The sequence below is a fragment of the Pseudoliparis swirei genome, chromosome 2, assembly GCF_029220125.1.
Source record: "Pseudoliparis swirei isolate HS2019 ecotype Mariana Trench chromosome 2, NWPU_hadal_v1, whole genome shotgun sequence".
NCBI classification, from domain to species: Eukaryota; Metazoa; Chordata; class Actinopteri; order Perciformes; family Liparidae; genus Pseudoliparis; species Pseudoliparis swirei.
The window spans coordinates 16,395,485-16,644,182 of record NC_079389.1 but is presented as its reverse complement, the minus strand read 5'-3'; the positions used below and the strand labels follow the sequence as shown (position 1 = coordinate 16,644,182).

Genomic DNA, 248,698 nt, shown 5'->3' with positions numbered 1-248,698 from the left:
CTAGTTGAACAAGGCTCAGGGAGGAAGTAGCTTTATAGTGCAAACACACAGCAAAGATAAAACAATTATTTACTGTTGAGCTTTACTTCTAAGGATAACTGGACTGAAGAGGAAGGAGACAGGTACCGGGGGGGGGGGAGTGGGGAACGGAAGACAGAGAAGGCAACTAAGAAAGAAAAAAAAGTATATAATCCAGCCAATAATAACCTCAGCCGTTTAATATATTTAAAAAATAAGTTAATAGTGTTAATAGTGTAGTGTTTGTTCTGGCAGAAATTGACCAGGGCTGAACTTTACAACTGCAGCTGCTGGTTCGACTTCTGAAATAGCAGATTTTTTAAATGTTTGGCTTCTTTCAAAGGGTGTTTACAGACTTTGGCAGAAAACCAGACAGATAGGCAGCAGGTCAGTAAAAGAACACTTTTCATTCCACGACTATTTTCAAGACACACACACACACATACACACTCACACACACACACACACACACTTAAGCGTAGCGTTACGTTGCTAATCCTCTGTGTTGTAGCGATTGAAACAGTGTAAACAGTGTGAGTGCAGCTTCACGGTGTCTGTCAGCACCGTCTAAAGGACTTTTATTGACTTCCATTTTATTACTAGAAAAGAAAAAAGCCATGCACCTTAAAATGTTGGGTCCATTTACTGCTGTTGTACCCATAAACAACCAAAAGAACTCAGCAGACATTTGCAGACCATGGAAAGTGGTGACACAACTTATATTTTCAAAGGGAGGCGACTCCTACTCTTTCTTAATAACAGGAAACAAGTCACTGCTATTGTAATCCTTTGAAGAATCTAATAATGCAAAAGAGCCAAGGTCAACATATCCTAAGAGTAGGTAAGTCAGAAAAGAACGAGCTCTAGATGTTTATAGTTGTTCGAAGCGGCGGCAACTGAAGAAGGAGTGAAAACCAACTCCCATAGAGCGACAACAGGAGTAAGCCGAGGATCGTAGTGTGTCTGGCCAGGAGCTGGGAAGACCCGACCCTGGTCTTGAGCAAGGCACTGATCCCCTGACTGCATGTGGCACCGTGCTGCCGTGACCCATCATCCTGGCATCGCTCTGCACGCGATGCATGTGCATGCGTGTGTAGAACAAGAAACTATGAATGGGACCAGTAAAATGTGTGTGTGTGAGTGTGTGAGTGTGTGTGACCTTTATGCGTGAAATTGGTGGAGCTCTCTTTAAAATGTTGGCGGTACAAACACATCTGCTCATTAATTAAATTCTGCATTTAGATATAATCAATATAAATGGCCTAATTGATTACTGACTTTGAGCACAGGCAAAGGACGTCATCAATTTATTTTCATATAATCTTCATTAAAAGAACCACATTAAGAGCACAGGGGGTGGAGAACATTTTTGTTGTTGATGAAAGCAGTGCAGGCTCGTTCCTGTTTACCATTCATTACGGCTAAAATGCCAAAATCATTTAAAATCTAAATCATCATTAGGGTTTCGCCAAAGTAAATGGATGTTTACTGTAAACTGGATCTCAGCGTAGAGCAGAAACAGCTGAGAGAGATTAACCAGAGTGGCTGGAGAAGAATGGCTCATTACTGTGTGTGTGTGTGTGTGTTTGTTTGTGTGTGTCTTTATGATTATTATTCCTGTGGAGTTGCTATGATACAACGAAGCCAGCTGGGGAGCAAGCGCTGCGCTCAACCTTTGTTGCCCTTCCTCATTTATGAAACACACACAGAAATGCATGCAAGCAAGACCCCCCAAACACACAAACACACACACACCAGCACACAACCCCTCGTAGCCGCTCGTGCTAACATGCGTTTCTTAGCAGGCTCGATGAGGGGCTTCCTCTCCGCCTACACACAGCGCACAAAGGCTGAGAGCATCCGAAGCACCGACACACAACGTACATGCCAACTCCAAAACAAGACAGTTGGAAATGCAGATGTGATCGTTCATTTGATACATAACTACCGATCAGCAGGTACATTTACGCAGATTAACATTTCGATGTAATCTCTTTGTGATGAAGATCAGAGCATTGGATCTGAGTTTAATCAAGGGCCTTATTTTTATTCATTTTTTTCTGTAAAGACCAAAGACGAAAGGGATGCTATGAGAAAAAGAAAGTGACAGAGAGATTGTATTTAAAAGTGTAGGACCTGAAACACTCCCTTCTCTAGCGTGCTCGTGCACATGAATCTGGTTATTCTGGAGTTCCACCCAAGTTGTTTTTGTTTTGCCGGCTGCCTCGATCAGAAAACATGTGATTCAACAAGCCATTAAGATTTGGCACCCCTTCTTATGTCACATGCAGCCTCATTAGAGTGTAACGCCACCCGTCTGAGTATCTCCACCCTCAGCTGGAGAACTACCTTTGCACAGTTGCACCATTCATTTTTCTCACAAGCCAATAAGAGCAGACTGGTGTGTGTGGGGGGGGAGGGGAGCTAAATAGACAAGCACTAAAACATGTAAAGGTACATTCAGACAGTACAAGTACAATAATACTGTGTATTTTATCATCAAAGCTTGTAAACATGTTCTTGCAGAAAATAAAAATACAAGTATAAACCTGAAAATTAGCGTGATATGTCCACTTCAATATCACCCAAAATACTGGAGGGGAACACACATACTCCTGTTCCTCTAAAACCTAAACTGGCTTTAGACTTTACCACCATGGACTAAATCATTCATCTAGTGGGATTGTAAACAGCTTAAATGGCGCAAGGACAAATCAAATCTTTTGAGACTGAAATGTGAGAATGCCCAAACGATGAACAAACCGCCGGAACAAGAGAGCAAGTCACCCTAAACCTACATGTTGTTTAACAGAGCCCTCTAAAACAACTCAGAGAGCCATGTGTCGGTCTGCCTCCACAGCTACTGTACGATGAATTTATGACACTGACCGTGTTTACATGCATTCAAATAACTGGCTTAGTCGGACTGAAATCGAATTATCCGTTTCATGTAAACACCTTTGTGTTCGACTATGTGCGGTCCGACTACGATCCGATTAACACCCCTGGATAACTCGATCCGATCCGGTTGACTATCGCGGCATGTAACGGTGAATTGGATTAGGAACTGGACTTTGTGTCTTTGCGCATGCTTGAGATCCCGCCGCCCTCCTCCCCCCTCCCTCCCATGTCGTGACCCGGAAGTCGAAAGAGACGAAAGAGACGATAATGTCACTATTAACATCATGCAAGAATAGTAGAGGGATGTAGCTTTGCCTTGCTCTCTGTTCGCCATCTTTCTCGAAATGTTGATGTTGTTGTTGTTGGTTGTTGTTGGTGGTGGTGAAGAGGTCAAGCGGAGATGGCTGTATCACCACGAGTTGTAATGAAAACAGCGCCACCTGTCGTATCGGATATGACATGCTTTCGGCCAATAATTCGAATTACTCACTGCCATGTATATTGGGATAACAGCAGATCCCCCAAAAGATAGCAAAGTCCGACTAAAGCAAGATTCGAATGATACCATCATGTAAACGCACTGAGTGATGCCACTTGGTGTTAGTGAGCAGAGCGCTCACAGGAGGTGGGAGACGCCATGGGAACCAGAGCAGTCCCCGGTATGGCTGCAGTCTCGAGTGTTGATGTCACAAACCTTGTCCACCCATCCATCTCAGGCTTTTCGGAGCGGTACACCTACGCCATACTCATTCTAGCGTTGCTAATGAGAGAGGACAGTCATTACTCCAACAATCACCAGAAGCCACTTGTCAGGAAAATGTAAACAAGGAAAGTTTAAGTGAGCGCAGTGAAACTGTTAGGATAATACATAATGGAAGTAAAGAGGTTCGTGTTTCTATAGATATATGGGTCTAAAGTGTGTTAATCTGCCGAGATATGCGTGTGTTTGTCAGTGTGTGTGTGTGTGTGTCACGACGGTGAACAGTGCAATATGGAGCAATCAAGTGCATGCAAGTGTGTGAACTTTTTGATGCAATTATCTGCATATTCAATACATTCTCATTCAATGTGTTACTCAACATGTCTTCATTAAATATGCAATTTTTCCATCTTGTGCTATATATAAGCATACATATACATTTCTAGAAGTTTGAGTAGGATGATTACTCAGGGGGCCTCAGCATGAAGTAGGTAGCCACAGTATATGTAAACACCGGACATTTAAAGTCACTTTGTGAAACTCTTTGTCCTGCTGTCTACATGTTATAATCATTTATCCCAAGATTAAACCCAAGTGGACGCCATGGAAAGGACAAGCTTATAAAGATTTACATTAAGTGAGTAAATGTGTTGTTATTTCCTTTTGTTTGAATATTTTAAAAGAGTACATGACTTAACAACACCAACATGAGAGGTTCAAATGCAAAATAGAATTACAGCTTTGAGGTTGTACGCCAGTCAAGTGGCAGTGTACATCCATGTCAGTCTAAAATATCATCACGTTATCATTGGATACTATCTCTGTAAAAATTGACATCATTAGCATTCAAATTCTTGAATTAAGGCCAAAGATTTGTTTTGTGAGGTCACAGTGACCGTTGACCGCCAATGTGTAATCAGTTCATCCTTCAGCCGAATTAGTAGACGTTCCCTCCAGGCGTGCCAGAGACATCACGAGGATAGGCCGGACGTGAGGTCACAGTGACCTTGACCTTTGACCTCCAAAATAAAAATCGAATCAGCGTATATTGCATTCACGAGAATGGACCAGGCGGACAGAAGTACCGACAACGCGACGACCGGCACGGAGGTATGGAAATATTAAGAATAACAGACACACATTCAGACATGGGCACAGTGAGCCGAGCCAAAGCCAAACAATGGAGAGAGACAGGCGCAGCCACAGGTGATGACGACCGTCTGGGCCGGAGCACAGGGTTCAGTTAAGAGCAACAGTCCATGACCTGTCTGGACAAACCTACACACACACACAGACACACCTATAAAACCCTGCAGTGACATGATATTGCAGTGAACTAGGACCTTGTTATCACCTGGCCCTAAAGCGTACCATTGAAACACACACACACACACATCTGGTTCATGTGCTGGTATCGGTTAAGGGTCACTGGGTAGGATTTGAACCACATCTCCAGCGATCAGGGTAGTGAGTGTGTGGGCCTGTGTGCATATATTTGCAAGCAAGCCTGTGTCTGTGTGTGTGTGTGTGTGTGTGTGTGTGTTTGTGTGTGTCTCAGAGGGCTAGCTTAACTTGCCCCTGCTATCGATACTCTCAGAGTGTCACACACGCCTGACTGACCAGCTACAGGAAAGAGGAAATGAGAGGATTTGGTGTGTGACATTTGCGGCTGCATTTCGGAGAGTGTACGCCTCTGTGTTTGTGTTTGAGTGTAGGCCGTATTTCCTTGTCAGTCTGTGAGGTTGCACGGGTCAACAACTTGGTCTGTTTATAGTGTTAGCGAGCAATTGAGCATTCACTCTTGTCTCTTTGCTTCACTGCGACTGTTTGTTTCAGACAGAGAAGGTTCAGTGTATGTCAGCGCGGTAGCAAGTAACTCAAGTAGGTGAAATAAACTGAGAGGAAGTAGAGAGAGACGAGGGTGGATGAAAGGCAGTGGCGTGCCGTGGGCCTGGGCCTTCAGTGAGGTCCTACACAGTCCCACCCAAATTAATCCACCTCTTATTACTATCATTATGATTCCATGGCTCTAGACACTATACAGGTAGACAGAGACGCAGTATAACCAGGCATTGCGTCACCTTGAAATTGACATTTGTATTCAGAGAATTGCAGGGGAAGAGTACAATACAGTACAGTTCAACTAATAGGCAAGAACATAGTCGAGTGCAACAGACTTATATTAATATTCGTCTTCTATCCATTTCTGGTCCACAAACTTTGAGCTTTAAGTCCAACTTTTTTTTACAGTGTGTTCACTAAACAGCGCATTGCCCAAAGCAGTTTCACCGTGATGATGATGATGAAGATGAAAGTTCCTGTTTACCCAAACACATGACACAATTGTGAGTCTTTTCAATATTTCCCTATTTTTCTTCACCTTTTCATTGTGCAGATCGGTTGCCCTGCGCGCTTGTTCGTTGATCTGTAGATCCGCTCGGGTGTCCACAAAAGTATTCAAAAGCACCGGTGCTTGTAAGTGTGCCGAGCCGTACTTTGGTGTCTGGTTGCTGCCTTGGTTAGACAACTCAAGTTTGCAAAGCCAGTGTGGCTCCAAACACCAAATCGATCACTTGCAAATAACAGGCATTCCCAGCAGTCCGGTGTGCAGAGCTTCTCGGAGCCTGTGAGCCGTTGGTAGCGCTCGTAGTTGGAACTTTGAAAGTGGCGAACGAACCTCTTCCCCGCCTGTGACGGGCTTTATAACGTCGGCGTCGGTCTTAAAGTTCGTCTTGAGAATGGCGTTATAATTATATCCTCGACCAAATCCATATCTTCTCCTCCTTCCGCCATTGTGGGTTGAAAAAACAGCTTAGTAGTACGCAAATTAATTCGTTTATCAAATTCAGTTTCCTAGTTCTGAGGTTCTGCATATACCTGCCCATAGGCCCCGCCTCTCAATATTGGTAATCCAATCAAAAGACGTGCACGCACTCCGCCTGCTAGCTGGCTCCTGTGCCGGTTCCGGGGCCAGCTAGAAGGCCTACAGGAGCCAACTCTAAAGCTGATTGGTTGACACAACATTTTCATTCCCATTCACTTTCAGCTACCAGCGCCCCCAATGTTGATTCTGAAGGCCTAAGGGCAGATTTTAGCCCCCTGGCAACACACGATGGCTGAATATGATTGGATAAAAGATCTAACGTAAAGACCAGCCCTCCAAATCTCAACCTTGGGCTGGAAGCAGTGCAACCAAGAGGAAAGCTATGAAATGAAGAGTATAACTCTTACTCTGGGGAATAATTTAATACATATTTGTGGGAACATTTATTTAAAAAATAAATTATATTCTGATGATGTTTAGGCCAGCAGAGAAGGCCTTGCTGGCCCTGACGGCCCACCACTGATGAAAGGGAAGAAAGGGGGAGGGATGGGGGATGGAGAAGGAGGAGGAATGAGTGTAAAAAAGGTAAACAAAATGTGGAGAATGAACAGATCATTTAAACTAAGGCTCTCGGTGGACTGTACTGTATCCCGAATCCTTATCAATAAGATTTAGAAGCATTCGCTCTTTTAAACTCGTTTGTCCTTTGTGTGAACCCATGTTGCTATTGTATGTCACCACAAACCACGGGACACTAAAACACGTTTCATAAGAATGATTCACTCCAGCCTTGCATCACACTCGCAGAAGTAAATAATGTCACGTCACATGGATAATGTTGTGAAATGATTTGGCAACAAAACAATTTGGTAAAGAATATAAAAAGTTCATGACAGCGTAACCAACGTAACCAGCGTAAAGTAACCAAAGTAAAGTAACCAAAGTAACCAACGTAACCAATGTAAAGTAACCAACGTAACGTAACCAACGTAAAGTAACCAAAGTATCCAACGTAACCAACGTAAAGTAACCAAAGTAACCAACGTAATGTAACCAACGTAAAGTAACCAAAGTAACCAACGTAACGTAACCAACGTAACGTAACCAACGTAACGTAACCAACGTAAAGTAACCAACGTAACATAACCAAAGTAAAGTAACCAAAGTAAAGTAACCAAAGTAAAGTAACCAAAGTAACCAACGTAACCAACGTAAAGTAACCAACGTAACGTAACCAACGTAAAGTAACCAAAGTAAAGTAACCAAAGTAACCAACGTAAAGTAACCAAAGTATCCAACGTAACCAACGTAAAGTAACCAAAGTAACCAGCGTAACGTAACCAACATAATGTAACCAACGTAACGTAAACGTAACCAACGTAAAGTAACCAAAGTAACCAACCTAACCACGGTAACCAATGTAACGTAACCATTGTAACATAACAAACGTAACGGAACCAACGGAACGGAACCAACGGAACGGAACCAACGGAACGGAACAATGTAATGTAACAACGTAACTGACAACGTATACTGAATATATTTAAATATACATACAAAAACTAGACAAAAACATCCACATTCAATGTATTCTATGAATCTGGGTATTTTAGTCCTTAACCAGGTAGCTGATATTAAAAAACTGGGAAAAAAAGGGACCGAGATGAGGGCTGACAGGCAACAAAGGTTCTCGGCTGCACTGAAACCAGGGACGTTGCTCTTCCCGATGGCCGCCTTACAGCCTGGTCCACTCGGGCTTCTATCAAGATAAGGAATAATAACTCAGGACTGAAATTAGATTGGAAGTAATTGGAATGAGATTTGGATGGGAAGAGATCATTTCAGATGGGAGGGAATACAATAGGACAAAGCAAGGGGAAAAATCCCTCCTCCATCCGCTTCCAATAACAATCACCTTTCTCACTGTTGCTATTCAACAAGGGCATGATAAAATATGTGTGACTGAAAAAACTTTTTATTACTCCACAAGTGTCGAATTAACAATTCTCATGAAATGTTAAAAAACAATTTTTTATATACGAATTTGTGACGTTCCTTCGCTTTTATATTTGACACATTTATGATGCTATTTCCAGATGTAAGCCTCCAAGGAGAGATGTGTTGTGCTCAAATACTGCACACAGCAACAACAACAAAAATAACAGCAGGTTTTGTATTTTGTGTGTTTTTCGAGGTGTAACTGTGTTTGCTCAAACAAATAAAGATGCTTATGGGAAAAGCACATCTCCTGTGTTCTGTGTCTAAAAGGGTTTTTTAAAGGTTTGCCTTATGAGTTATATCTTGAATATATATGAGCAAAAGTCTAGAAAAATCAACAGCATACTTTAAGAAATCTTACATGAGAGGAACAATCATATAGAAACAGTTTTTTGTTCTAAATAAGAGTGTTGAAATGATCACACAGTAGGATGCCAGAGAACATTCTTAAAGTCTTGTGTAACTTTGCACTTTTGACATTTAACGAATACTTTGTGGAGGCGGGATCCAACCACACAGCCAAAATGTAAAGTTAGAGAAGTTGCTTCTTATAAAAAATGAAGATTGATGTGTTGCCCCCCTCCCAATAGTTAGAGCCACTTACTATCTTCAGGGGAATTTCACCCAAAGAAAAGTCCAGTTAGTGTGGTAATATTCAGATAGGCGTCCTCGTGAGACGACAGGAAGAGAGAAGACATCGAAAATTGAGAGCAAATAAGAAAAGGTGAACATTTAAAAAGGACTGAATGCAAAAGATGAAAAGATGGCGAAAAAGAAGGAACCAAGGAAAGCTGGAGAGTGAAGGGTTCTTTGATGAAATGGTTTGGGATGAGAGCAGAGCGCTGGAGAGGCCGGGGAAACAAACTGGGCTGAAGCATTTATTTACACTCTGCTTCTCAATTAAGTCAAATAGGCCACTTTAACGAGGCTGACATTTCAACAGTATAATGAGATAGCTGAGGGTTCTTCTGCAGGATGTACGGAAACTGCGAGTGTGTCTCCGTCTGTGTGTGTGTGTGTGTGTGAAAACCCCACAGGTTGTGTCTAACTACGACACTTCCCTGCATGCCAGTTGGTGCACGCCTCGCACACGCGTGTTTATCCGTATTTTTGGACGTGTGATCTCTCCCCTCCATCCCTCACCTTCTCTGTCTCCGTTGCGTTCGTGTAAACGGAACAATCTGGAAAGCCTCAACGGCCCGGCCGGGCCCAGGAATGTTAACAGGCTGCATCGTAACGTTACACCATCGGGAGCGTGTGGGTGAGCGAGGGAGTGGAGGAAGCACAGAGAGAGAGAGGAGAAAGAGGAGGAAGGTGGAGAGTGTGTGTGTGCTGGTGTAATAGAGCGAAAGAGAGAGATTGACTTGATGGAGAGTGGAGGATGGAAAGTGAAGGTTTGGTTTCCCCCTTGTGTGTTGCCCGCTGCGAAGAATGCAGCCGAGGGAAACTCCCTCTGCGGTCATGTTGTAAGCAGCTAATAAAGTCTCACGGCCGAGGGGATGAAACTCCATCCCCCACCAGGTGAACAACATTTCTCACGCTTTTCCGGTGTTTAGATGAGACTGAAGGCACAGATCCCTCTGTCTGTTCACATGTGTGTTTGTGCGTTGTTGATATATACGCACCGATGTTCCGCGTGTGTGTCTTTGCGTGTAAAACGCCGGTGTGAAGGATGAAAGCCAGATCCTCGGGGGGCTTTAAGGGAGCATGTCGGCTGTGTGTTTAACGCAGAGCAGAACTCCTGCTGGAAAGATCCATTGAATGCACATCGTCACACAGTCACCGAAATATAAGAGGCCGCAAAAAATAAGCTGTCACATTGAATTATGAACATGTTGGCATTAGTTGCATGCCAATTGGATGAAAATTGACCGTGCTATGGTAAAAAGAAGATTTTGACCTTTCCATGACCTTGACCTTTGACCCGATTGATCCCAAAATCGAATCAACTGGTCCCCGGATAATAACCAATCATCCCACCAAATTTCATGCGATTCGGTTTAATACTTTTTTAGTTATGCAAGTAACACGCATACAAATAAATAAATAAATACACGGCGATCAAAACATAACCTTCCGCATTTTCGATGCGAAGGTAATCAAGCCTCGCCGTGTGGAACTGGAACCATGAAACAGAAATGTAATTTCTTTTTCCTACCTCCAAAATCCATGGTCTCATCAGTTCTTGATCGAAGGGCCATCTTTGTCTTATATTTTGTGTTTTGTTTTTTTATTCTTGTGTGTTGCTGCTACTGACTCGACAAATTTCCCCTTGGGGATTAATAAAGTATATATCTATCTATCTATCTATCTAATTTGACGATCAAGGGCCCTTTCTCTCTATTTGTTCTTGTTCCAATAAGTCACCTTAAAAACCCTTGGCTGTGTTTATTCCAGCAGTTATGAATGTTTCCGTTACCACAAGCCACAAACTGACTGGATTGTTTGCGATGAGTGGTACATGTGTAAGCATAACCACACTTTGCACTCTGCCGAAGACGGAGGACTCTCCATTCAGACCGCAGTGGAAACATTAATTGCTTCCAGCATCATCAAGTACACACACAAGCAGGATCTAACTTCATCTTTTTGTTACATTTTTCATGCGAAGATAAATAAATACAAACATTGAAGGACTCGCCGCTGTGCCTCTCACCATGATGTGGTCAGTCAGCCCGTTACCACACTGCAACATTCATTCAACTGAATGAAGAACATTTGGTCGGGAGCTCAAAATGAAACCACAATGAGAATAATGTCACACTTTGCTCGTCGGCTTATTTGCATTTCAGAATCGTCTCACGAAGCAGAGCTGTGATGGACGCCGCATTCTGGAAAATTAATTGAGTCCCCGTTGACTGTAAAAAAATGTTACTCAGAATCATCGGTGCTCTTAAACGCTTGTTGCCAATGGAGCGCTCTCATGACTGAGGAGTGTAAAACGCCTCTCCGTAGGGACGATGTTCTCTGTGTGTGTGTGTGTGTGTGAATATGATGAATATTATTTAAACAGCTCTCTGGAGCTCACTCCTTTCCAAATGCTTTTGGGCTCAGTGGATAAGTCCCATATTAGTTTCAATGAGAAAGAGTTGTGCCCACTGCCAGCGGCCTTTCATCACAGCAAACACCGAAACGTGGCCTGGCACAAGTGAAGAGGCTTTGTCGCCGGTTTTATCCGAATTCACCAAAAACCCCACGTCACATTGTCTACTCGAACCAAAGCACACACTCAGAGCTTAAAGTTGAGCCACATTAAGATTGTCAACAAAAAAGAGATCATAACCTCAAACAGGCTTCATTGTTGTTCCTCTTCAACGGCTTATTTCATCCCCTAACTTGCTGTTTGTCGTATACTACACGTCCCAACACAGGTTCTAGTGAGCTCTCTCACTTGTTCATACAAACGGACGCTCATGCGGACATAGAAGGAAATATGCCCAAATCTCTCTCCTCCAACACCAAAGCCAGGAATCTGGCTTGCTGCTGTTTTTTTACGACAGCTGGAACGGATGGCACATTTACACCGACTGACTGGTTTCGTTATATTATGAACATTTGGTAAGTGCTTTTTTATATTTCAAATATACGTGATGGTGAAACAGCTCCAAAAAAAAGAAAAGTCTTATTTTTCGGGTCAATTCGTAACGCGACGTCACAATGATGAACACACACACATGACAAGAGGACCTTGTATGCTCCAATTTTCTTCTTAATTGAGCTGCCCATGTTTCTCTCTCTTCACATTCGGCCACGGTGAAATTATAAGAGCTTCACCTTGTCCTCTTTGCAATATACAACAGACACAATTATATTAACAAAGACTGACAAGCGGCCGTAAAAAAAGCCCCGTCTCTCTATGAGTGTTTAGAAATGGTGCGATGGAGTCGTGACGTACAGTGGGTACGGAAATTATTCAGAGCCCTTTACATTTTTCACTCTTTGTTTCATTGCAGCCATTTGCTAAAACCAAAAAAGTTCATTTTATTTCTCAATGGAAATGGACAGCATGTTAGTTAAATATGACTCACAAAGGGTCTGAATGCTTATGACAATCTGATATTTCAGTATTTCTTTTTTAATAAATTTGCAAACATTTCTACATTTCTGCTTTTTTCTGTCAAGATGGGGTTCATGAGAAATAAAATGAACTTTTTTGATTTTAGCAAATGGCTGCAATGAAGCAAAGAGTGAAAAATGTAAAGGGGTCTGAATACTTTCCGTACCCACTGTATGTCATCCGCCCCCTGAGGTATCGCCACGGTCATTACCCACCACATACGGAACACCACTTTTCTTAAATCCACAATATGAAATGAAGGAACATTTAGGTTGAGGAAATGATTCAGATTTCAGTTCTAAAAAAACGATGACAGATGTTTACACACTTTGGTTATACATGAGCCCCAAGTGTTGCTAACTGTGCGAGCCTCCCGTAACATGACTGTGTTTGCGATCCGTGCTTCTGAGAAAGAACCCGGAGGAAGTCAGGGCGGCCGAGAGGACAGCCGAGTGTCGTTGAGCTGAGCTCATGAAGCCAGCGGGAGCATCTGAACCAACAGTGGCCCACGTCCGGTCAGGGGGAACTGTTGGATACAAGTTAGATCTGCATTTGGCGCAAAGTCATGCTCCAATGTATTCATGCAGACGCAATTTTGCACCCAAACATTCAATATTGTCACTGATACACATACTCGCATGGAATAATCATTTTATGGCTATTAGGAAAACAACAACAAACATGTACAGCCTATCAAAGACACACACACACACACACACACACACACACGACGCAGTCTGGGAATGAACCAAATTGGCCGTGGAGAAAACAACAGCTAATCCTCATCCTGCCGCACTCGGTATCCTTTTTAGCTCTTCCTTTCATCCCTCCCTCGCTCTCCAAACCCTCGCTAGTCACGTGACCCTAATAATCAGAAAAACATGTTTATTCAGAAATCAGAAAATTAAAAAAAAAACAAACAAACGCAACTTTTTCACGCAAATTAAAAGCGACTCACAAACGACATTTCAGAATCAGCGGCCATAGGAAAAAGGATGAAAGATGACATGAGAAAATGGAGGGACAAGAAAAAGAAAAAAAAAGCCACCCCCCAGATGACCCCTAAGAGAGGGTACAGGAGAACAAAAAAAAAAAAAACACCAGCACATACATCTTAGACATGTAGAACATGACTAGCAACAGGCAGGAAGGGGAAGGAAGGAGGAGGGACTGGAGGATAGCCCGAGGGGGGTGGAAGGGGAAGGCAACCAGTAACCAGCAGCAGCCAGCCCCCATCCCCGGGTCACCGCCGCCAACGCAGACGCGGACTGTCACCCTGGGGGCAAAGGGAAGAAAGGGGGCGGGGGGTGGGGGGGTAGGTGAGTGCATTTCAGGTTGTTGATGGGGTCGGTGTAATCGTCCTCCCCAGTCCACAACAGACAAGTCCACAAAGTCACAAGATGGTCGTGGCTCGATGATGGTAGATGCCCTTTGGGGAGTGGGAGAAAACACCCACAGTGAATGGGGGAAGGGAAAGGAATGAGAGTGAGAGTGATCTTCGGGAGTCTTCAGTGATCTTCGGGGCTTTCAGGCTGGCCTGGGGCCGGTCCTGAGCGCAAGCAGATAAGATTGGTCTTGTTTTGGTCTTAAGTAGCATTGACCCAGTTGCACCCACACTATTCCTCCAAATTCCTCCCGCTGCCAATAGGATTTCAAATTGGCAGGTCTAGGGGGCTTTTTTACGGCTTTTAACGGCTGTCACCGCTTTTTTCATTTTTCGGGCAGCGCCAAAGGCAAAAATCCAAAAAATCCAATCAAAGTTCAAAGATGTCTTCACGCCCCTCCTCGGAGAGGAGGTGGTAGAGGAAAGAGAGTACAAGACGCCCCCCCGCGCGCCCATCGTATCCCCATCAGCAATCCAGCAGCCCAGCAGGACAGGCAGGTTCCCCGCTTCTCTTCGTCGAGAAGATGTGAAGATGGTGCGGCGAGGAGTTGACCAGTACCCATGGTTTTTAGTTTTTTGGCGGGCGGAGAGAGTCTCACAAGTATAGAGACAGACAAGACACGAGAGAGAGAGCCAAGCAGCGAGGGGAAGGTCATGGGGAGGAGAGGGGGAGAAAAGTGCGACCGCCTCCGTCGAGAGCCAAATAAGAGCGAGATCATCCAAGTATCTGCACAAACCACAGGCTTCCACGTCAACCGTTAAAGCGGTGTTTGTTTTACATTTTGTACATCGTTTCACACATTTTCCCAGAGAAGACAGCGACAGCGAGACAGATTGCGAGCGGGAGGCGGGTGACATTTGAGCGGGTGCTGACCCGATAAAGCCCTCTCCGGCTCTGCTCGTCTTCTCTCTGCCCTCACTGCTCAATCCAAGCCTTCCAGAGGATAAAAGGGGTTTTAGGAGAGAATCTGTCCCCCCGGTTCTCCGAGCCAGCACATGGCACTCGGTCACAATGAGATCAACTCGTGGCACCGCCAGCAGACGAGTATCAAGCGAGTCAGACCGGAGCGGAGGCGACCATCTGGAGCATCAGCAGCACTGGAGAGATGGCGAGGCAGCCCGTTCAGGAAGGGGTGTGAAACACACGCTCAACTCAAACCTGCAGTGCCAGGTGATTAACATCAAGATGGCGCTCTCGGAGGCCCAGAACAGAGAGGCGAGTTGTTTCGGTCACCTCAGAGGGCGGACGCATGAATACGATGGATGGAGCTCCAACACGACTCACGGAGGCAATGGGCACGCAAAGGTCAGAGCTCAACATATTATTGTATCCGTGTGAACACTGTGTGTACATACCGGATCTTTAAGAAAGTACTTAGGGATTTTGCAACATTTTATTTAAACGTGATCCGACTACTTTGACATATTTTCAATGTTATGCAGCTCATTTTTATGTGTATATGAGCAAAGACGGACTGGAGGCTCTAACATTCTAATGTATCATTTCCTCCAACACGGCACGGTAAACCTACTCAGGTCAGACTTGACATGTTTATCATCTCTACTGGAAGTGGAGATATTTGTATTTAATTAAGACTTAAAGTAAAGTTGTAAAGGAAAGACATGAATTAAAGCCGTCTGGGTTGTTTCAGGTAAACTCGTGAAACTTTACAGGAAATGAAGTGCCACTTAAAGAAGAAAGGATAACTCGTAATGTCAGAATTGAGTTAAATTATATCCACACTGTGACTCATTATTTCTCGGTGTACGAGTGTCTTGATGAAACAAAAAGAAAGCAGGAGGGATGATAGATGTGGGGTCGAACTGGACAACACAAACAAATATAAACAAGTGTGCACTATTCTTTTCTCGACACTTATCTTCATCTTTCATTCTCCTGCCATCTTCGAGCTCCCTCCTTTTCTTCTCTGTCCTTGTGTGCACCTCAGCTGATAAAAGGCCTCTCTCTCTCTCCCTTTCCTTCAGCACTCTTTCCTCCCTCCTCTTTTCCTTTCCTAACGTCTCCCTTTGTGTCTCTTGCGTGCTTTGTTATGAAATGTTTGTGCACAATCGTTCCTCCTATCTCACACATATTTATCAGTTTGTTTCTCTCGTCAACACAAGCACGTCTTTTTTGTCTGTCAGTGCCTCTCTAACTTATTTCTGCTCAGAAATCAACTCAGTGGCTCCGCAATCAACATATTTAAAGCGAGAGAGGGACATTGTGCTCACTGCTCGGGATTAGAGACGAAAAGGCATGCGAGTTTATACCCCCTCTCTCTTTCACTGTCCCTCACTCGCTTCTTTCCCTCCAGCGACTTGAACACAAATCCTCCACCACGAAGTCTATTAGCTCGGACACGGCTTGTGTAAAGAGGGAGATGTATTTTGGGAAGATTATAATTGCTTATGTCATGTTGGTCCCTTCCCTGTGAATGACTGTTGGATTAGGGTGTGTGTGTGTGGATTTCAGAAAGCTCCCTGTGGCTATATGAATGATGGGTGTCCGTGTGTGTGTGTGTGTGTGTGTGACAGACAGACACAGTGGTGACAAGAGATTATTTCTATTTATGTTTAATTTAAATGTTTAAATGGGTCACTCTTGTTGTGGTCTGTACACAGAACGGACTAAAGTATACGTATATGTAATAGGTCGGCTGAATAAGGTCGAAAGGTCACAGAAACGTCTCATCCCAAAGGGGAAGGACGTATTACTTTCACTTGAACTTTTGGAGACTTGGGGAGTCGTACTGTTTATATGAGAATAATGAGTATTAAGTGTTTCGTGGCTCCGGAGGAAGCGTTGTGAAATTTGGTTGGAGCTAAAAACATAAACAAACATAGAAGTGTCCTCCTCCAGCCCCTCTAGAGTCAAGTCGCTCAAGGCAACACGAGCTGCTCCAGTCGACACACTGTATGAAACAAGATGAGCCACCACGGCGTCACCCATCGGTTTGTGGACCACTGCTTTAGAGCTTTGAGTTCGACAGTCGCAATCTTGGTTTCATTGGAGCCGGGTGGATTGACTGGTTACCATGGTACCTACTTGTATTTTACATTATGCTGGATTGAAGAATGGTTGAACCCAGCTATCGAGACCAGACACTGATGTCTTTAATGTCGACAGAGCTCTGGCCGAGCTGTTGGCAGGCGCATTGCATTGTGGGCCAAGGTAACACGCTTTGACAAGTTTGATCGTCTGGAATAAAAACGACGTCTCTTGCAGGTTCATGCAGCATCGATGTGAATCCTTTGTCCCTCCAGCGTGTTACACTGTGACAGGAAAGCAATGCTGAACGCTGTAATCCACTAAGGTTGTAGCTTTTCATTTGAATGTCCCTGAGATTTAAATGTTTGTGTCTTATAGTAATATTGTCATCTCCCTGTGAAGCACTTTGGTGAATGTTTGTTGTTTTTCTATTTTCTCTATAAATAGAGTGACATTCACAGGACTTCGTTGGTGTGGTTGGTCATTTCTGTACGATTAGCTTTTTTTGGCTTATTCTGTTGTAATTATTCTAGAAAACTAAACGTTATTAAAATAACAATGCTGTTACAGCTGCTGACCGCCTTAGTTATAACTCCACAACTCTTTTCTTTCTCTAATTGAAATTTCATGTTGGCTTGTGTGCTGAATTTGTTTCTTGACCGCAGAGTGAATGAATTCATTTCACTGACATACGAGCAATAATGGAAAATTACGTGTTTTTGAAATGTCTTAAAATTATTACAGCAGCAAAAGAAAAAACGATGACACCATAGCACATTTTCTGTTGAAACTTCCACATATAACAACGTTGGAACAACCTAAGAAAGACAGATAAGTGAATAAAAGAGAAACATGAAAGATGTAGATACAAAGCGACGAGAGAATCATACACATGTCAAGACGAGTAACGTCTGTTCGGTGGTTTGAAGGAGAGAGAAGTGTGTGTATTAATACTGTATGTGCACATCCCACTGAAAATGAAGTTGACGCCCAAAGCTCCACAAAAGAGTTAAAGCCTTCCGATAAAAACAATACAAACTATTTTCCAACCTACTGTGGCTTCCTTGACACCGTATCAAGGTTGTTCGTGCAGTGGGGGTACTTAGGCTCAGACCTGGGGAGGAAGTAACAACTTCAATTGTCTTTGAAAGTAATTACACGTCTTGGAAAAGTCATGTAAAAAACATCTGAGATTCCGGGAATGTAAAAAGTTGCGAGAAAGCAGCAGCGCTCTGCCGACTTGTGTTGGGTTACAGAGCTCGTTGCTATAGGAACATAAAAAGGGAAGGTACACGTCAGTTCGAGGTGGAGATGAAGACACTTGAAGTGCTGCGCTTTTCTTTGCGTCCTGCCGTGTTGTTTCTGTGTTTGTGTGTCACTCAGGAGGCCGAGGGAAGCCGAGCCGTACTCTTCCAGGTTCAGGTCGGCGGCCCGTTCGGCTGCCTTACATGGAGACGGAAACCGCTTTACGAGTCTTTGTCTCTAAGTACTGTGAAGTATCCCGTGGGTTTGCTTTGTGCTCGCGGGAGTCTGGGGATGCGTGGCCAACGTTTTCATACCTGAATTCTGCGAGCGTATAACTCCTGGCTGCTCTCTGCAGCCCTGGAAGCCCCAGGTTGAACTTGCGTCATGAGACACAATGTTGGAAAGCAGCCGAAAACACAGCAGCGAAAACACGAAGGCTTTAGAAAAACAAAACGCCACCCAGCGTGCCTCGGTGCTGTGGGTCGAGCCCGGCACACACAGGAGCCACCCTCACCTCGCAGGATCCAGCAAGAGAGAGACCCGTGGTACAGTATGTGTGCTAGAAGGATGCCTCAAGTTTACCACCGGGATGTGTGTGTGTGTGTGTGTGTGTGTGTGTGTGTGTGTGTGTGTGTGTGTAGGACGGGAAAAGGGGAAACAGCTGCCAGTGGAGTTTACCACAAGTCATTACTGTCCACAGGGGAAAGAGGAAATGTAAAACTTTGTAGGACACATTCAGTATTCGTAATACTCTGTCCATGACCCTGTCAGGATGTGAACCTTGGGACACACACACACACACACACACACACACACACACGCACATAACAGAATTTACTTCAACAATTCCACTTCTCTCTCTCTCTCTCACTGCTTTCTGTCAGATGTCACCAGGTTGTTCACATGTTGAAGTCGTATCTACGTTTCAAAAGAGCCTTTTACACGAGAGCAGTGGTTCCCAGTTTGGGTGTCATGGGTCCCCAAAGGGTTGTTACATGGTTCAAATGATCGGAGAGTGGAGAAAACACTTTCCTGCTGAACACAATGGTTTTATTAAACGTTCCTGTTCCAAGGGTTGGCAACCAGTGCACTTGAACGTGACATGAATGCGACGACTTCTAGTAAAGCCTGACCTACTATACCTCTATTTTCTGTATATAACGAAAACACACAAAGTTAAAACAATTCCAGAAAAAGGAGTGTTCTGACCGGTCTTTGAACTGCACCTCTGTCCAAGAAACTTCAGGAACTCATGGAGCTGGAAAATAGCCCCGCACAAAACGCAGTCGTCCACACAATGTGCCGAACATGAAGATGGAATCTGTTGACGAAGTGTAAACGGACATTTGGCCTCGTGTGTGACCTCCGTCCATCAACGCCGATTAATGCATTATTGAACTGTAGGCGTCGGTGATTTGAAATTACCGGCGCTCCAATACACACACTGGTCAATTTGCATGAACACATTTTGAAATGGATGAGTGTGCGCAAGCAGCACTCCCGATTGTGATCTGCGCTTGTCGCACTTGAATCATTAGTCCACCGTCACAGAGAAAACAAGATCGTAAGTTGGCAATAATTAATGAGGATTTCGGGAGGTCTGGCAGCTCCAAGGACGGCCTTCAAACGCAGAGTACACGGAAAACAATCACATGTCAAGGGAACAAAAAGCAGGCTGCCAGTAAGAGCTACAAATGAACAATACCTTGCCAAGCAGAGACACACACACACACGTTCGCACTGGCAGGCATTCATAATAGAAAATCCTAATTACAATGTATTGCAATGGTTATTAAAACTACTAATAATAACTGATAATAATTACAGCGTGCCAAACCTGCCCCGGGAGGAAGGCTGGAGCAATTACACAGCCAGTCAGTGACGACTTCATACAGCGAGTCAACCGGCTGATTGACGCTCTATAAACATACAGCGTCAGTCAAAGACATGACCAGCAGGCCTCAATCAGCTGGTCCCAGTCACTGTGGGGCGAGTCGTAAAGATGCATTAAGTGACCATGAGAAGACAAGAGCCCTGATATAGATCATCAGCTGACGAAAGGTGGGGGGACGTGACCAAAACAAACATTTGAGGAATGTTTTTAATCTTGTACGAGCTGGAGGCTCACACGGCCGGCGTCGCAGGCCGGACGTACGGGTAAACAAAGCCACCGCGACGCCCCCATCGGTCGGTGGGAGACCGCTTTGGATTTTGGGAACCAGAAGCGACCATATTTGGACAGAAGGGTGGAGCTGGATGAAGAGTGAGGCCCAGCAGGGGGGGGGGAACAAATGCCAAACTAGCAACTAATACCAGCGATTGCTAGATAGCTTGGTTGTGAAGGAGCATTTGTAATTCAAGCCAACTGTGACGAAAACCAGAAATGTTTGTAATCTACTTCCCGGAAAAAAATAATACTTTGAGCGTCTTTTAGTTCTCCAAACCCCGAAAGGGGCTATGAAAGCGTTGCTTTGGCCACGCCCTTAATCACGGTCAACTTAATATGATTTAAACCAGTGAGTTAAATCCAAATTAAAACCACATACAGAATTGGGAAACTTACCATCCAGACCCAAACCGTTCTTGGCAAGTTGCGTGTTTATTCCTGCTGGAAAATGGAGCAATTGAACCCAGGGTTTTTCAAACTGCATTTTTTGGCAAGTTCTGCGGTGGAAGTTGCTGCTTGGTCTGGGTTTTTAGAAAGATAGGAACTCATCCATACTGTAAGGTGAACAAAAGAATACATTTAGCTTCAGGCTTTTCAAAGAAGTATGTAAAGTCTGGCTGAGAATAGCCACGGAGCTAAACCTTTATCACTCCAGTAAATAATCGCTCCACACTCTTTTAATTTGCTCCATTTCAGAGACATGTTTGATTCACACAGAGAGAAGAGTCACACACACACTGTAGATCCATACTGAACACAGTGCACAAAATGAATCTTGGCAGTGACTCAGGAGAATTTAATTACTTCCTCTCCCTCTCCCCATTGGCCGAGAGGTCTGGGATATGCTAATTAAGCCTCGACTGATAAAACATTCCCTTGGCCTCTGTGTCTCATTATTACTAACTTCTCTGATTGCAGCCTCGTCCTGCAGCCACTGTGTCTGACAAATAAGAGAGCACCTTAAGCCACGAGCTGTGACGAAATGCTTATTAATCGGAGGGATATGACCTGGCAATGTGATGGCAGAGAAACAAAAAAAAACTTTGTGCTGCAATCAGTGTACCTTATCTTCTGTTTCTAATTGATAATTAGTCTTGCATTAATTTAGGGGCCAACATCTATCTCTTATCACAAAGGTACAATTTATCAGCAGCTTAAATGATGGACTAAATTGGGTTGGCAATGTTAATGATTCACCTTGTAGGGAATGGTGCACCATGAGGGAAATCGTTTCTCCTGACTCATATTTAATTAACCTTAGCAGATGTGCTGGGCATGCGTTGTGGCATGTTTAAATCATTTGAAGTATGACATCTTCTCGCAAATTCGCTTTGAAAATGAATATTTAATGTAGAAAAGATGTTATATACATAAATATATAGGAAAACAATCATAGAAAACATTGTTATTGTTACATCGTATGAAATGGATTTGTTTATGGATACAATCAGTTAAATACAAAGTGTTATACTTCTAAGGCAGAGAGAACCAGGAGTACCAGAACCAGCTAATAGGAGACTAGTTAGGACCTTCAGCTTGTGCAACTCACACCGTCCATCAAACCAGAGACACACATTCACAATGTTTGGTACGTTAATAATGCAAATCAAACTATTCCCCCCCACACACATTTTTTTCAAAACTGCTGGTACAGTTAATTATTTGTATGCAACCTGTATGTATAGAAAACAGAGGAAAATAAAAACACACATGAAGTGAATTTGAGGGGGAAAGTGTAGCATGGTAACAATGGCCAAACAGTGTGTGGCTCTGGAATGACCAACACCAATTATCATTAAAAAGAATGACATAACAATACATTTGAAGAAGTAACATACATGTGAATTGCGTACCAGAGGAGCAACACTAGTTCAGCTTCATGTGAAGTTCTCATCTCAATATACTGCATTTCAGCAAAGCTTCAGCAGACAGATACAGCGATGCATCGTCTTATAAAGGTGGAATACATTTCTGGAAATATGACACCAAAATTGTCCATGTGACTCTAGTCGATCAGTTTCTTTGGCGCTCCATAACGTTCACGTACCGTCGCAGATCGGCAGCTGCAATTATCCAAAGTTATCAACATCACTCTTTTTGTTTTGGTATATTGGAATATATATATATATATAATCACACATATTATTCAGCAAAGTAGATTATTAGTAATGACTCATTACCCATAACCTCTGAGGAGTATAAAACACTGTACTTTGTTCTTCTTCATCATATTACATTGTAGCTTTCTGTTTTCCCCTTTAATTTGAATTCAAACATTTTCTACATAGAATAATTAGACATTCAACGAGGGCTGAAAGATTAAAACATATCTTATTATTTGAGCTGATATTGCGATATGCGTTTTCTTTTTAGGAGGAATGACAATTTCTCATTTTCATTGAAAAAACAAATTAAAAATGATTATAATGTGTTTTTTGCTGGGATCTGTACCATACAAAAATGTTTCCCTCCTCCCCTCCATGTCCTTTTGCTTTCCCTATCTATTCTTTACCTTTCTTTCCTCCTTTCCCTGTTTTTATTTCTAAAAATCTCCTTCTTTCCTAACTCAGATTCAGATTCAGATCCATCAAACAAACAAGCAAATGAAACCGTTTTGAATCGGCCTGAGCTTCAGTCAGATCACTTAATTATTGCTTCAACATCAGCGGGATTTCATCTATCTGTCACGCTGAAAGAGATGCAATCCACGTAGTCCTGAAGTGTCATTTGAAACATTTAATCTCCACTGGAAAGAATACTGCTGAGCTCTGTGGAGAGAAACGCAGACACGTTGGATGCTGGACTCTTAGTTCCGCTTGTTTGATGACGTAAGTGGCTCAATGGATACTCGCTGCACTGGGTGCAGCACTCTGAAGCCCAATCCAGGTTTCAGCGGGACTCGTCTGAAGGTCACAGAGATGACCCATGTACACCCGACGCAGACCTCCGGTACACGGCTCCGTCCGCGGCGTTGAATTGATTTCTGAGCCTTTGCTGCGCTTGTGGAGTGAAAGACACATTGGGGCCACCACGCCGTCCATGATCATGTCTCCTCTCACCCGATACCCATTAGAGAAGGAGACGGCGATAAATGATCGTCTTGTTCCTCACGGAGCGTCTTCCAGCATGTCAAAGCTCGAGGGATGATGTTAGCACACGGATAGAAGTTTGAAAGATGTGGTTGTCAGCTTCTTGTTGTTTTTTTTAAAGCAATGGATGATCTTTGAACTGGATGTTTGACGGAAAAAAACTAAAAGTGAGCGAAAACTCCAATCAGGCTGGATTGATGCAATAAACACAGGCTGCACCGCACTGAGGACGGTGAACACGTGACTACACACATTCAGGTCGTCACTTTGAGCAGATGTGATTCGTCAAAGACAAACATCCAACAACGGGGATGACCGTCACGTCTGAGATTCGGTACTTCTACAGCGGTCGGAGTGGTTATCACGAGAGAGTTCCGAGAGAAATAGTTTGGTTACACATAAAAGGCATTGTTAAAAAAACATATTATTACAAGTGAAGATAATAAACTCCTCTACTTTGCTTTGGAGAATTTAGATTTTTCATATGTTTCCATAAGCAATTGAATCAACAATACTGTACATGGTCAGACGTAATAGTCTATACTTTCATAAAGATTGGTAGAGTGGCGTTCTCCCTGTTTCACAAGTTGAGAAAATACTGAAACTGTCGCCCACAATTTTGAATGCTGTGTTGTTAGTAAATTGTTAATCAGGCTAAATGGAAATATATTATTGTAACTGTAGAGTTCTGATACCTTCAGCATGTTTGTTTCTAATGAATGATTTCTCCACACTCATCGTTTGCCATTCACACAGTTTTGGAACATTTTCCATTATTTTCTAGATCTCAGCTCAAGAGGAGAATAATCGCCTCACATTTGACTGTAAAATGTAACATGTAGAATAAAATGCAACACGTAGTAACGTTAGTGTTTGTGGCGCTGCAGCAGTAAAACCACCGGGTACCACATGAGAGTGTGCAGCGCCGTATGCATTCACGGCCTTAATTTAAACCGATCCAATTATCTCGGTGGCTCTGACAGATTCTTGAAAGAGACGACTTAATCAGAGTATCGTGAAAAGTAAAAACCCTGAGCTAATTTAATGCTGCGGGAAGACTCAAAGCAAATGAATGACTTCAAACAACAAGACATTATGCTTCACGCCGGCCACTCTGTAATTAACCTCCTTTACCTTGCCCGTCTGTGTATTACCACACACTTCAAACGCTGCAGAGTGTTTGATAATGACCGTGATTCAAATCCCAGAATTAAAAAGGCTTCAACTGGATTTCACTGGAGCGCCGCGAGCAGACGAGCCGCGCGACACAACGCGGCGGGCGTCGGGCTCGTGTTCATCTGGGACTCGTCTACACAGCTGCAGTCATGGCATTCTTCTGCCTCGGGTTGGTTTGGTGTTGCTGTCTTCCTGCCTCCCCAGTATAGACATACTGGTCTGGACTGGGATCCACCAGGTGCCTGGAACCAACCAAACGTGTTCTTAGGGCACAGTGAAGTCCTGTGGCCGTGCTTCAAATGAAGTCTATCACAAAACGATGCTCCTTTGGTCGTTATAGAACTCATTTTGTATGGTCCTACTTTTTAAAACTCTTCCGGTGGATGAATTCAAAGTCATTCGTGAAACAAAGGAGGATTTTAAGTTTCAGAGGGATCATCTTCATCTCATCTCCATCTCATCTTCATCGCCCCTACCTGTAACCTCCGCCTGCGGTTCCATGCGCCATGGTGTCGTACCGGAGTCCACGCAGCGGAGGGGTGGGAGACGGGGGAACGTCCTGCCGCAAGGGGCCTCTCTGCTGGGCGCTAGCAGCAGAAAACAACAAGTCCACCATCATCACACGGTGAGCACGACTGGGAGGACAGGTGTGAATAATAGAACAGTGGAGCAAAAAAGCTAAATTTAGCAAACATGCAAATCTATTTGAATAACAGCGAAGCGGCGTGGAGAAGTCGGGCCCTTCCTCTCAGTGTTTCTGACTCGTGTCTGAGCTCCGTGCTCAGCGCCGTGGCTCACGTGCTATGAAGCCGCCTCCGTGCCATTGGTTACCTTGGGTGGGGATAGTACCCGGAGTCGATGCCCCGAGGGTCACCTGGCCGTGCATATGGTTGACCAGGTGGGTAGCCGGGGTAGGACGGGGCAGCCTGGGGGTAGGAGGGGGACTGAGGGTACCCATGTGGCGCCTGGGGAGGTCCGGGGTAATGACCCGGCCACGGCTGCATGGCGTAGTCGGTCACATCCAACGGGCCTCGTCTGGAAAAGGAAATTATCACAATTTTAAAACAAATGATGTCATAAGACAACAACGTTTTAGGAACTCTAACACGGACATCGTGTGTATTCGATAAGAACATTTGGGCATTTGTTTTGGCATGGCAACAAACATAAAGAGTTGTATGTCAGTCCAGGTCCATTCACTCCCTGAACCACAGACTCCCGGGCCGATCCGTTCTGTGCTACTTGTGTTTGACAGATCAACTGTAGTGTGTTTTAATAAATAGGAAGCTAATTAATATTTAGATAATATTTTCCGTGCTAGCAGTTTTAATATACAAAAACCTTAATGTTATGAAAAGTAATGAATGAAACAACACACATTTGTCAAAATGTAATGTAATAATGCATTTATATAAATAATATGTAATAATGCATTTATATATATATATATGTATGTATAACAATGTTGCCAAATATACAATCATATTAAGATGAATATCAACACAACATCAATACGGTATGATTGTAATGTTATATATATAGATATTATATATATTTGGCAACATTGTTATTTCAAAATAAAGCCACATTGAAGTGAAATTAACATGATTTTCCTCCGAGACACGACTCGATGGCAGCAGCTCAACCTCTCGTTCTGCCTGAAATGACTCACGCACAGCGGCCAAAGATCACACAGCAACAGAATATAAGTGACATGTGACAGTTTTGAGAACACACACACGCACACACACACACACACACACACACAGATATATATCCTGCCCTTTCTCAATTTTGATTAAATTCATACTGACTAAAAATGATGTGAAGCCTGTATTGTATAAAGATGTGTTCAGAGCACGCTCCTCTCAACGAGCGTCATAATGACACTTATCGTCGATACGTAGTGTTGAGTTGCTCCAACCAATCAGAGAGGGGACCGGTTGCCTGGAAATAACGTTAATGTACACACGGCCCCACTAAATCAAACACAAATTTGTACATAAATACTTGCACAGAGCGCGCACACACAGACATACACAGACACACACACACAGAGCGCTGGTGGTCTCCATGCTGACGCCAGTGTGTGTCAATTTGGGTGGTCAGCAGTGGAGAGTGTATAACTAACTACATGCCCATCATGTTTGGGATGTCTGCTTCTGCCCCTCCTGGCTCCATACCGGTCCTGAGAGTCTCTCTCTCTCTCTCTCTCTCACACACACACACGTTACATTTCTGCTTCTCTCGTCTGTCAACCTATCTGTCTTCTGGTTTTCGACTTATTGTATTTATTGTAAGTCACTCCGGCTGCGTCTCAAATGTCTCCCTTCCTGATGGCCACAGCCGCTCCGACTTCTTCCTGCCTGCTGGAGGGCCGACCGACGCGCCGTCTGCCAGCTGCCTCGTCCGCCCATGTGTCCCGCTGCCTCTCTCGCTCTCCTTTTAGAGGTTTTTATGGCTACCGGTCTCCCTGCCGGCTAATCTGCATGGCTTGCTGGCCGCCTCTGAGCCCGTAGACCGGGGGCCATATCAGTCAGTCAATCTGTCACTCAGAGTTTGGCCCCTGGCACCGATAATGTCACCGAGGCAGAGATAAGAGCAGTGGAGGGGTGACGGGGAGGTGAAGAAGGCAGGGCACGGAGAGATAGAGGGAGATAAGACAGAAAGTAAGAAGGAGAGGGAAGGACGAGTATCGGGGGAGGTACACGGGTGAGATGCAGATAAAACACAAGGATAAGGAGAGAGGTAACGTGGTGAGGAGAATACAATCAAGGAGACATTGCCTCTGAAAATGTTAATGAAGAGCCAGCAGCAACTTTGGTGAGCAAAGGCTTCACTTTTGTTGAATAAGCACCAGGATCTATTGTGTTTTCTAGGCTTTTCAAACACTTATGAAGACACGAAAGCAGGAATTACTGGAACTACAACGATCATTTGTGACACACTTGTAAATAAGTCAATAAAAAAGGACATGCAGAGTGAAGATGAATGAAACAAGACGAGGATGAAAAAATGGAGCGAGAGGAAAGTATTTTATCTGTAATTATAAACACAATTTGGAAGATCAGACATCTAAAAAGACACATTGAAAATGTGATTTATCTTCCTCATTCCCGAGCTCTTATTTCACCGACCGGTGTGATCTTTCAGTGGTTACATCTACAAACTGCTGTACTGTATATACTGCATACTGTAGTATATTTGACCAATTTGTGCTTATTTGTGCTTATTAACTGAAGTCCTTGCTGAGGGATCTTTGGTGGACCTGCGTGCTGTTAATCTTTTAATTTGTATTTTAGGTGAAATTGGACCCGATGACAAGAATGAAGAACATCTCTAAATAAATAGACACTCTTATGTAGGTCATATAGTGGCATCAGCATTAAATTGACACCGTTTCATAACCGTGCAAAAGTTCCTTGCAGTAACTTTAAGTTGTCTTTCGCAGTTTCATTTCCTTATAATAGGATGCCTTTTGGGCTGTTGAAATTTGACTCACAATATAAAAAGTTACCTTTGCCACATAAAATGTGATGGTCATCTTTCACCATCACGAACACTTTTCAGGAGAATTTGATTGTTCAAAGAATATATATAAATATATATACTCCAGAGTCATTGATAAAGACATAATCGTTAGTTGCGGCCTTGGAATCATCGGAGAGTTGCCATATTTGGAACGGGGGTGAAAATCCAGTGGGAATTTTTTGGGAATTCACTGTAAATCCGGTGGCAAGTTTGGAATTCTCCCTCCAGGAACCCAGTCAGCAACGCACAGCAGCTGGGGATTATGGGGTAATGAGGATGGAACCCATTACTGGCACACACACACATGCACACACACACACACACACACATACACACGCACACACACACAGCAAACCTTAGCTCAAAGGCAGTGCTAGCTCCTAATCACCCCCTCCCAAACCCCACGTACTCCGGAGGAGGCAAATTGGCACACAGCTGGAGAGGAGTTAAGACCAAATGAGGAGGCTTGTGGTCTGTGTGTGTGAACATGTATGTGTGTGTGTGTGTGTGTGTGAGAGCGTGTTTGTGTGTGTGTGTGAGAGAGAGAGAGACAGAGAGACAGAAACAGATGTAATGAATGAGAACAGCTTCCTGGCACATGAAATAACTAGTTTAATATAATTGAGAGTAATCAAAGCCAAACGGAAGAATTGAAAACGTTTCAAGCAGAACAGGAAAGCCATTGGGGGCTCAGTTTGAAGTGAGACTCAACTACGCAATACCTGTTCGGGGATGCCTTCTTAACTAGTGTCAGTTACTGAGATGCATTCGGGAGACAAAGGTTAGATATTAAAGGATCATTTGAAAGGGTTCTCTCTTGGTCTGGCAGTAATTGAGAGTAACGTGAGCCGTTCTAATTCTCTGGTATTTAAGAGATTTCTGATGGATTTCTGAGGAAACAAGGAGTTGTTATCCCTCTGCACCTGCCCCTTTCTCTCATAAACACACACTTCACTTACTCTTTCTAAAAAGAGCTGGATACAGCTGTTATACTAGTGGACACACACACACACACACACACACACATACACACACACACACACACACACCATTGATCATCCCAGCCCGTCTCAGAGAGACACAAATACCTTTAAGAAAGAGAGACAAGTCATCGCGATGTGACACAACACATAAAATAAACGACAGCCGCATCGCAGATGGATCGTCTCAATAAAACCAAACACTAAAAGCGCAAACAAAAACAAACACTGCCTCGAAATATGAAGAGAGGAAAAGTTTCAGATGAGAGGGGGAGGGTCATAAGAGGTAGGAAAAGAAAGAAAGGAGGGGGGGAGAAAGAGCGATATTCAAAGTGAGAGAAAGAGGAGATTTAATGCCGCTTTAATTCAGTTATCTCTTTATGAGTCTTTATAGAGCCGAGTCTTCACCTTGTGCTCACACCCCATTTAAAAGGGATTTTAGGTTTGAGGTTGAGAAAGCACTTCATATATTTAAATTGCATTCAACGGCGTCAGATTCTTGGTCAATGAGAGTCACGATATGTTGACAGTGTGGTAATAAAACAGATTAATAGCTCAAACAGTCGTGATGTCATTTGGTGAGCCGCAGTGAGAACGAAGCCGCCGTGATGCAGCGTCCCCGGAGTTGAACCGAGTCTAACTTAGTTCCATCGTCCTAATGCGATACTTCATTATGAAGCTTTAATCACAGATGCATCACCGTCCAAACAACGACGCAATAAAAGCTTAAGTGAAAAATAATGAAGGGTGGAGAAATGCTTTATCTTCCATCTCAGGAAAAGACTGTACTGGAATATAAATGAAACCTGTGTGACATCCCCAGTTTCTTTTGTGCAAATGACATTTTATATTGGTTTAGAACCATATATATTAATATACTGTCAATTATATCCTCAAGTGCCTATCGTCTTTCCATTAAACATTGCATATTAAAAGTAGTGAAGCAAATGCTCTATTTTCACCTCTTTGGTGAAGTGATGAAGTCTGTGAAGTACAGCGTTCAACATGAAATGGGTTTTGCTTTTGAATATGCACATGTTTGCTGCATAGTGCTTAAAAATCCAATGACATCATCTGCTCCTTCTGGAGGATCCCTCACCATGTACAATACTGGTGGCACGGAACAATAGCAAAACAATGATGAGTTTAACAATGTAATCGTAAATCAGTGGTTTGTCGGTTTTCTTGCAGTTAACTAAGATTTTAAAGATTTTTAAGCGTCGAGGCCTTCAGCATGATCGCCAGTGGTCGTGTGGTAAAGTTTTAGAGTTGAAGCGCACGAAGCCGCCGCATTGACAAACTGCACGGGTCCGGCACGAGGCATCTGGAGGAGCGCTGACGGAGCAGCGGGACGACAACAAACTTCACACAGCAGAGCTGAGTCACTCGGAGTGAGAGAGAGAGTTTTGATTCGGAGAAGCCCAATAAGACACTAAGCTGTTTTACCACTTACGGTTAAGTGGTTACATACTGTGTGTGTGTGTGTGTGAGAGAGAGAGTGCATGTGTGTGTATGTCAGAGATGGAATTCTGTTGGTTCAGCTGTCAATGTGGTTTGTGTTGGTGCTTGTGTGTGTATGTGTGTGTGTGTTAGAGAGCTCTAAACCTCCCCAGACTCCTGACCCCTTAAGGTCACATGATACTCCATCAGCTCCCATCAAACACTTAGAAGATGGGGTCAAAGGCCAAGGGAGGGTATTATCCACTAGGATTAGGGGGCATACCAAGTACATAGACATAACATTCAAACCCTCGTTACCATTTGGTACATTGGACAAACCATTTGGTGACATTGATAAGTTTGACTGCAAATGCAGTAAAAGCAAAGCACACTTCCTGTTGTATTGTCATGCCTGATATGGGCAAAAAACAGCTGCTTTTCAGGGTCTTTCAATCACACTGTAATGGTGGACAGTGTTTTATGTTTAATTTCACCCAGAACTTAACAAAAGCATCTGATTCCAGCTAAAGTTTTGAAATGTAAAAAAAATGTGTTAAAAACTTTCATTTGATGCCGATTTATGTAAAACAAATGCAAAAGGGTCTAAATTATTAACATGATGGCTGCATACACAACGTCATGCTGGAAAGACAAAGCTAAAAGCTGCAACTCACGGTAGAGCTAGTTAACATTCACATTTAGCAGAATAGAACATTACCTCAATGTTACCTGCTCTGTCATAACCTTTAGATTGGATTATTATCACGGTAACAAAACATGAAGATTGTGATGTTTTTCTCCTGTATGTTAATTATAACAATGAAATTGGAGCCACCTCATTTGGAAGTAGTGGTTGTTTGTGTCACCCCTTGTTATGCAAACGACACTCAGTAAATATTAGTCTTCAAATCATGTACTTGTCATGTGCGTGAAACAGCATATTCTGATTGAGTTGCAATGGTTTAATGACCACGGTCAACGAGAGGCTTAAACAGAGTAACATATTCTGGACGGGTTGGATGGAGGGTGAAGAGTGTGCCAAAAATAAAGATCAGGCAGTTTATCACTGGGAATTATTTAAGTAAAATGAAGACGCAATCCTGTGTTTTGTTGACGTGCATACTGATCGTGTCGGTGGCAAAGGGCTGAATACTGACGACTTCACGGCAGGGCCACATTTGTGTTCAAACCAAACAACCAACAAGAAGTTTGGAGACAAAGAGCGGGCCACTAAAGACAAAACTCTTCATCTGTATTCCCTGATAAGCCCAAAGAGCAAAGGACAGAGAGAAGGGAGGTGAATGTAAAGAGGATTGGAAGATAGCATCAACAGAAGACAAAGAGGTGTGACCGCAGAGGGCTGAGACGGACGGGACTGGAGGAAGAGGGGGAGGAGGAGGAGGAGGAGGAGGAGGAGGAAAAAGACAAGGGCTGTGGCTCCATACTCCCTGCATAGTGCACGACAATTATCATCTGCCGTTTTATTGGAGGGGTCAGAATTCGGAGTGAAACTGTGTGCAACCATGTCTGACCAAAATGCCTTCACTTCAGCATTTTAACCCGTGAGACATTTGTGTGTAATTTTCATAATTAGCGTATGAATTATTGAGTTATGGCCCAAACCGTGTTTTGTCAGTGACCTTTGACCGCAAAACTCAAATCGGTTTATCTTTGAGTCAAAAATTGAAGAAATCCCCTCAAGATGTTGTGAAATAATTGGTCATGAGAACAGACGGACAACCCACACTCATAATGCCTCCGGCGCAGAAGCATTACAAGTAGTCTCCATGGCATGAGCACTACTTTCTGTCAAGTCAAAAGTTAGACAATGGAGGGGGGGGGAGGGGGGGGGGGGAGAGAATAAGATAGATAGATAGATAGATAGATATATACTTTATTAATCCCCAAGGGGAAATTTGTCGAGTCAGTAGCAGCAACACACAAGAATAAAAAAACAAAACACAAAATATAAGAAGGGTTAGGGTGATCTGGCAAGAGGTGAACTGTTGTAGAGCCTCAGCTGCCCGGCAGGAATGTTCTCCTGTATCTCCCTTGTGGCAGCGTGTCCCTGTAGGAGGTGGTGGTGGAAACGAGAGTGAGAGTTTCACACAAGCCGAGGGAAAAGGAGTGACGAATAGAAATACAGGTAGGAGAGATGGACTCTCCCAGATGGACGATGTCCTGTGGCGCTCGGAAGGAAAACATGAAAGGAGGAAGGAAGGAAGGAGCAGAAAATGAGAAGGCAGGGACAATAAAGAAAGTTAATGGTGGAGAGGTGGGAAACAGAGAAGAAGAGAATGGAAAAAAAGAGAGACAAGTGCTGCTCTCCAGAGAACTGGCATGCTGTAGGTCAGCATCTGCTGAGAATAATGGGCCCTACTTTAGAGGAACACACACACACAAACACACACACACACACACACACACACACACAGGATGCTTGCTCACACTGTTCACGTTTGAATGAAACTAAACACCTTCCAAGGGCTCCTATCCGTCTTTGTCAATAAAGTTCTGTCATATGTGATGAATCCACCTGGATATCATGAATTACAAACTGACGAGTCCAGGAAACCAACATGATTACATTCCCCTGTGCATGTAAGTTATGCCGTGTGTGTACGACGGTGTGTGCGGCCGCATAACACAGAGGGCTTGTTTGTAAGAACACAGTTGAAGTGTTAGAGGAACAAAAAGACAAAACGCCAGCAGGAAAGTAGATGGACGAACACAGGAGGATGAAAAGAGAACAGCGGCGAGCAATTAGAATACGGTATTGTGGAAAGTATGAGGACAAAGCCACGGAGAGAAATGTGGACAACGGGAGAGGGAATCAAGTAAAACACACATTCTGTCAAACTTAAAGGAGAAACCGTACGAAAAGAAAAGGAGATGGACAGAGGAGAACCTCATTAGAGGAAAGTGAGAGGAACTGAGGGATGAGGGCCTTCCAGATGGTAGGAGACCGTTGCCTCGGAAACACAGAGAGGGCAGAACAAAGGGGGATTTGGAGTGTTGTTGTTTCGCATCCCATCATAATACGGCCATGCCATTTGGAAACCGTGCAATGAAGCTATTGCCAAAAAAAAAAAAACACGGAGGCCGACAATTTATTGCGGGACGCTGGTCAACTTGTGAAATGAGAGGTGAGCTGGATGATAAACGGCCTCCGGACTTCCACGACTCACACGGCTGAATGTCTTTCAAGACCGTCGTCCCGTTCCGATGCACTTCCTCTCTCAGCGCTCACAATGTTGGAGCTGAAGCTGAGATCCATAAACTATGTCTCTATCAACTTACTAGGCACGCATCTGGGAAAGAACGAGAAGGAAACAAGTGGCCAGCGCCACGGTGGCGTACGACGTGGGGCCGCCCACAGCGGCGAGCACTAAGTCAACATCTGTTGGTTGGCATCACAAGGAGCACACGTGCAACATCAGCATGAACTGGTGCATAATATGTACGTTTCTACGAGCAGCCAAGGACACATTCTGTCGAATATCAACAGTTAACACTTATAATGTGTCGGCAATCCAATAAAGAGACCAAATGAGTGGGAAATGGCAATAAACAATTAAATGTTACAAATACAAGGATTGTTATTGCTACATTTCCACCTTAGCTAAAAACAAACTATCAATAAAAATCTATGCTGGAAGACAAAAATATATATGCATGAGTTTTACATCAACGTTAGATTCCTTATGAAGGAGATATTTAAGTATATTGCTTGTGACCTTTCTGATGTGCACCTGTACAAACTATGCCATTTCCCAAGCTCTCATATCAGAGGAAATGATAACCATTAAGGGGCCTCTCTCTTAAAAATGAAGCCATACGTCATGTTGAATGATGCAAACCACGTCACCAGCAATATCAACTTCTGGACATTTGAACATGCAACAGCATGAAGACAGATTCATCACATTGGCTGCAACCTCCAAAGTCCATGAATGGGCCGTGTCCATCTATACTCACTGAAAGTATCTAAGTAAAGATGATGATCAGTTATTGCAGTAACATACACAACCACTTAGGCAGTATAGTTGGCGACTTCCAAAAAACCCATGAAATCCATTACTGATAATGCCATATTCCGTACCAATAACCTCCATTATTTCACATCTTGAGCCAATAAGGTTCCCCCTCAGCAACATGTAATAGTTTCAAGCTGGGGACATTTTCCTCTATGCGAGGATACAAATTGCTCACAGAATTACGAACACCCCATCGCCTAGTTTGGTTGCATGAAGAGAAGTTCTGAAATAGTGCTTGAAACAGCAATCATGGATTGATGACACACTATTAAGGTGGGAGACACACACATGAGCACAAAGAGGACCTCAGTGTTTGTGTGGCGCCTTAAGAAAAAGTAATGGGCGCCACTACCCCTGTGCACGAGCAACTGCACCCACTCATGATACATTTCAGTTTCATTGAACACATGCATTGTGCCCTGAACGTCGGCCACTGGAGATGCATCCATTCACGATCGTGACCAGCGTAGCCTCACTGCTTTATGTCGACGCCAAAGCCTGGTGCAGTAACACGAGCTGCTTCCTGTTTCAACGGGTTCATAAATCATCAGAACAATTCATGACGCGTTCCATTTGGCGTCAAATAGTTTGACACGAGCTACATTCGTTGCTCATCATTGTTCCATGAGAGACAGAACTTTGCATCAATGCAGAAACATATTTAATCATCATTTAACTTTCCAATAGAAGTTTGAGAATTCCCGGGGAAAAAAACCCCAAAACAAAGCTTGGAGCAGCACAGGAACAGCAGATGGTCATTAGGCTGCTGCCAGATGTTAACATTTCACAGCTGCAAGTATTGAAAAGTATGAAGCGCAGTCGATCTTCTTGTTCTTCGGACAGACATAAATAATAATGTAACAATACTTGATGTATTTCCCACATTTCTGGTGGCGAGTTAAGTGCCACGAAGTAAAGGCCAACGCCAGCTATTAAACTAGACGTAAAATGAAGATGTTCACATTTAGGAAGTACAGAATGAGTAATTGACAGAATGATGTGCTTTAACCAGGCGTTTTTCTACCGCAATGCCAAAAGTATGGCATTTTACAACTTGTAGCAGACCTACTCGATCACATGATCTCATGATCTCGTGATCACTCAGCATCAGCTCAACGCCAGCAGGCCTAAAAAAAAAACCTGTGAAACATTCACCGGCTGGCACCTGAAAGAAAAACTTCCTCCTTCACCCCAGGGTCCAGACATATGAAAGCAAATCTCTCTCACACACACACACACACACACACACACACACACACACACACGGTTCTGCAACACATTACATGTTGTAACCCAACTTTCTGAGAGTCCAAGATCAAGATCAAAGCTGTGACCAGAACTCTGTAAAGCAGCAGTGGGTGAACAGCACAGAAACACTAGGAGCTAGAAACAAGACAGAAAAAGCAAGATGGAAGGGGGGGGGGGGGTCTTACTTGGTGTCCCCTTCATGGCTAACAAACTAGCAGAGACTCGCTGAGTCCAGAGACACAGAAAAACAACTGGACAATGGGGCGGATTGTGCACCAGTTGTAAAGTGGTCTGGGAAACTCTCGGGCCCGGTTGGGAGGTCTTCTCAAGAGAGATAGAGAGACATTCCCATTGCATTTCCCCCCTCGGCAAACTAGGGAAACAATATTCAACAATGTCCTTTTCACCTCAAGTTCAGAGAGAATGAGAAGGAGAAGAGGGGGTGGTGGTGTGTGTGTGGGGAGAGGAAGAACGATGCAAAGAGGAATGGCAGAATGCAGGGGGAAATAAATGAAGCAATGTGACTTAAAGAGACACACAGAGCCTGAATGCAACATCTGCTTTATAATTACCAACTATCCAATTAGCATCATAATGAGGAAGTGACAGCCTTCCCAGAAACCTGCGCAGCAATTACTATTGGCTCTTTTAATCCAATAAGAGTAATAACAAGGACAAATGGGTAAGTGTGTTCAGCTAATCCAATTGGGTCAAGGCTGTGTTTCAAACAACCGTGTGCTGTTATCACCAGAGATCCCAGAACAAAAACGAGTTTGTAATCAAAGCTGACCTAGTCCAGTCTTATAATAATCACAACTAGAATGGGCACTTGGTAGAGCGCATACCTTCGCATATCACAAGATTGGGCATTGAATTATGAACATTTTGGCATTAGTTGCATGCCAATTGGATAAAGATTGACCGCGCTATGGTAAAAAGAAGATTTTGACCTTTTCATGACCTTGACCTTTGACCCGATCGATCCCAAAATCGAATCAAATGGTCCCCGGATAATAACCAATCATCCCACCAAATTTCATGCGATTCGGTTTAATACTTTTTTAGTTATGCGAGTAACACGCATACAAATAAATAAATAAATAAATACACAGCGATCAAAACATAACCTTCCGCATTTTCAATGCGAAGGTAATAAATAAATAAATAAATAAATAAATACACGGCGATCAAAACATAACCTTCCGCATTTTCAATGCGAAGGTAATAATGCATTTCATTTTTATAGCACTTTTCAAAGTACTCAAAGACGCTTAATGCACTTTGAAACTCATGTACACGAGACGAGTGAATTAGTTTGTGATTCGAGTGGGTTATAAAACACACATTGTCTTTTTATTTTAGGCTGATATAATGTTTTTCTTTCTTTAGAGATGATATCATATATCATAGCGTAAATGTTCCTGTCACAATCCAACATTGATGAGAGTAAAGATGAGCCTGGAGTGAAATCTGTCAACTTAGTTGGTCTCTTTCCTTTGTCCACCAGAATGTGTTTGTGTGTGTGTGTGTGTAGGTTTACAGCTATCTTTGTGAGAACAACATTTAGTTTGAGACCTTGAGAGTGGGGACATCTTTGGGAAAGTGAAGACATTTGTGCCGGTCTAAACCTTCAAAGACCTGTGTGGCGGTTCAGACTTGGTTTTACGGTTCAGGTTAGAATAAGGTGAAGGTTAGGGGCTAGGGAATGCATTATGTCAAGGAGGGTCCTCACAAGTACAGAAGTACAGGGTTGTGTGTGTGTGTGTAAGAGACCGAGAGAGCGAGAATGTGTAAATAGGGAAGTAATGGGGCACACATGGTAGGGGCGCAACCTCGTAATGTTGACCATACAAACACTCTGATAGCCATCTACTGACCTCAGAATGACCGAGTCTCTCAGACACACACACACACACGCGCACACTCACGCTCACGCTCAAGCACACACACAAACACAAACACACAAACAGCCATAATACGCATGTGTGCATACTAACCATTGAAGTAGTTTCACACGTGTTCATGCATCCATTCATGCCTAGACATAAAACATTTAGAGTTTAGAAACTGGGCCTGATATATGGACACACACTCTCAACTGGTGTCCTTTGTGGTGGTATAATAACACATATATCACAATATGGATCAAAATATATCAAAATATAAAAATGTTCCCGCTAAAGGGCGGAAGAAGTCGAATGTTATGGAAGTCTATGAAAAAATTAAAAAGTGTTAAGAGTGATATTTTCCTGAATTTTGAGCCCAAGTCGTAGATCTGAATGTCTGGTCAAGGGATCTGAAGTTCTATATGGAAAAACACATCGGACGAAATAACAAACAGAAAACTTTGAATTTAAATGAGAAAAAAGGGGTTTCCACGTACAAAATCACCTTTAAGGTCTCCGGCAAAACTATACTTAAGTGCCTGTGTTCATTCATTTCTGATATATTTAAGAAAGAAAACACTGAGGATAAAAAATATCCACGACCCCCTCGAACGACCCCTCTCTATCTCATGCAGTGACATTTGCAGACAGTTTGTTATAGAGTTTGTGCTTTAGGAAGGGAAACATCATCCACTGCTAGCTCGTGTTTTAATTTTAGAGCCACCAAAGACTCGTCTCCCACTCGTCGCCGCTGCTCCCGTTCACTGACATCACGTCAGACGTACCGTACCTGACTAAGCAACCCGACGGTATTTATGGACTCGCGCTGGATAATATGAACAGGTATACAGGCGGTGCAGACACGAGATACACACAGCCTGCTGGTTATTTCTGTGCCTGTGGAAAAATAATATGTTTGGATAAGGTCAAGCGGCGGGGTGCGGTTTCCAACCATGATCTCTTTCTCGGACTATGCTGAAATATCTCTCGAGTTAATTGACAGCAGGAGAAGCGTGGCGACCGAGTCGCAGAGGCAGGAGGGGGAAGGCCAACAGAGACGGAAGGGGGAGCAGATGAGACCCTTTCAGACATCAAATCTCTCAGTCGGTAAACATCTTTGTATTATCGCTCTTATTAAGACTTCAAAATATTGGCCACTTACAAAATGGGTGGAGCGAAAACACTCCTCTGATTGCAGATGAAAGGATTCGGCAATTGTCGCGCTAACGATGATGTCATGGAAGTTTCACGTGGCGAGAATCCCGCCTTCACTCACTGATTTTCATGGAGAAAGACACAAGGCCTACATGTAAAATTGGTCCGACATTTTGGGATAACAGTGCATCTCTGGAAGTGGAAACAGAGACAGGGTGTACTGTATGTGAGTGTGTGTGTGAGTGTGTGTGTGTCCAATTTCCTAAAGCTTTTCAGAGACCACAGCCAGACCTCAAAACTATCATCACTGTTCTCGCTCCCATCTGCCAAAGTCATCACCCACACACAGACACTCTCACTCTCTCTCTCTCTCTCTCAATCAGGCACATACCACACACACTCTCGTGCACACACGCACACACACACTCAAGAAAGAGGTGTGAAATAGCCTTCCCTCACCATTTTAACAAGGGTGGGAACCTGGCTATAAAGTTCCTAACGTTCTTAACTTCTGTCTCTCATTCCATTCCGTACCCCCTCTCTCTATCTCTCTCTCTCTTTTTCTCTCTCTCTTACACACGCACACACAAACAAACACTTGTTGTTGGCTTGATAGTCTGCTGACGCGTTGGTTATAAGAACCAAAATAAAACGGCGACGCTAATTTTACAGTATTTTCACTTGAATATATTATATTTTTCACAGTTCACACACAGTGTTGTCAGCTATGTTAAGTGGCTTTACGTAAGTACATTACCACAGTGCTATTCATCTTCGAAAAATATTGCAGAAAAAATATATATTAAGCACGGTGGAAGGAATTAAGAAAGTATAGAAAAAGAGAAAGAACATGAATATTTAAAGATAGTGCAAGAGTGAAGAAAGTGAAGCTAATTAAAGTTTCTGGCTGTAAAAGTGGAAAGGTTGCAAATGAAAAATGAGAAGCAACATGCCCGGGAGTGAATGATCAAGGTTATAGAGCAGGTATGTCCCTGACTGTGTTTCACAGGGAGAAAAGCACGTTTAAAGGGTCAGTTAACAGCTGAGGGTTCACACATGCTCCAAGCTCATTTGAAACATGCTCATAAACAACCACAACTTTAATATTCATCTGATTTCATCAGAAAACACAAGTCATTAGTATACTCAGGAATCTGTTATTGCTCTTGTGCTGGCTAATGTTAGTGATATTTCACGCTGTCCTGGGAGGGAAACAACAAAACTCAGCGGGAAATAGACTAACGTATGTTTTTATGTTGATAAACTGAACTAGAATAGACAAACGTATGTTATATATGTTGATAAACTGCACTAGAATAGACAGACAAATGTTATATATGTTGATAAACTGCACTAGAATAGACTAACATATGTTATATATGTTGATAAACTGCACTAGAATAGACAGACGTATGTTATATATGTTGATAAACTGCACTAGAATAGACTAACGTATGTTATATATGTTGATAAACTGCACTAGAATAGACTAACGTATGTTATATATGTTGATAAACTGCACTAGAATAGACTAACGTATGTTATATATGTTGATAAACTGCACTAGAATAGACAGACGTATGTTATATATGTTGATAAACTGCACTAGAATAGACTAACGTATGTTATATATGTTGATAAACTGCACTAGAATAGACTGACGTATGTTATATATGTTGATAAACTGCACTAGAATAGACTAACGTATGTTATATATGTTGATAAACTGCACTAGAATAGATTGTAAAAAATAAGTGCCTCAAATTTAAAATGAATAACTTCTTTCAATTGTTATTAAAAAAAGCACAAAACAAGGTGTACGACATGAGCTAAATCCATGATGAGGTACATATTCTGTCGTAATTTATGCAATAAATCAGGCAGTAAGATAGATAAAACATATAAATATATTGAAATCCGTTGGCTTGCTAGTTTAAATACAACATCAAGATAACTGAGTCACAGTAAGTTTTGGTGGGGGAGCAGATCTACGAGTCAGGGATCAGTTTTCAACCCCTTTCTGAGTGTGTGTTCCCCGGGGAGGGGATACGGCGAGTTCCTGGCTGAGACGGAGGCCTCCAGAGACACACAGTAAGACACACAGACGACACAAATTTAATTAGCGGCTTCAAAGAGAGAAGGAAGGAAAGGAGAGGCGAAGAGTGATGCCCGCAATACTCTCTGAACCTCCTCATTCAAGGGAAGGAGACACAACGGTACCTTGGCAGGGAGGCATACTGACGTTCCACTTCTTCATAACGTGGAGCCAACCGGTGATCCGGCCCTCGGCCTGGCATCTGGTGAAGAGAGAGAGACAGCTTCTTAGCTTGGATACATTAAAGTTATATATTCCCCTGCCCCAAGCACCAATACACTGCTATAGTGTGGGCCTAGAAGTACACTGGGCAGACCCGTAAGCACTTCCTTGTATGTGTGTGTGTTCTGCGTGTTTGTGATACAGGCGTTATTTAGACTTGACAGAGGCTAGTTATTATGGATTTAGGGTTCCGGTTTTCAGAGGGGTTTTTGGGAGGGAGGGGGTGGATTGGACAAGGCCCCCCCCATCCTAGATTAAGTTACTTCAAAACAGGATGGAGTCACACACAGGCACACTCGCACACAGACACACACACACACACACACACACACACACACCTGTCTCTGAGACCCGTCTCAAAAAGATTAAGTCAAGCTGCTGACGGTTCAATCTCTCCTACTTCCTCTTTTGCTCTTCATCTCACTGGTTCCCTCTCACCCTCACATCTCATTTTCTCTTCTTCCATTTACCCCCCCCCCCCTCCCCCCTCCCCTACATACACACTCAGAGATTATCCCAGTCTATTCAGTGGGGAGATTCCAGCTGCCACGGCGTCCTTAAAGAAGCCGACTAAACCCCAAACTTCAACAAGCCCCATTGCACACACACATGCACACACAGATGCGCACACATACACACACACAAACACACACAAACATGCACACACACACACAAACAAACAAACCATTTTTCTCCGTGAGACACACTGCATGTTGTGAATGAGACTTATTTTGATATTTTGACATAATGCGGGGTGAGAGCATGAGATATGATTCAGGTGACTCTGCATACATGCAATAAAAACAATACTTATATGCATCATTACACAGTCCCTTCAGGGTCTGGAAGAGTGGAGTCTCTGGAAATGGCCCATCACATCTCGTCTCTCACACCTTTGACACTTGTTACCTTCGCATTGAAAATGCCGGAAGGTTATGTTTTGATCGCCGTGTATTTATTAATTTATTTATTTGTATTGAACCGAATCGCATGAAATTTGGTGATGATTGTTTATTATAGGACCAGTTGATTAGATTTTGGGATCGATCGGGTCAAAGGTCATGAACAGGTCAAAATCTTGAACTCAAAAGTATTGAACCGAATCGCATGAAATTTGGTGGGATGATTGTTTATTATCCGGGGACCAGTTGATTAGATTTTGGGATCGATCGGGTCAAAAGTCAAGGTCAAAGGTCATGAACAGGTCAAAATGTTCTTGAATCGCATGAAATTTGGTGGGATGATTGGTTATTATCCGGGGACCATTTGATTAGATTTTGGGATCAATCGGATCAAAGGTCAAGGTCATGGAAAGGTCAAACTTTTTTACCATAGTCCAATTGGCATGCAACTAATGCCAAAATGTTCATAATTCAATGCCCAATCTTGTGATATGCGAAGGTATGCGCTCTACCGAGTGCCCATTCTAGTTAAATGGTGCTTTTGTTGATAATGCACATCTCTATCCGATACACGCGCAGAGCTCGTAACTATTTGTTTCAGTACACTTAAGAGGGTTACCGTAAGTCACCAGAGCCTTCTGCAGCCATGCAGTCCTGTAGGAGGAGGCTGTACATGATGTCCCCACATGACGGAAGAATGAGTAAACAACTGGCATTAAATCCAAAAGGAGATAATGAAAGGAGGGTGAATATGTGCGTATCCAAAGGTGGAGGGATTTTCTAGAAAACCGGGGTTCCTCTCTCCCACTCAACATAATATTGTGGATGCAGAAGGTTCTGAGGATTACATTTTCTTCCCTGTGTGCGTTTCCTCTTCTCCCTGCTGATACCAGGAGGCGTATGAAACAGATTGGCTGGCCCTTTCTTCCTTTTGAACACCTGTCTTTATTGCTTCTATATCTCAGGTGGAGAGACAGCAGGATATGAGACGGGAACAGAGAGGTGGAACGAAAGAATGGAAAGGCATTAGATGGGGAAGAAAGGAGGAACGAGGGCGAGAGAGCGAATGTGAAGTAAATGACTTTGAATGGAGAAGAGCGATATAGAGAGGAGGAGGGCTATTAGAAGGCCATTGAGGAGAAGCAGGGGGAGAGGAGGGATGAGAGGTGAATTATAAAACAAGGGGTTGAATGGGGTACAGGCGAGGACGGCGGCCTGGAGGGAGGGAAAGGGACACCATTTAAACACAATGTTAAAAGAGGGAAGGAGAAACACCCGATGGAGACTGAGAGGTGGGAGAGATGAGTAAGGGGTCGAGGAAAAAGCAAAGGGTCGTGAACGGGGAACCGAGGGGAGGGAGAATGAATGAGGGAGGGAGGCGGGTTGACCAGAGCTGGAAGGTAGTTTTGGCTCATGGCTGCATTGTTCTCTTTCTTACAGTCGAGAAATCTCACGAAAAGACCAAAACTAACGGCGCGCTAACCCGTCTCTCCTCCCTACCGAGTCCACAGGTTCCTATGGAGACCTTCTTTTGTTAAAGCAGGCACTGTATTTAGCAAACACGAGTCAAACAGGAGTAAATCGGGCTCGCGCCTATATTTGTACGTAGGACCTACAAAATAAAGTACAGCGTGCGTTCATGGTAATGAGGGAACATGTCCCCCAGCGCAGCAGTGTGGCTCATTTATGAGTCTTCAATTAGGTTTGGACGACGATGGAAGTCTTTGGCAACGGTGAATAACATAAAGCACGCTTTGTTTTGCTCGACAGAATCCTCATGACTGCATGTGAGCCAATGCCTTTAAAGCGGTCGGCCTCCCCCGCATTTATAAAAAGACCAAGTGACCTCCCACACAGACGTCTAAAAGCAGGATGGCAGAGGCCAGTTCAAACGTTTTTAGTGAGCTACAGTTAGCAGGAGAGCAATCTCATTACATGGATTTGGGTCACTTCTTGATACTAGTGTTTACAAAATAATTATGTAAGAGAAACAAAAGCAAATAACCAGCTGCAATGTGCAGTAGATCATCATGCTTGTGTTTTTATTTTGTCTTGGCATATTGTTCCTAAAAGGGAACTTTTAATGCTATTGTTTATCCTGCTGTGTGTTCAGGCTGCTTTGCCTCAGTGTTTCACACACAAATGGGGGTCGGGGTGGTGGTGGTGGTGGTGGGGGGGGATTTGTTTTGTTGTGAGACGCTGGCGCTCTAATGCAACTATCTATTGGTTCTGAATGTCAGATGTAGAACCTTTTGAAGGGTAGTGGGGCGCCTGAACCTAACAGGTGCCCGAGAACAGATGGACTGCGGTAGAATGATGTGTGTTTTTGTTCTCTCCTGCTCAGGTGTGCATGCCTGTGTGTGTTTCCGTACACATGGATTATGAGCAGATTACTGTGCGATGCCGCAGAGCAAACACAAACAGATGAGTGTATAATAAATGCACATGTGTGCACGTGAAGTCAGGAAAAGTGCCGACAGCTTCTACAGACACAGTGGTATGTAGTGAGGGTGTTTTGACTTGTTATTACACAAATATGCTGTTATAATATATATATATTTATATACATATATATATACACGTACGTTTATAGGGGCAGTGAGATCGGTTTGGAATAAATACAAGTGGACAGTTTCAGAGGGCCGGGATGCAGAGCAGGCAAACCAGGCAGTAATAAAGCACCTCACAAGAACACAAGAAAACACAAGAGAAAGTGTTCAAACACAAGTGAATTGAGCTTGTGTGTACATATTGCACACAAACATTTTTTGGGGGCAATAAGATGCTGACAGCAGAAACTTTGACAATCCCAGAAACATCGAAGCTAGTGAGCAGAACAATTCGCCTGCTACGACGATCGCGGACTGTATTAGTCTGTCTGTAGCTGCGTGTGCAAGTGTGTGTGTGTGTGTGTGTGTGAGATGTCAGATATTAGGAGACACGCCTGTGACAGGAGTACAGTGCAGGCACAAACTATGACAGCTGAGCTTGCGTAGGACAAACTATACACACCTTTTTCCCCTTGCACACACACACACACACACACTTTCATGCACATACGTACCAATACGTGCAAACAATCCATTCCCCCCACATATACAAAAAGTGCAGCTACTGTACCCACACACTTTAGTCTCTTTCAGGCATGCAGCCAAAGACACATTATGCATCACACACACACACACACACTCACACACACACTCACTCACATCTGGACGTCAGGGTCTTGTCTTTTCATTAATTCCACACGAGGAAACGTCAGCATCTCTGTAAGGAGCAGTTGGCAACCAGATGGACTATTTAGGAGATTGTATTCACACATTTGAATGCCTCTATGCATTATGAACAGACCCTCATGAACAGATTTATTTTATCTTATATGTTGACTGTTGATTGTTTTTGATTGCTGTTGTTTTGTTCGTCTGTCTAATGTGTACACACCAGCCGACAAGTCAAATTCTTCGTGTGTCTAACACATGTAGCAAATACATGTTTTTGATTATAATTTATAATTTAGCATGCAATTTCCATTATTGTGAGAGTATGGGTATTACCATCCCCTGGTCTATTCACATACCAGTAAGTTGGATTTTCTTCAACCCATTTTCCGGGTAGCCTGTTGCACTGAATGTACTCGCAGTCCATCATAAAGGACATAATTATTATTGGGAATACAGAATACCAACACAAATCAGACTCAAGGCGTTTGAGAGAGCAGCATTCTGCTCAGAAGTGGGCCTCTTACAAATCTTACAATGGTTCCAACATTGTTTTATGTAAAATATATCCAGAGAATCTTGAAAAGAAAAAAAAGAGCCAATATTTGCTTTTTAAAATCTAAATACATATAGAGGCAAACATGTAGCTAACACTGTCAGGGCTAACGCCACAGGTAGCAAGGTGCAGGAGCTCATGCGCAGAGGAATTGAGGACTTAGTGTAGATTAACACAAAGATGCTCTTTAATGAGTCAAAAGTTTCCACAAAAAAAACAACGAAGTCCAAAAAGGGGCAGGCAGAGAATCGGGGTTCAGGGCAGGCAGGCAGGGTCGAAGCAGGCAGGGTCAGATACGACAGACAGGATGACGGAAAAAAGACAACAATCCAGCAACAGACAAGGGAAAGAGTGGCACAATATATAGGGGGGAAAACAGGTGTACGACATGGAAACAGGTGTACGAGATGAGACAGTAACGAGACGAGAGTGGCTGAGGGCAGGTGCAGGGAATGACACAATTAAGGAGACAGAGAAGACACAGAACAGAACCTTACAAACACAGCCTCAACGCATTGCAGCTTTAAGATGATTTTTTTCCTTCAAATTAATGGGGATTTTTGTCATTTAGTCTTGTTTTTTGTTTTGTTTTTTACGATGAAATAAAACACCACAGTTTTCTTTTGATAGTAGAAATGACAGAGACTAACGGGTCATTACGAGCGTGAGAATCCCTGTTGCTCAAATGTAGTGACACAGATCGTCTGGTACGCTTCTGTCCTCCTCGCCTGCATTTCTGCACACACACTCAAAGTCTGCCTCCCTCTATCTTGTAGTTTCTTCTCTCTCTCTCTCTCTCTGACACACAGACACTTTTACACTTGAGCCGTTTCAAGGATTTCAAAGGGATTTAGATCGACATGGATCATTTGGTCGCTGCATGCTGCCTCAACGAGGCCACTTAGCCCAAATGTGAAGCGTCTCTCTCTTCAACTCCTCTTCATCGTCTCTCTCTTCCTCCTCCCCCCTCACCCTTCTTTCTCTTCTCCCTCTCCGTGTCATCTTCTCCCTTCATTAACCAACTCTCCTTGAGTGAAATAAAGGGTTCCTCTGAGTACTCTTAAATCTCCGTTCTTACTTAAGATCTCTTCTCTCCCCCTCCCACCCGTCAGGCTGTTATATTACCTCTCATAGCTTTCTCCTTTCAACGCATCCATCCATCATTTATCCCTGAATTTACAACTCTCTCTCGGCTCAATTCCTATTTATTTCCATCCTTCTGCCACTTCCCTTGTCCCCCCCCCTCCCTTCCTTAAATCAATGATGACAGAGAGAAGCAGCATAATCTCTTTCAGTCGCTTCCGTTCCCTTCTTCCAACCCTTGCCCTCTTCTCCACTCCCCGACTTCCATGCCATTTTTTAAACTCTGAGTCCATCTGTCTCACTCCCAGTGTCCTTTTCTCCTTCTGTAAATCAATAGAAAAAAGATTTTGCTTCCTTTCAGTTATCTCTCAATTGTGTCCCCAACCGCCCCCCCTCCCACCCTGCCTCCGACCCGGGTCGATGAATAAGGGAAGGCTGGTTCTAATCCGTATCAGTCATATCGTTCTGCTGGGCCAGCACTTTTGTGCTGACTCAATTAAAACACAGCTCCTAAGAGGCTGCGATTTCCTTCTGTGTGTGTGTGTGTGTGTGTGTGTGTGGTATATGCTGCCTGTGATATACTTAATGCCCAAAGTGTGAGCATGCAGGTGTGTGTAGCCAGACACAGTGGTAGATGGGTGTGTCTGGAGGAGGGCCCCCTGAGGACGCTCTTCAGTGACAGCAAACAGCAAAAAAGACACAGAGTCATCATCCTGGTGGTGCAGTGCACACATGCATACTCTTTGACGACATTTAAAAAGGCCTCGAAAACATGATAGGGGTCTCAGGTGGGATCCAAATTGAAACGCATGGACACACACAAACCACTGTGATCAAACGGTAAAAAACAAGAAGACACAGTAAAGCCCGCTCGTTCACTTCTCCCACAGTGCATTGTTCCTTCCCCACAACCACGCAGACTTCCATCTGTTCACTCACCCCACCGCCCTCCATCACAGCATAACAGGCTTTACATATACTTTCCACTGTAATTCTCCATCCTTTCATTACATACTAAACACCATCCCTCCGTCCGTCCATGCATTGTCGAGATGGCAGTAATTGCAGTTGCATGTGAAAAGCCATCCGTTTCCACGGGCTAATTACTACAGTATCTTAAGTAGACCAGAGTAGCAGGGCACACTCATAATTCACTCATTATTCACACACACACTAAAGTTCACCTCTGCACACACACACACACACACACACACACACACACACTATAATGAGGCCTTTGCATAGTTCATCCTTCTACGTCCTGTTCAACACAGCTTCGTCCCAAACTATGACGCCCTGCGTACCCTTCGAGCACCACTCTTGGACGTTTCAGGGCCGGAACGTTTCAACATGTGACGAGCAATTATGTCTTTTAAATGAAACTTTTGTCTCCCCAGTACATTTCGGTGCATGCAACAAAAGCACCTCACCAGGCCCAGGAAAAGAGTTTGTTTGAGGTGAAGCGAACCGATGGAGAACTCCCGACTACTGAGCGACAAACGAGTCAACACAAACCACAAGCTTCTTTTTAAAGATGACAAAGTAGTTTTAACCGAGTTGTTCCCTGTGAAGACGGACGTTAAATTGAAAAGTCTGTATGCACGTAAAGAGCGGAAATTGTCCACGTGTTGCTGGACGGTGGGAGGAGAGAGCACGAGGCGTAGCGATTTCTAAGATGTGCATCACAATGTCGTTTTGGAAATTCAGTTTTATTTCTATCTATTAAAAAAAAGACCCCAAACGTATTATTTAGTAAGCCTTACAGGTGCATGTGGGCCACATGTTGGACCTTTGGAAAGATCCAGGACGTCTGTTCTCCCCTCTATGCGCAGTCTTTCTGCTAAGCTAAGCTAACAGGCTGTTGGCGGTAGTTTCATATTCAACATTCAGAAGGGAATTGGTGTCAATTTCCTCATCCAACACTCCACCAGAAAACAAAAACAATATAACTCGTAAGTCGTCAGAAAGCCCGACACTTGAATAATAATGCTTCGTCTTTTCTTTGCTTCAGAACACAATATGTTGGACTGTTGTCCGCCGCTTGTAGGACGGTGATCCATCTCTGAGCGAATTACAACGTATCCAAGTGGGTGGTGCTTCTGTGAGTGTGTGTGTGTGTGTTTACTAAACACACTAAAAGCTGTGGGCTGTGGAGTGAAGTTTCAAAGCCAGACATCCCCGCACCTGGCAGAGTAACCGCTGAGTCATCGCTATTGATGGAGCGGCCTGTGAAACCTCTGCAGACGTACACCTTGTTGGTCGCGCTGCGAGGCGGTAAAGTCTCGCTCGGCACGGAGGTGACGAACAACAAACGTGACGGGAACGAGAGTGAAGGAATGAAGTAATGCTTATTTGTTTACAACACCAAAGGCACACCAATCATCTTTATTCACAAACCTCTTCCCTCTGAAATGTCAGCGACTCACTAGAATTAAAGGGCTGAACATTAAGAGGGGAGCACTGTTAAATGTCACAGCGCTGTTGAGCCTCTCGTACAATTAAGACCTCAGAAGGTCAATTTTCCCCAAAGCACGCAGCTTAGAGCGTCTCCCATGAATACAGCGATTAATACGACTCCATGCAAACGCGTGTCCTGCTTATTTACCGGAGGTTTGTGAGTGTGCGAGCTTTGTGTGTCTGTTAGTATGCATATCAGTACGTGGTCCTATCAATCAAATCCTTTAAAAATAATGACATTTAAAAGTTATCAGCTTATCAGGTGATATTATACACACACACACACACACACACACGCGCACTTGTTTTTCACTAGAGGACAGCACATGAACTTGTATTAATTCTCTCCAGACTAATATTGATCCGAAACATGAATCAAATGTTTGGTGCGTTTACACCTGTAGTTCAGTTGATGTGTTCAGGGACAAGGACAAGAACATTGTGTTTTGCCTTTTAGTCCGGTTTGAGTTGAGGCTGACTTTGTAAAAACCAAAAGCAGTTAACATAAAGTCCAATTAATGCCATTTTTCAGGTTTTTCCTCCTGCAACATCAGCTCTCCCACATGACCCAACATCTAATTGACTAACAGCACATCATGCTGAACTTATTGCTGCCTTTAGTGTGTGTTCATATTCTCTGGTGGTCATAAAAAAACACGAACATTGTGTTGATTTGGGCCGTTCCTGTGGAGAAGAGAAAACCTCTCATTTTACTGCAGCGGGTCTGACAGCCGGTCCAGCTGAAGGTGACCCTGAGCGGCGTGAGTTATGTTGTTAGATTTCACTGGGAATCGGATCAGATAACCATCAAGAAATTGCCATTTCCTAACCAGTCATTCCCAAACTGGGGGCAATGGAACACATACGAGTCACCATGGTTACCACACAATCTTGTGTGAGTGGGCTGTGCATGTTTTTACTTTTCCAGAGATCGCTGAGCAGTTTATGATCAAGAGAAAGATTCATAGTTCACAGCTTTGTGGTCGGTCTGCCGTCACACCACAAACACACTTATGTGAGTCCACCCAATGTGTACCGGTTTAGAGATTTTAGTCACCACGACAAAAACACACGCACACACAAATAAATGATCTGATCCTGAACAATGAAATAAGAGCTATTTTTGCACGTTTTCATTTTAAAATGCTGCTATTTTTAAGTGTCAGGGCTCCAGACTAACTTTTTTAACTAGGAGCACAGTCGCTCCTAACTTAAAATGTTAGGGGCGCAAGCGAAAATTTAGGGGCGCACTTTTTTCTGGGTCAAAATGGGTCTTGGGTGCTCGCAAGAATTTTTTTTGCGCGCTATGCGCGCACCTTCTATTCATGCAGTCGAGCTATTGTGTGCGTGATGGCAACCGTCTTGTCTAACCACCCTGTTTCTGTCCCCAGTTTCTTGAAGGCCTCTTTGGTGGCATCATATACACCTTAAAATGAAATTACATATTGTGCACAACTATTTATGTGTTAGTCCTACCACCAGCCTAACAGCTTAATCATTATGGTGCCTGTTTGTCTTCATGAACTGCAAAACATTTACAACAGAACTCTTTCAGAACTTACTGTATTGAGTTTAAACATAATTTGAGAGAAAACATACCTTGAGCATGTGCATGTTGCACTTCGATGTGGCCAATCAAAACATTTGTTGGTTTCCCTTGTTGCAGGATCCTGGCATATATGATTTCACACTCTTTTGTTGACGTATCTGTGTCCCCATCAATCATGATTGACAGATAAGGAGCGTCCTTAATCTTCTCGTACGTCTTCCGTTTCAGTGTATCTGCGATGATGCCAACAAACTGTGCGCATGCCTGTGTCGTTATTGTACGTTGCGTTTAGTTTGACACCATTCTTCCTTTGTAGATCAAGTTGGCCTTTAAATTATGAAGGGCAGTTCTTCTTTGGCAATGAAATACCGTGTTAAACTTCAATCGCAATTCGCCTCCTCGGCGCACTGGTTAGCAGCCTCTTTTCTTCTAAATGCGACTCTGAGTGGAGCTGCACTTTCATTGCACAGGTCGCGGCACATTTTATGTTTGAGACTGGCGTTGTGTTTGATCAGCGTGTCGTGTTTTAATTGTGTCGTGCCAGTCTTATCAGAAAAGTTTGTGTTCCCCGCATGTTGTGAGAATCGACAGCAGAATGTACAGTTCATTGAGTTGGTCTCCCTGAAATACCTGAGCCAGGTGAACTCGCGCAGCTACTCATCAAAGCTGAATTTGTTGACTTTTTTCGCCACCGTTTCCTCACAAGTTGAGTCGGACTCATTCTCAGGATTTGTCTTCTCTATAGGTTTAGGAAGAAAGTACGAACTGATAGTCCGCTTCGCCATTGTCTACAGGAGACACCGCTATGTCAAATCTTTCATTCGCGATAACCCCCAAGACCCGCCTCTTTTCACACATTAGCCTATAACAGTGGTCACCCCCTTCCGCTGTCAATCCCCGCTCACACACAGCCCAGCCTTCTTCTTCTTCTTCTGGAGTTAATGTCGGTTAGCAATCGAGTCATTCAGGCATTACCGCTAACTATAGTGGGCTGAAGTGTAGAACAAGTTTGTCAGCAACAAAAATAAAATAAATAATCTGCTAATTTACTGGTCGCGCAGTTGCGACTTGATGAAAAATTTACTCGCACCGTGTCTATTTTTAGGCGCAAAATGCGACCATTTGGTCGCAGTCTGGAGCCCTGAGTGTGTATATTTTATATAATGCTTCTATACTTTAGGGAGAGAGAGCGTGAGGAAAGTGATGGGTGGATATGAAAAAGAGAACGAGAGAGCAAGGAAAGGAAGGTAAACGTGTGGGGAGAGCGAGAGAAAGGGATAAATAAATGATAGTAAGAAGGAAGGAAAGAAAGGCGATAGCAGAGAGGATAGGATTAGTGTGTGCTGCAAAGCCTTTGGAGAAATACACACAACATGCAGCCGCACACCACACCTAGTACACATCCATGTGGTGACATAGACACATATTATACATGCAGGAAAAAATAAGACACACAAAAATACAGATGCCGTTAAAACCGGCACGCGCGCACACACACACACACACACACACACACACACACAAACACACAGACAGGTTTATCCAATCCTTAGTGTTCTTAACAGTTAAGCTTGTCCTAGAAAGTGCAAGGTGGTGAGTTGATAGGGGACAGAGAGAGAGAGAGAGAAAGAGAGATTCAGGGACCGAGAGAAGGATGAGGAGAGGGGGAGCCGAAAAAGTGAAGGGAGATAATTTGCCTTTCTCTAAGCCCCCTCCCAGCCACCCAGATTGTATATCCGTCTACCTCTACCCCCAACTCTCCATCTGTGTCTCTCACTCATTCGCTCTACCCCAAACTTCCCGACTTAGAAAAAGTTTCCCTTTGAGGATTAGAGGAAGCAAAGACAGGTGAATTCCAAGGAAGATGGAGGGAGTGGAAGAGAGAGAGAGAAAGAAGGGAGAGAGAGGGAGAGAGAGGAGTCTAAAGAGGTAGGGGACAATTTAACGGAGAGAGAACGGCAATGATGAGATCAGGATCAATGTTTTCCTCCCACTGCCTTTTTATATATTTATGTATTTATAATTTCAGCGCCTTAGGTTTTTTTGTGATATTTTTTATTTTTTTCCCGTACGATATATCAGGAGCTCGACTTAGCATAAGACCCTAAGCACATAAGAGCAGCACAGCCACCTTTTGCAATGTGTGTGTGTGTGTGTGAGAACGCATGCATGTGCTGGCGCATGTACGGAAACCTAATGCGAGTATGAAGATACTTTTTTCATTGTTTGTGTGCGTGTGCCTGCGATTGTGTGACGGCGGGAGCAGGTGTCTACAGCGGCTGGTTAGATGGAGCTGTAATAGGATGAAAGTGACACTTTCCTTTTCTGCCTCCCTCACACACTTTCCTCCTCTTTCAGATGATTGGCTCCAGTCGGGGGGGGAATGGTTGAGGGGGGGCGGGGGGATGGAGTGAAGGCCGTGGTGTCTTTTGATTATATCCTCTTTTTTTTTCTTCTCTTCAAATCTCATGAAAGTCTTGACCTCTTCTCTCCATCTTTACATCGTTCCTCTCTTCTCATCTCCGCTCTCTTCTTTGTCACCCATCCGATCCCTCCAGTGTAATATGTCACTTCTGCTATAAAAGCTTCACCTGCGGCCCTCCCACATAGACGGGCTTTACAACAGCGACAAACACGACACAACTAATCACGAGTCTGGAGTTTTTTCGATGACTTTTTACACGAATAGACATATAAACAGATTTTCATTTCACGGTAAACTTCTCTGCATTACACTTTACCCATGTTGTGTATATTTTGAAGAGTTGTGTACTTTCGTTACCCAAAATGTTTCCAACAAGTTCAAACCCAGAGGAACAAGGAAACAGATGCGCATCTGCGTGGCAGTTGTCTTGTATGAGTTGACTGTTTTTTCAGCTTTAAGCTTTATTTTTATCATCATTTTAATAGATTTTTAAGCAATATTTTAACCGGACAAAGGATTTTGGTCATCGTATGTGTGGATCTTAGTTATCAGAGACACAAGTTGAGCAAACGCTGTGTCTATCCAACAGTGTCGGATAAACACAGGTTGTTAACGTGAAACTGATTTAGCTTTTAACGATATTATTCAACGTGTCTGTATAATTGGGAGAGTGGACCTCGTCGGAAAACGTAGCTCCTGGTCAAAACCTCCTGAATGACGGCCACTGCAGGGATCCTAAGAAAGAGAAGCTGGTTGCCATGGTGGTGAAGACAAACACTCCCATGATCCCATGCTTCTTCGGTACGTCACCAAACTCTGTCTCTTGTTATTGTTTTGATTGATAGTGGACAAAATTACATTTAGAACACTGGATAAACATGTAAAACCGAAGTTCTTTAATCTATAATACCTACGATTTGTATATGTATATTTACCTTCGCATTGAAAATGCGGAAGGTTATGTTTTGATCGCCGTGTATTTATTTATTTAGTTGTATGCGTGTTATTCGCAAAACAAAAAAAGTTTTAAACCGAATCGCATGAAATTTGGTGGGATGATTGGTTATTATCCGGAGACCATTTGATTAGATTTTGGGATCAATCGGGTCAAAGGTCAAGGATAGGTCAAAATCTTCTTTTTACCATAGCACGGTCCATTTGTATCCAATTGGCATGCAACTAATGCCAAAATGATCATAATGCAATGCCCAATCTTGTGATATGCGAAGGTATGCGCTCTACCGAGTGCCCGTTCTAGTTGTATATGTAGAGAGAACAATGTTGCTTTTTTATAAAATTAATTAAGTGTATTACTCCAGTATTGCCTGTATGTGTGCAAGGTCTGTGTCTGTTCTGTGTCTACTCTGTCTCCTCGGTGTCTACTGTGTCTTCTCTGTTTCCTTTACACATCCTAGTAAACTTACGTTTGGGGGCATGATTTAGGGAACAACAATCCAGCAACAGACAAGGGAAAGAGTGGCACAATATATAGGAGGGAAAACAGGTGTACGACATCAGACGGTAACGAGACGAGAGTGGCTGAGGACAGGTGCAGGGAATGAAGCGATCAAGGAAACAGAGAAGACACAGTAGACACCGAGGAGACAGAGTAGAAAGAGTAGACACAGAACAGACACATAACAGACCCTTACATAAACACAACCATGAAGTCTTTCATGACCTTTCATGACCCGTGAGAAAACCTCTCTTTTCTTGTCGTCAGCTTTTCCGAAAATACAATTTACCTATGTCAGTGTGCATCGTCTCCGGTTGGACTGATAAGGTGAGATGAAGAGCAGGAGGTGAACTATAGTCTCGGTTACTGCATGTTGCAAGCACAACATTCTCAGAGCGCTGACAAAGAGATGGGAAATATCACTAAGCAGCATTGGATTGGTCTCACAGCTCTGAAACATCTTTTGGAGGTCAGACATACCTTCAGTGCAAAGGTGGAGAGTGTCATCTATCAAACAGCCTCAAAGAAAATAGAGACAAGTTTTCTTGCAGACACAAGCAGTTTGCTGCAGATTGGCCAGGATGTAGCTCCGGTCCAGGTGGGGTAGGGGGGGGGATGGACAGAATTAGTGAATGCCGGACGGGTGGGAAAGAAAGAGAAAAGTAAGGAGAGAGCGAGACGGGGATTAGAGAGCCTTTGAGAGGCAGTCACTTAATTTCCTGGCCAACCTGGCTATGATTATCTCCTGGGTGGGAATGGAATGTTTGAAGTCCTGGAACCAGACTAATCCTTGGTGACTAACCTCCACCTCTCATTTCCTCTGGATTAGCTCACTCTGCTACTTAATAAAAACAGGTGGAGGCGGATAGATATTAACCTACACTGAAAGAGAGAGAGGGAGTGGGAGAAAGACTGTGTCTCTATCTGCTGTGTGAAGAATGTCCTGAATAAGAATTGCACCATTTGTTCAAACATTTAACATTAACTGTGTCTTCTTTTTGACGAGGAGCTCTTGTGAGGTTCATAGTGTGAGGTTTTTGTCTAGCAGAAGACCCTGAGCAGAGGGGACTGCAGTGGACAAAGCTGATTACATCCATTTTGGGGGCGAGTTTAAAATCACAACACAATTATTTGTCACCAACATGTATTCTAAAAGCTTACTAACGCCTAGCAGTTTAAAATCTTTAAACGGCAAAACATTCGTGCAAAAATATGAATAGTAATATAAAACAATTGTGCTAAAACAACCGCATGCCCTGTTGCCCCATCAGGGAACTAGGTTATTGATGCTTTCCCTGTTATAAAAATAACAAATACAAAACTACAAGCTATGTACTGTTGATGTTTTTTAATTCTATAATTTTATAAAAATAATTGGAACAAATTCTATGTTGAAAATATAGTATTTCCCTCTAACAACATTAAAAAAGGATATCTTTATTAAGTGCTGTTATAAAAACGAAACACAAGCACATCCACACACGAGTTCACCATGGTCACCAGTTGGCTGTGACTTCTTGCCAGTTTGGATTCATACGTCGGTAACGCTGAAGGTGACACAGTGCCTCCAACTATTTGGGACCTCATGATTGAGGGTTATTAGCGAATTCACACGAGGACTGCAAGGACTTGCAACTCCCACACTCCCACTTTAACGTCACTGAAAAGCTGCAAATTAACCAACACATTTTCAGAAAAGCTGTCCTCAACAGTCTTTTCCTGTGGTTTTTCTCTCTCACCAGACTTCTCTCAAGTGGGAAAGTCTGAAGTGTTGCCAGGAGACTATCCAATCTGACCAATGACATGTCACTTGACCCTTCTCTTGGCCAATGCCTTGCCTCCAACAACCGGCTGGGCCCCAGCTGGCCAATTAGCTTGCCTCTTAGCGTGGAGCTCGGCCAATGAAAAGCCCTGGGAGACTTCTGTTCGTCTGAACTCACAGATGGGAGGACAGAGAGGGGGGAGAGTGTGAGCGTGTGTGTGTGTGTGTGTGTGTGTGAGAGAAAGGGTGTGAGGGACTTGGCCTGAATTCCCTAACACCATTGAGACATCTTCACTGAAGAGGTTGGCTAGTTTTGAGTTAGCAGTTGGAGACAAATCTCTCCATTTTAATGGCGGTATCATAAAAGAAAGAAAAGCGCTAACCTGCCGTATTTAAGATGAACGATTACGAATCACCAAGGCAGGCCAACGTGTCACTGTCCATTAAGTCTAATTTAAAGACGAGGACTCCAAAGTCAAATTGGATAATGGTGAACATTCCAGTGTTGCATGGAAAGGCACAAACATTACTGCTGATAAAAGCTGCAGAGAGAAAACACCACGGAGACCAGCGTGGAGCTTGAAAAGCTCTCGTTGCCTCACTACTTCCACTGATTTGGAGTGAAACTTCTGCCAGCATTTTAGCAGTATGTCCCGTTCTTTATCACCAAAAAACATGAAGTGAAACTGACGTTCTTTCAGTCAGCATTTTGGACAGCTGTATTGAAATGCCACACGTGCATAAGCTGCCCCTCTCTCGGTTTCTCAGACTGACAGTTTCCTCTATTTCTGTGAAAGTCGGACTGAATCTTTCCCTGACGCGCATGTTTTTAAGAAAACACTTTCCCCTCTCAATTGCAATTTCACTTTGCTTCATTGGCGTGGCACGGAAGCTCATCTTTGCCGTCCGGGAAATACAAGAGACGAGTAATAAATGACACAAATGTGTTCATGAAAATTTAAGTGACGACGAATTTGTTCTGTGCGAGTGTGAGTGTGTGTGTTTTCCTGTTGGCATCTTACTCAAAGCTTGAATAGAAGTCATGAGAGCTAAATATACATTTAGACATGATTGAACGTAACAACATTCGGATCCACGACCTTTACCTGAAATGAATTGAGAATCACTTCCAAATTCTATCCTTCCGTGTTCTGCACACGTTCATCCTGTGCGGTGTGGCTCACGTGGAGCAGGAGGCGGCGTACCCCAGGGGCCGGTCTCGGTCACCACAGGGCTCATTCACACAGTCAATCGAGCCTCCACTCTCCTTCTGCCACGGGCCGTTTGGAGTTACTAAGCTAAAACATTAAACTACACAACATAACCTCAGGTGAACAACAGTGACGGGAACAAAAGGGTTCGAGGCTCTTAGTTACCAAAACATCTTGGGGTGCAGATATTTAGAACAGATTGTGCAGTGCGACTCTCATTTGATGCGCACTTCAGAGCTGAAGGCTTGTGACACGATGAGGTGGAGCAGAAATATAGAGGGAACGACATGAGACCTCTCGAGGCGAGGAGCAGGAGGACGCTGTGACGGATGATAATTGCCGTTTGTACATCCAATAATTGCGGCAGCTGAAAGTGGGCTTGGGTTTGTGCGTCCCGTGTTCGTGCGTCCCGTTTCAAAGTCACCGCTAAAGCGACATCATATGTTATTATAACCGTTGCAATGTCTTAACTCAGGGGAAGCTGACATATCTTCTGAATACGACACCTGTCCTGCAGCTTTGAAGTACTCAACAGGTGGATGAAAGGGCCAGTTTGTGTTCCTGCTCCTCAACCTCTTCCTCTCCTCGGCTTCACAGCACTCTGCTCTCCGGATGACTCTATTTTCCTAGACTTTTTAAAACCTGCTATTATTGTGAAACTCACACACTCTCACTCCTGGATGACTCTCAATCTCTTCCCCGCCCTTTCCTCTTCAGCTCTCAGTATTTCTTATCTACCACATGACTCACCATTTTTCAATGTCAGATATTTCTCCCTCAGAAGTTCAAGAGCCGCCGCATGCTGCTTTAAGAATCGCTGACAATCTCCAAACACACACAAGCGCACACACGCGTGCGCACACACACACACACAGGTATACGTATTTGACACTCAGAGGTGTGTATGTCCTCAACAACACAGCTGAACCAACACACACACACAAACACACAAACATACAAACACACAAACATACACACACACAGGCTATCTGTCCTGTCCACAGTGCAGTGGCCAGTTTCCATTGAACCAAAACTCATCACTCTTTACACATATACCTGGTCGCGGCTTTGTGTCTTTGTGTCTTTGTGTGTGTGTGTGTGCGCTTTCTGAAAGCCTGAATAAAAGTCATGAGAGCTAAAACAAAATCAAGATTTGACAAAAGGAACAGCACAATCTCACACACACACACACACACACACTTTGACAAACAACCACGGCCACAACCGCAGATAGATTTTCAAAGAACGTGACCTCTGAAAAGTAAAGTGTATTATTCCAAACATTTATGCCAACAGCACGGCTACTAGAGAAGCTTTCACGCTGGATTAAATGACGATTTCTACTTTTGCATGTGATATTGATATGGCCTTTTGCTGAATATGTTCCGGATGAAAACACGTGCAGGGCTTGTCTTTTAAACAGAAGAATGGGAGGTTAATGATTGCCTAAGGTAGAGGTCGGATTTAATATTGTGTCTTGATGTAGTTTAAATAAATATTACTTTAAAAAAAAAAAGCACAACCAGATGTCTTCCTTTTTTTAATGAGGATTTCCTTTGTCTTCTCATTTGTTGAGCTCCTGCTGTTTGGCACAGATGTGTCAGATATGGGGATCTGTGATGCGATTGGCTGAGATGAAATTCATCAACTACCCCTTTATGGTCTACGTCACCCATTCCTTTTGTGGAGACCCAACAACCGCTGATTCATGAGCAGTTCTGGATCATGACCCAGGCTTCATGAGTCCAGACTGTAGGGAATCATGAACGTTAAAAACAGATAATAAGTCGTGACATGTTGACTCATTCGGTCCTGCCGGATGAGAGAGGACACAAATCACACATGGCAGTGAGGGAGTCTGTGTCTGTCTATGTGTGTGTGTGTGTGTGTGTGTGTGTGTGTTTTGAGGAAATATTCAGACATGCTTATGTGTTTCAAAATTCATCTGAAAGCATGCATTCATTCCTGTGTGCACTGTGTGTGTGTGTGTGTGTGTGTGTCTGTTCTGGCATATCTGTCAGATGTGTTTTCATCCTTGTATTCTATTGTGTGTGTGTCAGAAGTCCAGCGGTCATGAGACCAGCCAGGCACCAGTCCCGGACAGAGAGGTCAGAGTCATTCACTAATCATATTAACATTCCTTCATAATGACCCAATGCATAACTCCCCTTTTCACTCTTGTTCTCCCTCCCTCTTTCCACATGGGTCACTCGTGCTTTCCATTTCGCCCCCTCCACTCCCCGTCTATGTTTCTTCCTCCAGCTCATCCACCCGGTCCCCGCATTTACCCTCTTTGTTTTACCTCTGCTGTCCTTCTCTGACCCTCAACTCTTCTCTCATTGGTTGACATTAGTCCTGTGTGTTGTCCCCCATCTAAAATGTTCCCTCCATGTATTCTACCTCTATCACGTGCCCCCGGTTTTCTCTCAAAATACCACGTGTACTCGATTGAAACTTTACAAATTCTATTGTGGAAATATATTTAGTCTACCTCTGATATTTACTTTTAGACCAGTCTAGTCAACTTCACGTTCCCCTTCTTAGAAGCTGTATCAGTCACCTCTCGGTGAGAACGCACAATGTGCATGAATCTTAATCAGCTCCCAGGTCAGTTACTGGCAGTGTCTGAAAGCTTTTTTTATTTACCATTATCCCAGAACTCGGATTTAGTTAATTTTCAAGGAGGATTGTTTTTCCTATTATGCTTATTTCATCTCACTTTTCTAATTAGTGTACGGCTATATTTGACAACATGTATATTGATGTTTAACATTGTTTTCATCAGTTCAGATTATTTTATTGTTTTCATCAAAACTGGGGAACCACTGATAAACCTTTTAGGATTTTAGCCACTTTTGCACATTGTGTTATTATTTATATTGCTTTATTGAATGTTCTTTTTTATGTGCTATTAAATTAATCAAATCACAATCTTAATGGTGTTTATACGGGGAATTATATGTGATGGTTTTAACTGGGTATTGTTCTTTGTGATGAAGGTCTTTGTTTATGTGTCAGTGTAATAAGGCTGAAAAGGGTTTATTCAAAAGTTGAGGAAAATAATACACGAACTCTAACTTTATTATTATTATTATTATTAATTAAGATAACCATTTAATTATGTCACCTTGAGCTCTGTGAAGTTATGATGGACCTTTTAGAAAGCTTGTTTTGCATTTAATAGAAAACCTTTTTATTTTGATAAATGATTGTATAATAAAGAAGGGAATCTGTAAACAAAGTCATTTGTTGCTGTTTTTAGAAAGCTCTATGCATCTTATGGAAACATAATGTGTTATTTATTAATTAAGAGAATCTGCAGCCCTAGTCGTGGCAGTTATTTAACACTTGTTTTTATGAAAATAACAGGAAAGTAACAAAGTTAGATAATTATAAAAAACAGCTTTTTTCCCCCATATAAATATGCATTTTTATTCATGGTCTTATTCCAACAGAATCACACATTATTCCTTTGAAAAACACATCTTCTTTTTTCTTTTTTCTTAAGGAAAAATAAGCATAATTCTGCACTTAGACTTTCAATACTTTGGTGAGAAGAACGTGGCAGACGGTTGGATGTGAGCTCCGAGCTTTTATGGCTCAAATGTTTGTGAAGGACGCTGCAATTCCATCAGTGGCGAGTCTCACGGCTGCAGCGGGTTGCAAGAGGGAGACAGAAGTGTTGCTGTTGTTTTAGATATTTTATACATGCTGGGATAGCTAGTGTGTGTGTGTGTGTGTGTGTGAGGGGATCTCTATCAGCACCAGTTTTGCTTCCACTCTTCTTCAGCCAAGCCAAATGGAGGCTGTGTGACTTGCAGGGCCGGAGTGGGGCCACTTTTCAGCCCGGGAATTTCAGGCTCAAGACCAGCCCACTTTTTTCATGGTAGTGGAAATTGCATAAATGAAGCAACAGTTCAGCTCTTACTATCCTGTCGTTCTTTTATTAATACCATGGTCCAACAAATAATGTAACGGTTAAATACAACAATAATAATCCACTTAAGATGAGAACTTAAATTAACAAAAAATATGCATAACATTAAAAAAGGCAGAAGGGCATAGCAGGGGTGTCAGACTCAGATTAGGCAGTAGGCCAGATTTGTTGGAGTGAGACCTCATGGGGGCCGTCATGGTCATTATCATGGTCATTGTCATGGTCATTATCATTTTTCTGCATGAGTATTATATAGTGGTGATTTACTCCTTTACTACACCCACTTCTGAGCAAACAATGCATATTGGTTCATCAAGTACTGTCATATACTGCTCTTTCTTAGAATATATAACTTTAATTCATATAGTGTCCACTGTTATCCTCTCTACCTGTCCCTGTAGTCATGGCCTCCTCATTGCAAATGTCGGGCTCATCAGTTTCAGCAGGAGACTGTCTTATCTGCTGCTCCGAAGCTAGTGAGTTTTTCTAGTGAGAGTGTGTTCACCTGTGTGTGCGGATGTGTCGGCGCGTATCACGGCAGAGCGATGTGCGTTATGGGAGCGGCGGCGCTGGGCTTAGCCCAGAGGAGTGAAGCAGCGAAATGTGTAGACATAGAAACACTCTCAGACAGCAGCTTGCTGTTACGTGCGCCTGCTGCCAGTCTGACTCCGCTGTTTTGGGTGAATGACGTCACGTGCGACCTGGAGGTGTTAACCACTTGTGTGCCAAATCTTTTTTTTTCTTCTTTTTTTTAATTAACATTCGGGGCTAATTAAAAAACATCCGGGGCTTTAGCCCCGGGTTTTTTAGCCTAGGGACGCCACTGCTCTTTACCAGTTGCCACTTGTGTTTGTCCTCTTGTAAATAAATCTGTAAGCTTGGCACATTTGGCAGCATCCTCCTCCAATGCCTTTCTTTTTTTCAACCTGGCTTTTTCAGCCCCTCCTGCCCTCTTCCTCCCGTCCATCCTCCCTGACGCTTATCGTTGCGGTCGGGCCGGCCCAGCAATCAGTAGCTGAGAAAACTTTTTGGAAAAGACCGCGAAGGGCCGAACCAACTCTATTATTTGGGAGGGGTGAACTTCCTCGCATGGTACAACCCATGCAGAGGCTGCGGTGTCAGAATGCGGAACGTGTTTAGCCCACTTTAAGAGAAGATGGACAAACGTGAGAAATGTCAACAAATAAAATTCTCGACCGGCCCAGAAGTGAAGCGGCCCACCGGGAACTCTCCCGATTCTCCCGATTACCCACCCCGGGCCTGGTGACTTGGCTTCCACCGGCTGACTCAAAATGGTTTTGCATTTGACTGCAGTGGCTCTCGCTGCATTCATACGAGCCTGAAGTTAACTCCTCACTCCACACACACCACAAACACACGCAAACAGACACACACAAACACACACACACACACACACACACTGATCCTCGCTTGGGAGCCTCCTTCACAGGGTTTTGAGTATTCTCCAAATTGGAATCACTTTTGAGGTTATCCGTCCATTTTCTCAGTTGCCACATGTGCCATTACACCATCCCACTCCAGCAGACGCCCGCACACACATTAACGCCCGCGCCCACACACACACACATACACACGCTATCTTATTCGGTCAGTCGGTGTGAATGATTTAACCGCTAATGGCTCCAAATCTTTGACGATGAGCCGTTCCTTAATTGCTCCAGTCAGTCATAACCACTGAACCTTGCTGAAGATTACCTCATGACTCAGTGTGTGTGTGTTTAGCTCAATGGTGCAGTGGTCCTGGGGGACTGAAAAAAGACAGAAAGAGAACGTCGGGGAGACCGAGGAACAATAAATGTCTGAGCATGAGCGTATCTCCATTATTGACTGAGACACAGAGGATGTATATCATATCTGTAGTGTGTAGCTCTACGCTAGTCCCAGCAGACGCAGCTCTGTGTCTGGGTCCACTGAGTCGGCACTGATCCCATCTTGTCTGACTTGGGGGATTACAACCTCATGACCTGCTGCTGGCCTGGATCACACCCGCCCAACACACACACACACACACACTGAGGGAATATTCACAGTAAATGGGTTATTCCCGGACTATTATGCTATGCCGACATGTTCCACTTGAAGAAGCTTTATAAACGTAAAGCACAGCTTCGCTACACATATGCACACTAAAAAGAAAAGCGAGTCAACTCCAGAATGTCTGCTTTCTAATTGCTTTGCATTTCCTTTCTGCCCTTCTTATTTCCTCTGTCACAATCCCTCCTGCTCTCTGACTCTCAGTTGCTCAGGGTGAGCCCAGTTTCCTCTCCGTTCCATTAGATTCAGCACATTTGTACCGTTCCAACGCTCTGCTTGTCCTTATAAGGCCAGAGTGAGGAACGGCGTTCACACAAGAAACACGTCGGCTGACTGCAAAGTATGTATTTGTCTCAAGATGCATGGCTGGGCACACACACGTGTGCAAGATTGAATGTTTGCATGCAAATGTGTGTGTGTGTGTGTGTTTCTTATGGCGAAGGTGTCTGTCATTCCTTTGTAACAAAGCCTTTGCAAACTGATCTAGGTTGTTTACATCTCTGCTCAAACAAAGCTTCTTCATGAGCACTCGGTCATTCTTCTATTGAAGCCAACAAGGGAGGGCACGTTTTTTTCACACTGCTGATTTCTGGAATAATGCAGATTTGTCAGATGATTCATTTTAGAATGGAAATATCCAGAGATGCCCAACACTAAACTTTATCCAATTTGAGCAATGGGGAAAATATGCAACGTGACTGACTTCTGAGTTGAATCTGTCGGCGAAGTGCGTAAAGGGCCTTTTCTGCAGGAACACTTGGCGAAAGGAACGTCCTGTGTGCTGCAAAGTGGCTCTCATGCAATTGAGCCGCCAGTTAAATAAAACTTAATTACACCGAGGCTGCATTCAGACAGAGACAGGAAAGCACAGAACTCGTAGTCTGAGCAGTTCTCACAGCACTAATGTGTTTTTCCATTAACAACCTGTGGTTTAGAGTTAGAACTTGGCAGCGTATGTGTGTGTGTGTGTGCGTGAAAACACGCATATGTGTTTTAAGTGTGTTTATGCACTGCATGTCTGAGCATGCTGGGTGGCTGCGACCGTTTGCATGTGTATCGTTGTGTCTTTGTCCATGTTTAAACTCGGGCTTCGTTATCTGTGTCTATGGACGTGAGTGTGTGTGTGTGTGTGGGATTGTTGATTAAGTATCCCCTTCAAATCATCAGATTAGAAATGCAGTCTGCGTGATGTGGTATATTACAGTATATTCCAGTGAATTTATGGTCACCCAGAGCGGGCATTAATAATGGAGACTGGTGAAATATGGCCTTACTGGGCACAGTCTGAATACTGAAAAACAAAACTCTTTTCCTTTTCTCCTTCTCTCTCTTCATCAATCCAATTCTGCTTCCACCATTACACATGCTATATACTGTTTTGTGTGTCATAAGCATGTCCCCCCCATCCTCATCTCTGTTTAGGTGCTTGAACTCTGTGCCCGGAGGATATGGTATGTATAAATGGATGGTCCTATCAATCATCACAAGCAAACAACAACAGCATTTTATTCCCCAATGCCATGTTGAATAGAAAAATATAATGATTCACTTCTTCTTGTACAGGGAGGAGTGGGAAACAGGAAGGTTTAGTCAGAGATACAATTCTGAGAGCACACACACCAAACAGAGAGCGGATGAATATAGTGGGAGTTGAAAAACAGTTTTTATGTCCAGCACAAACATCTCTCTTAACCCTGTCTCTTATAACAAAGAAGTACTCAGCCACAAGGTTTACTGCTGTCCCTCTCTACTTACACAGAGTTGGGGTCCGATTCCCTGCCTGTCTACCTATAAAGCACCCAAGGTAGCCCGGCTATTTCTATTTATAATGGCTGATATCACATGAACGGTTTAGAGGACACAAAAGAAAAGCTTACGTTTGTGTGTGGGTGTGTGTGTCACAGAATAAGGCAAGAGCGTCAGCAAAAGTCTTTTGTTTGCCCCAGCATGTCTATAAAATGACAAATACAAAAGGTCTTTCAAGTAGGACTCTATGTTATGAAAAAGAACATCTCATCAGAGTGTTGTGGCATATTTGTAATGCCTTCATTTACTGCACTCAGAACATGTTTAAGGAATTATTACCCTGAAAAGGTTAGATTACCCAGATTCTAGTCGACGTGCCCTTGAGCAAGACACTTAACCCTGAATTGCTCCCTGTAGCTGTTTCTACGGTGTATGTAAGTTGCTTTGGATAAAAGCATCAGCTAAATGACATGTAATGTAATGTCATGTAATGTGCCACCACTGTGGTCAGAAAGTACAAAGAGTCATCCTCAGCCTTCATCTAAAGTGCATGAATCAAAGCCCAGTTTATATGCAGCGTAACGGCCTCGTAGCCAGCGTTTAACTGTTAGCAGCCCAAAGACATCAGCACTTGTATCATGTACTTCAGTTCTTGCCTCACAGCAAGAAGGGTCTGGGTTCGAATCCCGGTCGTCCCGGTCATTCCAGGTCCTTTCTGTGTGGAGTTTGCATGTTCTCCTCGTGCCTGCGTGGGTTTACTCCGGGTCCTCCGGTTTCCCCCACCATCATAAAGACATGCACCGCAGCCTCACCCCGGGTTGTATGGATGTGAATGAATGTTGGTGGTGGTCGGAGGGGCCGTAGGCACTGATTGGCTGCCACGCTTCCGTCAGTCTGCCCCAGGGCAGCTGTGGCTACTGATGTAGCTTACCACCACCGGGATGACTGTGTGTGTGTATGACTACTGGACTCTGGACTGTAAAGCGACTTCGGGTACTTAGAGAAGTGCTATATTGTAACACCCTGTTCTGTTTCTCCTGTGTTCCGTGTCTCTTATGTCTCCTCTGTGTCTTCTCTGTCTTAATTGTTTAACTCCCTGCACCTGCCCTCAGCCACTCTTGTCTCGTTACTGTCTGATGTCGTACACCTGTGTTCCCCCCCTATATATTGTGTCAGTCTTTCCCTTGTCTCCTGTCGGATTGTCGTCTCTAGTTCCGTGTCCTTTTCCCATCGTCCTGTCCCTGTTCCTCGTTCTGCCTGTTTGACCCTGCCTGCCCCTTTTGGGCCTTGTTTTTTTGTAAACTGTTTTGCCTCATTAAAGAGTGCTTTTTTTGTTATTTATATTGCGTCCAGCCTGTCACTCTGCACCTGAGCCTCACCCCGTCACAATAACCTGACATATATAAGACTTAGGATTGTTATTATTATTGTATGTTTGGGGTATTTTTTTGATCTAAAGTTTGGTCTTCAGAGAAACACATCCAGTGTTGGATTGAAGAAGGCTTAACAGTTTGGCAAAAAACAATACTTATTTACAGCGCTTGATGAAATCTAACGTGCTTGAAATTCATGAACCATATACCAACTGACCTAAACGGTGTGTGATGCAGGTTTAAAGACGGGAACGCCCCTTTGTTAGATAGAGACACTATTCATTATAAACCATGCAATGCTATAGGGTGGACACAATATGTCACAACAAAAGCTTATTCACCTCTTCATGGTCAAACAAAAGCCACATAACGATTTATGATGATTTTCTGTGTGTGTATGTGTGTGTGCGTGAACTATTCGAAAGAGAAAGTACCCTGTGAGCTATCAGAGACCAAACCTTGATAGAGAGACAGCAGCACTGTTTGATTCTGCTTCTACAGGATGGACAGTCCGTGTTCATTGTTAGTCATGGGTCTCAGTGGTACTCATGACTAATGCACACATATTGTGGCAGTAAATTGTGTCATCATTGTGAAACGGCGCTCTGTCTTTGCCCAGGTCAACCCTGTCAGTGGCAGTAAACCACTATTTTTTTCAACTTTTTTTTTTCAAGATCATCTGAAGGAAAGCTGTGGGAATAATGTTTACATTATACAGGGCACACACTGGTTGAATCTAGGCATGACCATTTAGTTTGTTTCCTTCTGACAGATAACCAGCTCTCGTTAACCCATCATTTACCTGTAAAAGACAATATTAAAATGTAGGCCGACCATTTAGAATGGACGGATGTTTGTGACTGAAGCTTTAACAAGATGAGGACGCGCTGTGGGGTTAATCTGGTGTTGACTGTGTCTCAAACAGGTGTCCACCTCTGCCTCTGGGTTCAAACTAACTTGAGGTTTCACTTATTCTGTCAACATTGTTATGTCGGTTTACGGTTAGATATCGATATCTATAGCTGAAACCTTAATGGAGTTCAACTGCACATTGAAGATGTCAGACAACTGGTTTTAAAATGGGCAAAAGGAAGAAAATAGGAATAAGAGGTTATGAGAATCACATGCTGGGGTTTTCCCAAATGCTATTGTGAATCAGACAATGGGTCGCCTCTCTGGGTGGCAACAGTGACGAGGTTAGAGAGACGATTGGACGCAGTTCAGAGAACTGAAACCTTGAACCCAAAGACAAAGAGAAATACAGAAACACACACACACACACACTACAAAATGAATACACGTAACAACATAAAGGCACAACCGTCTGCATACAGTCCAGGACCGGACGTAGTTCTGACCATGCAGGGAATTCAGGCTTGGTCAACAGGATATGATACAAGTTCCCCTCTTAACCGAGCATGAGCAACATTCTGCCAGTTTTATGTCCGGGAGCATTTTTGATTTTTACTGCCAATAACAACCAAACTGAATTTATTCCAGATGCTTCCCATGATGTGTTGAAGCCAATGGCAACCTTTGCCTCTGATTATCTTCAGAGGAAGAGCTGCTCCTGAAACTTACATTCTTTAATTTATTTTATGTTACCCATAAAAAAAGATAATCTGATGTATCTTCTGTATCAATGACAAATGTAGAGAAGTCCAATCCTGCCTTCTATCATCGATCGAACACATTTTGAAGAGGTTGTTTGTTGGGCTCAACTTCAACAGAACAAACCTTGACTTTCTGGAGTTATAGCTGAGGACAATATACATGTAATAGGTTGAAGACTATAAAGCAGTTTGCACATCATATCCACCACGTACTTGGTTCTGGTTTTGTGGAGGATCTAAAATATACATAACCTGAGAAGATAGTATTTGACACTAACAAGACCAGTAGTCAGTCCAGGACCATCCAAACTGAAGCATTAGTGGCCATGAACACGACTGAGGGACTCATTGCCAGGCCTTGGTTACCAACCGTGTTGCTGTCAATGTCTGCATGCGTGCACGTCTTTGTGTGAGCAATGGTGAAATGGAATATCAAATTAGTAAAGACAATCCGTCTGACTGCCTAGGTGGAAACTGTTCGCCATGTTTCCATAGCTTCATTAGACGGAGGGAACTTTCTATAGGCTGGAAAACAATTTGAGGCCTGCAGGGAACAGCTGGCTGGCCACACGCAACCAGCCACATCGGGAAAGTATCAGGATGCATTTGTGAAACAAATCCAACAGTGAAGTCTTATTATTCCAAAATCCAAAATATGTTCTATTCTACAGTCGATTTAAGATTATGAAAGTGCATTATTTGGATCCACGTATTTATTTTCACCAGACAGAATTGGAAGATAATTACATTTTGTTGATCGGATCAATGTGGAAATGTGAGAGCAAAAAGCTCCCCCGATGGCTGGATGAAAATACAATGTTCAGGCTGCCACGGGTCGGCAGAGAAACACACAGAGCCACGATTAGCTGACTTGCCAGAAACGGAAAAAGGTTCTTAATAAAAGGCAAAACCTCAATATGAAATCCTGATTACCTCATTCAAAGACTGCCCCTCTGCGCTAGAAAAAGATGAGACTGGTTGATCTTTGACTTTGCTTTGTGTCACCGTTTTTTTATTGAACACGAACCCAGCATAACAGTTGCTCTTCACCAAAACCCGCAGACGAGCAAACGGCATCCTTCAGTGTGCGACATTTAACGGAGAGCTGGCCAACAACGGACCTGCCATCAGAAACGCGACTGCAAAGGGGAAGCACAGGGTTGCCCAGCAAGAGTTAACAAGAAGACAGCGTCGTCGTCAGAGGAGAGCTGAATGAGTTCAACGATGAATTACAATATAACGACACACACACGGCACACATTGTTTGCGCTGCCAATGCTTTTAACGACAAAGTGGGTCTGTGGACTTTTTAAATGGGAAACGCACTCGACAGAGTGTGAGAAAACCTCCGTGTCCATTTGAATAGTGGCATTAGTAACAGACCAACCCCTTTCTTTACATCACATGTACATCACACATAACAGTGAAGGGAAGAGGAGGCAGAGTGATGGGAGGAGACAAGGACTCAAACTAAAACACTCACAGACATGAGGACAGAGGGGAGCAGAAAGGTGGATGACAGATTGTCTGGTTAGCCGTCTTCACCGTAACTCCTCGAGGATGGAGAACAAAGGGAGTTTTCCTTTGTTCCAGCTGACGTACGCTGTCTGTAGAATAATAACTTTAGAGAAAGTGTGCAAGGAGAATAGCTTCTTTTGACAAAAAAACCATATCTAAATGCTGTAAGGCAAAGTGATACCATGACATGATAAGTCAGGTTAGCTTAGAAAAATGTTATGAGAAAAGCAAAAATCTATTTCACTCACATGACATATTTCTTACGGTTGGCTCAAAGGCAGAAACATAGAAGACGCTCAAACATGAGCTCCACAGCCTGACAGCTGCCACCACTTCCACTCAGCTTTAGTTTTCGAGCAGTAACCATGAGCGATTTATAAAATAACAAGGATTAGATGGAGGACATGGACAGGAAGATGAAGATAAGGGTGTGTATTATAGAGAGAGATAAACAGATAGAGTATCATTGTCTTGTCTCCACTTGACTCCTATTGGTTGGAATGGGAACAAAACACTTTCTTCGGCCTAAAGAGCGGACACATTTGTTCTCGTTCGTCTGATACTTGTGGGCTTGGTGTCGACTGGGACTCGGGCCGCTAAAAGGCTCTTCTAACTCACACATGTGCTCAACTACTGACAGGTACAGCAAGAAAAGGGCACATCTAAGAGAAGGGGCAGAATGGAGATACGCAATACGTTCTAATGATGTCTGAGCCCTTGTCTTTATGGACAGAGAGTTGCACACATTGCACACCTGTATTCCTGCAATGTTACCAAATGCAGGAATACAGGTTCCTGAAACAAAGAGGAGCAGCAGCCTGCGACTGTTTCATAAACAACGAATGAATGAACGGCTCTTGCTGATGTGAAGGACTTGTGATCCACGACGGTGATGGATTCTGCTGTGAAGTTTTCTAGTTGGAGCATTTTGCTTGAAATACAGCGAATGCACATTAAGTTACGGTACTAAGTGTCATGCAGCGGGAAGGTCTGTGGACATGAATATTTTATTTTCTATTTTGGAGGTCAAAAAAATCTACAATCTACGACCTCATGGTCGCCGATAAAAATGTGTTTGCTTAACCCTCCTGTTACCTTAGGGTCAATTTGACCCCATTCAATGTTTAATGTCGGTGTTCTTTCGGGTCAATTTGACCCCAGACTGTTTTTCACTGTGTCAAACATATAAGAAATATCAACTTTTTTATATATTTAAAGGGCTATTTAGGTAGTCAACAAACAAACAAACATAAAGTACCTCAAACTTAAACTTGGAAAACAATATTAATTCTAATAATTTTCTGGAGGTTTTAATTGCTGGGGTCAAATTGACCCCACGGGTAAAATATGTCAGTAAATATAAAGGTAACAGGAGGGTTAAACATTGAATGGGGTCAAATTGACCCTAAGGTAACAGGAGGGTTAAATATTGAATGGGGTCAAATTGACCCTAAGGTAACAGGAGGGTTAATGACCTTCTTCCAGACAACAAAACATCCCAATGGATGCAATACATACAGTAAGACCAAAAGAACAACCTGAACAGTGTGCTGGATAAGGGCCAAAGAACATCATCTTTCTCTGCAGTAAAGACTTTTTTGGTCTTTAAGACGCCCGTGTGCAAAGCACTTAGTCTCCGTCTGCTCCTGTGGCTACTCCGCTGTGTGGCTGTACTGAAGAGCCTCAGGCCTCTTTGTAACAAAGCATGAAGGTGCAACACTGAGTGGAGGCCCAGAAAGCCCTGCACAGGATAAACAAGAGGCAAGTGCAGGGGTTAAATCACAATACAAGTCCGCAACTCAGTGAATTCTAAATCAGAGGCGTTCATGTGATTTATTGTGGCGTCGCGCCACACAATTTCCTTCGTAATGACGACATGCAAATGAACGCACATATTTAAGCCCAAAGTACAGGGGGAAATAAGATTAAAGCGTTTCATTAGTTTAATGCGAAAATAAAGGCTGTGTCACACCGCCCACTGCAACAATTGGCTTCCAGACCGTCACTGTGGGATCGTGCACGGATGTGTGCACGAGAATGTGACAACAGCGCCCTGTTGGTTTCGTTCCCCTCTCCTCCGGGAGAAAGTCTGTGGATGTCTTCCCAAATACACCCGCCCACCCACAAGCACACAATGCACCCACTTGGAAACAAACTTGTGGTGTGGCTTTTGTTGTTTGATAATTGTTTTTAGGCAAACATAATTTTGCTAGCAGAGACAGCGAACCCATAACCATGAATCAATGCGATGGTAATGGAGCTATGGGGGGAAAAACACTCAGTTTACTGTGGCAACATTGCACGAGGTAGTCTCTCTTCCTCCCTCTCTTTTTTGTCCACCACTTTCTCTCGGTACACTTCCCATTGCTTTTACTTTTCAGCCAATTCTAAACAAAAATATATATAAATGTCTTTAGGAGAAACAAACAAACCAATAAGAGTGAAATTGAGTAAGTTTGCTGTCGGTTCACTTCTATAACCATCACTTCTCCCACTACACTTCCCACAGAAAGCCAGTCAGGTAAATAATCACCTCTGCTTTAATTAATAAATGCATCATCCTTAATGAGAGGGGCTTGTTATGCACTGTGGCAACTGCTCTGTTTTTCTTAAGATTTTCTCCCCCCTTTTCTTTTTTTCAACTTTCAAAACTTCAAACTTAATTTCCACCTCTGAAGCATGCTAATTGCTTTCCCTCTCAGCTTTTTAAACAACAACACAGTTTTCTCATTTAGAGGCAGAGAACGATGTAATGTGCGGCTATCGATCGCACTGGGAAAAGAGATTGCCCCTGGCTGGTCACAAACCAAACGACTTTAAGATCGAAATTAAAGTGGCCGAGGTATAAACACTGAGTGTGGAAACAATGACAAAAGATCTGAATCATCCACTATTGATTTCACTATTTTGTGACATTATGCTAAATAAACTGCTGAATAAGGCTAATTCTATACACTACCGTTCCAAAGTTTGGGATCACTTAGAAATGACTTTATTTTTCAAAGAAAAGCACTGTTTTTTCAATAAAGATAACATTAAATTAATCAGAAATACACTCTCTACATTGTTAATGTGGAAAATGACTATTCTAGGTGGAAACGTCTGGTTTCTAATGAAATATCTCCATAGGTGTATAGAGGCCCATTTCCATCAACTATCACTCCAGTGTTCTAATGGTACATTGTGTTTGCTAATCGCCTTAGAAGACTAATGTCTGATTAGAAAACCCGTGCAATTATGTTAGCACAGCTGAAAACAGTTATGCTGGTGATATAAGCTATACAACTGGCCTTCCTTTGAGCTTGAAGTTTGTAGAACAAAATTAATATTTCAAATATTAATCATTATTTCTAACCTTGTCAATGTCTTGACTATATTTTATATTCATTTGATAAATAAAAGTGTGATTTTTCATGGAAGACACAAAATTGTCTGGGTGATCCCAAACTTTTGAACGGTAGTGTATATAAATATATATTATATATATGTATTGTTATCACTTATCCATTACAATATCATGGAAACACAAGGCTGTGTCTTCAGTCCAAAAAGTAGCATAGAACCCCAAAATATATTTTTCACTCGACACATAAGCAAATTGAGTCGGTAGAACCCGAGAATGTTTAAAAAATCTGCTTCACCTGATAAAAAAAAAAAAGTAAGATTAATTTACTTGCTGCATGCCAGACCAAAGTGAAAGAAATTGTTTAATATCAATGTAATAATATTTTATTCTTAAATTCTAATTAAGTTGCCGTGTCACAAAAAACCGTAAGTTCACTTTTAATAGGTACCAAAACGTTATAGAAGGGAAGTCCCTGTCCCAGGAATTTAGTAGTTGATACCAACTTCATGATTTGCGAAACACAATTTGAACATACATTTTTTTTCACAATGTAAATTCATTTTTTTTACGTTCCCGGGAAGACATTAGTCTAACGTCCTGATCCGTGGCTCCTACGGTACAATCAGGTTTTCAGTTTTCAGAGTTTGGGCTTCAACTTGAAGTATTTGTTCTACCCGATGTTATACAGGTCTTCATTTCATCACATCTTTATTACCACAACACTGTTAAACCTGTTGTGGCCTCTTTATATGTCCTGGCCCCTGGCAACATTATGGAACTGTTAAATCTGAGCTCCTCCAATAATAATACCCTTTGAGCTATTTCAGTCAAGGCTCAAGACAACGGGTGACCAAGCCTTGTCCTTCAGGGCCTTTATGCCCTGGAATGACTTGCCTGAGGAGATCTTACTCTCCATTTAGCTTTTCCTGATGAGGTTAGAGTATCCTGGTTCAGAGTGAGGATCACGCTGCAGTGGTTAAACTGGGATGTGCTGCATTAAAACCCGCCATTTGTCATAGCAGACTAATTTCAGCTCCATCGGTGGAGACTCATTTTGTTTTGCTCAGGCTGATTTTATTTTGTCCTTAAAGAGCCATAAAGATGCCGAGCTGAAATGGGGAGAGACGGGAGGCGCCTGGCTTCACAGTAATGCACTTGGTTTTAAAGTGGGACTGAACGAGAGCGAGCGTCGTGTGTGTTCTGAAACGACAAACTTTACCCAACGTTACCTTCACTGCGTCCCGGAGAGAGGAATGATTCAAATTTGTTTTCGTTAACGGGACGGTTTCCCGAGAGGGAAAAACCATTAGGTCGTACTTTGTCCAAACAAGTAGCCTGTGCTGTGTACACCTACGTAGATTTAATATTCACTAATAATAACCATTAATAAATATTCTAAATTCCATGACGTCAACGGTAAGTTTCTGAGAGCTCTTCTGCCCTTGTGTACATGTAAAATGACAGATGGAAGTTTTGTATACATAAAGAGTGTCTGGAAAGTCAACAGTGGTACAAATGGTTTGGCAGAGCCTCAAAAAACCTGTAATAGGTCGGTTAACATCGGACAGGTTTTGCTATCCACCTGCTCTATTAACATCGAAACCTTTAAAAACACATTGTAGTCCGAAGGTTTAAAGAAACATACCCTCAAGTATGCTCGTTTGAAAGCATGACCACACAGCGAAAGCAAAAAGAAAAAGTAAACATTGGCAGAAGAAACATATTGTCAGTCTTTTATTGACTTAGACATATGCCAAAAATACTGCCAGTGTGAGGATGAGAGGAGCAGAACATACATTTGCTTCGCGACAGACTGCTAACAAAGTCATTGTCGGCTGACACCTGGCTCGAGTGTGGGTGGTGATTTCCTGTCGGCACGTTAATATTCCACCTGTTGTTGCGGATGTTTATTTTAAGCTTCTTCCAGCATGACTCCTCCAGTCTGCGCGCTGATTATGATTCTGTGATTTGAAAACCACTACCTGCAGGATGACAAGTGATTAAAACCTGCACTCATCTCCTTTGTGTGTGTGTCATCAGCGGGAAGTGCAGCGAATCAGTCCGATGAGCTCGATGCCCACAGGAGACGCTCATGCCACGGAGCACCCTGCGACTGAGAGACACGCGCGATATCGCATCGAGGATTCTGATTAACAAATGCTCAGGACACGTGAACGCACGCCATCTCACGGAAAGACAACCTGACGATGGACGGACTGGGGAGAGGTTGAACTGGTGTCGGGACAATTCTTTGGATCAAGAGGCCGTTTCCGTGTCTGTGGACTTGCTTTTCCACGTGTGGAAACTAAGTGGACGTGTGTGTCTGCGGTCCTCACCCTCGGCGCTTCGTTTTCATGTCCTCTGCGTCGTGGGTCCAGCTCTTCGTAAGGTGGCACCGTTCCTTCTCTCCTCGCCTGCTGGTACTCCCTTCGTAGCTGCTGGATCCTGTCCACACTGCCACACACAAGCACAAACACAACCGGGTTAATTGCGCTTTTACACCTCTAAAGGTCTTTACACGCCGGGGGTATGATGAATAAATGACACGGAGCGTGCAAAACGCCCCGCATGAATATTACATGTCTGGAGCTTTTATTGTGAAAGGTCAGAATGGAAAGAGTGGATCTGGTTCTTCGTCAACGTTGGAAGGAGTAATACAGTATGAAGTTTCGGTTTGGACTGGGGAGCCTCGGTGTTGTCGTTTCACACGTTTATAATGACTTGTGAGATTCCGCACAATGCGATTGGTTGATGACTTTAGGAAAAGCAGCGAAATATTCACATGTAATATTCACGACAGTTCAATAAATGATATGATCGCAGGAAAGAGAAACGCTTAATGGGACATGCTGAGACCCTGAAGGACCCCCACACTCTGTGTGACTTCTGTCTGACTGGGATTCAGGATGTTGAGCTCAAGCATCGCGTGTCCAACGAAGATGCTCCAGCTTTTGGTTGCTTTACGCTTCGACTAGATTCAAGCTCGCAACTGAATCAGTATCATTATATTAGGAAACACTTCATTCATATGAAATCGCCAACGAACCAACCAGCTGTGCTGATGGCGAGCGAGCCAACAGGAGGCATCCTCTTATTCAAACAGGGATTTTACCAACAACCGCCTGCAGAGGTTTGACTGCGGTGATACAGACTCTCCTGTGTACATCAATACGGGCACACACACACACGCCCACACACACATACCCCCCCCCCCCACACACACACACACATACAAGCTCTTGATCATTCTGACTGCCTTCATCTATGTCCGTTTTCCAACCTTTTTGCTTTTTCTCTTGCAAAAGGCACGAAAACAAAAGTATCAATCACATGAATATTCTTTCTCTCTGTCAACAGTGGAGAAAACAACGACAGCATATCAACAGTGACCCCTGGGCACCCTTGCGAGTCACGTACAAACACATACACACACACCCACACATAATGGAAATATGCAAAGTCACATCATACACGTATTCAACATTACAACTGCACTGTGCAATTTCATGAGGCTGATTGATGGAAGGAGGACAAATGTCTTGATGCACCATCAGGCGATTTATGGAAAGTCAGAGGAATAGCAACACGCCTTCCTCCCGTCTCCGAGGCAGTCTGTGAACAACACCTTGTCTTCTGAGTGTTGCATTTCCAGGGCTCAGTATGTGAGCCATAATGTCATTTTTTTTGCATTTGTTTCCGTCACACTCAAAAACAAATGAAAATGAATATTCTATCTCTTACAGGGCTATTTGTCCAGGTAACAAACCTTAGGAAAATACTCCAAAACGTCCTCATAGCAGCCATGTTGCTCTCTTTTAGTTCATGCACAAAGAGCCAATAAACAAAAGATCTAAGAAAAATAACTAACGATAGAGAATAAAAGACACTGAGGTCCATGTTCGTCCAGCCATCGAGACCCCGTGACGACACGCACATGATACCGAAGCTAATAACGGCGACATGCAAGGGAACAGGGCGGCACATTCAAGTTGTACGCAGATTTTTAATAATAACTATGACAGAAAAGGCTGCTGAATTAATGACAAATTGAAGATCATTTTTAATAAAAATAAGAAAACCTCATCAACAAAACAAATTTAAATATTGCTCAAACTATGCTATCAAAATGATAACGTCAATTTAACATTGAGAATAAATAAATATGTAAACACCAAATCTTGCATTTCAAAGCATAAACAATTATCGACCCCGAGTTTGCGTTGTCTAATTTTTGCCCTCGACCCTTCGCTCCACTTCCTCCCAATGAAGTCATTAAGCCTGAGAGGCGTGTGAACGGCGAACGTAGCTGCACATCTGAAAACACATCACACCTCGTCTCACATCACAAAGCTTTGCTTTGCATATGCGCTCACCCTCAGGTCACAGGAAACATGGCCGTGTTTTTTAATGTCTTTGGCAGCACCTTCATCCAGCACCTTGGTCTCCTACTTTCTGTTAACCCTTCTGTTACCTTAGGGTCAATTTGACCCCATTCAATGTTTAACCCTCCTGTTACCTTTAGGGTCAATTTGACCCCATTCAATGTTTAATGTCTGTGTTCTTTGGGGTCAATTTGACCCCAGACTGTTTTTCACTGTGTCAAACATATAAGAAATATCAACTTTTTTATATATTTAAAGGGCTATTTAGGTAGTCAACAAACAAACATAAAGTACCTCACACTTAAACTTGGAAAACAATATTAATTCTAATAATTTTCTGGAGGTTTTAATTGCTGGGGTCAAATTGACCCCAAGGGTAAAATATGTCAGTAAATATAAAGGTAACAGGAGGGTTAAACATTGAATGGGGTCAAATTGACCCTAAGGCAACAGGAGGGTTAAACTGTTTTAAATCTGAGTGTCTTTTTGGCGTTTATGTTGATTTTCGGTAGTAGTTATGACTCACTGTATTGTGCACCACCTGTCTTTCATTCATTCTTCTTTTCTTTCTCGATTTGAGATTACCTGGAGGAATATGAGTAACATTAGACTGGGATAAGTTATCTATGTACAGCACACACTGTGCAGAGGGAATACATTAGAGTGAAACACAATCTAGACTCAATCGGTGTGTGTTCACATCTGTGTGTGTCTGTGCTCCATATTCTAGCCTACAGAAGTAAAAGAGCTGTGTCAGCATCACCAGCTGTGCACAGAGTGAAATCAAGTACTTGACTCTCCTCTCGCCTCTGGATGTGGAACCTTTTATGCGGACGTCCGATCGGTGCCGGTGATGAATGTAGTCGATAGAACCCGATACATTCTTCACCGTGTGCCTGCATTCACTCCAGAAAGCTGAGTTAGCAGCTGCTACATCTGACGTGACAGTGGCGTAGTCGGGGGGCGAGGAAGAACTACGAGTTTTTTCAGCCGGCGTTTCTCTGGGTGGCCAGAGGCTCCAGAGACGCCGCTGAGAAACAGAACGTCTTCGCTCTCTCTCCGCTTGCATTGCAAGCTATCTACGTTTAAAACAGCGAAAACGGCATCCCAAAGTATGGTGCGGAGGTCGTTATGGGCGAGGATACAATATACATCGGAAGTATACGAGTCGAGGCTGTCCTGGCTAGAGCCTCTGTGCTTTCTGCTTCATCAAGTATGCCCGTGTCCATGAGCAAGGCAGAGAAACACCCTCGCAGCTCATCACAAGTGGAGCACATAGACAGAAATAAACATTCGCAGGAAATCAATTCATATCACCCTTCTTCCCTTTCCTCTGGCCCTCCTCTCTGAGAAGGTTAAAGGTGAGAAATAAAACGAAGTGGTGTGATTGCATATACAGCCAGCGTAGAGACACGAGCCTTTAAAAGGACATGGTTAAAATGTCACTCTCCTCTGAGCGCTCCGGTGGCCGTTTCATGTGTCGGCATCACAGTAGCAACACCTCACACACACATACTTTTACACACACGCAATAAGGTTTATGACCCGGCATAAAAATAAGAGGCTCAAGAATAAATAAATATGATAAACAATAATAAGACACTCACACAAAGACACAAACACAGTTATGCAAATATTTCCATGACCACAGACAGAGGAAGCTATTGATGAGAGAAACACAGACGCCATAAAAAAGAAGAGTTGTATGACATCACTTTTTAACTACCTCTTGGTCATTAAACACCAATAGAGGTGATTCATATGGTAACAAACCCATTGCATTATGTGTGATACAGACATTATGACTAAAAATATGTTTGCCAATAAAATGCTGTTTTTCTACTTAACTACTCCAATCTTTCATCAGGAATAACTATGGCATTCAATTTGGAATATTTGAGTATTATATTAGGCCAGAATAAAAGCTTAGACCTGAGCTTTAGTCCACTATTTCTCACAGGCGCTCGTGCACGTGCACGCACACACATACACACACACACACACACACACAGACACACACACACAGGAAGATCAATCTCCTGCTCTAGCTCTGCCACACCAATAATAATTCTATAAATGTTTAAAATCAGAATCAGAAACCCAGCAGAGCTGTTAATAATGCTGCTATTAATAATTAAGACTTCTGTTCCATTCATAACATGGTGAAATATGGTGGAAAATATATCAATGTCCACAGCAGATGAATGTCTCCTTGTCATTAAAGCCTGTAAATATTTACTAGCCTGGCTAAAGAAGGTGCACCTTCTGCTCTCTGGTTTGCTTTTAATCAGTTAGGATATTTTATTTTATTTGGATATTTGTCACAAAATGCGAGACTCCACCGCTGAAGCCAGAAAAAAGTGAGACATGAGATCATCGATCATGTTTAACATTAATTTTTTATGACGTGATGGGAAATCAGCCAAATTCTGCACCTTAAACACTTCGAAAGATGCGTTATTTATTTACACTCTAATGCCCATATTTAATGTCAATACTTTGAAAAGGCATTATCAGCGGGTTCCCTTCAAGCTGGACTTAATAACCACATCAATAATGTAAATACACATGGTGCGGTGGTAAATCCTTTACCAACACCAGTGCTGGTATCTAAAGGGAAATCTACCTAGACATCTTTTGGTATTTACCATCCATCAGAAAAGGAAATATGATCAGGGATGTATCGAAGAGAGACGGGTAAAGAAAAATAGTCACAACAGACAAAGGGAGAGACAACGAAAGAGAGAAAGGAGGGGTCACGCACCTTTTTCAGTGCTCTCTAACAGATGACTTTGGGCTGAAAGGTCCCATAAATCTGACACAAAATGGCTGTGGTGCAGTCTGACACACACACACACACACACACAGGTGATGTATGGTCTCCTCTTAGATGTGGCACAGGGGGAATATGTCATTCAGACCCTCAGCTCAGTCTGATTTATCACATGTCTGCAAATGTGTGTGAGCGAGCGAGTGTGTGTGTGTGTTAGTATGTGTGTAGAAAGACAAGAAACGAGTGAGATTCTCTAGACATCTCTCGGCTGGATAGAGAGCTCAAATTCAGGAGTCGGGAGTCAAACGGTCCTTTACTTTCCTAATATTCGTGCGTGCGCGTGGAGAGGCAGACTGAGGGTCAGTCTTGCATTCCTGGAAGGAACAAAGACAAGAAAAGGATTTCTAAAGATGCTAACCGCTGGAAGAGCACTTGACCTTCTGAAAAAAAGACAAAGTAGTAAAGTAGGATTTCCTTTCATTAGCGCAGACACAAAGTCATGATAGCCATTTGGAAAAATCAATGACAGCTTGAAAACATGAACTGCAATTGATTTAAAAAGCTTTAGAGACGCTCCACGCTTTATATAAATGGAAAAGAGGAAATCTGCGACTTTGCATCCCGCTGGTGCTCATCAATGCAGGAAACAATAACTGTAGCTTTAGAAATGTCAGAGTAATAAAGGACGGTCTTACCCTTTGCAAGGCATCAACACATGGACATTGACTCCCTGTGAGGTGTGATCTAGCAGGAACCTGAACACCTTTTTAACCAACAGTACGCATCACATGACCGAATCTGAATGATACATAATCAATTAAACACGGTAATATAATTCAGTCCGTATTTTAACTATTTGAATTCACAGATGCCCAGTCTGACGAGGGCGACGATTGTATTATTGTGATGCCGGTGTCGTCTCTCGGCCGTGGCGGGACAAGCAGTCGATAACTGGGACGACAGAGGGAACGGAGCCGGCTGAAAGTGGCAGGAGGGAGCCGTCGTCTCTCCCTCGTTCAACGCGCCGTGTGCCGCTCCGTGTGTTCTCCCCCGAGTCCAGCTGTTGAGTCGAGGATCGTTATCAGCTGCGCCTGACGAGGATCAGCCGCATCGCAACAGCGGACACGGGTCAATGGCCCTCCCTCCCTCTCCCTGTATCTTAGTTACTTGTCCACACACACACGGGATTACTTGCTAGTAACAAAAACAGCTTAATAAATGAGAGTAATTATCCATCCTGTGTTGACGCCGGTGTGAGTCTCCTTTATTTTAAGCGTTCGCTCATGTTGACATTTCTATGATGCATCGAATTTGCCCTTCGGCGCTTCCCGTCACTGTGACTCATTTAGTGCGGCGGGTATTCACGACTCCGTCACTCTTTTCTCCACAATCTATTTCCAATTCCTCCATTCATCCTTTTTTCCCCCCCCACTCGCCTCATTCTCCCCTCCGCAATTTATGCAGATAATCAACTCTGCCGTCATCCCCCCTCCCACTCCATCTTAATCTCCTCCTCCTCCTCCTCGGCTCTAATTAGCCGACGTCTCTCTTAATGAAGTATGACAACAAAAGATCACCAATGCTGGCAGGTGGGATGCGGGGTTCAGGGGTCAGAGAAAGAAAGGGGCAAGTATGGCAAGAGAGAGAGAGAGCGCAACACGGTGCGGTTGTGTGTGTGGAGCCGTCAGGTTGCTCTGTTGCTCTCTTTTTCCTCGACGGGCTAACAGGAAGTGACACGTGTTTTTAAAATGCAGCTGACAGGATATGACACCTCTCCGTACGCGGCGGCGTCCCCGCACGGGGAGTAATTAGAGCTCCGTCGACTGCCGTGACATCAGTCAGACTGGCTGTCTAAATGCCGACAAGAGAGACACTCACATCCAAACCTCATGATAACCAGTGTGTGTGTGCGTATTGCCGAGATTGGAAATTGCCTGGCATAACATTATTTAGACAAGCCTTCTCTCTCTGTGTGTGTGTGTTTGTGTGTGTGTGTGTGTGTGTGACACACAGAGAGAGAGAAGCAACACTACAGGTGGTAAACTGGTTGGCATAAAATCCTGTAGGCAGGCTGTCTGGCTCAACATTCCCCTTTGACTTTAACAGCCGTGTGTGTGTGTGTGTGTGTGTGTGTCAGTGTGTGTGTCAGTGTGTGTGTGGCTGGTGGCCAATTTGCCCGAAGCCTCTGCCAAGCACAATAGCGGTGGATGGCATCTCTCTAAAGCCGGTCCTACACCTGACACACACGGGGTTAACGGCTGTCGATGCCTATAGTTCAGCGTTATATCGGTTCCATGTTGCTACCGTTGACGGGGCATCTCGTGTCATCACGGCGAGAACAGAACCGATAAGTTCAGATCATTACATTACTTTACCGTGGCGTTAAAACCTCGCCAGCGTGTAAGCCATATTACGATATAAAACATGTACGGCGGTATTTAACCCGGCATCCCGATATCGATATGATATCCAGAGAGCCGCAGCGCTAGCAGCAGCGCTAGCAGCAGACACCGGTTGCGTTCAGGTGCACGGTGAAGAGTTCAGGCTGTGCGCAGTTCAAATGAGGATCGGGCGAAGTACATTATCACGTCATCGTGATGCGTTTACATCACATGTCATTAAAGGTAGCGTTGGTGAGAAACTTGAACTCATTATATTTGTCGGAGATGTTTTTCACAGCATAATTAGATATTAGCGAGGGAATAATTACATTATATTATAAAGTAGCTTAACCTACATTCTTAAAACTATAAAAAAACTATATTTTAATCAATAAAAAAGACCATATTTGTTCCCCTTCAGAGCGGTTGAAGTCTGTCTGGAGCAGTGTAGACCAGCTGTGTAACCAAACAGCACAAGAAAGGGATCTGGATGTTATTAGTATCGTAGTATAACATGAGATAAGGTTTCTCTAAAGGTTATATCTGTTCCCTCTTTTCTTTTGTGCTGATCCGCTCCGTGATACAATCTCAACTGTGACTTTGCTGATCCGTTGCGTAACATCTATACATATTGCTCATCGCTCATCACATCCATGAATTAATTTTAGTAGAGTTACCGGCCATGTTACACCTCACTGTCGCTTGATGAAGAGGCACTGCAATTACTCCCGAAGGTTTGAAAAGTCACTCTGACCTTTACTTTACATGACTTCATCACACCCATATGCTATCATGCTATCTGCCAAACAAAGTAATGGTTTTGCTGGTTATACAAATATGTGTTGGCCTTGTGGACTCAACCAGGGTTTCATTTGATTTAATATACCATGTAATGATTTTACGAAACAAAACCAGCCATCTTAACCAGTAATAATAATAATTCCACCCAACCTCAAGCATTGTTAATTGATCGTACACGTTCCTCAAAAAGCTATAATCGCTTAATCATCATCCCACTGAGTTTTAATTGACCTACCAAGGTTTCCAAGCCAAGTCCACCACGGATTAACACCAGCATTGATTCATGAAGTCTCATCCACATATAATCTGACACACAGGTTACCATGACTTACATTTGAACCAAATTCACTTTTTTTAGAATCCCTACTAAGGTATGAGATAAATATGTAAAGGAACTAGAACGGGCACTCGGTAGAGCGCATACCTTTGCATATCACAAGATTGGGCATTGAATTATGAACATGTTGGCATTAGTTGCATGCCAATTGGATACAAATTGACCGTGCTATGGTAAAAAGAAGATTTTGACCTTTCCATGACCTTGACCTTTGACCCGATTGATCCCAAAATCTAATCAAATGGTCCCCGGATAATAACCAATCATCCCACCAAATGTCATGCGATTCAAGAAGATTTTGACCTTTTTTATGACCTGGACCTTTGACCCGATCGATCCCAAAATCTAATCAAATGGTCCCCGGATAATAACCAATCATACCACCAAATTTCATGCGATTCGGTTTAATACTTTTTGAGTTAGGCGAATAACACGCATACAAATAAATACGCGGCGATCAAACCATAACTTTTCGCATTTTCAATGCGAAGGTAACAACACATATCTATATATATATGGAACTAACATGAACGATTTGCCCCTGAGCTTCATGAACCCTTTGTGTGAAACTTCTAGCGTGTTCCGGCGTCTCCGTGTCCCTTTACCGCGGCCGTGCTCCATCGCGGGCGGATGTCCTTTGCATTGAATTTAATTCCCATTGAGGAGCACTTGGCCAATACGAGAGGCGGAAATCATAAATGAGAGGAAGAGAGTGCAACACGGGGGTTGGGGAAGAGAGCCCCAGAATGGGTGTATTGAAGGAAAGAGAGCAAGGGAAGTAGGGAGGGACGGAGGGGACGAGTGCCTCTCGAGAGCTTTCTCTTATTAGCCAGGCTGAATCATCGAGTCCACACAACACGCATTTAGTCCTCTACACATTCTTTACTCGCAGCATCTCAGCTGAGTTTCCTTTACTTTTTTTTCTTCTAATTCCCCATCTCCCTTTCTCCATCTAATTTGTCCTTACTTAGCCCCTCCCCCTTCTCCGTGCATGTCCTCACTTCGTCCACCTCGTTCCTCATCTAATCTGTTGAATTATCCTAAAACATCCGCTCTGTCTCCCCCCCTCCCCCGCTTCCTCTTCTTTTCTTCCTTTTTTTTCTTACACTAGTTGACCCTCTTTTCTCATTCCTGCAATTAGGGGGGGTCCACTCATGTCTCCTTTCAGGCCACAGAATGGAGACCCTCTATTCTCCAAATCATCCTCATCTCTTACTTTTTTTCCTCTCGCTCTAAACATCCACTGACCCTCAACCATTTTATACCAAATCTCTCCAGCTCGCTCCTCTTCTCTTTTCGTTCTGTTCTTTTGTTCCTTTCCCCTAACCTTTATCCTCCACTTTCTCTCCTCTCTATCCCTCTCTTCCTGCTTTTAGAAAGAAATCCCCCACTTTCGTTAACATTTCCTTCTGCTAATTTATTCCTTTGGCCCCAAACACTCGTTCTGGCTCTTTCTTCTCCATACCTCTCTTCTGTTTCACCCTTTCCCCATTCTCTTTCTTTAACTCCCTTTCCTCTTTATTCCTAATCCCACTTAACCCTCCGTTTGAGCTCCCTTTATTTCCAAAACACTCCAAATGTCTCTCTCATATCCGCCATGGTCTATGAATCCGCTTGGTCCTTTCAGCACTTAAATTAGCTGGAATTCTACATTTCCTTCCACAGAGTTTTCAAAAGAATAACATTTTATTTTACACGTATATAAAGCCTCCACTTATAAACGACAAAATAGGATGGGTTGCAGATCTGCCAAACACATTTGTGAGAAAGTTAACTGAAAATGGGCCTGTGAGTTACTGTCCCCACTGCAGCTTCTTTCCACATTCTTTATATACATACACTACCGTTCAAAAGTTTGGGATCACTTAGAAATGTCCTTATTTTTCAAAGAAAAGCATTGTTTTTTTCAATGAAGATAACATTAAATCAATCAGAAATACACTCTATACATTGTTAATGTGGTAAATGACTATTCTAGGTGGAAACGTCTGGTTTCTAATGAAATATCTCCATAGGTGTTCTAATGGTACATTGTGTTTGCTAATCACCTTAGAAGACTAATGTCTGATTAGAAAACCCTTGAAAACCCTTGTGCAATTATGTTAGCACAGCTGAAAACTGTTTTGCTGATGAGAGAAGCTATAAAACTGGCCTTCCTTTGAGCTAGTTGATTATCTGGAGCATCACATTTGTGGGTTCGATAAGACTCTCAAAATGGCCAGAAAAAAAGAAGTTTCCTGTGAAACTCGCCAGTCTATTCTTGTTCTTAGAAATGAAGGCTATGCCATGCGAGAAATTGCAAAGAAACTGAAAATTTCCTACAGCGGTGTGTACTACTCCCTTCAGAGAACAGCACAAACGGGCTCTAACCAGAGCAGAAAGAGAAGTGGGAGCGCAAGACAAGTACAGCTCTCCTGGTTTGAGAAATCTCGCAGGTGGGAAACAGAAAACAGCAGCTGTCATGTGCCGCCCTGAAACGCCAGTGTCAGCGTAGGCAGTGAAGAGGCTCGGGATGCTGGCCTAAGGCGAGTGGCAAAGAAAAGGCATAAAAAAAGAAAATTCCAAAGAAAAAAGATAAAAAAAAGAAGCAAAGCACAACAAAAAAAAGACAGTAATTGGGTGGAAAAGAAGAGAAGAAAAGTTGGTGGACATGGAATGGAGAAGTGATTGCAAAGATCACACAGAAGAAGTTTGGTGAAACTGAACACAATCTGTGGTGATGGAGAGCCTGGAACATGGTGGAGGGTCAATGGTGGTGATGGTCTGGGTATGGTTTGGGCTGGTAAGAGTAATTGGTTTCTGAAGGGTATTAGTTTTAGATTTAAATAAGGGAATACTAGAGGCTTATTTTTGCCTATGAGTGGTGGGCCCTGCCCCCAATGACCACTCCTCCAACAGGACAATGACCCACCCTCCACACACAGCACAAAATCACCAGGGGGAAGAAGCAGGGAGCTAAGAAGCTGGCAAGGTATGGAGTGTCTGAATGTCACAGGTCTCCACAACCCTTTGACCCTGCAGTGTGCAGCACAGCCGTGTGGTCATGAAGGAGCCCAAAGGCGCCCATCATCAAGCCAAGGTGCTAGTGGGGTGGTGCTTCAATCCAACAGAAATCTCAACAAGAATGCCAAAGGTCTGCACAAGAATGCTAAAGGTCTGCAATGCTGTAATTGCTGCAAAAAAAGCAATCTTTGACGAAAAAAAAAATTGAAGAAAAAAATTATTCTCATTATCAAAAAATTATTTCATACCTTGTCAATATTATTTTATATATTTTTTCATAAATTTTTTAATAATTTTGATAAAAAGTTGTGAGTTTCAGAAAACACACGATTGTTTCTTGATTGACTGATAGTGTATTGGTAGATAACATGACATGACGAGTTCTGATTTTATTGTTATTAAGTTGGATTTTTTTTTATTAACATTACACTCTAGTACAACAACATTATGGTACTTTGTTTATTTTTTATGATTTTGTATTGTATGATTGTATTATTTTGATTATATTTGTTTTTAATGTGAATAAATGTGGAATGATTGTGTGACGTGGTAAATAAAGGTGAATATTAACACACACATGAACAAAATAACCAGAAATATCTGAAAATAATATACTGGGCGGCATTATACTGTATATATATTTTATATATATATATTATTTTTATTAGGTTTTAACTAGTAAAAAGTAGTATATTTTTTAACTTTACTTAACTAACACAAATAAGTCTGTGTGAGATGGTGAAAAAATTTTTTTTAAACGGCAGTTACATGACAAACATGGGTCTATAAAGTCCTCTACCAGGAAGCCCCAGATCCCCCAGATATTGGTGAATGAAGTGTGAAGGTTGAGATGAGTGTTTTTAATTTTGATTAATTCTAAAACTGTTTCTGTCTGTCAAATAAATTTTTTTTTGAGAGAGAGTCCATGTGACAGACAAAGTTTGTAAAAAAAAAAAAAATATATATATATATAATATATATAAATATATATATAAATATTAGGGCTGTCAATCGATCAAATAAAATTAAAAAAATTAACATTTTTTTTTGAATATTAATTAATATGTAAAAAAGTTAAAAGTTTCATCTTTTAAGACAAAACTTCACACAGAGCTGTGTTTTCAAAGAGGCTCCTACATATACAGTGCCAGCGAGGTATTTAATATCGTGGATGATAAATTGTTTCTTCAGTGAAACATCAGATTAGTAAAAAAAAGAAGTATATTGAGACCCCATTGGTCCTGTCATCTTTAACATTGAACAGCAGCAGAACCAGTGGCCTTGGTAACTGACTGACATTCACATATGTCACGTTAACCCTCTGGAGGCTGGGGGCATTTTATACATTTTACAAAATAAATTAAATTCACCGTTTAAAGTCTTTTGCATGTGACACACCCCCACGTGTTAAACATCAAACATTCCAGAACAATCTCAGCTCTGAAATGAGCCTCATTGTCCTCGCGCGTGTCCTCTGGTTCTCTGACTGACAGGCTGCTAAATGAGCCTCACCTGTGAGGTGGGAGGTCCTTTGTGATTTACTGAGTGTTCATTGGTTTTTTTCCCCCCGAAATGTTGACAGACAAACGGATTGACCAATCACGTTGAAGGTTTCGTGTGTCGCGTTCTTTCCGCGCCGCGTCACCCGACACGTCGCCCCTCCGTTCCTCTGTGTATCAGAGGGGGAGACGAGAGGAAGGAGGAGCAGGAGGAAACCCGACTGATTCATCCACGAGTTAAACTGATTTCTGCTCCTTATTTTCGCGGAGAAATGATTGTTTTAAAAACGGAAACAGTGTCAAACCGTACTGCCGCGGTTTTTAAAAAATTAAAAAAAATTAAAAAAAATTTCGTTAATTGCGTTAAAATATTTTTGTGCGTTAACGCGGCCAAATTAATCGCATAGATTAATGCGTTAACGCTGACAGCCCTAATAAATATATATCTATGGGTTGCAGTATCTTGACCAAGGACATTTCAAAAAACTGACACACACACACACACACACACCTCCCCACCGTCACTAATTACCTATATAGAAAGTGATGTGGAAAAACGGCACACGCACACAGACCAACATGGCACCCACTAAAAGCTTAAAAGCTATCGCCAGTGTCACGTACAGTAGATGGTCATGTCGGCACCCAGTTTGGAGGACGGACCAGAGTACCGACACAGGGCTTGTGAACTACCCCTTCAAGCTTGCACATACAGTATATATCGCTTTCGTCCTAATTCACAGAAGCGCTCCCAAAATGTGCATTATGGTTCATCGTCGTGAAGAAGCGACCACGGGAGACTCGGAGGGAGCTCGTACAGGAGAGAAAGATGAGCTTTTACCACTGCTTCACTGCCCACTGGAGAGGCCTTCTTTCCTCCACGGTAATTAATCAGATATTCTTCCAGCTCAATGAGTGCCTCACACACAGTAATACGTACTCACGGTCTTTATCTCGCACACTCCTCACACACACAGTGGAGGGGAATAAGTACCTCGTACAACTCTACGTCAAACAATCAGAACTATCCCGTGAGAAACGAATACATTTGCGTGCGCGTCTCATTTTACCAGTCAAAAGAAGCCTCGCCGCCTCTTCCCTCCGACTCACTTACAGCGCCAGTAATAGTCTGTCTATCTCACGGGGAATCTGGCGGCTTGCGATACAGAAAGAAAAGCCCATTGCTGTGTGATGTAAAGCAGTAAGAGGGCGGCTGCTCCTCCAGCACAAACAAAAGTTTCTGGCGTTGGCAGATGGTGGGACAAGTGAAAGCCAAAGGCAGAACCACTTGCAACATGTTTATCCTCTTTAGTCAAGCAAACAGCGATAGAGTGACACTAAGAGGGAGGGGGGGGGGGGGCTTTGTGTTATCATTCCAGCAGATGTTTATTCCGCTTGGTTTGGTATTGACAATGGAATGAGGGCTATTTTCATATTCGCCATGGTGTTTTTCTATTTGTCTAAAATGTAAAAGGTGAGGTATTTACTCAAATACACAATGACGTCAGAAATACACGAGGGCAAAGGGCAAAACTGCCTCCAAGAAATATAATTTTGCTCCCGATATCACTAAGAGAGGGGCAAAAAATGCCCCCATCATTTCCTCTAATAATTCTGAACTTGTCAAAAACATTGCAGCCTATATGACCCAGTTCAGTTGCCGAACCATGTTTTGATTGTCACAAGTTTAAAAAAGTGCCCCCAATATATTTTTAAATGCCCCTGGATTTCAGTCAGTGGGGGCAAAAATTGCCACCTAAAAAATATGTCAATGTCCCTGATGACAGTCCAGGCCTGCCAAACTGTCTGGCATCAGACAAATCAGGCCGGTAGGAAGCATTGCTTCCACCTTTCAGAAGGTAAGCCACACCCCTCTGGCACAGCAGCATTATTCACACCTGTTGCACGGCCATGCATTCGATAGGGAGAACTGCATAGTGCTGTTCATTTGATGAGGTTAGGAGGAGCTCTGCTTTCTGCTTTAAAAGTGGACTCTGGACCCTCGCCCTCCACTCTTTTTTTGTTGCTTTACATTACTTTCTTTCTTTCTTGATGTTATTTGCTCTCCATTTATCTTCCACTCATGCGCGACAGTGCCTCTCTCTTTCTCAAGCTCACTCCACTCCGGTCTCTCCAGACTGATTGTTTTCTAATTGGTGGAGTGCCAGAGGTCGTGGTTGTTATGGTAACCTGCAAAAGGGGCACTTGGAAGGGTTAGGTCGTGGTGGTAGTGATTGGGCGAGGATGGAAGGGGGGGTGCCCACTCAAGAAAATGGAGGGCAGCACTTACCCAAGGCTTGGGTGGTCACTTCAGAAAATGGACTCTGTGTGCGAGTGTGCGTTTGACATCCTAACCACTCGGTTTTGGGCAGGCACCTAAGCGTGCGAGTGCACAGGAGGAAATGGTTCCGGGGAGAGGATGAGAGTGAGCGACAGTGTGTGTGTGTGTGTGTGTATTTGTGCATGCGTGTGCGTGCATAGGGGTGGGCAAAGAATCCTGCTCTCCACTTGAAAATCTTCAAAAGAGCTCCTTTGCTGGCGTCCTTTTCTCTCCCGGCCTGATTCCCACAGCTACTATCTTCCCTCTGTGAGCCACTCGGGCCCTCCAGTGTGTCCATCTTTTGTTACTGAGATGGGAGCGAGGCACAGCAGCTGCAGGAGGGCCTGCCTGGCTGCACATCCCTGTGATGCGGACTACATATGAAAATAACTTTCTTTTTTAAATGTTATTCTTTTTAATCTTAGAGCACGCTATCCAACATAAACCTGATGGGCAGAGTGGCAACACATATAGGGCGACAACTTACGGTCACGTCGAGCCTGCTGCGTGATCACGTGTTTGCAAATGTCACAAAGCGGATCACACACTAAAGGTGATGTCACTCGGCTGTATTTATGTGTATTCTGGCAAATCAATTTTGACTGAAATCTCACGAGAACAACATTTTATTGTGGAGGCCTGTTGTTTTGAAAATGAGTCTTACGGGCGGGATGATTACACGGGAATCACTTTGATGGAAAGAGGCAGGAAGAAACATTTAGATAAGGCCTGTGTGGGATACACATTCATGCCTTTGTGTAAGTGTAATCTTTATCCACGTGTGTGTGTGTGTGTGCATGTGTGTGTGTGTAATGGGTTCTCTAAATGAGTCTGCATTAAACTCTTCCATGCATAAGGAATCGAGCAGGCGGTGCCCTTTAGAATTAAAGGTGGCGGGCTGGTTGAGAAGCAGACAGTGTGATATATTACAGTGCCGTGTGGTTAAATAACTGTCCCTCCGTAATAGTGCTGTTTAAAGCAAACCACTGATAACAAAAATAAATCTTTTTACACACATAAGCGCACACAGAAATGCACACGTGCAACCAGGCTGAATGTGTGCTGTGGGAATATCATCCACATATGGAAATTGCCATATCATGTGGTCCGCTGTCTGGAAGGAACTGACCTGATGTTTGAACTGTTGCAGAAGAATGTTACGCAACCGTGTTGTTTATTTGAATCATTCATTGGAAAATTGGGGAACAAAGGAAAACAACATTGTCAGTTCAGAGGCCTGCTGCACCTCTACTTTGGAGTTTGTCAAAGCTTTTGAAAAATGATGAGGATCAAGAGCAACTGAGTGCCTATTGATTGGTAATGTGCTTTTCACTGCACATGTATCCCAGAGATACATATGAAATAATAGCATTTATGAGCTGCTTTAGTGTTTGGCTCAGACCCAACTCCGGAGTAAAATCACTATGGAGGCTTTTTAAATTAGTGGCGGTGCACCAGTAGTTACGGAGCAGACTACATGGGTAAGCACAGACACATACAATAGCACCGTGCTGATATATAATCTGCACGTCTGATATTCTGCTGTGTGTTACCAACAGATAGCTCAAATGAAACAAAATAGTTCTTTTGTCGGACTTTTTACATTTTAAGATTTTCTTCAAATGATTGCTCCATTAAAAAGATATCAACGTGTTAATGCTACGATACTTTTTCAAAAGAAGCCAACAAGGGGACGGTAGCAACTGCACAACATGTAGATCAAGCGTTATGAAGTATTATATCCTGCTCACCGATCTTTATTTTCTAATCGGGACAGACTCAACGTTATTATCATTTCCACCGACTCAGCTGTCTTTTTGTGTATTTGGTCATCGAGCAGCACTCAGTTTCCAGAGAGGAGCGTGCGAGTCAGAGAGGGCAGTCAAATTTCAGCTGACGGTGTCGTTTCCGCCCTTAAATTATCATCATTATCCAACATTACCAAGGACGAGGCATTTATTCTCTCATTGTCTGGCTTTTTAAGCCATTTTTAATATCCATGATGTGCTTTCTAACAGATGGCCAGCTAGCGAGATCTAATACTCTCTCCACACACGCACACACACGCACACACACACACACACACACACACAAGTTTATACATTTACAAACCAATGTCTGATTGTTGGGACAAGCCTTCCTAATGTGGAAAAATCGCATGTCCCTATAATATAAATCAATAGATTTATAGGTGAAGATTTGGTTTATGTTTATGTTTAGGTTCCAGCGGTTGTGGTTATATGGAAAACCCGACCGTGTGTGTGTGTGTGTGTGTCAATCAGTATGGTGTTGATGGAATGGAGTCTTTAGTGATTTTGTTTATCTCCGTCTCACACATGCATGCCACAGCTCAGGCCTCCATCGACGCACATCAACACACACACACACACACACAGGCAAGGCTGACACAACTACCTTCTTTTTTTTGGGCACCATTGATTACTGTCAGCCGATACTTGGACTTGCTTCTGTCTGCATCATCAAGTTTCAGGAAGTGATGGTTAATGAATAGCAGTATCTGCCAGGGCTGCTGCGGCCCTGGATGCAGAAATCAAGATGTTCTGAGACTGGTTCTACTTCTTTTAAGGAAGGAAAGAGTGGGGAAACTCAAGTAAATAAATATTGGACGAATTACACTAAGTAGGCACAAAAGCACACCCTGGATCCCCGAGTCTTACTTATGCATCTAGTTCATTACCTTTTATTGAATAAAGCGACACAAACACACGCGTTTGAGTTAGAAACTGAAACGCTGACATTACCTTTTTACAAATGTACAGAAAGAAAAATGTGATGCTTAAATAATTTGCGTTTCAAACTCACTGCTTTTACATCAGTGTCTTGGATTGGCTAAAACTACAATGAACTGTACTGGATCCCATCCCCCTGTGCAAGAAGTTTACCCTACAAACCAAGGTCGAATGAAACACTATTTATGCAGAGAGGCAGCAAAATGTGGAAAATACAGAGTCGGAAAACATTTCTATGAAGCTGAAACTGTCCATCAGACGGGGTTACTTCCTCGCATGGAGACACGTACAGAAATTAAGGTGGATGTGTGTATGCGTGTGTGTGTGTGTGAGTGTGTGTGTGAGAGGATATCGACAGTGGTAGATATATTCAGTACGTGAGCTGTGACTGACATAATCAAGGTAGGAGTAAGGATGGCAGAGCTGAGAGGAAAACATTTACCCCTGCCATGACGTCTTTGGGATAAACACAAAACGCACACGCATGCGCACACACACACACACTCACACACTAAGTACCGTAACGCTCACACTGAAGCTCAAAGCAAGCACAAACAATTCAAACTCTTTTTTGTCTGTCTATCTGTCTCTATCGCTTTGTCTGTTCTCAAACAAACACAAACACACATACACACACACACACACACACAAACTGGCCCATGGCAGAGAGTCCTGATTTATACATATGAAGCATCAGCATGTTGTGCTGTCAAGGGAGGAGGAGGGACGCAAGAGGAAAGGAGCAAGGGGAAACCTGGGAGCCATCAGCTCACCTGTCTTCAGGAAGGGGGGGGGCTCTGGGTTTATTTGCAGCTTTCAAAAAGACAAAAGTGATACTTTTAAAGGTCTTTTATATGCTAAAATGCAAATTAAGACTGAAGAATTGATGAAACGAGCCTCTTAAGAGTACAACCGTAGAAGGTCACGGGGTCTTACCCGTCATTGGCGGGAGCAGAAACAGGAGGTGATGTCGGTCCCGCTCCTCTTGGTTTATTGACTTTGGCGTACAACCTATCCAGGGGGTCGTCGTCCGGGGCGGCTCCGGGGTCGGTACCATGACTCCCGTGCCCTGGAAATGCAGAGGGGCCTTGGGGGGAAGGGGTGCCGACATGGCCGTGCTGTACTGTGCTGTAGGGAGGGGACTGAGACGGCGGCTGCGTCGTTGGACCCACATCTCGGTCCCTGAAGGATTGTATTCGGGCATAGTTGGGGTCCGCGTCGTCGTCTTCAACATCTGGATACGCCACCACCACGCCGCCGCCGCCCTGCTGGTCTCCGCGCCGGTGCTCCCTCAGCTCAGGGTGCCCTGCCTCGATCCTGACAGACAGATGGAGAGACAAATAAGACGTCTGTAGATATAACACTGAGGGTTTTTGATTGAGTGGGATAATGATGACTGAGTTACAACAGAGGTCACAAAGAAATGAACTTTACTGAACCACACAGAAGCAAACCATTAGTGTGGAGCTCGGGAATGACGAGCATGGGGAAGAGATGGATGGAGAGAATGAAGAGCAAGACGAAGAACAACAAGAAAGGAATGACATTATTGTGTCGCATGAGAATAATAAGAGAAGGAAAACAAAAGGCAGTGCATTTACACCGTATTTGAGTCCGTATGTCATCAAAGATCTCCACCTTTCCCTCTCGTCTTTAATCCTCTCAAACTCGAGATCACTCATAATGTCGGACTTCTGTCGCTGCAGAGCTGCTTTCGCCTCCCTTTTCTCCTCCTTCTTCTTCCCGAATCTGGACGGAGAGAAGACAGAGACGGGCATCTGTCACAATGAGTAAGGGAGCGATAAGGAGAGAAAGAACGTAATAATATAATGGCTGGAGACAAATGAGGGCGCAAGCAAACGCGGTGACATGAGAGCACTCGCGTCATTCAGAGCGAGAGCAGCCTGTGACCAAGTGTCGGGACCGAAAGGGAATCGGCGCCGCTTCTCTCCGTCCTCTTGTCCACAGAAACACACACACACAAATGTGAAGGTGTTTCACGCTGCAGCTGTCACAGTGACACACAACCTGCCTGCACTGCTGTTGCAAGTCACATTGAAATTGAAATGAACAAACAAACAAAAAAAGTAAATTGGCTTTCATGTGTCTTTTAGTTGTTTTTTCCTCTTTAAAATATGGGATTGTATTTTAAAAATCAGTTAAATTCCATTAACTAAAATATACAAATACTATAGGTATAAAAGGCAAACTGAAACAGTACATGTATATATAAAAAAAATAGGCAAATAGTCGGCAGTTGGACAATTAAATGTAAAGTGACTCTATACAAGTCTATATGTATTAAATAGAGTGGGAGTCATTCAATAAGCGAGATAGAGGCCGGCTAGATGGAAAGCTATTACTACTCTATACAGCCTAATCCAAATTAAAAGATGGTTTACACACGAAAGACTAAGTTTAAAGTGGCCGCACATCAATACTCAAACCACAGCAGTCAATACAGTCTGTGTGTGGTCAGCATCAGCAGAACACTCGGCACTACAGGACACTGCACCAAACATTGCCCACACACACACACACGCAATTTACATTGAATGATGAAATATATTTTATTTTGTTCAGAAGAGGATTTTATAAATTGTTAATGCTGAATAAAGATCAATATTTAGTTATTAAGAGCCAATCAAAGGATAAACGTGTCATAGGCATACCTCAAATGCTGATGCAAAAAAAAGAAAGAAGAAGACGAGCATAGAAACTCATTAAGCGTCACCCGCTAGCAGCTATGTGGGGAGCAGGATATGGTTAACTGGGCCAGTCAAAAGTGCTTAATAGTTAATATCTCCACCATGCAAACCGTGACCTTAGAACACGCCTTATGTTTTATTTATCCAGTGAATTTATCGACGCATCATTCTTTTGGTCGACACTTCCGCTGCCCACTGCTGCTGCTGCTTGTGACGTGTTGCTCCGCCGTAGCCGCTTGTGCATTATTCAAATGGGCGTCCGAGGTCGTTCTAATGTGTGAATTTTATGCGGGACTATTTTGTCGTTTAGCTGGTGCATGTCGGCGCATTGCTGGGGAAAACAAAACCCAGTGTGTACGCCGGGGTAATCATTTCCTTTGAAATGCCTAATGTGGACTGGGGGGGGCATAACCGTGGCTGTGCATGAACAGTGTGAGTGTGTCTTTGCTTCACAGGGGACAGGCCTCGCTCTAATCACTGCTCCCTCACCGAGCTGCAGGCTTACCCTTTTCTTCAACTCTCTCTCTTCCCCTCACTTGCCCCCCTTTCACTCTCTTCCTTCTTACCTGTTCCTCCTCCTTTACCTCAGCACTCTCCTCTCTCTCACATTAACCCTGGTTCTGCTCCTTCCTATCCATAGGTTCCCCCCTTCATCTCGCCGCCTCGTTTGGCATGCCCCCCCCCCCCCCTCACAGCACTTAACCTCTCACATCCCCTCCTCTCCTTCCGTCTGTGCTGTCCAGTGTCCTCCCCACTTCCTCTCTCGCCTCTTCACTGCCGTCCACTGATTTTTTATAACTACAGATGGAAGAATTTCCCCACTGTGGGATCAATCAAGTGCAGATTATGGAAACAAAACGTGGGATAAGTCTGGATTTACGGTTGGAGTTACGCGGCTTGCAAAAGACACACGATGAGTGAGAAGAGAGAATAGGACTTTCTAAGCTCTTCAAAAGGTGCAATGTGGAAGATGTGGCGAGAATTTTAATTTCAAACATTAAAAAATGAATATCATCAACAGAATGTGAAGAGGTCACAGTGTTGACGTTATGTCGAAGACATCGTATGTATTGTAAGACAACTCGTTCCTCATGAGGCGATAGCGGTTTGGCCTCGTGAGAGGAGGAAGAGGAGTCAGTGAACGCTTTGATGCTTAAATCGACTAAATTTAAGGCGACGGAAACAGATTCTAAGATAGCAGCGTTGTTTTAACCGCCTGGAAACGTGCATGGCTGCAAACACCCAATTTAATGACGACACACACCTGCCGGGAAGAGGCCTAATTGGCCTCAGTTACAGGGCTTCAGCTGATGAGTGGCTCTACTCTATGAGGTGGGGTAAGGATGGAGGCACGAGAGAGGAGAGCAGAGGCACAGTCTGCAATCGAAATAAAGGATATTAAAATATGTATCACTTGTGTGGTGACAGCTAATTGACCTGTTACACCAGTGTATTTGTCTTTGTATCGGCAAGCATGTGCAAAGAGAACGAGGAGATCAAAGTTTAAAAATAGGTGATGTCAAGACACTCATGACCTTCTCCTTTCCCTCTGCATCTTTGATCAGGAGGCTAATACATGACTCAGTTGTGTGTGTTTCTTTAATTGTTCTCTTTTTGACTGTCAACAGCTTCCTTTTCATGTCCTAACATGTCACAAGCGAAGCGTCACCACAGTGCACATTAATGTGCAGAATGAGGAAGCATGTGGGAAGCATATGGGAGAAGTTCACTGGCTAAAAGCCTGTACGGTAAACACGGAGTCTGGATGTCCAGAAGATTCTTTTAAATGTACAAGTTACGACGTTATCACTTCGCGTAGTTTCACAAGGAAATATCAGAGCAAGAACAGCTGATTAATATCCAGTCAGGAGGAATAAATTACCTCTTTACTGTCATCAGAGGGAACAGAATGACGCCTCGTGAATATTCATGACCTGACACCACAATCTGTATGGAAAGTGTATGGCTGGTCATTCGCATGCAGGGTACATTTAATCAGACATCCACTTGCTTCTTATAGCCTCTCTCTGTAGGAGAAGAGATAGGATGATTTTTTAAGGGGGGGGTAAATTAGCGTTTATTTTCATGGTCCATTTTTTGGAGCGACCAGGCAGCTGTAAGTAAACAACCTGGACCTCCACTAAACACATTGGAAACAGAAGGAAACATGCAGTTAACCCTCCTGTTACCTTCAAATTTACTAACATCGTTTACCCCTAATTTGACCCCAGCAATTAAAACCTAGAGAAAATTATTAGAATTTATATTGTTTCCCATGGTTAAGTGTGAGGTATGTTTGTTTGTCTGTTGACTACCTAAATTGCCCTTTAAATAAATAAAAAAGTTGATATTTCTTATATGTTTTACACAGTGAAAAACAGCCTGGGGTCAAATTGTACAGGACATTGAAAACATATCATCATGTGAATTTTATGTTTTCCCAGTTGTCCCCAATAAATTAGGAAAAGTCATGAAATATGAATTTAAAAAAATTATGTCAATCATTTTTTTAGAGACGTTAAACATTGAATGGGGTCAAATTGACCCCAAAGGTAATAGGAGGGTTAAGAGGATGATTAAACTTCCCTCACTCTGCTCCCATCACAGTCTCATTGAATGTATAGAAATATTATCTTAATTTAACGATCAACCAGCAGCAGGTACAATATGAGAGAATGTGGTCTACACCAGTGGCTCCCAACCCCCTCTACCTGTATCAGAGAACAGCTCAGCTGATTTGAACACAGATTAATTGTTCACAATGTCTCGATATTGTTAAAAGACTAGCGACTAGAAAAGTAGTACGGCTGATCGGGGAGCCTGGGTTGGGAACCACTGGTGACTCCGCCCTCACTGTGGTCTGGTAGTTCTATCCTATAATACTGGTGACTTTTCAAAGCTATTGCAGCTTTGACCATTTTTACACAATGTTACATTCGTTAGCTACATTTGAGCAACCTCTGGAAGAAAAGCAGGAGAAAGATTTGTTGAAAGGTACAAAAGAGGAATCCTAATTGCCAAAAGACATGTTTACCTCCCACACTCGGCAGGAGCCTGAGCCCCCGGTTACATTCGCTCAACAAGCGCGACGCTCCAGAACCAATCATTTAACCAACACTGACGACAACCAAATCCATCTTAAACCAAACATGTTTTACATGTGAGGACTGGCCAACACAGCATTACGGTCCTCATCATAAACAAATAGGAGACACACACACACACACACACACACACATCAATTAGAAAGATGAACAGTGAGCAGAGTGAGAAGAGGGCTGTTCCACATTGTGCTTCTGAATAGAGAAAACCTGGAGACAAACGAGCAGAAAGCGCAAACATCTGTGACTCTCACTTCCCCTATTCTTTCTATTCTTCTCCTCTTTCTCACCCCATCGACACGCCTCCCTTTGGCTAATGCGTGATTGGCAAATGTGCTCCGATAGCAAGCGCACACGCACACAGATAAGTGAGCGCACATTCAAATTCAAGAAAACACACGTACACTTGCAAACCCACACAGATGATTGGCAGGCGTGACATCAGCCTGTGACACTCCAATGACTTCCTGTCATGATGTTTGATTGGCAGCTGTTGGCGCACTCCCCCCCCCCCCCCTTTCTTGCATGTGCTCTCTAATTATGCAACAATGAGAGGCAGCGGCTGGTCAAAAGAGGCTTTTACCTGCAGAAAGAGCTGCAATTCTGCATCGCCTTCACCAAGACATATATTTTGGGGTCGCTATGTAGATGAACTGCTAGCTCATCGAAAGTGTGATCAAATAAACACTTGATTTGGTATTTTAACTTTGTGACATTCCAGGTTGTCGGGCTGCACCGAGTAGTGTGAAGTGCCGAAGCTTCAAAACGTTGACATTTGCATAATAAATCCACATTTAAATGCTGGGTGGAGAATAAATCTGACCAAAAAATGCAATCGTCTCTCTTTATTTCTCTCTCTCTCTCTCTCTCTCAAACACAGAGCAAGTGTGTTATATTCATTCAAGAAAGTCAATTTAATCAAATAAAAACTCATTTAATCCGATGAATCACCTCATCATGCTAATGACCCCAATGCCGGGGCACTCTAAATCTCACAGAGGTGTGACATTATGACCAGCTGGAGAGAAAGGAAAATATGTGAGCGAGAGAGAGAGAGAGAGAGAGAGAGAGAGAGAGATTAATTACAGTCATCAACAAGAGGTGAAGAAAGAGAATCAAGGCTCAGTGATGTTGCTCTGTGAGTTTTAAGTTCTGCTCGGGCAAAACACCATCATACATTTTTGCTTGGAGGTGGATCCTTTATTCGATGGTCAGGGGAAGCGTATATACACACGGACACGCACGCCGTACAGCAGTGCATGATTACAACCAAGCTGGCAACCCGTGCATTAATCACCATAGATTCTCATAAATTCGCACCATTTGAAATCTGAAAATGAACAGCATGCACGTCGACTTCCCAACGCACACGAACAATCCCGTAAACATGTCGCACCGGCAACAGCGGCGCCTGTGCCCCTTGAGTTCTCCAGAACCTTTTACATGCCCAGTCTCACCTCATAGATTTCCATATTTTCATTAATATGCTCGCGCACGCACACCCCATCCTCTCGAGCCATACTCATGTGGCTGATGTTCGCGGGGCGCTAAGCTACGGCTGAAGGTGCGTGTGTTTCTGTGAAAGATGCATATTCAGAGAGTTGCCAGAACGCTTGAATATCAACCTCGACGGTCTGAGCAAAGAGAAAAAAAGATACACAGATCGGAGGGAAAAGTGTCACACAACTGCAGACGATTTGGAAACGCACGTACACACGTACACACAGTGTACCAGCTATATGACAACCAGCTGACGGTGTGACCAATCATGTTTTAACACCACGTGATTATTCATGACGGTCGGATGGTTAGCGTCACACGCACACAGATGATTGGCATGACTGATTGGCAGGTGGCAGCAGTTCAGATGACAGAGTGACTGAGCAAGCTGCCCACTTTAAAGGGCATTGAAACAAACTGGCACCGCCTGCCTCTGACGTCCGGGTTAACGGAGTAAGTGGCACATCGCAGAAAACACATTCGACTCTCCTACACTTCCAATCCCTCTCTTCACTAAAGTGAAAAACTCAATCGTAATGCCGGCCTTTTTGCCGATTGCCGTTTCATTTGGAATTGGCATAATTAGGCCTGCAGTACAATGAGAGAGAAATGTCCCGTTCACGTGGTAGAAAAACTGCCAATGTGTGTCTTTGCAGTTGGTGCATACAAACAGAATGCAGAAACGGGTGACGAGGCCTTGTGTTTCAAATGTGTGAAACAGTGACGTACATGTACTTCAGTAGAACCACGCGCCCTGGGGTAAGGTTGAGTATCCCATACCACCTCTCCACTAGACCAGTAGGCCAATCAAATCTGGCCTTTGATGAATGTGACAAATCAGCAGCGTGGCCTAGATTGAACAGTACTGAATAGCACCAATTTGCCTTCTCAGTCTGCCTCCATTATATGCAATCAAATGCAGATAGGGAGCAGACCAGAGAGGAAAAATTCAAATGGTGAAAAAGATTATGGGGGTGGGGCTGTGAAAAGACAGGGAGAGAGGTTACAGAAATATAGCTCGATAGAGGGAGAGCAGAGAAAGGGAGAGATTATCGCCGGGGTCTAATCAAAGCCCTCTTATGGTGATGAGAGATGGGATGTAAAAGAAAGGTATAGAATATCCTCCGGTGTATTATATGGTTTCTCAAGGCACTTAAAGCGAGATGTGATGGGGGAATTACTGGTTAGTTGCAAGGATGAATGGAAGGATAGGTGCATAGATAGGTGGTTAGATTAAACCGGGGATATTCTCCAGAGTGCTGTATGGGCTGTCCAACAGTCAACACTATACAATAGTAGAATAAGCTCTATAACATTAAGTCAACATAGTCGAACCTACAATTTTTTATAGAGATATAGTCGGAAAAAGTGTTAAGTTAGAAGGCTCTAAGGAAGATGGTAGAGCTGTCTGCTGTCTGATGTCCAGGGGAGCTCAGCACCACTACTGAGGAGCAGGGAGGAAACCAAGACATTTTGAGTTCGATTGTGGAGGCGCAGGATGAGACAAGTCGCTGAGGTCGGCCGGCACAGGAGCGTGGGTGACCACTGCATCCGCGTGGTGTCGAGCCGGGCCCAGGTGTTGGAAATGGGCGACGGATGACCAGACGGAAGCTGGGCTGCGGGAGCAGCGAGATGATGGGAGCCACCACGGTGTGACGAGGAGAACGGAGGGGACAGGTGTGGTGAATTTCGGGAGGCCAACGTGTGACCTGTGGCAGGTGGGGCAGCCAGCGAGGTAACCGGGTGAGAGTAGCAGGAGGAGGGCAGTGGGGTGAGATGGGGTTGCAGTAGAAGAGGCTGAATGAGCCTGAGGTATGACTAAGAAGAGGACGGTAAGAAGAGGATTGTGCAGCATGTACCTGTGCAGCATGTACCTCAGTAAGAATGTTGGCGGTCATGTTGCCAGCGCCTTCTGTTGAAGAAGGAGTCCTGGCGGGTGATTTCCTGGCATGAGCTGTTGGGTGTGATAGTCTGGTGAAGGGTGGGTCAGCCTTGTCAGAAGGAGCCTTTCCCTTGTCTGTGTCGGCTCGTCTGTCAGGGTTGATGTTCAGGTGGTGAGGAGATGTCAGTCAGACAGAGATGGGTCAGTGCCACCTGTGTTCGGGTTCATACGTGTGGAGAAGATCGGTTGTGTGTCATCAGCATATAGTGGGGTCACAGACAGAGAATGACAGAGCCGAGAGATGATGCAACGAATGACAGAGAACAGAGCCAGGAGGAGACCCAGAGAGACCCCCCAGGAGGAGGACAAGAGAGGACAGATCCTCTCCAAGTTACAGATCAGAGGGGGTCTTTAAAAAAGAGAGAGAGTAGGTGGAGTGCAGTGCCTGAGAGATCCAGAGAAGAGGAGAGAGAGTGATCAGACTTGGATCCTGGTGTGTCAAATGAAAGAGAAGGTCGAGAAGGATAAGGACAGAGGAGAGGCTGTGAAGCAGTGAGAGCAGCTCAGAGAGAAGGAGGAGGAGGCTGCAGGGTGGGCTGGTCCGACCCAGAGAGGAGGAGGAGGAGGGAGAAGGTGAGTGTGAAGGGGCTCTGGAGGGCTCAAGAGGCTCGGAGATGTGGAGAAGAGAAGGGAGGAGAGAAGAAGAGGGCTCAGAGAGAGTTTGCAGAGTGGTTCAGAAGTCAGACGAGGGTTCAGTTGCTGACTTCAGACTGAAGAGGAAGAAAGCCAGGGTCAGGAGGGCTGTTAATAAGATGGAGAGTTCAGAGAGGAAGGGGAAGGTCAATAGGTCAGAGAATGGGAGGAAGGGGGAGGGAGTCAAGCGGGAGGTGGTCGGGTGGAGGGGTCACAGGCTAAAGACTTTTGATAGAGAACAAGAGGTGAAAAGAGGGAAAGAGAGAAGAAAAGAGTGGGGAGAGGGGAGGGGGTGAAGAAGGGGTGGAGGTGAGGAGAAAGATGATGGAGTTGTTTATTGGAGAAGAGTAGTTTGTAAAGTAAAAAGCAAAAAAGTGGGAGAGGGAGGAGACAGGGGGGGAAGGAGGAGGGGAAAAAGGAGAAAAGGAGAAGGGGGAGAGAGGAACTGTTTTTTGGAAGAGAGAATTTTGGTCAGGTAGAGAGGAAGTAGAGGAGGAAGAGAGAGAGGAGAGGAGAAGAGGCAAGGAGAGATGTCTTTCTTTGATTCTGATGATATTTCGATTCTTTCATGCTCTCTCTTCCGCTCCGAGGAGAAGCAACCGGAGATCAAGAGGATGGGTGAACGGTCGGGGGGAGCCGCCGAAACCGTCGTGAGAAAAAAGACACAAGAGAGAGAATCAAGAAGAGAAGAGAGGGAAGAGGAGAGTTGTCTGCGGAGAGAGAGAAGAGATAGGAGAGAGGAGGTTAGAGAGGAGGGGGCAGAGCAGAGAGGGAGGCAGAGGAGAGAGCAGGAGGGTGCAGATGTTGCGCTGAGTAGATGTGGGTGGTTGAGTGTGCAGAGAGTAAAAAGAGATGAGAGATGAGAAGAAGACAGAGAGTGAAGAGAGAGAGAGACAGAGAGAGACATGTGAGGTTGAGTAGAGAAGAGTAGAGGTAGAAAATGTGTTGGGAAGGAGGAGGAGGGAGGGACTGTGAGAGGAGAGAGGTGAACAAGAAGAGAAAGAGATCACATGACTTCTCTGTCTGGATGTTAAAGATCTGGAGAAGACGAAAACCGTGAGAAGGATGACCCAGGGGGAAAGTTCGAGGCTGTTCAAGAAATCAGTCTCCCAGGGAGAGAGGGCCAAAGAACAAAGGGGATGAGAAGAGAACAAGAAGTTGTCACCATGAAACTCATGAAACTCGATGGACATGAAACTCAAGTGGATCAGTGAGAACACCATGTGACATGAACACCATGTGGGTGAGATGAGTAAACTCCAACCCCCACCTCCACCAGAGGTGAAAAGAGGAGAAGAGGAGAGAGCAGGAGGGAGAGTGTGGCAGAGTGAGTGTTGTCAGAGAGAGCCAGGAGGTCCAGGCTGTCCAGCCAAGTCAGCCTCCACAAGCCAGCCAGAGATGAAGATGAAGTCGGCCTTGGCTGACTGACAGTGACAGTTCCAGTGGCTGAGTGTTGTGGTGGTGGGGTGGAAGGATAACAGAGGAGGGGAGGTTACATGGATAGGAGAGTCCTATATCTGAGAGTTCAGAGTAGTAGAGTAATATAGATGGAGAAGAAACACAAAAAAAAAAAAATCAAAAATGGGAAAAAAATGAAACTCCACAGAGCAACTCGAAGACCTATGTTCTGTCCTCTATGTCTGGGTCAAGTCAGGCTGACTGGCGAATGACGCGAAAAACCCCATGAGCCCAAAGCCCAACCAAGTGCGTACCACTTCCCTCCACCCACGCCCGCCCCACCTCCCTTTTTGGTATTCAAATGACACTCAATAGAAACCAGAGGTGATCGTTCGTCATTCAGTGATTCAGGTGTCGGAACACACAACACACTCCTCTACCAAAACAAAACCTTAAAAAAACAGACAACACAACAATCAGCTTTTTTTAACAACAACAACAACAACTTTGATAGATAAAAAACTAGTTTAAAGAAGATACTTAGCAGGATCCAAGTAGTCAGTAGTCTCGCCTCACAGGTAGAAAATGCACACCAGACCATAATAACACCATAATAACACACGGTACAGAAGATGTTGAAGAAGAGATGGATGAACGTAGAAAGAAGGGATTGGGCGTAACCTTCCGTGAACTCTCGAGCACTTAAAACATTGCTAAGATGGTAAGACAGAGTGAAGGAGGCGAGAAGGAACACATATCTTGAGGTGTGTCATGTATTGCCTTCGAGCTGTAATGGTCAAAGGGCAATAGATAGATAGATATATATATACTTTATTAATCCCCAAGGGGAAATTTGTCGTAGCAGTAGCAGCACCAATAAACCAAACACACATGAATAAAAAATTAAAAATAAAATATAAAAACAGGGATGAAAGATATAGAAGCATACAAAGCAAAATCTAAAATAAAATATATATGTATATATACAACATGTATGCATACACAATACACAATACTAATGACAATTAAACTAAATATAAAAATCGAGGAGTGTGGGGGCAGACGGGGGCGGAGAGGGATCCTCAGCTGGGTAATTTGTGCATTTATAGAAATAGATCACATGGTGCCATAGAGGGTCTATTGGTTATACATATACCTTGCATAGCGGCCGATGCTAACACCATAACCATATTTCTTATCACAGAGAAAACAGCACACAGCTCCATCTATCCAGCCTCCCGTCCGCCATGAGCAGGCTGAGGTATAAAGAGCCATTTGCACTCTCCACTGAATGAATAAGACCTCATAAAAGAAATACCGTTGCTCTCCATAAGAACAATTTTAGTAATGAGTAAAACTATTGGCAAAAGCCCGCTGAATTGAGAATGAGGTGGAAAAGAGGAGAAGAAAAAGGTGGGGACTTTCAAAGAAAATAGCACAGCACCTATTAAATCAATTAAAATGAGTGCATATCACTCTAATTGCATAATGTTTCACTTTAAATAATGTGCAACACTGAGATGTAATCTTTTGTGGAGTCGGCCTCTGAAGTCTGAGAGTGTTTCTCTGTTCTGGTTCACACAGACGACTTTTGTCAGTGTGTTTTTTGAAGAGCAGCGGGCTGAATTCTCTCGATCAAACTGCATGCAAATGTTTTTCTTAAGATCTGAATCTCTGTAATGGTCATGTGAAATCCCTTTTCAGCAACAGCTGACGTTAGGTAGCAATTAAGGTAGAAAGTTCAAATCGCTCATTGAAACGCTTTGCCCCATTCATGCTGCGCGTCGACTTAAACGCCGCATTCACATGGGAGATATTGTGTTTAAGTTAATCACATGGAATACTTCTGACGGATACTTTTCAGTACCTCTTAAGGAAATTGGGGCACCGCTCTAAGAGTGGTCTTTGTGTGAACATGTGTCAGTGTTTCACGGGGGGGAAAAAGACCTCAGTGTTCATGTTGAAGGTTTATTTTCGTTTGATAAGAGTGTGAATAGGCGAGGTTTATATGCTCATTTATATGCCCTCTTTGACTGGAAGAAAAAAGTACATGTTTATGACGGACTCCATGAATCTGTTTTCCTGAAGTTATAAAAAGGCAGGATTTCTGTTACACACACATGTCATTGCAGTGATGCTGACTGACAGTGGGGGAACCAATCTGAAAAAACCTGTTGCTTTCATGCTGATATCAACTGAATCAAAGTCTGGGTCGGTAACGTTGGAGAATCCACAAGCTGCGTTTGAACAACGATCCAACCAAAGAACCGGCACGCGCTGCAAAAGTTGCTCAAAGTGTGTATCCCTGACAGCCGGCCCTTCAGGCCTCCCCTCCACAGCCCTCCCCCAACATTACCAATGTAAACAAGGATAATGGACATTGTTGGCACTCACAGCTGTCAGGCAAGCAGCTCGCGCAATTAGTGCACAGACAGCGAGCGTGCAGGCCGGCAGTGGATATGATTTATTGATTTGCTTTCAATGTGAATTCCAAACTTTAATTTGAAGCCTGTAAGACAGGTTGTATATATAAAGAAGAAGAAAAATGATAATTACAGCTTCTCACAACCATATTATTTGAGTGTACTTGATATGATGTTCAGATAATAATGTGACTATTGATTCTATATGACACCCAACACAAACATTGTTGTTTATCACTGGAATATTGACCCTCAGACACACATATGGGTACTGGTATAATTACTGTATTGGCCATTTTGCATAAACAGTCCACACAAATGGCACATGACCACAACAGTTTCTTTCCGTCGCTCTCACACACACGGCCACTTACCTGAGCAGTCCAAATCCTATTTTCTTGCTCTTCTTCTCTATCTCCTCAGGCTCTTCTATTTTCTTTTTCTCTTTCTCCTTTCCTTTCTCCTTATTCTTCTCCTTCTTCTTAGTTTTTGGTTTCTTTTTCTTGTCTTTTTTGCCTTTCTCTTCTATCCGATCACCCAATCCCTGGCGGGATGAACTACTTGCAGGGGTGTCCCGGCCTGAACTCAGCTCCGACCCATCGTCTGGAGGGAAGAGAAGAGCAGTGTTTGAAGGAGCAGCAGCACGACATGATTCATCATTTTGTTATATTTAAATAAAAATAAAGTCAATGTTTACACAAAGACACTCAAACCGTGGATGAAGGCCCTGACTTTAAATTGATGTAATATACTTTTTTTGTAAAGTAGGATTACCAATGAGATGCTTTATGGAAGTGCTAAACCTAGTGAAAGATGTATCATTGATAGTTAATTTTTAAGGTAAAATTTTAATAACATTTTAATGATATTAATCATTATTAATCACGGTTTTGTTCATTTATATTTATATATTATAAGAGATATAATATACATATATATTACATTCATATATACATCTATACACAATTCTTCTGCTACATGGTGCATTCTTCCAGCAGTTATCATCCATCTTTCCATATGGAACATTAATACATCTTCATCCTAACATTTAACCCTCCTGTTTACCTAATGTGTTAATTTTGATTGTTCTTTGTTCTTTGGGGTCAATTTGATATTTCTTTTTTTCAAACATATAAGAAAATTCAAACTTTTTCTCATTTTAAAGGCTATTTAGGTAGTCAACAAAAAAACATAAAAATAACAAAAAAAACATAAACATGTTCACTTAAACATGTTAAACATGTTCACCACAATCTAACCATGATACAATCTATCTGATACAATCTTAGTCTTCCTCTAGCAGCTGCTGGGGCAAACTGGACAACTGTTTGTTTCACTCTGATATGAGGGGGGGCGGGGACTGAAACCTCACGGGGAAAGCGACACCTCACCCCCCCAGGACGATTTTTGCTTTTGACTTTTGTTTTTTTTGGCTGGGCTGCTCGAGCTCTGCGGAGATCGAGAGATAATAGTTGTGTATATTAAAACAGAGAGACATGAGCTGCGAAATGGGAGATGCTGCTGTGCTGTGGCGATTAATAAAGAAACAAAAGTTTGTAATAGAGAAAACATCAGAGGGGGGGCCATCTTTTTTTTGTCATAATCGATCTATGTGCACTCGCGCGACGCGAGCTGCGCGGTCGCGGTCGAGCGATGAGACCCTGATCTACACTAGTAAAAAAAAGTCGTCAAGGTTTTCACAAGGTTTGTGTGGGAAGGATCATTACCGATGAACAGACCGTCCGTCTGCAGCGGACGAGTTCAGATTAGTGGTGTATTGGAAGCTCATTTTTTGCATTTTTTTTTTTTTTTTCGACCGACAACCAACGGATTGAAGCTCAGCTCATTCACTAAATGCTTAAAAAAAAAAAAAAGAAAAGTTAAACCTGTAATTGAATTAACTGAGTTAACGCGTTATTTTTCACAGCACTAATTAAAACAAAATACCACATGACACACACACATACATACACACAAGAAGGAAAACAATGATTTAATTTACACTGAAACAATTAGAAAAAACATAGAGAAGACTTTCAAAGTGTAAACTTTGATGCCTCATGACTCGAGAACTGGTCTTGAATTACAATGATAACACTTACACAAACATGCGCACACAAAAACACTTACACAAACACACACGGAGACGACTTGTCAGATGTTAGAAGATAAACAAACCAAATGAGTTACTTCATTTGAGATTTAACCTTGTAGACACACACTTCAGCCTTAATTACAAAGGCTGTCTAGCAACCAAATGATATTCTAATTAACATATGTGCGAGCCTGCAGACGCACTGCTTCATGCTCGTGTCAGGCCTGGTTTGTTTTCCATTTAGCAATTCAAAACTAAAAATGACCGCAGCAGATATTCCTAAAACAAAAGGTTGTTACCTTTTTGTTTTTTAGTTTAGTTTGTTTTCAGTTACCAAATCAAGTGTAAATATTCTGTGTGCGGATGTGTGTGCGTGTGTGTGTGCACGAAACCGGTCAGTCAGCAGAAAAAAAAAGGGTTCTTAAAAAAAACCACACACACATCTGTTTCACAAAATAAGTAACATTTGGTGAATTCAGATTGGTCGGGTTGATTTCTAATGATAACCAAAAAGAAGAATAGCAGCCAACACTGTTACTGTGACATTGTAACCCTCACGTTCTGTTTACGAACGATTGTCGGCACGGTGTGTGAATAAGGAGACATCAGAAGTATATATTACAAAAGACAGAGATAGAGTGGCATAAGCAGCTATTTAGCACTATAATCCATTCCGGCCGACATGAGACAACAAAGACTCAAAGCCTCTGTTGAATCGTCCTCTTGACAACTCAATTCACTGGGAACTGTGCAGCGCTGCAGTCGGCTGGACTCGGCTCAGGATCCACACAAAACATCAGCTCCTCATCAACCCGACTAACTATTCACTGTGCACTTAAACCGTCAACATGTTGCCAACTTTTGCCTCCCCGGTCACCGGATTTACGGGTAAAACTGCTCCAAAATGGACAAGTAGCTGCGAAGCATTTGCATTAACACTGAAGTGAAGGTGCACACTGATGAAGAGAGAGAGAGAGGAAAAGAGAAAGAAAGAGAGGGATCCTTAGGGTGCTTGGGAGAACTGTTTCCTGTCAATTAACAGCAGCCTTGGAGGTGCTGAACATTTAGAAAGACGGTGACAGATGCGGCCACTGTGTGTGTGTGTGTGTGTGTGTGTGTGTGTGTGGTGTTGACGTGCCCTATTAGTCCTATCCTGTGTGAATGTAGTGATCTGAAACAGCCGACTCATTACTCCACTGGTGACTGATAAGAGTTAGCTGCTAATAACACAGCTGGGAATAGAACTGCACCCCCTGGTGAAACATTAAAAACTAAACAAGAAGCTACCAGTGGGCTGCTGGATAAATATTTAACACTAGAAGCCCAGATCTGAAATGAATCACTTATGGGCAGGCAATGCTGCTGCTTAGCCTCACACGCGCAGACACTTTGAGTCATGGCGTTCCTCCGGCGATGCCCCCGTCCTGCGTTGCTCTTTCCTAAACGAATCAGACTCGACAGCGGACTTTAAACTGCGCCGAGCTCACTAGCGGCTTTTTGAAATAGTAGCCGAGGTTGTTATTGGGCAGCACGCTGAGCCATGAGTCTTCATCAATCGCCATGTGAGGAAAGCCCCTGTGAGGCACTAAAGATATTCGTGGCTCACATGTTTGCGTTGCATTGTCAACAGAAAAAACAGATGTGGCCAAAAGTAAAACATATTTAAAAGTGTCAGTGTGATGCTGTGGTGATTTGTCTTTGTGTCGAACTTAAAACTGCTCTCAGAAAGAAGGAGACAAATATGTTTCTTCTATTTTTAGTAAAACTGTTAAATGTTTGATTTGTTTTGAATGAATGTAAAAAAAAAAAAAATGTTTTAACCCTCCTGTTGCCTTCGGGTCAATTTGACCCGATTCAATATTTAAAGTAATAAATGTTCGGCCCAAGACAAAATAAAAATAAAGAAACACACACAATGTCTCCGACTTAACGGACGGACAGCCTCCATCCCTTACCATCATCTTCTTCAGGTGGCCCATCATAGGACTTATCGATTGCCGCTCGGAAGCTCTCGTTGCAGCCTCTTCCTCTGACCATATTTGGGCGAGGTCGATGGAAGGGAAGGAGTTCGTTAGTTCTGTTAACCTCTGACATGGCCGTCTGGAGACTCTCCAAGGAACTGGACTTCTTCAAGCCGAGGGTGGGGCCGAGTTCCACAGGAGTTGATGGAGCTGTTGGACACACAGAGAGACACAGACAGAGACAGAGGGTAAGAGATATGCCTCCGTCACATTAATGACAATGAAACTAACCCATTCAGCCAGAGCTGACGATTATTTTGAAATGAATAACTATCATTCAACTCAAATGTCTATGAATGTGTTGCTGCTACAATAAAAAAACAAGCCACCTGGTCAGCATGTAGACAGACGAGTGCCATTTGACTCCAGCTCGGCTCAAAGAGGATTATCTAGCTGTGCCTTGCTCTGATTGGTTTAAACAAGCCCGGGGAGACGGCGGCCCGGCTAGGAGCCAGAAAGACCGCGACGTGGCTGAACTCTGGAGAGCAGAGCCAGGGAAATAAAAAACGAAAATATACAGTGAAGCCCAATAAGTATGCTGTTGTTGAGTTTGTGATGGATGTGAGGTCCGCTTCACTGTTCCCGGTTCTCCATCCATCATCACAAGTAGACCGGGAGAGATATTACTGAGGGATGGGGGGATCCAGCAGAAGGGATGAGGGAGAGCACAAAGATGGATGAGAGGAAGCAACGTGGGGGCATTTAAGGGAGAGAAGCCGTTTCATAGTACCTCAAGTCCACAAGTGGTGTAAAGAGGGTGCTCTGCTTTACACGGACTCGTGATTCATGCCCTCCTGCCGAGTGCTGGATCAGGTTCAGCCTCGTGCCCGCTGTGAGGGTTCCACCTCTGGTGAGGATCGCAGATTGCAAAACAAAGGAGGGAGCGAAGGGTAATGTGTGCTTCCCATTTGGTCCGTCGCTGTGTGACACCTCAAGCGGGGGGGAGACGCTGACGGTGGGCAAGATGGGGAGGAGAGGGAGGGGAGGAGCAGCGACAGGCAGAGAGCAAATTAAGTTTCCTCCGGGGAACACCGCGGTGGCAAAGAGGGAGACAGAGAAAAATGGGGACAGAGGCAGGAAGGCTGGGCTCGCTGCCAGCTTAAAATACTGGTAATCCTTACACACACACACACACTCACACACACACACACACACACACACTTTGGATTCCTTGCTGGCTCTGGCTTGTCGATATGATGCCACTGTGATTCATGATAGCTAAACCTGAATCACTTTAGCTAATGATTCTCTACACACACACAGCTCCTCCATGTGTGTGTGTGTGTGTTTTCTCAAAGCAGAGGAGAGGGCTGATGTGACTTCCACATCTATTTAGAAAACCATTAACCAAACACACATGTGTACAACGAGTAATAAGGTGCATGGAATGTATGCACATGAATAACGCAAGTCGGCTGACGGACGAGGACCGTGACACGTGACACGTGACATGTGACACGTGACATGTGACGCGTGATACGTGACATGTGACGCGTGACACGTGACATATGACATGTGACATGTGACATGTGACACTCCCAACCACAAACACAGCGTCCAGGACATTCAGACGCACAACAAGTGATGAATCGATGTGGACTTTACTCTGATTTAGTCGCTTCCTTCGATAAGCAGAGACACATCTGAGATCAAGTTTTCTTGGAAGTAGCACAAAACTGTAAATGTTGCTACTTTGCAACCGTAAGTGAAAACTTTCTGTCCGCCAAAAGATTTAGAAAGAAAAACCGGAGGAGCAGGGTTCCTTTGTGCCATCAGTGAACTACTCACTTATGTTCATACATTTATCGGGTGTTACTAACGTCATTATGACAAGTAATGCATCTGCAGGGAAGCATCCGCTTTTGTTATGACGACTGGTGACCGACTTAATAACTTCCAGAAGCTTGACAGGACTGTGACCGTCGGCCTGAAGCAAGACGCAGCCGACACATCATTGGATGCGTGGCCAAAGAGCACAGCAGGCTTCTTCAAGAAGAACATTTTTAAATAGACATGTCATATGCAAAAGTCTATTCTGGCGCTGAGATTGGCGTGCATATTGTAAAGAATAGATGATCCGCTGTTTGACAAGTCGGAGGACCGAGGATTAGAGGAGCTGCCAGCAACATTTGAACCGAGGAAAGAAACTCAACATGAATTGTCCGGGACTTTTTGATGCATTATTCCTTCTATTCACGCTCTAATCAGAAGACTCAAGCCAACATGTTTGCAGTTGCCAACAACACTCTGAAAACAGGGGCAACCTCAGAGCTAAACCAGCCTCTGACGGTCTTATTTTACAATAAATTCGTAATCCGGCCTGCTTAAAGCTCAAAAGACATGTTTAGATTCAGCCGTGTTTCGTCACGCTTTGCTCTCTGTAGAATAACGACATTCCATATGGAAATATGCGCGTGATTTTAGTCAATCAAGTCAATCAAGTTCAGCGTAAGCAGGTTCAAGGTTAATTTTCCACAAAGTTTGAGGCCAGTTGCAGTCGGTTCACGACGTCGAACACGGAGCAGCAAACACTTATGTGCACAGACTGTGACCTCTGTGTGTGTGCAGAGAGCTGGAGGAGGACAAGATAAATAGTCCGGGAATGAACAGCACACACTCTCTCACACACACACACACCCACACACACACACACACACAGTATTTTGCTGCGAGTAGCAGGATTTGTGTCATAAATGTAATTACTACCGTCCAACTGTAAGATGATAGAATTAAGCTGCTTTTAGAGAGAGAGAGAGAGAGAGCAGAGAGAGAGAGAGACAGGATGACGAGCAAGTCAAGAGTAAAAATGTGGTTTGAGGGAGCGGGTGAGACACAGTGGGGGGGTTGGCAGAGAAAAACAGACACCGTGAGAGGATGCTATAGAAAGAGAAACAAAGAGACTGAGAATGGGAGTGAAGGAGAGAGGATGGGAGTGACAAAGAGAGAGAGAGAGGAAATATAAAATGAAATGCAAAAGACAAAGAGAAAGAAATGCAAAGCTATCCCAAGGCTACTCTATGGGCAGGAAGGCAACGGGCTACTTTGAAAGTCAAAATGACACCAAGGAGCATCTTGGCAGCCAGCAGAGCCGACAACAGTACCAACTTATTTCTAGTCCACCAAAGCACACTTTAGACTCTCACAAGGAGATGCAACTCAATGTATGCTTTCTATGTCTTCATCTTACACACCCAGACCTTTGTTTTTTGTTTTTCAGCGAGGAGATCATTTGGCTTCTCCCACCGTCCCATCAGTGGTCGTTTCCTCCCACTCCAAAACGCTATCAAAATACTTCCCTCTCCAATTTGCTACAGCAGGATATATAGTGAGTGAAAGAACACCGAATTTTGGATCCGTTCTTCTTTCTGATCCAATCAGTGAGTGTTTCTCAGGCCATTGATTGAGTTCTTCATAACATTAAGAATTAATCAACTAGTGTGCCTCCACATGAAGTAAACTGTGTGCACTAGCGAGTCTGTTTGCGAGTCTGAGACTGGAGGGAAGATCTGTCAGCAACAGTTTATTACATATTATATGTGTGTGTGTGTGTGTGTGTCTACGTGCTTCAATCTCCTAGCCGATGAAATTAGGTTTTGCTATCCCACAGGGCTCCATAATAATTGAACGGTCATCATAAACTGTGATGTCATGTGACCTCATCCTCAGGCCCATGTGGGTGTTTACTTGCTTCCACTGAGGTTTAAGGTGTGTGGGTGCTGCTGCACTGAACAGCAACAACATCAAATACATACCAAGTCAAAATAATGCAAATATCCCAATATCGAGGCGCCGGTTCCGACTCCCAACAAGATCATACATCCTCACCGGGTGTTCTGAGCCCTGCATTGAGATTCTCATGTATGAGCGACTGATACCATGTCACTGCTCAACCGACACGCAACATGTAGTCAGTATATGCAAACTCCAGAAGTGTTCGTGGGAAATAAAATCACACTTACTAACCCCACAGTTTTTATGGTCGTCTTAGTGTAATTAGATTGCTGATGTCGCACTTTGGTTGTATGCGGGACTTAGTTCGTAAAGAGCTGTCTGACACTTAAAGAGATGGAAATAGTGTAAATACAGTGTTCACTTAAGTGGCTATGGATTGTTTTTTTAAAGTGGCTAAAATGTGTTCTGCTGCTCCCCACGTCCACAGCAAGTAAATTGCTTTCCACTTGCACCGGTCTGTCTCTCTAAACCTGTAACACCCTGTTCTGTTTCTCCTGTGTTCCGTGTCTCTGTCTCCTCTGTGTCTTCTCTGTCTTAATTGTTTAATTCCCTGCACCTGCCCTCAGCCACTCTTGTCTCGTTAGTGTCTGATGTCGTACACCTGTGTTCCCCCCCTATAGATTGTGTCAGTCTTTCCCTTGTCTCCTGTTGGATTGTCGTCTATAGTTCCGTGTCCTTTTCCCGTCGTCCTGTCTGTGTTCCTGGTTCTGCTTGTTGACCCTGCCTGCCCCGAACCTGGATTCTCTGCCTGCCCCTTTTGGACCTTGTTTTTTTGTAAACTGTTTTGCCTCATTAAAGAGTGCTTTTTTTTGTTATTCATATTGCGTCCAGCCTGTCTCTCTGCGCCTGAGCCTCACACCGTCACAAGAACCTGACAAAACCAGGGGCGTGCCCACCGCCACCTGCTGTATTCCCTTTAACAGCAAAGAGCTGCACACAGTGTCCTGTAGATTGAGATATGTGCTACAGTTACAAGAGACAAACAAACATCACACACACATTATTCTACAAACAGAACTCTTCTAGAATGAATCCATCACAGGGAAGTTAACTGATTAGTCCGAGACAGAAACAAATGGCTTACTCTTCCTTTGCGTGTCTGTCTCATGCATCATACAATGTACAGTTCAGTACATGTCAGTGATCAGTGTCTGCAGCCTGATGGAGACGAATGGCAGCACCAGGGAGGAACGACAGCGTTCACCATCTACCGATTACTGTTCACCTTTATTGGCTTACTGCGGGGGATGGAGAGGGGTCAAAGGGCGTTCAATATAGAAGAGAGGCGGCCAAAGTACACACAAAGACAATGAAACAACAGTGTGCGCTAAACACATCTGACAGAGTATGGAAATACACATGCAGCAGCAAAAGGCATTCCAGATCAAGCACACACACATTCACACTCAGTGAAGTGTAAAGGCAGAATGGATGGGGACGCAGGAGTCGCTCAGTTCTGCCGTTTGAATTATGTGTTGTAAAGAGCTAACGTGTGACTGTCTGGCAGCACTGGGTATCGGGGGAGCACACATGCACAAAGCCACGACACAAATCAATCCATCAATCCACATCAGCCTGGTGGCTTTTAGGTGAAATCAACAGCAGAGTGCAAGAGCCAGAGAGAAACAATGAAAAGGGGGGGAATAAAGTGAAGGAAAGAAACGGCAGAGAGAAATGAAGGGACAATCCTAGAGAGAGAGAGAGAGAGAGAGAGAGAGAGAGAGAGAGAGAGAGAGAGAGAGAGAGAGAGAGAGAGAGAGAGAGAGAGAGAGATGTGGCTCTCTAAAGACACCGTTTTGGCAGTCTTGTTAGTGTGTGACTGTCGTCGTCAAAGTTCCTTGAGGGAGCGATTCAGACAATGGACTGCACCAGCCTGCCTCAGCATCACACTGCCCCCCCTCGATACACGTACGCACGCACACACACACACACACACAGACACACTTAGAGAGATGCTGTTCGTTCTAAGCTCCTCTGCCTGTTTGTCAGCCTCTAAGTCTGAATGGCGTTGGCAAGAAAGAGTGAGAGAGAGAGAGGAGTGAGCAAAAGAGCAAGAGACTGACAAGGACAGAGAGAGAGAGAGAGAGAGAGAGAGAGAGAGAGAGAGAGAGAGAGAGAGAGAGAGAGAGAGAGAGTTGGTGGTTTAGAGGAACCACAATACAGCAATACAAACACATATAAACATAAAACTTCAACAGGAGCAGACAAATTGTCCACTCAAAATACCAGTTTACTACACAAAAAGTTGACTTGGTTGTGTATATTTGTGCTTGTGCATAGAAAACTGTCCTCACAAGCATAGAGACATAATTATCTCTCACACACACACACACACACACACAGATCTTCACTTTCTCCCTGTCCCCGAAATGCTTTTCATCATTCCTGTGGCTACGCATTACTCACCGTTTATTTTCACAAAGAAACATCTCATACAATGATTCTGGGAGACAGACACACAGACACAGACACACACACACACACACACACACACACAGGAGCACAAAGAGAGAGCTCCAGGCAGTCCCCATCACCAAAGGAAAACACTGGAAGAAACGCAGCTGAAGTCGTTGGTTTTATGTCCCGTCAGCTCAAGAACGATACGGGTACATATTCTCTTTTCCACAATGACGCTGTTGATGCCCGTATAAGAAAACTGAATGTTATGACGGGGACTTCAACAACGACTGACTGGAATTTATCTTGAAGCATCTCTTCTGTCTTTGTAACTGTATTTCATGTGTTTCTTCTTCCACAGCTGATTTGATTCATTACTGGAATGTTTGAGCTCCGATTTCTCTGTGCACCACAAATACACACACACACACACACACTTCTGTGTTAGTATTTACACAGTATGTGAGTGACAAGTAGGTTTCCTTTGCGTTTACTGAAGGGAGTTTAAAAAATCCGCTCCGCTTCAGCCTCCGCACTCGGGAAATGCAGTTAGTCACAAAAACACACGAGTCACACAAACCGACTCACTTTCAGAGAGGATCTACACACACACACACACACACACACACACACACAAACTGTTTAAAATGGTCTCCCATTTCGGTCACTTTGCATCTCAGATTCTGCAAATATAATAAGTAATCTTCCAAGTTTCCACAGGATGATGGAGACTTTCCATTACCATAACATTACCCTAACGGTAATAGTTCCATGTGTGTGTGTGTGTGTGTGTGTGTAGTTGTGGTGCAGTCGCCCAGTGGTTTTCTTGGGGGCTTGTAGGGAAAGACCATTTCTAAAAGTAAAAAAAAAAGATATATTTAGATTTCCCAGAAGTCATTGTCTCAAAGCTCCTCACTTGCCAGAGCCCCGCCCCTCTCTCACAAAAGTCCGTGCAGCTGTCTGTCGTCTTGGCGCGGAGCTGTGCCTATAAGGTATAACAAAATACATCAGAGTGGAGGAAAGTGGGTTGGAAAGAACTCTCGCTCGTGCCAGGCACACACTCTCTTTAACAGCCCTCCGGGCTTTGTGGCCTTGTAAAACAAGCAACAGGTACGGGGGAAACGTCTGGAAATCAAACTGTTAAAAAAAGATACGGGCCCTGAAACAGGCATCTCAATGTGGACGGCACAGCTCAAACTAGAACGCTCTCGGTCAGCCATATTGATTGTTCCTGCATGAGCTTCATACCTTTGCCGTCTTCTTCATCTCTAATTACCAGGCGCTTTTACCAAGCTTGCTTTATTTCATTCACTCCGTTCTGTCCGTGAGAGAAAATGTGCTCTCTAGGTACTGGAATGTCGAAGGGAACGTCATTGTCGATGAGACGTATTTCATTTTACGACTGTTAGCGTTTCACAGGTGTTCAGGGTCTTCCAGTGAAAGACAGCGAACAGGACCATGCAAAAACCTCGACAGTTAATACAATCTGTAGAACAACAACGACATCGACAGGATTCAGTTTGCATAGTCAACGACATTAGAGTTGTACAATGTTTGTCGTTTGTTGTTTTCCTCCCACAAACCCCACCTGTCCATATTTACCTTCGCATTGAAAATGCGGAAGGTAATGTTTTGATCGCCGTGTATTTATTTATTTGTATGCGTGTTATTCGCGTAACAAAAAAAGTTTTAAACCGAATCGCATGAAATTTGGTGGGATGGTTGGTTATTATCCGGGGACCATTTGATTAGATTTTGGGATCGATCGGGTCAAAGGTCAAGGTCATTAAAAGGTCATGAAAAGACCAAAATCTTCTTGAATCGCATGACATTTGGTGGGATGATTGGTTATTATCCGGGAACCATGTGATTAGATTTTGGGATCAATCGGGTCAAAGGTCAAGGTCATGCAAAGGTCAACATCTTCTTTTTACCATAGCACGGTCAATTTGTATCCAATTGGCAAGCAACTAATGCCAAAATGTTCATAATTCAATGCCCAATCTTGTGATATGCGAAGGTATGCGCTCTACCGAGTGCCCATTCTAGTTCCCTCTGAAGTCATCCTCTCTTCCTGTGCGAGATGTTGCCCTGCCTTTTTTTCTTACCCCACTTACTCACTCACTGTCCCAAGCTTTGCTTCATGCAGGACTCTTCTTGGACTACAGTTACACTGAAGCTTCGATTCCCAGATGAGGAACCTGAAAACTAAAAAGGAAAACATACGTGTCCCCTCCATCCGATCTTTTCAGCCGTTAGGAGATAAAAGGCTTTTCCGTGTGTAAGCTATTCGCCTTCATTCTGTCCACATCTTGTCTTTCACGCTCCTTCCATCACCTTTCCTGCTTCCTTCAGAATGCTTATGGACCGAGTGCACAGAAGCCAATACGAGCACCACCGTGTTCGGCACACTGATTGACAACAATAAAGTGGCAGGAGGCCTGGAATGAGGTTGAGTGCTCTCACATTCAAGGAGCTCCAGATGAAAAAGGGGGGTCGTGAAGGCAAAGTGAAAAATAAAAGTTTGACAAAAAAACTCAGTGCGTGCAGGCTAAGACGAGATGTTTTAAAGCATCTCTGTGTCTTTTCCTTTCAGATGAGAGTGTCTTTATTTCTGTTCCTCACCGTTACATTTCATTTTTTTGGTCTGGTACTTTGCCTCTTTTCTTTTGCTCTTCATCATCCTTTTCTCATCTCTGGATAACACCCTTTTTTTATTCTGCTTTAGGCAGTGATTTGTAAGTGTGTGCGCGTGTGCGTTGCCTCACCTGCAGAGTTTCTGGCCTGGGCCGCGACGTTGCTCTCGTCTGCCACTGAAACAAAAGGAGCACATGTTGATCCTCACACGCTCTCACACTTTCCACTGCGGTGGAGAAACGTCTCTTCTCTTATGACTTCAGCGTTTGTAATTTCATACGGCCGACAGTTCAAATGTGCAAACGTCAAACTGCTGTCCACGTGTTCCTTATCTCTCTGACGTTTGATCCTCCCTCTTGCCTTCTTCTCAGCCTCTCGTCCTCCCCCATTCGTCCTCTGTTATTCTTTCCATCTTGTTTTACTAGACGTTGGAGTGGCTGCTCTCTCTGCCCGTGATGTTAAGTCAGATTCACTGCTACTGAAGTCATTTCCCTTCCTCACCTCTCTCTCACTTCATTTGTCATTCCCCCCCCTCCCTTCTTCCCTTCCTCACTTGTAGCCACTCCATCTATCCCCTCTCACCTTCTGCCCTTTACCCTCACTTCTCCTCTCAATGTTTTCATTTTTCCTCCAGTTACACCGATTTCGTGGAGCGGCCTTCTCCTCCCTCTTTCCCGCCTTTGATCACTGCTCTCACCATCATTGCTCTTAGTTAATCCTCCTTTCACTTTCTGCCTCTCCCCCAGTCTCTCTTTTGCTTTTTCTCCCCCCTGTTTCCTAGAACCACAAAGCAGACCAATGCCAATAAGGAGCAGATGGAGTGGTAGCACTGAACCACACACACACACACACACACACAAAAACCAAGCAGTATCATGGCTTCTCCCACCAAATACTTGTCTAACGGAAACAAAGTCGTGAGTTTCATTCAAACAATGTGTGTGTGCGTGCGTGTTTGCCGACGTTAGCAGGTCAGACGATGCCACGTGTGTGACGCACACGGAGGCATGATATTAATGATATTAGCCTACACACATTCTCGGGCTGTCACATTTCCAAAGAAGTGAAGTCTGAACTAATGTAATTGCCAACACGCCATGAGTTCTTATTAATTCAAATGAAACAGACAGAGCTTTTTCTCAAACCGAGTTAGAGCGCTGATGCTGTTCTGTTCACGTTTGCTGTGAAAGAACCCGAAAAAACAAAAACATGAAAGAAAAAACGAAAGACGGAGAGACAAACACGTGCAGAAGAGAAGCAGGAGAGAAAAGAAAGAACGAGACGAAGGTGGAGAGGGAGTTCATAATCTGGAACCAATATTAAGTTATTCTTAAATGTTTAATTGGGCTGCAAATCAAATCAGGACTGAAATTAAGTAACTGGCCCACGAATTAAATGCTGACATTGCGTTCTTTTTTTTCACTTTCATTAAATAAAAAAACACATTCAAACACAACACACACCTTGGACTAATGCCCAAACAGCACGAGGAGGGGGGGTTGGATTGAACCTTCATAATGAAATTAAAATCCAAATGAGCAGCTTTGGGTACTTTCTTTTCAGTCAGATGTACATTTAATGCTTTAGCTTTCGGCATTGTCGACTTGTCTGTTCCCCTGAACTTTGGGCTGAAGAGGCGCAGCAGAGGGGGATCGAAGAAGAGGACTTCAGGCTAGTCCAAAGAGATCCGGTTTGTCCCCCGAGATCTCAGGACCTCCCCTCAAAACTATTGCTGGATATAAAAACAGAGTGGTAACCGTTAATCTTCTTGCTCTACTGTCAATGAAAAATAAAAGAAAGCCAGAGAGACACTGTTTACTAAGCTGATTTTACTGCTGCTTGATGGTTTGTAAGTGAAAACACACCACGCCATTTGAGTAATCGTGAATTAAATCCTAATTTGTTTGTAAAGATCAAGTGTGTAAAACACAAAAGGGATCATGATGTACAGCACAGACCATCACTCTTCTGTTCAGGGCTGTCTGTGCTATTCAGATAGTCTCCAGCTCTTTTGTCTCATTATCTCTCACACACACGCATGTACACACACATATACACACACACACACACACACACACACACACAAACACACTTATGTGTGTATGGCATGCGGTGGAACTAGCTTGAGGAGAAGTGAGGGAAGTAACATTTGAAACAATATGCTTTTGTTGCACGACGCCATCCACTTTCTTATTAAACACAAGTGTGCATTAGCACAGACATACTACACGTATACTACACATATTTATGATGTTTACTTTGAAACAATCACTGAAATGTCACTGAGCCCTCGCATCAGACTATCAGTAATCAGAGAGCAACAGGTGACAAAGCGGTTTGTGGAAAGAAAGCGGAATGGCAACGGTAACAAAAGAAAGAAGTCTGTCAGTCTTTTGTTTGGTGCTTTCTTTGCATTCATTAAAAGACCAACATTAAATTTGAATTAGAATCCTCCACAGATGGTAACCCATTCTAACTGACATTTAGACTTCATATGGAAAGAGAGGGAGAAGTCGGGTATCTGTCGATGTAAAACAATGTGCGTGGCGTCAGCCTGCGGGGGGCTTCGGGGGTTAAACGATGCATGCAGCCACCATGCGGAGCGGATGAACAGAAACGTCTCCCCACCAGTGTGCTGCTGGTTCTGAGTCGTACCCAGGTCCATGCTCTTGGAGGCCTTTACGTGCTGGAACTGGCGCTGCTGCTGGCTCTGATTCTGCGAAGGACACTGGGGCTGGGCCGGGCTCGAGGCGTGACAGTTTTCTCTGAAACAAATCAAAGTTATCCGTTTAATTTCGCATCGCTTCGACTTAAATCTTCTTCTTTCATGTGTATCTTTTGTTCTGCTTCATAATTTATCTTTGCGCACCACTCATATGTAACACATGCCACACACCTGTCCTGTAGATAGGAGTGCTGGGTGCAGCCGCTGAACTCCGTTTCATGTCCATACAGCTCCGCCTCCTCGTCCTCGTCCATGTAACAGGAACTCCCATCGGTCGCTGACGAGAAGAACAACACAAGTCCGCAGTGAGGTTGGTGGTGACGTGATGCGGCAAAGCGGGAAACATTTTCAAGAACTGCGGCCGTCCTTTCTGGACCGCGGCAGCTGTGATTTGCTTGAATTTATTTTGGTGTCGATAAATAATTATATTTCTCCGACAGCAAAACCCATTTCCCCACCGTCCATTCATATGCAAAGCGTGTTTTGAACACCCATCACTTCCCACAATGCAGTGCAATGCTCTTCCTTCTGAATCGAGCGTGACTCTGATGAGCGTATTTCGTCTGTGACCCTTTTACCTTTTTCCAGGTGTCAGGAGGACTTGTCTCTCTTTGCTGTCTGACATCGGTATGTCGCGTTGCCTTGGCGAACAAGCTAAACTACTTGGAAAGAGTTATTTAATTCCCTCTTTATTATATATTGTATCTCCTTCAAACAACTGTATTCATACATTTGTACAAATATACAACTAAACACTTCATGACAATAATATAATTTACCAATGTCCAATACTCATTCATAAAGAATAGAGCTTGAACATAATGCACCTCAATGCTCGGCCCTGAATCGAAAGACACCAATTCACGTCATTCACTCGTTTTCTGCTTTCCCCTCCGCTCGTGTCTGCCGGAGCGCTTCATAGCGGCTCCTCGTGATGTTTCAGACGCAGCATCGTGGAGGAAGAGTAAGGAAGTGTTTAAAAAGTGGGTTAAACATCAACTACAAAAGGTCTTGAGAACCAAAACTAAAGAACAATAGAGTGAGATGGACAGAAAGACAAGCAGTCGGATGAGGATGAAAAGCAGAAAGAGGATCAAAAGAGAGGAAAAGCACACGGCAGAAGGCCGCAGCTCTGCGAGTGCAGACGTGGCTGCAGACGCAGCTCAGAGATACGGCTGCGTCTGCTCGATGAACGAGTCCATGACAACGTGACACACAATCCACCCGAGCACGATTTGCATACGCTCATCACTTCTAGAGTGCAGAGCTGCCACACAACACATGCTGCACGAGCACCGTGTCCTCTACGAGCTCGCATCCCGCACGAGCGACTGAAAGAGAAGATGCTGGAGCTGCAGAGGAAAAGATATCGCTTCCTCTCTTCTCTATCTCAGCCCCTCTCTCTCTCTCCATCTACACTAATCACCTGCTTTATTTTTCTTCTGTCCCCATTCTTGCAATCTGATATTTTGTCATTTATCTCTCCTTTCAGATCTCCCATAAATCATCTTATCTCCCACTCAGTTTGCAGCCTTTTTTTTTTCCTTCCTAGACTTCCTCCCGCCTCCTCACTGCAGGCACCTTAATCAGCGGAACTGTCAAAAACTCATTCTTCTTTCACTCACACACACACACACACACAAATATGTTCTCACTGACTCCCACTCTTTGAAGTGAAAAAGGCATTTGTTGTGTGGATAGTAGATCAATAGCAGTTTGCTCCAATAGCAGATGTATGAATTCTTCCTTTTTTGCAAACTCTTTTCTCCTTCCGTCTGTATTAGCTGACAACGTGTTCCTCTTTCTCTCTTCGTCCCGACCTCCTCCATACGATGCCGTTCCTCTCGGTGTGTCAACACACATAAATCCCAGGGTTTAGGATGATTCCTTTGACATAATTCAATCTTAAAACAAAGGCATGGATTATTAAAAGGTGATTCAACGTTCTCTTCAGAGTCAAGTTCATTTGCGGAGGAGTCATTTTGCATCAACAGTCCAAGACAGAATAATGAAGTGCCTGTGACTTTTAATCCTCTCTTCTACACTGAAACCAATATTAATTTGGAATGGATTGATGTTTACTGTAACGACTCAAGTACAACCACAGGATTCTTATCAGATTTCTATGTGAATATCTCATCACTACTGCACATCATTAAAGGAGATCTCTCGCTGTGTATTATTGACCTTCCATCAAATAGGAGGACTTGTAACAGAGATTTTTTTTTTAAAGGAAGGGCCTAAATCGATATAGCGGCTCAGATATCACAAAACAGCAGCCAGGAAAACATTTTGACATCGTACTTCTCTGTAAACACGTTGAAGGACGATGTTTTTGCTTTCAGTCCAACGAGCAACGTGCAGAAGAAAGAGACGGGAAACAGAGCGAGGGACGGTGCACGGGTCAAACATACACACGACCTTCACCCAGGACACCGCTGCTGTGTGAAACCAAGAGTACGTATGAAAAGTCTGCTAAGGAACGTATTATTTATATTTATGGATGCTTCTTACATTACATTGTTATATTATTGTTTTGTTGCCTGAGCCTCACCAATGTTTGGTGAATTGGATATCCGGAGTTGTGTTCCCTCTAATGGGTCAAGCTCCAAAAACACTAAATCCTACATGTCCCATAATGCAAATTGATGGGTATCCTCACTTTCACTTGTTCCTGGTAAATGTCTTTCAAACTCTACATCTTAGTTTATAACATTAAGTAGTCTCCCAGCTAAAGCAGATATTACCCTGATGACATCATCATGGTACAAAGACATTATACAAGTGTTTTTACAAGTAGCGCTATGATGTGTAAAACATGCGCTCCTTTATTGAAGATACATATCACTCATTAATTTGAAAACACTTTTGTTTTCCAACACAAAATCAATGTGCTTCATTCAAAAAATTGGGGCAGATGAAATAATATTTGAAGCTAGACTAAAACTGTATTTTGTTAGTGTTCAGCCCATCGAACAAATGAACCCTCCAGAGACAGAGGGCGGGGAAGACAAAGAGACAAAGAGCGTAGAAAAGGAAAAGTGAGAGAGGGGAAGAATCACGGCGGCAGACGCGGCAATGGATACGAGATAAAGAGGCTGATCTATGAATGCAGAAATAACACATTTGCAGAAATACATATTATAGGAAATCATTAAACTCAATGTATTCTTCTGCAGAAGCACACATCGGTGAAAGAAAATAATTTCTTAATTTTCATTTGGACTCCAGTGCCAAATAAAATGGATTCACTGTGTGAAATAGTTAATTATGAGAAAAAAATACTGGCAAGAGCACAAACCAATAACATCCGCAACAACTCAGAGCCTGAGAAATGGGCTTACTGTACGACACACACACACACACACACACACACACACACACAAATGTGTGTATGTAAATCACACCATGGTCGAGGTGAATTTGAACAGCAAAATGTATTCAAGGTCAGAGCTGTTTACCAGATTCAGAGTAAACACACTAAAACAACACGGTTTGATACTGGCCAACAATCTCTGAACCGACACACTCACACACACACACACACACACACACACACAAGCACATACAGATGATATAGGAGCGAGAACAGCTTGAGTTAGCGAGAAAGAGCGTCATGAAGCAGGAATAAAAATAACTCTTCATAACAGGCCAAACCGAGCAATAACTAACCAACCTTGAGGAAGATGAGAGAAAAACAGAGAGAGAGAGCGCTGGAAGGGTAGAGGCAATATAGTCTCTAATTAAGGTGTAGATAGCAATCTGTTTTGTTTGTGTTTGTTTTTAGTTGGTTTTATCTCGCAGATATTGTTTGTTTTTCATGATTAATGAAACTTATTCAGTGCTTTGCTGAACTTATTGCAAATGGTATGCCCACCTTTGATTCCACTGCAATGGTAAACCCCCACAGAAACACATCATAAGAGAAAAATGTATCATGTCCAGATTAAATCAGAGATGGAACCGGGTCAGAATCAACTGGATTCAACTTCCAGTTTTTGAAACATGTGGGAATGTTACAATAAAATCATAACACATTAAAAAGCATGAATTACTACATCAAATCAGTTATGATGATGATGATCACATGATGTGTTTTAGTTGATATACACAGACCAGGAGAGAGAGAGAGAGAGAGAGAGAGGTCTGCCTGATGACCAGAGACAATCCCACTCACCATTCGATGCATAGAGGAGGTTGTTTACCAGGGGGGGGTGACCGGGGCCGCTCACTTGACCCACCGGCCCCGACAGACCGGGGGAGCTGTCAAATGAGCGATCGGGTGACGCCCCGTGTTGATCCTAAAGCAGGGAGGACACAAAGCTGCGATCAAAACGCACGTCATACGGACAGATCGTGTACCGACGATCCCATTTTTAAAAGCAGGTAAAAGCAGCTGCAATTATTTGTCTAAAAACTTGAACTGACGTCACACAAAGAAACATGTTTGATGAAATGTTTTCTGGTAGTTCGGTGAAATGAAAGTTCCTGTCATGCACGTTTGAACCTTTTGTGTTTGTACGCACTCGTCTTGTATGTCGTAGCCTTTAAATGAAGTGCTGAGCACGATGAGTGAGTGAGGGCTTTGTCAGTCTGTTCAAACACAATGAGATGTGGAGGAGGTAGATTAAAGAGAAGAACAGGCGAGGCACTTAAAAGACAGAAGAGGATCAAAGTGAAAGAGGGGAACCCGTTTCCCGCGGCCCACCGGGTTGGGCAACTGTCTTTAACACCAACACTGCTTACTATATGTGTGGCAATGACACCCAGCACCTCCAAGGGTCCTGAAATAATGCCCTGATGGGCCTCTCATCTTTTTAGGAATTTAATAAGCATTTGTTTGTACTGTGTGTGTGTGTGTGTGTAGAAACCAGTACAAAACCATTTCCATGTATACATAATGTATGCTGCGCTGGCTGTGTGCTTCAGCGTACTCAGCGTTTCTCTTTGTATCTGCCCGTCTGCGTTTAGGCTCCGCCCTCCACTCAAGCGGCAAAGAAGACATAACGGTATTGTGCGAGTAATAAATCCCCCTTGTCATCTTCCTCTCGACCCCCCACCGAGCACAAGCTCCTGCCTTCCGCCCGGCTTCTCCCCGATTCCAGCCCAGGACGCATCACTCTTCAACGTGTCAGAGGTCCTGTGGGCCCCCCTCCCCCACCGTCTCGCAGCACACACCCCATTAGCCGGTGTCACCAATTAATCTAACACTACAAACAATTATTCAAAAGATTTTTGTTTAAAGATACAGTCAAACATGTCAGTGTCATTTGTGCAATACATAACCCTGGAACTGTATTTTTTGTTACCGTTGAGTCGTTTTCAAATATGCTTCAGCTGAATGCCTTACACTGTGTAACGATGTATTATCTGTCCAACAAAGCTATCTAAATAATGTATATCTAATCAATGAACTGAACAAAGTTAATCGTTAAATACACTAGATAGTAAATATAGCATTTAAAGTGTTATAAATCACTGGAAAACAATCCACAATTGTGTGAAACAGACTTCACATATGCAGGTGCTATACAGGTGTTGAAGAGCAGTCTCAGATTAGTTCCATGGAATCCAGAAACGTACTTATGACAGATAAACAGGGTGGTTGGACACTTACTGAATGAAAAGAGTGAGAGATTAGAGCGAGCCGGCCGGAGATGAATACAGTAAGAAGAACGGAGTGAGCGAAAGCGCAAAGGACATGAAGGAGAAGAAGAAGAAGACAAAAGATCAGAGGGGGGGAAAAAAAGTAGAGTGGTCCACTTCTGAAACGTTAAAAGCATCAATACTGAAGCCCCACAAGGCTTTTAAGGTACAGTCTCTTATCTATCTGCCTTTATCTTCCTCTCTTGTTATCCTTCCTTTTTTTTCACACAAGAAAAAGAGTGAAACATGGATGCAACCCTTTGATGTTGCCAACAGCTTTCACCATCAAGCTATTGACAGGGGGACGCCCTGCACGCCCAAACACACACAGAGGCTCAGCATTATTGGGCATAATTACCTGAAACTCACAATACGTCCGGCCCTCATGGCGGTAATAATGCAGTTCTTAGAGAGGCTGCAGCGCTATTGAACCGCTTCACATGGCAGAGCGGTGAGAGTTTCTTTCATTCTGTTTTTCATTAATGTAAATGAAAGGCAGTTGCGGTAATTAAATTTTTTAAAATAAGGGTTCTTAACGGCTCCTTCCTTCAGGGCTGAGGCTCTAACAAGAGCCATTTTCCTCTGATGAACCTTTTTTGAAGAAAGCTTTTTTTAAGAGTTCCTTTTAAGAAGAATAACACTTTTTTATACAAAGAACCATTTTTGGAAGAAGTTCTTCAATGTTTTTTTTTAAAGCACAGGTGTTAAGGGGAACGTGCATAACCCGACCCCCCAAAACTGTTACTGTGAACCCCGATTGTTGTGGGTTGCAATGCACCACCTCAGACTAGGTCCTGAAGGGTTCCAGATGAAACCCTTGGAATATGAATCGGTTCTTGGCTGAACCACCTGGGTGGGTTCTTGTTGGCACCCTTGGAAGGTGTAATGGTTCTGGATGAAACCACTACACCCCTGAAGGACTGTTTGCAGAACATTTCAGAGGGAGTTCTGGATGGAACCTTTACCAAAGATGGTTCTAAGCATAACCGTTTATTATTCTAGGTCGTACCATCTGAACGGGTTCCAAGAGGAACTACCAGGAGCCAAAAAGAGTTCCCCTTCGAGGATGACCCGGAGAACCCTTTACAGTTCCAGTCAGCACCTTGTCCTCTGAGAGCTGCCGTGCACCTGTGTGCATGGCTCAGTGTCTGCCTGTGAGCACATGTTGCCGGGTGATGGTGGAGAGGGATTCACAGCCAACAGCCCGGCTTGGTTTGTGCAAACGTTCTACAAAGCCTGTAAAAGGCTTCGGCTGAAAAGCAGCCGAGGTGAAAGGAATCTTTTTATTACTCAGAAAGAAGGAGACACGGCTGAGTGAAAAACACAAAGAAGGAGAGGAAATCTGACTAGCTGAAGTGTAAATGCTCTTTCGCTGCTATGAGTAAGAGAAGGGAGACCAGTGTCAAGTATGTGGAGAATGAAAGGAAGGGCTCAAAGTCAGAGGCAGTCGACTGCAAAGGAAAGGAGAAGGGATGCTCTATTTAAAGCCATAAGAGGGGATAGGAGAGACAGAAGAGAGATAAAAGAAGCATGCGTGTTTGTTTTCGTCCGATTCAAGTGAGACGGGTGCATGTGCGCTCGTTCTCACAGCAGGAGTCCTGACCCACATTCGGACATCTGCTAAGAATGCATTTAATGCAGTCAGCGTTTCGTCCTTCGTGATCCATTCAAACCGCTCTGACCGCGCCCGCTCCACATGTTCATCACCATTCTGCTTCGTGTCTACGGACGAGTCGAGCCACTCGGGATGCGAGCGATCGTTGACATAAGGAACAGACCTATTTCTGTCCTCAGTAGCAAACTGGAGGTCAAAATGTTTTCATGAACAAAATGCTTGTTTGCTCAGATTGGTCTGTTGCAGTGTGTGATTCATGTGTTTCCCTTCAATAGAGCAAAGTAGAGCTGCATCAATTATAAAAAATTGATAAACTGACCGACAGAAACTGAATATGTTTGGGTTCGGGCGGTTTTTCACTATTTTCAGGCATTTTAATAGACAAGTTGATTAATCCAATAATCGAGAAAATAATCTGCAGACTCATCAATAATGATAATAATTATACATTGAAGCCCCAGAGCAAGGTGAATTGTCCCTTCTTGTCAGTGTTGGAGTAAAACAAAGTACATTAGAGTACTCAGATTACATTTTTGTTGCTATTTTTCTATTAAACTAAAAGCAGTCAAACCCAAATTGTGCTTGGTGGGTCATCTGTCAGCTGGGAAGAACACTAATTCAAATTCACACACACACGTTGAGGGGCAGAACGATGCCGGTGCTACAGATCCGACACTGCGATGGGCTTTTACTCCGAGGGACGTTAACGAGCTCGTAGCTGGTTACGTGATGGAGGAAATGCTCCCGCATCAATCTCCATCTTTCTGTAAATTGGTTAATAAAATCTATGATGGAAAAGATGAAGGAAACGGTGTCTGACAGAAAAAAAGGCATTTGCGAGCTAACTTGACATCATTTTGCGTCCGTCATTCCGGCCTGCAGTTACACATGCAACAGAAGAGACTGTACAATGAAGCCAGCTGTATGCCTCGTATGTAAGTTTGTGTGTGTGTGTGTGTGTGTGTACCTTCAGAGCCCTCAGCACCACCAGTTGGATTGTCCCTCTTACGTTTCCCTCATGTGACATCGAGCGGCGGAGCGTCTCCATGGCCACATGATTGGATCTTCCCATGAGCGACTCTCCGTTTACCCCGACCATCTGGTCATTGACTCGCAGACGCCCATCCTGTAAAGCACACACACGCATCAACACACACACACACACACACAGTTGGATGGAAACACTGTGTGCTGGATTGCAGGCCTATGATGCTTCCTTGTGTATATGAGGGCTTCATTCATGTTTCCTCTGGCTATTGTTCTCTCTTTTTAACAATGTGGCAGATGTTCATAATAGGACTAACCACTGAGCTACTGATGGAAAACCACACACACACACACACACATCTGTATATTTCACTGAGCATCTCTCTAAAGTCATTAAAGAACTCACCACGGAATCCCAACACACGTCTGACTCCACCCACACACACACACACACACACATCAGCTCCATCTGTCTAACTTCCATGGTGTTTCGATGACACCGTCTCAACTGTTTCCATCTATTCCCGTCTGTCTGTGCACAGATACTAAGTGTGACTGTGTGTCCGCCTGTCTGTCCACCTCACTCTCTGCCGCCTGTGACACCTCACGTGTGTCCTGGTGACCAAGAGGTCAAAGGTTAACAGGACAGGAGCACATGGCAGCAGAGTGAAGACCGTCTCTTCAATAACGAGCTCCCGTTTCGCTGTGAGTTTTCCACACGGCTTGACTTTCTGTTCGTGGGGAGGTGAAGTCTCTCAAAGTCTGTTCTGACCCTCTTTTGTCTCCCTCTGCACAACAATCTGGCCTCTCCATCACATGGAAGGAGGAGCGCGGGCTCCAGGTGAAGCTTACGTTTCGGTCCAAATTCACCGTTTAGTATTTTCCAGGACACCGTTTATTGGTCATGCAGGTGTGTGTGAGACTATTATGTCACCTTGTACGCCGCCCCTCCGTGGATGATGGACTTGATGAAGATGCCCAGGTCCTCTCCGGTCTCCCTGGACTTGTTTCCCTTGAGGCTGATGCCCAGGCCCGCCGAGCCGGTGTCATTAAGGGGCACCTCGAACATGAGCTGCTCCTTCCCGCTCTCCTGAACAAAGCCCGTCACACGGGACAGCTCATCCTTCTGGGGGTTGAGGGAGAGGAACGGAGGTAGAAGGGGGTAGAGATGTTGATGAGGAAGAGAGAAAGGTGGGAACAGGGTGAGGGGGAGGAGACCGGGGTTAGCGCATCGGGTGAATAGTTTCCAAAAGCTAAACTAAGAGCTTTTCCATTTGAGAGACTCCATCACAAGGAGCTTTTCGGCAACATTTCTCACTGAGTGAAAAATTGCGGCCAGAGTCTATAAAAAAAAGAGAAAGGAAAACGAAAAAAGCCATTTGGACTGCTATATACACCTCTGTTTTCTTCTTCTTTCAGCTCTGCAATATCAATGAAATGGCCTGTGCATTTTACAGAGGTAATTGGAGAATACAGCAAACACAGAGAGCCAGACACAAAAGTAGTGAGAGAGCGAAGGGAATACAGAGAGAAGGACAGAGAAACAAGAACCAAAGACTGGCTGTGGAGAAGAAGAAAATACCCTAATGTAGTCCCAGGAAGATGGTGAAAATAAAAACCTATTATCAATCTGATGAGGAAGTCTGAGACAGAAAACAAGTGATTCCCTCCAGATGAAAGTGTGCGTTTGAAGCCTGCGAAGACTCAGCAGGAGGCGGAGACTGTTGTTGCACTGCATATGAATTATACAGTAACGCTAGGACGAGTAAAACACTGATCAAATGTATGCTTAGAGCAGTTCACTCAACGCTTCTCAAATATTATCTCGTCTTACTATTTGTGAAACAAACCAAACAGCTGATCAGGAAGAAAATGAGCTTATATAGGATGTAAACACGCCACTGTTGTCCACAAGGATGTGTCATAGTTTGACTGTGTCCCCGAACAGAGCCTGAAAAACATTGGAAGATTTGACGAACGTCAAACAATTTATGAAAACTGAAGGTCTTTCTACCTCCGAAGCTTTTTGTGGTGGTCTGCGAGGTGAAGTTTGTTGAAAGCACAACTTCTTCAATTTACAATTAAACTCAGCACCACACGCTACCAGTCCCAGCTGTGGAGACACTGGTACAGCTGTCTATTTATAAAGCATGTGTAGTTATTTGTTTGTTTTTTACTTGTGATTTTGGAAGTATTTTATGATATTGTAATGTTTTGTCCTATCTCGACCTTGATTCTGGAATAAAAGTTTTATTGATTACAGAAAATCACGAATTCAAGCTTTTTCCAATTCGGCATACTTTCGATCATTTTATTCCGAACAATGAAATCAAAGCAAGTTGAGTTAATTTTGGGACTTTCACAAAATGTACGAAGCAGCATTTCTGCTTATTAGGACTGTGGATGAAGAAACATTGATGGTTACATTGGGGGTGAAGACCCTCCTCCCCGAACATTTTAGCACAGGTGACGCCATTAAAACACAAATAAACAAACTTGCTGTAAAAATGGTCCGTCTGTAGCATGAGCGACATATGCTCAGTGAAAATGTTTGCGTTAACATTTTCATGGTGACATTATTGTTTTTCCTTGCATTCAAAATTCAGTCCAAGTGTCGTTATGTTATTGTTCATTACTGTGTATATGCAGGTTTGTTTTTGTCAAAAATAAATGGATGTACCGTTACTTATGGTATAAAGTCTGTCTGCTGCCAAGCATTTGTCTGCATGTGCCTGTCTATGTACTGTATAAGCATGAATTGAGTCTGAGTGTGTGTGTGTGTGTGTGTGTGTGTGGGTCAGCAGTGTCAGGTTTAGACAGTGTTTGTCTGTGGGGATTGTAGGTTTAACAGCGTTAAGCCGACACAAAGTCCTCCCCTCTGCAGAAAACTGTTTTCCCCGCTGGAAAACTCCCCTCATCAGACCGACTGTCCGGACCTGATAGGAAGCTCCGCGACCTTGGAAAGAACTCTGAAACACCCAGAGGACAAACGTTGGCTACTTTCTGCTCATAACTACATTGGGTATTGTTTCGCCCCCGGGATCCTGCCCGAAGTAACGTCGGTGCTTTAGCAACGTCTTTGTTTACCCGCCACCCCCCGACATTCGTTATTTATCTAATCGAACGTCCCCGCTTGATTCATTTATGATTTGTTTTCTTCTTCTTGCACTCAGCATGCTCCAGACCCAATGCCAGAATGCACCGCGAGCTGAGGACGGGTGTTGAAGAGTTTGAAGCAGCAGTTCCCAGCTTGAGGGTCAGGACCGCCCACAGGGCCGGGAGATGTTTTATGGAATCTGACAATATTATGCAAATTCATGTAACATTTTTTATCTGGGTGATGAATTCAATTTGCTTGTGAAATAATAAATAAGCACAGCCTCTGGGCTTCCTCTGATAATTTACCTGACAATGAAAAACAATAAACACAATAAAAAACAAATCATCATTTGGCGTCAAACCTGTGGGGTTTTACAACCAAGTAGATAGAAAACCAAACGCAAAATTAAATAAAGCCTCTTTTTATAAAGTGAAATTGCTTCTCTTTTTTTCAGAAGAGAAACACACATAGGACTGGACGAGGCCACAAACTAAATTGTAATTTCATGGAACATTTCCATTCCATCAGCACCGTTGCTATGATAGGTGGCTACATCTGTGTGTAATACCCCGATAATAAACAGCGAGTGTGCGCTCATGTGTGCGTTTTCTGTTTGCTGCCGTAAAAAAAAGGTGTTTGTATCTTTGCTCCGTGAACTCCATCATATCCATCCAGTCAAAGAAGGGGAAAAAAATCTCTTTGCATAGATGAACCCCCTCGTGCTGGTCGTTTAACATTTAAATGGGTTGCCACAATGATGCATCAACAGGAGGACGCGCCATTAAAAACACAGCTCTGTCGGTCGGTGTGTGTGTGTGAGTGGGAATGGCTGTTGTCTTATTCAACCGAGCCTTTAGAGAAACATGTGTGGGAGAAAGATGGAAAGACACATTATGCTGGAATGAGCGAGGGCATTCAACAAAAACGGGCTGGCGAAAAAGATGTCCTTAACTCACCCCTTAAGGGTGAGGCAGAGAGAGAAATAGAGAAAGATTAAAAATAAAGATACAATTAGGTCGTAGATAAGAAGATGATCTAATCGTAATAGTCATTTGTGGGAGTAATACTGGGGGAATACTTAAATAGTGCGATAAAGTTTATTATTTGGGTGGAAGGACACCTGCTTTCAGCAACAATGAGTAGAGTCACTCGCAGGTGCCCCTCAACCCAGCCATGCAGAGCGATTGTGTGTGTGTGTGTGTGTGTGTGTGTGTGTAAAGCCCCATGCTGTGGAAATGACTGCCCATGGATCCATTTTACAAGGCCAAACAACAGAAGCCGCTGTGCTACTGTACGGCAGTAGGTGTGATAACATGCGCACACAAACACACACACACACACACACACACAAACACACGTACACTCACACACTCAAGTGGCTGAGGTAAGTACTCCCAGGGACGAAACCTGACATAATGGTCTATGCTTATGATTTATGAAAATAACTGCCCCATCACTGACTACTCACGACGGCACCCCGTCGTCCAATCCCCGACACCTTCCTCTCCCACTGTCCCATAACGGCCGGTATAAAGGTTGTAGTGGGAGACCAACAGGCCACAACCTGGAGTTTGCACAAGTCTACAGAGCAACAAAGAGGACGAGACGCGCAAAAGAAGAACGATGAGGGAGGGGCCAGCTATAGTGGGTGTTAGGGGGAAAACAACAGTTTGAGGGACCAGTGTTCGTATCTCGAGATGGAAAGAGAAACGTAGTCTTTATATAAATCTTACATACTGAATGTTCTTATGCGTTTGTCAGGTTACTCAAGTTCAGAATAACACGTAGCAGCTGAAATACGCGTCCCTGGGACATATTCTGATGTCTGCTTCTCAAGTATACAGGGTTCGTACATATTTTGACCAATGGATTTCCATGACTTTAAACCAAATTTCCATGACCAAACTGAAATCTCGGTGTAGACATGAATTTTTTTTGAAAATGTAGAATTCAAACAAGGAGAATTACAAAACATACAATATACCTTAAATGAAACAAGTGAATGAGAGACAATAGTTTGATTAAAAGAATAAACATTGTTATACATGTTTATTCTTAGAAACACTTATTGAAATGGTTATTCTTTTAATCAAACTATTATCCTTTTTGTGCAAAACCACCTGCTTGGACTTGGCGTATGCCGGATTATTTTTTGAGCGTCTTCCTTTCAAAAACATATGAATTATTTTAAACTCGACGTAAATGAACATGTGAATATAACACATTTCCATGACTTTTCCAAACCTTTTATGATTTAAGTATTTTCCATGACTTTTCCAGGCCTGGAAATTTCCATTTTAAAATTCCATGACTTTTCCAGGTTTTCCATGACCGTACGAACCCTGAGTATAGTTAGGCGCCTCACAGAACGACACTAAAGCATGTTATCGCTATTGTTACACGAAGCGGGGGGGCTGAGACCGTCGGACAGTCCAGTCCCGTGAGAAGGGGGAAGGAGATGGAAGTCTTAGGATTGATCTCATCCTAGACAGTCTAGCGCCCATACAGCTCAGGATGACGAAACCTGTGTTTTAGAAGGCAGGACTTTGCTTGAGAGAGAGTTCCCTCCCATCACCCCGTGTGTTGTGGGAGACTCTCGGTGTGATTGCAATCGCAGCGAGCGCTTGTACTTTATGGAGGACTCAAAATGACTTAAGTAAGACCGCCCCAGCTCATTTGAATATACGGACACATAAATGTCACACATAAATAAATGAAGAAATACGTGTGGACACATAAATAGAGATATAAATAAATGAAGAAATACGTGTGGACACATAAATAGAGATATAAATAAATGAAGGAATACAGAAATACATTTATTTAATGATGTTCTGTTGAGTTATAACTTATATTTATTCATTTCTGTATTATTTATACATTTATTATTGTATTTATTTATTTATACATTTTTTAAGCATTTATTTATTTATTCCTGTATTTACTTATTTATACATATATTTAAGCATTTATTTATTTATTTCTATATTTATTCATGTTTTTATTTATTTATACTTAAGTCATTTTGAGTCCTCCATAGTACTTTGCTTGTGATCAGAGAATAAATCTACCAGAACGAGAGAATTTGTCGGCTGAATTCTTCCGACGGCTCTTACCAGGCATCCGATTTGACGCACGCTTGTAGGAGGAGGGAGCTGCGTGGAGAGATACGGATGCAGGGCTGTGTGATCGGACTCGTTAGTACGGGTCCGATCACACATGCGGGGCGAGCCGGTCTGCAAGTCCTGTCAAATACCCAGCAGATGCTGGCGCTGCAGACTTTGCCGTCCGAGGCTAAAAGTGGTCGCGGGTGGACCACGATGTCATGAGGACTCATGGTGCTCGCTGGGCGGCCTTCTGTTCATGCGTCCAAGCTCCACAACTCAACGGCACATTGTTTCTTGCCAACAGTTCGCAAATCATGGCGGTCGTCTTCTACTAAAGCAACGTCTCGCTATGTCAATGCCGATGCTGTTCCTCGGGGGCTTGACATGTGTGACACAACTCTCGGTGAGTGTGTGTGTGTACCGAGGGCTTAAACACACAGCGGTGGCTGGAGTAGATGATAGGCCGTCGGAAGAGCTGATAAACCTTCAATAAACAGCGGAGAGATGAGAGAGAGCCGGAGAGACAGAGGGAGAGAGAAGAGAGACATGATACCCTTCACGGCTGCTCTCCACTGGGATGATGGCAGCTCCTGCAGAGACACCAAGCTGCCAAGGAGTGTGTGTGTGTGTGCACATGTGTGTGTGTGTCTGTGTGTGTGTGCGGATGTAACAGATTGGGGATCTACTGGAGTGATTCTGTGAGGTCACATTGGTGACGTTATCAGGGAGATGGAACACACGTACACACACACACACACACATGGACAACAGACTGTAAAGAAGTACACGGATGCACACACAAACACACACACACGCACACACACACACGCAGCTGATCATAATGAAGAAACTGTTCAATAAAGTAGTTTTGTTTTGAATGTTCTGTCACCAGCTGCCAACTGTTTACTGATTTAATATGGCACCATGTTGTGTGTGTGTGTGACGAGCATCTGGCGCGAAGGAGAATGCTTCCTGTTGTGGGAACAAGAGAAGAGAAGTCTTGCTCATCACACACTGATGCGCTCCACAAACAGCTTGGTGGAGTCGCGCCGAGACCTTTCACTCAATCCTCTGATCGAGACGAGAGCTTCACAGGCTGCTTCGCATTGGTCTCGTCTTCCGTTGTGTTTGACCATTCATGCTGCTTAAGGCACGTCGGGTGGTGATGAACGCAATGGCACAAATTGCCAGTTGTGTAACACCCTGTTCTGTTTCTCCTGTGTTCCGTGTCTCTGTCTCCTCTGTGTCTTCTCTGTCTTAATTGTTTAATTCCCTGCACCTGCCCTCAGCCACTCTTGTCTCGTTAGTGTCTGATGTCGTACACCTGTGTTTCCCCCCCTATATATTGTGTCAGTCTTTCCCTTGTCTGCTGTCGGATTGTCGTCTCTAGTTCCGTGTCTTTTTCCCGTCGTCCTGTCTGTCGTATCTGATCTGCTTCGACCCTGCCCTGACCGACGATCCTCTGCCTGCCCCTTTTGGACCTTGTTTTTTGTAAACTGTTTTGCCTCATTAAAGAGTGCTTTTTTTGTTATTTATATTGCGTCCAGCCTGTCTCTCTGCGCCTGAGCCTCACCCCGTCACAAAGACCTGACAAGTTGTGTTCTTTGTGTTTTGCGTATCCATTTATCAGTCCCATCTTAACGCCTCCGACCACCGTTCTGTGTTTCTTTAACTGAATGTGCAGAGCCAGACACTTGAAGGTTCCTCCCACCTGTTTCTGCTCAGGGTCAAAGCTCTTCCGTGCTCACCTCGACTCAGTTTAAGGAGCGAGTCGTGGACCGCCATGCGCTACGTCTCGCGTCCTGCGCACAGAACTTTTCAGCGAAGTAGGAGACAACTTGTGTCCCGCAGTTAAATGTTTTGAAACAAAAAGTATTTGAATATTTATAGATTCTGGATTGTTCAGAGAGTGAGTGTGCCTCCAAGCAGTTGTTAACACTTTCCTGAACTTTGAGTGGAAAAACCATATGCAATGTTATTTTATATTTTATTCGAACAGTCATCGTCTTGAAACACGGTGGGGATCATCAGAGGTGCTCCGTTCGAAATCCAGAGCATATTCATTGCCTCCACATGGCGACGGCTGAGCCTGCAGCTCGCAGATAACAACATCACTGGTGCCAATAATGGCAACAGTGCTGCCGGAGTTAACCGTGCTACCTGGTGCTTCAACACTCCTGGCATCAGTTGGTCATGGAGGCGAAAGAACAAAGGAACTCAGAGATAGAACAAATGTGTTTTCTGCTATATTAATGCTCGGGTTGTCGTATATAGACGACCTTTAAACCAAACATGGTTTTTTACATCCCGAAAACTATTCGTCAGGCAAGAGGAAAGGAAAAAATCTACAGATGTAATGCCTGAAGCATTCCTCGTAGGTCGGAAGATATAAAAAATAAACGATCTTTAATTTGCTTATTTCATCAAACATTGGTGTTGTGATATTGATCAGAACAAAAGGAAAGCAACGTATAGAACAAGAGAATGGGAGGAAGAGGGGAGAGAGAGAGGTGTGAAATGTCTGGAAGCAGAAAAGAGCATCTTTGTTTCAAACATTAGTTTCAAGGCACGGGCCAACTCAGCGGGCGTATGCTTGCCTGTGTGTGAAGAAAATAACTGGAAAACTGTCTTTTTATGTTGCATGTGTGAGCGATCGTGTGTGTGTGTGTGTGTGTGTGTGCACAGCGTGTCTTACAGAGAGCCAACACAGCAGGTGCATGTACAGTGTACTTGTTACATCGGGGAGTTTGTATGAATATGATTGTATGTCAAAGAAAGACTTTGTGACTGAGTAAGTGTGTGTGTGTGTGTGTGTGTAGAGGTGGTGTAATGTCTTTGTTCTACAGCGAGCACAGACATTAGCAGACAACACCAGATGGTGGGCTAAAATGAGACAACGGAAGAGGGGGAGGAGAAGATCCTTCCATCATTTCAACCTTCTTCAGTTTCCTCTGTTAACACCAACAAGCTGGCATGAACCTCAACATCAAATCATTCAAATGTAAATGTAGATAAATATATATGTATGTATCAAAATCTTTAGCCACATCACCGTTTAAAATAAACGGGAACATGGAATAACAAACAAACGGTCGGAGCTGTGCACAAGTTTGTGTATGAAATTATATCAAATTAATTCTTGATTGTTCACAGGCATTCACATCTGGATCATTGAAACATCAACAGAACACTACAATGTGTTTTTACTGCTCCTTGTGTTGGTATAAAGTTGATTCTCTGAACTTCTTAGAAACCTTCAGTTCAAATTACAGATGTGCAATATTGTCCTCAGAAAGGACCCCCGCCTCGGAGCAAAATAACTACTAAAAAGATCAGAATATGAAGAATTAATTTGGTTGATGAGTTCAACCAGAAGCATCAAAGCTTTGGCCCTTCATTGTGAGCTCCTCCATCCTCGTCCTCTCGACAACTAAATTGGCAGAGCTGCGTGGAAGTTTGTGAGAATGCTGTTCATGTGAAACTGGACACCATGCCATCAGCGAGGTGTGAGAATACTGCCAGCCGTATGCTGGGATGGAGGTGTGAACCCACACACACACACACACACAACGTGGGAAAAAAAGGAAATAAGTACTTTTATATTCCCTCATATTTGTTAACCCAAAAAAAGTATGAAAACAAAAGTGACAGCTCATGTGCTTTACAATACTTTTTTTTATGAATGTAGACATATTTGAGATCCGTTTAAAAACTAGAGCCCGTCATTCTTACCAATTATTTCATTCTTTGCTTTGATACGATAGTTGAAGAAAGTTAATCAAGGAGCAAAACTCTCACCACTGAGAACGACGACCACTGTACTGACTATTTCATTTCCCGTTCTCATAAATGAACCGTACCTTCAAGGTTTCATTTGATCAAAAAACACCAAAGTCTGAGTGGATTCCTCGTTGAATTTCCTGTTTTCTGGCCCACATCTTCCTCAGTCGTCATGTCCTCACTCAACATTCATCCATCCAGCACTCACTCACTCTCACGCACACACACACACACTCATATTAGCTACCTATAACTCAAGCTGAGCTAAGTGTGAAACTGCATCTTAGCCATGTCATTGATCACTGCCCACACTTAACTGTGAAGTGCAAATCCATCTATTTTTTTCCCTTTACACGTTCTCCACTTCGGGGCGATGGGGGTGGAGCCTCATCAGTCTGCTTTTCGACCAATACATCTCCACCATCTTTCAATCGGTTCTAATTTCCCCCCCAAAAATGATTTGCTTTCTCATTCATTTAAATGTACCAACAACGGCAGAAATTATAATCATCACGGCTAAAGAGCTCATTGGGATCTCTCCTCCTTAGCAGCAGCATCAAAGCCCAAACACATCAATCTGACACACTGCCGAGCGTATATGGATATTCTGACTAAATAATAAATTCATGATCGTACGCCAAAAGTCAATTCGGTACAGATCAGCTGAACATGGCAGACTGTGTGAGGAGGAGCCGCTCTTGAAGTCGACATGAAGGGCTCCTTCTAAACAGAAACACAATGATTCTTAGTTTCAGCTGATTATACAGTGACGGAAACATAGTTTTAAAATTCTATACGATTTCTAAAAATAGATCGCCCTAAATGCTGCACACGTGACGATACAACTTTATGACGCTCTCCCAAATAAACGGCAATAAGCCTGTATTTGCATTATTATATTCACGTACACAATTGCAGGCACACATCCAGACACCAGCAGTGTCCTTGAATCTTCGGTTGGCTTAAGCAGCTCTCAAAATAGGCAGAGACGCGACTTTACCATTGGGAGCCATTTTGGCGTCGTTCTCTCAGCAGAAGGACAAAACTGGTTTCTGTTCCTGTGGTGGACTGAGTGAGCGTGTGTGTGAATAATACTGGACCAAAGGGGGGTCTGTTTCCTGACTGTGTGAGCGATATTCTGGTCTCGTCTCCATGTGGTGAAGTCGCACGGCAACCGCCCCAAATTTAAAACTGTTGTAGTGAGATGAATACCATGAATGATTTAACAGCGAACACGTTTAGTTCGATAAAAAAAGAACCGCGCTGCGTTTGCTTTCCAGTGCGGTGGCTTGGAGCTGGTAAACCCAAAACCACAGAACCAAGGCCGCCTGTTAAGGAGTCTCGCATGCCGTTTGTGGTCTGAAAGAAACCACAACAACAACAACAACAACCACCACCACCTGATTGTAAACTGCTCGATCTGACTGATTAAGTGATCTACATAAGCCAAATAGGCCAAAAGCTAAATCCTTCATAAAGCAGAGTAACATGTGCAGGATTTTCCAATGATTATTCAGTCACTCGGTCAAAAGCCTGTTCTACATTTAGTAAGGCAAAAGTGTTTCCCCCCCCAGATTACAGCAACAATCCATATGGGAGATAAACAGTCGAGAAGTGAACACATGAAACAGTGTGACCACAGGAAGTATTCAGGAACACTTGGCCAGCACACACAGGAGACGGCCACAAAGTTCAAACATGCGGACATGGAGCAACTCTGGACGAGATGCAACACTCACGGGATTCTACATGTCAACACATGTGCACACACTCCGGCACATTGGCCCCTTTCCTGTCTGCAGAAACAGAATTTCCTATTGGGCTCAGGGTCACAAGTACGTTTGCGTGTACTTGTGTGTGTGTGTGTGTGTGTGTGTAACTCCCTGGCAGCCATTAGGGAAATATCAGTCGCTAAGAGCAGAAAGGGACACAAAGGGGAAAGCGACACTTAAAAGCAAGATGAAAATAATGAAATACATTGAGAGGACATAAGTGAGGAGAACAAAACTAATGTGAAATGGTGCTCTTATAATATAAATAGAAAGTGAGACTTGTTATTCTGCCTGTGCAGGCGTGGCTCCATGTGCACGGCAAAGCGAGGCCCCAAAACTGAAGGGAAGAGTGAGAGTAATCACCAAAACGGCTGTGATGACAGAAAGGATATAAGCAAAATGTACCTTTGAGCAGGGGTTCCCAAACTCAATATATGTATCATGCATATACATTTCTAAATATTAGAATATCATGAAAAAGTACTAGTAGGGTATTAAAAAAATCACTTTGAATCAATTAATTAACTCAAACACCTGAAACACATTTTCAAATGTTTGATTTTATGTACACAGATACTGACACATTATATTCCATAAGAAATTGGCAACAATATTACAAACCCTTTTTTTATGTGGTGGATTGTTATTAAAAGCCCACAATGAATGAATAACGATGTGATGAATATTGCACCCCAGGGAGCCGTGGCACCCACTTTGGTAAACCACTGCCGGAGAGAATAACATAGTTAAGGTAGAAGGGATAAAGCGCTTAATTAGCACCAATGCATGCATATCAATTGATCATGCAGTCAGATTGAAAGTAAAAGCATGGAAAATAGAACAAAGAAGAATTAGATAGGTGTTTATTAATCAAAGCAGTGTTGAAATTCAGCAGAAACGAGGTGCCAAGGAAAGACTGGCAGGAAATATGACTAAAACCAACATAAAGCCTCACAATGGGCTCATTAGATTCAATCAGCACGGAGTTAAATACAACTATGTGTTACATGATTGCTCTGGAAGAGAGAACATCTCCTTCCTCAGATTATTCAGAAAAGATCCTCAATTACATGTGAGTTTATAGTCTAGAGCAAGAAGCCTTCCTACAGGCTGCCGGGCTGTGCATCTTCCAGGCAAGCCTGTTGATTGGACCAAACATGGGGAAATTAGAGGGAGATGAAAGAAGAAGAGCAGAACTTTGGAACGGTGAAAGAAAAGCTGCTGACGTCGTTGTGGGCCGGCCGACATGTCTCACTGCCTTGTCGGAAAAAATGAAGAAGAAACGGGACCTGCAAAATCAACCTGAAAATGTTGTTTCATTGGCTGAGAATAGGGCATTGTGGTTGGTTCTTACCATCTCCCGGGGCAGGAACATCTCTTCCTGCCGTTGGAGCACAAGACACACACTACCTCCCTGTCTTGTGCTCCGGAGCATACACACCAGCTCCTCTTGGCCCACACCTGTGATATCCACGCCGTTGACCTACAGAGACGCCACCATTAGCAGCAGAACCACAATGTTTCCTTTCCTCCACGACACTCACCTCCTTCCTTCTAACTTTATTTTCAATGCGACACATCTTTGGTAGAATGACACACACGCATCATTTATTTATTTTCATCTCAGCTGCCCTGTACCTCAAGTATGCGATCTCCAGACTGCAGGCGTCCATCTTTGACAGCGGCTCCACGTGCCAGAATGTTTTTGACTAGAATCGGACCGGGGCCGTGGACTGAAGAATCTCTGGTTACCACGGTGAAACCAAGACCTTCCGAGCCTAGATACACAAACAAAGAAATGTGATGAAGACGAGAGGTGAGGTACCATAGACAAGCAGAAGTAACACTCATATATCGACACACAAATATCCTGCTTAGCTGTTTCCTGCCTACCTCTATATTCGTCTTCCACAGGATTTGAGAGTAAAGAGAACATCTCCTATCCAGCCTCCCACACACACACACACACACCCTATAAAGTGCACCTGGAAACTTCAACACTGTGTTGTTGACTCAGCTCCTGACTACATATTGTAAGATTGATAACTTAAAGCCTTCGGAGAGTGTGCGTGCCTGTTTGTGTGTGTGTGTGTCACTTTAAACCCTTTCGCTATAGCGGGTGCTAGAGTATCTGCAGGTGTTACGGTTTTTAAAATGGGTTCAGGTGTGGGCCAGAGAGAGGGGTGGGGGGGAATAAATTGCGAAAGAGGCGAGGAAACGGTAAAAAAGAGAAATGAGCGGAAACGGGGAGTAAATGTTCTGGAAAGACATGAGATGAAGATTAAAATAGTGAAAAACACATGCATGCGCACACAGACATTAAAATGAGCGTGAAAGAGCTCAGAAACATGCGCGCATGTACAAAAAGACCACACACGGACAGAGGGACTCGTGTGTTTTATAGACCTCATTTAGTCCGGTCTCTTTAGCAGAGCCAAGTCAGCAGTTTGCTCCAGTATGAATTCATATCAGCAGAAATGAACAGATCAATAAAGACTTAATCGACCCTGAAGAGAGGGAATCAGGAAGATGGAGAGGGGAAGGGTAAGAGGAGGGCGAGTCGGCCAGAGAAAGGACGCTGCATCGAAAAAAGCACAATGCTGGGCGCAGTCGTAGGAGAAGTAAAGTGGGTTCACGGTGTACTTCTCAGAAAGCTTCCGAGGGACTGTGAAAGAAAGGTGAGACAAACATAGATAACAACAGATGTTACTCCAAACATGTTGTAGTTCTTCCTGCATCTCTAAAATAGAGAGACCGTCTCCAGTATTAACATCATGGCGGGGCATATTTGACGCCTTCGGGCAATCCAACTACAAAAAGGTCCCCGTTTGCACTCAGAGAGAAGCAACTGTGTATATCGTCCTTCCTTTTGAAGACAACAGATATTTTGAGTATGTTAAGTGTTGAGAATGAACACAGGGAATAAAAAGAAAAAGATCCCCTATCAGAGAGGTGCGATGTGTTCTGAAATATTTCAACTTGTCATTGACAGCAGAAAGGTGACCTGAGAGCTCTGAGAAGACGCCTGACTGTACGAGGGATGTTGACGGTTCTGCTCTCAGTGCTTTAGAAAGTTAGGGAGTCTCGGCAGAAAATAGCAGCGCAGTCAGCCTCCTCAGCTAAAGACGCTCATCGTGGTAAAGAGAAGAAAAAGATCAAAAGTGTGGCTACAATTCACTGGAGTTGATGCTGAGATCTCTCTAAAAGCCCTCACAGCTAGAGGAGGTAATACCGGCAATTGATCACAACATTTGGCAAACAAGCAAAACATAAATCTGCAGAAATGCAGTTTGGAGTGTTTGGCGAGCAGCCGTCCGTCCTCGTCCTCTGCCGATAACGGTAGTAAGACCGGGTTGATACATGATGGCTAATCACTTAGCTGCAAATGGTTTTGAACGTTTTTGTATTGCCGTTCACTAATATTTTACATTATAAAGCAATGGGATTATTTTCCTAATCAATTCGTCTTTTTTTTCTCACAAAATAACTCGTACGCCAGTATCGACACACAATATCTTTCCCTATTGGTAGTCAAGTGTCGCTCACCTTTCTTTAGATCGATCCTCAGCCTTCGTCCTACTCTCTTATTGGTCACCAAGCTGGAGAGGGCGGGGCTTTTCTTAGGGAGGGGGCTCTCGCTCCTCCCCTTGGGTGTCTAGGTGGAGAATGTGGAGCATTAAGCAGTGCTTATAGGATTTTTAATGTTGACATAAATTGCTATCTTTTACGTTACTTGTTTTTCATTGTAGGTATTATGCAGATATATAATAAAAAAACTGACTATATTAACCCTTGTGTCGCCTTCGGGTCAATTTGACCCGATTCAATGTTTAATGTCGGTGTTCTTTCGGGAGTCAACAAACAAACATAAAGTACCTCACACTTAAACTTGGAAAACAATATTAATTCTAATAATTTTCTGGAGATTTTAATAGCTGGGGTCATATTGACCTCAAGGGTAAAATATGTTAGTAAATATAAAGGTAACAGGAGGGTGAAACATTGAATCGGGTCAAATTGACCCGAAGGCAACACAAGGGTTAAAACGTGAAAATGGCAAATTGTATCCCGTCATCTACACTTTACTGCCAAACATGGACATTATGTGTCACTGTGGGGAACCACCAACAATAAACAGGGTAGCGCTCTGCCACAAGTTCATGAAATGGTCTCTGCTCCAATGGTCGTCATTACAGAAACCACAGAGACACAGATTGTTTTTCTAATAAAATAAAGTGATAATCATCTGTTGCTAAGTAACTGTTGCCACTGCGGCAGCTGTTTAGCAGACATCCGCCATGTCACCATGGTAATACTGACGGCACGATTGCATGTGTTTCAATCAGAAAGACTTGATAGCTCAAAGAAAGAGACAACTAAAAATCGTGAATAGAATTAGAAAATGATTCAGTCCAAAAGCTGAAAATGGTGGCATTTGATAACTTCAGTTCATAAAACCCCTTTGCGTTGTTTAAAGAGGAAGGCATGGGAAGCCGTCCAGGCGTGTATGCTTCCTGAGGAAGTTGAGCTGAAAGCTGTGAAAAACTAATGTGATAAAGAAGCAGAACTCGCATGTGTACATTATAAGTTGCTTGTTTCTTGATAATTAAAGCTTTAAATCGTAGATAAAGTAGATACAAAAGCAATACTTTTCACCCCTCTTTTAATTGACCATTAAAGAACAGCTGGATGTGGAGCAGAGCAACTCACATTCACCGCGGCTTCGGTGGAGGCGGCTTCCTCGGCCAATCGCAGAGCGGGATGCTCGGGGGTCTTAAACGCGGGTTTGGCTTTGACGGGTGGAGGCGGCTCTTTGGTCTTGGCGATTTGGGGGCTGCTGTCGGGACCGGCGCCGTTGCCAAAGAGTTGACCAATCAGACTCTTCTCGTAGCGCTCTCTGTGGATAGAGGGAACTACTTCCAGGCGGACGACTGGGGAGCGCATCGCCTGCCGGAACACTTCCTGGGCTCTGAGAGGGAAACAGAGAGCGAGAGGTGAGCGACTGCTGCAGACACGCTGTGAACAACATGCGCTCAACAAGTGGCTGCAGCTTGAAATAAAGTTTGTGTGCATGTGCACTGAACATGACATGCAGTTACCATTTAAACTAACAATGCCATGAATGAGTCAAGAGTGTAAAGTTATCAATCCAATAAACAAAGTAATTAACAAAAGATATATAAACCCCTTACTAACAAATAGTAAGTAATAATACAAAAATCCAGTTATTTGCGTATTAATATAAATGAGGTGCCGGTTAAAGAAAAATGATTTAATTCACCGTAACATATCTTGGGTTCATATATCTTTATTAAACTAATTAGATTTGATTGTCAATTCCAAGGCCGACGAGGATCACTGCAAATAACAACTGCTTCCACTGAAAATTACTTTTAAAATGAATCCAATTCATTATATAAATAAAGTAGTCGACAAACTCAATTTAAATGTACAATGATATGAAACACAAATCCGTAGTAAATCCTCGTGTTTGATAGGCTAACACCCAGCCGTCGTCGTCTCCCTCCAACAAAAGCGAATATGTTGAGTGTGGGTTCTCAGTGGACTTGAATGTGTTTTTACCCCCTTTTTAAAAATCTAGTTATGCCTTGTGATGCAAGACATATTTGAGAAAGAAATAACATCAAATCAAATGACCTATATATATTTCTATGAAGTTAAATGGTCATTTGTTCACTGTAGTTCATTGTTCTAAGATGTTTCTATCTCCTCCCCGGTGGTCAGTGGTCATCTCTGGTGGTCACTGCGTGTTTCTGTGAACAAGACAAACTGAACAGGAGATGCAGCACAGAACAACGACACCTGTGCAGCCGGCCATTATAATCTCATAATCTATAAGAGAGATCCTTTTGCAGAGAATTAGTTCATATCAGATCATGCTAAGTAAATTAGGGGACTATTGTGTCAGAGGCGATCGGCACACACCATCATTCACCTCAGATAACCGGCAGAGAAAATCCAGTTTATTTAAATTCTATCGGATTACACTCTTGTTATTTCCCGCCTCGATTATTATTAGAAGTATAATGACCTTTAAGTTTCTGTAACTAGAGACTACAGTATGTTTAGAATGTCATGTATGAATAATATACTTGTTTAAACTTTGAATACAGTGATATGAGCAACACTAATACTTTAACATGTGACAGTAATACAACAGGAAGACTTGAGGGGATAGATCTGGTGATGAAATGGCATTTAAATCAATCATTCGATGCATCATCACAGGAAATATATGTGTTATACAGTACATAGAGTATATTTACTGAACATTAAGGACGACCACATCAATTAGCTTTCTTTTCTATGATGCTTTTGATATATTGTCACTAAGCACTTTTTAGAATGAGGCTTCCAGGTAAATGTACCTGCTAGTCTTACTTACACCCGTCAGTGATCAGAGCACTGACCCCTTGATATTATTCTGTGCATAATGCCCCACGTAAGAATGGCTTCTACGTGTTTGTCTAGGGATGATGGGGGGGGGGGGGTCATCTTTTCTCAAGTCTCCTCACACTGAAGCTCGTGTCGAGCCACGTCTGCTGAATGACACCGTGTAGTGATGTTGATTGTAATAAGAGCACAATACAATGAACCCAGATGTGAACGCTGTGTGTATGGGGACCGTTGAGCACAGATATTATCATCATTGTTCCCGATTGGACAATGTGTGCAGGCCCATTTGTGTCAAAGAGATATTCTAATCAAGCAGGCCACCTCAACACAGCTGCCAAGATGGGACAATGAAAGTGTGTGTGTGTGTGTGCGTGTGTGTGTGTGTGTGTGTATGGACATGACACTCAGAGGGTTTAGCAGACTTTCAGTGGCCTATTTAGACATATATCCCTGGACCACGCTCCACATCACAATACACCTGCCATGACAACAATACTGGCAAGGGTGTGTGTGTGTGTGTGCGTGCGCGTGTGCGTGTATGTGAGAGAGAGACTAACCCCATCTTTGAACAATAGGTGCAAACCCCTCCGGTGATAATCCATTTACCTACAGTACAGCATGAAAAAAGCTCCTCTAATCTCATTGCCCCAGTGAACGCTGGACCAGGACTATTGTGTCCACGGCAGAGACATTGTAATGTGCTGTAATCATTATAACATCCGCATCAGCCCTTGTAATCTGTGTGGCAGATCGTTTTTACAGGTGTGTCTTTTGTCATTTTAATGCTCTATAATCATGTTACATCCTCAAATGTGTGTTAATGTGCTTCAGGGGCGCAGTAAGCAAACTACTTGGAAACATCTGGTCTCCAATGAATCTTGAACAAATATTTCCTCGGAAGAATGAGGTGAAACGAGCAAACACACAAACGCCGGCATTAACACGCACACATGCAGGCACACACACACACACACACACACACACACGGATGAATTTGGAAGCGAGGCTCTCCAAACATCTGCCAAGTGTCTTTTCAGTTGTTGTCTGTGATGGCAGTGCAACAGCGATATAAACCCTCGGAGAATGGAAAGGCAAACACGGCGCACAGAGGCAGCGCCGGGCCAGACTTTAAAAGGGCTCTGGGTTTTCTCCTTCAGATTATGTTATGCAAGCCACATAACATAATCGGCAACGGGCAAATAAATTGGGTAATAGATAAGGCGGCTTTTAAAATGTGTGGGCATAAAATATTGGGGAAATTGTTTTATTAATTATCGGGCATGATCAGGCACAAGGATTGTGTTGATTGTAAAAGCCGAGCATCGATGACACTGAAATGGAGTCCCCTCAGTGCCGCCGGTTAAAAGAGACTTTTAGAAACCTGGATTTGTGATTATAGAACAAAAAGACTCAGCTTGACCACGGGAGTTTATATTCACTTCATTGAATTTGGGCGGAGAGAGCCAAAAACCTTAAAGACAAAATATGGCAAATTGATGGCAAATTTTAAAAAATTGTTCTCTCACATGATGTTTTTTTTTTAACTGTCAAACTCACCTCGTTGGCATCATTTCACCCCCTAGACACAACACACACACACACACACACACAGCGTTGCACTCACTGGCTGAATGTCTTGTCCATGAGGTCGGTGTTGTTGATCATGACGATGCACTCGTCCTCTTGAAACAAGCCCTCCTTTCGTGAGCGGCTCTCCTCCTCCACGCCGCGGATGTACAGACCAAGAGACCTGACAGGAGAGCGAGCAATGAGAGGAGGGGAGGTGAAGCCATGTGCCCATCACTACCGCGCCTTCTCTTCTTCTTTAACCCTCCTGTTACCTTAGGGTCAATTTGACCCCATTCAATGTTTAATGTCAGTGTTCTTTCGGGTCAATTTGACCCCAGGCTGTTTTCCACTGTGTCAAACATATAAGAAATATCAACTTTTTTATATATTTAAAGGGCTATTTAGGTAGTCAACAAACAAACAGAAAGTACCTCACACTTAAACTTGGAAAACAATATTAATTCTAGTAATTTTCTGGAGGTTTTAATTGCTGGGGTCAAATTGACCCGATGGGTAAAATATCCATCCATCCATCCATTCTCATCCGCTTATTCCGGGGTCGGGTCGCGGGGGCAGCAGACCCAGCAGGTTGACCCAGACTTCCCTCTCGCCCGCGACACTTTCCAGCTCATTCTGGGGGATCCCGAGGCGTTCCCAGGCCAGCCGGGAGATATAATCTCTCCAGCGTGTCCTGGGTCTTCCCCGGGGCCTCCTCCCAGTAGGACGTGCCTGGAAAACCTCTAACGGGAGGCGTCCAGGAGGCATCCGAATCAGATGCCCGAACCACCTCAGCTGACTCCTTTCGATGCGGAGGAGTAGCGGCTCGACTCCAAGCTCCCTCCTGATGTCCGAGCTCCTTACCCTATCTCTAAGGCTGAGCCCGGCCACCCTACGGAGGAAACTCATTTCGGCCGCTTGTATTCGCGACCTCGTTCTTTCGGTCACTACCCAAAGTTCATGACCATAGGTGAGGATTGGAACGTAGACCGACCAGTAAATTGAGAGCTTCGCCTTTCGGCTCAGCTCTCTCTTCACCAAGACGGACCGGTACAGCGCCTGTTTTACTGCTGCAGCTGCACCGATCCGCCTGTCGATCTCCCGCTCCATCTTACCCTCACTCGTGAACAAGACCCCGAGATACTTGAACTCCTTCGCTTGGGGGGTAAAATATGTCAGTAAATATAAAGGTAACAGGAGGGTTAAACATTGAATGGGGTCAAATTGACCCGAAGGTAACAGGAGGGTTAAACTTTGCTCGCATAGTTTGTGAGTTTCTGTGTGCGTCCCTTAAGGGTGTGATGGGGGAGTCCAGAAGGGCCGTCCATAAGGTGTCTGTTCATGCCTCGTTGTGGATCAGTGGGACGACATGACAGACAAGCACACATAATCAGAATGTGGAGATTAACGCCTGATAAAGGCACGGACCCACGTTGACGGGCGGCCAGTCGAAAGGGAGACTGACGGACTATTTCAGAAGCGCCCTGTCCTCGACATCAACCGTGGCATCTTAACAAAGCTGAGGCGTTGACACTGACCTCAGCAGCGAGAGGATGAAACTCGGTTAAGAGGTGAAAGGGATGATGGTAAATGGCGGAACGAGACGGAGGAGATGTTCGGGGGAAACGGAAGGAGTGGACAGGAAAGAACAGAGAGAGAGGAATTTAAGGAGGAGATTGGCAGGGTCAGGTGAGTCATGAGAACAGCCATAAAAGCTCATCCTGCTTTCATTTAGGAAATCCCCATCCACTGTCTGACTGCCACACGGCCAAAGGAAAGCCCTGCATAGCTGGGCAATTTGTCTTTTTTTCCCACTGTGTGTGTGTGTGTGTATGTGTGTGTGCGTGTGTGTGTGTGCGTGTGCATGTGCGTGTGTGTGCGTGTGTGTACTGTAGCACCTGGGTCAAGAATTCCTGCCAAATGCAGACCAAGATAACAAGAATATAACTGTTAGCTGGGAAACAGACAATACATTTTGAGGTTAAAGGACAGAATAAGGTTGTGTAAAGAATTATTTATGTGTGTGTGTGTGTGTGTGTGTGTACGTCTGTCTGTCTGTTTGTACACAACTTACCGTCCACTAAGTGATGAGCTGTAAGGAACCACATGAATTCCCAGTGGACTGTCCTCTCCCAGGATCTCCACTGTTCTAGTCAGGCTACTCGCACAAACAGTTGAATCCACCCACACACACACACACACACACACACACACACACCACGGAAATCAAATCAGTGGGAGAAAAAGAAGAGATGCACTATTAGCATATTGAAATACAACCACACACAAGTTCTGTCACAGTGAACACGTCAGATCGGTCCTCACATATTCACTTATGTACGAACCCTAAAAGACGGTTTGGAGACATGGGGGGGTGGGGGGTCTCAAACACATGCAGACCCCAGAATACTCTTGAAATGTGCATCTCCTGAGGAAAAGCTGGACAAAGTGCTCTCCTGGATTGCCCAACACTTTCCATCGACGTGTTGATTGTGCTCAGAATAAGTTGTTGGTTTCCCGTCGAGGCCCCGCGAGGACGGGATGCCACCCTGGCTGCAGACGGCTCTGTGTGTGCGTTGGTGCTTGGAGCCATTCATCTCTCTGGGTTTCTTCCTCCCTTTCATCTCTCCGTGTCTGCGTCGGATCATTCAAGTGTGTCTGCTTTACATTCCGTCTGTGTTTTAATGTGTTGAAGTCGTTGTTTGTTTGATTAGTTTATCTGTCGGCGCACAGCCATTAATCCTCCCATGACCTTCTCCATGCTCCCTGTGTGGCTGTTTTCTCACCGAGTTTGTCGGAACTTAGTTTCGTACTCTTTAGTTCTACCCTGCTTTCCCTCTCTCTCCCCCCCCCTCTCTTTCTGTGTCTATTCATTTGTTCTCCCTTTCTTGTTTTTCCTCTCTCTCTTCATCCATCCATCCCTAAACCAACGTGAACTGATCGCAGTACAGTTGCTGATGAACTCCAAGAAAGGGTGATTGGGTTGCTGGTGGGAGGCAAATGGGGAGAGATGCAAAGTGCAACACACACACAAACGCACGCGCACGCACACACGCACACACACACATGATGCTGCCACATCGTCACTCATCAGATTTGAGTTAATCCAGACAAAAGGAAACAAGGGACTGCAAGAGAGCGGAAGGCCGGGGCAGAGGGAGGAAAGATGGATGAGGGAGAGGGACACGCAAGGATGGAGGAAGGAGAAAAAGAGGGAGGTTATTAGTCCAGACGAAAGAAGAAAGGGATGAAAAAGTGGTGGGGGTGAATAAGTAAAAAAAGATGTTGTCCAGGGAAAAACCAAAGAGACTTATGTGTTTTCCCAATTCCACATCAACAAGTTTGGAGTTCATAGTGTTGACGCTGGAAAAGCGGGAAAAAAACATCTTGCTTTAATAAGCGTGCAGTTTAACTAACGTAAAATGGTGTATGTATTGCATAATGTCCCCGTTATATTCCTGTTCAAATGAAGAGTTAAGTATTGCTGATGGCCTTCAGACTACATATCTGTGTGTGGAGGACGCTGTCCACAGTCGGTGTGGCATGGATGTGGGACACAGCATGAGAAGCCAAAGATAGATTGTGAGGCTGCCCGGTGCGTTGAGCTGAATGCTCATGCCGACATGGCAACAGTCAGATAACGCCACATGCTGATGTTCAGCAGGGATGTTCATCGGTGCATCTTAGTCAAGTGTGTTAGAGTGCTGACCTTAGCAAAAATGGAGGACAGCTTATCTCACTCGTTTTGGGCATTGTTATAAAACAGGAAAGCATGAAGTTCACGTATATTCTATGTCATATGGGTAGGTTGTCTGGTACCCATGAAGGTCTGGAACAAAGCTGGTACTCCGTTGAGTAGCGACTGAAACATTTGACCCGCTCGAGGCAAAATGAGACAAAATGCACAGAATGTCCCGGTCGTCCGTTCTTTAGTTGTGACATTTCACTCCGGACCAAATTGGGGCCAAAGAGTGGCTACAATTCATACGGGGTGAAAAGGGAAAGAAGAGAAGAAACGGATGGAAAGAACAAAGCTGAAGAACAAAACAGTGAGGGGGGGAAAAAGGGATGAGAAAGTAAGAGGCGAGGGAGGTCTGGAAGCAAGATATAGTGAAACGAAGGGAGGAGGAGGCACGGAATTAATGAGATGAGGCTAATGAATAGCATTAATATGAGAGGAAAAGTAACATCCACCCTCCCTCTATCCTCTCCTGTGCCTCTGATCTCTAACACTCCCACACACACACACACACACAGGCACTTGAGATCCATTTGCTTTTCCCTTTTTTGTTTGAGATGTATGACAGGCTGCTGCACTGCAAAAAGGAAAAAAATGAAGTGGAGGTGAGAGAGAAAAAATGAGTAAGAGAGCAAGAGACAGAGAGAAAGAGAGCAGGTGTTCTCTTTATCCACCTGCCACTTCACTGATTCTCTCTCTCTCTCTCTCTCTCTCTCGCTCTCTCTCTCTCTCTCTCTCTCTCATATATATACAGGACTGTCTCAGAAAATTAGAATATTGTGATAAAGTTCTTTATTTTCTGAAAGAGCAATTAAAAAAACAAAAATGTCATGCATTCTGGTCAATTTACAACAAAATATTGCAAGCCTTTCTTTCTTTTTTTTTTGCTGATTATGGCTTTACAGCAAGAAAAAAACTAAATCCTATCTCCATAAAATTTTAATATTTCCTCATACTAGTATACTTTCTCATGATATTCTAATATTTAGAGATAGGATATTTGTAAGTTGTGATAATCTAAAAATTAAAAGAATAAAATAAATAAAAAGCAATATAAATATTGAAAATGAAATGAAAATCATGACAATTTTGTTTTTTTTTTTTGCATTATAAAAAAAAAAAATAAATCATCACAATATTCTAATTTTCTGACAGTCCTGTATATAACTGGAGGTGTACAAGTTGAACCCTTGCGATCCCCCTCGCCTTGTGCATCCAGTGAAACGTGTTTACCTTTTCACCTCTGAGACGCGGAGCCTCATTTCACAAAGAAAAAATAGCACGAAGGCGACGCTACTTCAATAAACCAATTTACAGTAAATCTGTTTCCCTGAATAAAAAGCACACTTTGATTCACAGGTAATGAGTTTTCCTGTGACCACGCTGTGTAGTTAAAATTACGATGAGCCATTACTATTTTTATAGGTGTCGCTTCACACACACACACATGCACACACGCGCACAAATTCATTCATTTATCGTATGTTTGGCTGTTTCAATATTTATGGCTGCATTCCTCTACTCATTTTGGACTTTTTCGCAATTTCAAGGATCGTTTCCCAGCGACTACAAAAACCATTACATCACTTTTACATTACTCACAGCTGAGATGTTTTTTGCGCCAGAGTGGGTGTACGTGAGATGATATGTGAAAAATAAATAAAAAAGTTTCTGAGAAATTGAAACGTGTGCCTCTTAAGTAATGACCTTTACATCCACTGCATTGAACGTCGAGTACCAGAGGACTCCATAATACTAGAAACAACAATCTCTGATTCAGATGTTCACATTAAGTATATCTGAGTCACAATGTGTTTGTCGTCATGAAATCTTGGGACAGGGTTGTGTCAGAATGATATCATGACAGAACTCAAATGAATACAATATTCTACCACACAGTGTGTACGTGTGTGTGTGTGGTTGCAGCTACGGCTGGGGTCAGACATTATTCTCTCTCATAAGTCTCTCGCTCTGCAGGTTAAACTACGTAGTATTTTGCCGTAGTATTTATGGGCTGACTGGATTAAATGCCCACACTGAAATAAAGAGCGACACACTTTCCATTAAGGGAGGTCAATGTTGTCAGACAGAGCGGCGCATTGTTCAATGATGTAATGGCCATTTTCTCCGATTTACAACCGACCCATTCACTGGCTCGGTTCCGTGTTCGTCATGCCATTGCAAAGATTGACCTTGCTTTGGCTGTGTGGACACATCGGGTTTGTATGTTTATGAGAGGACAACTCTTCTGGTTTTCGGTCTGAGAGAGACCTTCGAGTAACTATGAGTGATGAGAAAAATTGAAATTTCATTTAGTTATTTCCACTTATGCCAGGGCCACGAATGGAAAATCTGTGGGACGGGTCGTTTCCATATTTATTCGGTGACGTGGTGAGACATCACAACAGAGTCCCACAGTGGAATAAACACACAACTCACAACTAAAATTGTTGTCAACAAATCAGCATTTTATCCACATTAACTTAAACACTTATTGGGAAGTAAAATACAGTTATTATTCTCCTACTTCCTCAATCAGCCTCCATATTAGAGTTAGATGCATACACTTGCGATGGGTGATTGCGGTGAACATCTTGGACATGTGTGTCAAAGAAAAGATGACAAAAGAATACAAAATGTAATTCCCGGGGGGATTAATAGAGTAGTCCTAAACTCAGTTTTATTGCATTAATCTCAAGCAAAGGCTGAATAAAAATGATTACGCTTCTTTATGAAATAAGATCAGGCTGAAATATTAAGCTAAAGAAAAACATGACACAGCAAAGGCAGCATATTCATTGAAAGGGTGTATCATGGTATACCCCATGAGGGGGAGGGAGAGGGGGGGGGGGGTACTACACAACATACAGCCTAACCGAAGAAAAGCCTCATTTGAAAACAGATTCATAGGTGCCTAGTATATTGTTCTCCATGTTTGTTACATGTACGGTAACTAGCTCTCCTCACTCTATAAGACTGTGTGAGCCGGCGCCCGCCCCCACCAACACACACACACACACACACACACACACACACACACATACGAGGCCCAAAGGAGACATAGGGCATTCTGCACCCATACCACTTCATTAAGCAGCCCTCGTTAGTGTATGCATGTGTGTTGTGTGTTCAGTCGTGTCTGCCTTTAGAAAAAACAACACAAAAACACAGTTACAAGTGTGTGTGTGTGTGTGTGTGACCCTGTTTTTGCAGTCTTTTGCTGTGGGCTAATGATGGGGATTCTTTACGCTAACTATATCTGCAAAAGGCCTTGATCTGGATGAGGATACAGTTTTAATGAAGGGAAAGTAGGACACGCAAACACACACAGTAACCAAGAAACATGACTGTAGACTATCCGGATAATTACGTCAAACACGAAAAGGTGGACGGCAGTGCTCGAGTCACCACTGACCTGCCAGTAGAGGTGTGTTTGCCTTGGGGTCGGTCGACCCCTGCCTGCCTCTCCACGGCGGAACCGGCTGCCTGCGGAGAGAACAAACAGAACAACTTCCTGTTAAGTCCGTGGGAGACGAGCGGAAAGCGACAAAAAAGCTCCAGCTGCACATCCGATCCGTCCGAAAGGGGACGACGTCACGGCTGGACAGAAGACAAATGGGAGATCAAGGGAATTTGTCTGAGACATCTTGATGGACTAACCCTCTTTTATAAACATAAAGCTGGAGATGAGTGACATTAAAGAACCCGTGTTTTGATTTTGGCTTGTAATGCTGTGCACCCAGGACAACGCATAAAGGGAATGAATGGACGGATGAGTGAAGTGATGAGCGAGGGCGCTGCTAAATTGACGGATGGATGATGTACAAATAGCAATTAATATGTGAAGGCAAGAAGACAGTGTTGCCAAGCAGTAATAAATTACAATGTCACTTGGCATGGCAACCGAGAAAGAGAGAGAGAGAGAGAGGTGAGAAAGAAGGGTGTAAATGTGAGCCAAGGGAGCTGTAATAATTACTTAATACACTGACATAAGGCTTGCATGACGTGTGTGTGTGTGTGTGTTAGAGACTCAGAGAGGTGAGCTCCACAGGGACCAGGTTACATCCCCAACGGTGAAGGGACCATGAATCATCTGATACCCAACACGTGACAACAACCAATCATCGCTTCATATGTGAGTCCGCGAAGCGAACACTGCATCACGAATATCTGCTCAGTTCCATCACCCTCTCCTCGCTGTGGCATCAAACTCTTTTTGCTAATGTGTTTCACATTTGAGACAATATGAAGGAGACGTATTGATTTAATTGGTCTGTAGAGACCCGACTTCCTGATGTCGCATCGAGGCCAGCTGCTTTCCGACTAGCTTCTGTAGAAAAATCATATTGAGGGTTGATCCATTAAAAACGTCAAACGTGTCCCAGAGGTTAACTGTGCGTGTTCTTAGACAAATAAGAATCACTCGCGATTGGAAAACTTATTTTAAATATGTTTCCTCCTTCTTTGGTGACGGGCAGTTTGAGTCTAGTGTTAGGTCAACAATAATTATATGTGTATTTAAATGTATTTTAAGCACTTAAAGAGTGATCTGCAGCATATACATATATACACTAACCGTGTCCTGATTATTGCATCAGAATATGATGAGGGTTCCCATTTGGTCCTCACCGTATGTGTTCCTGCATGTTTAGAAGTGCTCGTGGATTTCTGTGGACGTGTTTGTGTGAGCATATGCAGACCAACACACGCAGGTCAATAAGGCTCAACGCTAGTAGTCGGCACTAATGGACTCTTAACGTGACCTTTCCCCTATGACCTCTCACCGGACTGCCATTTGACCTCCACCACCTGTCAGAGAATGGGAGAGGCACGGAGAGAGCAAGACAGATGAGTGATGGAGAGGAAATGTCAGCGAGCTGAAGAGATTCAAGTTGGGCCGAGAAACAACAGCTGTAGGAATAGAGACGTAGGGGGGGGGGTGAAGGTGAGATGAGAAGCAGCAGTGAATGATAGACTGCAGATACTGTAACCATATGTTTGGGGTTTGATGGCTTGGAAATCAATTAGTCTAGCCTAGCTGCAGATGCTAATTACGGAGTGGATGACAGGTAACATTAATTATCCTAACCTCATTGTCATAACAATAGCCACTCGTAAACTAATTGGAAAGTCTTTGCTGCTTAATTGTATGTCTCATTTAATAACCACATAGAAATAGCCTCCCGCTCTCTCTCTTTGGAAGAGCGACATATTAATTAAACGGGGCCGGCGATGTCGGCTCCTTATCAAAAGGGTAATTTAAAACGAGTAAATGAAAGTGAACAAATAAATGTGTCTCATTATTCACGCTAACTTTGAATATTGGAGATTTATTTATATTCAGACACAACTTTTTTTAATTTTATCGTAGAATACAATCTTAAGACTTACTCATCGCATCCTATTATGTTATCTATAACTAGTAACTAAATAACGAGACGTCTGAACACTTCTAACAATTACACGTGCCAACGAGCAGCCAATAACACAAGCATCAGCGTTATTCTAATCCATTACCTCAATTATAGAATACCCCGAAGAGAACCAAGATTATAATATTCTATATGCAGAAGAAGCCCAGTAATGATTATTGAAAGACCTGATGCGTTACATATTATATGACAAAGATGTATAGAAATATTTCGAGGACAACTGCAGTGAGAACATTAATACATTAGTCTGCCGACCTTGGCTAGCTCAATCGATACTGGTGAGCATTAGCGACCCTCCAAAAAACTGGACGGTCGAGAAGCAGCACTTCCATTTTAACTCAATGATGGATAATCCCACGTTAAATAACTATGCTCATATTAAATGGGTCGCCAGCATTTAGTATTCTCGGTCCAATCTAATAATTGCTGAAAAAAAGAGTGAACTATTAGTGATATTGCTAATTACTGAATAGCCAATCAAGCTAAGTGTTCCATGAAAACGCTCCCAGTGAGGATGATGGATTCATTGTAACGCGCGCTGCATCGTTTGGGCTTACGTCTTTTATACGGTTCGCTATATAAATGTGTGTGACAGTGATAAACCGGAGGTCATCTATCCTGAGATATGTCTTTGGGGACGTGGCTGATGAATTGAAGTGAATATGGCTTTTGATAAATTCCCCGTCAGAGAGCCCGACGTCTGAACCAGGAAATCATTTTTCTATTAAATAAATATAGAAATACATACGTTTATATGCTTAGAACAACAACGGCTAAAACTCCACGTTTAGGTCTTTGCTCACACAATGACGGTGTGTCACATTTCTACGTTGTTGATTTGATGTATTTGTGCTTCTTGTTCCGAGTGCTTATCATAAACAAGCACCATCATTGTAACGTGTACCTGTTGCCGCTGCCTGACGGACTCGTGAACATGAGCTCAGCTCTCGAGGAGGAGCAGGAGGAGGTGCGCGTTCAAAGGAGCACACGCGTTCACATGAGAACCAGCATGCACACACACACACACACATGTAGGTGCTTGAGAAATTGCTTCACTGACGAACATACAAGTACAAATACACCCAGGTGCAGCATGATAAGTGCCACACTGTCTTATTAGTCCCAGGAGCATTCGAGGTAGGAACAAATACTCCCAGCCTAATTAACAAGTTGCAACCTGTAGCCCGGTGTGTGTGTGTGTGTGTGTGTGTGTGTGTGTGTGTGTGTGTAAAGTGTGTGAGAGTGAAAGATGGAGTGATTTGGTGCCTTACTGTCCTCATGTGTGCCTGGCATTTAGAACGGAGGAGCGGCCACGGTAAATCTTTTTGGACTGAAATTAAATAAAGCGATGGGGACACGGAGGAGAAGAAGAGACGGAGAGAGAAGAAAGACGGAGAATTACTGCAAGAAGAGTACTTTCTTCCCCTCATCGCTCTCATGGAAAGGCCAAGTGACAATTTGAACAATTACCCGGAGCCATTACCTCAATCTGAACCTGGCCGCGTGGGGAGAGACCGGCCTGTGAGTGAGTGACTGATGGGGAGTGTGTGCGAGAGGACGAGTGAAAGAGAGCGAGGGGACAAAATAAAGACAGTGTTTGAGGAAATGACACAGAAGGAAGAGGAGGGATTTAAATGCGATTTAACTAAATTATTATATTCAAAGTAGTCGAGGCATAATTTGCCACTTCCAGAAACAGGGGGAGATTTATTTTCCACTTCATGACTGGACCAAATAAAACAATGTATTCATCTCTAGAGTGGCTACCTCCTTTCTTGCTGTAAATAAAAAAACGTTGTTAATAAACTGATGCCATACGTTATATAATGTAATCTCTCAGCATGACAGTGAAATCGTGTGTAAAAGCAGAGCGGTCTGGAATCGCCCGGACCAGCTAGCTGTGCATTCTCACACTTAATGCATGGCTATCTGACTCACAATATTTACTTATTATTGAATAATTCTATAGATTGAAAAAAGATTACAGTATTCAACGAAGCCGTATGAAAATAAAAATAAATCTCCAGGGTTGCGGTGGTAACATGAAAATACAGAGATACATTTGAATGGTACGTTTTTCCATTTAAGAAATTGGGCATTTAAGTGGAGTCGTGAGCTGGAAGGATCTGATATCAGCTTGAGGTTTCTCGCCAGCAGCAGATAAGAAAGAAAAGAGGAAAAGACTTCCTGGCCCAGTTCTTTCCCGAGGCACAAACATCAGCAGAGCCCGATCGCCGGCCGCAAACAAGTCCAGGCGGAGTTTCTAAAGTTATGGGGACTGAAGTTTGAAGTTTAATCTAAATGCGGGTCACAATGCGGGAGAGATGGGATTAACAGCCTGCTGAAAGTGTTTTCATTAGAGAGGCTGATCGTGACTGAGAATCACCACAGCTGTAATGGTATGTGTAAAATGAGCCGGGGAACTTGAGGAGCGTGAACCGTAATAACGAGAGTCCACAGCTGGTGTGGTTGAGGTCACATGCATGCATGCAATCATGCAGGCACACCAGCATATAAAACACCCCGATGCACATGGTCCGGTCAGGCCTGCTGGGTAACCCACACCCAGCAATATTTCATATTGACAGCCACGGGAGTGAAAACAGAGCAAAGATGTAAGGAATGGTAGGTGGGCGGAACAACGTGATGGACATTCCTAAACGTGGGATTACATTTCACCGTGTAAATGAAACACAATAGATTAGCGATTGGCAGTTTATATTTATTAGTGACAAGTGCATGCAGGTTTAATTTCTGCTGTTTTGTGTTGCTGGAGGTTGTAAATCTGAAGAGTTGCTGCTCCTGTTTTTTTCTGGTGAGACGACTCAAGTCGGTGCAGTTGGGCTAAATATTAGAGTGTCGTTAACACTCAGTGGACTTCTCTCTCTGTTCCTCCCCATGCAGCCCTTACATCTTCCTTAAAAAACAGCCTCATCCACGACTGACCGGTTACCTCCGAGAACCAATCACACTGAACCTCGCAAACAGGTCGTTGTCCAGGGAATACAGCGAGGTTTAAAGAGCGGGATGTTTGTCCGGAGGGGAGTCCCCCGGGAGGAGGGCTCACCACTCAAGAGGCCAATCAGGCATGGAGTCCCTTTAGCCAGTGACCTTGAGGGCTTCGCCGTGTCCAACTATCTGCAGGGGAATTAAACTGGAACACTATCATAACAACAAATCCAAACGACTCCTCTGTGGAGCCGGCACGCTGGGTTGTGATCATATTCCCCACCAGGTAGTCGTAAGACAACGCGCGTCTGCGTGATTCTCAAGTGTAACTGAATTACTAATAAGGTTTGTAATAGCTTAAAACACATATAAGGTGCATCAACTCAGAGAAGCTGTCAGAAATATAGCAGGAAGTGTAAAGAGGTAGAAGAGGAGAACAGGGGGGGGAGGAGAGAAGAGGCTGTATTTCTTTCACAGAGTAAACAGATGGTAAAAATCTAATAAACCAATCGTATTTTATCAGATATGAAAGTGCAAAATCAGAATGAGAAATAGGAATGTTAATGTATTTGCAGATGGAGGGATGCTCTGGAAAAGGACAGAATGAGATTAGATGTGAAGTGAAGCAACTGGTTCCACAGTCAGAGGAAATAGGAGATGCAGAAAAGAAATGTATGTATTATCTTCAGAGAAGAGAAATGGACAACGTGGGTTGGTTCAACATCAGGCTCTGGGGTCAAGACTATGAAGATAGTTTGGTAGCTGGACCCAGCGTATTAATGCTGACACTGTTTGGACCAAGATGTTGACTGAGAGGCGTGAGTGAGATGGACGGGGGTAACGAAGGAGTAGAGGAGGGGGAGGAAGAGGCAGATGAGAAAGTGTGTGCCCTCTGCCCTCTTGGAAAAAAGACAGAGGAAGGATGAAAAGAGAGGAAAGAATGGAGAGAGTCATCTGTCTTTGTTAGAAGAGTGTGATGTGACAAAGCATGTCTGGATTATAGAGAACATGAGGACGCCACGGGAACTGCTCACCCCCGACCTTTTAACACATATGTTAACTACACACAGACACACACCATATGTGGGACCAATGAGGGGAAATAAAGTGACTTCTAGCCTGTTTTCAGTCATTGTGCTTATATCTCATTCAACTTGTAAGTGGTTGGTTGAGATCAAATTGATGTGTTTACATGTGTATAGTCTGCAGGTATGAAATGTGTAGGCTCTGATATAAGAGAGCAGTTAACCAGGCCACACTCACTTCAATAAAGAAAATGAAATTACTGTTCAGCTAATATCTGTGGAATTATTCTGAATAAAACATCCTCCCCAAAGACAAATCTGTACAATGTACTGTATATATAATCCTAGATACGGAACAAAGCCTGACAAAAATAAAGATTTCAGACCTTTCTTAAATTACTTTTGGTAAGGTTGGACTTTGGGAGGCTCCTTTTATTCATGTCTCAATTGACTTTATTGATCTTTTTGTGGTCATTTCAATATGAAATACTTTCGATAGTAAAACATTACGTTTTTGAGACGGTATGCTCTGCTCTGAACATTACCAGCCGTGGCATACTGGGAAACCTTCTAGATCAGGGGCTCCGGAGCCGCATGCGGCTCTTTAGCCCCTCTGAAGCGGCTCCCTGAGGCTTTGACAAAAAAAGAAGAAAAAATATATCAATATTTTTATATAGATATATATATATATATTTGCCCAGTATAAAATGTGCTTTGCATCCTATTCAGTTGCTGTCGAGCGTTCTTCCCTGCGGTGGCTCATCATGACATGCAGAGCCCCGCTCTCTTTAAACCGTCAATGAAAGTCAATAAAAATAAAAATCACGAAGGAAAAATAGAGTTTAATTCTGCGTGGACGCATTACAATGCTGGCTGGCCTGGATGCTTGATGTGTTGCGAGAAGTTATCAAACAGCAGAACATGTAATGTTGAAAGACTCTTCCAGAACGAGCACACAGCGTTTGTTGATAAGTATCAAGCTGCAGAAGTAGAACCATTTCTCACCTGCTGCAGCAAAGTGAGCAAATTAATCTACTTTCACAAAGTCTCCAAACTCAACAACTGCTGCTGGTTCTGTGGCGGCTCGTGAGACAGCGAGGAGTCCGTTGGTGAAAGCGTGTCCGTCCTCGGCAGCGTTTCAGAACTCCTTCGTGTTCGGTGCTCGAGTCTCAAACTCAGTGAGGATGCTCTGAGTCAACGCAGCTAAATATATGCGTTTTAAAATGTTTACCAAGTAGTGTTGACATGGCCTGGGGTAATTCAAAGTTATTTTATTCAAATAATAAGTTTTTAGATTTAAACCATCCTTAGCATTCGAGGCTGTGAAGCACCAAGGGAGCAACGGGGGGTTCAGTGTCTCGCTAAAGGCACTTTGACATGTGAAGGTGGAGGAGAGGAATCGAACCTGCAACCTGGTGGGTAGAGGACAAACACTCTACCCATGAGCCACAAATATGGGGAGGGTTCAGGACCAGAAGAGTTGTCTGATTAATTGACCTCAATGTGGCCGACACATAAGAGTTTGATTTAGTTATAACCGGTAAATAACTATAAATTTATAAGCTGTGATATCAAATAGCTTTTGGGGCTCCGGACAAATTATATTTGGTGGAAAATTGGGCCAAATGGCCAAATGGCTCTTTAGAGAGGAAAGGTTGCTGACCCCTGTTCTAGATGAAAGGCCATAGGGTCATTAAAATCAAAGCGTTTACCCCCTAGGGATTATTAATGTGCTTAGCATGCCGATCTGCCTATTAGATTACGATAGCGCGGGAGTGTTCGTGAATCCATCTCGAGGAATCAATATCTTACAAAAGCTGATGAATCTATCAGAAAAGGAAAGCTGAACGTGAGACTTGACGGAGGAAAGTATTCACAAACCGGTTCGTCTTTTGCGCACAACAATCCGGCAATATACTGGGTGTTATTCAAGGAAACCAATACCTTTCTAAACAAATGTATGATGTGTAGCAACCAGAAGAGCCTCTTGGTGACAAGAGTTTATGGGATGTCCAGCAACAAGGTTCACTCTCTGGGGAGAATCAGTCAATTCCATTGCAGTGTGTAAAATAGATGCTTCTGTTCATTCTGCCCCCCGTGGGGGTTTTGACCCAACCTGAGTGGGTCACAGAGATCATGAGGAATCCTCTTCTCAGGGACCACCAGGTCATTCTAAAGTGAGATCATGCAGTCCAGAGGGGAACAGAAGTAGTAGAAGCATACTTATGAACGGTGGGTTACAGTCTGCATTTCTCTCTTGTCTCAGTGGTTCAGGGTCTTACCGTCCCGACGGCCTCCTCGTGGAAGGGGGGCCCGGTCTCCGTCGGCTGGGGGCTGAGAGCTGAGTCACTGCTGCTTCTCACCAACAGCGGCGTGCCTATAGAAAACAGAACACACAAGGACATGGTGCAGGTAGCTTTGAGTGTTTGTTTCCCTCTGAAAGATGTGAGTGGCGACCTGCAGATCAGTGGCACGGTGATGATGTTTACTCTTCAAAGATTCTTCTCTGACAGTGACACACATCCACGTCTACACTATGATGCAAAACTGACATGTGAGCATTTCAACACAGCCTTATGAATACAAGTTGAAACATGTTTTAAGCAGCGTCAGTGTGTTGATAAAGTACGTCTGTATCCACGGGATAACCACGGACAATGTTTAAAGTAGAAGTCCTGTAGCCTGTAAATCAACCACTTCCTCTTCCTCCTTTGTTTATAGGAGGTATCTGCACGAGGAACCCGACAACACCTTTGACTGAGTCGCTGAGACGAGTAGGTCTGCATCTGCACTGCTTCAGAATATACAGCCAGTGTCCCTGATATACACACACACGCTCACACTCACTCACACACACACAAGACTACCATACAAAAGCGTTTGCTATTTTGATTTTTGAGTCATAGTTCAGCGAAATTCAAATCTAGAAATAATCTTTTAGATGACAAGACACCGAGCCGGAGCTCGTCACGCCACGCTTCAGAGAGGAGCTGCTGCGTGTCAAAGCATGGTGAGGAAGTAAGAGAAAGGAGTCATGAATGTTTTGATGTTCTTGTGACATCCGTCCAATTCAACGTGTGCTTACAAACACAAACAAGAACATGGGCAGATTGTCTATTTTACTCTAAATGGGACCATAATTTATAGATTTACGGACAAAGACTTGAAACTAGCGATTGAGAGCATAAACTCATGTTTACAAGGTTTACTGAGGTAATAAATAAAGTGAGAAGTAGAGACATTTTCTCATAGATTCTATACAATCGGCTTCTTTTTGCAACCAGTCATCGCCCCCTGATGGCCATTAGAGATAATGCAGGTTTAAGGCCAAATATATGCCAATGGATGTGTATTCAGTTGGGAAGCTGTAGGTTTTAAAAAGACAAACTTTTCACAGCTTCAGTATGTAGAATTTAATTAAAACAAATTAAGAGGATTTAGGATTTACTTTTTGGAGATATTTCTCTGCAAAGTCTTCAAACAGATGCCACATTACAATCTCCATGGAGACTGACAAAAGTATAACATGTGTTGCTTGTTAAAAATAAATGAATAAAGAGCAATGGTGGTCTAACTGGTAGGCAGCGGATATTAAGTAGAGGATTAAAGTCAAGGAAAATATTCGCCATGTGAACGAAAACTCGACTTTTTTTCTACTACTTCTTTTAATCATCCACACTCCTCCGCCAGTTGCATTTATGTTGCATTTATGTCCACATCTGTTGATTCCATACTTTATACTGAGCAGTGTGATCAGAAGCCCGTTCCTGAGTGTTGTTCTTGGAGACGGCGCACCGCTCCATGTGCTCACGAGGTGTGCGAGTGTGTGTGAAGTTAACACGATCCCTCCCTTTAATATCCCTTCAGTGGACACACTGGCCGCCATGCGTCCAAATGGCCAATAAGCGTCTGATTTGCAGCTCTCTATGTGCATGTGAGTAACATATGATGGTGTCTCCCTCTCCACAGCTCATCAGCCCACTGCATAAAATCATCATCGAACAGAAGCTGACGGATAACGCGCGCCGTGCTTTTGCCCGTGCTTCTGCTGGAGCATGAAGACATAGTGTAATGGTTAGAAAAGTCAACACTGGGGAGAGCTATCCAAATAAATAGCATGCATTACTGGAGGTAATATTATGATGTGTGTGCTGCACTGCCAATCCTCAAATCTACCAGCCCCATTCATGGGCCCATCACTCCATAGAGACATTAAGAACACTGTCATGTTCGCCGCGATGGTTCCACTGGGAATAAAATGAGGACGGCGGCGGCGGGGAGGCGGGGGTGGTGGAGCGGACTTCGAAATGAGTAGACTACTCAGAACACATGCCAAATGATATTTGTAGGGTCATGTATTGATTGTCACAAAATGGACCCTTGGTGCTCTTAAGACTGGGCTGGGGGAGGGGGGGTATGGATTACATCAAACCCATAATCAATTCATCTTTTTAAAGAGAGGCCATGAAAGACAGATAAATGAGCAGAGGACAATGGACGTACAAAATGAGAAACAGTTGAAGGAAGCAGATAAAGAAATAAAGGGAGGAACAAAGGAAAAGACACAAAGACGAGATGCACCACGTGCCAAGAAAACGACGATTAAGAAAAACACAAATGTCCCCAAATTGTAGAGACCAAAATTAAAGGAGCCTTTAAATATAATTGAATTATATTCTATCATACTTTGCTTCAGCGTAAAACCTCATCTTCCCAGTCTTAGAGGCAAGCCGACATGCGTCTACTCTAGGTCAAGACATGAAACCAGACAGGATGTGGTCAGAATCTTCCGTTGTGTGAGGGTGCATGCGACCATGTAGGGACAAATAGTGATGCTCTGAAGTCTCTCCCCACCCCATGGGAGATGGTAGCAGAGGAGGCGAGGAAGAGACGCAAGGAAGAGTATTCCTTTTTAAGTGTCCATTTTTAAATATGTTGTACGGCGACCTTGAGTGCCTTGAAAGGCGCCTTATAAAATGAATGTATTGTTATTATTATTAGAGTTGAGGCAACCGGCATTTAACAAAAAGAGTGGTCCTTTCGAACTGTCATTTTAAAGCGACGTCCAGAAAAGCACACGGGTTACTGATAACATTACCGACGGCTTCCTTCCAATCCAGTGACCCAGTAAGCCCCGACAGCGTCACAGAGAGCCAGCGTGAACAATACCAGGACCCGAAATGGAATTCAGCGATGATTACCTTCGCATTGAAAATGCGGAAGGTAATGTTTTGATTGGCATGTATTTGTATGCGTGCGTGCGTGTTATTCGCATAAGTCAAAAAGTATTAAACCGAATCGCATGAAATTTGGTGGGATGATTGGTTATTATCCGGGGACCAATTGATTAGATTTTGGGATCGTTCGGGTCAAAGGTCAAGGTCATGAAAAGGTCAAAATATTCTTGAATCGCATGAAATTTGGTGGGTTGATTGGTTATTATCCGGGGACCATTTGATTAGATTTTGGGATCGATCGGGTCAAAGGTCAAGGTCAAGGTCATGAAAAGGTCAAAATATTCTTGAATCGCATGAAATTTGGTGGGATGATTGGTTATTATCCGGGGACCAATTGATTAGATTTTGGGATAGATCGGGTCAAAGGTCAAGGTCATGAAAAGGTCAAAATATTCTTGCATCGCATGAAATTTGGTGGGATGATTGGTGATTATCCGGGGACCAAGTGATTAGATTTTGGGATCGATCGGGTCAAAAGTCAAGGTCAAGAAAAGGTCAACATCTTCTTTTTACCATAGTACAGTCAATTTTTATCCAATTGGCATGCAACTAATGCCAAAATGTTCATAATTCAATGCCCAATCTTGTGATATGCGAAGGTATGCGCTCTACCGAGTGCCCATTCTAGTTATACCTGTGCTTTTCTTACTCGGACAGGTCAATATATCCAATATATGTTTTTTTTAAAAGCCTATTTCTGACTTTTTTTCTACTACTACAACAGTGATCGCCAACCCGTCGATCGCGATCGACCGGTCGATCTCGGAGACGTTCCCTGTCGATCTCCAAAATAAAATGAAAATAAATTCAGAAACACATTGTTCCTTGTTTTCGAACATTTTCTGAAGTGTCTTCTGAAATGTTTTCTTTCTGACTGGAAGATTTACATCAGAAAAGATCTCCGCCTGATTCATGAACGCCTGAAAACGGGTTCGCTTACACAACCATGTTGTCAGCTGTGCGCCCCGAAAGAGGGGAACGTACTACTACAGGTGAGGCGCAGGGGAAATGCAGAAAGACCTTTATTGATAACTTCACATATTACAAAAGCTCAAAGTACACCGACATAAAACTAAGTCATCAATAAATACATGTTGAAATGCCTGTACCTTCGTGTACATGTTTACGTTACGGCATTAACAGGTTACGCCTGCGCGACAGCCGAGATTCTTGGCGACTTGCCAGGTCTTACCTCCGTGAGTTGGGCTTTTCTGCTGTTGTCCTTCAAAACAAAAGCTCAACATTGAGCTTTTTTTTCTTGTCTGATAGAGCAATCTGGTTTACTTGAAAGTGATTGCAATTGCATTTATTCTATTATTTGAAAAGGGACAGATGCAGGAGTCACAAATGGTGATTCTCATATTTATTATTATGAAAATTATTTAAATCTGAGGATGTCTGTAGAGCTGATGTGAACGTAATCACCAACGGCCTGAGTTCAGAACCAATCCCAGATGAGAAAACTTTCATGAAAACCAATTTTGCCCCAAAAAACTCGTCAGTGGAGTTGAGAAAATCACCAAATCAAAGACCAGGAGCTGGATTACTGACAGACAGCTCACAGACTGCCCCAGACTGGCTGTCTGTGATTATGAAACTACAAGCTCACAGACAGAGTTCAGTCACAGACATAACACTGACTGGAGGCACATGGCTTGATGGCATTACGATGAGAGCTGAACTTACATGAGTTGCACTGATCATGTTGTCAGTGTTGTGTTGTAATTGGATTGGATTCAATTTATTGTCATTGCTAGAGTACAGGTACAGAGGCAACGAAATGTAAATAAATACAACATTTATATTGGTAGTTCATCCAGCTGCTCATTGCAAATGTGTTTTTTCTTGTTCAGATTGTGTGCGGTTAACAAATATCTTACTTGTTATATTACACTTAAATTCTGTGTTCCTGGTCACATCAATTTGAACGCTGGACCAAAATGACAATTAGGCCAAATAAAAAGTCGTTTTCTCTCAACGCCTCAATAGGTAGATCTTGCCGTCATGAAGGCGGAGGTCAGGGATCTTGGGCTCAAAAAGGTTGGTGACCACTGTACTACAACTACTGTATATGATGTACAGTTTGTTCACAGTGTTGCACACTTGACATTTCTGCATCCTCTTCATTTCTCTCAATATTCTAGCCATGGTGACAATTACAGCGGCTGCTCGAGTCGCGCTGAAGTGCACCACTCGAGAAAGAAAAAAAGACTTTACTCAGCGGTGTTGTCGTTCCACTCTAATGCTGATCAGGTCTCACTTCAGCACTGCGACACTTCATTTTGAGCAGCGGCGCTCATCAGCACCACGACACCAATGTTTCGGACTCTGTCGGAGTCCTTCTTGGATTCAAGTGTGAAACCTCCTGGGTGCTCGTGGTCCAAAGAGAGGGAGAGGGAGAGAGTGAGAAAAGGACGGTCAGAAGCATCGAGCAAGAGAAGGATACTTGGAGAGATAGTGAGAGAGAAACAAGTGGTTGGAGTTAGAGACAAAACATAGGACAGTGATAGAGGCCCGAGTCTGACCTTCTCACGGTGACGGTGATAGTCTCCAGAGCTCCGTTACCTCTAATCTACCGTGACAGTCACACATTACTACTAATCTCTGCTGACAGGCGACCACGCCGAAACAGACTAAACTTCCTGTGTCTTAACAGTGTCTGGATCATGCGGCGAAGGCCCAGATTCACTCAGGAAGGTCATACAAGCTGAAATGTCAATTATGTCCAAGCTAGTAGTGTAGATGCGAGATAGGAGAGTTTTGCTGTAATAGACAAGAAGGACGTTGGGGATTTTGATCCGGTGCGGGAGTCCTTGAGCTCAGCAGACCGTGTGACGTCCTTCAAGCCGACTCAGAGATTTTAATAGTCTCATCAAAAACGACAAGAGCAGAAAGTAGTGAAACTTGCCGATATCCTTCTCACGATAGACGGATGAGTGTTATCACGCTCCATTTGGCCCATTAATGACATTTTGAAAACAACCTTGACAGATTGTGTTTAACTGTTGCGTGTTCATAGATGGATGGAACAAAGTCTACGGACTGAGCAACAACGCAAATCCAGAGTCCACAATTCATAACTAAGTGGAATCTGTGACCAGCTGACAGCCGGAGCCAACGGAGAGCAATGCCTTGGTTTTAGCGAACCGTCGGGACACCCAATCCATCGGTTTGTTGTTTTGACACAGAATTACATTTTGGACAAGTTACCGTGACAGCTGTAAGCCATCTCGCACTCACATCTACAAGACCGCTGCCGAACAGGCTCTTGACTTGAAATGAGACAGAAAGAGGTGAAGGAAGGGAGACAAAGAGGAACCGGGAGAAGAGGGGACGAAAGGTCATTCAGAAAGGTCCATTCCACGTTACAGTAAGCAGACACAGACATCAGTTTGTCTCGCCGCCTGACATTACACACACACTTCCTGTTCTGTGCCTCTCCTCCTCTTTCATCGCCATCTCGTTCTGCAGCTCAGAGACAGCGCTGCCAACAGTTCAGCTGTCCTCGTCTTGCTCTGATTCCTCTCCTGCAGAACATGCCCATGACCTCCTGACCTTATCGGCACTGTAACTCAAGATTAACATCATTCATATTGTCTAGCATAGGGAAATAATAAGCATGTACTGGATCTAATGAATGAACAGCTCCTTTAGTATTGCTTTGTTTCCCTTGTGTTTCAATTGACACATTATTCTTTTGAGCCAAACTGGTGTTCTGGGACTTGACTCCCACCCCTCACTGACGTTGCCTTGAACTCGACCTGCGCATCACATTTCATTCCCAATGAAGCTGCTTCTTGTTCCACATCAGTCGTGACATTGACCCGTCTGTGCACCGACCTACAGGTTACATCTATAGGGTCAAATCGGGGCTTTCCCGAGGGACTTTACATTCTTTCTTAACTCACAGGAGCTCTTTGAAAAGGCTTTTCGACCACGTGTCAGTAAAACTTTGAATTACAAATTCCCAGAAGCAGAGTAGGGATTTCTGGCACAACGTTACCTCCTATCTAAGCGCATGCAGTGGGAGGAAATCAGAAGAATATTAAGGACAACTTTATTGTTCCCAAACTGCACGTGTTGCGAGACTGTTCTCTTTGGTTGCTCACAGCCAGCAGGCTCAGACTCAGAGATAACATGGACTGGTGTGTCATCACAAGAAAAATACGTTGCCTAATTTGGGGAAAGAAATTGGGATGTGATGACAAATGCAAAGGCCTAACTGATGTTACGGTCATTGTTCTTCCTCTAGAGAGCAGGCACATTATAGCTTTAGGTTTATCTTACGCCTGAGGTGAGGCAAGTGTCTTCTGGCGAAGACAATTGAATTAGCAAAACTCTGAAAATAACTTTCTCAAGTATACAAATCTTCTGTGAAGTGAAGTGTATACAGAGCATGTAGCAATGAAGAAGAGCTGCCAAATGTCAACCACTCAAATCTCAAAATCTAGCTCTGAATTGTCAAACATCACTTCTGAATCTGAAAACTTAAAGACTCCCTTCCCTTAGACTTGATGTTAGGGCTGTGGGCTCGTCTACGTCAAGGTTGGAGTAAGGCACCTCCAAAATAAATGTACAGTACATAAATGAACAATAACTCACTGGACTTGAGGGCTGAGGAATTGACTTCAATCTCTCCCCCTGCGACCGGCTGGAAGACGGAGAGCTCAGATTGGTAGAGGTCGGGGCTGGGGGCCAGCCTCGAGTTAGCCACGCCCCTCTGCTGGGCTTCCTGCTCCTCGTACACAGCCATCAGCTATAAAGTGACAAAAAAAGAAAAAACACACACAAAATGCAGCTGGTTATTTGTTGTAATTCTTCGGTTCTTCTCATCCGTTAGGAACAATGAATTTGTTCAGCGTGGAGCAGCAGGAATCCTGTTCAGAGACTCTTGTTGAACTCACAATCACGCAGGTTGTCTCCCAGCTACACTGCCTCAAAGCTGCTCCAATATGCTTCATTCGTGGCAATTGCAATGGATCATGCAGCACGATGCAAAGATACATTTTAAGCAACAAAATAAACAATTCGCACCAAAAGAAAATGTACGCTGAACCACGTTTCTGAGTTACCTTGTGGATGAGGACGCTATAGAGGACGTCCAAGGAGCCCAGCATTCCTGCGACAGAGTGTGTGTCTCTACTGTGTCACAGCTACCTCCATTTGTGTGTCCCCCTGTGTGTGAGTGTGTGTGTGTGTGTGTGTGTGTGTGTGTGTGTGACCCCCTGCTACTGTGTTATATAGTGGAATCCCTGTCTATTGAGCATTGCACTGAGTCTGCGTTTAGCCTCACATAGCACAGGGCTTGTCAACAGTGTTCTAGGGGCCTCCGCGTAAAAACCTGAATAGACCCGTGAGTGTGTGTGTGTGTATGTGTGTGTATGTGTGTGTGTGTGTGTGTGTGTGTGTGTGTGTGTGTGCGCTTCATGTCTATTGTGGCCAAGAGTAAAGAAAGAGGACTTTGCCAGTAAAGCCAGAGGCTTCCTGCTACATCGGAACCAGTAATATTCTCTCACTCACACAGACGCATGCTCCAAACACCGAAACCATACGAGAGTGTGCAAACTAGTGCACACACACACACACACACACACACAGATGTGAGTCACTGCACTGTGATTTGCTGGCTGGCTCTTCTGCACAAGAAAGCAAAAAAAACCTGATGCCAACATTAGGAAAATGTCATTCTAAAGCGCAATGTGAAGCCAACATTTCAGACTAAAAGCTTACGCGGGTGATGGTACAGAGAAGTCCAGCGACAGCATGTTTTAGGTTTTTTTCAAGGCCAACCTGATGATTAAAGCAGATTTTCACAGGATGTTTCTTCATTGGGTTTTTGATAAATTAGGAACCGGAAGAAGAAGAAAAAACGTCTTGCTCTTGCGCTCTCTCGACACGTCTCAAAGTCATTGTAAGGCACTCGTGTCACTTAATGCACCTGCAAGGCCCTGGAGCACTGGTTGAGGTGGAACTGAGTTTCACTGTCTGCCGCAGCTTGTCCGGACCGCATTCATCCGTCACTTCAGGGAAAAAGTATGTCTGTGTGTAGATTCACTTCCTTTATATGTGCTCTTTCTTTCCAGCATGACCTCACCAGGCAGAGAGCCGAATAATATCAAGTTATTCAATATCACACCTTTCTTATCCTCCCGATCATATCTCACCAAGTATTCAGCACAACCGGTCTCACACACATTCATGTTTTGTCACACTCCCCTTTTCCATCCAGCGCACATCTTTCTCAGCGTCTCTTTCCTCTCATCACAAATGTCCTCTGACTTCTTGTTGCTTTTCTTTCCAGCTTGCGTATTGTTCCTACCATCTCCTTTTCTCCTCATCTTCGACCCCACACTTACACCTTTCGGTCACGAGTATAAAACCGGGGTTTTCACACACATACACAAAGGTGGGAGAGATTCTTAAAAAAAGAACATCTGAAAGAGGAATGGTCAGACAAATTCAACATAGTCTTGCTGAGTCACTTAAAAAGCAGAGTTGGAAAGAAAAGGACAGACAGACGAGAGATTAGGACTTTGCCTCTGTTCACTTTGACAGGAGGCTCAAAGAGCTGCCAAACAAAATGACACCGCATCCCAAGCTTTAGAGGAAGAAAGGGGGGAGCGAGAGTGGCGGGGAGAGAGAAAAGGTGAAACCGGCATAGACGGAGCCAAAGCTCGCAGAGAAAAGGAGAAAACGTCACGGAGCATGCGACGGACAGAAGCCGAGACAGGATTGTAATGATCATAATGAGAGGGACTGACAGATGTGCTGTGCTGTAAAAAGCAAAAAGAGAGATTGAGATTGTTTGAGTGTCACCGTGTCAAGTTGGAGTGCAATGATGTGTCCATTTTCAGCTAAATGAAAACTCTTTCTCTGTTCCTCTTACACCAGAGCTCAACTGCTGCTTTGTCGGAAAGGAGACGCTTCCAGGCACACGACACATCGGATGCTCGTTCAGCATTACAGTAACGAGTTAATCGTTACTTTTATATGTGACAGTTAACCTTCTCATCAGCTACCCTGTCAATAACATCCACAGGCCCACAGACGGAGACGCTAGAAACTAAACTTCAGTTTCAGCTTCCGTTTGATCGTCTTGCCAACAAACTCATGTAGAAATGCCTTTATCCATTTGCTTCAAATGCCTCCGAGCGAGGAAGAAGGCTTCGTTTGGTCTTCTTTGGGTAGAGGAAGAGGCGCATTATGTACATTATCCTCGGATGTCAGGTTCAACCTGGCAGTTGAGGTAGTGCCTGGCTCAAGGACTCCTCACCAGTATAGATGGCAGCTTCTGGGTGAAGATGTCCGGACTCACAGTGTCACTCCACTGGGGCAACGTGTTGAGCTCATCACGATGCGTTACTTTCTTAAAATATTTAATTACCGCCTCAGCTAACCAGTCGCAGTTTGAATTCATGTCTGTTCAAAATGTGATCACCTTATTATTTAATCATTTTAGAAATGTTCAGAATATGAATTCTTGAATCATGGCAAAAAGGTGTTTTATGAATTCACAGGGGCTTTGACCTTTGATCGACAAAGGTCTAATCAGTTCATCCCTGAGGCTTACATTAGTTTGGAAAAATTCCCTCCAGAGGTTCCTGAGACATTGTGTTCACGAGGACGGGACAGCCCGAAAACATAATGCCTCCAGACAACTTAGGGCCGGACTAAGCACATTTGGGAACTGTGTTTGGCCAAATTAAAAACATTTCCATGATTCCATTTTGGTTGTCAACGCTACAATAATTGTGTTCAGCTCTAATTAAAAGCACACATAAACACAGGGGTTATAACACTAAAGCGAGCTGAATCCTTCCCCATAGGGTAGTTTCTAAGCTTCCTCTCCATCCTCTCCCACTCTGCACTACTATTTATGGTTACTGTGTGGTCAATACAGGGTCACACAGGTTACCTAGGACAAGTAGTGGGAGGTAATTCGGTGTGTGTTTGTGTGTGTGTGTGTGTGTGTGCGTTTGCTGGACAACCGGACCTGAGAACTTGGATCGATGGATAGGCTTGACCCAACACTCCAAAATCAAACACTTCTACCAAGACACTAAAGCACCAGGTATCACAGTCTCACTCACACTTTTCCTCAGGACCATCGCCAGAAGCTTGTAAAAAAAAAACATAACAGGATTTATAATTTTTATATGCTCGGATATGTGCATTGTTATGCTGAGAACGGGCTCGTTCCAGATGAACTGCGCCTGGCCTGGACAGTAGACGATAGAGAGCGGTAGCAGCGGGGGGCGTCGACAAAACTGCATCAAGTGGGACAGTTTTCAGCTGCGTTCAAGAATAAATCAAGTCAAAGAATCCTGTTATATCCAATCTGTCGGCTACTTGTAGTTCGCAGACCTCATTCGGATTTACTCATGATTTCCTAAATATATACAGTATGTGTGTGTAAATGCATTGTATGGTAATCTTTGTTCAAACACTTGCTGCTGGTTTTTAGATGTGTTGTATAAATAAGCTTTATTATTATTAGTATCAACCACACAAGATGATTATAGATTAAACCTTCATTTCACAACATAGGACTCATAGTCAACAATCTAGCGTTAGGTATTACAGTTACACGGTAAACTAGGACTCCATACTAAACATGGTGTTTGTTGTCAAATTTAAGAGCCAATTAGCTTGTTAATCTGGCGATAGCCAAGCGCTTCCCATCATACCTTGGGTCATGCCGTCGGTGGGGAGCAGCTGCGGCCGCCTCGATCTCGTGAGGTTATCGTTGACCACGTGTGTCAGAGCAGGTCGGGACCAAGCGGGACACAAATCTACCCAGCATGCAATGTGCGGCGATCACCGGTGATCAATTCTGCGAAAGGACTGGCTCACCTCGAATGAACCCCATGGCTCGAGGTCATTAGACCGAACGTGTCAATAAGACGTCAGTCAAGCACGGACTGGACACACCTACAGAGTCTTGAGAAGGGGTCTAATTAGAGACCTTAAGTGAAAACACCTGTGTGGGTGCATGGAGCCAGAGCATGGAGAGGCTTAATGGCTCCAACCATTAAGTCTTGTGATATCAGAAGAATGACTTGCCATTAACTTTGGACATTAATTGTGTCGTGTATATCCTCACATATGAGTGTGTGGGGCCAGTGAACGACACACACGGTCAGTTTAAAGCCACGTCGTTTATCTACAGACTCACTCTGCTGCCGGCCTTTCTGAGTGATGAAAAATACATAATTCAATCGCTATCCTTGTAAATACCAACACGATTTACAGAGAACAGCGGTATTTTGAAGTTCAGCTAACTCGGGTAATCAACATGAATTGACTGCAGCTAAAAACATTATACATGAGAAGCTTGCAAACGGCAATAATTGTGCCCTGGATTTTCGGTCGGTCAGAAGGAAACGCAAATGATATACAACATTATACACAGTGGCATGTGCGCGCGTGTGTGTGTGTGAGTGAGTGAGTAATTGGGGGACGGAGAAGTGCAGAGTTGGTTCCTTTCCTTTTATTAAAATTAAAAGAGCGCATGAAATTTAAATAGGTAGATTAATCGCAGTTCAGGATTTAAGTGCACATCGACGCTCACAGTGACACACAGACACAACCATCCCTTTTCACATCATACCCTTTATAATCGGGTCGATTAGGGCCTGATTGATTGCTTTGGAGTGGATCGATGGAATGCTACAATCAGCCAAATGCATGAGCACACAGTGAGTGAACACACACACATGCACTCTGACACACACACACTGTCTCTCCCTAACAAACACACACACACCCAAAACAATCTTTAAATATGCTGAAGCTATCTGTGCACCACTGAGCTTTGATTTCCACTTCTGTCCACTTACCATAAATAAAATAAAATAATAATCAATGCTGTTCAAGTGCATGCGTGTGCTTTGGCACCTCATGCAGTCAGCAGTATCCTGAGCAATAACCACTCAATCACTACAGCCGGGTGAGGTAGCTAGCTACACCTGTCCATCATGCGTGTGCGTGTGCGTGTGTGTGTAGGTCTGTGTATGGTCAGCACATGCGTTCATTTATGGTTTTATTAGTCTGGTTACTGCTGGTTTAATTGGTTTTAGGTGTGATACATTAGGGGATTGAGGAAAGGTTAAATGGATCTAGAATAAAAAAATGATATATCTTCTCCCGACATGAATGCAAATGTAATGCCACCTGCGCTATTTCAGATTTCCCTGTTGCTTTTTCATTAAGAAGGAATATTCTTAATGATCTGAGATGATCTAAATAAAAAATAAAAATTCTGGATAAACCATGTCACTTTTAAATTCACAAAGCTTTTACTCTGACTCAACTGTTCCTCATCAGAGCAGGTTTGATCACTCAGTGACACACACACACACACACACACACACACACACACACACACACGGTAGACTGACAGCACCACCTAGCTCTACACTACAGAAGCTGCATCCGAAGTGCATCTTGAACCCCCCCCCCCCCCCCCCCCCCAGTAATTCCATTACTTTGTTATTATCCGTCTGCGGGTACCGGTCTGTCTCTCTCAAAGGAAGAGAAGCAGCATGTGAAAGCGACGACTCAGCACCTTGTGGTTTATGTTCTGAACGTTTTAAACATCGCTACGGTGCTCCATGCATCCCCCTCTTTTGATGTAACGTCTAAGTATAAATAAAGGGCATTTTATGTGCCATGATGTAATCTTGATGAAGCTCTTTGCGGTGCTCCCATAAAAGACATGCAGGTTTACTAATCTGGCCGGATTAGGTCGCTCTACTAGGCATGCTGTAAGAAAGCTAGCATGAGAAGAAACTTTTTTTTAAAAATGCCTCGCACATTATTGTATGGAGCCCGTAAAAATAATTGTGCAGATCACAAAGAGAATTTGAATGAACCCTGAGGTGGCTATATACAAGTCTTTTGTCTTTCATCAGCAAATAGAACTGCTTAGCCCGGTTTTCCCCTCTGGCTTCACTTTGCCTCCTCTCCTTTGCTTCCTCTCATTTCCCCTCCCTTCTCTTCCTTTTCCTCCTCCCTGGTTACCTCCTCCCCTCATAACTTGGCTCTTCCTCTCATTCCGTCTCATTTTTGCTTCTCTTTATCCCCTGCTCCCCGTCTCCTTCTGCATTCCCTTGGCTCTGCCTCCACAGCTTGCCTCTCCAGCTGTCCACCTCTCCCCTCTGAATTGTAGCGGTTCCTTACAAATCAGCAGATGTAAATCATCATGTTCCAGCACTTTGCTCTATTGGAAACACCCACGAAGCAACAAAGAGCTCATCGATAAACACATGAATCTGATACACCCGGGCTCACTCCCTCAGTCTCCCTCTAATTCCTCATTCTGTTTTTCCTCTCCCCGTCTTCCTTGTTTTCTTCTGTTGTGATCTGTAAAGAGGCAAACCTCAAACAATAGTCTCAGAGAATGTAGTTATAAAAGCCTTGGCTGACCCAGCACTGAGTGATACCAGGTATTGTTCTTGGAAGCTGGAAAACAAATGTTGTTTGTTTGTTTTTTTTGATTTTTTTTTTTTTTTGGCTGGATGGCTGGACCTCGTATTGTATTTTATATATTGTTGTTGTATTTGTGTTTGTTGTTTTATGGACCCATGAGTCTGGAATAAAGATATATATAATAGATCAATGCACAGTTAAGAAAACACACTTTGAAAAAAGGGATACAAATACCCCGTTGAAGTGTTCACATATGCAATGCAAAAAAGGAAGGGAACAAAAATGTTCTTTCTCACACACACACACAAACATCTCTGACTGTGACCCCCTCCACTGCAATCGATCCATTGCCATGGTAATCGATAACCAGGATGGCGTTGTCTCCCAATGGAGAATATGGATGAATGAAATTCACCTGCTCAGCAGTTTGAAGGTTGTGTGTGTGTGTGTGTGTGTGTGTCTGCACTGACCCTCCATTGATCTGCAGTCCCCTGGCCTCTCAGTGGATCATGAGAGATCGGACAAGACGAAAAAGACCAATGGGGGTCAAAAACATTGTGAATTATGAAAAACACGGTCATAAAGACAAAGGGAGGGGGAGAGTCGGTCGCAGACATCCTCTACAGACTGTTTATAACCGAACACAAGATGAAAACACAGACTGAAATACATTATATTAGACGTTTTATTGCGAGAGAAAGCTATTTAACTATGTAAACTTTCAGAAGTAGAGCGTCCTCCATCAGCATAACTGTTCCGTGACTTTGTGAACTTCAGACAGGCAGAACTTCAGTGTCACACAGACGAAATATAACGGCTCCCTCAGCTTCCTCAGTTACGCAGACAGTAGTCGAACATGCCTTGCATCCATATTTGCATGCATGTGTGTGATTATTTGTGTGTGTGTGTGTGTGTCCCTCCCTGAATTCATACATACTGTGTAATGTTTTATATGCTTGAGGAAGAACTCCCAAATGCAATAATGTGTGAGCGTGTGTCTGAGTGTGTGAGCCGCCATGAGGCCGTGCTGGAGACCACACATGGCCATATGGAACCGCATTATGGAGACACACAGTGGCACAGATGGACACATTCTGTGCAGGGCGGGCCATCTTCTCCATGATCCACCAGTGTGAGTCTGAACGGCAGGAACCAGAGGGGCCTCTTGACCAGAGGAGACGGCACAGGATTCACCCGCTGGGAGGAAGGCAGGAAATGTGGATCAAAGCAGTTCTTTTCAAGGTGGCTCTATTATTCCCTCACTCATTTTGGAACGTAATTACATCGAGGTCTAAAATGTTAATTATTTACTGATGTTAAAGCGCCATACGCATTGTCTTTAGAAGTAGCCGGTGTTCAAACCAGCGTCAAGGTCTAGTCTACAGCTCTCACATCCCCTGGTAGCTCATTTATGCAGCTTTCCTTTCCTCCCTCCTCTCCTTTCTTTCCAGCATCTTATCTCATTCAATTGGCGCTCCACATAACAATGGATGTCTGAGTGGCTTTTCAAGTAGGATTTGCTGTCTGTCAGATGTGACTGATTAGACTACATGCACACACACACACACACACACCGTGTTCTCTCTCACATACATGCAAACACAGTTTCACACACAATGTTTTGATGTTGATTAACCCCGGGCACGTGTCAGAACGCTAAGCAGGAATAACTGTCAGCTGACAGTCCTAAAGCTAAACCTCGATCAATTCGGCTCACACACATCCAAAAAGGATTTGGTGAAGCGTCGCTGTCCCGCTCTTCACATCTGCCGATCGCCCGCTTCAACCATTCACACGCCTATAATCTGGAACCACTTTGGGGATTAGAGGGTTAATTGTTGAAGGGTTGTCTCCTGGCCCACAGACAGCTTCTCTGCGCCGCAGCTCAACGAGAACAATCAATCTCACCGTGCAACTTCCAACAAGTGCAACAACAACAAAATACTGCAACTTTCACTCATTCCACGAGGAAGGAATAACTTCATCCGGTTCTCGAGCCGGCCGCCCACAGCAGCTTGTGACGGGTTTGGTCCGTGTCCTCGAAAACATGAGGGACTCAATTCAACATCTGGCGGGTTCACCAAGACGGTATTTATCACAGGGCATTGCATCACAGGGTCTGCTGTACTTTACAGCGTTTATGATCGAGAGCATTGTCAGACTGTTTATTGCATATGTTTGTACTTTGTATCGTTATCAAATGTCGTTTAGGACGCAACACTTTTTAATTTCTCTCTGAAAACATTGGACATTCAGTGCAGTTTTTGTTACCACAAGGGCAGGCGGACGAGTAAAATGTATTATTTGCTTGTTTTATTATGTAGGAAGTGTTTTACTCCAATTCACAGTTTTCATTGTGACCTTCATTGTGACCAAGTGATCTTCTTGTAAAATACAAAATAATATGTTTTGCATTGCTACTGGATGCATCGAACTACAAGAGCTGGCCACAGTTTTTAGCAGCAAGAGTCAGGTTGTAAAAATGTGTGAACTTTAGCAACAGCATGTACGAAGTGACCAGGTCCTCTCCGAGCATCGGCTGCTGAGAGCCAAAAACAAAGTTTATAAATATTCAACATCCTCTTATAATTGGCAGCTAAGCCTAACTGTGAGTTGTTGCCGGCTGTGGCAGGAGGTTTAGGGACACATTGGGGCTGGCAGAATTGAACTTTCTGAAAGGAGATACAACATTTTTTAAAACACAGAATAAACGTTTTTGAAACAGAAATGAACGCAAACTCTAAAATGAGAACACAAATATAAATATATATTTTTCTGTCAACTTGCCAGCTGACAGAGATCTAAATAAGTTGAGGATGAAGTTAATATCCAACTGAAACGGTTCACAAAAACACACAGCATCGTATTAGCTTTGGCTCCATTTCTCATGGATTCTTCCTCATTTATTTCATTTCTCCCACAATGTCTTCCCTCCACCCCCTCAAGGTGAATGACAGGAATGATGATGCCCACACGGAGAACTGATGATCTTTGTGTGGTGTGTGTGTCTATGTATATGTGTGTATGTGTGTGTGTGTGTGTAGGGGTTAGGCAATTAAACAAGCCTGTTATCATCACTCACACATTCAGGGACAGGTTCACTCTTTATAAAGCTCCCACTGCCCCGCGCATTACTCTGTCAATGTATGTAAATCTTCCTGCTAACTGCTGGTAGCTTTGTGTGTGTGTGTGTGTGTGTGTGCTGAAAACACACACACACAATAAATCTCTCCTGGACACACACACACCACCCACTGCTTCTCTTTTTAAAAGGGTGACATAAGAGGTGGTCCTTCCAACATCTCTATGATTGAGGTGAAGAGTAAAGCTCATAGCCAACACAGAGTGATTACATTAGTCTTCTGAAAAGATCATATCTCTTCTTCACGAGACCATGAATCAAATCCGTCTTGACACTAAATGATGTGTACTTAAAGGGACGATCCACCGTAATACATACTACACACTGTAGTGTGTCGTGCTCAGCTGCGAAATTATCACGATGAAGTTTCTAATCAGTCTGAAAATTCTTAAATGTATTTGAGCACGTTTCCTTGGAACAGAAAAAAGTGCATACTCTCTTCAAAGACTTAAATGGGTATGAAATCCAGCTTTTAAGTTGTTCGATCGAGCTGCACATGATGCTGTGTCGGTGTAATGAGCGACAGAATGGGACTGGCAGGTCTTCAGGGGTTCAATGTTAAGAATTTAAAAACACATACACACGGCAATAAAATAATTATGTAGAATGAAATCCTGTCTTCTAATCTCTCATTTCAGGAGCAATCGGTTCTTTTAATTCGACTATAGCTATAGGAATTTTAGAACGCACCGTTAGGTGGTGGAGTCAACCACTGAAATTCTACCTACTCATCAGAAAATGTGACTGGTCGATGGGAAAATAAAAAAGTAGTGCAATAGGTAGTCTAAATGTCTTTCACCTAATTAATTTCTACTTAGAATAGCCGAGCAGCGAATATACATTTTATATAGAACGAGCTGCCGGAGCCAATAGATAGATGTCACATGTATGTATTCTGCCCTTAACAGCTGGTTCTCTGTCTGACTGAAACAACAAGCGTATGAGGGACCAGTGGTGAGTGATCTGGTTATTTAGTCAGTCTATCCCGAACAAACCCCCCACTGGGGTACTTCATTAGGATAATTCATCAGCACAAGAAATGGACGAGGAGGTGGACTTCATAACAATACCAATTAGCAACGCACGCACACACACACACACACACACTTCATACAGTACTGTGTATCATCTACTCTAGCTGGGTCCCAGGTGCAGCTGTGCTTTCTTAATTAAGAGCCAAGGTCCATAAAGACTACAGGCTTCATGGTTTTTTCTCTCTCTCTCTCTCTCTCTCTCTCTCTCTCTATCACTTCAAATCAATCGCCCACGTCCTGCTGGTTGGCTGCCTCATGCTGCGACCTCGTGCCCATCTCACACACCGTCATCAGTAACCTCACGTGTGTCTACATCACCGTCGCAAGTGCAATTCTTTAATTAACAAGCCTCCCTGTGTCTTTTTATTCACTCCAGCAATTAACCCCGTTTTCCTCTTCCCCCCCCCGCCCCCCCTCCCCGCTTCATATGCTCTTTCAAATTCCGCCCGTCTGTCTCGTTGCCGCTCTCTAAACGCTCTCATCGCCATCGCCTCTCTCCTTCTTTCCGTCTCATCCTCCATCCTGGTACACTCTCCATCTCTACGCCATTACTCAATTAACTCCCCCTCTCCCCCCCCCACTGGTTCCTGGCTAAGGGTCAACACATGTTTCATGTCTGGATCACGTCCGTCTGCGCCTTCGACAAATGAAGAGTCCACACACACACACGGGCACTCGTGTGCACTCTTGAGGTGTGACTCAGAAAGGATTGGATTCATTAGAGAAAAGGGTCGTGAAGGGGAAGGAAGGGGGTTAGAGGAGGCAGACGAGTGGAGGCCGAGACATTACTAAATACTAGAAGAGCACTGGGGACATGGAGCGAGAAGAGCTTTGTTCAACAAACAAGGACCCGCAAGAGAAGAGCAGGAGGGGAGGGGACCGAGGGTCTTTATGGGTACATTTTGAGCAGATTGACAGCGCGTGTTAATCAAGATAGACCAGGTGTGAAGGGAGAACTAGTTTGAACAAATAGGGGCAGCACCAGGAGCCAGGATAGAGTCGACGTGGAGTCGGCAGAGAGGACGTACAGCGGATGAGTCGAGAGAGGATAACGGTGTGAGTTGAGGTGGAGGATGGCGAGAGGTGAAGGCGAGAGGGAGCACTGAGCTTCATTATGGTCCGATCCCACTATTGCCTTCTCTTTATCCCGCCATGATGAGCGGCCTCTCTGCGTAACAGAGATAATGATGCACGAGTGAAGCCTGGATGACCTTTCAGGGACATTTCCATTAATTGGAAAGAGAGCCGCATGCGTCGTAAAGCGTCGGTTCAATGACATGTTTGAGGCTGTAGTGGTAGACATAGGTTAGAATGTTATTTTTAGAGATGCACCGATCAGGTTTTTGGTGCCGATCACTGAAATCAGTATCTGCCGATCCGATAATACCGATCACCGATCACGGTGTCGATTGAAGCATTCTATTTATTGTGAAGCATTATTGCCTAGGACTATGAGGAAATACATATATAAAGCAACTCAAACATTAAAGAAATTACAGATTTCTTTAAACATTTAGGACTTTTACTTTGAAAAATTTCCTAATTGATACATTAAAATTGTTTGATTGCTCTTGTAGGGGATTTCAGATATGTATGGAACACATCTGCATCATTCATTTCCTGGAACTCTTGGGGAAATCTATTTACAGGACTTTTTTTAACATACAAAAGTCTGACTTATTTTTATAAACTCTTCCTTGGTACAGTAAAAATGTTATAATGTTAGCATAATTTAAGCTAAATCTCAAAAACGATCTATAAAGATACAAAATCAGTTCATTGTTTACTTTTATATGTTAGTGTATGATTTGTCGACATCTTATTTTGAAAAACGGATGTTGTTTCCCGTGGTTCTTTCCGCTAACTTTGCAAAACCGGATGTTGTCACTTAAATCCTTCCGCTAACTTTATCAAAACCCTCACGCGCTCCCGATCGAATGTGTTTACCGTGAGCATCAGTCTATAGGGGCAGACATGTGAGTGTCGGCTGAGTCGACCCAGAGATTCAACTTGGGGGACGGGGACGCCGCTCGGTGGTGAGGATCCCCTCGTGGACCTCTCACTCTGCGGCCCTCGCCGGGCGCATCGTCTCCGTTGCGGTGCGCAGCGATTGAAACGTCTCTGATAGTTCTCGCAGATGTTACGTCATCTGATCGGCCGTTTTGAGAACGCCGATCAAAACCGATAATGGGAATATCGGCCTATATGGATCGGCGCCGATCAGATCGGTGCATCCCTAGTTATTTTTCATTCTGTGATGATTACAGTATCTATTCACTTGGTAAAAAACAAAGGTTTTTCCATGAGGTCCATTTTAATCCTTTTTGGTAAAATGTTCTATCGTCATGTAATAAACTCATTGATACCTAAACTAGAAACTACAATTGCAGATTGGATTGGATGTTTATGTTTGCCTGTACTTACAGGACTGGTTGTTTGAGCATCCAAAAAGGACAAAGGAAGAACTATTTTTAACAATAATTTCAATAAAATGGTCTATGAATCTATAAAAAGTTCAAATAAAACATATTTTAGCATTTCATTGCATGTTTTCTATTCACCTCCAACACAGCAAACATCATATTGTCGTTCTTGGAGGTTTTCCTGCATCACATTTAGCCCTTCAGTCATCCTTATATACATCCATACTTCGGTTATGTACACCCTTCGGTTATAAGCAATCTTTGGTGATATACATACTTCAGTTGTATGAATACTTCAGTTATATATGAGTTTTCTCTTTTTGCTTAATTGTTAACTGAGAAGCAAGACACAAAGTGCACTGTGCCGATGAATTAACAGCATCAGCCCGTTTAACGTGATGAGTGTTCGTCCAAGCCTTTAAAGGAATTAGACTGATCCGCTCGTGTGTGTGTGTGTGTGTGTGTGTGTGTGTGTGTGTGTGTGTGTGTGTGTGTGTGTGTGTGTGTGTGCGTGTGTGTGTGCTGCCGTACATAAACAGACACAGAGACAAGAATGCCTGCGTTTAGCAGATGGCTGGTGGTTAAGAGAGTGTGAATGATAAAATCTGCCCACAATTCCATCGCCTTGTCCATTATTTCACTCCACTGCTTTTGATGAGTGTGAGGGTGTGTGTGTGTGTGTGTGTATTTTTGTGTGGTGCATTCTGCATGCATTTTCATCTCCATGTATCTGTGTCTAAGTGAGACAATCCACTCATACCACTTGTCTCGTAAATGAACAATATTAAAGTCAAACCATTAAATTAAAGCATAAAAAAACAGCCATTTAATTGAGTTTTGCTTTGGATTTTATTGATTCTACCCATCATGTGTGGCGGGGTTGTAAGCAATCAAACTAATGGAACATTACAAACCTATTGAACATGCTCCACACGGGTAAGACCGAGTTACCCGTCTGCGTGTGTGACCGAGTGAAACACAACATGTCTGTAACACGTGCGCCGTTGACGGTTGTGTTGGAAGTCGTTGTGTTGTTGGTGAGTTGTGCACCGAGTCTGTGTGTGAAAGAGGAAGACATAAGGATGAAGGTGACGAGCGTCAGGAGCATTGCGACGGCTGATTCAATGGAATCTTACACACACACACACACACACACATACTGATAATTATACCTAAAAACACACATGATTTAACAAACACGGTAAATCTGCATTAGAGTTTACTGCCAAGATTAAAGCGCACTGAAGACACACACACACACACACACAGTCATGGTTATTATTTGAACGTTCATCGTGGTTCTCCGCTCAGCTTCTTATCCTTAACATATACCTTTTTACCCTCTCAAAAACACAGAAGAAGATATTCATTCCACAGACTGACATTGTAGATCAGTCTTAAAGACACGACCCGGCAAGTCGTACATCAATTAATCCCATACAGGCAAACACACAATGTGCGCATGTCGTAAAGGGTTCTCCGTTGACTGTCTGCCTTATCAAATATAAGTCACAATTTGGCTGATTACTGATATCTCAGCTCCTGGAGAAAGATAAGGTTTATGGTCCCTCTACCCTTCTCAAGGACTACCAGATGCTGCACACACACACACACACACACACACACACACACACACAATAGAGGAGCCATCATAGAAAACTAACACATATGATTACTATCTCATGAAAAATGTCAGGCTGCATAAAGAAGAGTCACGCGTAGGCCTCCAGTGGACAGGCAGAAGATTTGATGTCTCTTTTGCCCTTTCTGAAGGACGACGAGAAGCAAGTTCACACATTCATACATGAGAGTGTCCATCCCACCACTAGAGAGCCTGACAACAACACACACACAAGTTAGTTGCTCTCAATATAGTGGGGGGGAAACAGATATATAAATAATAATTCACCGAGCTGTTGCACCCTGAGGCTTCACCAACAGAAACCAGTGGAATGTATACCGTTCACATATAAACACACACACACACACCCACACACCAAGTTACCCAAAAGAAACCAGTGCAATGTGTGAAAGCAATAAGCAGCACTGCTTTCTTTAGTGGAGGGTCAATATTATTCCCGCCAGTTGGCCACTTTGTATGGAGGGCTGAGGGGTCAAAGGTGGCTGGAATTCAGTTTGTATTCCATGACTATACAGTGTGTGTGTGTGTGTGTGTGTGTGTGTGTGTGTGTGTGTGTGTGTGCATTCACTTAACCTTTACACAGTGACATCACACAGACAGAGAAACATGTCTGACGATATGGCGCCGTACGTGATGGCGGCTGTGTTGCGAGCTCCCGGATTTTGTAGTAGTTTTTTGTTATTTATTCTTCTTATTGCGACTATTTTTGCACAAAACGTTAGCAGCCAGTTAACGTACGACAGATGCACACTTCTGGAGATTGGATCGGCAGTTGCTCGCCGCCTACCAGAGTTTTTCAACTCTTACTCGGACGTCCCGCCAGGAACAGTAGCGGAACTATCTCCGTCCATTTTAGGCGCGATCTCACGCAAACGTCGCCGACGGAGGGGAAGCGAGCTGGCGTGCTGGTTAGGCTGAGACGTCGAGCCAATCGACCCCACTACCCACCATTTTACTGGCAAATGTACAGTCTTTGGACAATAAGCTATGCGAGCTCCAGGCTCGTATTCAATTCCACCGGAAACTAAGGACAACTGCTTCATCTGCCTTACGCAGAGATCGATGTCGGGGGAGCTTACCGACTCAGCCATCGAGCCGGCAGGATTTTCCCTCCACCGCGGACAGAACAAAGACTCTCTCTGGTAAAGATCGTGGAGGGGTATGTCTCATGATAAACAGATCTTGGTGCAACCAAAGTCATGTACATACTCTCAAGTCGTTCTGTTCCCCGGACCTGGAGTACCTAATGCTCATGTGTCGACCATTCTGGCTATCGCGGGAGTTTACAGCAGTCACCGTAACTGCTGTGTACATTCCGCCTCAAGCTAACACGGACATAGCGCTGAAGGAACTCTACGTGGCGATCAGCGAGCAGGAGTCGGCACACCCGAGGCTGCTTTCATTGTGGCGGGGGACTTCAACAAAGCGAACCTGAAGAAAGTTCTCCAAGTTCTACCAACACATAACAAGCAACACGCGGGGGGAGCGGATTCTCGACCACTGCTACACTCCCTTCCGGGATGGATACAAAGCCCTCCTCCGCCCACCGTTCGGCAAATCGGACCACCGCTCCATCCAACTACTCCCAGCCTACAGGCAGAGGCTTAAGCAGCAACCAATCGCTGTGAAGGAAGTGCAACGCTGGTCGGACCAATCGGAGTCTATGCTACAGGACTGTTTTGAACGTGCTGACTGGGATATGTTCAGGGTCGCGCCGGACAACAACGTCAGTGAGTACGCGTCCTCAGTCACCGGGTTCATCAAGAAATGCATAGATGACGTTGTTCCTACCAAGTCGGTTCGGATTTATCCCAACCAGAAACCGTGGATAAATGGCGATGTTCGCGCTGCACTCCGACGCGTAACACCGCCTTTGACTCGGGAATATGGCGGAATACAAAGAGCCCGCCACGACCTCCGTAAGACCATCGGCTCTGCCAAGCGGGAGTTCAGGAACAAGGTGGAGGAAAAGCTCAAGAGCCATGACGTGAGAGGTGTGTGGAAGGGCTACAGACAATCACGGACTTCAGAGGAAAACCAGCGGTGAAGAGAACTCCTCTACCTCCCTCCCAGGCGAGCTAAATACATTCTTTGCTCGGTTCGGCGTGACGGCAGCCCGCCAAGGCAGCGCCGCCGAGGAGACCAGCCTGCTGATCATCTCAGAGGCTGGCGTGCGCAGAGCCTTCAAGCGGGTGGACATCCGGAAGGCGGCAGGTCCCGACCACATCCCGGGCGCGCCCTCAGAGCATGTGCAGACCAGTTGGCAGGAGTCTTCGCAGACATCTTCAACCTCTCCCTGTCCCAGGCTGTTGTTCCTGAGAGCTTCAAGATGTCCACCATTGTGCCTGTCCCCAAACACCCCAAGGTAACCTGCCTGAATGACTGGAGACCCGTAGCCCTCACCTCGATTGTCAGTAAATGCTTGAGAGGTTGGTCAAGGACTTCATTTGTTCCATGTTGCCTGCCACGCTGGACCCATGGCAATTTGCATATCGTCAAAACAGATCCACCGACGACGCAATTGCCATGGCACTTCACACCGCCCTTTCCCACCTGGAGGAGGAACTGTTGTGTGCGAATGCTGGTTGTGGACTACAGCTCAGCGTTCAACACTATTGTTCCCGCCAAGCTCGACACCAAGCTCAGAGGTCTAGGCCTGCACTCTACCATGTGCAGCTGGATACTGGACTTCCTGTCGGGCCGCCGCCAGGTGGTGAGGATGGGCGGTACCACCTCAGAGCCGCTGACCCTCAACACGGGAGCCCTCAGGGATGCGTGTTGAGCCTCTCCTCTACTCCCTGTACACCCACGACTGCGGCCATGCACAGCTCCAACGTCATCATCAAGTTTGCTGACGACACAACAGTGTTGGGGCTGATCACCCGACGACGAGACAGCCTATAGGGAGGAGGTTGGATCACTGGTACAGTGGTGCCAGGAGAACAGCCTCGTCCTCAACGTCAAGAAGACCAAGGAGCTGATCGTGGACTACAGGAAGCGGAGAGGAGAGCACACCCCATCTCCATAGACGGAGTTGCAGTAGAGAGGTCAGCAGCTTCAAGTTCCTCGGCGTGCACATCTCCGAGGACCTCACATGGACCACGCACACCACTCACGTGGTGAAAAGGGCCCAACAACGCCTGTATTTCCTTAGGCGACTGAGGAAATTCAACATGGCCCCGCATCCTCAGAACATTCTACACCAGTACCATCGAGAGTGTTCTGACAGGTTGCATCACCGTCTGGTACGGGAACTGCACCGCCCTGGGCGTAGGGCACTACAGAGGGTGGTGCGGTCGGCACAGTACATCGTTGGAGGTGAGCTTCCCTCCATCCTGGACATATACACCAAGCGGTGCGTGGCCAGGGCCAAGCGGATGATGAAAGACAATAACCACCCGGCCACAAACTGTTCACCCTTCTACCGTCAGGCAGGCGATACCGCAGTATCAAGTGCCGCACAAACAGACTGAGGACAGCTTCTTCAGTCAGGCCATCAGGCTGCTGAACAAGGACTGAGACCCTCATTAACACTACACCAGAACATATTCTGTGAATATCTATGGCCATGGTGTATATTTTATTACATTGTTTATATATATATATATTGTATATATATATTGTATGTATATACATATATATATATATAGTCTCAAAAAAGTGTATATTTTATTACATTGTTTTATATATATATATTGCCATGATGTATATTCTATTACATTGTTTTATATATATATTGTTAATACTTTCTTCTTTTTTTTTGTGTGGATATTGTATAGTTTCTCATTCTTATTCTTTTTTTAGTCTGCTACTGCTGTCGGGTGTTTTGCACATAAGAATTTCACGAACCGATTATACTTGTATAAAAGGGGATGTGACAATAAAAACTTGAAACTTGAAACTTGAACTCCGTTGCCCTGTACGATCTATTGATAAATGTGATGAGGACAAGCTGGGGAAACAGCAGGAAGACGACACACGGTTTCTTTATTCCATATCAATGTGCCTTAGAAGTTTAAATCGACCAAGAAAAGTAGGATGCCTAAATGACACTTCTCTTTTCTCACAAATCAGTCTCCTGCTGGTGGTCAGATAAGCACCATGACCAGACATATTGGAACCTGCAGGTGATTGGCATGTTTTTCTATTGGTTAAAACAATCTAACCTACGATCTATAACCATAGCAAATTAAAAGGTGCAGGCCAAGCAGAACATCAACAGAAAAAACCCACTTCTTGAATAGAAAAGCTTTTCATTAGATTGACTGAGTCCGAGGTCAATCCCAGTCAACCCCAGGAGCGAGAGATAACAGGGTAGCCACTGGGAGGGGAAAGAATCGGGGGATGGAAGAACAAGACTTCAGATACATGCTGAAACCTTAATGCCAAATATTTGGTTTTGGTTTAACATAAAAAAGGCAAAGGGTTCCACCTAAATTGTAGATTAATTCTGCCAGAGCCTGATAAAATGAATTGAAACGAATCCCCGCCATGAGTGCTGTATGGTGGCATTGAAAACAAACCCACACTTGGCGAACCTCCCCCACCCAGACAGCAACGGGCCGTCAGGCATCGGCAGAAACTAACTCCATTCAGATTTAAAAAACAAGCGTCAATGTTTACATGGGATTAAAGTCATCATATACGATTTATACAATCTTCCCAAAATTGAATCCCATGCGGCAAGAAGTTTCAGAAACATCTCGTTAGCTATTAGCCAAACACACCGTACAAAACAATAGAAGTGAGCCGAGCATCTCTCTTTCTTTCTCTCTCTCACTCTCTCACTCACTCACTCACTCACTCACTCTCTCACTCACTCACGCAGCCGATGATAGGATTCTGAGATGAATAATACTTCATGTTTATATGATTATTAAGATCAATACATTGGTTGGAGGTGAACAAAGAGATTCGGTGGATGCCTGTCTGCTTGGTTTACATATCAGGTTTTTGTTGCCGGGGATTTGAGTGTCGGGATTAAATGCAGACTGTGTCAGGGGCCACACACACAAGTCGCTGATCCTCAATATGTCTGCGTGTTTTGATCTGGGTCACGGTTCAATTAATGTTGACGTGTTAACCAGCAATGCACTCACACACACACACACAAAATGATATGAGAACCTTATCAACAACTACACAAACATATATAAACTTACACAGCTGTATCAATCAAATACTGTCAGAATATAAATAATCACATTATTACTGCACCATACAATCAAATACTGTCTGGTCTCTATTGTCTTCATTATCTCGTCACACCAGAATAAGCAGCTATAAATAATCACATTATTACTGCACCATATTTACCAATTAATGCTTTAAACACAGCTGTGTGTGTGTGTGTGTGTGTGTGTGTGTGTGTGTGTGTGTGTGTGTGTGTGTTGTTTTCTGGCTTCAGGTAGAGATATTATATATATATATATATATATATATATATACACTCCAGAGACTTAATGTACATGCCATTTGATGAAAACTATAGAAGAGAATTATGGGGCATTACACATAATAACCCTTCCAGCTGGGTCTAATTGCCTCATTCTGAATGGCTGGTGTTTTGCTCCTCGAAATGACAGAGCTAAGCTGGTGAGAAGGGGAAAGGGAAAGAAGAAAAAGAGAGAGGGGAGGAGACAGGGCAAAGAAAGTGTCCACTAGAAGGAGAGCTGGATGAAGAGTTGAGGAGGAGGAGGAGGAGGAGACAGCCGGAGAAAGAGACACTGAAAAGGGTTGAAAAGCTCGAGAGCAGGCTAGAGTCAGTAAAACAGACGGTAGAGAGAGAAAAAGATATCCGAACACAACCCATGCCCTGTTTGAATAAGCTCTCTGTACTTCTCACTAACGTTGCATTGGTGGCTATTCTGGTACAATAAATACAATAAAGTCCTTCCACCCACCTCCACCTGTGCTTTCCTTGCGTTTCGAATGATCCCCATGACCTCTGCCATTCTTGCGAACCGCTATTCATTTGTCTCAAGAAGATAAATCCAAGTTCATGCTGACAGAATTGTCACTATTTTAACAACGTATGTGAATTATACAAGTTCTCTATGTCTTGGGCTTTGAAGTCCTTATCCCTCCTCCACCTACCGTAGCTACAGGCTACAAAGACATGGAGATATGACCCGATACTATCGTACAAAACATGGAATTAATCTGATGTGCTACTTTTAAAAAAATGTTAAACTCTATTTGGAGTTAAAATATGTGTTTTCGACTAAACAGAGCTAATAGCCCCACGGTTAATTGCCTGATGAAAAGTTAAACTCAAATGATGGGCAATGATGAATCTCCACGATCATGCTCCAGCTCCGCTGTAAATGCTAATACGAGTTCACACAATCATTGATGACAGCAAGCCATCTGTAAGTGATGCAACACATCGGCCAAATGACTTTTGCATGTGTGTTTATGTCTGTGTAGGTGCACGTCTAAATAGATTATGCAGCAGCCCATCATTATCGTTTCTCACTCACACTCAAAATTAATATTTCTGTATGAACCTTAATTGATTCATTTGTATCCAGAACTATCACGTCTGGCAAATATAGCCTTAATGCGCCTGCATGCTATAAGCTACTAAAGGCAGAGCTGGGACCCAAAGACAGACACAAATGATCACGTTTTACCGACTGCATCTGTTAGCGGCAGCCGCTCGTGGTATTTACCAGCAGAGTTTGCATGATCATGGTTATGGAAAACTGTAGAATTAGAGAGCACAGAAGGGAGGGAAGGGCCTGCTGATAACCGGAAACCTGCTGCGAATAATGTCGTCGTTGTCAGAGATTCTTTGCTAATGATTCTGGTATTGCTGTGACCTTTAATTATACTAATTATTTGGGGTTTAACTAGCAGTGAAAGCATTTCCATGTAGGATTAAGTTGTTAGGAGGGAAAGAGGTTTTCCTTCTTCACAAAAAAAAGAAGAGAATAAACATGTTCACACGGGTCCGACCTTTCATTTGCATGCGGGCTGGACTAAGATGAGAAAAAGGGCAAACAAGCTTCATCTGAACGCAGGTAATGTTCCATTGACCTCCTCTGTCTGAGGATAGAACAAAGTATCTTCTGCTCTATTCAATAGTATACAGTGTATCTCCCTTGTCCACTTGAAACACATTTTAAATATGTCGCCACTCTGCCAACACAGCAGACGCACGCCTGTGGGAACGCCAGTCTGTCTGCTTGTGCGTGTCTCCATGCTCCTCCTCCTGCTCCCACCCCGCCGCCCCGACGTGACGGCAAAATGTGCCAAGAGGAAAGACAGTCTGGGAAAAAATGAGAGCATTATTTAAATATTAATGAAGCTGAGAGATGAACTGTTGGCCCGATTGTTTTCTCCAGCAAATGGTTTTGGCTGACTGGAAAACCAACACATGTACCCGTGGGTGCAAAGACACACACACACACACACACACACACAGAAATGTACTCCCCACCGAGTAGGCCACCAACTGTCTATCTCAACGTATCCAAGTCTAACTGTTTAAGGTTGTTTCATCTCATCAGTAAACCAGACAGTATAATCACCAGACATCCTTCAAGTTCCATCAATTCAAAGTGCATTTTAACAGGATTAACAAGGCAGTTTACCAACGGTTTTCCAGAAGAGTGCACTAGTGAGGCATTGTGGACCTTATTGAACCACATTTATCGGAGGAGAACTCCAAGAACACCGGAGATCTCACAGCCCTTCTATCTGCTGTCAGGCTTCTGTGCTTGAGACAAGGAAACTCCTCGTACCTCTCCTAATACCGATTACAATAACTCAACTTACGGTATCAGAATCTGTTTTTTACTGTAGAAATCAATCATAAACTACAGAAGAAAGTTGGATCCTGCATCATAAACATGGATATTTTGGGAGAGGGACAATGGAAAAAAAGCATTTGAGTAAAGTGAAACACAACCACTCATGAATATAATCATTTTGCTCAAAGCAGAACAAAAAGAGGCTAATAGTATCTACATCTGAATGAGGATGCCATATAATCAAACCATTTGCCATGTTCTGTGTATCTATCAATAGGATACATAATGATTGGCACAGTTATCCATGATTAAAGCTCTGCTCACGGAGAGCCGCCCTATTTCCAGGCTATAGCTCGTGTTCAAATCAGAGTTTCTAAATAGGTCAAAGACGGTATTCTATCTATGGTATCCAGGATTACAGGTTTACTTCATTGGTATTGCATCTTAATGATGGGATCATATTGTGTGATGTTTTTTTACATTTAGACATTATGTATTGTCCAAATTACTGATTTCAAGTCTGTTTAACACTTTGAAACAGACAAAGTTCAACTGTGAGTGAATTACACATAAACAAATGAACAAACACATTCTAAAACACTAATAAACTCAGAGAATGATTGCAGTGATCATGTGTATGCATCTAAAAGCAGGTATTTAAGTTGCTGGACAGAAAAACATTGAAAAGATGGAGAAAAAAAAATAGATTCTGCACACAAGATAATGCTGCCGTGAAAATATAATGAGATACCACCAAGAAACCTTTTTGAGCGTCAAGCTCTTCAGACAGATAATGTGTTTGAATTGTTTCCGTGCACGCTGTCTGGGTGCATCTGTTCATAATTTAATAATGAATATCACACAAGGCAACATACCCTCCTCTCTCTCCATTACCAGCTAACATTTTAATCCACCCCCCGTCTCTGCGAGGCAGTTTCTGCAATACAGTACCTCGGCGATGGGAAAAATACATTAGGGATTACACTGCTGATGGGAGTCCATACACTCTGCTAACTTTCCATTTTATTTGGCACAAGGCACAGTGGGCTTGAAAAACAACATACAAAGGAGATGTTAGGGAGATGGGGTCAAATACTCTTGATAAAAACGTGCACAGGGGCAGTATACCGGTATCCTGTTATTATCCTAAAAATACCGTGACACCATTTTTTGGACAGAACGCCCAGCGCTATTGCACACCACACGCAGAATTAGCTTCACAGCTTTGCTTTTCACCTTCTGTGTTGAGGGTCCAGCTACTGAACAAGGTTTCTTTCGAAAGGTGCATGTTTTTATAATTGTAATAAAGGGATTTATTGGCCTTCTGCTGTCGCTCCGTCTGTAGATAATGCATGACAGCAATGTACTTATGGTGGGGCGGATATCAAACGTCTTGCACATGTCATGCCATGACTTTTATTTGCATTCTACTGTATGTTGCTGATATACTGTACATTCTTCCGCCGATCCAACATATACAGATATATAGAGATGCCAAGTATATAGACATTGACTGAGATGCACTTCCTCACAGGTGGTACATAAATATCACCTCAAACATTGATACATGTGAGCCCTCTCTCTCTCAAATGCATCACGTGGGTGTATTTTATCCATGGATTTATCTTTTCAAACTGTATTTCTGACCTTTGCCTTCTCAGTTTTCTTTGTGGTTACAGCCGGCAGTCTGAGTCTGGCTACAGTAGAACACTCATCTGGGATTAGGAGCCATTTATTCATCTCAGCTCAGTAATACTATGAGAGCCTCGCTGCAGAATCCAATGAATATTTCACACTTTCATTTCATATGCAATCTCTGGTGCTCAGAAGTGTGTATTGCTGGGTATCGTACTATACGTTTCACTTCGGTGTGTGTCTCACCATGTGTGTGTTTTGGTGCATTAGTGTGTGACACGTCATTTGATCCCCGTATTGAAATGTGTGTGCTTTTGTATTTGGTTTCTGTACCGCAAAGGTATTTTTTGTGCAACTTCCCCACATTCGTAAGGACATAAAATAATAGCATCACTGTCATGTATGAGTGAGTATGAAGAGGGAGAGCACAGGAAATAGGTAATAAGCCGTCAATAAATACAGTGCACAGAGGCGCCCACAGAAATACTAATGTACCGTAATAATAACTCACACCTCGATGCAGAAACCTGCTGAACCAGCTTTAACTCTAGACCTACTATTCAAATGACCCAGCGCTAATCCAGGAAACACTTCTCCCTTTTAACTCAAAGCTTCCCCAACACATTCTCAGTGTGTGAACTGCGCTTTGAGCACCGGAGCTCCTCTTCACTGGTGCCGAGAGTTTCCTCATTAGAAACCTATTAGAAGGTATGAAAGCCACCGAAAGGAGTGTATGTGAGTGAGTACCAGCAACCAGCAAGCAACCAGCAAGCAACCAGCAAGCAACAGGCTGAAATACGACTCAACTGGGAGAAAGTCAGGCCCGAGGGAACGGGGATGCTTCATTTAATGACATACGGACTGAAGTGCTTTTGAATGGTGATGCATTCACTCACATTTGCATTCAATTGTGATTTATGTTGGAATGGGATTAGATGGGGGAGAAACTAAAAGAGATTGATCTGATATGAATAGAACACATACTGACAATAAGCCAATCTGGGGTCAGATGCCATTATTTAAATTAATAACAATTCAGTATATTTATATGCATGTATTTATTTTTTTAACATTTTGTTTTCCAAACTTAGGCGAGCAAATCCTTGTTTAAATCAAGCCTGTTCCACACAGCGTATGAATTGAACACCATATTTAATCGGTCTCTCGGTATCGGCATCGGTGATCTCCAATTAAATGAATCTCCTCATCTTAAAATTAGCTCTTTCGCAGCGTTTCCTAATTTATTAATTATCTCTCTCTCTGCACGTTTTACCATGTGCTCTTTTAGCCTTTAAATTAATCTTTTTCAGACTTTCTATAGTAAAAGAAATACAAAGGTGACCATGGTTCTCATTCAGACGTCGGACCGACAGGTGAAATTGCCGTCACATGAAGGTAGAACATCTGAAAAAGGATGTAAATAGCGTTGGCGGGGGGCATTCGGGGACGAGGAGCAGAAAGTAGTGGACATGCCACAGAAAATATGGTCTCCGTTCCATCCTGGAAGTTCCAAGTGGCACAGAGAAAGTGACGAGCTAACAACAGGACCAGCGTATGCTGCTCTCTACAAAACCATGGCAACAGCCTCTCATAAAAGTAATCCCCGAGGTCAGTAGCTGGTCTCCTGGCTCTCTTATTGCTCCTGTCACGGAATGATATGGCCCCGGGGCCACGGCTTAGCGTGTCGTCCAACTTCCACGACCAACTTTCTATTTCGATACAGTAACAGTAAAATAGTTCACATAATTCAAATGTCTACAGTATGTCTGTGTTAGCCTGAGAAAAAAAAATACACTGTTAATAAAACAAGATTATATTATGTGTATTTAGCTATGTTCACATAAACAAAATTGTCTTAGTCACAAGATCTAAAATTCAAGATTTGAACCATAACAATGCATATTTTGTGCACAGTGGCATAAGTCCCGTTGAGAGAGAGACATCACTTCAGTTGTTCCCAAAGGTTCTCACAGCCCCGAGAGAAATTGCCAACCAATGCAACTTTGTTCTCAATTAGTTCATAAAATCTCCAACAAATCCTGCAGTATTTATAAATGCTTAGAGGCATGCGGTACGAGCCGAGGACAGGAGCATACACTGTGCATTACATTTGCGAGCCGTTAGGTTTCTTTAGGTTTTTTTAAATGTGAATTAAATCAAAAATTCAGTCCACCAAAGGACACAGGCTCATTAAATAATGTTGATACTGTTTTAATGTGTCGAGCCACAAAGAGAAGATTCCAGATTAATTTAAGGTTCTAAATCATGGTTAAAAAAGCCCTTAATCTATCATTTATCACCTTCTCATAATGCCAGAGTCTATGTGACAGGATGAGAAAAAACTCGACTTTCCATCGGGGAAAATGAAAAACGATACATTCCTCGGGGGGAAAATAAGAAAACCTGGATATATGGATTGAGTTTGCGAAGTCTCCACAAGTGAATTGCTAATAAGACTGCCTCACGCTGAAGGCAAGTTAAAACCTTTTCCCTTTGAATTTTGCTTGTGAGGCAATATTCTATCCAAGAGTGGCTTATAGGCCCCTGCAGCTCAATACTCAGTGTGAACACACATACACGCACGCGCACACACACACACACAGATACCTGCTCAAACATCCGCACAACCACATACACCTTTGCAGGAGCAGTGTTATGTGACTTATTCATGGGTATAACTCAAAAAGATGATGTGCATTATCGGAGAGGTATCCAAAAGGATTGAGGCATGAAGATAGTTGATTTAAAAACAGTGATTTTGTAGCTCTTTGTTCATAACGAGAGCTGTCCAGCACTTCTTTGGTTAGTCACATGCACGTCCGTGTCCTCTTCTTACTATTGGTCACTCAGGAGACAGGCCATTATGTTTGCCATCAGTCTCATCTCATGCGTGTTACATTCACTTCACGGTATTAACTGAGAATATACACGTGACACGCCTATTTGTGGTTCACTTACAAGTCCCAGAAGGCCACTAATTTCCTTGTCGACAGTGTATTTATATGAAAGGACGTCTTTGATGACTTCCTTAAATGAAAAGCAGGAGCGAGCACTGAACGTGACCTTCTATTTGTTGAGAGGTGCTCACCTTGTCCTTGTCTTCCACCAGATCACTGAGTGTGTCGTCGGGGTCCAGAATCCCCCCGTCGCAGTATTCAACATGGTGAGTCCGAACCAGGAAATCCCCCTCCTGTGACACAGAAACTCACAAAATCAGTACAGACTTCAATAGTAAAATAAATAAATAAAACAATTGAATTGAACACTAATGGTTGATGGTGTCACCAAAAAAGTAAATGTGAATTACTACAAGTAATTAAGTGTGTAACATGTTGTCTATCAGGAGTAAGTCCATTATTCAGACTAGTGCAAGACCGGAAAAAAACTACTTTCTCAATATGATGCATTTCCTCAGAGAAAAAAACCAGCACAGTGAACGAGGGAATAACACAGGGAGAGATAATCAAAAACACAAAATGGGAAATCGCAAGAGTAGTTATTATGGTACTTTTGTAGTTCGACTATGCTGAGGAAATGTTACTTTCTGTATTCTTGTTGTTCTTAGTTTGTACTCTAGGTTGAAATGCACTAATTGTAAGTCGCTTTGGATAAAAGCGTCTGCTAAATGACATGTAATGTAATAAAATGTAATGTAGTTATATTGTTTTGATTTCTATTTTTGCTGTAATTTCTATTTCCAAACTTCAATAATAGTCCATTTATACCAAACTAACGCTCCCGGCAGAAGGCTTCCCTACTGTACTGGTCACCAGCCCATTAAGCCTACCTCTCCCAGTTCAACTCCACCTCGCCTCTGTTTCTTTCCCTCCTTTTACATCCTCCACATCTTTCCCTGGGTGCCTTGTACAGATTACAGCCTGGCCCTTTCTTCGCTGTGTTGGGTTTGTGATTAATGACATCGACAGTGCACCGGACAGCTGACTACATAGAGCTGGTTGTTGAACAACATATTGAGACAACACACACACACACACACAAGCACGGGGAAAACCAAACACAGCCTCAGGAAAGCGATGACTCAAACCGTTACGGGGTGCTGCTCCATTAAATCACTCTTTCAGGGTCAGGTGCTTGTCAATGCTTTGCAAAGGCATCAGGGAGAGGGTGAGAAAGAGCAAGACACTCGGTGTCCCCGGATGTCTCGGAAAGTTTCAATGTCAATACCAGTTCCTTCACTAAAATCAGCTCTGCATCAAAAAACATGTCAATAAATGACTTACTTGCACTTTTTTAAAGAATGTTATCGCGTAAATGAGTTTCTTTGTACATGTATTAATCAAAGATTTCTTCCTCTTTGATCTTTTTTCAATACATATCACCAAATCAGCAGAGGAAGTACAATTAACTTTCCATAACCAGAAGTGCCGTTATATGGGGGGTTTTGGTAAAGACTGAGAGTTCAGACATGTTTTGAATTAACAACTCCAATATAATGTTGTCAATCAGTTGTCCCCCAACGCTTCCTTATGTAAATGATAATAATGGATTCCATTTGCAAGGCATAAAAGTCAACTAAAAGTGATAAACGCATTTCTGAATAAAAAGGGTTTCAGGCCAGTCTTAAAAGAGTCCAGTCAGTGTGTGTGTTGTCCTTAGGTGGTCAGGGAGAATGTTCCACAAGCGGACCGCTGCTGAGCAGGAGGCCATGGGGCGGAGCTTGGTGTTGGGGACCCGAAGGAGCGAGCCGTTTGTAGATCTGAGGGTGCGGGTGGAGTTTTGGGGAGTAATGAGTCTTTGTAGATCGGGGGGTGCATGTCCATTTCTGCATTTATGTGTGAGTATTGTTCGGTTGTAATAGTTTATTTTGATAACATCTGCAGAGGTCTTATGTTTTAAATTAATACATATAGAAAGATATTATAATAGAAAATATTAGGGAGAATATTGATATTGTTATTAATGTATTATGAAGCATAGGGGTAATGTTTACTCTATGCAAATGTAAATGGCAAAAATTAATGTATATTGCATGAGAGTGACTGTTAGTATTATAGATTGACGAGGCCGGTTGAATTCCGTGAAGTGACTTACAATAACAAGGGACTTTTATTGTGAAAGTGACTTTAATGCGGACAATAACAAGACGGGACTCTTATTGTGAAAATACTTGTTTAGCGACTTGACCGGAAGTGACGTTTTGACCGGGGCCAGTGATTTTGAGGCTAAGACTCTGGGGATTAGAGATAGCGGATCCTGGCAGCGCTGTGTTGGATGTTTTGCAGTTTTTGGATGTTCTTGCCAGAGAAGAGGGAGTTACAGTAGTAATAGTACTTCTCTGCTCAGAAACAGCGTGTAAGACATATAACCTTCTAAAATGCACATAACTAGCGTCGTAAGGCTTGCAGTAGTAAAGTTGTTGCCTGACACACCTGTTCGATAGTAAAGCCACTGCTATTTACAGGACTTCAACCATGCCGTCCGTCGTCGATAAGTGCAGCGACATATGGTCTCCTTGTTTATGTGTTACGTAAAAAAATAACTGGCTGAACTGGAATCTGATGCCAGCTGGTGTATACAACAAACTTACAAACATGGCTGTTTGCTTCCATATGATAAAGCATTCATCCCATATAAAAAAGTGTTTTCCCCGTTATGCCCCACCCCAAAAAGAAAAAGGCATTTCAAAGGCTTTTCACCCATCACTGTTACACTGCGGCTGTTTCTGCTGTTAAATTGTCTGAGAGATGTTCAACATTGTGTTTAAATTGTTTTAATTCTCTTTTGCATCGTGTTCATCTGCCTTGAGCACCATCAATCAGGTTTTGGGGGCATATTAACTCTGGGACAAGGCATGTGAATCTTGTTTTCTTTCATGATTAATCTGGAAATATTTCAGTGCCAAAGTGTCGCGTAAAATTAGTTTGTATCTCCTCTGCCCTCGGCTTTGCACATAACATCTCTCAAAGACTTTATTACCCCCTCGGGCTTCAGAATGAGTCCTCAGTGTGAGATTGTGTCTTTACTGGTTTGATGGTAAGTACTCCATCCATCATCCCCACACAAACAGTGAGTCACTGCACAAGCTACGCCTCGACCGCTAGACATCCTTACGTAACAAGAGTGCAGAGAAGCAGTAAGAGTCACATTTCCATCAGCTTGCTTACAGACAACTGTTACTTCACAGCTAAAATGCTATCACGCAAACTCACAAGAAAGAAAAAAATGTCTTTAATGTCAAAAAGCTCACTCTGGTCATCGAATCTACAACTTAAGATGTCCTGGGGCCCCTGCTGACCCCGCAGGTCACACGGCAGACTATACGTTGCGCTTTTCATTTCAGTTATGCTGTGCTGGGTCCCAAAATAATTCTCAGTTCTTCAAACTACAACAAACCATTCGACACATCGTAAACATGGAGCTTTTGGGGTCCTTGGGGATCTGGGGGTTCGGGGCAGTTTGCAGCAATCTAGTCCACAAAAATGTCTTTGAAGTCAATCGTTTTTCTACTTCTTTCTTTTCTTTTCTTTTTGTCCTGAATTATTAGTCGATGGAAACAAATTGATCATCAGAAATACCCACATTAGTCAATTATCCAGCGTAACTCGTAGCTTTTCACGTGATGCCATACAATCACAAAAGCAAAGGTGCTTTCTTTTCCCCATTTCATGTCATTACAAGCCCTTCAAACGAGTACTACGGAACCTCGTTGTTTGAGTTCATCTGGTAAAGGTTTCAGCTGAGTTCACACATGGCAACCCATTTACAGAAAGAGCTGTGGGCAGTGCTGTTGGTCGGACTACATCACTCTACATTTAACATTCAGTGTTCAACATAAATGTAAATACATGTTAAACTATTACATAGGAAAAATAAAATAACTATCAAATGATATATGCATGAATTACATAAGGAAACAAAGAGTAAATATTGTGATGGAAGGATTTTGCAGGAACACCAACATCATTTCTTTGGTGACCTGCTGTTTTTTGGTCAACAACATCCCTTTGATCTCTGCTTACAGTCGGCAAGCGGCGCTAAAACAACAAGAGATGGAGCGGTAGAGATAAGTGCTGCGAGCACACGGATCTAATCTGATATTCAGGGGGAGTGCATCGATAATGCGTTACCCCTGTGCCTCCAAGTCTGGCAGTTTAAAAACCTAGAGGGACACTCAGATATTGTAGGACTGGAGATAAGAGTCGTAAACACCCTGATATAATCTAAAAATCAGGGGGATTAGCACTTAATACACTGTTTTGCCTGATACTATTACAGATAATCTTGGCCAATTTTAGGTATTTATCCCTCAGGACACGCTCTAGAAATTATTATCAGGTTGTAGTAAAATCCCACCCGAGTTAAAACAGTATGTAGATAATACAGTGTTGTCGGGTGTTTGCTTGCCCCCCCCCCCTCCCCCCAATCTCTGAACAGTAAGCCCTTTTAGTCTGCCAGGTGACACACGAGTTCGGTATGCATGTTGTTTAAAACTCAAACCTCGGGAACAAAACAGTAACTTTGGAGGTCATGCCGTCTACACAAAATGTGAAAAGGCATCCGCTCCAAATGCAACAGGTTTAGTCGGTGGCAGTTCACGGACAATTACAGACAAAAGGGTGACTTGCTACAAAGTATTCTGAAGTAAAGGTCGCGAGGACTGATTTAGCTCCAAATAATGACACCATTTTGTAAATCAATCCTGGAGTTTGGTGTTGCTCTGGTTCCTTTGGGATTTTCCATTCCTTTTCTTTTTTGAGTCTTTGAAAATGGAAACAAATACCATTTCTGATGCTTACACGTTTTTCACCACATCACCTTAATCACTCTCACCTGCCCACCCTACTGCACCCAATCCCATCTGTATTTAGGTCACAGCTTCACACACTCTCTGATAGATGGTTCTCCGCATTTATGCCTGACCCTCCAACAATTACCCTCCGACTGCTCTCCCGTTGCCGACCCGGCCCGTTTGGACTTCTCCTGCCTTGACTGCCCTGAAAAACCGCCATAGCCTTCTGTCCCCGACCACAAGAATTAGCTGAGCTTCCTCTGGTTTCTGTCTGCCTTTCCCCCGTAAGCAGAGCCTGGACGGTGCTGGTATTGTGAGATCTGCCTGGACGTCACAACCACCAAGTGAAAGGCGGCCAAGTGTTCAGAGTGATAATGTTTGTACAAATCATAAATGAAATACAGACCAACGTGTTTAATGTCGTAGATCAACGTGTTCAAATCTTGTGTCAACTAGGAACCTTATTTCAGGCATCAGAAAACTCTTTTCCAGGCTTTAGGAATGATTCCTGCAGCCCTATGAGTTGGATTGTCTGCTGGGCATCCTGCGACCCTGCAGTAACACATCTGGTCTTCAGCAAGACAACTGCTGGTGGAAATGCCACAGACACCATTATTTAGGTTAACATTCCACATTTGAATGATGATTTTATTAGCGCCAATACGACTCGTGTTAATTTTTCGTTAAACACGGTCTGTTGAGCAGCCCATTTTTTGACGAATAACCCGAGCATGTAAAAAACAGACCAATAACCAACCCAGAATACCTGCATACGAGGGCATTCATTCCAATAAATGAATGATCCAGCTACGGGGCAAGCTTGTCAGGATAATTTGGGAAAGCATGTGTGCCATTACACCCAACATACATTAAAGACTAGAATAGGTGTCAGTCTGGATTAACACATTCCTGCGGTTTGTCGGCACGAGTCTCCTCGTCTCCTCCCCGCCCGTGCTCTGGTCGAGGTCCAGGATGTTGTATGATTTCATCAGCTTGTTTGGCCACACCTCACCAGCATTCCTGCCCTGGCTAATGAAACTACAGCACACACCCAGATAGCCAGGAACTCTTTCCTACACATTTATCTAATATGTGCGAGTGTAAGCATGTACATGCGTACACACACACACACACACACACTGCCATTAGCTCAAAGTTTTTGTGCCCACATTTGAACCACACACACATCGAAAACAGTCAACAACAGTACACCACTGTGTAAAATGTAGATACAATCTAAGAAACATGTATAAACCTGTATTGCATCTATAAGTATATATTTCAGAGAGGCAAGTCATGCAACGTCTCACTGGAATACACACACTGATACGTTGATGTGATCCAGTTTGATATTTCACAGAATACACACGATCTAACCTGAAACCACATAAACATGCATCAATAGACACACAATAAACTGCAAACTAGTCTGTTTGGCCAAAGGTAATTAAGAAGTCTGTCAACAAGCTGATAACTTCCTGACAACTCCCCTCGAAAAACAACCTCGGCTCCCTCCCTCCCTCCCTCCCTTCCTTCCTTCCTTCCTCCCTCACTCCTCGTTCTATGGCCACACTCCGTGCCAGCTATCTTCCTTTTTACATTAATCATCTTTGTTCTGATATCTTCAAAAGCTTTATTAATTTCCTCTCTGCTACCTATCTACAAGAGCCTTGTGCACTATTGTTTAATTTTTTTCTTTAAATATTGAATCGGGTCAAAATGACCCGAAGGCAACACAAGGGTTAATACAACTTTCATTCTCTATTTCCCCGACCACAATTTACACCGTGCACTCCATCAAGGGTGATCGCTCCATATTTTAACTGTCAGCAAGCTGATTTAGCTTCTTGGTTCTATAACGGATAATTACAGGTCATTGTGCACTTAGTTTACAGATGTATTGAGATAGCGGAATGAAAATGGACCAAATGATGACACACTTGCTGACTGAAGAGCCAGAGGCAAGGTCACTTATCATGAGGACTCCAAACCCTTCTGAGAGGATGTATTGGAGACGAGTATCAAGGCTACATTATACCCAGCCACTAAAACTCCATTTATTTCTACAGTTTTTTGCACAATGCTCCTTCTTTGCCAGCTGCCTTACATGTTATAAATGCACAAGTTGTAACATCAAGGCATACATTTTAAAATACTTGGTAGGCAACTAAAATGTCATTTAATGAATGAAGAGCTAAAGAATTGACCCACAACTTTTTAAGTGGTGGTTTTGTGGTTTTACTTTCAGAGAAACTCAGATCCGTCAATTAATAAAATTGATAAGTCTTCAAAATCGTGAGTATTAGTCAACTAAGAATTTATTTGGTCTAGAAAAGTCCTGAGTAAGAGGCCACAGAAAAAGGACACTTTCCAAAGCAGTAGTTTGAAAAAAGTCTGGTTAACCACACATACAAATACATCAGCAGGACTCTATTCATGCCTTTCACGTTCAGAAAATAAATAAAACCTCTCTGAAACTTAACTTAAGACTAAACCTCAAGAATCCCCTTACTTAAATGTAGCTTTAACGCCTATTGTAAGTGTTAGCTCCTTTTGAAGCGCTTCTGTGGGAACTCTGAACAAAGCAGCTGATAACTGCCAGACTCAGCTATCTACTGAGGTCGCACGCAGGAACACACAAGATTAAAGAAAATGTTTTTAATACAAGCAGCATACTTGCTGAGAAGCATGAAGACGATAGGGAGGAGGGAGTCAGACGGAAAGCAAGCCGTCTCTGTGACAATTTAAAAACATGATTTGCCGAGCACTGGGAGGATTAGGGACCGGACTGCTCCACAACACGCACTTATACTGGTTTCTAATCCTAGTACACATTAACAGCCATAATTACACAGCAACAACAGATTAGTGTTGCAGGGAAATGACACATGTGAAAAATACACAGAAACAAATACAAAGACAGACTGTCATCCCAGAGTAGAAATGAGGAGCAGGAGGAGGAAGAAGTGGAAGAGCAGGAAGAAGAAATGGAGGAAGAAGTTGAGGAGCCAGTCAAATGAGGTGAAAAGGAGAATGATGAAAAGAGGTGAATGCACACAAAAGCAGAATATTCCAAATACACAACAAATGAACAACAAACAAGGAGAAGAGGAAGAAGCCCAAACTATCAATTTGGTATTAATAAGGGCGGCAGGAGAGGCGAAAACAGAAATTACAAAGAGGAACGTAAACATCATAAAAGGACACGAGAGAGCAAAGTGCTGACAAAGGGAGTAGGAAGAGAGAGATAAAACAGGGGGAGCCTAAACACACAGTGTGCATGGACTCAACACGGCATTCCATTCACACAGACAGGAAGCAAAGAATTGAAACACTGAGACCTAATCGATAGACACATCAATGCTGCAGGAAAACACCTGGAGCACCAATTCTGCCTCTTTGTGAACATTATTATCATTAATAACACCTAAAGTGTTGCTGCTCTTGTGTTGGACCTTAAATAGACCCAAACCGCTCTCCTACATAGAGAGTGTATTAACATTTAGTTTTTCATTTTTTAAAGTCAAACTGAAATGAAAATGAATGAATTCATTGTGCATTAATTCATTTAAAATCATCAATTAATGTTACTCCAGGGGGAATGGATTTTTATTTCAGATCAATAATGTCCGTATTGGTAATTTAGGAGCCAAATCTCTGTGTGGGCTGGCACTTAATATTGTTCATAATATCCCTAAAATTCTATGAGCAGTTAATAACTTTGCAGGTCAATATTGTTACTTTTAAAAATCCCAGTGAAACCCAAGTTGAAGACGATTTTAGCTTCTCTGTTGTGAAGTCTTTCCCGATGAAAATAAATATATGAGGGGTATACAGTCACAAGAGGAGTTGAAACACATTTTCTCATGGAGTTTAGCGCGATACGATGCTACAGAGGACTGTTAGCTCAAAACACTCGCCTCCCTAACCTGTTGATAGATGAGGAGGAGGACGAGGGAGAGATGAAGGATGAACTTTACTGGTTTTAAACCAGCTCGGTGTCACTCCAGGACATGGAGGAATACATATATGCCGCCAGGTCAAACCTTATTTAAAACCGTTTCCAGAAGAGAAAAGAAAAGGATTTGAAGGGGATTTTTATGTAAACATACTTTGATGCATATTTTGTATACATATTGTAACAGTTTAGCTCCACACCTTCCTTTTATTATTAGTTGTTTTCATCCCGTCTCTAACTATCATGTCATTCCAGATCCTGCTTCCCATCTCGTCAGTCCAACTCCCCTCACCTGCCTCTGATCACCTCGTTAGTCCCTCATTCCCTTCACCTGGTCCTCACGCCCTTCTCACCTGCAGCCCATCCCCTCATTAGTCCCTCACTATTTAGCTCCCTCACTTCCACTTGTCCTCTGCCAGATTGTCTTGTGTTTTCGTGCCAAGTTCTCCAGTGTTATTAGAGTATATTCCTGACCTGCCTGTTCTGACCCTGCCTGCCTGCCCTGACCTCTGATTCTCTGCCACGCCCCTTTTTGGACTTGTTTGCTTCTTGGACTGATCTCCCGGTTTTGACCCAGCCTTTTTTCAACTAAAGACATTCATCTTTGTTCCTGTCTGAGTCGTGCATAATTGGCATATAACAGGAGATAGCCTAATGGATAAGTAACACAGGGACAAAGGATTAAAACTGGGAGTAAATAACTCTACCTGGACATAAAGTGGTGTACATCGCCCCTGCCTATCTGTGCATCCTGTTAGTTTAGAGACCTGAAAGTGTAGACTATTCATCTCTACCTCTAGGCAGAACAGTATTATCTCATAAAGAACAACGGAAGGTGAAGGAGGAAGTGTTCAAAGAGGAAGACGAGTTGAAATGAAAAAGGGAAGTGTGTGAAAGGTGAAGAGGCGACGCACTTGTGAGCAGAAAAGGATGATAAATGAGAAGGGGGGACTGTGTGTGTCGTGCTTTTGGGTGTGTATATATATAATATATATATAATATATATAAATTATATATATAATATATAATATATATACATTATTTATAATATATATATATTATATATAAGATGAAAGACGATTAAGAGGCAAAGTAGTAGAGGGTGGAACAAAACGAGTCCATCTCCGTCTGTCCACCCGTAAAAACACGCGCACACGCACACTTCTCCCCCTCACTCAATCACAACTGAGGCCATCTATCTATATGACTGGTGTGCTCTTTGAATAATGGAGCCAATATGAAGCGAGTCACTGAGAAGATTTGGTGGTTTGATAGGGGTCACGAGGTTCCTGCCCTGAGAGCAGCGCAGGGAATCAACAGCAGTCATAAAGGAATCACAAGAGGGAATAATTTGCATTTTACATTCACAACTTAAGTGGAAACGACTCATGCCTGCTCCTGTCTGGACCATCACAATTCATATCAGATATGCTTTTAATTTTTTATACAGCAATTATGGAGAACTGGATCTCCATGGCTTTGTCTAATTTCCCAAGACTTTGGAATGTGGAAATCATTTGGACCTTTCATGATATAAAAATGACATAGCATTCGATTATTCTTTTATGACTTCAGGGAAATCCTCAAATGCTCTGAAAATGCCGTTTCATAAAAACCTGTCTTGCCTTTTCTCCTCCGTCTTTCAGGGCTTCGTAAAAATCCTCACACTTTATTACAAAACTATCTCTGACGATGAATAATGTAGCTAACTGATGGCTCAAAGGTCAAATAGCTTCTAAACGAGTTATTTTTTCATGCTTTTGTTCATGTTCTTGGACGATTTTAGTATCTGTGAAAATGAAACTTATTCTACAAGTAAAACACCTACCACTCAGATGAATAAGCTGCATTAATGTGACAGACACATCACACTCAGATGATACACACAGTGACTCAATGTGTTTATGTACCTGCCACAGGGCCAGCAGAGTTACCCTCAAATCATAGTACTTTTTTGAATAGCAAGCAGAAAAAACTGCAATGTAAAGATCCAAAACAAGCATTACTTTGTTCACACAAGTCTGGCAGACTGGTATCAGTCAAAGTAATATACACATGGTATCTATTTTCAAAATGTCTGGATTTAATTAAAAAACAGCATCTTTGAGAAAACAGCAAAACTCAAACATATGGCATACCGGTTTGTACTGCATATGTCTACATGTCCCTCAAAAATATGTTAATGGTGTTTGTGCATTGAGGGAAGTAACTGTTTTAAAACAGGTTTGCCTTGATTTGAGGCAGCTTTGTTAAATATATATATATATATATATATCTTCTATGTCACTCTACATGGCATATTCTCTCAAAAGGCTAATTGTCACTGTTAATCGGTGCACTTCAAAAACCCAGGGATGGTACCTGTTCCAGGAGTTTTCTGTATCTCTGCGTGGCTTGCTGGATGAGGTCCCTCACAGTCCACCCCTCCTTGCAGGGCACCACCACACCGGTCTGCCCAAATGTCACCGTGACCTTCATCGTAGCACTCTCTCTGCCCAATCCAAGGTGCGGTTCCCTCTGGTATTTGGTTGATGAACAATGATGATAACAATGCAGGACAGGCTCCAAACTGCAGTGTGCAAAAGTCTTAAAGAGTCCGGGAAGTGACCAGAGAAAAAAAAAATGTTGGTGACTGACTCGGGGTCACTCACATCACTCAAACCAACTTCATAAAAAGTGACACAGATTGTCAAAGTGGTCCAGAGTCAACAGAGCTCTTTACTAAAACTTCCAATTGGCATTTCACAGTCACAGCTCAGGGTGATAATGACGACACGAGCAAGTGCATCCGGTTCCGTTAATAACCTCTCATTATGTGGTCGTGAGAGTGATTATATATTTCTTATAAGCTCTTCAAATATCCTCAAAGTAGTGATGTTTCGTTTCGATTAAAGTCTTTTAAAAAATAATAAAAAATACTGCAGTCTTTTTTATGATGGAGAGCAGCTGGTAAACGGGAACTTGGTGTCATGTTATTGTCTTTTTACAATAAAAAAAATAATAATGTCAACTTTATTTGACACTTGCTGTCTTCCAGCTAACTCTACTCGGCTAAAAAAATAGATTAGCTTGACGCTGAAACCTGGTGCGACTTGCAGGCACACAAGCGAAGGATGAGAGCTTTCAGTCGGCCACGCGCGCTGGTTCGATACCTTCCTGCCCTTCTCCGCTTCACCAAAGCACCGTGTAACTACAACACTGTGTTCCGACTGATTAAATACACGCGTATCCAAACGTTTCACATCAGAGTCCTACGCTAAGCTAACGTTAGCCACCTTAGCTGAACTTTGGAGGGAGGGATGCAGTCGCTCGCGCATCATTTCAGAAGTTTTTCTTCCTCTCGCAACTTTTCCTTTCTTCCCCCGGCGGTAAGTGGCGTCCACCTCATCACCCGACACAACGACACCGTTACCGTTATTTTTCAACTTCGGAGACGGGACGGAGGTGAACACACCGTGGCGCAGTGTGTGTTGGAAAAAGTTTTTTTTGTTTTTTTGGGGATTCCTTCAACGCTGTCCGCTCCTGGCCAGTTCCTGACCAGCTCCTGCGCCGCTTGTTGCTGTCACTTTCTTAAAGGGGAAGTACTCCATCTATTGCTGGAATGAAAGTGAGAGTGGGTTTCTGCGAGAGTAATGCATCCACATTCTCATATACTTCTCAAACAGGGAGCAACATGTGAAGTGCAACTGCACTAATAATAGATGACTGGTTTGTATTGGCGGGTAATGCATTCATCCACCTTTGTTTAGGTCTCCAAAAACAATTAACTCAAATTACATTGTAAAGCTGAGGACACCTAATTTGTCACCACCATGGCCCCCTCTCAAATGACATCTAGTTTGATCCAATGTTTCTAAAAATATTTCTCGATATTGCCATGGTTTATGAGCTATCTATTTTAGCTCTGTCAAATGTCAAAAAGAAAAATGTCAATTTTGACAAATGGTGGAACTATAAAACTTTGTTTCTTCCAAAGACATTTTAGAATGTCGAAGTAGGAACATCACAGGTGTAAAACAATAACATTTAATTATTTTGGATTGCTTTAGCTTTAGGGTCGTGGCACACATAACAGCGCCATCGTTAATGTTATTATTAACACCTGTGCTTCTCTTTTCATATGTTGTGTCTACTTCTCTTGTTTCATTGAATTCTTTTCACTGTTATTGTATATAGTCATTACAGTATTGCTATTAAATGCTAGACATTTCAAAATAATGGACAAGAAACAATAACACGGGTCTGACAGAATTTTTTTTATATTATTGTAAATATTAGTAAGAGATGGTGATTTTATAGAAAAACCTAGAGTTGGCATGCATTTAGTCAGTCACAACATTTTTGAAGGCACAATTAGATTTCACGGTTATCATCCGATAGGATCCACATTAAAATAGCATACAGTCAAATGTTTGTGTTACAAACCTTGAAACCCCTTGAAGATCTTGGCTCACCATTACAATGTTGAAGCAAACAAAAATATCGTATTTACAAATCATTTTGGCTTTTCACAGATTGATTCATCTTCAAAGAGGAAAACCCCTCCCCGGGAGGTGGAGTTTGACTTTGTAATTAGCAGCTTGAATATATGCATGTGTATGTCTGCTAATTGATTTGGGCTAGGTTTAGTTTCTGGGTCACTGAATTCCATTGCTTCTAATGAACCCCAAGGGAGGACGAGCACTGCGCATGCATGCATCTTTTTCCTCTTCCTTTCTTTGGTAAAAGTTTGAAAGTTACACTTGAGCAATCATTTAGGATATGAATTTATAAGTGCGGCAAACCCACTTTTGGCCATCTTATGTCTGAATTATATAAATAACATGAATACAATATTAATGAAAATGTATTCAGAGCTATACACAATAAAATACACAGTAAATGTAATAATTAAAAGATGAACGTACTAAAAACTGGATTAAATGTCACCTGAATATGTCACGGGGTGGCGAGGGGAAAGAGCTCATTCGCAGAGGAACTGGACAGGACTCAGTGTGAACAACAACAAAAAGCTCTTTACTGAGGCAAACGGTTCCAAAAAGGGGCAGGCAGAGAATCTGAGGTCAAAATTGGCAGGTCAGGAATGCACAGGGCACCAGGAAGACAGAACTAAAGACAAGAATCTAGCAATAGACAAGAAAGACTGGCACAATACAGGACTGTCTCAGAAAATTAGAATATTGTGATGAAGTTCTTTATTTTCTGTAATGCAATTCAAAAAACAAAAATGTCATGCATTCTGGATTCATTACAAATCAACTGAAATATTGCAAGCCTTTTATTCTTTTAATATTGCTGATTATGGCTTACAGTTTAAGAAAACTCAAATATCCTATCTCTAAATATTAGAATATCATGAAAAAGTATACTAGTAGGGTATTAAACAAATCACTTGAATTGTCTAATTAACTCGAAACACCTGCAAGGGTTTCCTGAGCCTTGACAAACACTCAGCTGTTATAAATCTTTTTTTTACTTGGTCTGAGGAAATATTAAAATTTTATGAGATAGGATTTTAGAGTTTTCTTAAGCTGTAAGCCATAATCAGCAATATTAAAAGAATAAAAGGCTTGCAATATTTCAGTTGATTTGTAATGAATCCAGAATGCATGACATTTTTGTTTTTTTAATTGCATTACAGAAAATAAAGAACTTTATCACAATATTCTAATTTTCGGAGACAGTCCTGTATATAGGGGGGAAACAGGTGTACGGCATGAGACAGGCACGAGACAAGAGTGGCTGAGGGCAGGTGCAGGGAATGAAACAATAAAGGAGACAGGAGTGGTTGAGGGCAGGTGAAGGGAATGAAACAGCACCCGATACAGCTGACCGTTGCGCGCGCCGGCATCGAGCCGAAAAGAGTTGTTGACGGGGGATATGATTGACAGCGGGAAGGGGGGGGGGTGACCACGGTTATAGGCTAATGTGTGAAAAGAGGCGGGTCTTGGGGGTTATCGCGCGAATCCAAAGATTTTACATAGCGGTGTCTCCTGTAAACAATGGACAATGGCGAAGCGGACTATCAGTTCGTACTTTCTTCCTAAACCTAATGATATAGAGAAGAGAAATCCAGAGAATGAGTCTGACTCAGATTGTGAGGAAACGGTCGTGGCGAAAAAAGGCAGGAAATTCAGCTTTCGCGATGAGTGGCTGCGCGAGTTCACCTGGCTGAGGTATTTCAGGGAGACCAATTCAATGAACTAAATTCTGCTGTCGATTCCCACAACATGCGGGGAACACGAAATGTGCTGATAAGACTGGCACTACACAATTAAAACACGACACGCTGATCAAACACAACGCCAGTCTGAAACATAAAATGTGCCGCGACCTGTGCAATGAAAGTGAAGCTCCACTCCCAGTCGCATTTAGAAGACAAGAGGCTGCTAACCAGTGCGCCGAGGAGGCCGAATTCAGGGCTCTCAAGTGTCACGCATTGAGCGTGAGACTCACGCATTTCGATCTTAAGTCACGCAATCCCGCCACACATCGTATTTCTCACGCTGAAAAAAACTCTCGGCTATTTAATGTTTTAATGTGCCGCAGCACGCAAACATGAGCCGCGCTGCCCTCACCGTGGAGGAATCAAGCGCTCCCCTGGAGTTCTGCTGTGAGGAGCCACTTATCAGCCAATCAAAAAAAAGAAATGGGCTACACAATAGCCAATCAGAAAACAACCCGTATCTGGGTAAGATTCAATCCAGCAACCAATGAAAATAAAGCATCCTGGAATTGCGCGCGACTGACTAATATCTGAAAATTGCGTTCTGGGGGGGGGGGGGGGGGGGTATTTATCAGTAATACAGTAAAAATGATGGGAGCACTTTGCAAGTCGATTTATAGTGTGCGCCCCTAAATGTTCTGCTTGCGCCCCTACAATTTTAAGTTAGGGGCCACTGTGCTCCTAGTAAAAAAAAGTTAGTCTGGAGCCCTGAATGAGACAGGAGTGGCTGAGGGCAGGGGAAGGGAATGAAACAATCACTGAGTCAGGAGTGGCTGAGGGCAGGGGAAGGGAATGAAACAATCAAGGAGACAGGAGTGGCTGAGGGCAGGGGAAGGGAATGAAACAATCACTGAGTCAGGAGTGGCTGAGGGCAGGGGAAGGGAATGAAACAATCAAGGAGACAGGAGTGGCTGAGGGCTGGGGAAGGGAATGAAACAATCACTGAGTCAGGAGTGGCTGAGGGCAGGTGAAGGGAATGAAACGATCAATGAGACAAGAGTGGCTGAGAGCAGGTGAAGGGAATGAAACAATCACTGAGTCAGGAGTGGCTGAGGGCAGGGGAAGGGAATGAAACAATCAAGGAGACAGGAGTGGCTGAGGGGAAGGGAATGAAACAATCAAGGAGACAGGAGTGGCTGAGAGCAGGTGTAGGAAATGAATGATCAATGAGACAGGAGTGGCTGAGGGCAGGTGAAGGGAATGAAACGATCAATGAGACAAGAGTGGCTGAGAGCAGGTGAAGGGAATGAAACAATCACTGAGTCAGGAGTGGCTGAGGGCAGGGGAAGGGAATGAAACAATCACGGAGACAGGAGTGGCTGAGGGCAGGGGAAGGGAATGAAACAATCAAGGAGACAGGAGACACAGAGAGGACACAGAACAGGGCGTTACAGAGTAAACTATATTTCACCAACACTGTGTGGCCTTTTAGAAGACAGTTTGAGCTCTTTATTAACCCGTTCCAGAAATAAGCATTATGCAGACTTTGCCCAAGGGAATTACCCACAATTCATTGCAATATGCCGTTAAACACGGGGTAACCAGTTGAACCATGGCAACGTAAACAAAGAGGACAACAGTTAAATTACATGTAATAAGAAAATACGGAACATAAAGAAACAGGAAATCAGAGGATATTTCATTTTGTCGTTAAAGCTGTTTTAACAAAAACAAGTAAATAGATTATTTGGAATGACCTCTCATCTTGTGAGGAAAGAGCCTGGAAGTCAATAAAACATGTGAGTATTGGGCCTGTATACCTTCCAAAACCATCACAACCCCAATCCATTTCCTCATGTGACATGTTAACTAAAGTTAAGGTTTGGTCAGGTTAGGCAATCGACTAGTTTAGGTATACGGAAAGATTGGGATTTGGGTCAAAATTACGAGATTAGGGGACTTTTGCAGTCATGGTTACAATAATAAACATGTGTAAAACTCTTCTGTTGACCCTTTTATCCATCCTTCCTATGTTGACCCTGAACATAATGTTGTTTTAGTTCAGTTGCTGAAATGACAGCAGCTTCTTGGGAGGAAAGTCTCCAGAGATACATTTGACGACAATAGCAGCAATAATGCAAACACATGGGGCCAGTTGGAGGAAGAGGAAGATGAGTTGTTACACTGCACATATACATTGTCACAGTTGCTCATTATGTTGTGTACTGTCCTCAAAACAAAACCAATTGTCTGATATCCCCGCCCTAGTCGATGTGTCCTTGAGCAAGACACTTAACCCTGATTTGCTCCCTGTAGCTGCGTCTACAGTGAATGAATGTAACAGTACTGTAAGTCGCTTTGGATAAAAGCGTCAGCCAAATGACATGTAATGTAATGATACACACGTTTTTACTGTACGCGCATACACAAACACACACACACACCTACACAAAACTGTTTCCCATCAGAGGCATTGCTTCATACTGATGGGGAGAAGGCAGCTCATAGTGATGACAACAGAATATGATTACTGCATGTTGTAACAATAGAAAATAACAAAAATGACAGCTAGAGGTAAAAACAACAGTAACTTGTACATGAAATTGTAAAAAACAATACTGCATGACATATATATATATATACACGCACACACTATATTTGTCTATTTTTTCGAACAGTATTTGTATAGGGACATTCAAACAGCTTGCTCTAACGTGGACAACCCTCCACCCAATCTTAATCCAGTAGTTTGACCATTCCCTCTCACCCCATATGGTAGAAGCCTCGAATCAGAAGCTGTGTGGTGCCTCCTCCATTATCAACTGTTATGAACCACAGCGAACATGCCAGGATGTGAACACTCCCCTACTGTGGGGCCTGATGCATCCAGACCCGAGCAAACAAATCAACACGTGTGCTAGAACATGGTCTGCTTTTCAAAAAAAGAAAGGGGTAATTAAAGGGCGCAGTGGGAGAGATGAGAGCATTACAAGATGCTTTTGTACCACATGCAGGATTGAATCACTCGCATTCAGGATGCACGTACAGTTCATACTGTACTTGAAAGCACTTAGCTATATATTATTTTGTTCATCATGCACTCTCTCAATCACCCCTTATTGAAATAACCCAATATAATGATATTTTTCACAAGCATCATCCATCATGCTGTTAAATCACCCCATGCAGCCTCGGACGACATTCAGAAATGAGAGGTGCATCTGGCATAAAACAGGGCGCCACTCACACAATAATACCCACACACCCATTCCCCAACTATAATTACATACTAACCATTTGGCTTGATGTGAATGTAACACACTCCCTTCTTGTGTGTTTGTATTGGACCATATCTTCCTTGCGTGGCAGCTGAATTCTCGTGATATCATGCATAAGATCACGCATCACATCAAAATCTATCTTGTGAGGCTTCAAGTAATGCATTTGTGTCCAGACCAATCAAAGGGACAAAGAGACACAGGCCACCATTGTTTTGGAGAAGGTGACACATGATAAAATACCATGTATGCATAATTATAGTAGAGTATATTTCAAAGATCTGTGCAATACTGTGCACACAAAATGCACACTAGGCCTCTGCTGCTCTGCACAAGTCGATTTTGCTTCCACTTGACACATGACCATTACTCTAAAAGCAACTAATGGTGGCCGGAATTAATGCAAATTTTAAGCTGCAACTCAGGGATTCATAGTTTAACCATCAGTGCTCCACAAGGACGATCCCTTTTGCATTTTTTAAAGACCCAAGGCTGAATGCCCTCGACCAGCAGCACATAAACATTGTATTCAGCTCTCGCCATACATGTTATCAGTTATAGAGTTCCACCTACCCCCTTTTTCAATGGGAGTACATGGCCCACAAAAAGTCTTTATGGCGCTAAATACCATTAAGTTAATTGAATGCATTGAATTATGGTTGATGATAAAATCTTTTATTTAAATGACATGTCTGTGCTATAAATAATGCACATGAAATGGTCCCACACCAATGTCAATAATGCCTTTCTCATTTTAATGCTTTTACTTGTGCAATACTTATTTGTTGTCTTCATCCTGCTTTTGTCTGCTCACATTACTTGTCCTGCCTTGTGATGCATTCTAAATCTCCAAAACTCATCAATAAATGATAATAACAAACTAGATCCAGCCCAGACAGAATGCCATGCCCTGGTACTCAACATGTTATATGTTACTGAAAGATTTTTCCTACAGCCTGCAGACTGGTTTTGTGTGTGTATGTGTGTGTGTGCGTGTGTGTGTGGCCATGTGCCGGCCACAAATACAGACAGATCGATTCTAGGACTTGTCAACAGGGAGATTTCGATCAGTCCACACCTCTAAATCCTCAGCACCCACATACACACATACTGTATCACACCCTGTATCCCACTGCACTGTGAAGAGAATAGCAGGATGTCAATAGACCCTTCCACTACAGACACACACACACACACACACACACACACACACTCAGAATAATAGCCCCGTCGATCATCTCTTGTCCATGCTGAGATCTTCGATGTGTCACATGTGCACAAGTCTTGCCTCTATCCAGGGCGAAGTAAAAAACATTTAAAGCCCCACTGGGATTCCTGGTTTTATCATGGATGATTGAATGAATGGATAGGTTGGGAATGGGAAAATAAAACAAATAACTCAATAGCAAAGTAAACCAATTTGCCTTATGTGGTTATTTTCCAAAGAGCAGTGCCTTTTTTGTTTCTGAAAAGTTCCAGGTTTGATTGGATTGGATTCAATCTATTGTCGTTGCACAGAGTACAGGTATACACAGGCAACAAAATGTATTCTCTGAATTTAACCCATCGTTTAATATTAAGGAGCAGTGGGCTGCAGTGATGCGCCCGGGGAATGATGTGTAAGATATTAACAGTGTTGGACAATATATTGTAAGTGAGAGGAGGGATGTGATTAAAGGTCAACTGATTACGAATCAGGCAATGTGTTTCATAATTTGTATGTGACTTAATTAAAATAGTTTCTGTTTTAGTACATTTATGTCATTCAGCTTTTGACTTTTCTACCTTTTCAGTTGTTTAAAAAAACAAAAACATTTAGGGAAAAGTTTTATTTCTGTGCTTCACAATTGTCCATATGTGCTTAATGCTTGGGCCGGTTTACAAATCTTCAGTCCTTTTTTTGAGAGAAGGTCCAACTCATAGCCCATATAGTGCTGCAGGAGTGAGTCCTAAAACCCAGTTTGCTTTCTTGCACTTCCAGATTCCTTGTCTTAAAGACTGTGGGTTTTTTAAGAGATTGTTGTAACAGTTCCAGTCACAATCCCTAGGTTTCCCCCCAAGAAATGAGGACACGTTTGGCAAGATACTTTATTTGTTGCTCTGCTCTGCCGGTCTCATCCTTCCATCTCCTTTGCAGCTGATGTAGGGGAGAGACAATCAACCTGATTCCCCACACCTGAGGCCAATAAGGCCTCTTCCCGGCACCTGTTCCCTGAGCCACTCCCCCACATACCTCTACCAACCACCACAATTATGATCTTTAGTTTTTATCAGAAAATACGTGAATCGAGGCTTTTACATGTCTCCAAAAAGGTGGTTGCTAACAAGTGGCTACATGAGACTGTACTAAACATCATCACGCCGAATACTAGCCCGCCTTTAGCTTATTGGTAACGTGAAAATCCTAAAAATGTTTTTCATTTGTCAAGACTGTCTTGCTAAACAAAATAATCCAATGAAAAATCTCATTGGCTTTTTGTCAAGGGAACCATGCGTGATTCTAACTCCCGGGTTTGCCCACAAAGATACATTATCCCTGCAGCGCTTCTAGCTTTAGAAAAAAACACATTAAAGAAGCCCGGTCGGCTTTCTAAAAAACATCAACATTCTCAACTAACTGATGAGGTGAGGCGGTTTCCTGCAGCAGCTGCATTTTGTGATGTATCAGACTGCTGGCTCTGAACCTGATGACCGTAGTGACGGAAAGCCGTTGCATGGACAAAGAAACAAACATAAAAAACAAAGGCAAGAGAAAAGAAATTGCCACACATACGTCAACAACATGGGGAAAATAAAACGATGACAAAAGTTTCAACTTGGAGAGGAGCTAAACAATGTAAAATAAATATAAAGAGAGAGAGAAAAGAAAACCACAGAGAATTTGAGAAAACAAAATCGAGAGGGGAGGCCCCAGTGATGACTCACCAACCATGAACACAAAACAATATCTCTATTCCCCTTTTGCTTACATTACATGCAGCCTGAAGTATACATGTCAACTGAGTAACTATTTCCATGAACATACAAGACAAGCAGAAAGTCGAGCAAGAACCAAGATTAGAACATACAGGGAAAGAGAAAAGAGGAAGTAACAAACTGAACGTTGAATTCTCCATTTTTTACAAATATGTTTTAATGTTAGCTTCATAAATCTGGAGTAATATTTTAGGCGAGCTTTCTACACTTTAGTGTCACTTTTTTGAAAATACAGTGTCGAGCTACCGTGTCTCACTTATCAGTTTGATTTCTAGCTGGTGTTAATTAGAGAAGATAGACAGAAAATATGACCAGACATCTGTGCTTATGCACTGAACATAAACCTGAACACACCATGACTTTGCATCTAGCTTTCTCTCTTTCACACACGTTCACACTTCTGGCTAATAGCTCAATTAACACACTGTCGCATCAGAAAATGTCAGCCCACTGAATCCACCTGGAGGATTGCAACGAGTGGGGACATAATTGATACTATATTCACGGAAAGCTACTTTAAAAACTAATTATGTGTGTATAACAAGCAGAGAATTTTTCCGACAGCTCCTGAAACCTATTAGTTGTGGGGACCGGGAGGTGTATGCGCGTGTGTGTATGTGAGCCATGTGACCATGCTGTGATCTCTCCATTCACCTCTGATGTTACATAACTAAGTTGCAATACATCAAGGCAGTCTGTGAACATACTTGAAACTGATCGTTATTCTACTTTTATGTAAATTACTCAAATAATATGCATTTAGTAAGTAACTCTACATACAAGTAGAAAAGTGATTGAATTAGAATAGCTTGAGTTGAGTTGGACTGAATGTCTGTGTTGGGCCAAAGAAGTGTGGGTTGACCATGCATATCAAAATAAACTAGGCTCCATATTCATAATAATGAAGGAACATTTCCCCCATTGCAACGCTGTGGTTTATTGACCTGATTTAACAGCTGAGCTCAATAGCAAATACAAAAAGGCCAATCAGGCCACACAGGCAAAACTTTTAAACAGATTGAGTTCATTGTTGGTTTTGTTGTATTTGATGACGATAAGCAAAATGTAGAACACCACCAGCCCGGTCCTTTAATCTACACAGTCGGTCATATTTGCCTTCTCAGTGCAATAGGAATGTGATGAGAGTGGATGAATAGGGCGAGGGAATGGGAAGCAGTCTAACTCTGAATTGAATCCAGAGGAATTGTAGGCAAAAAGTCGACCGGGTTCACGCCCTCTATCTCCATCCCCTCTCTTTTACAAAAAATATTACATTTTCAATGCATGAAGCAATTTAATCTCCCTCTTTTCTATGAAGACGCCTGCAAATGAGCGCCTGTGAAATTAAGGAGATCGCCCAGAGATGGGCCAGCCTGTCGATCTCTCTCTCTCTTTAGGCTCCGTCCTGTCTCCCTATAATACAAAATATAAGATATTATCAATGCATGAAGCAATTTAATCTCTTTCCCTTCGCCCCCCCCCCTCTCTCTCTTATGAAAATGTCTGTAAATGAGTGTCTATGAAATTAAGTGGGAGATCGTTCTGTTTTCTCTAAGGTCAGTCTCTGTCTCTCCCCATCTCCCTCTGCTTCTGTGATCAGTCCATTTGTCAGAGGTCAGACTTGTTACCATCTGGGAGCAGTATTCCGCCTGCCAAACATTCCCCATTAACGTATGTAAATTCATTAATTGCAAACCCATAACTACATCATCCTTATACTTTCACCCCCCCAACACACAATACACTCTCTCTATCACACCCTCTGCCCTTATGCAAATAATGAATACATATATAATTGAACATACAAGCATTTTATGTCCGGGGGAAATCCTCGGAGAGGAAAGAGAAAACAAAAAGTGAGGAGTGAATCAAACGAGAAAAACGAAAAGAAAGTCAGAAAGCAAAACAAACGCAGTGAAGGGATGGGAACTTATCGGGGCTTACATACAAGGCAATGAAAAGGAGAGATGATAGCAGACTGACTGACTGCCTGAATGAAATCAAGGTTTTTCAGAAAACAGAATAAGATGCAGGGAAAACATCCTTTTGTTATGTTAAACACGCCATACCATTGGAAATGTCTTGGCCGCTTTATTCATCCGAACATTGTCATCATGAATAATAATGCAGATTGACACAGACTCTTGCTATGGATTAATCCCGGAGGAGTGAAAAGATTTTTACACAGAATGCAATGTGTTGATGCCCCTGAGCTAGAGAATGATATGTCTATGCACCTTGAGCCATCCACCTACTGTTGGTGTGCAAACTCTTAAGCTGTCTTAGTAATGGGGACAGCTGCAAAGAATCGTTCATTGTGTGCTTCCTATATGCAAATGGTACGCTCTCTTTCAAGTATAGATCTGCATTGCTGAAGATCAGCAAATAAAAGAGCAAGTCATGCATCCTTGACAAGAATGTTGGCAAAGCTCACTGCAAATAGCTTTCCTCAAAAGAACAAGTTCAAGATACAAGGTGAATGTGTGTCGTCTCAGCTTGTAAAGATTTATTACATTAATACACTTTTCTTTCGCTTTAATTTATGTCTAAGCTCTCAAGCTATAATAATCGATATTTTTCTAATAACAATGGATCCAATATGTTTTCGATAATGACAGACGCACAGAAAATGATCGCCCAACTCTACAGTCCTTCTCGGCCCGATGGAGCATTTTAGTGTCTTTCAGCTCATTGTTTGCATTTTGACTGTTCTTTTTCAGTCTCACTGCTCGATTGACCAGATCAGACAAACCCTACTCGACATCAAACAGCCCACAGACAAAAGCCTCTGTGACAGCCTGACTGTTCCGCCGTTGTTCCGCCTCAGTGTTAACTGTACGAGGCAGAATGGCTTGTTTTGCCGCTGTGCCGGCAGCGAATAGGGGCTAGTGTCAGGGACCAGCTGGTGTACACTGACGTGCACTTCACATCTTAGGAAGCAGGTATTTTCCACTCTTTGGTGGATGCAAAACCAGAGCTAAAATAAGAGTGAATGCAGGACACAGGTCAGATGACCACAAACACGACTTAATTAATGCTAATGTATCTTTGTGTACCACACAGTACAAAAAAGTGCAGTGCAGGACATTTCTCACAATAAACAGTGAGCACAAATGTATTCCTTGAACTGAAGAAGAATATGACTTTATCCTTACCCTTTATTAAGGACCTATAGGGACACATTTTAAAAATGTCGTAATTCAATTTATCAAAAAAAATCGAGATACATAGAATGCAATAAAAGAGGTTCTAGTAATATCTTTATTAAATAATTAATGCATGTAACACTTATTATTCCTTAAAATAGTAGCCAGGCAGACCTTATATGCATATATTTGTTTATTTTAACAAAAAAACTGAAATAAAACCATAAAGACATACAAAAACCGAGGACCTAAAATAGATCCTTGTGGGATCCCAGATTTGTTGAATATCACTCACAGTATTACAATACTTATTGTATGAACCATAAGTTAATCGAGGGTAATTCACAAAAGAATGCTAACATGTCACAACGCTAAATTAACCATAATTTACACATGCAGCACAATTCTTCAGATACATCCTGCATTTTGTGGCATTTGAAAAGCATGTCATGCTGTAACTACATTACTGTCATTGTAAAAAATATTTAACTATTACTTTAAAACAAAATGAGCAGTCAACAGGACTTTTTTATATTTAAGATTCATCTTACTTACTTCTGAGACAATGTGTCTAGAGTCTTTTTTTTGCCAATTTAAACTTTAAACACTTGACTTGATTTCTCAAGATCGAAAACAACAATTCAGTGTGATTCCGTGCTTTGTGGCATGCTCCCCCTCGAGTTTCCTCTCACAAGTTGTACTCTATCACTGTTGTCTCTGTCACAGGTTTCTCAGATGATTTACTTTCTCTTTTCCTCCACGACAAAACAAATGCTTTCAAGAAAAGCCACCGCGAAAAAGAAATAAGGTCTGCCATCATTAAATGTGTAAATCAATCCCAAGTGTGCCGTTGCGGAGTTGAAATAATGTTGTTATTTTTCCATCGCCCACTGCGCTGGAAGATCTGACCCACACACAGCGAGAACAGAGGGAAATAAGCATAGAAATGGAAGGAAAAAATGAGAAAATAAAAAGTGAATGGTGAAGAAAAAAAGGGACAAAAAACGTGAAAAATCATCAGTAACCAAAAGGGAGAGAAGGGATTCCAAAGAGATCATGATGAGAAAGAGAACATATTTTTGAATCGAAAGAAGTGAATCTATTTTTTGGGTGAGGGGATAATGTATATTCAATCTCATACACTCAAAGCCACAGCGATCTTAGAAAACACCAACAGATCTATTTATTAGGAAGAATATTTTCATATTCCCCTCATGAAATTCCATATCTCTGTTCACTTGGCCGAAATAGAAGCGACACGCCCACAGTGTGTGAGATATTACTATGTACCTTGTGAAAATGAATTATATATGATTGCCCTGAGACTGTGGCACTCCTGAAACCTCAAGAAATCATCTTCTTCTTCTTCACATTTCCATTTCTTTTTCTGCAGTTTCTGCTTTGTGTGTGTGGAGTGGGGATTGGTAAGTCAACTTGTAAGCCTGTAATAGTGGGGGAGGGAGACATCACAGCACTCTCAAATTGAATTTTCAACAGGCCATTGTTTGAGCAGGTACAGAACTGAAAGAGGGACAGGGAACAATATATTGTGAGAGAGTGTGTAAAAGTGAGGGATGGTAGTGTGTTTTATACAGAATGAAAGGATGAGAAGGAGAAAAAGTCTATTTTATTTGGCATTCAATTCTGAACTCAGGCATCGGACACACACACACGCACACACACTGACCTTTCAAAGCTTTCCACATTTTTGATAACCTGTTCTTTTCCACTCCTTTCCTTTCATTATGGCTCAGGGTCATTTCCCTTAAATTACTCCCAAAAGTAATGGAAAAAAACAAGCAAGGAGAGAAAGAAAGAACGCTCCTAGAGTACAGAAGATGATGATCATTAGAGAAGAAAATGTCCCATTCATCTATTGTAATTCTAGTAATTCGCATTTCAGCCTTCAGCCTTATACCTCACTGACAGGAAGGCAATGCATTTTAAAGACGTCAGCATACATGCATGTTAATGCTGTATCCGATCAATATGTTTCTCTGAGTTTTACCCTTTAACCTTCTGGAAGAAATAAAGGCATTTCTCTAAAGCAAATCGAATTGACATTTTCCCATCAACTTTTACTGGATGTCGGCGCACATGGTGCCTTGTACTTGGCATATGGTGCACAACATCAATTTAGAATTGTTGATATCCTGCATGAAATATGAATTGTTACACATTTTCGTGAAAAAATGTCGACATGTTTTTTGTTAGTCAGCGTAAACAAGGACAATGTCATTGAAGAAAGAGCTGTGATACTATCAAGGGAACCATGCAATCTTTTTGTGGAAAAACCCACTTTTCCTTTTTTATCCAAAGCCTGTGAGCTAAATATGTTGCTTGAGCCAGAAACTGGTTAGCTTGGCTGAGCATAAAAAGGTGAAACAGTTAATTAAATTGGCACAAATTCACACATGATGTCTCTTTTTGTTTCAATCTTCTCATCTGAAGTCTCCATGACCTGTGCATGCTTCTAAGGAGAACAAAAGAAGTGTTGTAGAAGCTAACTGGTGGTTCTTTCATTCCCTCACCTCCTGTCATACTGCTCCCTCACTTTGTTTGTTTTCTCTAAATACTTCTTTCTCTGCCCTCGTAGCTTCACGCTAAACTCTTTCTGTCCAGTTAATTAAAGTTTTTAAGCTTTTAAATATTATTCTTTCAGGCCGCACCTTCTGGGAGGTGCATTTCCTCACGGTGTGTCATCCCACCATAACAATCAGCTCATCCCTGGTCAAATAAATCGTCAGAAAGAAGAAAGGAATCGAATGAGGAGAAAAAAAAGACGTGAAAAAATAAGAGATAAACACGATGTTCTTGAGTTTCCTCGAAGAGCGATGATAACACACTCAGAGCCTCACGGAAACCTATAAACTTTGACAAAGATGCAAAAAAAACTGTTATTTTAGAATCAGGTATTTTCCTTTGAGGAGGGTTTGTTCCCATTTGTCTTTGCAAAGAATGGTTGCTCCCCTTATGACCTTCACAAACTGTTCTTCCAACCTCCTCCTCTTCTTCTCTCGCATTATCTTTTACGTTCTTTGACTTTCATCCGGCCTTATGGCGACTTTTATGACAGGAGAGAAGGCAGGAGTCAAATGTCAAGCTGGGTGTGAAATGAGCTGAGCCACTAAGGCAGTGACAGGCGATGAGGAAGTTCAGTTTATAGTACAGTGCTGTGCATTACCACATATGCTTAATAGAACCCTCAGATGCCATTGATATTCACTTTTTCTGTCGTTCCCCACTTCGGAGGAAGAAAAATGTTCGTGCCCCACCGTCCCAACAAAATTGTAACTACATGGTCCCAGAAAGAAGTCTGATTGTATCAAAGTCTTCGAGACTACTTCTCCCTTGATATATTACCAGTCTTCTGCAAAACAGCATGATGTTTATTTTGTAAATTCTGGTCACATCTTGGGCGTGGCTACCTTGTGATAGACAGGCTGCTACCAGAGCGTTGTCTGGCCAGGAAGTTGTTTTTCGTCCTTTCAAAGTGTTTTTTCCGTGGATGAAAGTTAATTAAAACCTTTCTTGTCGCATTCTGGTTCAGACAACAGAGCCTCCCGGTTATTATTTTATTGCCTACCAGAAGCCCAGCCTCAACTCATAACTCTCGGCTACGCCAGATCAAGCGATTTAAGACACAACTGGAGACGATGAAGGAAAGACAACTACGGCTTTGATGAGGTATTTTCCTGTTAGTTCCTTACTGGGAACGTCACAAGGTGCATTAGCATTGAAGACAACTAAATACATCTTTAAAATCACCTCAGCAAGTGGTTTGAGTGATTGACTCGCATGGTGCTCGTGTACACTTGTATCAAGCGCTGTCCACTTGTGATCATGTATATTAATGCCAGATGCAAACAGGGCCTATGTCTATAGATGGTTGCATCAGTACATCTAAAGTGTTCGATCTGATATTCGGGCGAATTGCAGCGTGAAGTCTTCTGCTATGATTCATGTTTAAAAAAGAATGGGCTGCATCTGCTGTTGCGTCCATCAGAGAACAGAGGGACTCTAGTGTACCTTGTCATTAATGCAGGCAAGTCTTGGTTTATGGCTCGTTACCATGGCACCACAATGACACCTACAGTACATCTGGCTAGGGTGCTAACAGGGAACAGGCTCACACAAACTCAGTGTCTGAATGTACTTGTGAGCCTGTGTGTGTGTGTGGATGTGTGTGTGTGTGTGTTGTGTGTATGTGTGTGTTTATGCAGGGTAAGGAGAGAGAGCCATCAATGTTGGTATGATGGAAAAGATTACATTTATTCCACAAATTGCCTTGAAGTCAGCAAAATAAAATGCATATAGATGGTCTGGTGAAGGAGAAAGGATTCTAGGAGAGGAGAAGAGGGGATGCATACTCTGACAAAGTAAAGAACAGTTCTGCAGGTTTAATGACAACAGGAACAACTTAGTTTCTATGTTGGCAAAAGGGGGCATTATGGGTTGTTACCGAATTGTAACCCAAAGATTAAAGGTCGTGGGAACCTGGCAACAGGTAGTTGGGTGCAATCTGTTGCTATATGGCATGATGAAATGTTGTTATGCAAGGTTGACCAATCCTACCACCCACCCTCCGGTTCCCCCTCAAGTAAACACTGTCAAATCTGTCAGTACATTCGCCATTGTTTGTTAGTGCCGTGAGCACATTTCTCTGTCTTTCTTTGAAACTGTAATAGGTTCAGTGCACACGACTGCTTATTTCGGTTAAGGCACCAATACTACTTGGTTAGCTTCAGGTTTATTTCAGAGGTTTCTCAGGGGGTATGTCGTATTGTGAAGTGGGTGTGTCTTGTAGATGAACCATTATCAGTGATTTGGTCACAACCAAAGTAAATTGGCAAAAAATAGAAGAAACACCTGGTAAGATAAGTATTCTTCTGGGCACCATCCACAGGCTATATGTACAAAATGCTTCTCGGCAATCTATCCCATAGTTGCTTAGACATTTACTAAAACCCACAAAGGTCAATATCCGAGACAAAAGTCAGAGGACCACCAACGACTGGCCACCTCTAAACTGTAATTGTTGAGATACTTTAATTTGGATCAAGGTGATGGACCAATCAACATTGCCATCCCAAAAAACCACTTTGCTAGTGTGGCGGAAAATTGTATCAAACGGATTGAATTACCCATTTGATCATGGTGGTCTTTAATGTGGTTTCTTAATTATGTTGGTATTAATGACTGATGTAGCAACACTACAGAAACTTTATGATGTAATTATCACTGTCACATACAACCATTCACAGCACATCATTAAATTAAACTTGCAAGTTGGGGGTTCAGTGTATCGCTCAAGGACACTTGGACATGCAGACCGGAGGAGTCGGGCACCTAACCACCGATCTTGTAATCAAAGGTAGACACGTTCTGTCCTCTAGACCACAGTCGACCGAAACCAAACTCAAGTGTAACCCCAGCATATCAGATAAGTTTCACACACCATTTTTAGTAGAAAACCAAATCTACAACCGCAACAGATGCACTGAGCTGCATTATGCAGGAGTTAGATGGCTGCAAAAAGGACTTGATTTGCCATCAAGCTCTAATTGGAGCAAAGACACAACTAACGATCGTTAAGTGGGGAATGATAGCCCCAAGCTAACTTTTCTCACTCCATAAGGATATAATACATAATTCAGAGCTAACAGCTGAACAAATGAGAACAGAGACAGAGAAAGAAATGAATAAGGGAAAAGTCGACAAGGACGAAAAGGAAGAGGGCCAAGGAGGCAGGAAAATATACATTGTCAATGATCGTGTGTGTGTGTGTGTGTGTGTGTGCGTGCGTGCATGATGAATGATCGATGCAAGTGTCATGTGCATTCACGCGTGGGTGTGCATGAATTTGGATTGAAAAGTTTGCATGTGCACACACATATGCGTGCGTCTGTGTGTGCCTGTTTATGTGTGTGTTTGTGTGTGTATGTGTGTGTGTGCGTGTTCTGTTTGGCAGCCTGTTTAGTGCGTGAAACTGTGATTGAGGTGACAGTCAGAATCGTTTACATCATCTGCACACACACACACACATACACACACACCTACACACAATTGCTCACGTAAACATGCACATCAACACACGCAAGAAGAACAGCAGCTGTTGCTAATTATTAATTCATGCTCAAATTCCTGTGAAAACTCTGTGTGGAAATGGACACTGGGGACAGCAAGAGAGAGAGAGGAGAGGGAGAGAGAAGGAGAACAACAGACAGGGAGGAAGACAGAGAATGAAAGAAGAAGACAGACATAATGGCAGCGTGGGAGAGGTAATGTTTTATATGTTTTATATTCATGAATGAGTTGACATGAATTCGATAACCTCTGAAAAGTAAGGTGCAACATTGTACCATTTGTGAGCGTGAAGCGGCCTCAAATATCTATCTATCTATCTATCTAATGACATCACAACAAGCATGCAGCACTGTGTCTCGTAAAAAAAGGCTACGTCTGTCTGTGATCACTACGACTCTAAAGATGATGTGTATGATTAAAGATATTGATCTTAATCTTCAAATATCTTGTTTCACCCTTAATATAATATTATGCTGCTAAAATTGATGATATGTCAGACAGTATTTATATTTTTGATATTCAGGGTCTGGACCAGCAGATGGAGCTGTGGACAGAAAACACATCAGCATCCCCTCTGCGGTTCCCAAAGGTGTCCTATGAGATTCCTGTAGGCGTCTAATTATAAAGCAACATGTTCTGCTTGGCTTACAATTAATGCCCAACCAGAAACCTAAAGTGTGGAAGTAAGTAATATGTTTAAGTTTGGTACAAGATGGCAAACACATCTTTACAGGGTGCAAAGGGTTGTCCAGCAAGAATTAGTAAGGGATTAAAAATGACTGAAGTTGGATCATTCATTGTATTTACTCAAAATAAGATGGTAGCAAAGGCAGGAGGCGGGATGAGACATGGCAAGAAAAGACAGCTGGGAGGGTGTGCAACTGTGCGTATGGAAATGTATAAATATATGAGATCATACAAAAATGAAACAAAAACAATGAATAAAAAACAAACAAAACAATTTGTTTTACAATTGTACAGCAAAAGCAGTCCCCCAAAGTGTCTCCCTCCTCCCCTTTGGCCTCCCTGGGGCTCCTTCAGCCACTGGATCTTGGCTCCACTGCACAGCGGCAGCTGGTTGAAGAGCTCTCCACCCTCTGGATGTGAAATGGCCTCTAGCATTAGGGAGGGCCAAAGAAAACACCTGACCAGGTGGAGAGGTCAAATGAGGGGCTCAAGCACACAGCTGAAAGGAGAAACCTGACAACAACCTGTGTCTTATGTTTGTAGTTTTGGTCATCATAAAGGTATCATGTAACATATTGATTGCTGTTTATAGTATATGACGGTTTATAAAAGTTTTCACAAAAACTGAAACATTTATTACATCTCCCCACCTTTTGCGTTTATTAAACGTTTTCAAAATGTGACCAATTATAAATACAACACAGTCAAATCAAACAGTGTATGTTTATTTCAGCTACTGAAAGTCACTATATATCCAGCAGTGATACAATGTTATGTACCACTGAAAGTGACAGGTATGAACACTCCTTAGTATGTCTTCATTATGACAGAAATGAAGAGCTTCCACCTCAATATTTCCATCTAAATTGAAGATATTGACATTCACTATCAAGAAAATCTGACTAAAAACAAGAAAATTAGCCACAAGCATATTGGTATTTCTTCCCCTGTTCCGGACTCTTTGTGTGTTGCTGAAGCACCGGATGGAATCATAATAGCCTTTTCTTGACATTTTCAGGTAATCAATAATTACATGTGCCTGGAATTTTGTGAATTGCCTAAAGTGCAACGCTTTTTCACAAAGAAAGGAATCGTTGGCTGATTAGCTTCATAGAGCATTGCGGCTGTTTAGTCAGTGTGAAAATAAAAAGCCTATAGTAATACAAGTATACAGTATGGTGACATTTGAGAACGTTATTTTTGCCCAATGACATTTCATTGTTACATCTACGCAGAGAGTTTGTTCAATTTGTTCTGGAGCACCTTAGAATACGAACATATTGATTGTGATTTGGAAAAATTATATTTTGATGGTGTGTGTGTGCGAATTCTTTATAACATTAAACCAGTTAACAAGTAGTATAGAAACACACAGACACACACACACACACACATACGCAAATAAACTGGAAAAATACAGAAGCTAATATAATCACAAAAACATCATATAATTAGCAGAGTAATTTATTTGCTCTATTCTCATTCGCTAATGTTTAGTTGCATCTTTTTTTCCTCTCAATTCCTTGATTTAAAAAGCCCCCGTGTTTTACTAGTGTCGAGCTCTAACTGTGAACCAGCTGTGGAAGGTGTTGAGGTTGATTTAACAGTGTAATAACATCCCCTTTCGACAGCGACAGTGTGTTTGTCAGAAGCTTCGACGACAGAACACCGAGAGTATTGGTGCCTTTTGCTTTGTCACCTGCATGATGACACATCTCCATTAATCAGCTTCACCAGCCAGCTTTGTTGAGGGCAAACATATGCCTTCTAACAGCAGTCATTTACATTACTACACAAAGTGTGCCCTGTTTTCTAAATGTTTGAACCAAACATTCTATCTGCATTAAAGAATGGACAGATGGGGATGCTATTGATAGAGCCAACTCATGTGTTTCCCCAATTACTTAATTTTGAAAAAGCACTATGTAACGAACCTTGGTTGCAGGGTTTCCACAGACAAGCGGAACAAAGACAGATAATATACACAATTAATAAATATGAATTCATCTCCAACATGATCTTGGGTGGCTTATGAAATCGAAACTAATTGTTAAATTATAGTTTTTTAGTGGACATATTTAATTTGACATGTATATCTGCACCACAAATCTAACCAATCATACGCCACAAAGAGTCAATGGTCTTCAGATTTAGGGTACATCTGCATGTGTTTTTGTGTGAGAAAGATTGAATAAAATGACAGACTGAAAAACATATAAGAAATAAAGGAAGACGGGCAAGGTTGTGTGTTACTTGAGAAGAGATTCAAAAGAATACTGCGGAACAATTAAAGTGCCTTAATCCTGAAGAAGCGTCTGATGAGGATGTGACGGCAATACGACCTGCTGGTGAGCAGCAATCCTGAATGCAACCATGTATGCAAAAGACTGAGCGCAGATTGTATGTCTTTGGTTTGCTGACTTTTGCGTCAATTATGTCTGGAAATGTACAACCTGTGCAAATTACTGTTTGAACTCCAACAGCCTCGTTAAAGTCATTTGAAAGCCCCTCATACTTATTTTTAAAATGCCATTTGGATGGTTCCCCCGATAATTTCATGGAGACATTACAAAACCCTGTTTGTAGACTTGGCTGCCATAATCTGGAGTCCTTTCTGCTCCGGCTCTGCACTTTTGTTTGATTTGTGATTTGGTTTATGAACCTGCACAGGCTTTAATGGAAGAGACACACACACTCTCTGATCCCCATTATCTTCCTTCTGCTGCACAGAGAGGCAGATAAGAGGAGGAGGAGGAGGAGGAAGAGAGGAAAAAGAGGCTAAAAATGAGGAACAAGTCATGGCCCTCATTATCAGATGGGGGGGGCTAAAAATCGAGCATAAGAGAAAATCGTGGGATGTTGATGACAAACTGAGATATAAGGAAAGAACAGAGAAGGGGAGGTTTAAAAAAAGAAAAAGCGAGGGTCACCTATGGCGTGAGAGATAATAGGAATAACAGGCCAAGCCTCTGACTGATGTGCATGTGTGAGGGGATGAAGGAGCCCAGTCAGCCTTCATAAGCCATTGATTTACACAATCCAAGTCACCACCTAATATTTCATCTGTGCTACATTTGCAATCTCCCATCCGCTGAGGCCATGAGCCATTACCGATGGCCAAGATCACAGCATGGTGGCCCCGTCGGAGTAATGAGCTAGAGAGAGGTGGAAAGTGAGAGACGGGGCAGCCGTGCAGGCAGGGAGGAGGTGGAGGAGGAGGAAGAGGAGAAAAGAGTAGAGGACAAAAAGGGGGATAATGGAAGAGGAGGATGAGGGTGGATGAAGGTTTCTCAATGTGCCATTATGGAGCATGAAAATCAGAGATGGGCCGAGAGGGAGAGAGAGGGAGAGTGAGAGAGATGGGGGTTGACTGACAGTACAGGTAGAGAAAGACGGTGAGAGATATGGAAGGGAGATTGCTTTTCTCTAATTATGTCGCTTTTCACTGTCAGAGAGACGGATATGCAGCTAATTCCACCTGACCTCATTCTCATCCCCGTTTTTCTGTAAAAGCCTGCACTCGTTTTCTTTACCCCTTTCACACGAAGCGTGTTAGAGGCTGTTTTCATGACACTGAAGTGAACAGATGGCAATATCAGCCAATACAAAAGAGACATTTTGCGGTTGCTATCACCTTGACAACAACCCTCCACCACCTGCACAATGTACTTTGCTTCTCTTCTATCCAAGACGAACTCCATCTCCCTCTGTGTGGCTCCGTCGACGCCTATCTGCCCATTCATCGGACTCGCATCGCCCTCAGTCTCTCGATGATGATCATAAGTACAATCAGCGGTCGCCATTGAAGCCCCTTGCCTCCATGCAGTCGGTCGAATGGATCTTAAGATTGAAGTTACTGCACAATATGGCCCTGGTAGGAGGGTGCTACCTCTTTCATGGATTGCATCAAGGCAGAAAGAAACACAACATACAGATGTGAGATGTCACTGATGCAGATACACGGACATAAAGGGATTTTATTTTGGTGGAAGTATGACGCAAAGTATGAAGCAATCTTACCATTGGACATCTGTCCGTAATTTGGGCATTTCTTATTAAAAAGCATATTATATCCTAACTTTATGTGACAGATAAAAGTCTTAATTATTCCATTCTGATTATATTTGATTAAGTCTTTCTCTCCAGAAATCACACAATCTCATTGAAGGAGCAATTTCCTACTTCAGAAGATAATTAAGCCAATCAGAGCACAAAGGACTGGCTTGAGCAATGACCCAGCATGTACTACCATCCCAAAATCTTGGACAAAGTTTCCTTTTTTGTTTGCAAGGGTATTGATGCCTACTTTGCCCTGAATAACTAAAAAGCAAACTTTTTCCCATTAAATGATATTATACAAAATTCAAATAATATATTTTTTAAACGTTTCAATAAATAAGAGGTATCTATAATCCATCCATTAATGTGACTATTCAAACTACTACTCAGTCAGCAGACTTCATTACCTATATGAAGTCTAATACCAGTAATGAAGTGCATTTAGAAAGTGATGGTGGCCGCCAGTTGCAGAAAAAAGATGTGCGCACAATTGTGCAAGAGTGATCTTGGACACCGGCAATGCATGCTTTTCACAGCAGTCTGATGCACCATAGAGGACTATAAAAACAAATGAACTGTAAGGTACCAGCAAGGGAAAGCCCCCTCTGAACGTGCCCAGAACGAGTGGCAGGATGCTCTGAACACGACTCGGTCTCGCCATCGCCGCAGGAACAGTGTCACCTGAACGAAAGGCTCTGATAGGCCCAGTGGGGAGGAGATTGCTCTGTCCCTGATTGGATGATTAGGGGCTGCGGGGGCTCAAATCAGCCGTTTTCAGGAGGAGAGTGGTTTGGTTAAGTGGATTGGCACTGTGTGTACTCTGTGTGTGCTCATTGTGTGTGTGTGTGTGTGTATGTGTGTATATGTGTGTGCCCTTTGTCTATTTCTGTGTTTAAATGTGTGTTTGAGCAAGCTTGTGTGTCTGTGTGTGTGTGTGTGTGTGTGTGGGTGTTCTGAAACAGGTGAGTCCAGTTCAATAAGCGAGGTACATTAGCAAAGGAATAGAGTAGTGACAGAGGGAACAAAAAAAAAACTTACAAAAGACGGAGTGAGAACCGAAGCAGAGCTCTCAGTGGGCTGAATCCATTTAGAAGAAAAAGGGAGGAGGAATATGGGTACAAGTTTGTATGTGTGTGTGTGTGTGAGAGAGAGAGAGAAATTGGATGGATGGATGTCGTGATCGAGGGAGAGGGGACACATGAATAACCGTATGGAAAAGGTATAACAATAAAGGAATCCAGCAAAAGAAGAGAGAAGTAGTGCAGTACAGATGTTTGAAAAAAGAACAGGCGTTCTTTAAGTCAGCTGTACCCATGACAACTGAGGGGCCGAGTGATTAGGCCCGATCGTCTGCTCCCACACTCTTCCACTTCAACCGCTTCTCGCTCTGCAGGCTGTGCAGGACTCAGCAGGTTTGTTCTGTAGGAACTGATGGTCAGAGAACAGCTCGGCGGTCAATCTCATCGGGAGCATTAGAATCACTTACGTCACGTCTTTGAATCTTACCCTGTGAGACGGACAAAGACATAAATACCTGAAGACTGAAGTGTTCAAAATGTAGATTTAAAAAAAGGGAATGAAACACATTTTTATTAGAGGCTTCAATTAAGTAGAAAGCGTTATAGTTTTAAGCTTTAGGTATCTGTTATTTCTCATTGTGAAGAATATTCCAATGTACAGTTATGTTCCAAATTATTCCACTCTGAAGATATCTGATGACGTCATTCTCCTCACACTCTCAGAAATCACACAATCTCATTGAAGGAGTAATTTCCTACTTCAAACGCTAATTAAACCAATCAGAGCACAAAGGACTGGCTCTTGCCATGACCCAGCATGCATGAATTATATAAAATTGCTAACAAAGTTTTAATTTTCTTATCTCTTTTGTGATGCGCTTCATAGTTATGTGGCAAAAAAAATGTGTTCAAGGAAGCTAAACCTTGAAGCTTGAATTATACGACAGTGCTGTGGTTCCACGTGAACCTACTGCAAAAGACAAAGTTAAATCAGGCCTTACCCAATAAGCACCCCCTCCCCAAAAAATTCAAGGATGAAGTGAGATGCGTTCTTTCGATAACTTTTTTCCTTTCATTTACTCGAAATCTTCCATTACTTTTCAGATTGCATATCGATAGCTGACGATATTGTTATGTGGGGTTCTGGCCCTAAGTTAGTTAATAGTTTGCCATTCTGGTCTCCATTTCCAGCTAAACTCTGAATTGTTGTCTGTTTTCTAAATACTCCTTTCACGACATCTTAGGCCCTGCATGTTTCTCTTGCTGTAAACGTCTGGAGCATGTTCACGACAAGCTTTCAGAAATGTTTGGCAATGACATTACAGGCTCTCAACCTGCTGTGGACACGCGTTCACACTCTTCATCACTGCCTCCCCGTCTCGTGAGAGAGTGTTTCTCACTGCACGAGTTTTGTGTTCAAACGTGAGCGCTCATGTTGCTTGGGGAGTACATTGTATATGTGTCTGACAGAGAGAGCTTGTACCCCTGTGCTCTGAGCTTTTCTGTGCACTAAGGGTGTTTGTGTTGTCGAGCTTTACCTGAATGTGTCGGAGTACCTTGGTCATTTTCAGCTGTGAGTAAAGATCCGTTCGGTCCTCGTCTCCGGCGGGACAGTGGACCCTCTCGGTACCTACGGCTGCGATTACAAACCCTAATCAGCCCGTCTGACAGAACACACACACACACACACACACACACACACACACACACTGAGTACAGTCTCACACACACACACACACAGTGCCCCCCTTTATGCTGCACACTACACGCAGAGACTCACCTCTCAGAGTAATCACATGCATGTCTGTCCCCTAAAGGATACAGAAAACCCTCTTTCAGTCAGTACAGTATGTGTTCTGCATCATCTCCACCATCAAACTGAAACTCCCGTGCACCATGTGTCTAATTAATCACACGCTCAACAAAGCGGTCAACTCGCTCCAGGGAACAATTGTGTCATTTAATCTGTTCAGCTGTGACAAGCACAGAATGAAAAACAACTGCTGGCCCGGACCTGGTTTTGTTCTCTTTGGCATGTGACCTGCAGAGATCTAAAGTGGTGGGCTTATGTGCACAGAGAATTAGTGTCGCTTTATTGTGATCCTTTGTCTGTATTTTAGTCAAAGTGTTCATGTCTTGTCCACCGTATGGTTGCATGGTTGCAACGTTTGAAATGCAGCAGTGGAGTGACAGAAGAACATATGCCTATACTCGCCTCCTTGTGGCGCTATCCTGGGCATGTGAGGAGGCCCCGGGGCCGACCAGGAGCACCCCCGAGGGATTTAATGTTGCATTTAGCATGAAAATGCCTCAGGATGCCCCAAAAGGAGGATTTGGTTTAAGAAATGTATGTCAAAGCTACTGTGCCGAGTGTGTTGCAAAAAAAAAGCGCAGTGGCAGAAAATGAATCCATCTGACCAAAAAGTTGAAGATTAAAATTCTTTTGAGAAAAAAAAAAAAAAGACAAAGCAGAAATATGCAGATGGAGCTTTTGTTAAAGCACACACTGTGCTGTAAAACACTTTGGATCACCGCACGTCTCTCAAGTCATATAAAAGCTCACTGAGTACAACGTACTGCACTCAACATTAACATAAGCCTTCATCCACAAGACAAGTGGAGCTGTATTGTGTGTTGTCTGCTCTGCCAGGATTGTCCCAACAAAACTGAGTTGTGTTCTGATACCAGGATACACACATGTCGGCAACTTGTTCCTCAGAATAAGAAGTCAATATGGAGTTGTGTTAGAACCAGTACGTCTAAATCAAATATGTGGCATATTATTTTATTCATAATTTTATAATTGTATATATGTATTCTATGTTTATTGTTATGATAACAATACATGATTCTGATTCTGGTGTTGCAACCGAGTGGTGGAACTCTTTGTTTTCTACCTTCCCTCCAAATGCCTTGATCTTAAGTAACTGTTTGTGGGCATGCAGAAAGAAAAAGGTAATAACAGATCTACGCTCCACCATTGCAAAGATGACATATGAATGCAATGAATGGATGAAACAAAGCTCTTCATGATGTTGGATGTTTTTTTCCCCTTCACTGTCCAGGATGGTTTTGGAACGCACAACTCAAGAGTATCTTGAACCGTGGCCACTCGCCAACAAGACAGTTACAACGGGGGTCACTCCTTGATTTATCTGGCAAACTTCTCATCTTGCTTTTTCGGTCTTAAAACATCATTAACCAGAGTCCCTGTCCCGCTTTTTGTGTTGCTAGGCAACAAGTAGTTAAACACCAAACAGATGATGGCAGAGAAAAAGGTATTATTTCTTAGGGCTGGGCTTAGACTCTTAAAACCCTGAGCAATTTTATAAAGTTTGGTTTCTCCAGACACAAAGAGTAATTTCTCTGATTGCTTCCAAATCGACAAACTCCAAGAATAGAGAATACTGGCAACCCGGTATTATTATTTTCACAGTGGAGAACCCACATACACACAAGGCTGAACCAGCAACTATACCTCCGGGCCTCGGAGTTTCGAGGGTTGTTAGTTTGGTACTCTGCACCCGTGGAGCACAACGTAAACTACAAGTGTCCGGAGCCTGAGACATTCTTCTCTTTTACTTTCACACTCATTTTCAAACTTACTTCCACTCGTGTTTCCCCTGACTCTGGCCTTCAAACAGCAGGACACCAATGGAAGTAACACTCTTTCTCCTTTTGCTTTCTCTTTTCTTTCCATTGGATTTGACCGTCCAGATTCTTGTATTGCTTGCACAAACTTAACTAGAAATCCAAGCTCTTATTCAAAAGGGAAAAAGCCCAAAATGTTGCTATAATTTGGTCGCCGGCACATTCATTCAGGGCTGACGTGCACTGGGCGTTTCTAATTATTCTGTTTGGTTACTAGAAATGAATAGACCTTTGCCAGCTCATCAGATTTAAGAATTCTCACTTGTTACGATATAAAATAAAATAACTGCCCATCCACCAATAACCGTGGACACATTATGAATAACATATTAAACTTTCATAACACTGAGACATTTGTGCATGGATAGATGTACATTTATTGTTTTCCTCAGTGAAATATAACCCTAGTAATGGAGGATATTAAATCCAGGCACTGCATAAGGCCCATATCCTCGCACATGCGTATGTGTGTGTCTCTCTACATGGGAGAAAAAGAAAGACATTGGAAATATGTATGTTCAAATATTATTTGGGACTAACAGCGTGTCTGTGTGTGTTTTAAATAATCTAGAACTAGGTTATTATGACTCGAACACACATGCCACGTGTGGCTAGTAAAGGGTTGCTTTCATGGTTGGGTAGCCCTCCTAATACCCTTTAAGTGAAAAAAACTTTGATATTTCAGACAATGGTTTGCTTCCAAACTTCTGGCATTAGATTTGAGATGATTGTTTCAACATGAAAATGCGCCCCGGGCACAAAGTGAGGCCCGAGAAGAAATGGTTTTCCCAGTTTGTTATGGATGAACTGAGCCCTGACCTCAACCCCCATCCCACACGTTTGTGATGAACTGTAACACCCACTGCGAGTCGGGCCTTGCTCAGTCATAACCTCCCCACACACACAGGCTACACACACCTCCCAAAGAACACACACACACACACACACACACACACACACAATCCTCACAGTGGCATTACCTACGCTGCAGTAATGCAACCTTAGCAAGGGGAAATGGACCAAACAATGCCCCAGCATGCCTCTCTCCCCCTGGGCAGTCGACTCTAAGATGCCAGTTACACATGAAGGCATTCCTTGCTCCACTCACACTCAACCTCAAAGACAGAAAGCCGACTGATTTCATAAATCGAGGGAGTCCGGGGAGAGAATGAAGCCCACGTTCACTTCACTGAAGCTTCTGCACCATTAGGAACAAATCAGCTTTTCTCACGTAATGTGCTGTGTTTTATTAATACTGGTGTAAAAATAATCTTGCAAAATGTAATGCTTGCTGAGAATCCATTTGAAAGTATAGAGCATATAAATTAAATCAGAGATTAGATTATGTGGTTCAAATATAAACCTATTTTATTTGCAGGTTGCTTAATTTGGCTGTAATCATGTATATTAGATATATTTGTTGCGTAGAGGGCGTAATGGGACTGTACACTGATGCTGTAAGACCACAGACATGGAGGGAAACATTCTGTAGAGGGATGCTTGCTGGTGCTAGATGATGCCCTACAGCTAAACCCAGCGTTATTACTACCTTTATTGTATTTTGGTATTCATTTTACATTTGAAAGGGTCATGGAAAGCTCACCCTCGACTGCGCTTGCCCTGGCAGGAAGTGTAAGATGAATTTGTCTGACCAGCAGCGGTATTCATGTTGCATTCATGGCGTCCATGATTGAGCACATTAGATGCAGGTGGCAGGAACGAAATAAGAAGAGAGGAATGATGAAAGGAAGGAAGTGTGGATTCAGGGAACCAACATCAGGGGAAGTTGTGGAGCAGCGGCTGGAGTGTGAAGCGGACTATTCAAGAGTGCCATCTAGTGTTGACAAGTGGAAGTGCTGAGAATGAAACCTCATATCAGGTCGACAAAACCCGAAAAACGCGTTCTGATTTGCAGCAATTTGCAATTCAACATGAAACTGAGAATTCTGACTTAAAAGTAACTTTTTTAAAATGTGTTAAAAAAGAAACCCATTCAAAATGCCCCACACCTATGGAAAAATTAGCCGAGACACGACCTGGTCGATCACATCAGTGCTTAACTGTCAGCATATAGGCCCTATACACCACTATACACATAGAAACACTATATCTGTATAGTGGCGGCCAACACAGCATCGAGAGACAATACATGTTTTTGCACAAATTAAATACATGTAATTTCTGCTTTCTTCTAGTCTCCACTTCAGGACAAAATGCAACCCTTCAAAGTACATTGAGGTTTTGATTCCTTTTACAATTATGTGGAAAATAAATGTTTCTGTCAGTGTTTTGTGTGAATATACTTGTGGACTCCACTCTAACTCAGCTAGTCTCTGAAAACATCAAACCCATATAACGTTAGAAAAGAAAAGCTACATGTGTGTGACTGGTGCAAAGAGAATCAGATTGTATGAACTGTTTGTGCCACACGGGTGTAGTTGTCTAAATTACGTGTGGTTGGTTGATTTGTTTTGACCAAAATGAGCCCTGTTTAATTCTTTCGGGCAATCAATTCTAAAAAGAAAATTGTAAATATACTGGAGAAGAATACGGAGTCCACAGAAAAGAAATCATATAACCCCATTTCGGGTATACCTGAATAATAGGTGAAGAGACATTGATGGAAATGTACTTTGTTATATAAAGTAATTCTGACAATGTTCTTTGCTGTTTTTTCCCCCTACAGTGTTATTCCATTAGTTGAAATGTGCTCTGAAAGAACCGGCTCTCTCTACATCCATCACTGATCATTATGGCATCTTAGCGTAATTGCCCTCCCCCTGTTGTGTGTGCACACTCGCCGGTCCTGAATGCCAGCAGTAATATCTCTGGTACAGAGAGAGGGAGAGGGAGAGAGAGAGAGATGGAGATGGAGGGAGAGAGAGAGAGAGGGAGAGAGAGACATATGCATAACCAGCTCACTTCCACCACCAATCAAATTACCTGACCCAGCCGCAATACATCACTGCCAAACTGTTTATTAAACAAAAAGCCACGATTAAATTATTAATGACAGAGATTAATTAAGACCCCATGTACCAACACACACATGAACACACACACACACACACACACACACACACACACACACACCTAGACACACACACACACACACACTCTTAAGAAAGGTGAAAGCACCAAGACAAGCAGAGACGCCTGCACAAATATACACACAAATCCATACACAATACACACACAAACACAAACACACACAGGCAGAAAGCTAATAGACGCTTATATATATATACACAAGAATGTCATTTCTCTCTTTTCAAGCCCCCGATCGGATGCACAAACACACAGTAAGTCACAATGTCTGCGGCGGCTGCCGGGGAGTGTGTGTGTGTGTGTGTGTGTGTGGGGGGGGGGGGGGGGGGGATCATTTGACGTATAACAATTGAATGTGCAGCAGATACAGAAAGAGGAGTTTGCCGGCTCCATAAACCGTAATCAGCATCAACAGGAAGTCAACAAACAAAGCCAGTATTAACAAGCTCATCGTCAGCAAACTTTTCTTGATGTTACTATGAGGGTTTGTTTATGGTGGTGCTTACGCTTCCGTAATGGTTCCTCAGCATCTGTTGCTGTTTGGGGCCCAATGTGTGTGTGTGTGTGTGTGTGTGTGTGTGTGCGTGCGTCTAATTGCACTTTTGTGTAAAGTGAATATGGGCTTTCGCTGTACTGTGTTTGTGTGTTTTAACCTTTTTTGTTTGTTTTCAAAAACAGGCTAACGGGATGTTGTGTTTGGTTTTATTGACGGATAACTGCATGAACACTTAAATTCTCACTCCCCAGGCATCCGATACCCATGCATGCGCAGTGTCCCTCGCCGTCTTGATATCGATGCACAAGGCAGGGCGGGACAAACTCACACAAGTGAATTAAGTCAAATCTAAATCATTACAAACTTTACAGAGGGATGATGGAAGGTTCAGGGATCACCAAAAACATTGCAATTTAAACCTCTGGGGTCACTGAATGTCTGTACAATTGTTTTCAGATATTCAAAATGAACACAGTAATAATACTTCTATGCCATCTTATTCATCTGTTTGTGAAACCTCTCTTTAACTTTCTGTTATTATTTATCTGTTGTGAATCCTGTATGCTGTTACCAAGGCAACTGTTAGTCTTCCTGGTGCAGTTACCATCCCAAAAATAATCCCTTAATGAAAAAAGGCTAGATATATTGTAAATTAATTTGAAGAAGTTCCACTATGTGTTGAATGCATCGCATCAAATAAGATTTTTTCTGAAGGTCTTTTTTCCAGTACTGAAGTTGACTGTTCACACAAATGGACTTCTGTCTCTTTCCTGTAGCTCCGGCCAACATTTGATAATGAATGGGCTGCAGTGGCGGTCAGGGAGGGTCCATCTGCAGGGGAGCTGCAGAATGGAGGATTCTCAGCAGGGCTGGCACAGTCTTTACACCTCTCTCATTTTATGATAAGGGATATGTACGGCTTGAGATTGGTCCCAGGGCAGACCAGTAGACTCTCGCCATAAAAAATACAGAAGGCTGTAAAAGAATATGCGTGTGCGTGTGTGTTTGTGTGTGCGTGTGCGTGTGCGTGCGTAAAAGGCAGGGAGAATGCATTTGCGTTCTGCGTGTGTGTGTGTATGTGTGTATATGTATGTACGTAAAGGAACAAGCCCGAGGAGGCCAAAACAATCAACCAGTATCAGCACTTTATGGTGGCGAATACTATATCACCGTGACAACAAAGGCAGTAAAGTGCTCTACGTCGCTGTAAAACATTGTGTGATTCTGCAGTGAGATGATCGTTAGCGCAGCTGGTTAATTGCCTGACCACTCCTCTCCTGACACACACTCACCGACCCAACACAAATTTATATAGCAACGTGTGTGTGTGTGTGCACAGAGAATCAGGGATACAAACATAAAAGTACTGCACACGTTCACCAGCTATTCCCCAAAGAAGCCATAAAGATGTGTGATGGATGAAGGGGGAGGCTGCGCGGTGTAATCAGTCAGGGAGACGCGGCAGCGTTCAGATGCTGCTTGTTCTTCCAAGACAAATTCATCACAATGCAATTAGTTTTCAAGACTTCATCCCCAGTCTCCCTCTTACCTTCCTGATGCAGACCTGCATGCACTGTACCTGCAGTGCTTGTCAATACTCTGTCCTATTAAAAAACAAACATCAGTGTGTTTTGCAGAAGTGTTGTCACATGAACGGATTAAATGACAAAAACTATCAGTCCTATGTTATGGTTAATTTATTATATAAATATATGTTATATTTTACTCACATGTTGTTGTGTGTGCTACATTGTGTGTAATTAGTCTGAGGGAAATTAGTGATTATAATATAAAAAGGTGTCACTTGTATTGTGTGTCACAGAATATTATCAACTGACTGCAGCTCTCTTCAACTACAGAGCTTTATGGAGTGCTTTAACTCATCTTGACTTTCTGGCAACTGTTTTGGATCCCTCTTTCCACTTCCATCAACCTCGTTTCCAGCCGATAAAGCTTTGATAATCCCCCTGAGCACAAACTGCTCGGCAACAAAGGGCAGACAGACAAAGTTAGCAACTAGCATGTAAACACAGTGGAGCATGCAGAGCCAGATATTTCCCTCAGGAGTTGGTGGAGATCAAAACAAGAGCTGGGTAGTGGACTTAGATTGCCGATTGGATCAATGTATGAGATCGCATGAGACTCTATTTGCGGAGCTCGATAATTGAGTGTGTACAGTCAAAACAACAACAAAGTCAAACGTGGAATACAAATGAATACTCAGAAAGTTAGAGTGGATGAAAAAACGGTTGACCGTACTGATGATGGCCTCTGATTGACAAGCTTCATCCATTTTTCTTTTGGTTTGCATGTTTTTTATATATACATATATATTATTGTAATTTCAACATTTCAACAGTGCCCCCCTCTTGGCCGGTGCACTCAATGATCCGTTCAGCCCTCTGTGCCCCGAGAGAGGGCGTCCAACATGGCTTACTGTGGCATGTGACCAAACCCAAAGACAACAGGGACAAGCACATAGACAAACAAGGGAAAGTACTTCCATATGCCTCTGCGTGTGGCCGCCCGTGAGGTCTGATAAAATCATCGTACTCGCCAACAGTGGCTTGAGTGTCGGACTCATAAAAGGCATCTGTCAGACAACTTTCTGCACCGTGCATGGTTTTCTCATATGAGAGGGAGGTATCTGTAGTATAAACAGCGCCGGTATCCTGTGACCTATAAATCAGACACAGTCTTGTGTTAACAGTGGCGGTTGAGTGAAAGTGTGTGTGAAGGATCATTTAAATTAAAAAGTCACACTACCACCCTTTCTTTCATCCATGACGTTCCTCTCTACTCCCGTCCTCTCCATCCGAGAACACATGGCCGATGAAGTCATCCATGTGTTCTCGGCACTGTGCTTTCGAAGGTGTCAAAGATTTAGCACATTTCATATGGAACATATATATTCAGCAGACATGAGCAGATCTAAGGTTTTAATAGCAGGTTGTCTGAAATCACACTGACCTACATTTCAACTCCAACACAGGACCGTCTGCGTTTTTAGTTATTAACTCCATTGGGTTTCTTTTCAGGCTTTTAATAAGTAATGCCATGGCTAACATCCCAGTCCCAATATTGACAACATTACTATTTTTGTCTACAAGTGGAACCCTTGGATATAAAAACTCATATAAATTACATATGGACACAGATTCATAAAGCTTTATATTTAAATGCACCATTTGCAAAGACTGGCAATTTTAAAGCTTATGTTTGTTTGTCCGATAGAGTTTAACAAATAATTAAAATTTTCAAATTTTTTAGCACTTATTCTTCACACTAAGTCATGTGAATGAAACATGCGGGTTCACTGTGGATTTATCGATATATTTGTTAAAAATGTGTTTCCATCCCCACTTGAGTCAAACTCACATCGACTCATGTGTGTGCGTGTGTGTGAGAGTGTTTGTGTGTGTGTGTGTGTGTGTGTGTGTGTGTGTGTGTGTGTGTGTGTCGGGGTGTGTGTGTCCATGTGTATAGGCATGTGTGTATGTCTGCCAGTTTATGGCCAGTCAGCACAAATACAGGCACTCAACAATAATGGGTAATGAAGGGGCATCAATAACAGCCATGAGCGACATATCTGACAGGACAGCTTTTAATAATGGCCCCCGTCAGCAGAGACAGACAGATGGTCAGACAGTCAGACAGTCAGACAGACAGTCAGACAGACAGACAGACACACTGTGGTTTGGAACCTACCCGTGTGCTTTGGGTGAGAAGCTGGGTCACACCCTCAACAGGCAACATATTTTAGCAGCGATACACACTGGCAGCGTCACACACATTGAACAAAAATTCTACCTTTTTTTTAGCTGACATCTTGATAAGTATGCGCAGAATATGAAAAGATCCTCACTGGACAATTTATAATTTTTTCATCCCACTATCCTGCAACATTTGATCCAAGATTCCTTTGAAATCCAACGTAAAGTAGCAACTTGATTCTTTCAGGTATCGACACCAAACTCGACTCATTGCCTGCTCCTATTTATTTCTTTCCTCAGTGGCTACAGTTTCTGTATGTGC

The 248,698-nt window shown here is 43.1% G+C and overlaps 1 protein-coding gene across 4 annotated transcripts; it reads right to left on the bottom strand.

Annotated features, from left to right (window-relative positions):
• Positions 1-23,193: 23,193 nt before the first annotated feature.
• pard3bb (par-3 family cell polarity regulator beta b) lies at positions 23,194-213,527 on the bottom strand. 4 transcript variants are annotated; one of them, XM_056427990.1, is made up of 27 exons: positions 213,326-213,527; positions 212,412-212,636; positions 201,431-201,532; positions 173,882-174,035; positions 166,325-166,419; positions 158,052-158,122; positions 152,972-153,055; positions 150,956-151,081; positions 147,625-147,883; positions 146,461-146,569; positions 144,553-144,692; positions 144,269-144,397; positions 132,090-132,281; positions 131,136-131,294; positions 127,085-127,208; positions 123,079-123,184; positions 122,811-122,947; positions 120,314-120,358; positions 111,351-111,566; positions 107,675-107,903; positions 95,234-95,344; positions 94,532-94,912; positions 75,686-75,803; positions 41,046-41,122; positions 25,380-25,583; positions 25,025-25,135; positions 23,194-24,790 (listed from the first exon to the last, which is right to left on the bottom strand). In XM_056427990.1, exons 1-27 carry the CDS (start codon positions 213,368-213,370, stop codon positions 24,682-24,684), a joined length of 3,858 nt encoding a protein of 1,285 aa, XP_056283965.1. In that variant the 5' UTR covers positions 213,371-213,527; the 3' UTR covers positions 23,194-24,681. The 4 variants fall into 4 exon arrangements, with proteins under 4 accessions (XP_056283965.1, XP_056283974.1, XP_056283981.1 ...); XM_056427999.1 differs by having other exon boundaries at positions 122,838-122,947; XM_056428006.1 differs by having other exon boundaries at positions 212,412-213,527.
• Positions 213,528-248,698: the final 35,171 nt, after the last annotated feature.

Excerpts from the sequence above, each read along its gene's own strand:
- pard3bb (XM_056427990.1), bottom strand. The coding sequence starts at position 213,370 with ATGATGCGCGAGCGACTGCATCCCTCCCTCCAAAGTTCAGCTAAG. Across the intron at positions 123,185-127,084 it reads CCTCCTCTATGCATCGAATG|CGACCGATGGGAGTTCCTGT; the intron begins GTGAGTGGGATT and ends TCTTCTCGTCAG. Across the intron at positions 120,359-122,810 it reads TCAGAACCAGCAGCACACTG|TGGCAGACGAGAGCAACGTC; the intron begins GTGGGGAGACGT and ends CTTTTGTTTCAG.